General features: G+C 42.1%; 2 protein-coding genes and 2 pseudogenes across 2 annotated transcripts; all 4 read right to left on the bottom strand.

The window, feature by feature from the left end:
* Nucleotides 1–17,327: 17,327 nt before the first annotated feature.
* TBL2 (transducin beta like 2) lies at nucleotides 17,328–32,645 on the bottom strand. The gene is made up of 7 exons (XM_089657369.1): nucleotides 32,488–32,645; nucleotides 28,607–28,734; nucleotides 26,557–26,741; nucleotides 26,194–26,342; nucleotides 22,216–22,342; nucleotides 20,770–20,922; nucleotides 17,328–17,843 (listed from the first exon to the last, which is right to left on the bottom strand). Exons 1-7 carry the CDS (start codon nucleotides 32,594–32,596, stop codon nucleotides 17,384–17,386), a joined length of 1,311 nt encoding a protein of 436 aa, XP_089513495.1. The 5' UTR covers nucleotides 32,597–32,645; the 3' UTR covers nucleotides 17,328–17,383.
* Nucleotides 32,646–46,865: 14,220 nt separating this feature from the next.
* MLXIPL (MLX interacting protein like) lies at nucleotides 46,866–193,564 on the bottom strand. Its single transcript, XM_089657360.1, has 17 exons — nucleotides 193,306–193,564; nucleotides 126,916–127,022; nucleotides 125,413–125,495; nucleotides 120,749–120,838; nucleotides 116,407–116,451; nucleotides 112,840–113,014; nucleotides 111,922–112,002; nucleotides 77,973–78,109; nucleotides 76,757–77,243; nucleotides 72,682–72,743; nucleotides 67,708–67,930; nucleotides 64,807–64,883; nucleotides 59,569–59,688; nucleotides 58,161–58,288; nucleotides 55,223–55,346; nucleotides 50,213–50,342; nucleotides 46,866–47,271 (listed from the first exon to the last, which is right to left on the bottom strand). The coding sequence occupies exons 1-17, from the start codon at nucleotides 193,527–193,529 to the stop codon at nucleotides 47,150–47,152; spliced, it is 2,415 nt and encodes an 804-aa protein (XP_089513486.1). The 5' UTR covers nucleotides 193,530–193,564; the 3' UTR covers nucleotides 46,866–47,149.
* LOC149471075 (U2 spliceosomal RNA) lies at nucleotides 141,725–141,840 on the bottom strand (annotated as a pseudogene).
* Nucleotides 162,272–162,384, bottom strand: LOC149471074 (U2 spliceosomal RNA; annotated as a pseudogene).
* Nucleotides 193,565–262,404: the final 68,840 nt, after the last annotated feature.

Genomic DNA, 262,404 nt, shown 5'->3' with positions numbered 1-262,404 from the left:
GCGCCACACACACACATATCTCCGTCTGGCCGATCTGTTACCTTTTACAATCTGCACGCAGTCTTCCCACACACAGTGCAATTTCATACAGATTGGCAATGAGCTTGACCGAGCGTTTAAAGGCACTAAAATACAATACAATCTAATGCAATCTAATCTCTCCAATCCAATCTCTCCGAAGATAGGAGCATGTGCTTAAATACACAGAAGTCACTAATTAATTTTAAGATTTAATTTCCCGAAAGTGGGCAGTGCAAAAAATATGTACAAAATATAAAAAGTTACAGAAATACAAAACATACAAGAAGACACACAAATGACTATTCACTATAAAATAAAAGGGAATAAAAAACAGAGATAAACCTTTTACCAAGATCTTTCCTTCAACTGGAGCAAGTCAGAGCGTCAGCAATCCGTCAGTCAAATCGAACTGGCTTCATACGAATCATCAACATCCCAATGCCCGGGTACTCCTTTTATGGGGATATGGACGTAGGCGGTACATTAGTCCTCGGCCAATTGACCATGGGGGGCTGCTCCTGTACCTGCACACAGGATGTTCTGGATGCTAAACTGCCAAAGTTCAATCGGACTAAGACCGGCTTGAAACACCAAGTCGAGGATTGGATTTCTGGCACCATGCATCGGTCCGATCTCGACAGTACTGAACACCATTCGACTGTCGCCATCCAGTGTTACCTAACCATTTCCTGCATTTTCCTGGCCTTCTGCCTAAATCACAAATATGATTTTTAGTGCCGATGTAGCCTACAGAATGCCCTAACAGAAGGGAGTATGTTCATCTCTCTGCAACTAATATTTTAGCTTTTATGAGAGATGAAACATACCCCTTTTGATGCATGGATATACCTTTAGCTCCCTGCTATCATGAAGCCAGAATGTCTGGAGCCACTTCCTTTAAACTGGTTTCACCAGAAGGTGACAACCTTATTAACACAAAAGGTGTCACATCACTGAAATTGGGTTTTTCAGCCTAATTGATGCCTCTGTGTCTGAGTACCTCTGACTGAATATACATCCTTAATGACAATGGAATGTCCCTACAGAATATACATCTTTAATGACAATGGAATGTCCCTACAGTTACGATTACATATTGCTACTGATCACATCTTATCTACTCAAATCTGTACATTTATGTCACATGTACGTTACACCAAGTAAAAAGGACCCTTACTGTATTGGAAAGTGTCTATAACATTGTATGTTCACAACTACTTTAACTACGCCAAGACCGGAGAATTTCACCCCCTTCCTGCACATGCCATTTTTCAGTACTGTCACACTTTGAATGACAATTACTCATGCAATGCTGTACCTAGGTAAAATTCTATATAATTTTTTGAGACAGATACTATAATGCTTTCTTTTGGTGGTGTATAGTCACCAATAGGTTTTTTATTTTTCTGCTATATAAAATGAAAAAAGACCTAAAATTAAAAAAAAACTGTTTTTGTGGGTTTTCTAAATAAAATTTAGCATATAAATAATCTTTCTTCATAAATTTAGTCCGAAATGTATTCTGCTAATAATCCAAATCTGTGTATATTATTTAGTATACACACTGTATATATATATATATATATATATTTGAAAACTGATCAGTCCTGACTGCCTATCTCCTTTCTTGAGGCCCTAAAATGCCAAGACAACACAAATACCTACCCCCAAAGTGACTCCTTTTTGGAAAGTAGACAGTCCTAGGTATTTAGTAAGAGGCATAGTAAGTTTTTGAAGTTGCAACTTTAAGTTACTTTTTTTGGAAAAATGAAACAAAAACATAATAGGATGTGTTTTTTTTCACAAAGTTGTAATGTTATTTCTCACACGTAGCATAGGTATACTCACAGTTACACCCAAAACACACTCTACTATGCCTCCTGAGTATACCACATGTTACCACATGTGTGAGACTTTTTCACAGCTTAGACACATAGAGAGGCACAAGGAGCACCTTACGCATAAATTACATGTTCATTTTCCTGATTACTTATCATATTTCTTGAGTTCTTGAAGTGCCAGGACAGAAAAAACGAAATGACCACAAAATGTCGACATTTTGGAAAGCAAACACCCCAAGGTATTTCCTGAAAGGCATAGTTAGTCTTTTGAAAATTTAACTTTTTTTGCCACAAGTTTTTAGAAATTGCAGGGGAAAATAAAAATGTATTTTTTTGCACAAAGTTTACAATTAATAATGTTTCTAACTCACATCATAGACGTACTTAGAATTACACCCCAAAAAATATTCTGCTACTCTTTTTGAGTATGGTGATACCACGTGTGAGACTTTTTCACAGAATAGCTACATAGAGAGGCCCTAAATTCAAGGAGCACCTATAGGCTTTCTAGAGGCATATATTACACTTACAATTATCGCATTTACTGAATATCTATTACATATTTGGAGGCACTGGAGCACCAAGACAGTACAAACACTGAAAAAAACAACATTTGAGTAAAAAACCCCAAGATATTTCTTTAGAGGAGAGTCTTTTGCAGACTTAATTTTTTTGCCTCAATTTTTAGGAAAATTGGGAAAGAAAAAAGATATATATTTTTTTTTTTACAGAAAATTGTCGATGTAATCAGGTATTTGTCACACCCAGTATGGGCACACCTAGAGTTACAACCCAAAACATTTTGTTACTCCTGAGTATGGCAATACTACATTTGTGAGACTTTTTCACTGTTTGGACTGATTATGTACTTATTTATGACATTGGGGTCAATTCACTAAGAGATAAATACTGCATGATCTATTGTGTTAAAATAACTCATGCATTATTTATTTGAAAAGTAGTCAATTCACTAAAAAAATGCGTTATATACAGAATGTGTTAATTTTGGTGTTTTTCTGCAATTTTATTTTTGCAGGCTAACACTGCACCAGAAGGCACACCGTAATATTGTGAAACTATGAAAACGTAGTGTGCTTTCACTCACAAGACAATCTCCCTCTGATGAAATGTTACAAGTTATTTTCATTCCTGAGCTCAGAGAAGAACATTTTCACACAGATACATTGTATACTTTTCACTTCCTGGCCAATGCAGAGTTCCTCTATTGTTATTTTGTACATTTCAAAAATACTGCCAGCAAACACCAGGTAATAAATAACAAAGGTGTTTTTTTTTTAACGTATTGATTTTATGTCTTCATGCACACTGCACATTTTTACAGCTGCTGTTTTTGGCTTTTGGTATTTTTTTTCTACAGCCAGTAAACTCCCCAGTATGTTGTCCTGTGTCCATGCACACATAGGCTGTAATCAGCGTTTTTTGGCTGGAAAAAAAACCACAGAACTAGTGTGTTTCTAGAGGCGTTTTTTAGCTGTAAAAACGCCCTAATGCTTAAAAACGTGGTTAAATGCTAATGCAAAAATGCTAAGAAATGCTAAAAAGACTTGCGTTTTTAACATTACTTTACACAGCTAACGCTACCAGCATTATTAAAATGCCCAGTGTGCATGGAGCCTAATTATTTGTCTCATAGTTTTTTGTGGTATTTATCTCACTTTTTTAACAAATGTGCGGTATTTGCCTCACATTCAGTTTGATGAATTGACTTTTATTATCATGCGATATTTCCAAAACATGAGTCACATGATCTTCATATCGCATGCAGTAACTTTTACTGAATTAACCCCTTTGTATCTTTTGTACCCACCATATCAGCCAATTGTATCAAAACATTTGTTCAGAGAATATAATTTAGCATACACCACCTATAGAGGTCCCCATTCTTATAATCCAAGTGAGTCTATCCTACTGGTACGTGGCCGCCATCAGGAAAGTCCTGTTCACTGGACAGAAAATGCAGAAGGCTATAAGGAAGAGTTCCTGTGGTTCCAGGAGTGCAGTTGTCCAACAGGTGATGACTAGGACTTGCAGGAGCATAGTCAGTTGGACATGCAGATGGGTCAGTTCAGGCAGCAGACAGAGACATGTTTAGCAAACAGGCAAATGAATGGTCCAGGCAGCAGGCAGAAAAATGGCCAATACACAGGCCAGAGTCACTATAGGTGGCAGGCAGAGGCAATACTGCACTGTTGCTGACTGCACTAGTCTGGTGACACTGGGGATTAGTGGGGCCGCAATCAGAAACTCTGTTGCTGACTTGCACTGGTCTGGTGACACTGGGATTGGTGTGGTGAGAATCAGGTACACCGTTACGGGCTTACACTAGTCTGGTGACAATGCGACTGGTGTTTTGGGGATAAGGAACACTGTTACTGGCAAACACTGGTCTGGTGACACTGGAACTGGTGATCAGAAAAAGTGTTGCTGGTTGCACTGGTCTGGTCTGGTGGCAATCAGGAACACTGGCCTGGCGAAACTGTGACTGGAGACACTGTGACTGGCTGCACTATTAGGGTTTATGCACATGTGAGGTTGGGGGCAGTAAAACCTTGTGGTGGAGTCACGGTTTTATCACCTCTCAACTGCTACCCCCTTTTAGCTGCAGAGGCAGCAGTAGGGGTTTTACACATGCCATGGCTGCCATGCTTTGCAGTTGTGGCAGGAATTATTTCCCCTGTACCCCTACAGATCATGACCCAGTCAGGTCAAATTAAAGCAGGTGATGGTGAGGCGATACACCTCACTGCCTGTCAAATGCTCTGAATATGGATGGTTCTTCAGACATCATCGTACATGTGAACGGGTCCTTATGATGACACTATCATTAGTGTGGCAGTGATCAGGGACACTGTGACTGGTGAGATGGTGATTAGGGACACTTGACTGGTGTAACCATGATCAGGGACACTGTGACTGATGTGGTTGTGATCAGGGACACTGCTATGACTGGGGGCAATGGCCTGGGTGTCGTACTTCTGTGACAATGATCAGACACCTTGGCTGTCGGTACTGACATACAGTGATATCAGAGCAGCCAGCCATAGTACATGATCACTGCTGCAGCAGTACAATGTCACCATAGTGACACTGCACTAGCTTTGGTGACAGTTTTAATTTTTTTCCACACTTTCACCAGAGCAGCGCAGTGTCAATATAGTGACAAAGTGACTGTACTGCTCTTGAAGAAGGGGGGGTTAACTTTTCTTCTTTTTTTTTCATTGTGATTGCTTACACAGTTATGATGACTGTGGTGGTGATCAGGGACACTGTGACTGATGTGGTGGGGATTAGGAGCACTGTGACTGATGTAATGGTGATCAGGGACACACCATGATGACTGTATAAGCAATCACTTTCCTAATACTACTGTGATTGATCAGTGAAACTATGGAAATGCCTGAACAATAAATTTAGTACGCTAAATCTATCGTTTCATCAATCGATGGACACAGTGCCTCCAATTAAAAAAAAAAAAAAATAATTTAGTTAAGCTGACTTTATTAATTATTCCTGAATTCTTTTGTCATGCAGAAATCCTTTGAATAACACTACAAAATCGGTGTAAGTATAGACTGCACACTATCAAAAATAAATTAATATTTATTTATGATAAGTCACTTACAAACATCACTGACAGTTGGATAATTAGGTTGACACAGACACTATGTTATGTTAATGAAGTTCACAAATTATTTGTTACCATAAAGTAGTGTACCTATGAGACTGAATACAATAATGAATTTCCCCATGTGTAGATATCCTAACTTGTTTTATAAAATTTGGCAGATAATAATCTGTGTTTAACAAACCTGGCCTGTGAACCCGCTGCCATCGAATTCCAGGGAGAGGTCCATCTAAAGTTATGCCAATATGGCAAATTAAAATTACCACATTTTTGGGGTATTAGGATATCTAATGGGGTAGCGAATCAGCTAGCATAAAATAATTGACACAGAAAAATCAATAATAAATGTAGAAACTATAACTAGCCTTCCACAAATAGGTGTAGGCTTTAAAATGGTTATTGGCCAGACTCTCCCAATATGGCTTCCAATCACTGGGTGGACTTGTCTTTAGATGATGAGATTTGATCGTGATGAGGCAGTCTGATCTGATCTAAATGATGCTCCTCAGATGATGTCTCCCCTCTCTCTGTAGATGGTGGGCATGTGGCAAAGTGTGATAGAGTTGAAAGCTGAAAATTGGCCTGGACTGGAAGAGGGTGAAAGTGTTCTGACTTGAAGTGGTTAAGCAACGACCAGGGGCGGACTGAGCATTTGGAAACTTGGGCACTGCCTACGGGCCCGGGGTCAGTAGGGGGCCCGATGAGATGCCCCTGGTACCTTTTTCATAGGCTTTTTTGAGTTTGGGCAAGGACACAAGGGCCTCATGATCCCCTATTGCCCGCGGACCTCATGAGTTGTCAGTCTGCCCCTGGCAAGGACAAAAAGTGACAATGAATCCTGGGCCATTTATGCACCCAAATGAAGTTGGTGAATAGAATGTGGATTTAAGTAATTCAGGGGTTAGCAATGGAAGAGGTATAAAAATGTAGGCAAGATACTAATTTTAATAATATTGTAGCACTCAGACCAGGAATGTAGACCATGTATGCCACGTACCCAATAGTGTGTGAGCCTTGCAGAAGACGGGGTAGGGAGTTGTGTTTAAAGGTATGGGACGAGTGTAAAGGAATGTAGGTGCTCAAATATTTCAAGGGCATAGTGGTCCACTTAAATTTAAAAATGAACTGCAGATTTTGGATTAGCGATTGTGGGATTGAGACTCCTATCACCTCAAATTTAGCAAAGTTGATTTTAAGATTAGACAGGGCCCAGTAGAGTTCAAATTCCTGGAGAAGGTTGGGAATAGAGATAGAAGGGTTGGTCAAAGAGAAAAGCATGTAATTGCCATACTCCACTATCTTGTGTTGATAGTCCCAATTTGAAGACCCATGATGTCGGGATTCAGCAAAATCTTACAGAGAAAGGGTTCAAGCATGAGGACAAAAAGCAAAGACAAAAGGGGGCACCCCTGCCTGGTTATGTTTGTAATAGAAAAGGGCTATGAAAGAATGCTGTTGGCCTTAACCAACGCTGTTGGTTAGTACACACATCAAGGCCTATATAAAGCAAGACCGCAAAGATAAACTGCCAAATTCACCTGATCAAATGCTTTTTCAGCGTCTGTCCCCAAGAATACACATGGAGTGTTGGTATGGTTAGCAACATGGACTAGGTTCAAGACTTTGACAGTGTTGTCTCGGGCTTCACGGGTTGGGATAAACCCAACTTGGTCAAGGTGGATTAATTGCAGTAAGTGCTGTTGAAGACGCGAGGCTGAGATTTTGGTGAAAATGAAAAGTTTAAGGTCTATATTGAACAGTGAAATTGGCTGATAACTGCTACAAGAAGAGTGGTCCTTGCTCTCTTTAAGAGGGACCAAAATATGGGCTTTTAAAGAATAAGTTCATCTTTCGTACCATGTTACATATTACACCCATATTCAGGGAGTAACATTTAACATGTTATGAATGGACTGCCGCCGCACCCCCCCCAATCCCCATTGTGCCAGCTAGCGGGGGATCTTCTTCCCTGCTAGCTGTCACAATTTAAAAGAAATGCAACTGCACAGGGCTCCACCCGCCCAGCTGCGTCACTCATTTACAGTATTCTGTGAATGAGAACAGTACAAGTTCCGACAGCCTTTGCGTCTGTTGGCTTGTAGTTCTCAATGAACTACCATGGCACTGTGGAGTGCTGTGGTAGTTCATTTAGTCTTCCTGTTAGCAAGTATCTGCCTACCCATATGGATACACTGACAGGTCTGCAGGAGACCTGCATGGCACCAGCAATCTGCTGAATACTGGTGCAATGCTTTAGAGGCTCTAGAAATAAAAAATAATAAATGCACATTTTTTAACCTGCAAAAAAAAGTGCATTTATTATTTTTTGTTATAAGGTGAATTTATCCTTTAAGGCCTCAGGAGGAAAAGAGTCTGTGTTACCAAGAGCATGAAACAGTTTAATCATGTAAGGGCCCAACAAAGGAAGTAAGAGTTTGTAATATTGTAGAGTAAAGCTGTCAGGGCCTGGAGATTTGCCCAATTTAGTTGTGCTCACTGCAGTCTGAAGCTCCTCAGTAGTAAATAGTAATAGGTGCTTACAACTCTTGCTGTAATGGAGAAAGGAATCAAGGCAGGCGGGAGGTGATTATCCAGTTGCACTTGTAAAGGTGCATCCAATTGTACAACGAGAAGTAAAATTTGCCGAAGGTCTGAGCAATCTGTTTAGGGAGGGTAACCTTCTGACCATCCAGACCAATAATGTGAGGTACAGTATGTATGTTGGCAGACATTGGTCTTGAAGAGATCTGGCCAAAAGGTGTCCACATTTGTAATGAGATTCATAAAAAAGGATTGCAGTGATGCCTTGGCCTTATAACGCAGAAGGTCAGACACCTGTTTACAGAGACTCAGAAGATCCTTCTCAACGGTCAGGGACGGGGCATGTTGGTGACAGGATTCCAATATATGGATGTCTGCTGGAAGAGTCACCAGTCTCACATCCCTCTCCCTTTTGATCTGGGCACCATGTTTGATCAGGACACCCCAGATGACTGTCTTAGAGGCTTCCACCACTATACCCTGAGATTGCAGTCAGGTGTATCATTCGTTTGAAAGTATCAACTAAGTTCTCTAACATCAGCCAGGACCGTATCGTCCTAAAGAAGACTCCCATTAGGTTTTCAGGTCAATGATCTGGAGGAGGGAACATCTGTAAGGGTATACTTCAAGATAATAGGAGCATGGTCCAAGCAGGTAATGTTCCCTATGGATGTCTCTGCAACTGCCTGTAATTGTCTCTGGAGGACCAGAACGAAGTCGGTAAGCAAATACAATTTATGTGAAGGGAATAAAACATTAATCCCATTCACTAGAATGTAACAATCACTAGTAGCAGCTTGGTCCTGTGAAGAGCCTGTGAGATGCGCTTGCGAGAGCCAGGAGGTATGAAGGAGGAGCTGGAAGAGGTGTCCACACTAGGGTCCAGGGGGACATTAAAGTCTTCATCCAGAATCAATTGGCCCCTGGCAAACTCAGAAAGCCTATCTAGGACCCTGCATGATTTTTGATCCGATGGTACAATATGCAGCCCATTCAAATGAATGGGTTGCCTTAAAGCAGACCTAAACCCTCCTGTTATTTACAGTCAAAGAAGCTGACATCTTAGCCTCTGTTTCATCTGCAGCTGCTGTGGTGCTATACATGTAATCAGTCATTTATGACACTGTCCATTTGGTGGCTTGACAGTTCAGTTGAGAGCTGACACAGGCACACTAGTAACTGTAACAATTATCATTCAAGGCATGTCTTGAATGTATCCATTTTAGGAAACAAATCAGAGGGTTTAATTCCTCTTTTATGCAACATTACCATGAATCAATGCACCTCATTGGACCAGGCTAGTGTGAACCTTAATGTATTATAACACTTTTGGTAGTTAATGCTGAACTATAGGCATTAGGCAAAATATACTCTTGCAGTAGGCCCTTCCCCGTTTGCTTAGTCTAGGGGTGTAGATATACATGGTATTACTTACCCTATCCCTTTGGTGTGGCAGGCTCCAGCATTGTTCTTTTCTACCCAAAACTCTGAGCTGAAGGTAATCCCTCAACATCATCACATACAATGCAGGGTTATTAACTTTGCATCACACATGGAGGAGAGCATGTGACTGTGGCTGAAAGTGCCTTCAGGAGGCAGCAGCACTAAACCAGTCACATGAATTTGAAGGAACGTGCTCCTGCTAGAGCTAGGAATAGTCAGCACCACCAGACTACATGAACAGTTAACCCTTGCAGTGCAGGGGGTGCGCAGGTGTATATAGCACAATAGCAGAGTATACTGTGAAATCTAGATTATGTAACATAGCGCCTCTCACCATGCTGGTCAGTTGCAACAGAAAAATGTCCTGAGGTCGGTTGGAACAAATATGCTCCAACATAATTGATTAATTGTAGGAAAAATGCCCAGGTGTTGGTGGTCAGTGGGAAGAAAAATGTCCAAATGGTGGTCAGTGAGGGAAAGAATGCCCAGGTGGTTAGGGGAAGGAAAAATGCCCAGATATTGCTGCTCAGTGGGGTAAATTTGCCCCACTTGTATAGTTCAGCAATGTCACATGTACCTCCTGGAAGCGTCAGAAGCCAGGAGTGAGGTACATTCTTTTATTTGTAATCATAAATAGCACAGAGGTGTACCTTACCTGTGTGTTTTAGCAACACCCTCCCCCCACTGATTCCAAAGAACTGGGGAAATCCGACCTTAGCCCATATTCTACAACCACTGACTTCCTTCAGGAAAAAGATCTAATTCCAGCATTTTTGAATTTGCATGGGGGCAATGATGAACCTCTGAATCATAACACACACTCACTGGACACTTTATTAGGTACACCTTGCTAGTACCGGGTTGGACCCCCTTTTGCCTTCAGAACCGCCTTAATTCTTCATGGCATATATTTAACAAGGTGTTGGAAATATTCCTCAGACATTTTGGTCCATATTGACATGATAACATCATGCAATTGTGAATTTCCCATTCCACCACATTCCAAAGGTGCTCTATTGGATTGAGATCTGGTGACTGTGGAGGCCACTGGAGTACAGTGAATTCATTGTCATGTTCAAGAAACCAGTATGAGATGATTTGAGCTTTGTGACATGGTGCATTATCCTGTTGCAGGTAGCCATGAGAAGATGGGTACACTGTAGTCATAAAGGGATGGACATGGTCAGCAACAATACTCAGGTAGGCCATGGTGTCATAAATGTCCCAGAGTACCTAGAGCCACTCTGTATACTCATAGATTACAGGGAGGCTTAGGAGTTCCACACGTTCACAAGCTTGGTTAGATATCCCTTCCACCTCTGCCTAACCATGTGTATTTTGGGCTCCCTATGTTTCCTAATCTGGTCCTGGCCAGATACTTGGAAGCCCCCTTCAGACATTTCTCTGTCCCATCATTTTTTGTATATTTCTCTTCCCCTGATTCAGGGATGACACTATGTAGGAGTATCCTGCCTTTTGGACCCCTCTTTAGCCTTACTATACTGGGTGATCATTGATGCCAGCTTTCTCCATTGTGGCCCACAGAGGCTTTGATATCTGGTATGGCTAGTATATTGCTGCTTGGGGTAGCTTGATTAGGGGGGTTTTCTTTAGTACGGTCTATGTTAAAGTTATAATTTAATTTTGGCCCTGCAAGACCACCGGTTATGTTTGTTTTGTTCTGTTGTAACTGTGTTTGTCTACAAAGTTACATTGTTCTGTTTTCTGTGGGAAGATTTTTTTTCATAAGAAAATTCAAAGTGGTCCCTGTTGTGTCCACATTGAAAAATTGTATTTGGCTTCTCGTACACTTGGCTGTTTAGCAATGCCTACTGGAGCTCTAAACAGGGTTGATTTAACCAACAAAAAAGGCAAGAAATTAGGAAAAAAAAAATGAACCCCCAAATATTGCATGTCAATGTGTTCTCACAAAGTTCATCATCAAGGAAGATCATTACCTTTCTCTAGATGTGGATAAGGTACAAGCACATCAGGTCAGGTAGTTGATGCTAGTGAAGTACAGTAAATATGTGTGGAAACTGCAATAAATTGGTCATTAACTCTGTCCAATATAGGAATGGTAGGGACCTTCCTCTGGATCATCACAGGTGAAGCCCTAGACCGGGTGTCGGCAACCCGCGGCTCCAGAGCCGCATGCGGCTCTTTTTCACCTTTGCTGCGGCTCCGGAGCACACTGCCCACCAGGTGACAGGCAATAGGGTTGCCGTAGCTCAGTGGTCGGCAAGCCACGGCTCTTTACACATTTTAATGCGGCTCTTCTGTGTGCCGGGCGCCCGCTCCCCTCCCTCCTCTCGGGTGGCCGCCCCAAAAGTCAGGACTCTGCAGCTAGCCCAGCAATGGGCAAACTACAGCCCGGCGGACCTTTTAATCCGGCCTGCGGAGCGTGGCAAACATTGGCTGTCAGGATGTAGGCGGGGCAGCGTGACGAACTCCTCTCCTCTCACAGTCCGCCCTGAAGACCGGAACGGCGCGGGAACACGGCGAGAGGAACGCGCGGAGCAAAGGTAAGTGAATTGACACAATATGGGGAATGAATTACTATAGGGGGGATGAATTACTATGGGGGATGAATTACTATAGGGGGGATGAATTACTATATGGGGGATGAATTACTATGGGGGATGAATTACTATATGGGGGATTAATTACTATGGGGGATGAATTACTATGTGGGGGATGAATTACTATGGGGGATGAATTACTATATGGGGGATGAATTACTATGGGGGATGAATTACTATATGGGGGATGAATTACTATATGGGGGATGAATTACTATGGGGGATGAATTACTATATGGGGGATGTATTTTCAGTTTTAAAAATGTGGCTCTCAAAATAAATTTCAATCGTGGTTTTGGCGAGATTTGGCTCAGTTGAAAAAAAAAAGGTTGCCCACCACTGACCTAAGGCTATGATTGTGATTATGACGATACACTGTGGCCCTGATTAACCCTTTGCTTACTGGGCCCTTAAACCCCCTTCATGACCAGAGCTTTTTTTGCAATATATGCAGTGTCGGATTTGTTTTAAATGTTGCAATGGTTTTGCGGCTCCCAGTCTTTTTTTCCCTCTCGGAAACGGGTCCAAGTGGCTCTTTATGTCTTAAAGGTTGCAGACCCCTGCCCTAGACAAACCATCTCCCAAAAATCTTATGAAACGTAGCCAATTGAGTATATAGACATTTCTTTTATGAGATGTTGGCATTGATGTCAGCTATCCACTGTGCTAGTAAGGGGTAACACAGACATCCACTGTTTGGCTTTTGCCTTTTGGCATCTGTTCTATGGAGAATTGACATATATGTAAATTTATTCAACATTTTTGTAGAGATTACTTTGTGATCCTTCAAAGCTTCCTCCCACTCCTCAGTCACAAAAAGAGATTTAATCTTCACATACAGAAAGGCTTCCCCACAGTAAAAGCTGTGAAAATGTGGAAAAGACTCCATCAAGAACTAGTTCTAGCCAGCTTTGTAGATTGTTTTTAAAAAAAAAGGGATGGATGCATTCCTAAATGTGTACAATATAACTGGATATTGCCAATTATAGGTAATAATATCAGAGACTGTTGATCTAAGCAATATTTGATTATCTCCTGGAGATCAGGAAGGATTTTTTTCCCCCACTGGAGCAAATTGGACTATGCTTTATAGCAGGGGTGTCCAACCTTTTGAGTTTCCTGAGCCACATTGGAAGAAGAGGAATTGTCTTGGGCCACACATAAAATAAACTAATAAAAATGTCCGATTAGCAGAAAAAGTCAGACAGATCACAAGTTAACGGTCACGGATATAGATAATATACTTATCTGAGTAATAAAACTTCAGTTTTATAATATTTTTTATTATAAATTAAAGAGGCAAACATAAAATGAATGTGATGTTTGACAGTTTTTGATATACTAACGCACCAATATCTGGCTCGATGGATGTAGTAGCAATTCTCAACGAACTCTCTAGGTGCTCATCAGATATTTTGGTTCTACTTTTGCCCTTTTTATTCTTCGTCCTTGAAAATAGTTGCTCACAAATATAACTGCTGCCAAAAACTGGTGACAATAATAAGGCATGATTATGAAGAGTTGGAGATCTTTCTTTGGGAAGATAAACCTTATAAAAGTCCAGTAAAGAGACACTGTCACATTTTTCTTTGCCTGCATGTGTTTGCGAAATGTAAACATATTTTTACAAAAAATTGCCCCCCTCCCAAAAAAAAAAAAGTTAAGCGAGTCACAATTTTGTGATGGGTTGCATTCGTAGCAATCTTCAGCCACAGATTGTACACCCCTGCTTTATAGGGTTTTTTGGCCTTCCTCTGGATCAACTGTGGGTACAAGATTGTGTTTATGGACGTTTCCTATTTATTTATTCTATAATTGGTTGAACTAGATGTGTCTTTTTTTTTTTAAACCTATGTAATACCATAAGCTGCTGAAAAATGGAATAGCTATTGTCCCAAAATGTCCCCCAGGGTAGAAACAGAGGGCACAGGAGATAATATACTCACAAAACCTATAACAGGTGTTAAACAAAGGCACAGGTTAATTTCTGGGGCTGCTGAGCTATTGGGAAGCTTCCGCTAGCAAGTTAAAGAAGTTATTATGGCCAACATCCTTAACTTAAATTTGGGTAAGTTATATGGTGTGTTTCATACTGTTTCTTAATCTCCATCATCAGAGATCACTGATGTTGGACCGCTGTAGAGAAGTCATGACAGACTGATACAGTTACACTTTTCTAAAAGGATCTTCCCTTTCTCCCAATTGGATCAGAGTATTGTGTCCCAATCTTTTAGTGCAATGAAAGTGCATGGAGGAGCTCCTGGCTGGGGCAGCTTGGGTAGATGCCGTGATCAGGCTCCATTGTAAAAGTAGTATGGAAGTGCTCATGGCCAAAGTGCAGATAAGCAGGTCTTAGAACCTTGTAGGGTTTGTTCCCTCTGCCTTCTCAGGCAGTGCCACAGAGATTGCTCTGATGCATCCCATCTTCCAGGTCATCCTGATGGTAGCTTTGGTGTTCTGCTGAGTGCATCATCAGACTATCTAATCCCCCACTTGCCTGATGCAGAGTTCTTCCTCAATCACCCTCTCCCAAAGCTTCTGAAATTCTTGATGTATCAATAATATACCACCTTTAGCCTCCTTGATATTAGAGGTGTGTGTATGTGTCACAGGTAATCACTGGCTGGGTGTATATATGCCACAGGTAATCACTTGCTGGGTGGACAGCCACAGCTGCCACTGACCTGTCATTGAAGTGCACAGAGCTCTGAGTCCTCAGCTAGCCACTCACAGGTTGCAGCAACCACTGTCATTTGTGCCTGTACTAGCCGCCCATGCGAATGCAGCTTTATTCCCCATAGGTCAGGTTTGAATAGCCCTACATGTGTGTTTGTTTTACTTTAGCTGTTTTTGTTGTCTAGTGCACTGATATAGCCTCCAACACCTTTGTGACCTCTATGGCTACAGGCTCAGGAGCAGGGTGGATTGCTGTCTTCATAAGCAGGTGCAGCAGGATTTTTCTTTGTGCATCATAACTTCTCCTGCTGCCTCAAGTGAATGTATTGCCAGACCCATTTGTCACCAAGATGGGCACAAAAGGTAGCATTGGGGGCAATTATACAAAAAGGTGAAGTGCAGGTATATCTCAGCAGGATGGGCTTTAGGGTGAGCCATATACAGTGAGGAACAGAAGTATTTGAACACCCTGCAATTTTGCAAGTTCTCCCACTTAGAAGTCATCTAGGGGTCTGAAATTCACATTGTAGGTGCATTCCCACTCTGAGACAGAATTAAAAAAAAAAATTCAGGGAATCACATTGTATGATTTTTAAAGAATTTGTCTTACACTGCTGAACAAAAGTATTTGAACACCTGAGAAAATCAGTGTTAATATTTGGTACAGAAGCCTTTGTTTGCAATTACAGAAGTCAAATGTTTCCTGTAGATCTTGACCAGGTTTGCACACACTGCAACAGGGATTTTGGCCTACTCCTCCACACAGATCTCCTCTAGATCTATCAGGTTTCGGGGCTGTCGCTGAGCAACACGGAGTTTCAGCTCCCTCCAAAGATGTTCTATTGGATTTAGGTCTGGAGACTGGCTAGGCCACTCCAGAACCTTGCTATTATTATTTATTATTTATTTATCGAGTTTATATAGCGCCAAAGGGTTTGCTCAGTGCTGTACAATAGAGGGGGGGACAATACATGAAACAGAGCAGTAACATCAAACAGTACACAAGGGGTAAGAGGGCCCTACTCTTTCGAGCTTACAATCTAGGAGGGAGGGGGTAGAGGCACAGGAGGAAACAGCTGTGGGGGATGGGGTGGTAGGAGGAGGGAAGGGCAGCGGCTGCTAGGTGAGGGTGGGGTAGGCTTCCCTGAAGAGGTGGGTTTTCAGGGAGCACCTGAAGGTGAGGAGGGAAGGTGACAGTTGATATGCTTCTTACGGAGCCACTCCTTGGTTATCCTGGCTGTGTGCTTCGGGTCGTTGTCACGTTGGAAGACCCAGCCACGACCCATCTTCAATGCTCTGACTAAGGGAAGCAGGTTGTTGCTCAAAATCTCACAATAAATGGCCCCATTCATCCTCTCCTTAATACTGTGCAGTTGTCCTGTCCGCTTCGCAGAAAAGCACCCACAAAGCATGATATTACCACCCCCATGGATGGTGTTCTTGGGATGCATCTCATCCTTTTTACTCCAAACACACGGGTAACGTTTAGACCAAATAGTTCTACTTCAGTCTCATCTGACCACACGACTTTCTCCCATGCCTCCTCTGGATCATCCAGATGGTCACTGGCAAACTTTAGACGGGCCTGGACATGTGATGACTTGAGCAGGGGAACCTTCTGTGCAATGCATGATTTGAAACCATGACGGCGTAGGGTTCTACCGACGGTGACCTTTGAAACTGTGGTCCCAGCTCTCTTCATGTCATTGACCAGCTCCTCCCTTGTTGTTCTGGGCTGATTCCTCACCTTTCTTATCAGTGATACCCCACGAGGTGAGATCTTGCATGGAGCCTCAGTCCGAGGGAGACTGATAGTCTTTAGCCTCTTCCATTTTCTAACAATTGCTCCAACAGTTGATCTATTTTCACCAAGCTGCTTGGCAATTGCCCGTAGCCCTTTCCAGCCTTGTGGAGGTCCACAATTTTGTCTCTGGTGTCTTTTGACAGCTCTTTAGTCTTGCCCATGGTAGTAGTTGGCGTCTGACTGACTGTGTGGTGGACAAATGTCAGGATTTTTTGTTTGTTGTAGTAAGTTATGCTGCCTACTCAAATTAATAGGTGGTGTTAAAAAAAACATGTGTTTAATGCTCCACAGGGGACTGGGCTGGTGTGAATGAGCTCTAATACAAGGAGAGGACATTCTTGAGGTAAACCTTTGCTTTGCCACTTCAGGGCAATAAAAAAAAAAAAAAAAAAAGGTTTGCTTTAATCCCTTCATTCCCAGCAACATTCTTCCAGGTATGGAGGAGCAAGTGACTGTGCTGAGTTAAGCAATGGCATCGGTTGGGTAGTCCATAATCCTGTGTTAGCTATGACCTTAGTGACTCATAACTTATACAGGGCTGTACTTTCTCTCCTGTTGGCTGAATGAATGAGCAGAACAGCAAATGGAAGGCAAGTGCATGCTGCTGGGGAGGTCAGAATTAATTCGAACCTGTGTTTGCCCTACACAGGCAAAGTACATAATAATTTTAAAGTTAGTCGCGAGGCTACTGGATACACACGGATGGGGACACACACACGGACAGACACATTCACACTCAGGTAAAGCATAAGTTATCAAGTTCCACAGAAATATTTTAATTTAAAGGTTTTAATTTCTTTTAGTATAAAAGCTGTAAAAAAACAGTCTATCACTTTTTTACCTGTTTGCACACAACATCTAATGCACTCTGAGCATCTTTAATTTGCTGCTGTAGCCTGTCCTTCATGCCCTTGTTGGTGGCTTTCTTTAGCATTTCCTTCATGTCACCAATAGCAGCTCTGTATCCAGCTGTATTATGGAATACACGGATAGCCCGATCTCCAGTGGAGACTAAGAATCTATTGGTAGTGTCAAAAGCAAGGTTTGAGATAATCTCTCCATGTACCAAATGGAATTCTTCTTCTATCTGCCCTGTCTGTGCACTGTACACTGTGATATCAGAGACACTGGCAATGGCAACAACACGGCCATCAGGAGACAATGCAATGCGGCAAGGCTCTCTCCCACGCCACTGTCCTGTGAACAACAAATAGGGGTCCTGCTGCTTCTTGTACTCCACATCTGTATTCCAGAGCTTCCATGTCCCATCTTTAGATACAGTTGCCATCCTGTAAATGAACAAAGTAAATAAATAATAAAATTACTTCGCTAAACAAGAGGGGATAGATCGTTTTTTTGTTTGTTTTTTTAAAGACACAGTCTAGTGTAAAAATTTGGACACCTTTGTTCAAATTATACATTAACACACCCTCTGCAGGAATATACACAAATATTGTCTTGTTTCAACAAATATAAAAATGTGCTAGTACCACTTACATAATTACCAGAAAAAGAAAACTTAACATGATGACTATGTGCAAAATTATAGACACCTTGTCTCTGGATAACAACTCCTTTAAAAACAGAAATGTAATTCTTTGTAACTTGCTAAACGCTCTTTATATTCTTCCTTTGGAAAATGGTTTCCTTCTATTCACATGGCAGACACCTTTAGCTCAGAATAAAATCTTAGGTTGTTCTATATGCAATCTACCCAAATATTTTCATTACTATTGCAAAGTAATCCTTCTGTTTCTAACTAGTCATTGCTTTAAAAATGTATTTATTAATCAAGTACACAGGTGTAGGTTATCTAGTTTCATACAGAAGGTTAGGACTATGAAGTGTAAACAATAGTTTTGTTGCATAAGGAAGTTTCTTGTATTTTTAGGTAGTAAGCTGTGTGAAAGAACAAGGAACGCAAATAAAATGTAACAGCAGTGAATGATTCTGTGCATTATCAGGGCTTGTACATACAGTATGTTCAAGGATTGTTACATAAAAAAGATTGTTTTGCAAAAACAAAAATGGTGTGAGCATTGTCTCCCCTTTTCCCCCCCTCAAAAAGAAAAAAGAAAAATATGGTTATAGATCATACCTAGACAGTACATCTACGCTAAGGATCAGCTAAGGTTTAGGCCTAACTCCGTTCAGCCCGAATTTGCAAGTAACTGTCACATGATAGCAGGCCCCCAACCCAATCAGCTGAGCTATGGAACTCTCTCCCCTGCAGCTGCACATAAAGGGGTGTAGACCTAATATGGCCACAAATTGGACAAAGCCATTGTCTGAATACAGTGGGGAAACAATTATTTGATCTCCAGCAGATTTTGTACGTTTGCCCACTTACAAAGAAATGAAGGGTCTAGAATTTTTATCAAGTGTACTTTAAAATGATAAAGACAGAATATCCATCAAAACTCCAGAAAAAAAAAAAAACACGATACAAATGTTATAAATGGAGTTGCAGTTCAGTGAGTAAAATAAGTATTTGATCCCCTATCAACAAACAATAATTCTGGCTCCCACAGACTGGCTATATGCTCATGTGGTACACAGATTAGTACTGTCAATTTACGAAGGCGCTCTTAATGACAACTCGTTATGTGTCTGCAGCTCCATGCAAGATTTCACCTCATGGGGTAAGGATGATCATGAAAAAAGTGAGGGATGGATCAGCCCAGAACTACACAGGAGGAGCTTGTGAATGATCTCAAGGCAGTTGGGACCACAGTCACCAAACAAACCATTGGTAAAACAATAAGCCACCATGGACTGAAATCCTGCAGTGCTCGTAAGTTCCCCCTCCTCAAGAAGGCACATGTACAGGCCTGTCTGAAGTTTGCCAATGAACATCTAAATGATTCAGGGAACGTGCTGTGGTCAGATAAGGCAAAAATTGAGCTTTATGGTATTAACTCGACTCACTGTGTTTGGAGGAAGAAAAATGCTGACTGTGATTCTGAGAACTCCATCCTTACAGCCAAGCACGGAAGTGGAAACATTATGCTTTGGGGCTGTATCTCTGCTAAAGGTACAGGCTGACTTTGTGCATTGATGGGCCAATGGATGGGGCCATGTATTGTTAAATCTTTGATGAGAACCTTCTTCCCCCAGCCAGAACACTGAAGATGGGTCTTTCATCATGACAATTATCCAAAACATACCCCCAAAGCAACAAAGAAGTGGCTCAAGAAGAAGCACATTAAGGTCATGGAGTGGCCTAGCCAGTCTCCAGACCTTACTCCCATAAAAAAAAATTTATGGAGGGAATTGAAACTTTCGAGTTGTCAAGCAATAGCCAAGAAACCTTAAGGATTTAGAGAAGATCTGTAAAGAAGAGAGGACCAAAATCCCTCCTGAGATGTGTGCAAACCTGGTAACCACCTATAAGAAACGGCTTACCTCTGTGCTTGCCAACAAGGGTTTCTCCACCAAGTACTAAGTCATGTTTTGCTTGGGGATCATATACTTATTTTACTCACTGAATTGAAACTCAATTTATAACATTTGTATCATGTGTTTTTTCTGGATTTTTGGTTGATATTCTGTCTCTGTAATTTAAAAACACACCTATGATAAAAATTATAGACCCTTCATTTCTCTGTAATTGAGCAAATTTACAAAATCTGCAGGGGATCAAATATTTATTTTCCCCACTGTATAGCCATGTAGCCATATAAAGGTCAATTATGTCTCCGGTATCTCTCCACCCTAGTTATGTACGGCTGTGGGGTGGGGAATTTCATAGCTACAGTTAACTGACATTTTCCTGCGGGTTCGGGCCAAACTTGGCTTAGCTCATTCTTAATTTGGACCACTAACATACAGCACAAAAGAGACAAATAAGCCTAGTTCTGTTAGAACACACCACCCATTCACCCCAAATGTTTATCATTTTTAGGACACCCTTTGTACATCATAGGTGATTCTAAAAAGAGGATGCATCTTATTCACAAAATTTGTCAAGGATTAATATGTATGATTTTCATTGGATGATTATTTAGGCGTGTTTTAGATTGTAGTTTTGTTGGAACATACAACCTTTATGCAGCTGCCGATTCTTCATGTAATGGAAATGGGATGATTATCTATTTAGGTTGCATTCTTCCTGTTACCCACACTATGGATGTTTCTTCACAAAGCTCAGTTAGGATGTAGTCATTTCACAATGAAGTACAATGCAGTGATAGCACAGATTACAAATCTACTAACCTTCTAGAGTCATTGGAGAAAGCAAATCCACATACACCAGCAGAGTGGCCTTTCAACTCGAATGCCCGACACACTTCTCGAAAATCCCCTGACTTACCAAAGCAAACCTCCCAAACCTTCACATCTGGAGTAAATCCACAGCTTGCGACAAACCTTTGAATAATAAAATACTTGTTGTTAAGATGAAAGTTTTACACTGCTTACAAAATACAAAGACCATTCCATTACCAAATGCTAAGTGAACAACAAAGAGTATAATTACGGCATTTGTCTTGGGGATCCCTTTATTGACTACTGGTTTTAAAAGGATACGTTCACCTTTTCGGAATATGTTACATGTTCCACCAATATTTATGGTGGACCATGTAACATGTTTTAACTCCTGAAGCCCCCCCCCCCCAATCCCCGCCTCAGTGTGACAGCAAACAGGAAATCCTATCCTTGCATCTGCTGTCACAGTTCAAAAACAACACAGTTGTGTGAGGCTCTGCCTACATGGCCACATCATTCTTTCAACATTTCCTGCAAACCTACAATTATCATCAGCCACTACAACTGACGGCTTGTAGTTCTGAATGAACTGTGATGGCACTGATGAGCGCCTTTGTAGTTCATTCACAAGCCCTGCAACTTTGCAACAGATAGCCCATAGCAACTCTGTAGGGCTTGTCTGCAGAAGTCTTACATTGTACCCCTAATCACAAGTGCAATGCTTTCCAGGAAAAAAATAAATGCACATTTTTTTTCAGCAAAAATATGTGCATTCATTATTTAAGTTATCTTTTAACCATCTATTTCCTTTACATGTTATTAATATACTTTACTACAATAAATGTTAAAATATTCACTATTTTTTAAGAGTTAATAATTTTTGCAAAAGTGACTTGTTTTTATTGGTCTGCCTCATACTATTCTGCAATTTGAATTATGAACTTTTGGATTGTAACATATCCATGAACTTGCTTTTGAGTAAACTTTTTGAACAGCGTATTTTGTCCTTGTATTCATCAGCCCAGAGTCTCCACTCATTATGCAGGAATCTTAGAAAATTTTATTCTGTTATAATATACTACATTAGTTATTAGTATGGCTATGCTACATCTAAAGAAAAAAAAAAAAACGAAAATCACCCAATACATCATTTGACAACAGATAACATTTGCTGTCTTCTTAAAATGTTTATCATTATATAAACTCCCTCCTTCCCCAGCTTTCTGAAAGATTACCAATAAAAGAGGTCCAGAAACTATGATTAAGAGGTTATACGGTAGAGAAAGAACAGCCAATATGAATGGTGATTCTCTATTTAGAAAACATAATATGGCCAAATTGCAACCCCAGTTAGCCATATTAACCAGTAGTGATAAGTATCACATTAGCCAGTTTTAGGAGTTGCTGTGCATGCAGATATAAGTGTGTGTGAGAGAAATAAAACTGTGATCCTACCTCCCACAAGGTGAAACTGTAGCATATGCATTTGCCACCTGGTTGGTATTGATGGAAGCCAACACCTCTCCCTTCAGATCCCAAATTAGTATGCTGGTGTCATCGGATGCAGTCATGATAAACTTCCCTGTAGAAAAGCCAGCGTGGACAAAATGTTATTTCTTGTGATTTGAGGAATGCCGCTTCCTTCTTAGATCCCAAATTTTAAATATCTAGTCTACATCTTGCATTAAAAAAAAAAAAAGTCAAATAAATAATTTCACCCACATATTACAAAAAATAAATAAAATGTGCATTTACATTTTTGCATTCAATCCTGCATTGCAGCCAACAAATTTGTCATGGGAGCAATGCACAGGCTCTTGAATTGTTTACTCCCAGCTTTAGGTCTATATGGAGGTACTGACCTCCTGTTGTGGGGCTGGAAACAGTAAACAATAGACTGCAAGTGTGGTGAGGTCACTGCACTTGTGTCAACAAGATCTAGGAGTCCCTCTGTCATGGTGGGACTTGTAGTCTTTCCAGTCACAGATTCCTGTGAATGAATGAGGTTACTGTGTGGGGACGGACACACACACACACCTACACCTGTGCTAAATTCAAATATCAACAGATGTCTGGAGGGAGCAGCACCATACTATTCAAGTGACTTAAGGGGCAGTCTGAGAAATGTGACCATGTTTCTTGTGGACTATGCCTTTAACCACTAGCCTACAGGGCACTTATACCCCCTTCCTGCCCAGGCCAATTTCCAGCTTTCAGCGCTGTCACACTTTGAATGACAATTGCGCGGTCATACAACACTGTACCCATATGAAATTTTTATCATTTTTTTTTTTAGACAGAGCTTTCTTTTGGTGGTATTTAATCACCTCTGGGATTTTTATTTTTTCTTAAACAGACCAAAAACCACAGAAAATTTTGAAGAAAAAAAAAGTTTCTTAGTTTTTGTTATACAATTTTGTAAATAAGTGATTTTTCTCCTTCACTGATGTGCGCTAATGAGGAGGCACTGGTAGGCTGCACTGATGGGCACTGAAAGGCGGCCCTGATACATGACACTGATCGGCGGCCCTGATACATGACACTGATAGGCGGCCCTGATACATGACACTGATAGGCGGCCCTGATACATGGCACGGATAGGCGGCCCTGACTGGCACGGATAGGCGGCCCTGACTGGCACGGATAGGCGGCCCTGACTGGCACGGATAGGCGGCCCTGACTGGCACGGATAGGCGGCCCTGACTGGCACGGATAGGCGGCCCTGACTGGCACGGATAGGCGGCCCTGACTGGCACTGATGGGTGACATTGAAATGCAGCTCAGATTGGCCCCGATATGTGGTATTGATGTGCACTGGTATGCACTGATATTAGGCATTGATGTGGCACCGATGGGCACTGGCGAGCACTGACAGGTGGCACTTCTGGGGCCGCCCTGATGATCAGTGTACATGTCCCCTCCGCGGAAAGCCGATTACCGGCTCTCCTCTCGAGCTGTCAGCATGACAGCTCGAGAGGAGAGAAATGCCGATAACCAACATTTCCATGTTTACATGTGATCAGCTGTGATTGGACACAGCTGATCACATGACCAAGCCGACATCTTCGGCTCTTTCCGTGATCTGCTGTGTCCGAGGGACACAGCGCACCGGCGATCGCTGCGCGCTCTGAGCCGCGCATGCGCAGTGAGAATGGTAGGACGTCATATGACGTCCTATCAGAACGAGAGAACCACCTTGCGCCCGTCATTGTACTATAGGGCAGGCAGAAGGTGGTTAAGCCCTGAATGCAACTTTGAAATTGTGCTACTTCACTGGAAGTACCATGATTTCAAAGCTGCAATTCACTGCGATTTGTACCTATGATTTAACTGTGGTTTGCGACTTCATTTTACAGAAGTCAATTCAAGTCGCAATAATATCGAAAAAAGTAGCGCAGGAACTATTTTTGAACTCATGCTACTGATAGACAGTGCCATATAAATACATTCGATGCGGCTTCAGGTGCAATTTGTAAATCACATATCACATAAGTGTGAACCAGGGCTAAGTGTGTATTTCAGTTTTGGGCAGCTCAGAACAATCTGCATTCAGTAATTTTTTTTCTTTTTGATTCAGAAGCATTAATACAAAATCCCTATGCTGTTGTTAGCAATAATTAAAGCATATGTAAACCCTAAAAAGCTTTTATTTATTAAAACACAGGAACTTATCAGTGAGCTGACAATTTCCTGTACATTTTGCCTCTGCTGCATTCGGCATTGTTCCCAACTTTTTGTGGATTACAGAATGCCTTCTGCCTAGGCTATGGAGATGGGGAAAGCAAGAGGTGTGATCTGTGGTACCCACACGTTTTGTCCTAAAGGTGACCATGCTGCTCCTTCATAGATACAGTACAGTGAGTACACATTTTATTCTTGGGTTTAGAAAATTACTCCACTATTTCCCAAAAAAACCATCTACATGTGCAAACACCCTAATAGAAATCAGCTACTCCATTCATCTGCAATGCACAGGAAAGCTGCTATGTACAGATTGGAATGTCTTTCCCCCATTCAGTGCACATAGAAATAGTGAGTATTGAGTGTGTATTAACGTGTTGGGTTTTCATAACAATACAAAGCACAGTAATACAATGTGTTCCCACAATGAACTTCCTAATTTCTACAAGCACGTTAGTTATGTGAATGGACAGGATGTGGCAATGCATGTATTTTATTTTAGCCCCTGTTCACACTAGTGTGTCTTCTACTTGCTGATGTGATGATATGCATGACTAAGGAAATCACATTATTCTCTGTGGTGGCTGTTCTCATCAAAGCAGTGCAGTGTGTTTTTTTAAAAAGGTGCAGGTGCTTCTTTTGGTGCACCAGTGTATGTTTTTGGCTACATAGACTTCAATGGGAATACATGGTAAGTGTATGTAAAACTCATGTAAATGCAATTTTAATGCGTTTTGGCAGTTTGGAGTCTAAAATTCAATCTCCTTGTCTTAAAAAACAAAACAAAAAAAAAAACCATGAAAATGCGCAAAAATGTGCTGCAAAAGCACACTGAAAATCGCATAATCATGCAACAGCACTAGTGTGAACCTAGGCTTAGTCTTTTCAAAATGCATATGATTTTTGAATTTTACCTTTATACAGTTAAAGCAGAGTTCCACTAAAAAAAAAAAAAAAAAAGTCAGCAGCTACAAAAACTGTAGCTGCTGACTTTTAAAATACAGACACTTATCTGTCCCTCGGTCCAGCTGTGTCTTCACCACTACTGGTTTCACCAGCCATCTTCTCTCCCTGGCGCTGGAGTCTTCAGTGGGGGCACCCGGCTGTGACAGCTTGCGGCTTCACAGCCAGGTGCCCACTGTGCATGCGCAACAAGAGCTGCGCTTTGTGAATGGTCCCGTAGTCTTCTGGGACCGTCTCGTGTTTTAGAAGAAAATGGGGAGGGGTTGGACAACTTCCGCTTCCAATCGCCTAGGCAATTGCAGCGGCAGTGGGAGTGGGTACCTGTCAAATTTAGGTACCCACTCCCCAAAGGTGCCAATCCATAATGGGGAGCAGGGAACAAAGGCTTAAAGTGGAACTTCCCCTTTTGGGTGGAATTCTGCTTTAAGAAGCATCCAATTAAAAAAAGAAAAAAATAATATATCGCTCCCAGATGTCCATTTAAAGGGAATGTATAGTGATTTGCTATACATTTGTATCCTGAACAGTATAAACAATATGTTTTATTATTTTCATTGTAAAGCGCTGAGCAAACTGTTGGCGCTATATAAATCATGTATAATAAAAATAATAATAATTTTCATAGGTAAATATGAAATATTGCATAAGAATATTATGCAATGTACTGCTTAGACAGTAGGAGGGGATCTAATCTCCTTTCACATTATTACCTTGATTACTTTTCAGCTAAACAGAGGTTGCAATAAATGCTGGAATGACTCCAATTAAATGTATTTTCTGTATTTATACCTGTTTCTGCTATTCCAATGTTAATGATGGAAGCTTTGTGTCTTTTTGGGAAGTCATCATGAGCTGCAGAAAAGATGAAGGAGTCGTCTTTCTTGGTCATTTTAAACACTCTGATTGTATCTCCATTAGCCAACCAAACTATGAAAGTTCTGAAAAAAAAAAGAAGGAATTTTATTCAATTAATAATATTCTACACAGGTCGCAATCACTTCACCTTTCTTGTCTTCGTAAATGGTGAGCACCTGTGGTAACATTTTGTTTTAGCACTTAGGCAATTTTTTTTTTGCCTGAACACGGCTAGTATTTGCTGATTGTTGATGCATAAAAAAAAAAAAAAAGTGTATTTTTATAATATAACCTTACCGGCAGTCAGGACTGAAGCGGACATGAGTGGCATGGTCTAAATCCACATTGGCCCTCATGCAACGGTGCTCTTTCTCAAGGAAGTCCTTGGTGCTCCATATTCTGACAGTTCTGTCATCAGAGCATGAAGCCAAATATTTACCATTGCTGCTGAAATCTAAACAGGTTATATTCCCACTGTGAGCCTACAGGATAAAAGCCAAACATAATCAAATAAATTATTGATAGATCCAGAATAGATTCAAGTACACCTACGTTACAATGCACTTCCAATTTTCTAGCCGTTGATGCTTTACTACAGACAGTGAAATGTACTAGGCAGTAGAATACGAGAATAATACCTAGACACTGGATGAGCACAAATCCAAATTTGAAAAGGAAATTCCATGCTGTTTATGTACTTTCTAAAGCAGCGCTACCCGTTAAGATTTTAAATACTTATTAAGACTAAATATCTTTCCAACAACAATACATTGGCTTCAATGGAAACAGCTGTCAGTAAGGGGTTAAATATCTTGCTAACAAGCCATTAAATATTCACACGTAGCCCCAGCTTAAGGCGGTCAGTGGATAAGTATTGATGTCAGTAAGCAAGCCCTTCATGGGGAACAGCTCTCTTAAAATATCCTCTCCCTTTGTACGGAGAAGAATAAATGGCAATGGACAGAAAATTTCCAACCTGGCTAACAGAAATGAATAAATTAATCTACAATTTGCTAAAGATCAGACTGATACCAAGATGATTCTTGCCAGATAGTAGATTTATGTTCATATCTTGCATGGATTTAAACTAATTGCATGTTGCCTACAAATGAGTTAAATTGTGCTATCCAGATCAATTCACTCATCTCCACTGGTCGGTAGATTTCCCTACAGATATAGATGCAGCATGAGCAGCCAGGTAGTTGTCCTATCCTACCATAAGAACTGGACAAAAGGTTTTTCTAAAGTCTATGCATGATCCTTAAAGGGTAAGTATAACCCAATGGAAAGTACACCTACCCACCATGCTTCTGTCCTTAAAGCGGAGCTCCACCCAAAAGGGGAAGTTCTGCTTTAAGGACTGCTCCCCCTCTCCACATTAAGTATTGGCACCTTGGGGGGGCGGGTACCTGAATTTGACAGGTACCCGCTCCCATTTCCAGTCCGATCGCCTAGTCGAACGGAAGCGGACAGTGTCCTCCCTCCCTCCCTGTATTCTTTTGGGACACGTGACAGGTCTTCAAAGACTACAGGACCATTCAGGAAGCGCAGTGCTACTCGCACATGCGCAGTGGTTACCCGGCTATGAAGCCGCAATCTATCACAGCCGGGTGCCCACACTGAAGATACCAGGTCTCCTGGAATCCAGGACGGCCGGTGAAACGGGCTGCGGGGGGACATACCACGGGACCGAGGGACAGGTAAGTGGCTGTTTTTTTAACAGTCAGCAGCTACTGACATTTTGACAGGTGAGTGGAACTCCACTTTAATTACAATCCCCCTCCCTACCCACCATCTCCCCAGTTATTTACATCCTCTGGGCAAAATGTCCTATTCAGATGAGTAAGGTGGAAGGGAGACAAGCAAAAAAAAGAAAAGAAATGTACCTAAAGGATGTAAATATTACAGTAGGCCATGGCATGTGCGTAAATATAAATCAGGCGATTGGGAATGAGGGGGGGGGGGGGGTGGGGAGGATAAATGCACTTTGGTTGAAAAGATAGTTGTGCTGGCCATACCAGGCTCGAGTTTTAACCCATTCTTGTTGATTTGGTTATAATTTGATCCTTGTGTTGCCCTGTCACCACGACCTAGCTCAACAAACTTTGGATATCAAAAGCACTACGTGGAAAATTGTTGACTGAAGAGTAACGCAGCCAGTCACTCAGAATACAATAGCTGGCAGTGGGAGATTGCTGTATGCACACAGTTAATCATAGATGGGGGAATCTATTGATATAATGAATACAGATTGCCTTATCCTTTATTAAATGTACTGCTCTGCATAAACAAGAGGACTTTTAAGTAAAGTAAGCCTTAAATATAGAATAAACATTAATAAGAATACCTTAAGTGCAGATGCAAGGAGAGGGTGGGTGAAGGTGTGCTGCTGAGACTTTTCTTTACGTGGTTTTTGCTGTTTCTGCTTCTTAGATACCTGCTTCTCTGGAACAGCTTGTCCATTGGCTTTGTGATCTGAAAAGTAAAAGAATACAATAAAGCACACTTAAAGAATAATAGCATGTTCCCTAACAAGTGAGAAACTAAAGTATCTGCAGACCTCAAACATCTCTTCTATAGGGAACTCTCTGTCATATAGAACACATCTAGTTTATTGTATGATGGATCTACAAACAGTGGGGAGGTGGATACAAGTTTCTTGACAGAATTATCTACTTTTTCCCCTTACTTGAAGCCAAAACTTTAGCTGCTGTCATTTGTAGCACATACAGTATCCAATTACCAATGACCCAATCATGTTAGTCAGATGCTTAAAGGATAAGTTGACTTTTTAGAAATAAAAATATAAATGCACATTTTTTGTAGGTAAAGAAAGGTGTATTTTTTTCCTAGGAGTCTACAGAGCATTGCACCCATGATCAGCACCTCCCATATGGGCAGACAGTTACTAAAGTCCAGGAAGATCAATGAACTAAGAGAGAAGTCCATTGAGAACTGCAGACCGTCTGCAGTGAATGAATGACGGGCTGCGTGGGCGCAGCCCTACACACCCATACTGCTTTTGAGTCTAGGTTCACACTGAAGCAGTGCGAGGAGCTGCATGTGATTAGGTCAGGAAACACACCACATTTCTGTTCAAATTGCATGCAATTCTTTGCAGTGCGATTTGAGCTCACTCATTTTGTATGGCTAAAATTGCACAGCACCCGCATATAAAAGGTGCATGCGCCTTTTTTTTTGCCGTGCTGGAATCAGATCCAATTCAGCCAATTGCACTGCATTTTGCAAACCATTATTGGGGTATTGTTAACTTAACATTGATACCCGCAGCAGTTCAGGTGAACAGAGTGCGAGTGTGATGCAGTGTGGGAAATGCACAGGAATTACTGCGAATCCCACACCGCATCAGTGTAAACGGGGTTAAACTGTGATAGTGGGTGCAAGGAGAGGATCCCCTGCCTGCTGTCACAAAGGAATCTCAGGGGAGTGTGTGCAGGTGTTTTAGTAACATGTTACACCCTGAATATGGTGCAACATATTACTAAAAGTGAACTTATGCTTTAACCACCTCCCGTGGTGGTTGCAGTGCAGGGTCGGGTGGCCGTTTATAAACGGCCTCCCTGCACCCTGCTTTTGCGCGCTCCCTGGGAGGTCTGTGCGAGGTCCCGATCATGTGACCACTGATTGGCCAATCAGTGATCACATGCAGAGTAGCAAGCAAGATGTCACTTCTGACATCATTGCTTACTACGTGTGAAATCTGTGAATGATCACAGAGGTCACATGGTACAAGGATATTCACAACAGCCTTGTACAATGTGACAAGCTGTGACCAATCACAGCTCACTCAGTAGTTCTCAATGGCTGCAAGAATGCAGCTAGAGAGTAGGAGAAATGATTGCTTTTACAGCCTTTATGGGTGTAAAAGCAATCAGTGTAAAAAAAAATCATCACCCGCCCCCGCAAGTAGTACAGTATCACCATGGTGACACTGTACTGCTAGGGTGACACTATGTCGAAAAAAAAATATAAAAAAATAAAAAAAAAAAAAATGTAAAAAAAGTTTAAAAATTATAATTTTTGGTTATAAACTAATTTGGGTTATTTTTTTTTTTTACTAAAAAGATAATGGAATAAGTTTTGGCCAAGATTTATGATGAAAAACTATTTGCAACATTTTTTAAGAAAAACACTTTTTCTACAAAATTTTTGGACATTTTCATTTACATAGCAAAAAAAATAAAAATCCCAGCTGTGAATAGATACCACCAAAATAAAGCTTGATCTGTCTAAAAAAAAATGGTAAAAAATTCATATGGGTACAGTGTTGCATGACCGCACAATTGTCATTCAAAGTGTGATAGCACGGAAAGCTGAAAATTGGCCTGGACAGGAAGGGGGTGAAAGTGTCCGGACTGGAAGTGGTTAAACACTACGTTTCAGCGTGCAGACTAGCGCTGGGCAGTGTCATGTGCAGTTTCAGTGCATCAGGCAGCTTACTTCTTTTTCCCCCAATCAGTTGCAGCTAAAGAAGTGACAAAAGGGGAGGAGGGATAGTGGGATGCTCAAAAAAGGATTTCTTTTGATGGCATTAATTTGTTTTCTAATTATTTTTGGGCTTTCCTGCCTTGAAAATCTGTTTTCAGCTGCACAAAAAAAAACACATTTGTATAGTAAAGAGAAAGGAGGAATCCGTTTTTTCCCTTTGTATTTATATAGGGCCAGCACATTACACAGAACTGTCCTTGTGCTGACAGGGAGCTCGCCAGCTGGCCCTACCATGCTGATACATTGAGGTTATTTACTAAAAATGCATGATGTAAAATATGGTGCAGCTCTGCACAGAAACCAATCAGCTTCCACATTTTATCCTAGGTTCACACTTATGCAGACTTAAGTACATTTTCCAGTTTGCAGAAACGCAGTACAGTCCATTTAACATGATTTCCTATGGATCTAGTTCACACCTGTGCGTTTTTAGCCAGCGCATTGTTTTTGGAAAGAGTCAGGGACTTTTTCCCACAGCAGATTGCATTTTGTGTGTAATAGACTTCAATGGACCTGCACCAAAAACACAAGTGTTGCATTTTAGGTGCGTTTTATGCCAATAGGAAAGTATTTACATTGATGCAACTTTGGGGGGGGGGCACTCCGGCGGGGACGCCTGATGCTGGGGGGAGGGCACTCCGGCGGGGACGCCTGATGCTGGGGGGAGGGCACTCCGGCGGGGACGCCTGATGCTGGGGGGAGGGCACTCCGGCGGGGACGCCTGATGCTGGGGGGAGGGCACTCCGGCGGGGACGCCTGATGCTGGGGGGAGGGCACTCCGGCGGGGACGCCTGATGCTGGGGGGAGGGCACTCCGGCGGGGACGCCTGATGCTGGGGGGAGGGCACTCCGGCGGGGACGCCTGATGCTGGGGGGAGGGCACTCCGGCGGGGACGCCTGATGCTGGGGGGAGGGCACTCCGGCGGGGACGCCTGATGCGGGGGGAGGGCACTCCGGCGGGGACGCCTGATGCGGGGGGAGGGCACTCCGGCGGGGACGCCTGATGCGGGGGGAGGGCACTCCGGCGGGGACGCCTGATGCGGGGGGAGGGCACTCCGGCGGGGACGCCTGATGCTGGGGGGAGGGCACTCCGGCGGGGACGCCTGATGCTGGGGGGAGGGCACTCCGGCGGGGACGCCTGATGCTGGGGGGAGGGCACTCCGGCGGGGACGCCTGATGCTGGGGGGAGGGCACTCCGGCGGGGACGCCTGATGCTGGGGGGAGGGCACTCCGGCGGGGACGCCTGATGCTGGGGGGAGGGCACTCCGGCGGGGGACACCTGATGCTGGGGGAGGGCACTCCGGCGGGGACGCCTGATGCGGGGGGAGGGCACTCCGGCGGGGACGCCTGATGCGGGGGGAGGGCACTCCGGCAGGGGACGCCTGGTGCGGGGGGAGGGCACTCCGGTGGGGACGCCTGATGCGGGGGGGTGCGGGAAGAAGTGAAGGAAAATCTCCCCAATGAGGGAGGGTTATATCCAAATGGAAAAGTTTTGCCTCCAGTTCTCCATTAATGACATGTAGTTGGTTCAGGAAAGTGTATGATAAATGAATGGCATTTTTTTTTACAAAGCACTTTCCCCTTCCTATGGCTCTCCCCGCCTACATAGCTGAGCCTGCAGCAGGCAGTGTATGGCTCTCCGCACTGTACACTAGAAGTGACCGCACCGTATGCAGAGTCCCCGCACTTTATTCATTCAGCGCACACCTCTGTCACTCACCACTCGGCCCCGGCTCGCTGAGCCCTCTCCCCTTTTGCCTCCACACTGCCAGCAGGAGGATGATCCCCCCGAGGAGCACAGACACAGCCACCAGCGCCACCACCTCCATGTCTGCCCCTCACTCGGCCACGTCACGCCGACTGGCCGGAGCTGCCTTTTTTTCGTTTTTTGACAAAACTTTATTGTACGTCAGTATTAGCTAACATAAGGGGTGTGCTTATACTACAAGGGCGGGGCTAGAGGACTATACGCTCGTGCCGATCATATGACCTTTTCCTAATAATATCACCGATAATCGATCATTGTTTCCCAAGTCAGTGTTCTGTAATCAGAAGAGGTCCAGCTATATACAGACAGACATGTCATCGTTTGCTGGCTCATTTCATACAAAGCACAGCTTGTAGCTGGTGAGGAGCAATTCGATTCCTCTACGATGGATCGGCATCAGTAAAATCTGCTTGTTTGGGGTCATGCTTCTCTGTATAAGATCATTGCACTTGGACCCTGTTCATATCTCCTGTAGTAGGAACTAGCGTTCCCATTCAGGATTTTTTAATCGCAATGTTGCCCATAGGGAAGACCATTCATTTCAATGTACCGCCCTACGTGTGTTTTTCACCCAAAAGAAGTTCCTGCACCTTTTTTTTGGATTGGGGGGGGAATGAGCTTGGCATGATTTTTAACTACTTCAATACTAGGCAGTTTTACTTCTATCCTGCACAGGACAATTTTCAGCTTTCAGCGCTGTCGCACTTTGAATTACAATTGCGCGGTCATGCAACACTGTACCCATATGAATTTTTTGGAGACAGAGCTTTCTTTTGGTGGTATTTAATCACCTCTGTTTTTTTTTTATCTTTTGCTAAACAAAAAATGACTAAAAATTTTGGGAAAAACCCTTTTTCTTAGTTTCTGTTATAAAATTTTGCAAAGAAGTAATTTTTCTTCTTCACTGATGGGCACTGATAGGCTGCACTGATGGGCAGTGAGGAGGCTGCACTGATGGGCACTGATAGGCTGCAGTGAGGAGACTGCACTAATGGGCAGTGATGGGGCTGCACTGATGGGCAGTGATGAGACTGCACTGATAGGCTGCAGTGAGGAGGCTGCACTAATGGGCAGTGAAGGGGCTGCACTGATGTGCAGTGATGAGGCTGCACTGATGGGCACTGATAGGCTGCACTGATGGGCAGTGGAAGCTGCGCTGATGGGCACTGATAGGCTGCAGTGATGGGCACTGATAGGCTGCACTGATGGGCAGTGATGAGGCTGCACTGATAGGCAGCACTGATGTACACTGATATGCTGCACTGATAGGCTGCACTTATGGGCAGTGGAAGCTGCGCTGATGGGCACTGATAGGCTGCAGTGATGGGCACTGATAGGCTGCACTGATGGGCAGTGATGAGGCTGCACTGATAGGCAGCACTGATGTATACTGATATGCTGCACTGATGAGGCTGCACTGATGGACACTGATATGCTGCACTGATCCTCAAGGCACTGATGATCTGTGCCCTGATTATCAGTGTAAGTGTCCCCTGATCAGCTGATCACATGGTAAAGAGCCAACGTCATTGGATGTTTACCCTGATCGTTGTCCGAGGGACACAGCCCACCACCGAACGCCACGCTGCAGGACCCCAGGAGTGCGTGTGCACAGCAAGAATGAAAGGACATAATATGTCCTCCCAGAACAAGAGCAGCCGTACAATGATAGCTGGGTGAGAACCAGTTAAAGGCATATTTTGCTGCAATTTCTGCATGATTCTGTTACTCGACAATCGCAGCAAAAGCGCACTGTGTTTGGGGTGCCATTAAGAATTCTGGCACCCAAACACGCTTTGCATGTTTTACCGCAATTTGGAATCGTAGACAGAATCTTGGCAAATGTAAATGGATCCTTAGTGTTGTTTATCTGAATATGCCTGCTGGTGTTTTAAAAAGAGAAGAAAACGTAAAGCAGAATTAAACCCAAAAGCAAATATTTATTATATTGCAGCTTACCAATCATTAGATGCAATGTCTGTATTCATTTTTTTGTTTAGGTTTTCTATTGTCTTTTCTATTGTCATCTGGTGATCCAACCAACAAGTCTGTTGTCTTTTCAGAAGCACAAGCTCTCTAGCAGAATGTATCCGTTTACATGGACTAGACAATCCATTCACCACATGCAGGGGTGATCAAAATCAGCTGTTATTTATTCAAGTAAATCCTTTATCCCCAAAGGAAAAAAATGTTTGCTGTAAATACTTAAAAAATGTTATCTGGGGTTTGGCCACAGTGGGTTATTTTACTCAAATTTGCTGGCACATTTAACACTATACCCCCCCCATGACTGAAAATGCTGCTGTCTGCTGTGTACAGGTTGTGTGCTATTGGTCATATCACCAGCTGAAAACAGAGGGAAAAAGCCAAAGAAAACTGATGCAGCCATCACATCTAAGAATTGGTAAGTTGCAATATAATAGTTTACTGCTTTCATTGAAATTTCAGCCTAACACTTTGTTTACAAATGTCATCTCCCCCTCCTGCTACCTATGCTGTCTAACCTGTCTAAAAATGTGTATACTTACCTATTCTCAGCCCGCTCTAGGCTGGTTGTGATCCCCTGTGTTAGTGAATGGCAGCACTCAACGGCTGGGAAATCCAGGAGCCATGAAATCACCCATAGGCTGCCATATCCCAACCATTGTTGGCACTCCCTCTTCTCCCCTGCAGTGTCAGGGCAGGGCTGTGGAACGGGCAGGTAGGCCTAGTGGCAGGGTAATGCACTGGCTGACGACAACCACCACCAACAGACCGAAGTCCCTCAGGGCGCGGAGTCTAAGTCCCAGGCTGCCCTTCACCAGGGCCCCTGATGGTGGGGATGGACTTGCGCAGCCAGGAACCAGGTCGCGGCCCCCGAGACACCCTGGCTGCGGTAATGGCCGCCGCCAATGGCATGTAGCTGGTGAGAATGACAATAGCGTAGTCAGGCAAGCCGGGTTGACAACAGCGGGACAAAACGGTACAGAGCAGTAGACAGAGAATCACAGGCCATGGGCCGGGTTCAGCAACGGAAGGTCAGATCGAAGGAAAACACAGAGAATGGTCTTAGTCACACGCCGAGTCAGATACCAGAAGAGTCACGAGCGTATACACAGAGCTGTAGCAAGACAAAGACACAAGACACAAGTGCAAAGAGCATGTGCGGATCACAGGCTTATATGTACTCAGCCACACCCCTCTGGGGGATGGACCTCAGAGACCTGAAGGCATAAAAGATTCCCACCATGCTCAGCAGAAATCCAAGATGGATGCCAGCACATGGAGTAACATAACCTCTGGGAAAAGGTAGGACCTTGACAGTACCTCCTCCTCAAGGGCCCCTCCCCCTCCGCGGCTCAACAAAAGGTTTCTGAGGAAAGCGGGTATGAATTCTTAGTGGTGATTCGATTAAGACCCCTATAATCAATGCAAGGCCTCAATTCACCACCCTTCTTCTTTACAAAGAAAAAGCCCGCTCCTGCTGGGGAAGTAGACTTACGAATGTGCCCCCGGAAAAGTGCATCCGCAACGTACTCCTCCATGGCCTTATTCTCCGCAACCGAGAGAGGATACACCCTGCCACGTGGAGGAGTGGCACCGGGTTGCAAGGATATGGCGCAGTCGTAAGGACGATGAGCAGGTAAGGCACCAGCGCGTACCTTATCAAACACGTCCTGGTACTCCCCATAATCAGTGGGCAATGCAGAGTCCGAGGAGGCACACAACACCTTAACCTGCCCACGGATGCACCCGGCCCCACACTGTGGAGACCACGAGAGAATCTCGGCTGTTTGCCAATTGAAGGTTGGATTGTGCATCTGGAGCCAGGGATACCCCAAAACCACCGAATAGTGCGGAGAAGAAATCACCTGGAAACAGGCCAACTCCCTGTGAACAGCCCCAATAGCTACTTCAACTGGCATAGTCTCGTGGGTAACCTGCGGTGGTTGCAGGGGCCTGCCATCTATCGCCTCAAGAACCAATGGGGTAACTCAAGCCTGCAGGGGAATGGAGTGCTGGGCAGCAAACGAGCTGTCCATAAACAACCCGCCGGCCCCAGAATCTACCAACGCCTGGGCCGTCCCCGAGCCCTCCGCCCAAGAGAGGACAACGGTGATCAGTGGCTTATCTCTGCGGAACGCCGGGGACGAGGAGACTCCACCCAAGATATGTCCCCGACAGGATCTCGGGTGCGAGCGTTTCCCGGACGGACCGGACTGCCAAAAGTGCCCACCAAGACCACAGTACAGGCAGCGACCCTCCCGACGCCGAGCGGCCCGCTCTCCCTCGGAAACGCGAGCAAACCCCAGCTGCATGGGCTCACCACCAGACAATCTATCCCCAGGAGGCGTGGGAGGAGAGGGAGGAACGGGTGGGACAGAAAACGCAGGTGCCAGTCGATTGGAAGGCCTCCGCAGGTGTTCCTTGAGTGAAGGCCTCTCCCTGAGCCTGGTATCAATCAGGATCAGGAAGGAAATTAGTGCTTCCAGCTCCACAGGCAATTCCTTGGCTGCGATCTCATCCTTCAATGCATCAGAAAGACCCTGAGAAAACGCAGCCACCAGAGCCTCATTGTTCCAACCCACCTCTGCTGCCAGGGTACGAAACTCTATGGCGTACTCGGCAACGGTCCGTGAACCCTGATGCATAGACATGAGCAGCTTGGCAGCCAAGGCGGAGCGAGCCGGTACGTTGAATACCCTACGGAAGGCATCGACAAAACCGGAAAACTCGTGAATCACTGGGTCATTCCTCTCCCATAAGGGATTCGCCCAGGCCAAGGCCTTGTCTGAGAGTAGTGATATTAGGAAACCCACCTTTGACCTCTCAGTCGGAAAAGCGTGGGGTATTAATTCGAAGTAAATCCCCACCTGGTTGAGGAACCCACGACACTGACTCGGCTCACCCCCAAAGCGCTGTGGAAGAGGGGCTGAACCAGTCATACCTCTGGGCGCCGCGGGTGTCGCAGCAGCCGCGGCGGTAGGCGCAACAAGCGGAACAGCAGTGGGAGCGACCACCGGAGTGACAACCGGCCTAATAACACCAGGAGTAAGGTGCGCGGTGCGTGTAAGCAGAGTTTGCAACGCCTGAGCGAACTGATCCAAGAGGAGATCCTGTTGATCCAGTCTGGCGACCAACATTGGAAGCGAAGGCGTACCTGCACCGTCAGGGTTCATGGCACTTGTGTAATATCAGGGCAGGGCTGTGGAACGGACAGGTAGGCCTAGTGGCAGGGTAACGCACTGGCTGACAACAACCACCACCAACAGACCGAAGTCCCTCAGGGCGCGGAGTCTAAGTCCCAGGCTGCCCTTCACCAGGGCCCCTGATGGTGGGGATGGACTTGACGCAGCCAGGAACCAGGTCGCGGCCCCCGAGACACCCCGGCTGTGGTAATGGCCGCCGCCAATGGCGTGTAGCTGGTGAGAATGACAATAGCGTAGTCAGGCAAGCCGGGTCGACAACAACGGGACAAAACGGTACAGAACAGTAGACAGAGAATCACAGGTCATGGGCCGGGTTCAGCAACGGAAGGTCAGATCGAAGGAAAACACAGAGAATGGTCTTAGTCACACGCCGAGTCAGATACCAGAAGAGTCACGAGCGTATACACAGAGCTGTAGCAAGACAAAGACACAAGACACAAGTGCAAAGAGCATGTGCGGATCACAGGCTTATATGTACTCAGCCACACCCCTCTGGGGGATGGACCTCAGAGACCTGAAGGCATAAAAGATTCCCACCATGCTCAGCAGAAATCCAAGATGGATGCCAGCACATGGAGTAACATAACCTCTGGGAAAAGGTAGGACCCTGACATGCAGCAGCTGCTGGCTGACACAGGGGAATCATATCACATGACTGGACTGGAAAAACAGGCTGAAAATATGTAGGTATGCACATTTATTTACATGGGTTAGTCAGCATTGGCAGCAGAAGGGAGGAGGGGACATTGTTTAGACTAGTGTTAGGCAGGAGTTCTACTTTAATATCGCTATATTAAAGGGGAACACAGGTTAGTAAACATGGGTGTTAAGAGGGGGGAGAGGACAATTTTAAGAGTAGTTAGGATTATCCTGGAATTCCAGTTTAAAGTCAATGATATCATTTATTTTGCTATCCTGTCTAGATGCAGTTTTTAGCTCTTTATTGCTTTCAATATTATTATTATTATACAGTATTTATAAAGCGCCAACAGTTCGCTTAGCGCTGTACATTACAATGGGAGACAGTACATGCGACAGTACAATAACAATACAATGCGATACACGATGGTTTCGAGGGCCCTGCTCCTTGGAGCTTACAATCTAGGAGGGAGGGGATAGTGGTACAGGAGGAAATAGCTGTGGGGGATGGAGCGGTAGGAAGAGTGGAGGAGGTCGGTAATTAGCAGGGGGTGGGGTAGGCTTCCCTGAAGAGGTGGTGTAACAGCGTATACCCAGAGATGGATGCGGTTCAACCATTTTGGCTTCATCCTCCATCTTGGCAAAGAGATTAACCATCCTGACAAATATATTTCTCCCTTATTCTTCCCCCCTCCCTCCTTAGAGAGGCCCAGCGACATTTGGCCAGTAGGTGTGTGAGTTGGGAATGTCACAGGAGGGTCATAGGAGCTATAAAGCCCCCCAAGGGAGCTGGGGCCTCCCTGTCCAAAGAACCTGCAAATTGTAACACCTCGGAAGAGATAAGGCAAGCTTTCCCAGGAGTTGAAAGAGTTTGCAACCTAATAAACCTAACTCAGTGTATGTGACAGAATCAGATAACCACTTTTCAAAATCCATTTTTTCCCTATGTCCCATATCTTGGAATATGAGAGACTTACATAAAAACCAGACATATCGTCAGACTGGCCACGAGAAGGCAAACAGTTTGGTAGGTCACTCGCATTGTCTCGTATACATAGGAAAGCCGAAAAATAGATCTCGTGAACCGTTCAGTGTATAATTTCATAATATATATCTAATCAATCCTCAGACATGTCTGCCTAATAATCTACCCGCAGGTGGAATGTCACTTGTGCATAGGAAAAGTTATGGGCCAAAATATGAGTTACGGGAGATTTTGGCTCTAGTTGAGGTATCCGCCCATACCTACACGCCCTAAACGGGGTATTGGTCCTTGACTTCAGTGACACCCCCTGCTGGGGACTACAAAATAGGCTGTCAGGCCTAAGAGTGTAAGTTGAAGATGTCTCCCATTTTAATATCAATACCACCTGGGGAGACCCGTGCCCTTTTGCTCTGAAACTTGGATCTGCTAACCCAGGACTTTGGCAAGTACCTTAACCCTTTCACCTCTCTCTGATATCTCTTTGCGGTGCTGTTAGTCTCTGTATATTTATATATATATCTTAGTTACATCTTTTTCTGTAAATATTTTTATTGCACCTGTTTGACCTTTTAGTAATAAATCTTTCCTTCTGAAAGTGTTGAACTGTTTCTATAGCTCTGTATTGCAATTTACGAATTCCTACCTCTAAAGAGATGCTACTGTGTGTGTTTAACCCTCTGTATAACCGGCCTGCGGTGACCGTTTTTATACAGACGATTATCTCAACCATTATAGTGTTATAGCTGATATTGCAGAGTTTCCTCTTTCTCTGTACAAAAAGGAGGTGGTTGCAGTGTGAAGGGTTAATTGCGTAATTAACCTGACCCAGTAATAATCACTCAGGCTGCCGGTACATCGATTGTGGTCCAATTAGCTGGAAAATCGTTGTGCAGGGTGCAGCTGGGTGTGGCATTGTTACGCACGTGACATCACGGTTTTAGATCGGCTAGTCCTTCGGTCACGAGTTTGGTGAGAAGGTCTGGGGTCTGACGCCGAGATCGTGACAGGTGGGTTTTCAGGGTGCGCCTAAAGGAGAAGAGAGTAGGTGATAGTCTGATGGATTGGGGTAGGGAGTTCCAGAGGATGGGTGACGCCCTGGAGAAGTCCTGGAGGCGGGCATGGAAGAAGAAGACCAGGGAACTAGAGAGAAGGAGGTCTTGTGAGGAGCGGAGAGTGCGTGTTGGGTGGTACTTGGATATTAGGTCGGTGATCTGGTTTGGGGCAGTATGATGGACAGCTTTGTACGTCAGTGTTAGGATTTTGAATTTGATCCGTAGGGCAATCGGAAGCAAGTGGAGGGATTGGCAGAGGGGGGTGGCGGAATCGGAGCGGTTGGTAAGGTGGATGAGTCTGGCTGCCGTATTCAGGATCAACTGAAGCGGGGATAGCCTGTGGTGAGGCAGGCCAGTGAGGAGGGAGTTGCGTGATATGATGAAGGAGTGGATGAGCTGCTTGGTGGTTTCTGGGGTTAGGAACGTGCGTATTTTGGCGATGTTGCAGAGGTGGAGTCTGCATGAGTTTGTTAGCGATTGGACTTGGGGGTGAAAGGATAGATTGGAGTCAAGAATGGCACAAAGTACTCTGGCCTGCGGGACGGGCCTGATGGTGGCATTGTTGGATGTGATGGAGAAGTCAGTGGGGGATGGTGTGCGGGCTGGGGGGAAGACTAGGAGCTCGGTTTTGGAGAGGTTCAGTTTAAGAAAGTGGAGTGACATCCAATCTCATATATCGTTCAGTAGGCTTGTGATTTGGGTGGAGACTGAGGGGGTGAGGTGAGGGGTTGAGAGATAGATTTGCGTGTCGTCGGCATAGAGGTGGTAGTTGAAGCCATGAGAGTGTATGAGTTGGCCAAGGGAGGAGGTGTAGATGGAGAAGAGAAGGGGCCCGAGGACAGAGCCTTGAGGGAGCCCCACAGAGAGGAGGAGTGAGGGGGAGGTGGTAGCGTTATAGGTAACGCTGAAGGAACGTTGTGATAGGTAGGATGAGAGCCAGGAGAGAGTGGAATCTCTGAGGCCAAGGGAGTGTAGTTTTTTGAGGAGGAGGGGGTGGTCGACTGTGTCGAAAGCTGCGGAGAGGTCGAGGAGTAGGAGCACTGAATAGTGGCCATTAGCTTTGGCGATTAGCAGGTCGTTGGAGAGTTTGAGTAAGGTAGTTTCGGTGGAGTGTAGGGGACGGAAGCCGGACTGTAGGGGATCGAGGAGGTTGTTGTCGTTGAGGTGGGAGCTTCGGCCATTGTAGACTAAGCGCTCGAGGAGTTTGGATGTAAATGGGAGCAGGGAGATGGGTCTAAGGTTGTTCGGGTCAGTGGGGTCCACGGAGGGCTTTTTAAGTATGGGAGTGATGTGCACGTGCTTCAGAGGGGAGAGGAATGCGCCGGAAGAGAGGGAGAGGTTAAAGATGTGGGTGAGGGAGCGTAGGATGGAGGAGGAGGAAGATCGTAGGAGTTGTGAGGGGACAGGGTCGAGGGGGCAGGTGGTGAGGCGGGCTTCAGAGAAGACCTTTGTGACCTCCTCAATGGTAGTAAGGTCGAAGGAGTGGAGTGTTGAGGGGGTTTCAGTGTGAGGAATGTTAGGTGGGGTGGAGGTCTGATCAGTGGTGAGGCCGAGGGAGAGGGGTGATGAGGGGGTTGCTGTGTGAGAGAGAATGGGTGGGGAGGAAGTTTGAGCAGCGACGATGCTCCTGCAAATTGTGTCAATCTTGTTTTTGAAGTGATTGGCAATCTCGAGGGCGGTGAGTGAGGTACTGGGTGGAGGTGGGGGCGGAGAGAGTAGAGAGTTGAAGGTGGAGAAGAGCCGGCGAGGATTGGAGGAGAGGGTCTTGATGAGGGTCAGGAAGTAGGCTTGTTTGGCGGCGTGGAGGGAGGAGGTGTAGGTGTGGAAGGCAGATTTATAGCGGGTGAAGGCTAGTTGGGATCTGGTTTTGCGCCATAGTCGCTCCAGCGCACGACAGCGCCGTTTGAGAGTTTTGGTGTGATCAGTCTGCCAGGGCTGGAGCAGTTGGGGTCTGATGTTTCGTGTGGTTAAAGGCGCTAGCGAGTCAAGGGCGGTTAACAGTGAGTTGTTATAGGCAGTCATGGCCAGGTCGGGGCAGGACAGGGGAAGGATGCTGTCGTAAAGTTGATCAGCTGCAGAGTGGAGGGGGGCAGGGTTCAGGTTGCGGAGGTTACGGCTGGTAGTAGTATGACATTTGGAGGGGTAGGCGTTAGAGGACGAGGAGATAGAGAAGGTAATAAGGTTGTGGTCAGAGAGAGGGACGGCGGTGTCTGTGAGGTTGTGGGGAGCGCAGAGATGGGAGAAGACAAGGTCCAGGATATTCCCGTCGGAGTGGGTGGTGGATTGTATGCACTGTGCGAGTACAATAGAGGAGGTTAAGTGGAGGAGTTGGGATGTGGCCGAGTTGTCGATGTTGACAAGGATGTTGAAATCCCCAAGGATGATGGTGGGTAGCTCGGGGCTTTCATGTTTTATGTCCCAGCTCTCAAGCAATTCCTGGATAGCAGCTGTGAAACCATTTAAAAAATCAACTTTACCCATAAAAGCCTGCCTAGATATAATGCCTGGAATAGCAATGATCACTTTAACATGGAACTAAACTTACCTCCCCTCAATCCTTCACAGGTGCTGATATCGTCTTCTTTTGGGTTCAAGCTTTTCTTTTTTCTGTACAGGTGAACTTAAGCAGGTCATACATGGGTCGAATTCTGAATGATTTTTTGAATGAAAATCAAAAACATCATTCATTCTGTAATCCGATGGTACCACCAATGATTTCGAAAATCGGTAGTTTTTCACGAATTTTCCAACATGTCCAATAAATGAAATGAGGAGGAACCACAAAAATCGGCTGGTGCTATTGCCCCACTAACAGAGCAAAAATTGTCCGATTATTCTTAGGTCGAAAATTGACCCATGTATGGCCGGCCTGAGCCTTTAATTGAGTGTACTATCCATTTCTATTCTAAAATTACAGCCAATAAATTCCACTTGTTAACCGGATAAAAATGTATCTGATGTTCCTGAAAAGTAAGTAAAATTATACAAGGGGCTCTGCTTTATGTAGTAGACAGTTGGGTTCATTTATTAAAGGAGGAGTAGAGCATTTTCACTTTGTAAGGTGAATTTTCACTTAGCATTGTGAATGAGGCAAAGCTAAAGCATGGTGACTTCAACCATTCAGTGCTGTGTGAGCAAAAATCCAGTTTTTTTCATTTTTTATCTTGCACATGATTAGGTACTGTTCACAAAGTGAACTATCACTCAGCTTCACCTCAATCACCAATCTAAGTGAAAGTTTATTTGCAAAGTGAACATGCATTACTCTTTTAGTAAATGAATCCTGATGCTTACTTTGCAAAATCAAAGTTCATTTAGCTTAGTGAATAAGATGAAGCTGTGTTTGTTAATATTCTAATCATGTACACAGAAACATCTGTCCTTGCAAAGGATTGGGTACACAACGTGAAGCTTAGCATAGTTATATTTACTCCATTGCTGAGTGGGCACTTTTACTATTCAAATAAATTAATCCAAAAGAAAGCTTATGTGAATGATTTCTTAGGCCTCCATAGATGATACAATTGTATTTCCTTCTACTGCTGGAATAGGAAAGAAAATTGCTTGATTATCCCATCAACACTGTCAGTGGTGATGGGGTAATGCCTCCTGCGAAGCTACTGTATTCTGCTGGTAGGGAGCCTTCCCGGCCAGCAGAACACAATGATTTCTGCTAACGGATATAGCTGATGGCAGTAATCACATGTAAAAAATCTGACTGACTGGTTGTACCCAAGTCGATCAATGGCTTAGGTACCTTCAGCCTGCCCATAGATGGATTGAATCTCAGCCCGTCCCTGCTGAACCAGCCGAGATTTGATCCATCTATGGCCAGCTTTATCTCAGTTTTCAGGAGAGATTCAAGGTGTCAGTAAGGCAGCCTATTCAAAGCTCCACAAATGAACCTTAATTTGCAGAGATTTCTTCTCACTTCCTGTTTTTGTTATGGGACAGGAAATGAAGGGATATCTCCTCAATGGGACACAGATAGCCAAAAAAGTAAACAAAAAACTAACAAGGGTTATAACCCTCCATTACTATATCCAAACTAGTTCTACTTTAAGGTTTTTTTTGCATTCCTCTGGATCGTGTGTGTGTGTAGAGTTCTGTAGACAGAGGTTTTCAATTTACATATTCATTTTTTTCTTTTGGTTAAGTTAGGTGGACTTGTGTTCCACACAACTAGCTATATCAGTGTTTCTCAACCTTTTTCAGTCAAGGCACCCTTTAAAATTATGGCAAGGCAACCTAAAATGGGGTGCCTCTAGACTGTCCATAATTTTAAAATGGCACCCCATTCTAAAATGTGAAAAACTATTCTAATAGTTTTATATAACACAGCCACATCCACACATATAGGACACCCAACATTAGAGGTGGTTTATTCTTCCAAAGCAAACACTTTTGCACACTGGTACTGAGTAGTATTCCAGTTTTTCTCCATCACTGAGCTAATGTGACCCCAGCACTGATGAAGAGGGGCAAGGGAGGGTCAAACTAGGATGCTGTTCAGGCAGCTGATATTTTCCCTATCAACTGATGATGTCATTGGTTGTCAGGATGCTGGCGGCTAGGAGGTCATAATGATGTACAATGAAAACCTGCGGCTTTGTGTAACTATTAGGCAGGCTTGTTCCACCCGCTGGTTTGTATACTAGTTTTGGGCAATTTTTCGACATTTTGCCAAGGCACCCCTGAAGAAACCTCAAGGCACCTCAGCTGCCTGGGGCACCCTGGATAAGAAAGACTGAGCTATATAATGCCCATGATGGAGACACAAAGAGCATTAAAAATTTGATAGAGGGTTAATTTTTCCCCACTCCATCCAAAATTGAAAAAAGGTTTTGCCTAGAGATTCACTTTAATGGTACACTGTAATATTAAAGTGGTTTGAAAGGCTGAAGTTTTGTTTTTTTCCCCTTATAACATTCTAAGCAAAAACCTTCTGAGTGCAGCTCCCCCTGCCCATCTTATACTTACCCGGGCCCGATCCTGATTCAGTGATGTGCCCAAGAGCACTCTTCCTCCTCATTGGCTCAGAGACAGTCAATCACAGCCAGTGAGGAGGGAGCAGGACTGACTCTGTGGATGAGATTTACTAAAGTTGGAGAGTGCAAAATATGGTGCAGCTCTGCATAGAAACTAGTTTGTTTCCAGGTTTATTGCCAAAGTTTAATTGAACAAGCTGAAGTTAGAAGGTGATTGGCTACCAAGCACAGCTGTCCCAGATTCTGAGTGTTCCAGTTTTAGTAAATTTCTCCCTGTGTGTCTAAGGACTCTAAATATGCAATTATTGGAAACACTTTTCCTTTAAGATGACCTTTTTATCTCTTTCCTAATATTATTTCTGTACATGTGTATTTATTTAGGCACTACATAGTACAGTAACTTCAAAAACATACACGTTTACAGAAATCAGACAATTTAAAGTGAATTCTAATTGATAGTTTTGGGTTCCTACTCGTTGTGCATTGCTATTTATCTTATTATAAACTTATATTATATGAGCTGCTACATACCTTCCTCACTGTTCTGAAACAAGAGACCAGAGCATCAGTCTATAACATTTGTTGTCCCAGACAAAAGGTGTTGTTCACCTCTCAGCCTGTAGGCAGGTGCCTACTGTGTGTTTCTGTTTTATTATTTACACTGTAAGGGGGAACCCTGTGGACAATGATGTAAAGGGTAACTCTGTGGACTCTGATGTAAGGGAGAACTTTGTGGACTGTGATGTAAAGTGGAACTCTGTGGAGTCTGATGTAAGGGGGAACTCTGTGGACGGCGATGTAAAGGGGACCTCTGTGGATTGCACTCTTGTGTAAGGGGGGCTCTGGTGACCAGAAACCTCCTTATATTAGAGTTTCCCTTTACACCAGAGTCCACAGCATGCCCCCTTGCATCAGAGTCCTCATAGTTCTCCTTTACATCAGATTCTACAGTGTTCCCTTTTGCATCAGGGTCTGCAGAGTTCCTCCTTGCACTTTAATGGGGAACCCTGCAGACTCTGATGTCAGGGGGGAACTCTGTGCTGAGTAATATTAACCTGACCTTCATGTAAATGGAGAAATATGTTTTTTGCATTTTGTTATACCTTAAGCACATTGCTAATAGAACTAGCTATATGTTTGTAGCATAAATATTGATATTTACCCTAAAAATTATTATTTTGGCACATTTTTTTAACTGTCAGTAAAAAAGTTGCATCTGTTAGTAAATTTTATGTGTTGTGTCAGAAAAAAATTGGCTTTGTCAGTAAATTTCATTTCGGAAGGTTGGTAACCCTGATCCAAATCTGAGTTTGTTTTAAATGTAATTATCTAGGAGACGCTGGCAATATAATATAAATCATCATGCATTGCAAAATTAACAAATTCATTTAACAACAATTTTACTTTTACTTATAGATCTACTTTAAAAAATAATAGCAATAGCATTAGTTGTAAAATAATGACTCTGAAAACCATATATAATACACAGTCAACGTTTAAATGAGGTTTACAGAGAATACACAATTCCACAACTGAATGAAAAGAAAATACATAAGACATGAAAATCCTGAACATTGTTAACACTGGGTATATAAAGAAGATGAGGGAACACTAAACACTGGCTCACAGAGCTCAGAATTGCATTTTCAGGTCTCAGGCACTTAGTGACTCAGGCTTTAGGTTATGTCAGGAATATCCCAGAGTCCTCTATTAAGGCCACAGCAGTATACATCCTGATTGGATGGCTGATGTATGGCTGCTCTAGTAGAAGTTATTTCTGCTCTCCTCTTGGGTGACTGCTTGTACTGCCTGCTCTGGCATCAAGGATGGGTCAGTCAAAATGGATGTTGAGGTGCTAAGCTGACATAAAGAGCTCAACACCGCTGAAGTGAAACAAAAGGGAACAATTAATTATTTAAGGAAGATGTTCATGTCATTTTAAAATAAACATGTCATGAGAAAAACATAGGAATTACTATTGCTCTGAAAATGCTAGTTGCCTGCCTATTATATTGAACCTCTGGCTTTGACCCTGAACCAAGATGCAGACCACCAATGTTGTTCCACGTACATACTTCTTTCAGGTCGTTAGAAATTCACATTAGCCAATGAGTAAGCATAACAGCCTGAGGAGAAGGGCAGTAGCCTCCCTAGCGGTCTGACTATGTCAGTATTTCTGTGCTCAAAGCGGTACATTTTTTTGCATGGAAATATGTCTTTTTTTTTATTATAGGCCTGTAATTTTTAGGAATAACTCACTGAAATCTTTCCGAACAAGAGTCTAGTAAACATCCCGGATATGTTAAAATTTGAAACACAAAATGATAAATTATAATTTAATAAATAATCATAAAAAATAATAATATAATAATAATAAATTTAATTAAATAATATAACCAAACCAAAAACACTGAAATTTGAAATATAGCGCCAAGTTCGCACATCACTGAGCAAAGTCTTGCAGTGTCTGATGACGAATTTCCCCACGAATCATTATCACTCAAATCTGCAAGTAGTTCTTATTTACTATCGCTGTTTTCTAGCTGGTCTAAAACCGCTTTTTACCTAAAGGGACGCTTTTTGGACGCCATGGACATTTCTCAGTTTCCAGGCAGAAAGAACAGTAAACATGCAGGCAGGGCACAGGACAAAGCACTCGGGACAAAATGTATGTGAAATGGTTTGATACAGTAATGTTTTACTATGTGATTTTAGTGTATTTAGTGAATGTCACTTTTTCACATTTTTAAATTTCCCACCGTTCTGTCCCCGTACATCCTGACGTCGCAGGGAATGGAACCCAGTAGACAGATGTCGGCATCGGCCGGAGGACATTGCAGGAGGGACATCGCGGGAGCGAAGGACAAGGCAAGTGAAGAGATCCCGGAGCAACGCTGCGAGTGTAGCTTGGGGTTACCGCTTGTGGTGCTGAAACTTTACCCCGAGCTACACTTAGGAATAGCTCCAGGGAGGTTATGGCTCTATTCACACTTCACAATTTGGAATCGTGGACAGGTCAAGGAGCAATCACAGCACAACACACAGCACACAATTGGGTGCTATTATCCTTCAATGGAGCCCCAAACGCGATGTGATTGTCGCGCAACAGGATTGCGCACCAATCATGGGAAAAACTGTACTTTTAAAATCCGCATGAAGCTTTTTGTCTGAAAAGGAGCAGGAGCTTCATTTTGGGTGATAAATGCGCATAGGCTGCCCTCTACGACACACTTAATTGCATGAAAATTGAGCTGTCAAAATCACATAACGGGATCGCTCGTTTCCGCTAAGTGATAATGTGAACAGGGCCTAAAGCATAGCTACAAAGGAGCATAGCGCCTCTAAGTGTGTACTGTAGTAGTATTTAATAAGGAGATAAGTAATAACTCACAGCTTAGAAATTAAAAACAGGCTCATGTAGTGGAGAGGTAAAACGTCTTGTGCCAGATGTTTGGGTGACTTTACCAGAAGGAGATAGCCTAGGTCCACCAGCAGATGGTGCTGTGTATGTGTAGCATGGGTGGTGAAGCCTGGCAGAGTCTCCAAAATGTCCGAGGTTGGTCATGTTTGGCGTCTGAGGTCTTTAATGTGCGACACGTTTCTGAGTATGCACAGGACGAGTGTCGCCTGGCATGCTCTTTCATCAGGCAGGGAGGAGCTGGCAAGTGGGAGAGCCTTTTGTAGATAGAGGGCAGATGATAGACAGGGGCGGGGGTAAGGAAACTTGGCAGGGAACGGTCACAGAGCAGTAAGAAAGCTGTCCATGATCAGGAGGATAAACTGACACTGGCTATGGGATACAATGCATGTGATAACAGATTAAAAGACTTGGGCTTCACATGAAAACATAAAGCATAGCTAATCTGTTGCAAAGTTAGCAATAAAATAAGTTACAATGCAACATTTCCTGGACTTGTGTGTTAACTAATTTGATACCAAAATGGTTAATTTATTAGACCCCACGCACAGTGGGCATTGAGTCCCAATGCACAAGGCTCCGGCATTAAGTGTGGGCGGCCACAGGTTCACCTACCAGCTGCACTGCTGGCTGCCTGTCAAAGTCTATGACAGGTTGACAGCTGCTGCAGCTGGATGGAGATCAGCAGTGCATTGAGTGGTACTTGCATCTAAGGCAGTATGAGCACAGGGAAAAATGTCCAGAACACAGACTGCTTGCATTCTGGGCATTCATCCTTGGGTGCATATTGCCCTAAATGTTAATCCTGCTAGATGCACCCTCCAGCAGCGGCAAATGTCAGCTTCTCATAGAGATTGACAGGCTGCTGGCAGCAGGGCTGGATGGTGCACCTGTGCCCTTCTCATGCACCTAAACACCAGAGCTTCATGTGTTGGGACTAAACACCCAGTGTGCATGGGGCCCTAAAGAACTAGTTATTATATTATTATATATTAGTATGAATTATTTTCCTAATTGCAGGCTGCATCTATATTATAACAACTGAAGACTGAAAGAAATACAGTATGTAGTATGAGCTTATATAATACATTCATATATACTGTATTACATGAGTTGGGCCACACTAAACTGGTGAAAGCTGAATTCTGCTTGGCTGTCATAAGAAAATAGGTGCACCACTGATCTTTATCTATGCCATTTAATAAGTCCAATAATGTATTTTAAATGCATTTTATTATGTGATTAATAAACATAATTTTTACTTACCATAGTCATTTTATTTAAAAGGAATAATATAAACTGTTTCTGCATACATTCTTTTCAGTGTACATCTGTTATTTCCCATCAAGAAAATATCCTTGTACTATGACCTCTGATAAGTTATCTTTGATTTACTATATACTTACTAGGCCTCAGGGCAGGCAGGGAGCAGTGTTGGTCCAGCCATTCCAGAGCTGTCTCCCTGAGATCTGTCATACTCGCTGTGGACACCATACGATTAAATGAATCAAAAAGAGGTCGGATAAGAAGGCTGAACTGTGACCATGTTAAGGAAATCACACAGTATATATACAATTTTCAATCAAAAGGTGGTCATTTCATATGTTTCCTCATGTCACAGATGGCAAAAAACTGCAAAAGATGCTGAAAATGGTCAGAGATGAATGCTGAGGTTGTGCATAATTGTATGTGGAGATACCGGTTATGCTTCCTGAGCTATTTAATTTTTTATTTTAATAAAATCAAAATGTAAAAAATATAGTTTGCTTTAATAAAGAACCTCTGGTTATGACTTTTATTTTTTTATTTTTTATTTTATATGTATTAACTGCAATGTTAGATGTGCCTGAATGCAAATTCTATCCCCTCACTAAGTTTACGAATGTGACTTCAGCTGCAGGTAATTTTGATAACTGGTGCCATTGATGCCTTTAGCTGCCATTGTGCAGAGGAGCCTTGACGTGAACACTGCAACTTACACAAATATTTGCAAATGTGTGCAATGAAACCCTCTGTTTTAACGTGAATTGTTAGACATTGTGAGTTCGGATTGTTTACAGGCTAGATGGTAAGTGTGCTGGAAAATTTGTTTATTTGTGATATGTGTCACCATTCCACATGCACCTTACTGCAAAGGCTGGTTATAAATTGGAGTGGTAGCCAACTTTTTATACAGCTTGTTTGCTGATTTGGTGTGGGGTCACATTTTATGCCTTCGGCTGCCCTTGTGTTCTTGTGAATAAATCAAAGAGTGCGCTAAATATAAGTAAATACAAAAATTATTAGTTTAAAATAATGATGTCCGTGATAAAAAAATATTATATAAAAGTCCATCCACCATCACAAAGTAATTAAACAGTTCTGAAATCTTGTATAAATCAAACACCGTGCGAAAAAAAAAAAAAAAAATCCACCACCGAATGAAATGGGTACACTCACCAGAGCTCCATGCTGACCAGATTATAAATCAGCAAAGATAGCGTTTGCTCTGGGAGCGATGATCAGCAGAAGTAATCCAAACTGGGAGCAATATACTGCAAGCAGCCAATCAGCACAATATGGAATAGCCTTTAACAGCAGGTAGTCATCACGTCTCCATACCATAGATCATGTTTGGGGAATCAAAAAAGGAAATCATGGTGCAGTACGTTTAAAACCAAAATGTTTTATTAAAACGTCAGAAATGCACTCACAGAGTGTCTAGCCGACACCAGCAATGACAGCCTCAAGAAAGCAGGGACGAGCCTCGCTCACCGCGATATCACAGCCTACAGTCTACGAGGAGCGTCCTGACGTCACATCCAAAAGAAGCCCCGCCCTACTAGTTTCGTCATCCGACGTCCTCACGGGGCCCCGCACTCTTTGATTTATTCACATTTTTACTTTTTTTGGTTAGGAGTGCAGCTTTTGTTCTATTTAGTTTGTGGCGCTTTTTTTCTCTATTTCTTATATTGCCCTTGTGTTCTTGTTGGGTGTCCAATGTGTCCTTGTGCCTTTAAGGAGGGGTGGGCTCCCTGCAGGACTGGACTGCAGTATACAGAGGAGTCTGACGTGGGCACTGCAGCTTCCACATATATTTGCAAATGTGTGCAACAAAACCCTCTGTTTTAACGTGAATTGTTAGACAGGGTGAGTTTGGATTACTTACAGGCTAGATAGTAAGTGTGCTAAGAAATTTGTTTCTTTTTGATGAGCTTTGTTAACTGTGTGATGGAGCATCTCTTCACATTCAGACCAACCTGGTGCTCCAGTCACATTTATGAACTCCTAAAAGTGATAGTCCATTATACACGTCTAAGAAAACATCAGGATGCTTAAGGAAAACCTGTCCTGAGCGAACCATCAATATGCTGATTTGTTCTTTTGAAACTGCTGGTTGCCTGGCTGTTATGCTGACACTCTGGCTTTAAGGCTTCATTTAGAAGTGATGCCTGGGGACAGCAAAAATGCTTGGTTGAGCTACATTTTTGCCACCCACTAACCGCTCCCTCTTAAGCTGCAGTACATAGCAGATTGGGATATATACATGCGACAGTTGCGATACTTCGCACCCACTGCAAAGCTTACCTGACGTAGCAATTGGTGGATGGCAAGCCTGCCGAACACTACACACTCAAGCAAATGTGGAAGCTTAGTAAACACTCCACCTCTGTTGCATGGTGTTTGCCAGCAAAAATGAGGTTAAAACAGACACTAAGGAGGAGTCACATCACTTCCTCATTGCCTTTCAGTAGCCTCTAAAGCGTGATCCGAACCTGGATTTAGATGCATGTCTAAATCTACCCTATGTCACTCTGAGTCACCAACTTTACTCCAACCTCACTAATCAACATTTCTTCCAGGTCAGTAACTCAGAAACTATTAAAGTCAGTGGGCCAGCATAGCATTCAGAAAACTAGGGTTTTCAGAAGGATGTGAGTAGGAGATTCCTGTTCCTTGTAAGCCATTGATTACTGTGGAAAGTGTGGAGTGTTGGTGATACCAGAGAATTGCATAATGCAAAGGAAATAACAAAACTTGTTCCAAAAGCTCCCATCTTCAAAGCCCAACTCCAGGAAAGTTTAAAAATTCACCCTTGCAGTGAGGCCCCCTTTCACGTCCAAGGGTTAATTTCTCATTTAGTATAGGGGTAGAGGATTAAGAAGTTAACACTTACATTATTCTTTGTTTCAGCAGGCTCCCTCAAGTGCTGCAACTGGCCCACTGCAGCTTCTCTGTAAGCTGTGACCAGATCCACTCGCACTTCAGTCTCTTAAATGTACAATACTGTCCCTGTATTGTATGTGGTTACAAAGTGGTGCCACCCTCAGACTGGAGCTTAGGGTGGAAGAAAAATGTGCCGTAGCCGGTTATAAGGCAAGTGAAACAGACTTTTCTGTGCACCCCTAGACATAAAAAGCAAATTACCCTTGCAGTGTGAATATTGCAAGGGGTAGATCTTTAAAATTTATGGAATTGGCTTTAATAACTTAGTTTAGGCAATAAAGAGGATCAGTTAAAGTGTATGTAAAGGCAAATAGTTTGTTTTGGATAGAACAGAGAAAGAAGACCCTTTGTCAATGCATTATTGCTGTCTGTGTTCCTGCTGGGGATATTCCTCCCCCCCCACATTTATACTGTTGACCACGGTCACTGAGATGGAAGATGAAGCGAAATCCAAAGATTCTGAATTCATCAGAGCAAGAGGTGAGGGAATATCCTCCAATGTTCCAATGACAACTCTCTAAGATAAATTGAAGGGAGATTTGTCATTCGAAAAAGGTTGACTCTAAACCTAGTGATATATTGTTTGAGAAATGTGCATATTAGCTCTGGCATATATCCCCGTACACACGTCATTACCCACTAGAGTTTTCAATAAACTTTATTCAAGGTATTTTTTATGGCGTGAAATATTTGTTTGTGTTTTTATTGCAATAAAAACACAAATATTTCACGCCATATAAAATCTTTGAATTTCTCTCTCTCTAAGAGGAGAATTCCATTCACTTTGGAGAGATTTCCTCTCAGTTCCTGCTGCATCTTCAGAACAGATCGTGTAGGGAAATCTCCCCAGTGAGATACAGACAGCAAAAAGTGTGAACCCTTTCTTAGCATAGAGAAGTTTTGCCTTAATATGTTCTTTAATGTGTATCTAAGTTAAGACTGACTCTCTCTATTTGGCCCGGTGACCACTAACCCCGGGACTAAGAGTAAGAGATAATCCAAAATTATAAGTTGCCACTATAATGGGAATAGAGGGGAAAATCTTTCAATGGGGACACTTGTTTCAGGGAAAATTGTCAAATGAGACACAGTTGGCAAAGAAAATGAAAAAAAAAAAAGTTTGGGCTTTGGATTTACCTTAACCTTCAAACTTTTCAGAAAGGGGTCAGCAATGGCAACCTCCATTTTTTCATGAAAACTTTACCTCTGAACTTGATATTATGCAACACATTTGTAAAGTGATAACAGCTGATTTTATATTTAGTAACCAATTAGTAAGATCACCCTGACTGTGTTATCAGAGCTTGATGTAGCCGCTAGCTAAATCACAATAGTTTCATTTTCTAAATGGTGACGTATTGGAGTCCCTGCAAACAAAGATCAATGTGTTCACAGTCCCAGTACATCTCAAATCTTACTACATGCTCAGTCATGCACACTGGAGGTTGCACAGCACAGTTATATCACAAAATACTGCAGTCCCTTTTATGCCTGGTACACACTATGGGATAGATTTATTAAAATTGTTGCACTCAGAATCTGGTGCAGCTGTGCATGGTAGCCAATCAGCTTTTAACTTCAGCTTGTTCAATTAAGCTTTGACAATAAAACCTGGAAACAGATTGGTTTCTATGCAGAGTTGCACCAGATTTCGCAATCTTCAGGTTTAGTAAATAACGCCCTATACATTTTTCTTTCATTGAGCCCAGGGGGCTTGGGAGCACCTTGCTGTATTAACTATGCAATGTCAATACAACAATCTCCCTACCGAGCTATTGTGCTCAAATAGAACCAGAACACACTGATCAGCACTCGCAGCCATTGGCTGCAAGCGCTGCTCAGATGGTGATTGGTAGATTTTTTTTTCTAGTATGCCCATTTTACAGAAGCTGGATATTCGTCTGGATTCTGTCGGACAGGCTGCTGCACACACCGGCCGAATATTAGACAATTTCTGTTGAACTGAACAATATTCAGCCCATGTGTACTAGGCTTTAGAAGCACTGTGTGGAACTTCCTAATTTTGGCTGAACTAGATTTTATAAAACTCAGAGAAAGATAGGGTGAGTAGAATTTGACTTTAGCGCAGTTGCAGATTTTTATGGATATCATTAACAACACACTGACAATTCCCATTGTGGTATATTTGGTAGACACCAAACAGAAGCCCTAAATATGTATTAGCAGCTCCACTATACGTTCAAGGATACCAGCCAAAACTTCCAATTCTGCAGCGTCCTGCTCTGGACATAATCCTGAAACATTTGTCGCATATGCTGGAAATGCTGGTGTGTGACAGGAACTCCCGAGGCTGGTAGCTGCTGCTGGCACAGGCTGTTAAGTAAACACACAGAAAATTACTCTACTTTCCATAAGTGAAAAGAAGGGAAAAATTCCTGATTATAAGCCAACATCCCCAATATAACAATTGGAAAAAGGAGAGACCCTCTGACACTGAGACTTTAAGGGCTTAGAAGGTACTAGAAGTATTGAAAAAGTACAAATTTTATTTGTCAAAAAAGGTGATAACACAAAGACATACAAAACAATACATCATACAAAGCCATAATAAAGCATCACAATCAGAAAATGAAATTACATGATAAGGATACCCAGTATGATTGTGTTTGACTGGTCATAAAAAATACAAATTGGTATCATCATGCCCTTAAAGTTCCAGTGTCAGGGGGTTTCTCCTTTTTCCAATTACTTTTCATAAGTGTGATACAACACACTACAAGTTGTATGAAAAAGTTAAAATGTATCTGTTCAGCTGTGAATGTGTATGTAGCTCACTCAAAACATTGTGCTGATTCCATGTTTACCACTTGCCCTCCAGAAGATTTACCCCCCTTCCTGACCAGGCCATTTTTTGCAAAACGGTGCCGAGTTACTTTAGCTGACAATTGCGAAGTAATGCAATTCTGTACCCAAATGAAATTGATGATCCTTTTTTCCTCACAAATAAAGCTTTCTTTTGGTGGTATTTGATCACCTCTGCAGTTTTTACTTTTTGTGCTATAAACAAAAAAATTGACAATTTTTAAAAAAAACCCAATATTATGTATTTTCTGCTATAACACATATACAATAAAAAAAATTTAAAAATTAAATTTCTTCATAAATTTAAACCAAAATGTATTCTGCTACAAATTTTTGGTTAAAAAAATCCCAATAATTGTATACTGATTAGTTTGCCAAAAGTTATAATGTCTACAAACTATGCTACATATACTGGAATTTGAAAAAAAAAATTGTTATACTAGTAATGGTGGCATTGCGATATTGTGGTGGACATTTTTACACTGACACTTTTTGGGAACTAGTGACACTAATACAGTAATCAGTGCTAAAAATATGCACAGATCACTGTACTAATGATACTGGTTGGGAAGGGGTTAACATCTAGTGTGATCAAAGTGTTAAGTGTGTGCCTGGCTATGTGCTTGGTGTACACTAGGTGGTGCTTTTACTAGGGGAAGTGATGGATCGTGTTCTTAGCTCTGCAGAGACCCGATTCATGGCTGCCTCTTAACACCACAGAGCTACGGCTATGTAAACATAGCCTCAGCCCTGTTCTTCCTCCCTGACTGACAATCTGTAGGTGCTTGTAGATCATTTTGTGCTGTTACAGTTCACAACAGGAGATTTCCTCCGGCGGCGTGCACGCCCAGTGTGATTTTGCACAGGAATGCCACCCTGTAGCAGTTAAACTGCTATAGGGCGGAGGGAAAGTGGTTTTAAAGTGGATGCTTTACTGCACAGCATACATACATAGTTAAAAGTATTTTTTTTAATACATGCAGTGTAGGTACCTGAATGTGGCTTGGTATCAACCTCTTACAATCTACTGTACAGGCAGAGCTCAAAAAAAGGGAAGAAAAAACAACAAAAGGAGCCAGTCAGGTGTATGGCAAAACAAGAAGCATAGAAGGAGAGAGCAGAGTGACAGAGAGATGAGCTCCTCATTGTGTTTCTTATCTTTTCACTTTCCAGTCACAGGATAGGAAGGAAAGCTGTAAGTGAAAGTGAAAAAGCAGCAGAGAAAGATCAGGTCCCTTCACCTGATAGACAGGACTCAAATCTCAAAACTGGAGTAACAGAAATACAAATCCTTTTTTTCAGGGCCCTTTCCAGCTTGTACATGTCAGTACTCAATACAGGCACCTCCACTAAAGTTACCAGCAAGGACAGGTCCAGGGAGGGTGTCACAGCGCTCTGGGACAGTGGCGGTGTTTGCCCCTTTAGTGAAGTTGTGCCTCTTTCAGACCTTCTATCAGCATGGACCCGCAGTGACAGAAAGCTCAGCCAATCGCTGCTGTCACATGTAACCAAAGAGCCAGAGTAGAGGAACCCTTAAGCTGGTCATAGATCAATCAATATTCGGCCAGTTCAGCGTGGACCGGTTGAATTTAATCAATCTATAGCCACTTCCATTGGAAGGAGATGAAAAGTGATCAACTCTTCAATGGGACTAATGGAACATTTATGTTCGATTTGAACATACAGCCAATTGACTGTCATGCTAATCAGTGTATTCTGGCAGCGGAGAGGTCCTGGTATCAGGGTACAATAGCACAGCAGTGAGGATTCCTTCATCCACTTCAAATGTGTGGATCAGGGAATCTGTTCAGATTTTTTGATCAACCCACTGACTGATCAAAAAAAAAAGTATCATCTATGGCCAGCTTTTACACTACTCACTTCCTTTGTCTGGCTCTGATTAATGACATCATTCAATGCACAGCCCAGCAAAAGATACAAGCGTAAGTGTTCCTCTGCTCCTCCTCTTTTTTTAAATTTGCGAGCATGGCTTGATACACAAGCCATTTTGTAAAATAATGGTATTACATACAGTATGTCCTTTTCATTTTATTTGAGTGATTTTGTAAAAGATTCTTTTCTCCCTTAGTAAATGAAACCCAGTGTCTCAAGAGATCAGTAGCCAGGAGATGCTGATGTACAATCTCCTGCTGTGACAGAATACTTTCTGTTAAATTGTTGAGATTAAAAAAAAAAGAATTAAAACTCTGAAAAGGACACTGACGTGGTATTGTTATACATCTGTTGAGCAGTATCTACTTTTGTAATAAGTCAACATTATTTAAATCATTTTAACTCATATTATTAATGAGCCTTTACACTTACTTGATGCTATCGCTTAGCTCCTGTACTTGGTGACGTAGACGTTGGGTTTCTTCCTGTAGCTGGGCTCTCTCCTGCTGCAGTTTAGAAATGTATTCTGCTGTCTTCTGCAAGGTGGTTGCCTTACTAAGCTGTGAAGATCAGTTTACGTAATGAGTTTATGTCACCTCTATATCTGTCTGCTTCACATCTTGGACCAAACAGCTTTTTTTGGCATCTTGACCTAAACTCTTGATGAAACATCCCAAACCCACAGCACTGTTTTAGGCCTGCTTCTCTTACCTGTCCACAGATTAAAAGGGTACCAGCTCAAAGAAGCCCATCCTGGCTCACCCTCGTAGAGAATATATAAATAGAAGCCGCACTCCAATCTCCACTCTTCTAAATACGTTCATTAGAGCATCAAAAGTATAATTGCACTCATGGCCAATAATAGCCTATCCTTGTGATTTATGGTCAAATACATTAAGGAGGTAGTGATTTATTTTGGGTGTAGACACCAAGATTGCAGCTATACTGCTGATGCTTGAAAAAAGGAATTTGGATGAGTGAAGATCTGAGTGTGGTTCCTATTCATCTATTCTCTACAAACCTTTAAAGAGTTTCCTAATTAAAACATTTTTGTAAGCACTACAGAGAGAAACCCACTGCCTCGCTATAAGCAGTATACCAGCTTTCCGCTAAAGCACCCACGACTTTGAGCTGGTGGTAGAAACCCTTTCTGTCTTGACCAGCCCAAGACATTTTACCTTCCTGACTGATGTTAATGCCACTGAGAAAATGTACCTGCCTATGTACAGGTGGAGAAGTTGAATTATTTGACATATGGTATACCTTCATGAGCAGCACATGTATGTACCAAACATCAGTGTTGGTTGATAACCAGCCCAATTCTGTAGCATGGGTGGGAACAGGCTGAGAGGCTCCCCCAAAATTGAGATGAAGAGCATTCCATTGGAGCCAGAATTAATACAGATGGATTTTGATACAAAATGAATCATGTTTTTATGCTTATGTTGTGCCTCAAAAGCCCCCATTTTCAGGTATTTTTTGCTATATATTTTTTAATACAGAAGCTATTAGTGCTAATGTTTAATAGTAACTTGTTGTGCCATGTCAAAATGATTCCAGATTACCTGTAGTTGCTAAAGACTTAGTCCTCATTGATTACTTTGTATTATTGATAGTGAGATTCTACACAGGCACTTAAACATTTTTATGTATATTACCAGTTTATATAAAGCCAACAAGTGTTACAGAAAAAATCTGATACAAAATCTTAACTTAAGTTGAAATAAAATACAAATCATTGACACTGTTTTATCTCATATTAGGGCCCTTTACACTTGCTAATGAAAAAAATAATCCTTGTTTATTCCCCATGGCATGCATTGGGAGCACTGTGTAATACCTTGTTACTGTGCTGTCCATGCAGACTTGTCACCAGATTGTGCAAAGTGTCAAACCCGAGTTTAATGTTGCAGCGCCTCTTCTGTTCAGCAGAGATGTGTGTTATGCGTCTGCTCTCAACCTGTAGAGACACACAGATGTCATATACATTGAAGACTCAAGTGAACATCATGACATTTTTCATTAAAATGAATGATCTGCATTATATTACATTTATGTCATTATAGTATATTTCAAGAATCAGCAGCAGCGAGGGCAAAATCTGCGTAGTTACACTCAGGAAACTGGGACCAAACCATATACAGTGGGGATCGAAAGTTTGGGCACCCCAGCTAAAAATTTGTATTAATGTGCATAAAGAAGCCAAGGAAAGATGGAAAAATCTCCAAAATGCATCAAATTACAGATCAGACATTCTTATAATATGTCAACAAAAGTTAGATTTTATTTCCATCATTTACACTTTCAAAATAACAGAAAACAAAAAAATGGCGTCTGCAAAAGTTTGGGCACCTTGCAGAGTTAATATCTTGTACTGCCCCCTTTGGCAAGTATCACAGCTTGTAAACGCTTTTTGTAGCCAGCCAAGAGTCTTTCAATTCTTGTTTGAGGTATCTTTGCCCATTCTTCCTTACAAAAGTCTTCCAGTTCTTTGAGATTTCTGGGCTGTCTGTCACGCACTGCTCTTCTAAGGTCTATCCATAGATTTTCAATTATGTTGAGGTCAGGAGATTGTGAAGGCCATGGCAAAACCTTCAGTTTACGCCTCTTGATGTAATCCCCCATGGATTTCGAGGTGTGTTTAGGATCATTATCCATTTGTAGAAGCCATCCTCTCTTTAACTTCAGCTTTTTCACAGATGGCATCAAGTTACCATCCAAAATTTGCTGAAATTTTATTGAATCCATCTTTCCTTCTACTCGTGAGATGTTCCCTGTGCCACTGGCTGCAACACAACCCCAAAGCATGATTGATCCAACCCCATGCTTAACAGTTGGACAGAGGTTATTTTCATTAAATTCTGTGCCCCTTCTTCTCCAAACGTACCTTTGCTCATTCCAGCCAAAAAGTTCAATTTTAACCTCATCGGTCCACAGAACTTGTTTCCAAAATGCATCAGGCTTGTCTATATGTTCATTTGCAAAGTTCAAACGATGATTTTTGTGGTGAGGACGTAGAAGAGGTTTTCTTCTGATGACTCTTCCATGAAAACCATATTTGTACAAGTATCTCTTTATAGTGGAATAGTGTACCACAACTCCAGTGTCTGCCAGATCTTTCTGGAGGGATCGTGCAGTCAAACGTGGGTTTTGAATTGTTTTTCTCACAATCCTGCGAGCTGTTTTGTCTGATATTTTTCTTGGTCTTCCAGATCTTGCTTTAACTTTCACTGTTCCTGATGACTGCCATTTCTTAATTACATTCTGAACAGAGGATATTGACATCTGAAAACGCTTTGCTATCTTCTTATAGCCTTCTCCAGCTTTGTGAGCATCAACTATTTTCAGTTTCAGTTTTCTAGACAACTGCTTAGAAGAACCCATGGTTCTGATTGTTGGTGCAAGGTCAGATGAGTCTGGGAATTTAAAACCTTTGAGATTGAGATCACCTGGTCTTCCCAGACGATGATTGAGAACAATCCATGACACTGGCAGGTCTCAGCTTGGCAAAGGGGGCAGTGCATGCTATAAATTCTGCAGGGTGCCCAAACTTTTGCAGACGCCATTTTTTTGTTTTCTGTTATTTTGAAAGTGTAAATGATGGAAATAAAATCTAACTTTTGTTGACATATTATAAGAATGTCTAATCTGTAATTTGATGCCTTTTGGAGATTTTTCCATCTTTCCTTGGCTTCTTTATGCACATTAATACAAATTTTTAGCTGGGGTGCCCAAACTTTCGATCCCCACTGTATATATTTAACATAAGATTTATTTACAGTGAAACAAAAATCCATCCAAACACCAGCAAAAAGGAAACATAAAGATATAAGTGAACCAAAAACCCCAGTGACAAAATATCTAACTAAGCAACCTAAGAGTAACAGAAAGCCTAACTAGCAAACTAACTATATATAATATATACAAACGGGAACACAGAAGAGAAAGGTAAAACTGGTGGTGCAAGGAACATATAGGAAGCAGGGACCAAAACTTAGTACAGGAACAAAGGGGAGTAGGAACAAGGCAGCAGGATTCAGGCTAAAGCTATAAGGCAAGGAGCATGATCAAGAGCAGAAACAGGATAAACAGTATCTGGCAGCAAAGCAAAACACTGACACAAGAGGCACTAGTAGAGGAGGAACTAAATACCCTCCAAACAGCCAGCATCAGGTGGAGACCCAATTACTGGAAACTTCTGCCTGCTGGGAGTCACCCACTGGTGGACACCAGAACTACAATCTCCCACTCTGAAAAGCACAGTACCACCAGCAGGTGATCCAGGTCCTGACAGTATGGGGGAGAGTTACTAAACCTGGTGCTCACAGAATCTGGTGCAGCTGTGCATAATAACCAATCAGCATCTAACTTCAGCTTGTTCAATTAAGCTTTCACAATAACACCTAGAAGCTGATTGGTTACCATGCACAGCTGCACCAGATTCTGTGTGCACCAGGTTTAGTTAATCTGCCCCTATATGTGTAGCAAACGCAGTTTATTTTAATTTGAATAAAGTGGGTAAGTATTAGAACCTGTCAGGTATTATCTGCTATCCAAGGCTTCGTTAGAGAGATTTTTCACCAGACAGGAAGTTAGGAAAAAATCTCCACAGCAAAACAGACAAAAAATAATTTTTTTTTGCAGTAGAGTAGGGGAAAAGTAGAACTCCTGTTACCTTTTTGTTGATGTCTTTGTCCCTGATGTCTAGTGGAAACCGTTAACACCAGGTCAGTGAGTGGGGGAAACATCTCCAAGGAAGCCATAGATAGCAGTACAGCAGGCTTGTCCAGGGTTATATTAATGTGCTAATTACAGATATTATTTACAAAGGCCATCCAAGGACATTACTTTTTTGTTGTTTATTTTGCATGAGAATGCAGGTAACATTAAGGATGACTTCTCCATCACGTCCAACAATGCCACCACCAGGCCCGCCCTGCAGGCCAGAGTACTTGGTGTCATACTTGACTCCAATCTATCCTTCCACCCCCAAGTCCAATCACTCACAAACTCATGCAGACTCCACCTCTGCAACATTGCCAAAATACGCACGTTCCTAACCCCAGAAACCACTAAGCAGCTCATCCACTTCCTCATCATATCACGACTCAATTACTGCAACTCCCTCCTCATTGGCCTGCCCCGCCACAGGATATCCCCGCTTTAGTCGATCCTGAATACGGCAGCCAGACTCATCCACCTTACCAACCGCTCTGTTTCCGCCACCCCCCTCTGCCAATCCCTCCACTGGCTTCCGATTGCCCAACGGATCAAATTCAAAATCCTAACACTAATGTACAAAGCTGTCCATCATACTGCCCCAAACTACATCACCGACCTAATATCCAAGTGCCACCCAACACACACTCTCCGCTCCTCACAAGACCTCCTTCTCTCTAGTTCCCTGGTCTCCTCCTCCCATGCCCGCCTCCAGGACTTCTCCAGGGTGTCACCCATCCTCTGGAACTCCCTACCCCAATCCATCAGACTATTACCTACTCTCCTCTCCTTTAGGCGCACACTGAAAACCCATCTCTTCAGGGAAGCCTACCCCACCCCCTGCTAATTGCCGCCCTCCTCCACTCTTCCTACCACTCCATCCCCCACAGCCATTTCCTCCTGTACTACTATCCCGTCCCTCCTAGATTGTAAGCTCCAAGGAGCAGGGTCCTCGAACCCCTCGTGTATCGCATTGTATTGTTATTGTACTGTCTCATGTATTGTCCCCCATTGTAATGTACAGCGCTGAGCGAACTGTTGGCGCTTTATAAATACTGTATAATAATAATAATAATGTGGGTGGCAAGCAAATTTGTATTCAGCAATATATGTAGTCTTGCTCATTGAATTGCAGGGTGTGATTTAGGTTGGAAATGGGATTTCAACTAGAGAGTCATTATATCATGAATCTAGTTTGATACCACTGAGTGTATCAAAAGCATTGTGCTGTAGCTTTTTGTGTGTTCATAAGATTCCCAAATGTCAAATAATTTATGAACCTGTGTTTCTTCTTGTAAGGAGGTCTCCACCCAGTCCATATGAATTACATAAGATAGTTTTTCTTTGAATAATGGGATAGAGGGGGTCAAGCAACTACTATTTAAAATTCTGCATACATTCTGTAGCAATGCTTTGTAAATAGCTGCAGAATCACTCTCCTAAATATTTATTTCTAGAAAAAAAAATTAAATGCAATAATTTAGAGTGATATTAAAGGCCTGTTTCTTTAATATAACAAACATGTCATGCTTATCTGCTCTGTGTAATGGTTTTTGCACACAGCAGCCCTGATTCCTCCTCTTCTTGGGTTCCTCACCGACCCTACAGACCCCTCCCTCCTGCCAAGTGCCCCCACAGCAAGCAGTTTGCTATGGGGGCTTCTGAGCATGCTTGCTCCCAAACCACTGCTTTGTGTGTTCATTCATGCATGGATCGCTGCTTGGCCCAGCTCTCATTGGCTCGCTGGCTGTGATTGACAGTAGAGGGAGCCAATAACTACAGCTGATGTATCAGCCAATAAGGAGGGAGAGACCGGGGAGAGCCAATACTCTCATGCACATCGATGGATTTGGATGGGGTTCAAGTAACTTTTAGGGGGGGGGCTGCTGCACACAGAAAGTTTAAAACCTTAAGCCTTTACAACTACTTTAACTGTCTGTGCTATGGTAATTCCAAAAATCTGTAGCTCTGCTCAGTTACTGAGTGGTTGCCTATTGGCAGTATTTGCAGCAAGCATGTTGCTCTGTGAGGAGTCTCTTTGTGGCAACAAGGTCCATATTCCTGTTAGAAAGGTAAGTGTGATTTGTACAGGTTTCTGCTGTAGACAAGCTGCCTAATATACAGTATGCAATGCTAGAAATGATCAATGAAAATATAAACAATCAGTACTGTGAGTTATATATAAACCTCATCCAAATCTACCCACTAAATAAAAATTATCAAAAAGATCTTGGTAGATTTGCAACAAAAAATGTTCAATGAAGTCTGTAAGTGGGGCAGACTTATAAAAACATGAAGATTGCACAGATGTGATTGTCCGTGAACCATGTAAGCTTCCACCATAGTCTCCTGCACTCACCTTTTTGCTGTCACTTTTATTCCAGATAAGAGAATTTTGGGCACAGGGTACAGTTAATGTGTCTTTGCAATCATCACCTGAAACAAGTAAATGTAGATAAACTAAATGGTCTTTATTTGTTTGTGAACAACCATGGTCATATCATGGTTATTTTACTCTGCCAGTGGTTCATGTGGCTTTGTACAAATGCCTTGGGGATTTACAGATATTACAATGACAAATGCTGACATAATAATACAATCTAAGAATCAAAAGCAGTGTTTCACGCATTTATGTTTTGTGTGCATCACTATACTAAGGCTGGATTTACACTTTGCCTTTGAAAATGCTTGCAGTATTACATGCTTTCATGTGCGTTATGACATGCGTTTTCATGCACTGTCATGTGTTTTTTAGAAGACTTCAGGCTGGTCAAATGTCATGCTGGATCCTCTTCTTGTTTGATGCTGACATCATCACTTTTGCATCGATAGAGGATCACTCTCTGCATCAATACATTGAGAATGAAAGGTCCCATGGTGTAGCACCCTCGTGGGGCAGTCCTATTACGCCCTGTATTTATGGTGTGTCCTCAGTCTTTTGATTTCAGTAGCGATGGGTGCTATTCATGTGGACAAAATGTTATGGCAAAAAGAGCACCCTACTATGAGGGTTGACAGTTCCATATTGAAGGTGAGTATTTCAGCCTGTGCTGCCTTTTTATTTAAAGATGCTGCTCAGGGACCATTGCATTAAAAAATGTAATCCTGCAATACTTGGTAAGGTCTTAAAAAATATGCATCCTATGGTAATTATATGTTTGAGCTGTACCTGCTAAGTCCTCATGCACACTGGACATTTTTACAGCGGCTGTTTTTGGCTTTTGATGTTTTTTTCTACAGCCAGTAAACTCCCCAGCAGGTTATACTATGTGTCCATGCACACATAGACTGTAATCAACGTTTTTTGGCAGGGGCGGTTTTTGGCTGGAAAAAAACCCAGAACTAGTGGGTTCTAGAAGAGTTTTTTACCTGCAAAAACACTCTAACGCTGAAAAATGCAGTAAAACTCTGCAAACCGGCGTTTTTGGTAAAAAAAACACTATAAAATGGATATGTGGAAAAACACTGCTAATCACGACAAAACGTCGCTACACGCTAATACAAAAACGGTAAAAAAAGCTGAAAAACTCACATTTTTAATGTGACTTAACACAGCTAACGTTACCAGCATCATCAAAACGTCCGGTGTGCATGAGGGCTCATACTGCTAAACAAGTCTCTGTGGAGCAAGAGCATTACTACAGTCATACCAGCCCAGGCAGCTGCTATGGGGCCCAGTGGTGAGAGAGGATTCAGCATGTGTGAATGTGAAGCTTGTGTGAAGGCTTGTGTGAAGATAGCTGATTGTCATTATTTTAATAACCATGTACAGTGAAATGAGATATTACTGATTTCAGAGATCTGCTCCTCTGAATATCACAGCATGGGTCACTGTGTGCAGCCAGCCCAAGCTGGGAAAGGAACAGGATGCTGATCAGCGCAGCTTTGCAGGACCATAATCAAGTCAATATCCTTCTCCAGAGTAATGTCTCTCAGTTAGTTTTAAAGGTAACACCATATAGGAAAACTGGCAAAAAAACAGAAATCTTGAAAAATAAGCAAAAAAACAAAAACATGATGACTGGAAACAATATTATGTAGGAATCAGTCTAATTTTGACATGTTTGGATGAAGGAGAACATATGTGGGACATAAAGCAAATTAAAAAATGCTGAAGAATTCATTGATGACTTCGGCCAGGCATAGTTGAGGAAATTTGACTGTATAGAACTGCTTGGATGGTGGTAAGGTACAAGAAATAATGGCAAAAGCCTACCACTTCGAATTTCATACTATCCGATGTGGTCAGCCATTGAATGGGGCAAATATCTATGCTATGCAAAACCTATTTGGAAGCTAGAGAACTGGCTCTGATGGACTGGTGAGCTTTGTGGGAAAAGTCATGCTGTACAAGCCAGTCACATATCGAGAAGATGGCATGGACTGAATTTCCCATAAATATCCTCGGTAACTGACAGAATGTCAAAAGTCTGTGAAGCTGTAATTGCTGCAAATTAGGAATCCTTTGACTGCAACATTTTATGAACATATATGTAGCTGGGTGCCTGCTGGCTGTGTGGATTCTCCGCTCAGAACCCCCCCCCCCCCACCGCTGCTGCAGAGGGGGACAGAAGTGTGCCAGCAAGCTCTCACCATTCAGTTCCTTCTGTGATTCTTTGCTGACTCAGAGGAGGAGAGAGCAGGATCTGACCAAACAAAATTTCACTGGGACTGAGTGCAGTGTGAACAGAAGCAGTGAGAGGACCATGCTGTCTGGACCATCCCAGAGACAGAGACTGAGCCACTAGAGAGCCACTGCTGTGTGGGGAAACCAGAGAATGCAGAGGAATGGGGCCACTGCCAGTATAAAGACTTTGCTGTGCTACAGCCCATGCAACCCAGAATGAACAGACACCTAACCAGAGGGACCACTGCTACTGTATCAACCAGTTAGGTGAGAGGGTCTTGCAGCCATGACTTGTTGCTATAATTATGACTGAGTCCCTATGAACTGACTACACAGCTACTTTATAGCTCTATTGCCTGCAGGCCTTATCGACTGTCATCAAGCATGCCAATGGTGTTATTGGGCCCCAATGCTAGCCGGCTGAAAAGTCAGGACTATAGACTGCCTTACAGTTACTACTCAGAGACCCTTGTTCTTTTCTTAGTTTTAGAGGTCAGGCCTCTCAGTAGACGCTGCAGCATACCGTAGCCATGACTTTGTCAGTGTGCTAACAATAACTCCTGATAAATTTATTTGTACCTTAATTAATAAAAGTATAAATTGCTGTTGAAAACACAATGACTATGTACTTACTACAGACTGATGATGGAGAAAGCCTTTCAGTTTTCGGAAGCCGAGGAGGAACCGTCAAGTTTGTGCTATCAGAAACTGCGATGTTGCTTGAACTACATAAAACAGGACTAAGGAATATTGCAGGAGGAGGAGAGTGAAAACCAAGGCCACTTTGTGTGTGGGGAGATGGAATGGGTGGAACAGAAATGCCGGGAAAAGACATAGCTTCTGACCTACTGCCTGTCTGGGGAGAAATACAGACAATTTAATCTATTTATTATTTCTGGAACATCAAAACTGTGTGCAAACTCTACCTGCTATTTGCTCCTACATGGATATCATCAACACTACATTATGATATTGTGTCAGAGCAACCTTGTAACTTGTGTGAGATGCAGTAAGCAGATTTACTACATAAAAATCCTTATAGAATAGTTAAACCCAACATTTCATATTCCTGATATGTACCAACTGTACCATGTACTTGTATGAAAGTGTCCTTTGTGTTAAATCCCCGGGGATCCTGCCAGTCCCTAATAAAAACTGACCACACTAAGCCTGAGAACACACCGTGGTCAGTTTTCTGGTCATGCTGGGAACTCAGTGTGCTTTCCTCCAATGATCAAACTTGTGCTCCCCCCGCCCACCCACTCTGCCATTCATTGGAAAGATCAGTGTGCTGCTGTTTCTCCTCCTCACCTCTCTATGCAGCTGAGAATACACATTTTTCTTATATTCATATTGTACTTTTCATTTCTATTTTAACTGCTTCCCCGCCGCACTATAGCAGAACTACTGCTACAGGGCGGCAGGGCTGCACAAAATCACGCATTTCCAGGTAGGGGGCATGTGCGCCGCCCTACCTGCCATTGGCATCTACAGATGTCGTTCACCGGGTCCCAGTCGGAGATTCCCCACCGGCACCCAGCGATCACTGAGGAACAGTGACAGGGGAGAGAACTGTTGTAAACAACACAGGTCTCTCTCCTGCCAGCAGTAACATGCTGCTGTGTACTTCTCTGCACAGCAGAGAAATACACAGTAGCATTTTTCCCTAGTAAAACACACAGCACAGATGTTAACCCCTTCCTGCCCAGAGTCATTAGTACAGTGTCAGTGCTTTTTATTAGCACTGATCACTGTATTAGTGTCACTGGGAATGTCAGTGGCAGTTAGTTCCCCCTCAGTGTCAGAATGCCCACCGCAGTCTCGCTATAAGTCGCTGATCACCGCCATTACTTGTATTAAAAAATATATATACCGCCATATGTAAACGCTATAACTTTCACGTAAACCGTAAACTTTTTTTAGCAAAGACATGTAGCGGAATACATTTTGGCCTAAATTTATGCAGAAATTTGATTTTTACATTTTTTTTTACTGGATATGTCTTATAGCAAAAATTCTAAAATATTGTTTTTTTTTTCAAAATTGTCAGTCTTTTTTTTATAGTGCAAAAAATAAAAAACGCAGAGGTGATCAAATACCACCGAAAGAAAGCTCTATTTGTGAAAAAAAGGGACATAAATTTAATTTGGGTGCAGCATTGCATGACTGCGCAATTGTCAGTTAAAATAATGCAGCGCCGTATGGCAAAAAAATGTTCTGGTCAGGAAAGGGGGTAAATTCTCTGGAGAGCAAGTGCTTAAATTGTATGGGTTGTTTTACAAGGTGAGGGTTTACATATACTTTAAGGCTTGTTCTCACATGCAGCAGTCCTTGCAAGCCATTTTGAAAGGTGGTAAAGAAGTGACATTATACCTCCTCACTGCCTCTTTTAACCCAAAAAAATGGTATCTGAATGGTGTGCCGAATTGCACAGGGTTATAGTGCAGCCCCATTCACCTGAATGGATTGAGCTTAGCTGCAGTACTGCGTTCTAAATGCAACAAGGGTTTTAATTTTTACCATGGCTGCAAAGCAAACCTTCAGCACATGTACTGTACAGCCCTAAGTGGCTGTAAGCCCTTGTTTAGGAGGGTAGTAAAACCATGGCTCAACTGCCTTCTTTTACTGAACCAAGTGTCTTTTGCAGTAAGATGCTCACATGTATCTGTAATGATCTTTATATGGCACTTTCAAATTTAGTTTTACCAAAAGTGATGTACAAACTGCGTAATCCACAACAATCAGTCAGAATTTTGGCTTTAGTATGTTGCAATATGACTGGTAGCTGTAGGTTACTAGAGTTTGCCCACGGGTTTTGCTGCTTTACTGATTAAGTAGAACTGTGTGTGACTTTACAAAAGGTGTAAAAATAACAATTGTTTCTCACAGCACAGTCTGAGGGTAGCAGTGCTACTTTAATAGCATCAAATGTTTACTAGGAATTATGTTTTATAAAGTATCTTGTATAAATAATATCTCTTTCATTAAAAAAATTACCAAGATTTAATATGCATAAAACAGAACTGCAGGCAAAAATAACAATCTGAGCATCACTGATTTATACCATAAATATGTCCTACTTTACACATATTAGTGCACAATTCTTTTAGCCCCCGAAATCACAGCAATGGCATTAACCCATTTGGTGAATGATTAAAAGTAAATGGCTGTTGATGTTGTTCCTCAGTCACCCTTCCTCCCCTCCCCAGTGACTGCCGAGAGATAGAGCAGTAAAATATTAATGTGGTCATTCCTGTGTTTTTCCAAACCTGTAAGTATATCCATGTTAGACCTACAAGCATTATGCAATCAGAAACTCCCTCTCCCAGTCTGAGCGATACTGTGCAGGAAATTATTGGAGACTGATTGTAAGGCTTCAGCTGTGAAATGCCGCGTCAGCATTTTTGCATTAGCGGTTTCCAGCATTTGCGTTTTTTAGCGTATTTTAGCAAAGCTATATTCCAACAAAAGCCTGAGGCTCAAAAATGCTAATAAACGCAGGATAGCTGCATTATTTTGCGGTTTCCAACGTTTTCCAGCGTTTTTCAGAGTTAGAGCATTTTTACAACTAAAAAACTCTTCTTGGAACCCACTATAGTTCTAGGGTTTTTTTCCAGCCAGAAAACCCCCTGCCAAAAAATGCTGATGAAAGCCTTTGTGTGCATGGACACAAAGGATAACATGCTGGGGAGTTTACTGGCTCTAGTAAAAAAAACTCTATAAGCCAAAAACAGCAGCTGTAAAAATGCCCAACGTGCATGAGGCCTAAGACAGATTCAGTTCCAGATTCTAATTGTATGTAAAATGCATTTATATACTTTAATAAATACCTAAATTAAAACAGCATTTTATTAAATATTTGCCCAGAAATTTATGTATGGTGTATGTACTGTAACTCCACATCAGTGACAGTTTGATACTGTAAAGAAGGGCAATAAAATAATTTTGTAACTTTTGTAAGCACAAATAACTATGTAAATCCATTGTCTTGTTAAATCTGTACAGGCTGTTGAAATATCCAGTCTGTCCAATTTGTAATGTTCAAATTTTGCTACATGCCATACGGTCAGTCTACATCTATTACATTCACCTAGACATAGCATTACACCTCTTCCACTTATCAAATTTTAACATTCTTAGTTGGGAAGAATGGATCCTCAAAAGCCGGTACAAGCTTTAATGGAAAAAAAAGGGAATTAATTCTATGTATAGATTAGTTGTTTTGCTACCCTGCCTTAAAGGAGAAGTATAGCCAAAGCTTTTGGCTGTACTTCTCTAATGGATCAGAGAAGTGAAGTTCGTTCTGCACTCCTGTGACCTATTTTCAGCCAACAACGGGAGAAAGACCGCTGTCAGCTGACATCCAGACTCTGACTTTAAAATGATACTAAAGGCTTAATTCTTTTTTTTTAAATAACAAACATGTCTATACTTACCTGCTCTGTGCAGTGGTTTTTCACAGAGAAGCCCAGGTCCTCCTCTTCTCAGGCCCCTCCCTGCTGTTGGGTGCCCCCACAGCAAGCAGCTTGCTATGGGGGCACCCGAGCATGTGCACTCCCCAGCCGCTACTCCATGTGTCCATTCACACACAGAGCTTTGGCTCAGCCCCACCCCCTCTCTCTTCTCATTGGTTCACTGGCTGTGATTGACAGCAACGGGAGCCAATGTTAGAAAAAATGGTGAAGCGCTATAAATAATAGGTGAAGAACACAAAATATGGTGACTTATAAATAGAAGCATATAAACAAATAAATGTGTGTGACACGTGACAGTACAAGGAACACTCAGTGTAATGATCCAATTGGATCTAATAAAGTGCTCATTAAAGTGAACAGGTGAAATCTGTAGCAATAAAAAATGTGATCCCTTTTACTGATGGAAAAAATACACAAAAAACAATAACCTCCCCCCATTTACCTAGTGGAGGCAGGTCAGGTGATAGCAGCTTTATTGTAGTTTTAATTTTAAGTGGAGAAGGTCTCATTTATCATTGTTTCTAGCGGGAGCCAATGGCTCTCCCTGTTGTCTCAGCCAATGAGAAGAGGAAGTTCTGGGATAGCCAATACTCCAGCGCACATTGCTGGGATCAAGGGGGGCTTAGGTGAGTATTAGGGGGGCTGGGGGGGGATGCTGCACAGAGAAAGTTTATTTTACCTTCATGTATAGAATTCATGAAGATAAAAAAACCTTGAGCCTTTACAACCACTTTAAAGTCAGAATCCACCCAGATGCATGGACCGGCAGCTGGTTTAGCCTCTCCATGAGCCACTGATAGCCTGAGCCAGCTGCTCCCGCACCTTTCCCAATGAGCTCTGGAGGGACAGAGAAGAGAGCCGATGACTTGACAGTCACCGCTCTCTGCTCAGAGTGGAGGGGAGAACTGAGTGATCAGTGGTCTTTGATCGCTCCATTCTCAGTCTTGGAAGCAGCAGGGGCTAGATGCAGCATCGATCCAAGGTTTGTATAATTTTTTTTTAATGAAACCTCATACTTCTCTTTTACGAAATTCTGCTTTACCACAAATGTTTATAAAGTTATGAAATAAAAGGTTATATTATGTAGAGATAAATAGAAGTAAGTGAAATATTTAGTTACTGCAGTGATTACCGTGTTACTCAGTCCGTTAGGTCCACAAGATGGGAGTTGTATAGAAGAGTCTGGTTTGGATGCTGAAAAACAGGAGAGAAATGATGAAGAAAAGACAGAGATACATATATATTTAATATTTACAAGATAAATGCCAAATATAATGAAACTACTAGCTAAACCTTGAACATTTAGCGTTTAGTGTAATTGATTGAGTTAAAGATTGATTGAGTTAAAGATTGGAACTCAGTGAAGCTCTATTAGTACAGGGGGTTAACTATTAAAATATTTCTAATTCTATTCAGCCAATTTTTGTGTTTTACAAACCCACTGCAAAATAGAAACAGAGGATTACACTGTTATTCAGAATATGCAGCTCTGCAGCTTTGCCTGTCACCTTCAGTATGATCATCAGATTATTAATAAGCATTTCCCTCAGTACCGAATTACATTGGTACTCCCCTTCCCCAGTGAGGTGCCTGCATCCCCTCCCTGATGAGACACTCCATGTTCTTCTGAAAGACCCATAAAATCCCCCCCTTCTTCAGCTCTCCGATGACTGAAACATGTTAGAATGTCAACACTATAAATGCAGTATATAAAAAATACATAACAGAATTCTTGCTATAGTACTTACGATGACTAATGCTGCACATTAATGCTACCTGTTGTTGGCAAGGAAATAATATCATTATCTTAAAACTGTTCAATAAAAATGTATTGAAAGAGAAATATCATTATCACAAAGGAGGAACCGGAAAGTGGTTTTCTACTATGTTCAATCCCCTTTTAAAGCTGTTATAATTTAGGGGATACATTTACCACTTATGAAGTAAGTGATACATTTATCAAGATCTTCTAGGATCGAGGTTTTCATGCTACAAATGACCATAACTGAATGAATTTTAAATGTTTCAATTTTCCCTGCATGGTAGTGCCCAAGCAGTCCAAGCAGGACAGCACAGTTTCTGCTGCATGCCTTTGTGTTTAACAGAATAATCACTTCATTCACCATGGTTTTACTGTACTGTATATACACAATCCATAAAACAAAGCATTGGTTTTATTAATTCTTATATCTTCAGAAAATGCTCCTGGGAATGATGATGCTGGCTTCAATGATGCATAAAACAATAGCTAATAGATTCCTCGAGTATTATCCAGCCTCATCTCTACAGAGTGTATTTAAAAGTGCACAGAACAATGAGTATGTACAAAGTCTAAACCTACTGCAACCAATCACAGTTCACTTTACTAATGACAGAACAGTGAAAGATGAAATCTGACTGCCTCATAAAGGTTTCTGCACGTTTAATTACCTCCCTAAAAGGGTCAGTCCGTGTAAGGTGGTAACTTTCACAGATTCCAATTGTTCCCCAGAAATATAGAATACTAATAACAGTACTTGGCATGGCCTGATTGTTTTTACAACAAAGAAATTCACTGTATATATACTGTTTCCTCATAAATATTATTACATGACTTAACCACTTGACCTCCTGAGGATTTACCCCACTTAATGACCAGGCCTCTTTTTGCTACTCGGCGCTGCACTAATTCAACTGATAATTGTGCAGTCATGCAATGCTGCACCCAAACAAAATTTACGTCCTTTTTTTCACACAAATAGAGCTTTCTTTTGGTGGTATTTGATCACCTGTGCGCTTTTTATTTTTCACGCTATAAACAAAAAAAGGCCAAAAATTTTGAAGAAAAACGATATTTTTTAATTTTAGCTATAAAAAATATATAGTAAACTCAAAGTTAGTTATACATTTAGGCCAAAATGTATTCTGCTACATGTTTTTGGTAAAAAAAATCCTAATAAATGTATATTGATTGCTTTGTGTGAAAGTTATAAACTATGGTATAGATACTGCAATTTACGCCATTTTTTTGCTATACAGCGCTAGTTTAACGGCCAATTGCGCGGTCATGCAAAACGGTACATAAATGAAATTTACATCCTTTGTTTCCCACAAATTGAGCTTTCTTTCGGTGGTATTTGATTGCCTGTGCGGTTTTATTTTTTGCGCTATAAAAAAAAAGGCTGACAATTTTGAGGAAAAAAAACAATATTTTGGACTTTTTGCTATAAAACATGTCCAGTAAAAAAACAATTAAAAATCAAATTTAGTCATAAATTTCTGCCAAAATGCATTCTGAGACATGTCTTTGCTATAAAAAAAACCCAATACGTGTAAATTAATTGGTTTACGTGAAAGTTATAGCATTTACAAATGGCGGGAAAGATACTGGGATTTTTAGTTTTTTTTTATACTAATAATGGCTGCGATCAGCGACTTATGGCGGCGATCAGTGACTTATGGCGGCGATCAGCGACTTATGGCTGGACTGCGGCGGACATTCTGACATTGGGGGGTACTGACTTGGGGTCACTGACATCCCCAGTGACACCAATACAGCGATCAGTGCATAAAAAAAAACACCGACACTGTACTAATGGCACTGGGGAGGAAGGGGTTAATATTATTATTCAGGGAAAGGGTTAACTGTGTGAGGGGAGATTTTTACTAGGGGCCAGGGGGGTGTACTGCAGGGAACACCGCTGATCAGGAGAGAGAAACTCTTCTGTCCCGATCAGCGTGTCCTGGAGCTGTCAGGGAACTGACAGAGAGCAGAGCTACTGCAGCTGTGCTGTCAGCGATTGCCGCCGATCGCCAGGACATAGCCAGTAACGACCGGCTGTGACCTGGCAACTGACATCCACGGCTGTGATCGGCGGGACAGGTAGGGCGGCAGCGCGCCGTGCCACCCTGCTGCCGTATTTCTACAGTGGCTAGGCGGCATGTGGTTAACTGAAAGTAATTTGAACATGACTTTCATTATTCGCCCTCCTGTTCCTTCTGTACTGAAATGTATTGTAATTGTACTGTCTCCCTTATATTGTAAAGCACTGCGCAAACTGTTGGCGCTATATAAATCCTGTATTATAATAATAATAATAATAATAATAATTATTTACTTGTTTGCTCTTGCAGTTGTTATTATTGTATTTTAAGTGAAGATTTGTAGATTAGCCACTAGAGGGTGCACTGTATTCCTCCAAAGTTATTAAAGGCTCCTTGCCTAAAGAATGTACAGTGCCCCCCAGAAGACCTTAGAAGGGTTGCTCTGTACAAAACTATTGCACAGAGCAGGTAAGTAGGGTATGTTTATTTATTTATTTTCCTTTCCAATCAATTACATGAGCAAATAAGGCTGTTTCCTTATAAATATAGAATGAACTATATGGGGATTCACAGGAAACTAAGCATGCCTTTATTTACATTTTTTTTTCGTACTTACCTGTAGACCAAACATGACAGTGACTATGGTTGGGAAAAATCACCAGGGATGCTTAAAGTGTATGTAAAAATAAAATGAAATATATGTTAGCAAACCAGTATAGCAGGACATGTTGTCCAAAAGGAGTTGGAGACATTATTAATATGAGGCAAGCACTACAGATAGGTTCACGAATACGAAACAGCTGCTGGGAGCAGAACAACCATACATAGTGCCTGGCTTCAATAAAAAATAATAATAAATAAAAAAAAATATATATATATGTATATATATGTATATATATATATATATATATATGAAAGAAAAAAATTAGAACGTTATGTACTAGCCATATTAAACCATAGGCAAGATTTGTTTGCCCAGGGTTTCATTTTAATTAAAGTATTTGCAGCAACAGTTTTTTTTTTAAAGATTTAGACCATGTGAATAAAGGGACTGTTGAAAGCCTCTTGTCCCAACTCTTGTCACTGCCACTTTGATGTGTAACAGGTAAATGTAGAAAAAAACATGAAATAAAAAGATTTTTATACTGAAGACCATCATTACATGTATAAGCATACAATAGTTTTCACGATCCCTTGGGCCAGAAGAAGCAATAACATTCATGATTCAGCACTACGGTTGCTAATTAATTATCACAAGCACCCTACAACCACACCACTGATAAGCTCAGCTACACCAGCCTTGTGGCATCTTCCACGATCCCTTTGGCCACATATGATTCAGTCTAAGCTCTGTTTTGGACATTCATTCACATTGATTATTTATTCGTATTTCTTCTCATTACCTGAAATGCAGTGTTGACTGATGTTACAGAGAGATCTTGTTGCTCCTTCAACAGAAGGCCTCCTAGTTTTGCTGGCTGAACCTCTTGCACAAGCTTTTGGCATAGGGAACATATGAGGATTGTCAATGTGCGTTGGAGGCTCAGTGTACAGCGGGTAGATATCTGCATGTATAGTCAGAGGTGCAGCTTGATTTAAGATGGTGGTTTCACTGGTCACTGTAGTATATGGAGGTTTAGGGCAGGATACTGATGGAAATAGCAGATCCTGATCCTGTACCGGAAGATTTGAGGAGATACATTGCAAGGGTATAGATGGGGTGGGTGGGTAAGAGTCATTGGTGTATCTATCAGCAGGTTCTGGATAATGGGACAGTGGTTTGGGTTCAGGGTTGGATGGTGAGCATTGTACTGCAGAACTGTTATAAACAGTTGACAGCGGTGTACTCAGAAAGCAAGGATCTGGTCGGGGAACATACGAGGTGGAAGGCTGGCAAAAAAGAAATAGGAAAATACAAAAATAAAACATAGGGTCTTTGAGATATAAACTTACAAATTAAACACATTACTGGCAAAACGCCAAAATGCAAAAGAGAAGCATATAGAGGAAGCGAGGGAAATATTCGAGTTACTATGAGAGGAAGTGGAAAGCTTCGTAGAGAAAGCAAAATAAACTGATTTTATAAGAAAGTACACAAAGCAATGCAAATATATAAAGTACACTTATCCAAAGCAACCAATCAGAATTGCTTTACCGAAAAATAAATTTTGCTTGCTTATTATGGGTCACTGTACTTTGCACACTGCTCATAGATATATGTTTTTTATAAGCTCAGTCTGACAATAAATTAAATAAAAATGGTACATGTAATAATAAAGAGAAAATAAGCAAGTGCTGCTAAAAAAGTGCATCAAATTAGAAAAGCATATTTAAAACATTTCTAATGCATTGTTCAACCAATAAAGCCTAGGAGCTATAACATATATTCTGGGTAGAATAGTGGGCATTTGATGGAGAGGCTATCCTATCTAAGATTACCACCTTGCCAGCACAGTGAGTAATGTCCCCATAGCCAGAATGCAGCCTTGACCATTATCTATACTTCCGGACCAGTATTTCCAAAACCAGTCATCAGGGACCACCATAAGTATAGCTGCACCTCAAATCAGCAGTCTAATCCTAGACTCATTATACAATGGAAATGAATTATGGGCTAACCGGCAAGGCTCTGTTACAACCAATTGCAGAATGTGGTTGGCTGTTGATTCCCTCACTGAAGCCGGTATAACAGTGGGTTTCTTGGAAACACGCAGGTGGCTGCTGAGAAGGAAAAGGACGCGGGGTGCCAAAAAAATCTGTTAAAGACAAAGAAAAAATATTTAATTTGAATACTGTAGTTTGGAAAAATGAATAACATCACTATTTGTTTATTACAGGTACTTATATAGCGCCATCAATTACGCAGCGCTTTACATATATAATGTACATTCACATCAGTCCCTAACCCTCAAGGGGTGTACAATCTAAGGTCCCTAACTCACATTCATTCATACACATACTAGGGACAATTTAGACAGGATCCAGTTAACCTACCAGCATGTCTTTAGAGTGTGGGAGGAAACCGGAGTAAACCCATGCAGCCACAGGGAGAAGATGCAAACTCCAGGCAGGTGGTACCATGGTTGGGATTTGAACCAACGACCCTAGTACTGCCAGGCGGAAGTGCTAACCATTTAGCCACTGTGCTGCCCGTATTGTGTCTAACCACAACATACAGCAATGGAAGTGTTGAATTCTACAGACTCTTCGAGTTGGAGGTTTTTGTTCACTACATCAGAGAATGGTGTCACAGGCAGCAAGTGGGACCAGTTTAAAATATCTTCTTTGTGGGAAGGACTTTATTATAGTGATGGAGTTGCTTTAAATACCTTGTTGCTGTGCATATTTGGAAATGATACATGTATGTGGAGCCAGCCTTATTTATCCTCTTATCTCACTGCTAATTGAAAAGTACAGATGATGTCCAGTAATGATTAGTAGACAGAGACCATGTGATCTAAGTTACCTAGGCTAGGGAGGCAGATTTCATTCATGGATGATCAATATTTTATTTAAAATAAGAATGTGATTTAGCAATGCTGACATATGCCTATATATTTCATTAAAAGTGTGATAATAGGTCAACTGTGAAGCGGAGGTTCACTAAGCCGGTTCACACCACGTACAGTGCAGCGCTTTTTTCTCTGCATCAAAAAAGTATGAAAAGTAGATTATATGGGTTCCAATGGCATAGTTCACACCAGCACACTGCGTTCCAGAGCTCTTCAGTTTAAAAAAAAAAAGGAGAATATGCTGCTTTTTTCCTGCGCAGAACTGTACTGGTAAAAAGCATCAAAAACACACCAGACCACAATACAGTGAAAAAAAACAGGAAAAGGAAGCAAAATAAAAGCATTAATTGGAAGAGGGGCTTTGACGTCACCATGCTCGATGGTTCCATACTGACACCAGCTGGCAATTTTAGGTTTTTCACCACTGAAAAAAATCCGGAGGACACATTCTGTGCACAAAGCAGTTTATATACAGATTATATGTGAGTGCATTACTTTTATTAATAAAATGGTTTTAAAAGGATGCTACACTATGATTTGATTCATTCCTCTATATCAACCACCATGGAAGGGGAGCCCATTGATTGAGTGGAGGAGGACCCCAAACAGCAAGATACCATCCCATCCATACTTTGCCCCATTTAAAAAGATACAAGCGTTATATGACCTCACTTCATGGTTTGGTCATATACTTGACCTGAGAGCACAACCAGAGGGGGAGCACCCTCCCTCCTAAATTGTAAGCTCCAAGGAGCAGGGCCCTTCTAACCCACTTGTATTGAACTGTATTGTTGCTGTATTGTCTCCCATTATATTGTAAAGCTCTGAGCAAACTCTTGGCGCTATATAAATCCTGTATAATAATAATAATAATAATAATAAATGCAAGTTTTTTTCACACAAAAAATCAAACAAAAGGCATGGGATATTTAATTCTATATAGAGCTTTGCACGTTTTAAGGAGTTTATATATGGACCTTTTTTTGACAATTATATGGACACTGTTTTTGGATACTGATATTGGTTGATTCACTTGTTTTATTTTCATATTTCTTTGAGATAAATAGTAGTCATTTATATGCATATATTATTTACTTTGAGCTTTTTTAAGTGAAGCGCGGCACAATTTGGTAAATAACAAAATAAAAGCATCATTTTAATGAAAAGAAAGATTTTACAATTGAAATGACCCAGAAAAGGGGGGAAAAAAAGAATCTGGAATTTATCAAACGTATAAAAGAAAAGCATAAAAAATGTACTGGAATCTATCAAAAAATCATTTAAAAAATTGCATGAAGAATCGCAGCCGGAACAGATCTGGAGGATGTTTTTGTGGTGTGAACTGGCCCTAAGAACATTAAACAGCCATATAACACATGTTCCGTGATAAATGTGTAGCACCATGTTTGAAATCTGTTCTCCGTTCAGGTTGTCCAGCAATCAGCACTGGAAAACTGCTGGCTATTTACCAGAAACAGCAGCCAACTTGTGAGAGTTGATTTATTAATAGCAAGTAGGCTTTTAACTTTGCAAGGGAATTTGCCCCAGAGCTGAGAGAATGCAGTGGCGTTTGACTTTGCAAAGAATACCCAATCACATGCAAGGAAATAAAATGCAATTCTGCTTGCACATAATTGCATGATGAAAGTCAGCAGGGCTTCACATTATTCACTAAGCTCTGGGGCCAATTCCCTTGCAACTTTCCTTGAAAAGTGAACATCCTATTTGCCTTTAGGAAATTAACCCCATGGTGTCACTAAGCCCCCTTAAGCTATCTAGGTCTTTGACAGCATTAGGGCACAGAGGAAGTGCTTCCCTGTCAGATATTGCAATCACAAGACATAGATAACATGGGCGAGCTGAGTGACACCATGAGTTGTATGGTGTCACTGGTAAATGGATGGTCGTTTTCCAATGCTGATTGCTGGACAACCAGCGCAATGAATTTATTAATATACATGTGTTATATGGCTGTTTAATGTTCATAGAATAATTCTAGGGTGAACTTCCACTATAAGTCTAATAAGACTGTTTTCACCTTTTGCTGAGATGAAGCTAGACTGCAGGTAGGTAATAACTAATACTCCTTAGGGCAACCTAATGTATACAATTAAAAATGCACTATATATAACCAGTGTTATGGAAGCACCCAACATTAAATTGATAGTAAATAATGCAGAAGCAAACCACTCATAGACTACTACTGCTTTGTATACCAGATTCGGTTTACTTTTCTCTGAAGAATAAGTGCTTTTTTTGGATTGTTGGTAAATAGTGTCTGATGCAACATTTATAGTTATTGTGAAACTGGAAACTTCCTACTCAGCGTGCTTATGTTTACGGTCTTGCTGCGGAGGAGGCAGGAGAGGAAGACTCATGGCACAGTGGAACCTGACCATATCACATGTGAGAGCACATCCGGAAATGCCAAACTTAGCTTTTAAAGGGCCATTCACACTGTCTAGACATCATGTGTTTTGTTTAAAGGTGAACTACACAAATACAGCTTTCATGTTCACTACTACCATACAAAACTGTGCAAAAAGTAGAATTTAACTCATTAAAAATACACATACTAAAAATCACCAAATATGGTCAGTAATCATTTTTTAACTCTTCTTCATGTTGCATGGAGGAACAATTATTATGGAAATGTACCAGGTTACAACCCTCAATTTCTGATCTTGTATCCCATCCACTGACAGCACAATTCATGCTGATTTAGATACCATCCATACATCATGAGAGGTAACATTTTTCTTCTTGGCATGTCATACTGAGAAAGGGGAAGACGAGTATTTACAGAAGGAGCTGGAATGGTGAAAAAAATCACAGGAGGAGGTAGAGGAGGGTAGAAGGTTAATCATCTTTGGGAGTAGAAGGGTACTTATCAGAGGTGGATGTAGAATACTACTGATCACAGGAGGAGGTAGAGGAGGGTAGAAGGTTATTCATCTTTGGGAGTAGAAGGGTACTTATCAGAGGTGGATGTAGAATACTATTAATCACAGGAGGAGGTAGAGGAGGGTAGAAGGTTATTCATAGAAGGGTACTTATCAGAGGTGGATGTAGAATACTACTAAATACAGGAGGCGGTAGAGGAGGGTAGAAGGTTATTCATCTTTGGGAGTAGAAGGGTACTTATCAGAGGTGGATGTAGAATACTACTAATCAAAGGAGGGGGTAGAAGGTTATTCATCTTTGGGAGTAGAAGGGTACTTATCAGAGGTGGATGTAGAATACTATTAATCTCAGGAGGAGGTAGAGGAGGGTAGAAGGTTATTCATAGAAGGGTACTTATCAGAGGTGGATGTAGAATACTACTAAATACAGGAGGGGGTAGAGGAGGGTAGAAGGTTATTCATCTTTTTGGAGTAGAAGAGTACTTATCAGAGGTGGATGTAGAATACTACTAATCACAGGAGGAGGTAGAGGAGGGTAGAAGGTTATTCATCTTTGGGAGCAGAAGGGTACTTATCAGAGGTGGATGTAAAATACTACTAATCAAAGGAGGGGGTAGAAGGTTATTCATCTTTGGGAGTAGAAGGGTACTTATCAGAGGTGGATGTAGAATACTACTACTCACAGGAGGGGGTAGAAGAGTACTAAATCACAGGAGGAAGTGGAAGGCTAGTAATCACAGGAGGAGATAGAAGAGGACTGAATCAAAGGATGGTGTGGAAGGATAGTAATCACAGGAGAGGGTAGAAGAGGACTAAATCAAAGGAAGGGACAGAAGAGTACTATTCACAGGAGGAAACAGAAGGGTACTAATCTTCAAGGGTATAAGGGTACTTATCACAGGTTGAGATGGAATAATACTAATCACAGGAGGGATATAAGAGGGTAGAAGGGGACTAAATCAAATAATGGGGTGAAAGACACAGGAGGATGTAGAAGCAGAAGAGTACTAATCTTTGGAGGTTGAAGGGTACTTATCACAGGTGGAGGTGGAATAATAATAACTACAGGAGGGCTTAGAAGAGTACTAAATCACAAGAGGGATTGGAAGGATAGTTATCACAAGAGAGGGTAAGAGAGTACTAAATGAAACGATGGGGTGGAGGAGTACTATTCACAAGAGGAAGTAAAAGGGTACTAATCTTTGTGGGTAGAGAGATACTTATCACAGGAGGAGGTGGAAGAGTACTAATCGCAGGAGGGGGTGAAAGAGCACTATTCTCAGGAGGAAGTAGAAGGGTACTAAATCAAAAGAGGTGGTAGAAGCATGCTAAATTATAGGAGGATGTGGAAGACCATTAATTGCAGGAGCGGGTGGAATGATGGTAATCACAGGAGGGGGTAGAAGGCTGTACAAGAAGGCTGTGCAATGTACAAGAAGAGATAGAAGTGGGTGCAATATACAAGAAGAGATAGAAGTGGGTGCAATGTACAAGAAGAGATAGAAGTGGGTGCAATGTACAAGTTGAGATAGAAGTGGGTGCAATGTACAAGTTGAGATAGAAGTGGGTGCAATGTACAAGAAGAGATAGAAGTGGGTGCAATGTACAAGTTGAGATAGAAGTGGGTGCAATGTACAAGAAGAGATAGAAGTGGGTGCAATGTACAAGAAGAGATAGAAGTGGGTGCAATATACAAGTTGAGATAGAAGTGGGTGCAATGTACAAGTTGAGAGAGAAGTGGGTGCAATATACAAGAAGAGATAGAAGTGGGTGCAATGTACAAGTTGAGATAGAAGTGGGTGCAATGTACAAGAAGAGATAGAAGTGGGTGCAATGTACAAGTTGAGATAGAAGTGGGTGCAATGTACAAGAAGAGATAGAAGTGGGTGCAATGTACAAGTTGAGATAGAAGTGGGTGCAATGTACAAGAAGAGATAGAAGTGGGTGCAATGTACAAGAAGAGATAGAAGTGGGTGCAATATACAAGAAGAGATAGAAGTGGGTGCAATGTACAAGTTGAGAGAGAAGTGGGTGCAATGTACAAGAAGAGATAGAAGTGGGTACAATGTACAAGAAGAGATAGAAGTGGGTACAATGTACAAGTTGAGATAGAAGTGGGTGCAATGTACAAGAAGAGATAGAAGTGGGTGCAATGTACAAGTTGAGATAGAAGTGGGTGCAATGTACAAGAAGAGATAGAAGTGGGTGCAATGTACAAGAAGAGATAGAAGTGGGTGCAATATACAAGTTGAGATAGAAGTGGGTGCAATGTACAAGTTGAGATAGAAGTGGGTGCAATATACAAGAAGAGATAGAAGTGGGTGCAATGTACAAGTTGAGATAGAAGTGGGTGCAATGTACAAGAAGAGATAGAAGTGGGTGCAATGTACAAGTTGAGATAGAAGTGGGTGCAATGTACAAGAAGAGATAGAAGTGGGTGCAATGTACAAGTTGAGATAGAAGTGGGTGCAATGTACAAGAAGAGATAGAAGTGGGTGCAATGTACAAGAAGAGATAGAAGTGGGTGCAATGTACAAGAAGAGATAGAAGTGGGTGCAATATACAAGAAGAGATAGAAGTGGGTGCAATGTACAAGTTGAGAGAGAAGTGGGTGCAATATACAAGAAGAGATAGAAGTGGGTGCAATGTGCAAGTTGAGAGAGAAGTGGGTGCAATGTACAAGAAGAGATAGAAGTGGGTACAATGTACAAGAAGAGATAGAAGTGGGTACAATGTACAAGAAGAGATAGAAGTGGCTGCAATGTACAAGTCACTGACTAAAAGAGTACAAACAGGAACGTAATGCTAGTATTTGCACATGTGCCCAGCAGAAAGATGGATGGGGCTTCTTTTTCTTCTGAAAGGTTTGTAATTTTTTCTGAAGATGTACTTGCATAATATCAGGTTATTTTCGACACAAAGAAAATGTTTACTAGAGATCTTTGCCACAATCATATTAAAGGAATGTTCACACGTGACTAAATTTCGAACTCTTACCAATCGCTGCTAAAGCTTTAGTATAGGCATTGGTGTTAATGAGCTTTAGTATGGGCATTAGACTGTCTTTTTACAAGTGCAGTTTTGAAGAATTTTATAAGCGTTTTACAAGCATTAAAACCGCACCACAAATGCTTCTAATAAACTGTAATGTTAAATAATGCTCCGCAACCGCACCACAAATACCCGGCAAATTACTGCCAGCGCGTTTGTGGAGCATCACCATAGACTTGAATGGGAGGTGCTGAAAGGCTTCAGACTCCTCCTGATGTGACATGAGACTTCAATTTTGAAGCGACGCGACATTAAAGCTTCATGTTTTGATAATGTGAACAGCACTGTGTGCTGCCAATAGTATAATTTGCATAAGTATTTGAGGAACATTAAAAACGCCCCTCAAATGTCTGCCTTCAATACCAGTGAGAACTAGGCCTAAGAGAGAAATATGGAGGCAGCTTTTGTTAACCTTCTTCTGAAAATGCTAGTTGTTTGGCTTCTCCAACTTAAACACGTTCTGTTTCACTGACTCCTGATCTTTGTACTTCGGGGTATACAGATTTAAAAAATAATAGCAAATTTTAATCCTAACTGGCTCCCTTTAAAGGAAAGGTAAAAATAAAAATTTGAATAGTTCTAAATATGTTCAGGTAGTCTGTATTGAGAAAACATTTAGTCTCTAACAACTGACCCCTCCTTATGAAAATGCTGTTTTACTGGCTGATATGTTGATCCAAGGACAACAATAAAACCATTACGCTGATCAAAAGTTCTAACTTTTGTCTGACTTTACTAGCTGCATGCTTGTTCCAGGTCAGTGATTCAGTAAATAACGGACAACAGGCAGCCAGGCAAATAACATTTTCAGAGGAAGGACCGCAAAGTCAGCCTCTGCATTTCTCAGTAGTAAAGGTTTCTATAAAGTCCAACTTCACAGTTTTAAACAAAATTTAAAAAATCTGCTTTTGCACATTTATTTCTCTTCTTCCAGGTTAAATGATGGTAAGCATCTTACAAGCGGAATTCCTGTGAGTCCAGGCAATTGTGGTCACACCCCTGGGATCACAGCACTAATGGACAGAACAACCCTCACTTGTCATTATGGGGTAGATTTACTAAAACTGGACTTTGGTGGTGATATTTGGTGGTAGCCAATCAGCTTCTAACCTCAGCTTGTTCAATGAAGCTTTGGCAGCAAAACCTAGAAGCTGATTGGTTTCTATGCAGAGCTGCACCAGATTTTTCACTCTCCAGTTTTAGTAAATCTCGATGTGAGTGTAGCTGTCCTGGAGTAAGGACTGCTCACTGCTGGAGAAGAAGAAAGTCCTCTGAATTCACTGGACCCACCAAAAGAATGCAGGATTTAGGCTGGGTTCACACTTGTGAGATGCGGTATATCGTATGTGATTCACACAAGGCGAATTGTGTGCGGTGCTATTGGAGCCATACATTTTGTATGCCTCAAATCGCACCACATCCACACCAAAAAGGTGCAGGACCCTTTTTTTGGTCCACACAAGAATCGGAGGGTATCAGCCTGCCGTGCCGATGTCACCCTTTGCTGCTGGAGCCACGTATCTGGCCAGCGGCCATTTTGGAGCCTTTAAATGCATGCATGACTTACCTGCACATACTTACCTGTAACTGTTGCTGCTATTATACTGGATACCACATATAGCTGCTTCATAACAGCTGGTGCTATTTGCTGCTATCATACTAGATGCTACATTAAGCTGCCTGATATGTGATTATCAACACTGGCTGAATAACATTTACTATACTATATAAGCCTTTTGTCCTGGTGGCTTATTTGAGCTACTTAAAGTGGATCTCCTTTTGATGCTGAGCTTACCTGATGCCGGGTGTAAGTGAAACCTGTGAGCAGTTCCTACTACCAGAGACGGTCTACTGAGAGGTCCGGAGTTCATTAGATACAAATGGAGAAACAGAAAAAGGGCGCACCGACCTAGTGCATTATCGTTTAAAATAATTTATTAAAGAAACAAAAATAGGTATCATACTCACAATGGACATAATAACACAGGCATGTCAAACTGAACAAGGTGTATGATCCAAACAACATCTGAGTCCATACGATGGAACCCTGGATGACCAACTGGCTAACACGTTTCGAGGACACAACCTCTTCCTCAGAGCCGACCTAGGTTGTGTCCTCGAAACTCGTTAGCCAGATGGTCATCCAGGGTTCCATCGTATGGACTCAGATGTTGTTTGGATCATACACCTTGTTCAGTTTGACATGCCTGTGTTATTATGTCCATTGTGAGTATGATACTTATTTTTGTTTCTTTAATAAATTATTTTAAACGATAATGCACTAGGTTTGTGCGCCCTTTTTCTGTTTCTCCATTTGTATCTAGTGTATTCGGACCACCCCGATCTGTTGAGGGCAGCAAGCAGTGCATATTCTAGAAAATTCCAGAACATTCCTATTGGGTCTACAGAGTCCTTTTCTAGCGCAGGAGTAAAGTGTTTGTTGTGTCCAGAGTACATTCCCTGGGTATACCAAGCGCCATCGGAGTGTCACATTCCTACCGGGTTCCAAATGACCACCAGTACCCCATATACTACATGCGTAAAATCATTTTACGTCTGGTGAGTGCAAGCACATCCCTTTTTTGCCTATCACGGAAGTCACAAGCACCTTATTATGTGATGGAAGCTGAATGGGAATAATTGATATCTCCCTATCAGGGAATACTGACGCACCTTTCTGAAAACTTCAATGGACTGTTATACAATTATTTATGCAATGTAATGTGTTTACATGATAACATTGTCACTTTATTAGTATATACTGTCTTCATCAAGACATCACTTATTAGCACATCATTTTGCATGTTCATCACTTTTTCATTTTTTGATTATACAAGAATCGGATCGCATGGGTATTCACACTCATGCGATCCGACTCTGCATATCGCACCGTGTTTTGCGGACCAATTTCTTTTTTACATACGCACCCGCAGCGGTTCGCATGAACGGGGTGTGATTGTGATGTGGTGCGGAATTCGCACAGAAAACGCTGCAAATTCTGCACTGCATCAGTGTGAACCAAGGCTTAAGGTATGAATACAGTAATGGCTTTTAAAAAGTAAGTGCAGGTAGGCTTCAGTAGGCTTCAGGGACGGGGATGTGATGAAATATGGAGTTGGGCTTTAATCTTAATCAAACAGAATACTCTTACATTTTTTCCCCTACACTTTACCTTAACAGGTTAAGTATAGAAAGTACTCAATCTGTTATTTACATGGGCGCTGCCAGCCATAAACTCGGAAGTGCTTAAAGCAAAATGATTTCTGAGTTCACTAAATGGAGGAGAGATTGAGCATTTAATCTGCACTCTGTGCCCTCTCTGGCCATTTTCACACATCTTTTGTGGTCCCGAGCTGTCAGGAGAAGTGAGGGGTGAGAGCGCAGGGGGGAAGGTGCTACTTCTGTTGTGCTTAGAAGTGATCAGGTGGCTTTCCAGCTGCCCTAATCACTTCTACATTAAAGCCCTGAGTCTGCTGATACATTTCAGCACAATCTCATGGCTGACATTAAATTTAAAGGGGTTGCATAAAACAGCACATGCAGTCAATGGGCCTCAGTAAATGTAAATTCACCATGATGTGAAGAAATCTCTTTCCTAATTTAGGCTGCATACCTGTAGGCCATGTTGGCCCCCCCCCCCGAAGCCTGTCAAAAAATGGCTGTTCCCTCCATGTCCTTTTCTATTTCCAATGACACCATAGCTATTGGGTACCTGCCTTTTAGCCTCACATGAACAAGCACCATTCCTATTCAAAACCCATGCATTCGTAGTGCACACTCTCTCCCTGAAGCAACAGCTTAGTCTGTCCCCATTGTGCTTGTATGGGTCTCCTCTGAATACCCCGGTTCTATCCTATACTCCAAAACATTATGAAAGGATAATTGGGGTTGATTTGCTAAAATTGAGGAGTGCAAAATCTGGTGCAGCTTTGCCCATGGAAACCAATCAGCTTCCATTTTTTGTCAAAGCTTAACTGAACAAGCTGAAGTTAGACGCTGATTGGCTACCATGCACAGCTGCATCAGATTGTACACTGTCCAGATTTAGTAAATCAACCCCATTGTCTACTCTCTACATGAGCCCTAACCAGGGTCGTATTTACCACAAGGCAAACAAGGCACTTTCCTAGGCTGGCATTTGTTTGGGGGGGGCAGCACCTCCCCCCAGAAGAAGAAATGAAAGAAGGGACACACGCACCATGGGAACCAGGTGGAATCCTGGGGATGTCCAGAGCTGTGAAGATGAGCGTCTCTATATCACCGGGGGCAGGGTGGGGTAGTGGAAGGCTCTCCTGGGTGGGGGGCAGGAGTGTTGTTGGTCAATGTCAGGCTCTATCTGCGGGAGGGGGAAGGGGGGGGGTTGTGTTGGTTGGTGTCTGTGGGGGCAGACGATTTTTGTGTTGCCTAGGGCAGGACAAAACCTAAATACACCACTGGCCCTAACGTGTGTGCATGATTGCATGGTAAGGACCTTAGACTGTAAGCTCTTAAGCTCTGTACACACCATGAGAATATTGGACGAACGATTGTCCATTTTTTTGCATGCTAGTCTCATATCGGTAATGAAAAGATGACTATAGTTACGAAAATTCTCATAGGACAGAATAAAAGTTTGGATGTGATGTCATGTATTGTAATGTATTTGTATTGTATTTTCAGACAAAACTGTACTGATTAAATGATACTTGTACGATCCGGTACCATACGGGAACATTTTTCGTGCTTGTCCCTTCTAATTGTTTGGGATGAAAGCTGTGTACTAATGATCAGATTATTGTATGATTGCTTCAAAAGCAGTATTTTTCTTGCAATTTTAAGATTGTGTGCACTAGGCTTTAGAAAGCAGGGACTGGGGTCATTGTACAATAAAATGGTTGCTGCATACATAGTTAAAGCTATATAAATGCCTATAATAAATGTATATAACAGTATATACATCAGTTCATTCATTTACTGGGGATTAGGAAGTTATATGCACAAAAAAAGATCAAAGAAAACACAAAGTTTATAATATACTGTATATATGAACAGAAACTAAAATGTATGAAACTGTTGTGCAAGTTCAGTATAACATAAGCATCATGTGCTGTATTATAACATGGAAGGGTCAGTGGGTATTTGACAGGTCAGGATGTGGTCACAGTGGAACACTTGAACTATTCACAGAGGATATAGGTTAGCCACAGGGCTAGGTGGAGCTCTTTCCAAAAGGGGGAAATAAAAATGAAAATTGTTCCTGCCCAAAGAAAACAACTATGAAGGTTGCTGTATGGAATTATGAAACAATGTTCTCTAATCTATACATAAAATGTCATGTGAAAAGCTGGGGTCATGTTTCAGAATGAACTCAATGGGTCATGTTTCAGAAAGCTAAATACTCAATGGTAAAAAAAAAAGGTTCTGTAGTGTTAAGTATTAAAGAAGCTAGAGTCCAGACAAATTCAGATACTTACTTAGCTGCATTTAAAAATACATAGATTTTTAGAATAAACACATAACTATATTATTTGGTTATTTAATGTGTCTAGAACTCAGCTTTAAAGCAGAGCTAAAGTCACATTTGATTGACAGGTGACTGCCAGGTTATATATGTTTCCTCCTGCCTATCAACTGTCATGTACACTGAGCTGCGCATGCACAGCTCAGTGTACATTTACAGCACCACTCTGTTTTGTGATAACGCGACGCCCTTGCACGGTGTGCAAGTGACATCATCACAGCCCAGAAATTCAAACAGCTGAACAGATGGAATCCAGAAGGCCTGGGAGAAGACGGAAGCGCCCAAGACCAGCGGAAGCGCTGACGGCACAGTGCTGGAGGGCATCATGTGACAGGCAAGTCTGCCATAATGTAATAATGTGATGCATACTATCATAATATGTCATAAACAACCGGGAAGCACATTTAATAAAAAAAAGAAAGCAGAGATTAATTACATCTTAAAGATTAACTCCAGCCAAACATCTAATTACACTGCTGAAATACATGTAAAGGAGCTGCATATGAATCCTTGCATATAAATCTGTGTTTGTAGCCCATCAATCCAGTACACACATTATACAATACGGTATACACAGAACAGACATCAAAGCCAGGTTGGTAACCTGATATCTCTCTACTGCACTTAAACTGGAGACTGGTCACCCCCTGCCCCCAACCTCTGAATGGACCAGGGGCGGACTGACAACTCATGGGGCCCCCAGGCAATAGGGGATCATGGGGCCCCTGTGTCCTTGCCCAAACTCAAAAAAGCCTATAAAAAAGGTACCAGGGGCATCTCATGGGGCCCTCTACTGACCCCGGGCCCTTGGGCAGTGCCCGAGTTTCCAAATGGTCAGTCCACCCCTGGAATGGACAGAAAAGATACAGTAGAATGGTGATTAGCAATACCTCTGCTCACTCTGTTTTACTATTTGGGAATATTCCACTGTAACAGATCTGACCTACTAGTAGTGTTCCACCCTCTGAGTGATGTGGTGCAGTGGATTACTAGAGGCAAATACCAAGTTAATAACAGGTGCTAACATTTTATTATCAAACGTGTTACTAAACCCACAACAATAAAGTCAGTCTGTATATGCAGTAAAGCATGCTGGTTATACTCACTGTGGAATCTAAGGGGTTAATCCTGTGCATTGTGTAAAAAGGCTGTTTGATCCTGTCTTCTCTTATCCTCCCCTTCTTTTGCTTTCCCCAATCCATCTGCCATAGTTAGAGCAGCTATGGAAAGTCTGCACATGCTCTGTTTGGTGTGTATAGCTAAAGAGGGTGCATGTGATTGGCACAGAGCCAGACAGAGGGTCAGGGGTTATGCAGCCTCATAGGACAGTCATAGAAGAGAATGAAAACTCCTCCTACGAGATTAACCAGTGCTTAGCTGAACACTAATAGAAGTCACAAGACTGCTATATACTGCTGATGAGAAAATGTATTTAGCGGTTTAAATTTACTAAAATAATTGCATTTCCATGTTCTGTGTACTGTGGGAGACCAGATATAGTGAATGCAGGGTCCTGGGTTTAGTGACACCTTAAGTTATTTAAAAAAAAATTTAATTAATACTTTTCTTTAATTAACACACATTTATATAATTTTTTATATCTCTCTAGAGATTGGTTTTAAAAAAAAAATTCAGGAATGGAAAATCTGGATGCTGCAAACAGCAACCAATCAAATCCCAGCTTTCAGCTTTGGTGCGGAAAATTAAACCTAACATTACTGCTAATTATGGGTACACGTCCACATTTTCTTTTTTTTCATAGTGCAAGGCCAGATCTTATAGACGACGTGCCTAGTGTACTCCATACATATTACATACAGATCTGGACTGACCATTTGAAGTCCCCAAGAAGATAGTCTATATTATGCAATGCTCAAATCTACCCAATATCTTCTGTAATCAAAAGGGAAATTTTTGTCAAGATCAAAACTAATGTTTTAAGCTAAATATTAATTAAGCGATCACTTACTGTGGTGGCTTATTTTGTGGGGTTTTTTTACCTCTAGGAGATTTGGCCTAAAAATTTAGCAAAGTTTCTAGGGTGTAACTCCTACTTCCTGCTGGTTTGCGAGAGGTTCTACAAACTACACTGAAATTCTGTACGTTAATCCGAACCAAATCTTTAAAATCTTAAAATTTTGACCATTTTCAAGGCTAAGAGGAAAAGTATTATCAAAGAGAGGGCATAGGGAGCTGGGCAGTACCCTGGAAGACAGGTACCTATGAACATTTTTTTTAAAATACCATTTGGCAGAGAGTATTGACTTTAATAATGCCTAATCACTTTGCCTTTCACACCTGTTCACCCCCTATGGACCAGAGCAATTTTTACATTTCTACTATGGACATGTTTATTCAGTGACAACTTTGTCATTACTTAAGATAAAAATGTAATACAAATATTCTTTTTGTGAATATTGTCCTGCAACAATGGTTTTTTTTTTTTGCACAATCCTTAAATAATTAAACTTAACCACTTCCCATCCGGCCCATGTATATAAATGGCCGGGCGGGAGCAGTGCAGGAGCGAGTTGCCGTTCATAAATAGCACCCATATTTTCAGCCTGTGTGCACTCCCTAGGAGCGGGCGGTATGGAGGAACACCGATCCCTGTACGGGACCTCTGTGTGAGGTCCTGATCATGTGATCACTGATTGGCCAATTACATAAGATAAAAATGTAATACATATATTGTTTTTTTTAAGGACAAACAGTTTCTTTTTGTGAATATTGTCTTGCAACAATGATTTTTTTTTTGCAATCCTTAAACAATTAAACTTAAAAATAAATAGAATTACTGCATGTAAAAAGTAGGGATTTCATTCTGTAATTTGTGCTGATTAAAATGACACTAAAATTATGATTCTGGTACAAAGCATTGCAAAGTTATTTACAAATTAAATAAAGTGTTTTTTTCTTCAATTTTGCACTTTTTTAAAAGTGAAATCTATGATTATATGTTAAAGGTGTAAAATAATAATGAACAAAAAAAAAAAAAAGTTTAAATATTATTAGTTACTAAAATAGAAACTAAAGAAAAAAAAACATCAGGAAAAAAATAATGTAGAAGGGAAATAATGAGTTAATTAGGGTTGATTAGAGTAAACTAAGGGTTAATAAGGGGTTTAACAGAGAAACATCTACTTAAAAAAAAACCTAAAAACTTTTTTTTTTGGTTGCTTTAAATTGAAGTTCATCCCTTTGATTTGTAGATGAATTAACAAATACAAAATTAAACATTGTTTCTTTTGAGCAATGTTGTTGATAACCATTGCCAGACTGCTTGCCTTTGACAGCTGTCAGAACTTTCTCTGTGTACTTGGCAATGCTGCTTTGATTAATTAGAGCTGAATTGCCTGTAGTGACAGGGGAGGTCCTGGCAGCAGAAGGACTGGATGTGTTACTCACACCCTGTATACAATGATTATATTTTTTGGGGGTGTTTAACAACTGCAACTGGCTAAAGTGAAACATTAGAAATGCACAATTCCTTTAGGTGCCCTACACATGCCTGTTAAGTGGGGCATCTGTACCTGTATACAGTGTACTACTGTAAAGCAAAAATTACATTTACAAAGAAAACAAAACTCCATTTAAAGTGTTAGTTCACCTTTACAGAAAAATTTAAAGGTGAATTAACACTGGACATCCTCCCCATCTTCCAGTCCTGGCACTACTTACCTCCAGGGTTGCTGAGCCGTCAGCCCCCTTGCAGCTGCTCCAGTAATCCAGGGATCCAGTGATTTGAAATCTCCCATTTTACTCCATCATTATCACTTCCAGCATGGACCAGAATGATTCTGATTGGTCAGAGCTATCATGCTGAGCAATTAGAAATCCATCTGGTCTGTCCCTGAAGTGCTGATGGAAAAGAGTGGGGATTTCATATCTGGACCACTGGAGCAGCTTCAGGGGTGCTGACAGTACAGCAACCCCAGGGGTATGTAAAGGGGGGACCAGGGGGGTGGGGAGGGTGTCCGATGTTAGTTCACCTTTACATTGTTTTTGTGAAGGTGAACTAACACTTTACATTTCCTTGCCAGCTTGGTTTCTCTGTAAAAAAAAAAGGTACATGCCAAAATATGCATTTTGTGGAACATTTGGGAAGGTCCCTTTGTGTTTTTTATATTTACATAAAAAAAGAATCTGGCAGAGAAATTACCTGCTAATGTTTTTTTTCTTTCTAAAATGTCACTTTTGCTGTAATAAATCATACAGCAAAAATGACAAAAAATTGTGCAGCCCCCCTCCAAAATCAATACCAGAACCGTTATTCTTTATAATAACTTGCCTGAGTGGGAACCTGGATTACTTCCCCTTGCAGTCAGACTCCAACTGCTGTCAATCACAGCCAGTTAGAAGTGATCGGGGGGGCAGGGCCAAGCCACATTCTGTGATTCTCATAGACATGCAGAGACGGCTTGGGAGCAAGCATGCAAAATCAGCAGGGGAAAGGGCCTGGAGCGCCGGTAAGGGACCCGAGAAGAGGAGGATCGGGGCTGCTCTGTGCAAAACCATTACACAGTGCACGTAAGTATGCAGATAAGTAAGACATGTTTGTTATTTAACAAAAAAAAATAATATATATATATATATATATATATATACAGTTGTGTTCAAAATAATAGAGGTGTGTTGAAAAAAGTGAATATAGCTGAAAATCCTTCTAATAGCTTTTATTTCCATACACACAAATACATTGGGAACACTACACATTCTATTCCAAATCAAAACATGAAGAAAAATATATCAAATTTGTGTTGTTCCTCTAAAAAAATGTAAGAAAAGTGAATATTAGACTGTTCAAAAAAATAGCAGTGTTTGTATTCTTCTTTACAAACTCAAACATTCACTATATAAACTGAAAAATGTTTGAAGATTTTGCTTTCCTTTGATTCACTTAATGAATATTTAGTTGTATAAGCACTGTTTCTGAGAACTGCTGTACATCTGTGTTGCATGGAGTCAACCAACTTCTGGCACCTGTGAACAGGTATTCCAGCCCAAGATGATTGGACTACATTCCACAGTTCTTCTCTATTTCTTGGTTTTGCCTCAGAAACTGCATTTTTGATGTCACCCCACAAGTTTTCTATTGGATTAAGATCCGGGGATTGGGCTGTCCACTCCATAACATCAATTTTTTTGGTCTGGAACCAAGATGTTGCACGTTTACTGGTGTGTTTAGGGTCATTGTCTTGTTGGAACATCCATTTCAAGGGCATTTCCTCTTCAGCATAAGGCAGCATGACCTCTTCAAATATTCTGATGTATTCAAACTGATCCATGATCCCTGGAATGCGATAAATAGGCCCAACACCGTAGTATGAGAAACATCCCCATATCATGATGCTTGCGCAACCATGCTTCACTGTCTTCACAGTGTACTGTGGCCTGAATTCAGTGTTTGGGGGTCGTCTGACAAACTGTCTCCGGCCACTAGACCCAAAAAGAACAATCTTACTTTCATCAGTCCACAAAATGTTGCGCCATTTCTCTTTAGGCCAGTCAATGTGCTCTTTGGCAAATTGTAACCTCTTCAGCACATCTTTTTTCCAACAGTGGGACTGTGCGGGGGCTTCTTGCAGATAGCTTGGCTTCACATAGGAGTCTTCTAATTGTAACAGTACTCACAGGTAACTTTACACCTTCTTTGATCTTCCTGGAGCTGATTGTTGGCTGAGTCCTTGCCATTTTGGCTATTCTTCTATCCAATTCGAATGGTAGTTTTTCGCTTTCTTCCATGTCTTTCAGGTTTTGGTTGCCATTTTAAAGCATTTGTGATCATTTTAGCTGAGCAGCCTATCATTTTCTGCACTTCTTTATATGTTTTCCCCTCTCCAATCAACTTTTTAATCAAGGTACGCTGTTCTTCTGAACAATGTCTGGAACGACCCATTTTCCTCAGAATTTCAGAGAGAAATGCACTGTAACCAGCATGTACAACATTTGCTGCCTTCCTTCCTTAAATAAGGGCAATAATTGCCACCTGTTTTTCAAAGAATGAATGACCTCACTAATAGAACTGCACACCGCTATTATTTTGAACATGCCCCTTTCAATTAGTGATTCAATTACACAGAATCAGCAGCATGCATGTCATGACTGTTGGGTCTGTTGGATTTCTATTACTCTACTACACCTGCTAGTAAATTATTTGCCATGTGGAAATATCATTTCTACCAAAAACAGTGATTGATCAGGTTAGTGATGACTGTCTGCTATTATTTTGAACACAACTGTATATGTATATATATATTTAAATGTGTAACTTTAGTATCACTTTAAGTTCAGACATACTTCAGATAACTCTTTTACTTGAGAAAACAATGAAGGTCACCTATGCAGCATTTATGTAGGTAAATTGGACAATTTTATAAGAACACAAGATAAAAAATTTAATTGTGAGATAAAATAAAAACAAATATAGTTAAAATAACAACTCTCGTATTGATTGTAAGTAGCAGAATCTTATCAGATTTCATATTTTTCCTCATTTATGGTTATAAACTTATATTTAGTTACTATGCGTTGCTACACTTTAAATTAGATCACTGTTCTTTGTCCTTCCCTATTAAAATTAGTTTGTTTAGCAGCATGTATTAACCCTTTCACTTCCTCCCCAATATCTCTAGAATTTCTCTTAGCCCTTCTTGTACTTGCTTCTCTTTTTTACTTTGAAATTTTCCAATAATACTTTAAATTTGTCAGATCGTTGGCCTTTACCCTGTCTGACTTTTACTCTGTGTTTATCTATGGGCAGGGCTCTATCTAAGCCTCTGCTATGGATCTGAATGGTTTTCATATATTTTGAAAGTGTCACATTTAGGGTCTCCTGTGTCATTCCCACCTGTCTGCACATTACTAAAACCATTATCCAGTTTAGGTTGCCAGAATTGGGTGTCATAGACACATTATTAAAAAATAGTTCAAAGGGAATTCACAAAATATTGTAGACAATGCTTTGTATAGTTCCATTAAAATACCCAATTGCTATCAACAGATAATTGTGTAATTTTAAAACCAATGGTCCAATTTGTCTAGAAAAAAAAAGCCGTGCAGCATGGAAACGAAAACTTTGCCCTGGTCCTGCAATGGTTAAGGACACTAAATGCATATCTATCTCTATCTGTTCCTCTTACTAAAGGCACGCTGGAGAAATTTTTTTTTTATTCTGATTCTCTGGAAAATCTATTGTGGGGCTGATTTCCTGGGGAAGTCATGTGTTACAGGGTGGGGTTGTTTTGAGGTCTGTAGGCCTGGCACATGCTTTCCAGCCATAATCAGTCATAACCTGAAGATTTCCAAGCTAGACATCTAATAAATTGAACATCATACAATCTAAGGTCAGCTTAGTCTGCTTTTTCTTTGGGTGTACTGTCCAGAGTACTGATCTAACATATTTCGGGCCTCTCAAAAAAACAGTGGGCCTGTTTCAAAGTAATGCTTTTGTGGGCTCTTCTCAACAAACCAGACATTACGTGATTAACAGCCCCTTCTACATTGGCACTCAAAACTGCACCCCAAGAAGTAAATAGTAAGCTCCATTTGGGTAATGCTACATCTTAAAATTAAAATAAAAAGGGGACCCTGACCAGCCTAAAAAAGAACAATTAAGTATTTTAAATGCTTACTTCCCGAATACCCAACTGTGGCCCAAAGGTAGCATGTGGCCCTCAGACCCCAGCAATGTGCAATGTGAACATTGATTAGGGCAACAGCAGTTATGTCTACTAGCCTCATGTAACATTTTCCCAGTTTGTATTGTCTTCTGTAGGATATGTGCAGTCAAAAATATAGCACATCCACACTTTTGACACTCATTTCCTCTATTAGGTCTGCAATCTGTGACATGCCTCTAAAGCAATACATATATTGAAGTTAAGTGCAGCCCTTTGATGATGTCAGGGCAATTGAATATCCCTATAGATCATAAGTTGACAACCAAAAACTTATTTTCTGTGTTTTTCCTTTTCATTAATCATTTGACTTTACTTGCAATGTGCTTTTAAACTTGCTAAAAAGTGTGACTACAACAAGACAATCAATTCCATAGCACTGCCCTCTTCCTCTTGATACGCCATGGCCCTCTTTGAGAGTGTCTAACTATTCTTTGTGCTGGCCTAGCGCCTCCACTGTTCACCTCTCTACATAAACATTTATGTAGCTGCCAGTGGAGCAGTGAAGGGGAATACTATAGAGCAGACACTCTACCCCATCCAAAAGTTGCTTAGTGCCACTATGAACAGTGAAATTTCCCTTTCTGCTCTCTATTCTCCACTCCCTTTATGTGTTTCTACTCCTTTTTTTTCTACCAGTGCACTTCTCATAGTATTTCTGATCCCAAGGCAGTTGAAAAGTTAAATGCACATATAATCGTATGGAAAGATTTTTGAATGGTCTAGCAACAGGAACAGGGTCTCTTTTACAAAAATATAAAAACAAATTTTAAAAATGGCAAAGGATCAAATTCAATAAATTTGATAAATTTTTGTGAGCTCATGTTTTAATGTGAGCTAAAATTTTTGAAGGCAATAATGCGCAGTAAACTGTGCACGTTAGAGCTGATTCACACATGTGCAGTGCGGATTGAAGCTCAGGTTTCACAGCTACCGTGTTTCCCCGAAAATAAGACATCCCCCGAAAATAAGACCTACTTACAGGTTTCCTTCTGATGAAATATAAGGCATCCCCCCGAAAATAAGGCCCCCCTAGGCTCTGTCTTGTAATGAAAATTAATTTACCTTAAACTGGTTGCTAGGGCCGCCCCGACTGGCGTCTAGCAACCCGTGACGTCACTGCTGTGTGGAGGCGGAGCGGAGGTCGGAGTGAGCGGGAGAGAGATGCGTGTAGAAGAACAGGAGCATCAGAGCGGACGGGACGCGGCGAAGGTGGTGAGTGCTGGTCTGTCTCTGGTGACACCGCCCTCATGATGACTGAAGGTTCTCAGTCAGTGGCAGACCCTTCTCCAGCCCAGGTCCAGGCCCCAGCCAGCCCAGTGACAGTCCCCAGGCAGGCCCCAGGGGGGAAATGTCTGATAAAGGGGTGGGGGGGATGTCTGGTGAAGGTGTTCAGTGGCACAGGGGTGGGGGGAGGGGGATCACTTAAAATGACACAGGAGGATCAGAGGGGACAATCAAAATGACACAGGAGGATCAGAGGGGACAATCAAAATGACACAGGAGGATCAGAGGGGGCAATCAAAATGACACAGGAGATCAGAGGGGACAATCAAAATGACACAGGAGATCAGAGGGGACAATCAAAATGACACAGGAGGATCAAAAGGGGTTACTAAAATGGTAATTTCCTTTATTTTCATTTAACAAAAAACGTGTACTGTATTCTTCTTCATGGAAAAATAAGACATCCCCTGAAAATAAGACCTAGCGCATCTTTGGGAGCAAAAATTAATATAAGACACTGTCTTATTTTCGGGGAAACAGGGTAGTTGATCCAGCAGTTGTTAAGTGGTTCATGTATGGTTTACGTCAGGTATAGAAGTCAATAGCCTGTAATCCGCACCTGAATCTGAAGGCACTGTTCAGAAATCATACATGACTCTTTTTCAAACTGCACTGAATCTGCACCGTCAGGTGATAGGTTGCCATCTGTACAAAAAGTCCATCTGTGAAATCTCTTTCCTACTAAATATTCCACAGTGAACTGTTAATGATATTGTAACAAAGTGGAAGCAATTGAGAAATACAGAAACTCAGAATCAATAGCTAAAGACCTTCAAACTTCGCTTGGCCTTCAGATTAGCACAACAACAATGCGTAGAGTAGCTGCATCCAAGCCTTACATCACCAAATGCAATGCAAAGTGTCAGATGCAGTAGTGTAAAGCACACCGCCACTGGACTCTAGAGCACTCTGGAGTGAGGAATCACACTTCTCTGTCTGGCAATCCGATGGACATGTTTGGGTTTGGCGGTTGCCAGGAGAACGGTACTTGCCTGACTGCAGTGTGCCAAGTGTAAAGTTTGGTAGAGGGGGGATTATGGTGCGGGGTTGTTTTTCAGGGGTGGGCTTGATCCGTTAGTTCCAACAAAGGGAACCCTTAAGGTGTCAGCATATCAAGACATTTTGGACAATTTCATGCTCCCAACTTTGTGGGAACAGTTTGGGGATGGCCCCTTCTTGTTCCAACATGACTGCGCACCAGTGCACAAAGCAAGGTCCATAAAGACATGGATGAGCGAGTTTAGGGTGGAAGAACTTGACTGGCCTGCACAGGGTCCTGACCTCAACCCAATAGAACACCTTTGGGATGAATTAGAGCGGAGACTGTGAGTCAGGCCTTCTCGTCTGACATCAGTGCCTGACCCCACAAATGAATGTGCTTCTGGAAGAATGGTCAATCATTCCCATAGACACATTTCTAAACTTAGTGGACAGCATTTCCAGAAGAGTTGAAGCTGTTATAGCTGCAAAGGGTGGGCCAACTCAATATTGAACCCTACGGCCGAAGACTGGGATGCCAAGTTCATGTGTGTGTAAACACAGGAGTCCCAATACTTTGGCAATATAGTGTATATGTGAATCAGGTCTTCATGCAATGCACAATATTGTTTGAGTTATTACATGAAGTCATTTAAATACAAATCATGTCAGTACCTCAAATAAAAGTAGCCTGGAAAAAAATACCTTTGTAGTGGCTACAAGGAGCAAAATTGGGAACTAATCACTGGAGCCTCCAAGAGCTGTACTCAGTTTTCTATGGAATTCATTTAGCTATACCTGCAGAAACTGGGGTTCTCAGCCTTTATGAATGGTATATGACATCCTGAGATGCAACATGTTTTTTCACTTGACCTGTTTTATACTAAATAAAGACATAATGCCTTTATTTAGCATAAATCACTCTTCTGAGCTTGAAGCACAAAGCTCCAAATGCTCAACGTCCAGAATCCTATAGCTTTTAATTTTTCACACTTTACTGCAGTGTCCCTTGAAGCTTAAAATATTATATGAGCTTATTTTGAGCTGCAAACCTTAAGCATTTTTGTCCTCCATAGACTTCAATAGAATGCCTGAAAACCGCATTGGAAAAAATAACAAAAATGCTTGTGTCAAGTGTTTTTTCCCCTAGTAACACGCTTTCCATTGGCTAAAAGCATTTAAAAAAAAAACGCTCAAGCCTTAAACATCTGCAAAAATGTCTTTACAAACAGTAACAAAAAAACCCTGCAAAACTAACAAAGGCGTTCAGCTCAAGTGTGAATCCAGTATAAGGGAATCAATACCAAGTCTCAAAATTTACTGTGATCATTTTGTTTTTATTTTATATTTTTAAACATTCTAGCCATCTCTGGATATTTGTTGCTAATGTGCAGAAAATGAAATGAAGGGCATGTGTGTACAGGGGATGTTAAGAGGAGTCCATGGACTCACATCAGTTCACCAAACATGAAGCCTTCTCTCCTTCCTCGTCTGTTGGTGTATCAGGTAAAAAATAGCCGTATATTCACCTTTGGCTAAGTTCACCTTTGAAATATGTTCATTTAACATGTTACAGTTCCTGCCTCCTCTCCACCCAATCCTCCCTCTGTGTGACAGTGGGTGGGGGATCTTTTCCCCACACTCGGTGTCAAAATTTATAACCAGCGCGGTCATGCGGAGCCCTGCCCACACGGCAGCATCATTGATTCACAGAGTTCTGTGAATGATTGAACTATAAGTACCGTTGGACACCACAGCCGACAACTTGTAGTTCTCAATGAAGTGCTCTTCATTGGTGAGTGCTCTTCATTGATTCTTCCTGCAATTCAATAACTGCCTGACTGTACAAGAGATACAGGTAGGCAGTGTACTGAGAGACTACAGGGGTCTGGAATTGCACTTGTGATCTGATCACGGGTGCAATGCTTTAAAAGCTCCAGTGTAAAAAAATTTAAAATGCACATTTTTGACCTGCAAAAAAAGATGTGCATTTAATATTTTGTTATAATAAAAGGTGAACTTATCCTTTAAAGCAGACAGCATTTCTTCTCCAATAGCACATTCTACATTAGCATTTCCAAAATAATTGCATGAGACAAGAGGCAGAGCTTGTAAAAAACCAGGGGCGGACTGACAACCTATGGGCCCCCGGGCAATAGGGGATCATGGGGTCCCTGTGTCCTTGCCCACACTCAAAGCACACCCAAAAAAGGCTATAAAAGGTACCAGGGGCATTTCATGGGGCCCCCTACTGACCTCGGGCCCTAGGGCAGTGCCCAAGTGCTTGAATGGTCAGTCCGCCCCTGTACAAAACTGTATTCACATTCAAGGGTACCTAGAGCAGCATGAGGTATAAATATAGAGCCTTTATCATTTATACAATCACGCACATGATATGCAAATATAATATCATTCACTATCAACATTTTTACTTTCAATACATTTTTTTTAAGTATTTTTAAAATATGGGTTATAACATGAGGAATGGTGCAAAAAAAGACAGGAAACAAACCATATGTCCAAAAATAATTACTGGCTGGGTTGGAAATATTCAATCAACTCAGCTTTGTTCACAAATATTACTGCATTTTACTAATTTCATTTAAAAGTTTCAAAATACTGGCAGTCATTCAGCTTAGCTGGAGCAAAAAACATGAACACACATGAAATGCATCTAAAATATATCACCTAGATATTTTCATGTATCGGGTAAACTGAGCAAAGTTTAATCTCTGCTTCACCAGCACAGGTAAAGTTCTTAAAGTCTCAATGCCGTTTTAGAAAAGTTACAAAAACAGACAGTAGATGTACACCTCAGGGTAAAAATCTTTAGCTCATGATTTTAGTGTTAGGAAATGTATAAAGACATGCCATAACTTTAAATGACTATTAAAATGTTGACTATATATCTGTAGAATCTACAGATATATTTAACAATATACCTAAATTACATCATTTGATTAAAAAAGACAATAAAAGACTGCAGACCGCTTATTCCTCTGCCTTCATTCTTCTATGTTTCTAAGTGCAACTGAACAAAAAAACGTGTACAATTTTACACAGATGAAAAAATAATAGTCTTTAAATTATAAATCAGAAATGATCCGAAATCCATATACTATGTTGCTCTCACATAATTAAAAATGTGAAAAGCATCAATTGCCTATATATATATATATATATATATATATATATATATATATATATTATAGTATATACTGTGATGTTCAGGTCCCCTGTAATTTTCAACCCCTGCTGATCATATCTACACCCCATTAGCATGAACAGTACATTGAAATATAAGAATAAATAAAAGAAAAAGACAAGTAATGTACTTGCATCTGACACTTGGGACTGTTCTATAATAAGTAATAATAAGAAACAAATAATAATGGTCAGAAAAGAAGTGCAGATAGTATAAATGGTAGTGGTCACACACATTAATGATCTGTGGAGAAGGGCCCCCTTAGATTGGTGGTCAGTGGGAAAAGGACCCCCTTGTACTGGTGGTTATTCAGAGAAGGGCCACCTTACACTAGTAGTCATTGGGACAAGGACAACCTTACTCTGGTGTTCAGAGGGAGAAGGAACTTCTTACACTGGTGGTCAGTTGAAAGAATGCTCCTTATGTTGATAGTCCGTAAAAAGAAAGTGGCTGGCATACCAAAGGATTTACGAATGTTCGCCCACTACAATAACAGAAGATTCACTTCAATTATACAAGAATGTGAAAAGAAAGTGCATGTTTATATATTTAATCTGCAAATGGCTAGATAATTGAAGTGAATATTTACAATATTTATTGTGCGAACATTCTCAACACCTTTAGTAAGTCAGTCTCAATTTCTCTTACAGTGAAGGTCTTTGAAAAGAATGGTCCTCACATTGGTAGTTAGAATGCCCACTTACATACAGTAAATATTAGCCAAAGATAATTGGTCTCAGTGGTTACTTATCTGAGTCAGATGTTGCTCATTGCTCAGGAAACCTCTAGCTTCATCTATAGGAACCCTAGTTGAGAAATACTGGTATAGATTGAAGGCACCACTGCCCAAATAAATGGATAAATATGGCTCTATTGAGGACCAGACCTAGGTCTATTATCTGTCTCGAAGTGGACCTGACTGGGTGGCATTTAGTTTGTTAAAGCACTGTGTATAATAAACATTTGCCATGTTTTCCTTTAGAAAATACTGTGTTCATCATTTTTATTTCATCTAAATGCTGTTGATTCCCTCCATCCTCTTTCAGCCCCTTCCTTTCTATGTGCACTCATTCCAGCAGTGGCTACACACCATTGGTTAGGGCCAGTTTCATGATAGCGGCAATGGTGGAACATGTAAAAAAATACCAACAAGTGAGTAGGATTGAGTGCAGTGGATTTTCCATAGGAGTGTATTATAAATAAGTGATGAAATAAAGATAAATATTTCAAAGCTATTGCGACTGACAAATATTACAAATGACCTATCCAAACCCAAATTATTGCCAAAAAAGTGGTAATAATACAAAAAGATAAAGATACCAACAAAATTATCCAGTGAAGCTCTGAAAAATGGAATATGGTTGGGAGGTTTTTAAAGAAACAGAATTAGAAGCAAAAAAGATGAACAACAAAAAAGCAAAAGGAGTAAGATGAGAGAGCAAATTAGAGCACTGTGAGACAAGTACTTAGCCAAGGTAGACACAAAGGAGGGGATTTACTAAAACTGGAACACTCTGGTGCAGCTGTGCATGGTAGCCAATCAGTTTCTAACTTCAGTTTGTTCAATTAAGCTTTGACAATAAAATCTGGAAGCTGATTGGTTTCAATGAAAAGCTTCAGCAGATTTTACACTCTCCAGTTTTAGTAAATCTCCCCCACAGCAACTGAAGAACTTCTCTTCAGTACGGACATTTTGTCTATCTTCGGCAATGCTTCCACTATATGTATACCTGTCTTTTGTATTTATCAGAATACACTTTAGCATCTTATGCAACTGGATAAATGAGATTTTGTGTCTTCTGTAATCAAGTTTGAATCTAAGGTCTTCATAGTTAGCACTGATAAAAATTCAGTAGCACCGCCAATTTGGTAAATATCAGCACTGACATTGTGAAAACAGATTACGAATGTGACCTTGAGATTTAGTAGATATTCTATTAGACTTTCCAATATGTCGGTATGCAAACTACAGTACGCAATTACTAAAAATCCCAGCTATCAGAAAAGATGTACCCTGTGAAAAGTTAAAACAAAGCTGAACAAAAATTCACTACATTTCTAAAAAAATACTTAAAGTGTTGTTGTGAACTATGCGTAATATTAAAATCAATATAGAATTTGGAAACAAATAAATAAATCACTGTAAAAATAGCTATTCTATGAATGTTACAAAGTCAGCATACCTGTGGCCCCAAAAGCTAGATCTAGGGGCCAACTTTGAAGACCAGCCATCTATCAGCGAGATAGTTCTTTCTCCTTTATCCTCTGTGTGTGTAATGCTCTCTCTATTTTCTTCCTTCTTTTACTCTCTCCTACAGTGTCAGTGTTACACTTTCACCCATCTCATTTAGTCCTCTTACTGCAGGTGGTTCCTCCTTTTTTTTTACACTTTCAATCTGTAAAAGCGTCTGGAGTGATCAGAGCTTGTCTGCATATACCATGACACTGCTATATCAAAGATTTTAAAACATAACTGACATAACAAAGCACTAGAGCTAATTTTAAAAAAAGATATTAAAGATATTAACCTATCTGAAATGAAATGTCATTTCTCCAATGCTCTTTGTTTTAAATGTCTTTTAATTGGGAATTAAAGAAAAACAGAATGCAATCCAGTAAGACTATAGTTTTAAAGTTTTTAAATGCAATGAATTATATCTAAGTCCTACCTCTGTAAGTCAAGGAAACAGGCAGTCAACCAGAAAACACTAGATAATTCGACTTGACCTAGGCATTTGTTCTGTCATAAACTATTTCCATTAGTTTCTCATTTAAAAGAATTCATCCTCAAATTTTACAGCAGAAGCTTGTTCTGTGTTCTTATATCAGGGATTAAAAGAGTGGAAGGCTGCTGAGGCAGTGCTGGCAGTAGGGAGCAGAGTTAGCTAAAGTGGTTCTAAAGGCAGAAGGTGTTTCATCTTAACCAGTTCATCCCTTTGGATGTGATATATACGTCAAAAGAGTGAACCATTAATCACAAGCTGATAGCTTGTCAGTCACTGCTCTCTGCTCTGCCCCTGCGGTGCTCACTGGAGTGTGGGTCAGGAGAGGCTGAGACAGCTGGGGTTCAGATATCTGGGTGGATCCCAACATTATTGTTGGGATCCTTCCAGAGCCTGGTGCGGCTCTGTGATGTCAGCTGACAGCACAATTTAGCCTGCTGTAGGCTGATTCTGGGTCATAGGAGAGCACAAATAAGTGCACTCATGTGATCCAGAAGAGAAGTATGAACAAAAAACAGCTTTGGCCATACTTCTCTTTAAATACAAATTTAACCCCCTCCCCAAAAAATAATATATTGCAGCTTACCAGTCCTTAGATGTTATGGTTGGATTTGTTTCCTCCTTCAGGCTTTTTTCCCTTTATTTTCACATGTAATCCTGTGAATGACACACTTGCTATCCTAGGATGGGTATGTTCACTCATGACATCTATGGAGGGCCTCATAATTGTCTCTCTAGGACAGGAATACAAGCACATATTCCTCTCTTCATATTCAGTACATGGGGGGGCGGGTGTTACAATAGTGGGGGAAGTGGGGTTGAACACCATGCCATGCTTATTTGTCACAAATATAATAATTTGTTAACGAGACAGATTAAAATCTCCTGTCTGCTTAAGAAGCCAAGTACAATTGCACATTTTACAAAAAACAGTTCACTAAGAAAGAATGCAGAGGCATCATAAAACAAAACAAGCCCAGGATCTTCAAAGGCCTTCCAAAAAGAACCTGTTGTAATGGATCTGTTGTACAGTTTAAGAATGCACATCTGGGAGGCTGGGTTACCGCCCTATAACTGAAGTCTTGCCATATGAAAATATAGATGTACCCTTGGTAATAGGCTTTAAGGATGATACTGCTTAACAGTATAAAACACTCCAGCACAGGTAGGGGTAGTTCTGTACCGCCTTGTCTGGGGGACAAGAACAGGTAGCTGCACAAGCAGCCGTTAGCTCTCATTTTTCTATTAACAACTAGATATTGCTGCACTGTAGCAAAGATCATGTGGACTCTACTTAAAGCTGAGTTCCAGTTTCCCCCAAAAAACTTTTAATACAAGGACACCTACCTGTCCAGGGATCCAGCAATGCCTTCACCAGAACCAATCTTCAATCGGCTTTGGGTACAGGCCCTATCATCTTAGGTAAGGGAAACTGGCAATTCCCTGCTGCGCATACGCAAGCTGCTGTACGCTTTGTGAATGGTCCCACAGTCATCTAGGACCTGTGACGTGTCCCAGAAGACTGCGGGGGGAAGGAGGAGGGGCTGAACTTCCTCACAGATCACCACAGCGATTAAACCTGGAAGTGGGAGCGGGTACCTGTCAAAATCATTTACCCGCTCCCCCCAAAAAAGTGCCAAATGATGCAAACAAGCAAGCTGAACTTCCTTCCTCATTTAGGTGAAGTTCTACTTTAAGTAGGTTTCACTTTTAAACTTTATTATATATTAATGTTACTTATGTCTGTTTTGTGATACATTTTGTGGAAAATGTTTTTGTACCATTTATCTTTTCAATTTATTGAACAGTATGTAAAAATAATAAAGTTGAATTTGTGAATGTTCTAACTAGAAATGAATAAGCTCTGCTTCTTAGAAGAAGCTACTGTAGTGCAGCCTTTTTCAACCAGGGTGCTGTGGCACACTGGGGTGCCTTGGCAAAATTCCTACAAATTTCCCCAAAATTTTATTTTGCAGCATTACAACTTTGCAAACCGCATACACCAACACCTGGCGTCAACTGGTGACAACATTGGTTGGCAAGGAGGACGTCAGGCACAACATCCTTGTTTGCCCCTCCCCATCAGCTCTGTGGTCACATTAGCTGAGCAAGAAACTGAGGGAGAAGAGAAACTGGAATATTAGTCAGTACCAGTATGCAAGGGTATATTACTTTGTAAAAATCACATCTGATGTTGGGTATCCCATGTGTGTGGATGCTGCTGTGACATGTAAAACTATAAGTTTCATTTTCACATTTTGGAATAGGGTGCCTGGAGATTATTTATAATTTTAAAAGGTGCCTTGACTAAAAAAAGGTTGAGAAGCACTGCCATAGTGTTACATGCTTGTCTGGGCGTGGCAGCGATTCATTCGGACATTTTCTAAAGGCCAAATCTGCAACAGTAGACTCAGTGAGCTGTGCTTTTTTCTGTAAAAATACATGGTGCTGGCTACTGTGTATGTGTAAATGGTTAACTGCTCAGTTGATCTGCACCACTGATGGTCACCTTCAGTCTGCTGGTACTTTGATTTTTGTCTCAGGGGCTTGACATTCTCTTTGAAGAATAAGGCTAAAAGTGTATACCTAACATAGGTGAATTAGAAATTCACAGAAGACAGCTTGGATAAAATACAAAAATGCAATATAATACACTGTAGTTCTTGGGAGTAGGTATTCTTAAATGGTGTATAGGTCTCTATGATAATGCCCTATTTACTAGTGAAAAGTGTTAAAGAAGGGGAACAGGTTAGAAATTCTCTAGCTACTTGTTCAAGAACGTTTTTTTTTTTAACATACAATTGGATGCATTATTCCTCTAGGCTGACTGGCACACACAGCTGATGTGAGTGCTTTGGTGAAAAGCTTTTGGCCGGTGATACAGATCCACTGAACTTGATACAAATTTGATTAGTTGGGGAGAGGTACAGTCAGATCAGCTACAGATGACAGACTCTTAGTGGAAAAACAAGTTTGATTTTATATATGGCCATTATTTATCATCCTCCTATAAAAATAATTTGAGCAATTTTGAATTCAGCAATATTGCAGAATATATGGACAATGGATCACACCTTTATCCAAAAACCTATCAAATCTCTATCCCTATAGACATCACTGAAGAACAATGTAGACAAACTGCACTGACAGCATAAGATACAGACAAGATGGAAATATTTGAAAATTATCAGCTTAAACAGAAATGACAAAGCTCTAATGTCAATTGATTTAATAAATCTGCTATCTACCAGTTACAAGCAAGCAGTCAATGTAACATCTGATATAATTGCATCAGCTTGGCATTTTTTCTTTCATTGAAGTGGAAAAGATCCAGCAAAAAAGGGAGGGAGGCTGCAAGGGGTGTCTGGCAGGGAGGGTATTTATTTTCTTCCTCTCCTGAAAAGCTTCCACATTACAGACCCACGTGCTCCTCATATCCTCTTTCTCTAAGCCTTGTGTGGTTTCTCCAAAATGTGCAATTTCAATAGATGAAAAAAAAAATGAGTTGTCTGTTATTTCTGATGTGGTCATTGTAAGGTCATTGCTATAGTCTTAAAGTTGAACTTCGGGGAAATTAATAAACTACACTTGAAGAAGGACTTTCCACACATTGCAAGCGTTAAATGCTGTTTTTTTCCTAGGCTACCATTAAAAAGTACTTTTAGTTACCTTATTCACTTGCTCCCCTGGCAGCTAGCCCTCTCCTCTTCCCTCTGACACTCAGAGTTGTAAGGGGGAGGTTGGGGGTTCCCCTCTGTGTCCTCACAAACAATGCAGGTCTGCTGGTCCTGCATTGTACGTGATGACGTCAAAGTCTAACTGCTGGGCAATGCAGCAGAGTGAAGAGGCTTCAGGGGACCATAGAAGGAGGGGGAGTGAAGGTAAAGTAAGCAAAAGTGCTTTCTAAAGGTACCCTAGGCAAAAAAAGAGCGTTTAGCCCTTGCCGTTTAGTGGAAACTCCACTAAAAGGATGGCTTTTTCATTTTCCCAGCGTTCATTTATTTAAGTTAAGTAAGCTTCTCATCTATGGCTTAGAAAGAAAAACTGCCTAAATTGTTATTCTTAATCTCATAAATCAGTTGTGCTATGTTTAAACAGGGCATTGTTGGCCTATATAAGGTATACGTTTTTTTATGCAGTTTTTCAAATTACTGCTTTTTTAATTTATTCTACTGATTTTATCTGATGTTTTTACACTGATGGTGCTGGGTCCCACTTAAACACATCATGGATGTAGGAAGCATTTATTTTTACCTAATAGTTAAGCCATTACCAGATCAGTATGCATGAATTATGATGAATTTGGTCATGTGACCATATCCCTTAAAGGCTGCTGCTCATTTTTAAAAAACACTTCTGTATTTTGTCTGTATACTCTGCTTCAACACTGATTTTTTTTCTTGTAATTCCTTTATTAACCATATGTTGCATTATACAAACTAAGACCAAGGTATTGCATGATACAATTATGTTTGTAGGCTGATATCATATAGATCCTCAAAGGTACAAAGACAGCTCAGCAAACAAGAGCATACAAAATACAAGTTCCAATTCGGTATAAATGAAACTGAAAGGGCTCAGTGGTAGGCATCTCCACAGTTCCAAGTCCACACAAAAGAGCCAACCGTGTTGAGAATAAAGTGAAAAATACCGGGGTCAGGAGAGGTTCCCCTGTGGCCCTTCATCTCTGATTAATCTGAAATAATCTTTTCCAGAAAGTGATCATTTGGAGATGGGATCATATATTGATTGAGATATGATTGAGATCATATATTGACAGAACTATCACCTTATTTTCCTTGATCTGTTCAATCAAACTCCAGGGAGACATGAAACAATCTTTAATGAATGCAGGTATATATCAATTAAATGTATTTTTTTATTAAATGTATTTTTTAAACTAGAGTAAATGTACATTAGTTGGTTAGGAGGAAGGGTACCACTAGGAGCCAATGAAGTGTGCTGACAGGGAACATGCTGATAGTAGGGGAGAGCAGAGGTATATGCTGATTAGTCTTCTGCTGCTCTTTACTGTCCAATCATACTCTGGAAGCAGTATGTTGGCTAAGCTGTATTGCTGAACTGAAGTAAAGTGAGGTCACCAATAGATCAGTGCTGTCTGACAAGGTTGTGTACATCTCAGGATTGAATGGACATTTGGCAGGTGAAACAACTCTCATATTGTATTTCAAATGTGTATTCATCAGTTTGCCTGCTGCTCAGCCTTAAATAGTGGTGTAAACAAAACACTTTATCTATGGCGATCAATGGAATATTTGCACAGACCCACCATTGATTCATGATATTTAGAAATCATAATTGGGGCAGCACACTAGCCTAGCAGCACTAGGGTCGTCAGTTTGAATCCTAACCATTACCTGCCTGGAGTTTGCATGTTCTCTCTGTGCCTGTGTGGGTTTCCTCCAGATACTCTAATTTCCTCCAACACTCCAAAGACATGCTGGTAGGTTAACTGACTCCTGTCTAAATTGGCCCTAGTATGTGTATGTATGAATGTGAGTTAAGGAGCTTAGATTGTAAGCTCCTTGAGGGTTTTGGACCGATGTGACTGCACAATAAATTGTACGTAAAGCGCTGCGTAAATTGATGGCACTATATAAGTACCTGTAATGAATACAAAAATAACTATTATTACATCACCTTATTACACGTTCATTTTCCTCTAGCCAATAAGCTGAAGCAATAAAATACAAATGATTCATCATGTACCTGATATGTCCATAAAGTCATCCAGATTAGGCTGTAATGTTGCCAATTCTGGCTGGATTATATCTGCATTCCCAACATAATCTGTAAAAGAATTTGGCACTATGAAATAGTATTTGTTTTCTCAGGTATGCACCAGTGTAATATTGTAATCTATTTGATGTGGATACTGTATTCAATACACAAAAAGCCTGAAGAACAATGGTCCCAAAAAAAACCTTGGTCCCAGATCAAAAAAGGACACACATTTTCCAATATATATTTATATATATTTCATCATAAATGTAAAGTACGCCTGTACTGAGAAAAATAGCATGGCTGCAATTGCTATCTTCCTTCTGAAAATTAGTTTAAAATTCTCCATAGGATGGAATGGGGATTGTGGCCAGCATGTGTGTGGCTGAAGGAGAATATTCTGACAGAATACTGTGTGACACCATGGAGGCCCCAGAGCTGAGATCTCCATGGGTCAGCGACAGGGGAGTAAAAGACTGGCTGGAGAAAGGCAAGGGGTGTTTAAAACAATAAGTAAAGCCCAACTCCACCCAAAAATGTTTTTTTATTTACCTTGGGAGGAGTAAAAACCTCTGCCAAGATATTTAGCAAGCAATTTAGCTTCAAAACAATATATTAATAAATAATCTTTAAAAAAAATCAATGCGATATTACATCAGTTAATCTGAAAACATTTTAGTTATTGTGTTTGAGTTTTAGCCCAAAGAAAGGAATCCTGAAAATAACTGTCACAAACAGATAAGGCTGGTGGTGAATGTTAAATATACATTACTGCTTCCACAAAAAAACTGTTATTACACAAACAGGCAATATTAAAGAAAACACTGACCAGAAGGTCATTTGTTCAATATGTGAAAATAATAGCCTAAAAAGGTAAGAAAACTCAGTGGCAAAAGTGGCACATACCAAAATCTGGATACTGATAGGCAGATGGTTGTCCATGAGTTGTGGTGAACAAAGTGTCAGAAGTATCAGTCAAGTAGCAATCCAAAAAAAACAGCATATCATCTTCCTTCCCCCGTACTTCTTCTAGTCGGGAGCATCCAGCAAACATTTCACTACCTCTCCAGGAGGGGGCAACCTGTACAGCAAAAGATAATACTGACATCTACAGCTGTTGAGGACAATACTTGGCAGGAACAAAGCAGTGCTTCTCAACTTTATTATACATTGGGGAATTTATCAAACTGGAATCTGGAGCGGGTGTGTATTGAAACTACTCAGCTTTTAACTTACATTTTTAAAACTAAACTGAACAAGTTGAAGATAGAAGCTGATTGGTTGCCACGCACAGTTGCTCCATACTGTGTTTGCTCCAGTTTTAATCATTTCCCCAATGTATAAATCATATTGTTTTGTACTGTACTGTATATATGTATATAATTTAACATTAGTCTCTGCTGGTGTCTGTGTTGGGAACTCAGATAATTTAGAATTAGAGACCACACTTTGCGGACGTGGCAATGTGGTTTCACAAGTATTTGCATATGTAGGCAACAAAAACCTCTGTTTTTATCCTAAAATGTTGAAACAAAATTAGGATTTTTCTGCTGACTAGCTAGAGAGTGTGCTAGGGAATTTTTGTATTTTTCTGTGGATTAATATACTGTAAATTGACCCTAACAGATGACATTTTTTCTTCATTAGATTTGATGCAGATGCTAAATGGGGTCTTCAGCTGCCTTGATGGTGTCTGGGCTTCTGGTATATTGTGTGAATCTTTGGGGAAGGTGACATCTCCAAGGTAAGCCTGCCTTCAATAAACACAGATAGATCAATAAGCACTGATCTCTCTCTCTCTCTCTCTCTCTCTCTCTCTCTCTCTCGCTCTTTCTGTCTGTATATATATATATATATACATTGCCAAAATAATTAGGACACTCCTCCAAATCATTGAATTCAGGTGTTGCAATCACCATCATAGTCACAGGTGTATACAATCAAGCACCTAGGCAAGCAGACTGCTTCTACAAACATTTGTGAAAGAATGGGTCGCTCTCAGGAGTTCAGTGAATTCAAGCGTGGTATCATGATAGGTTGCCACCTGTGCAATAAGTCTGTCTGTGAAATTTCCTTGCTACTATAATATTCCACAGTCAACTGTTAGTGGTATTATAACAAAGTGGAAGCAACTGAGAACAACAGCAATTCAGCCATGAAGTGGCAGGCCACATAAAATGACAGAGCAGGGTCAGCACATGCTGAAGCGCACAGTGGGCAGATGTCGCCAAATGTCTGCAGAGTCAATAGCTAAAGACCTCCAAACTTCATGTGGCCTTCAGATTAGCACAACAACAGTGCATAGAGAGCTTCATGGAATGGGTTTCCATGGCTGAGCAGCTGCATCCAAGCCTTACATCACCAAGCAGTGGAAACGTGTTCTCTGGAGTGACCAATCACGCTCCTCTGTCTGGCAATCCGATGGACGTGTCTTGGTTTGGTGGTTGCTGGGAGAACTTGCCTGACTGCATTGCGTCAAGTGTAATGTTTGTGGAGGGGGGATTATGGTGTGGGTTTGTTTTTCAGGGGCTGGGCTTGGCCCCTTAGTTCCAGTGAAGGGAACTCTTAAGGTGTCAGCATACCAAGCCTTTTTGGACAATTTCACGCTCCCAACTTTGTGTGAACAGTTTGAGGATGGCCCCTTCATGTTCCAACATGACTGCGTACCAGTGCACAAAGCAAGGTCCATAAAGACATGGATGAGAGAGTTTGGGGTGGGCGAATTTGACTGGCCTGCACAGAGTCCTGACTTCAACCCACTAGAACACCCTTGGGATGAATTAGAGCGGAGACTGCGAGCCAGGCCTTCTAGTCCTACATCAGCGCCTGACCTCACAAATGCGCTTCTGGAAGAATGGTCAAACATTTCCATAGAATCATTCCTAAACCTTGTGGGCAGTCTTCCCAGAAGAGTTGAAGCTGTTATAGCTGCAAAAGGTGGGCCAACTCAATATTGAACCCTATGGACTAAGACTGGGATGACATTAAAGTACATGTGTTTGTAAAGGCAGGAGTCCCAATACTTTTGGCAACATAGTATATATACACACACAGTATATCCCAAGTTGGGATCAGCAGCCATTCTCAGCCAGGTCTCCATGGAATCCTAGGGTTCCTCCAGAATCTGCTAGGGGTTCCTTGAGCTGTTGTTAACTGACCTAGTATCCAATGATGAATTTAGGTCCATCCCCACTTGCCAGAGACAGTAACATGACACCAATGGACCAATGATCTTTTCTGGTTGAGGATAAGGGTGGTATTCTAACCACCACTGTAAGAAGGACATTCTTCCTGCTGACCACCTCTAGATTAAAAAGGTTGAGAAACGCTGGTTTAAAGTTATGAACCACATTTGTATGAGGTGCTGTGATGGGGCAGTATGGCTTCATATGTATAAAAAAGTATACATCAAAATCCTCTGCTTTGAAATAAACCCTGGTGAAAAACATTATTATTAAACCCGTTACTTTTAAAAAAGGCAGTAAATATTCACCTTTTCTAGTCCCTAAACTGCTGAACACTTCTTTGTTCACAAGTTCTCATCTTCTGAAATCTGTTAAAAACAGACACTTGTGAGAGTGTAGATCTCATGAGCCCCCTGCAGTTCTCAGGGGTTCTTCCCTCTGGTCTGATGTGACTACTGTATTTTACAGAGACATGAAGTCATACATTGAAGTGACACAGGATACAGTAGTGACATGATACCTAAAGGAGGATCCAGTGAGAGCTGCAAGGAAACCAGGGGATCGACACTCCTGGAAATTTCGGGTTCCCAGTAGATTTCGGTGATGAGAACTCCTAAAGTAAGTGGTATTTCTCTGTGTGGGGACCAGGAATGTTTAATATTTACTGCCTTCTTTTAAAGGTAGTTTTACTGCCTTAATTTACAGGTAACGAGGGATTTAAAACTCATTTTCTATTACAGGGATGCTATAACCTAAAGTGTTATTTTAATACTTGGAAATTTTTGTATTGTACAAATCTGTTTCTGTCATAACTATTGTCTGTTAATGTCTGCCAGTCTGTTTGTACCATTGCCTGTGAATTTGTGTACAAGTTAGTTTTTCTGTATTAGAAGGAATAACACCTATAAAGGATATCATGAATCATTGACTATCATCAGTTTATATGGTCACATGTACTATATATTTACAAATGTATAGCTTCATAGTTCAAAAAGCCCAGGAATATATTAGGTGAAACTCGCAACTTCCAGGTCATAGCCCAATAGACACTATATTCCTAATAAAGCCTTGGGTTAGTAAATGACTGCATTGGGGGAGATTTATTAAAACTGGTGCGCACAGAATCTGGTGCATAGTAGCCAATCAGCTTCTAACTTCAGCTTGTTACATTAAGCTTTGACAGTAAAACCTAGATGCTGACTGGTTACTAAGCACAGCTGCACCAGATTCTTTGTGCGCCAGTTTTAGTAAATCTCCACCATTGTGTCCTTTTTATGATATCACCTACCTTTTTCTCTTGAAATGGCTTCCCATTCTGGTGATGTTTCCTAAGCTAAAAGAAAAGGAGAAGAAAAAATTAATTATATTGAGATCATGCTAAGCATTGTGATGTCAAAAGGGGATGTGTGTTTAAAAGGGGGGCTGTGATGTGCAAAGCAAAGGGGTTACTGAGATGTATAGGGGACTAGGCCATGGATAAGGGGCCACCACCAGTCCTCCTGCATGGGGTCCAGGCTAGCAGGAGGGCCCAGGCAGCTGAGTGAATCTGATGTGGGCAGGGCGGGTGATCAGCATGGTGGGGGGCAATTATTGGAACCGATCCCCTGTATGGCTCCCTCTGCAGCAGCTGAAAGCCGGCTTCTTCTCCTCTCCCTCCCGATGGCTTTCAGCTGCTGCAGAGAGCCATACAGGGGATCAGTTCCACTCATTTACCCCCCCCCCCAAATCCATTACCCTCACCTTGCATCATATGTTTTAACCCACTACCCAGGTCCCTGTGTGCCCCCACCCCCACAGTGCTGCCTGCTTCCCTCCTCTCCTTCCCACCAGTAGTTGCAAGCACACAATAGGATCCTTCAGGATAAAGAGTTGGGGGAAGGGTCAAGTAAATATGTCACATTTACCAGCCTCTTTCTTGAATGAACACAATGAGTGTTCAGTACTGATCACTCACTGTGTTCATTCATAACTGAAGCATAGTGAACTGTTTTTTTTTTTGGGGGGGCCCTGTTGGGTTGGCTGTGTGGGGCCCCGTGGTTTCTAATAGCAGCCCTGATAGGGGGCCTGTGTAATAGCACAAACATGAGACTTGAATCTCCACTGGAAGAAAGTTATGCTGACTGGACCTTTGTGAACTTTAATCCAATATCCGAATTTAAGGCATTAGCTAGAAACAAAAGACGATCATAGAACTACACTGGCTAAATGCAATAAGGGAATGTTCTAGAAATTTCATTCAGAAAAGAGAAATGCTGTAATAAAGCAGTGAAAACTATGAAATCTTATGAAAAATTTGGAAAAAGAAGGATTGTGTCTTAATAATAACAACACGATAACTAAAAAAATGCAAAATACCATGGGAACAAATAGCTGCAAAGCTAAAAACATTGTAAAGAAATTATATACATTTAGTTTAAATCTGAACTTCAAATCAATAATAAAAACACCAACTAATGCAGTAACAATTTACAGTATTTGTGTGACTATTATAAATTCCTGAACCTAACTTCATCCTATTGTAGCCCCCTGTAGAGCAGCACTCAGACTTCGAGGGAGAATTATGAACCAAGTAAGTGCCCTGTATTCACATCCACTGACAAGCAGTATACTATCAGTAGAAGAGAGCAGAGTAATGACCTTATCAGTCTTTTGTTGCTCCTTCACAATCTAATCACAGGACAGTGAGAAAAGTCACATTACAAGGGTGGCTGCGATGTGTAATAGAGCTGTATAAATCTCAAGACTGGATGGAAAGAAACACAAATCCTTTGGCAAGTAAAGACAACTTCAATATACAACCCCAGTTCCAAAAAAGTTGGGACGCGTTATGAAATCTGCATAAAAACAGAAAGCAATTATTTACAAATCTCATAACCCCATATTTTATTCACAATAGAAAATAGAAAACATATCAAATGTTTAAACTGAGAAAATTTATAATTTTAAAAAACAAATTACTTTTGAAATTGATGGCAGCAACTTGTCTCAAAAAAGTTGGGACAGGGCAACCAAAAGCCAGCAAAGTATAACCTCAATTCCAAGACAGTTGGAACAGGGCCATATTCACCACAGTGTGGTATCCCCTCTTCTTTTACAACACTCTGTAAACACCTGGGAACTGAGGAGACCAATTGCTGGAGTTATGGGAGAGGAATGTTCCATTCTTGCCTGAGTATATGTTGCTCTAAAAATAAGATATAGCTTTCAGCATTGACCGCACCTTTCCAGATGTGCAAGCTGCCCATTCCATACACACTAATGCACCCCTACATCATAATAGATGTAGGCTTTTGAACTGCGCGCTGATAACAAGTTGGTAGGTTACTCTCCTCTTTAGTCTGGAGAACGCGGTGGGGGCCATAGTTGCCAAAAAGAATGTCAAATTCCAATCTGTCTGACCACACTACAGATGTCCACTTTGCAACTGACCATTTTAAATGAGCTTTGACCCAAGACATGGTGTTTCTGGATGATGTTTAGATATTGCTTCTTCTTTGCATGATAGAGCTTTAACTTGTGTTCTTAAATAATGATTTCTGAAAGTATTCCTGAGCGCATGCAGTCATGTACATCACAGAATCATGCCTGTTTTTAATGCAGTGCCATCTCTCCCTTGTGATTCCACAGATTCTCAAAATCATTTGATGATATTATGTACTGTAGATTATGATATATTTAAAGTATTTGCAATTTTTCATGATTCTGAAATTGGAGGAACATGATTCTGAAATTGTTCAACAGCTTTTCACACACAGAGTGGTGAACCTCTGTTCATCTTTATTTCTGAGACACTCTGACTCTCTAAGATGCCCTTTATATACCCAATAATGTTACTGACCTGTTGTCAATAACCCAATTAGTTGTAAAATGGTCTTCCAGCTCTTTTGTTGCCCTGTCCTAACTTTTTTGAGATGTGTTGCTGCCAAAATTTCAACATTACCTTATATTTTCCTTAAAATGGTACATTTTCTAAGTGTAAACATTTGATATGGATTCTGTTTTCTATTGTGAATAAAATATGGGTTTATTAGAGTTGAAAATCATTGCATTCTGTTTTATATAGATTTTGTCCCAGATTTGTAGATATGTCCCAGCTTTTTTGGAATTGGGGTTGTGTTTATTTTAACTGGTAAGTTAATTGGCTCCTGTCTAAATTGGCTCTAGTATGTTTATGTACAAATGTGAGTTAGGGATCTTAGGTTGCACACTCTTTGATGGTTAGGGACTGATATATGTAATATAAATGTAAAGAGCTGTGTAAATTGATGACGCTATATAAGTACCTGTAATAAATAAATATGTTTAACTTTAAAGGAATATTGGTATAAAAGAAACATAGAGGCTGCGACTGAGCAGTTCTTATGCTGCAAATGCTAGGTGCCTGGCTGTCATGCTGACCCTTTTACTTCAATACTGGGTGACTCTGACCCAGAATAATTGTGCAGATAAGCACTTCTAAATTTTCTCTGAAAATGTGAACACTTGTTCCCTGTTTCTGACTCATAAAGTACTGCAGCTGGAGAGTCAACATAAAAGCCAGAAAACTAGCATTGTCAAAAAGAGGTGTACCATGGCAGTCCCAAAGTTTCTCTTAAAGGGACCCTGTCACCAAACCATTCATTTCAACAACAATCTTCCCATAAGATCATATGTGCAATTAACGTATTTTATATATGTTATTTACCTGTAAAAGCCTCCCTTGTGTAGACATCCAGAAACCCTGAGGCTGTTGCTGGGTGACGACATCCTAAATGTGATGCCAGCAGCTCCAGAGCTTTTACTCAAAGGACACTCTATAGTATTCCCCTTTGTTTCTTCTCCAATAGCTACAGAAAAGTTTATCTGGAAATGTGGAGGGGGCTGAGGAGATGGGCCAGCACAGACAGTGATTGTACACTCTCAGAGGAGGAGAGGGCTATGATATGCAAGGAGGGGGGGGGAATGTTGGAAAAGCAACACTTCTGAAGTTGTCACATTTTCTAGCAAGTTCAAAAGCAAATTGCAAGTCAATTAAAAATTGTTTATGGAAAGGAAAAATGTCGCCAGCAAGCATTTAAGATTTTTCTCTGTGTTTATCTGCATTACTTTCTCTTTCGTTATTTTTTATTAAGGTTTTATTACCTGCATTTTGTAAGTTAGTGACAGGGTTTCTTTAAGGAAATTGTACATTTTCAGCAATGAAGTGAAGAGGTATACGGCTCCATCTAGTGGGTGAATCAGCTAATGAGCAATGCACAGATTTTAGCCTTGGAAAAGCCAAGTCTATGGACTATATTATTTAAAAAGGAATCTCTAAGGCTAGGTTCACATTTGTGCGGGTTTGCGTGTAATATGCACGTGTTCCCGATCCTGCATGCATCCGCACTAAAAAAACACGCTACGCTAAGAAAACGTGCGGAGATGCCATTAATTCTTAATGGTACCCCCACATACTGAAAAACGCAGTGTGGTTTCCTGTACAAGGATATGCATGGTGCCAAAACACCGTGTGGCTTCCATGCAGCCGCATTTTAAAAAACGAAAATGAAGGGACAGCAGCCTATTCAAATGTGAACTTAACCTAAAAGTAGTCCAGCCTTTGAACTATTATTTTTCACGTAAGATGAAACTAAGAGAGTGATGTTTCTTACCCGTTTCTTGTAATAAATCCTCCACTTGTTATATTCTTTCATGACAACTTCTATTCTTCTCTTCCAATAGTTTCCCTCAAGAATCACAGCCTGAACAACACAGAAGGTTGAAGACATGTATTCATATTTTATGGCAGCAACTCGAAATCTGTCTGCGTTATCTCTATTGGGGTATCACATTGGACTAATACAAAATGATGAACACAGTGTAACAGGGATATCATTATCTCTCTCATGCCCATCACATACTTGATTCCGGAAAAAAAAAAACACAGTAAGCAAACACCAACCAGCTTTCACTGCACTAACCAAATCTGATTGGGTGCCATGTCATCACTGATCTCTGCATTGCTTTACTGTATAAACCTCTTTTTACAGCAAAAGTCTTAATATTAACTGACTACCTGCCTAAATGTTATACTCCAATTCAACTTTTCTCTATTTTTACACCCCAGAGGAACCCTTTAAATAAATTTCAGGTCTAGGGGATCCCCTGATAAAACCAAATCATGGGGATCAATAAGAAACATGAAGCTTACATTGGTGGTCAGTGGGAGGAATACCCTTCTTACAGTGGTGGTCAGAGGGAGGAATACCCTTCTTACAGTGGTGGTCAGAGGGAGGAATACCCTTCTTACAGTGGTGGTCAGAGGGAGGAATACCCTTCTTACAGTGGTGGTCAGAGGGAGGAATACCCTTCTTACAGTGGTGGTCAGAGGGAGGAATACCCTTCTTACAGTGGTGGTCAGAGGGAGGAATACCCTTCTTACAGTGGTGGTCAGAGGGAGGAATACCCTTCTTACAGTGGTGGTCAGAATGCAATTCTTACAGGAAGCTTAAAAAATATTGGTGTTGTGCTGCTGACTGTGATAAATGGCGTTGTTCTTGAACCTATTAAGATCAAGATCAAACAGTGATTGTTCAAGCAACCCCTAGCAACCTCTAGAGCAGCCATTCTCAACCAGGGTGCATGAGGTTTCTTCAGGGGTGCCTTGGCAAAATGTTTAAAAATTGCCCAAAACTTGTATACAAGCCAGTGGGTGGAACAAGCCTGCCTTTTAGCCACAGATTTTCATTGTGCATCATTACCACCTTCTAGCCGCCGGCATCCTGACAACCAATGACATCATCAGTTGATAAGGAGGATGTCAGTTGCCTGCACAGCATCCTAGTTTGACCCTCCCCTGCCCCTCTCCATCAGTGATGGGTTCACATTAGCTCATTTTAGAATGGGGTGCATCAACACTGTACATAATTTTAAAGGGTGCCTCGGGACTGTCCATAATTGACTAAAAAAGGGTTGAGAAACACTGCTCTAGAGGAACTCTTGTGTTCCACAAAGCCCTGGAATCTATACCATTGCAATACTGCCATATACTATCTAAGCTCTAAGAACTAGTGTACAATGGCTTTTGAGATGAGCTAAGGTCAGTTTGTGATCAGTTTGTGCTTTGCTTTTATTCCTTCATACACGTTAAAGAATAGCAAACGCACAGTAAACACATTGAAGGCATTTAAATAGCCTGCATACACTATGAATGACCAGCTATTACTACCTGACATTCCTTTAATTCCAAAACGACAGTGTACAAACAGGGAAAGTGCAGATCAATCAATGGTCTAAAACAGGGGCGAGCAATTCATTTTCCCATGGGGCCACATGAGAAACTAGGACTGTTGTGGAGGGCCAAACCAATAGGCTGAACATAATTCTTCTAAATAACAATTTTATCATTTTATAAAAAGCAGTAAATTATGTGGTTTTAATTATCTGATAGTAAGGCTACAAAAATGTGAAGTAGGTCAAATATAGAAGTATGGAAGGCATTCATTATATTGTTATTTCATTTTTTTTAACATAACATACTTTTTAATCCTTAACACCCATTGCTTGTGGGGTGGAGAGCAGGACCTGGCCACACCTCGTCACTTGCCCTCACCCGCATCATATGCTTGTTGCCCATCTCCAATGGTCTGTCCCAGCCGCTCGAGGGGTGCTGCCACCCCTCCTACATGGCTGAAGCCACTCAAAAAGGACAGAAGTGCACCCACTGCCATCTTGGAAACCAGTGGACCGACGAGGGCAGAAGCACAGCCCCAGCCATCTTGTTAGCTGGCTGACCTGAATCTGGGGAACCTACATTCCTCCTCCAGAGCCAGGGAGAAGTGTCACATGCCCTGCGGGAGGCAGAAATTGGGCCGCCGCTATCTCCTGTAGACACCTATTCTCCAACACATCACAGTGAAGGTGCGTAGACACACATGTACATACACACAAACATACAGTAAATTGTAAAAAAAAAATATCATTAGCCTTCAAAATAAAAGCAATGCTGTTGTATTGCATGCTTGTTGTACACATATTTACATTTGATTTCTAATTTCTGATTGACCTCACATGGGCCCAACAGGGACAGCCAAAGGGCTGGAGGTGACCCGGCATAGCAGCGGGATACCAATCTTCACAGAATACACATCTTGCTGCTACACCGGGATCTGTAAAATGCCCAGGTCTGGTTTAAAACAAGCATAGAGCACACAATAGCTTCAATAAACTGTAGGAGTTACTGTAGCTATACTCACAGTTTTATATCATGACAATTTTCTCATCAAAATGTTTAGTTTACAAGCATAAGTACTGCTTAGGGTCCATTCAAAACATTGTCCTGTGAAAACACGTTATGTAGTTGGGGTACTGCGGTGCCATTCATTGTGAATAGTACCCCACTGTACCTACAAAACACACTTATGTTGAAGCACCACACAACATGTGGTCACATTCTACTGTGTGTTGTGCTGCACTAGTATTAATTGTGCAGGTCCAAATTTTGGTTCATTGTGGTGCTATAGGCAGCCTATTCAAATTAATGGGCTACCTTAATGCAATACACATTAACATGCAACATAATGTGCATTAACAAGCATGCTATAAACACGCTCAAATTAACAGCCCAGGTGTGGAACAGTTATTTTATTATATAGGTTGTTTAACCCCTTTATGCCCCAACAAGTCATATGTGTGGCTGTAAAATAAGGTGGGCTTTAACACCCACACACAGCACATATGCGTCACAGGCAATGCAATGGTAATGCTGAAAACAGCTCTCAGTCCCAACTAAACACTGATAGCGAGCTAGATCTACTTCCGAAACGTGTGACCACTGTGACAGCCAATCAATATGGTCACATGATTGCCGATCATTCCCACCACCCTGAACGTTAGGAACTTTTAAAGGGGACGCCAGGGCAGGCATGAAGGAGTTAAAGCCCCAGCAAATGTTTTGTTTGAATCCTCTAAATACATACCAGGTGCATCAAAATAAAGGTATTCAAAGTTGTATAATTTGTTTTCTTTATAGCGGTTCTAAAGCCTCGAGGTTTTTTTTACCTTAATGCATTCCATGCAGTAGCCTCCCTTGCGGTATTCCTGAGTGTAGATCGGGGTAAAGTTTCAGTACCACAAGCGGTAACCCCGAGTTACACTCGGGCTTACCATGCGGCGCCGCTCTGGGATCCCTCGATCACTTACCTTGTCCTGCACTCCCGCGATGTTCCTCTTGCAGTGTCCCCGGCAATGTAATCCGGCAGATGCCGGCATCTGTCATCTGGGTTCCGTCCCCTGCGAGCGCCGGGACGTTTGAAAATGACAAAAAGTGGCATTCACTAAAATCACTAAAATCACATAGTAAAACATTACTGTATCAAACCATTTCACATACATTTTGTCCCGGGTGCTTTGTCCTGTGCCCTGCCTGCATTTTTACTGTTCCTTCTGCCTGGAAACTGAGAAACGTCCATGGCGTCCAAACTTTTTTTATTTATTATTATATTATTATTTTTAGGATTATTTATTAAATTACAATTTATGATTTCGCGTTTCAAATTTTAACATACCCGGGATGTTTACTAGACTCTTGTTCGGACAGATTTCAGTGAGTTATTCCTAAAAATTAAAGGCCTACAATAAAAAACGCCATAATTCCATTCAAAATAATGGTACCACTTTCAGCACCAAAAATCTGAAATAATCATACCGCCAGGGAGGTTAAGGTAAAAAAACCTTTTGTGTTACAGACTCCCCTTTCACCCCCCCCCCCCCCCCCATACTTACTTGAGCCCCATTGTGATCCAGCACTGTGCATTAGAGCTGAATTTCTCCTGGCTTTGTCCCTCCTCCCTAGGCTGATCGATAACAGCGGGGGGACAAGGGAGAGGGTGGGGGGGCCAAATCCCATTGTCTGTGTCAATGGGCGCAGGCCGCACAAGTGCCCCCATGGGAATTGGCTTCCTATTGGGAGCATCAGCAAGAGAGAGGAAACAGAATAGCTGGGAGGTGGTCACGAGAAGAAGTGGATCAGGGCCACTCTATGCAATTTTATTGCACAGTGCAGGTAAGTATAGACATGCTTGTTATTATATTTTTAAATTTCCTTTACAATCACTTTAATAAGCAGAAAAGGCCTAGGTAATAAAGACTGTCCCCTGCCAGCAGGCTGCAAGAAGGATTTATCTCTGTGCGGAAACAGTGGTATCTCTGCAGAGATACCATTGTTTGATTTTGTATTACAGCCTTGGTCCTTATGCTTTGATACATTAGGTTTTCTGCAAGTGAGAGAGTAAGGAGCCAGCAGTAAGTGTGTTTGGGAATACTTAATATTTATTACCTCTGGCTTACGGTGATCATCTCCTTCTGATCCATCCAAAGGTGTTACAAAGCCGCAAACAGGGGTCTTCCTTTTCTCCACATCTGCACAAGCAAACACAAGCCCCATCAACTCCATGGAATAACTGTCTACAGCTCAGAATTCCAGCAGAATACTTTGCATCTGTATTTGAAGGTGATCAAACCTTTACTTGTAACACTTTCAAGCAACAGAAAATGAGGCTATAGAATATAAATGATATTAAACAACTGTAGATACAATCTCTAGAGGGATACCAGAAAAATGGTAATAACTGTAAAGGGGTAAACTTATCTTGTCATGAGATATTTTCAGCTTTTCTAATTTGCTGATATACAGTAAATGTAAAATTTGACAGATCTATCATGCAATCCTGCTCACTAAATTATTGTTTTTGATCATGAAACAACTTTGTGTTCCTGTCCCCAGTGTAAGTTCAATGTGTGTAAAGCCAACAACTTTTTCCTTTAGTTTTAGAGTAGGGCGATGCAAGGAGAAATCCCCTCCTAGACCATTGTAACCAGACCAACAATATGGGTGGATCTTCCCAGCAGGGATACAGACAGCAATAGCAAAGAATAACTTAACTTTATATACACTGTAAAAATAATAATAAAGATGGTTAGCCACAAGAACCATACTCATCCTGTAATTTAATGCATCAATACAGCCAAATTGTTTTTTTTTGTCATTTTCTGATAGAGTGAGGAAAAGTTACAAATTATGTCAGGTGGTTATTTCTGTCTGTGACCCCATTGGAGATATTTTCCTCACTTCTGGTCCCTGTGACACCAAGACAAAAAATAGGCTAGCAGTTGTCAATAGGGCAGGAAAGCACAGACAGTAATAAAAATATTGTCAAAAGTTCTACCCTCTTATGCATTTCTATCTTTGTCAACGATGGAGAGATTTTCCATCACATCCTGTTATGAAATGAAGCAAAGGGAAATCTCCTCAAGAAGGACGCAGCCAGCAATAGAACGCTAACAGAGGAACTAACCTTTCCCCACTGCATAGAAATATTTTGGTTGAGGTTCGGCTTTAACCCCTTCCGGCCCAGCCCCAACATCCCTTGGGGGACAGGAAGAATTGGCAATCATGTGACTACTGTGACTGGCTGTCACAGTGCTCACATGATCGGGAACTGGTCCTGCCAGCTACCAATTATTAGAGGGAACAGAGATCTGTCTTTAACAACTCTGTCTCTGTGCTGGAAGCATGCAGTGGGTGCTCTCTCAGCACAGAAAAACTGCCCGCCCAGTGATGCATATATGTAGTGTGTGGGCATTAAAGCCCACCTTTTTGTTGCTGTACATATGTATTATGTGGGCAGCAATACAAGACCTGGTCTTGTAACAATTCTTCATCAGATGTCTACCATGAACCTTTATAAAAGTGAATATTTCCAGCAGTAAATATATGGATCCCATATCCTTATAGGTTATGTACTTTATTTCAGATGTATTTATAGACATGTTTCCTTACACTGCAAATACCAGGCTCTCCAGATAGCATTGTTCAGACGGATCTTGTCTCTCCACAGTAGTCTTAAGCCCTTGAAATTCTTCCATTTTGGAGACACCAATTTTCCACTGAAAAAGAGGTATTTGATATTAGAACAATTTGTGAGTTTTTTTCAATTCCATGGGGAGAACATTTCTAATATATTCTAAAACTATAAAATTGGAACAGGAATCTTATCAGAGGAGCCTCTAGAATCCAGTTCCACCCTCAGAGCTTAAGTGAAAAAAGATGGCCAACTCTACTCCAATACGTTTAAAAGGCTACAAATAAAACCTATGTACCTCACAACCAAAGTTAAAAAAGCTATATATAATAAGAAATTAGCTTTTAAAATATATAAAAATGAAGGAACACTATCATCATTTAATTGTTACAAAGAATATAACAATCTCCTAGATTGTAAACTCGTAAGAGCAGGGCCCTCGATCCCCTCATGTTTTGCATTGTATTGTTATTGTTCTGTCACATGTTCTGTCCCCCTTTGTAATGTACAGCGCTGAGCGAACTATTGGCGCTTTATAAATACTGTATAATAATAATAATAATAACAAGAGGAAAGCAGGACTGCAAAAATTCAAAACGAGCTACAGATTTCAAAAGCTAGCACACCAATCCCCCCAAATTCTTAAAATATATTAATAGTAAAAAGGCCCGGTCTGAGCATGTAGGCCCTTTACAAAACAATCTAGAGTGGGTGATTGGGGACAAAGTGAGTGCAAATTAATGAAATTAATACTATCTTCAGCTCTGTGTATACAAAGGAGCATGGGGGAGCTCTTGTCCATAATGGGCATGGTATTGACACAGCTCCAAATGATCTACAATGACTCAAAATTGATATGGTCCAGAAATATTTAGACAGAATAAAAGTGAATAAAGGACCTGGACAGGATGGCATACACCTATGGGTCCTCAAGAATTGAGCTCTGTCATTTTAAAGCCATTGTTTCTCATTTTTAAGGACTCTTTAACGACTGGCATAGTACCACTGCATTGGCGTAAGGCCAAAGTGGTACCTATATTTTAAAAGGGGTCAAAATCTTTACCAAGTAACTACAGACCTGTTAGTTTAACTACTATAGTCAGGAAGACACTGGAGAATTTAATAAAAGACTACATAAATGAGTTCTTGATAGAAAAACAACAGACAGCATGGATTCATGAAAGACAGAAGTTGTCAAACAAATCTGATTTCTTTTTATAAGGAGGTAAGCAAAACCTTATACAAAGGAATGCCTGTGAATGTAGTATACCTGGATTCTGAAAAAGCATTTAGGTGTAAGGTAAAGTCTACAGGCTTGGAAAAATCAATTTGTAAATGATAGAATAGAAATAGAAAACTGGCTAAAAGATCGTATTCAGGGAGTAGTAGTTAATGATTCATACTCTGAATGGTGTAGGGTTGTCAGTGGTGTACCCCAAGGTTCAGTGTTGGGACCCTTACTTTTTAATATATTTATAAGTGGTATAGGGTCTGGGATTAAAAATGCCATTTCAGTCTTTGCAGATGACACCAAGCTGTGCAGTGGAATAACATCCTCACAGAATGCCTCCAATTTACAAGCAACCTCAATGCACTGATTAAAAAGGCAACTATGTGGCAAATTAGGTTTAATGTTGATAAATGTAAAGTTATGCACTTCGGGGTTAAGAATATGCATGCATCATACATACTAGGGGGGGTACAACTGGGGGAATCAATGGTGGAGAAGGATCTGGGAGTTCTGGTAGATCATGAGCTTAATAATATCATACAATGCCAAGCTGCGGTCTCCAAAGTGAGCAAAAGACTCCAGAGAGAGAGATATAATTTTACACCTGTACAAATCATTAGTAAGACCTCATGTGGACTAAGCAGTTCAGCTTTGGGCACCAATTCACAAAGCGATATCAGGGAACTGGAGAAAATGCAGAGAAGGGCAACCAAACTGATAAGAGGCATGGAGGAGCTCAGCTATGAGGAAAGAGGTGGTCCATATAGTGAACTCGGTGTAGAGTTATTCACTTTCAGATCATCACAGAGGACAAGAGGCACTCTTTATGTTTGGAGAAAAATAAATTTAATCTTCAAATGCAGAAAGGTTTTTTCACAGTAAGAGCTGTGAAAATGTGGAATAGACTCAACTGCTGGTTCTGGCCAGCTGTCAGGGATCCCGGCCGCTCGGAGGTGTGCGACTCGCACTAGCCGGTGAGCACTGAGACTTAGGCGTTCGCGGCGGCAGCCGCACATGCGCACTCGCGCCTGTCACCCAATGAGACCACAGGGCGCCCTATTTAAACCAGCCCTGTGCATCTCAAAATCGCCTTATGGTCTTGTTCCCTTGTTCCTGATTGCCCTGTGTTTCTGACTGCCTTGTTGCCGACCCAGTCTGATCCTGATACCGTTGTTCTCTCCAGCCCTGACCCTTGGCTCGTCCTGACCATTCTCTGCCTGCTCCCATTGCCTGACCTCCTGTTGCTGAACCCGGCTTATGACCTGACTATTCTTTGCCTACCGATCTGTACCGTCTGCTCCGCTGTTACCAACCCGGCCGGTCTGACCACGCTATACCTCTTTACATCTGGCTCCGACCTGCTCTAAGCCATTGACGGCTGCCTTTACCACAGCTGGTGTTACTCGGGGGTCGCGACCTGGTCTCAGGCTGCTTCAAGTCCATCCCCACCATTAGGGGCTCTGGTGAACCAGCAGACTGAGGCTTAGACTCCGCGCCCTGAGGGACTCCGGCCAGTGGGCCACTAGAGGCTACCGTCAGTCGGCTCCTGACACCAGCTCAGTAGATTGCTTTAGTAAAAGGCCTAGTGTCTTTCCTAAATGCACAGAATATAATTGGATACTAACATTTATAGGTAAAGTTGATCCAGGGAATATCTGATCGCCTCTCGGAGGGTCAGGAAGGATTTTTTTCCCCCCGCTGGAGCAAATTGGTTCATGCCCTGCTGGGGTTTTTATTCTGCCTTCCTCTGGATTAACTGTGGGTATAGGATTGTGTATTTAGGATTGTATAAATAGTTATTTTTTTTACTTTTTTTTGGTTGAACTGGATGGATTTGTGTCTTTTTTCAACCAGACTAACTATGTAACTATGTATGTATATCAGTGATCATTAACTTGTGATCTGCCTGTCTTTTTCTGCTCATCCGCTATCCTTATTGTTAGTGTATTTTATATGTGGCCCAAGACAATTCTTCTTCTTCCAATGTGGCCCAGGAAAGTCAAAAGGCTGGACACCCCAATTTAAAAAATGTCATAGATAATAATGGTTTGGATGCTTACAAATAGTTAAAATGAATAAAAATAGCATAGGGAGGAAGTTGTTTGAAAGTGCAAACACAAAGACTGTAATGTCAGGTGACTTGTGTTAACATCCCTGAGTAAGTAACATTTATTCGTGTGAGGACATGTAGAGTTTAACAGAGTGCAAGAGAAGTGAAAAAAAACAATGACACCCTCAGAATACATCCAGAAGTTCATCTACAGGGTTATCATAAGGGGCAATTATAAAGCTGGCCATACAATTTTGTAAAATGTATGGCCAGCCTAAAACATAAATGAGATATACTGTACATAATATATATGAATGTCTATATTTTGATGCTTCCTAGGGGCTTAGGTTGGAGGGTTTATTTTATGAGTTAGAGTAAGGCCTACATTTAGGAAGGGATGTATCTTTTGAAGCAGATGTAAAGCCAAATCCCATGTAAGCGTTAGTACATTAAAGCAGAACTAAAGTTCTGCTGTCACAAACTGAGAACAGGCAGGCTAAATGGTAATGGGCAGCTTCTTTTTTAAATATAAAAAACACATCAAATTTGATGAATAACTTATTTTTTTTAATCCTTCCATTACGAAACAAAATGTATTATGCACCATTAACTGCTTCCCAACCACCCTATAGCAGAAATACTGCTACAGGGCGGCAGGGCTGTGCAAAATTATGTATATATACTTGTTCCTGTATTTCCAGGTAGGGGACGCACACACGCATGCACGCCACCCTACCCGTGCCATCATTGGCGGCTACAGGTGTCGGTCACCAGGTCCCAGCCGGAGACTCCCAGTCAGCACCTGGCAATTGCCGAAGAACAATGACAGGGGAGAGGTCTGTATGTAAACAATACAGATCTCTCCACTGTCAGCTCCAGCATGCTGCTTTGTTTTGCTCTGCATAGTAGAGCAATACAAAGCAGCATACTTACAAGTTAAAGCAGCACACATACAAAAATAGCAGAGTTAACCCTTTGATCACCCCAGATGTTAACCCCTGCCCAGTGTCATTAGTAAGTGTCAGTGCCTTTTATTCGCACTGATCACTGTATTAGTGTCAGTGGCAGTTAGTAATCACTGATCGCCACCATTACTAGTATAAAAAAAATCTCAGTATATACCGCCATTTGTAAACGCTATAACTTTCATGTAAACCAATTAATTTACATATATTGGGATTTTTTTTCAGCAAAGACATGTAGCAGAATACATTTTGGCCTAAATTTATGACGAAATTTGATTTATTTTTTTTACTGGATATGTCAAATAAGTAAAAAATATTGCATTTTTTTTTTCAAAAATTGTCGGTCTTTTTTTGTTTATTGCACAAAAAATTAAAAACGGCAATCAGATACCACTGAAAGAAAGCTCTTGTGGGAAAAAAAGGACAAATTTAATTTGTGCACAATTGTCAGTTAAAGTAACACAGAGCCATATCACAAAAAATGGTCTGGTCAGGAAGGGGGGTTAATCCTCTGGAGGGCAAGTGGTTAACCATATACAAGCATAAAACAAACACAAGAAAAGCATACACATCCAATCATTTGGAATCTCTTTTTTCAACTTTTTTTCAAAAATCCCTTAACCACTTCAAGTCCGGACACTTTTACCTCCTTCCTGTCCAGGCCAATTTTCAGTTTTCAATGCTATCACACTTTAAATGACAATTGCGCAGTCATGCAACACTGTACCCATATGAACTTTTTTAGCATTTTTTTTAGACAGATAAAACTTTATTTTGGTGGTATATATTCACCACTGGGATTTTTATTTTTTTTGCTATATAAATGAAAAAGTCCAAACATTTTGAAAAAAAAGTGTTTTTCTTATAAAATTTTGCAAAGAAATAATCTTTCTTCATAATCTCAGCCAAACAATCTTTTTAGTAAAAAAAAAAAACCCCAAAGTTTATAACCATAAATTATAATTATCTACAAAAATTTTTTACATTTTTATTTTATTTTTTTAATTATTATTTATGTTTTTTTTAACATACTGTCACCCTAGCAGTACAGTGTCACCATAGTGACACTATACTACTTGTGATGAAGATTTTTTTTTTTTTACACTGATTGCTTTTACACGCATAAAGGCTGTAAAAGCTATAATTTCTCCTCTCTGGCTGCATTCCTGCAGCCATTGAGAAATACTGTGCGAGCTGTGATTGGTCACAGTTTGTTACATGATACAAGGCTGTTGTGAATAGCCTTGTACCATGTGACCTCTGTGATCATTCACAGATTTCACTAGCAATAAGCAATGATGTCAGAAGTGACATCTTGCTTACTACTATTCATGTGATCACGGATTGGCCAATCACATGATCGGGACCTCACACAGAGGTCCTGTACAGCGATCGGTCCTCCCAGGGAGCGCGCACAGACAGGGAAGTGGGAGGACGTTTGTAAACGGTCACCCGCCCCTGCACTGCTCCCATCCGGCCGTTCATGTACATGGGCCGAACGGGAAGTGGTCAATATCTAAATCCACGTCTAGATGTCACCTTTTATATGTAGATCATTCATTATCATTTACACATTTATCTGTTGTAGGAGCATTTTTATTTTTTGTCATTTACAATGTACCTTGTTTGGAAGTAACAACAGACCTGGCATAATATCTCACCATCCCACAGTCGTGTATGTAACTAAAGTTACAATGTAATTACAATGTTTATGTACTGTTTATGTACTAACCCTGCGGTCCAAGAAAAGAAAATCAACACAGACTGCAGTGAATTCTTCTGTTAGTAAATAAAGATGGTTGATGATGAACAGCTCACACTAGATACTGCCAGAAACACCAGACCTTCTGGCTCATGTCACAGTAATATTCACACTGCTAAATCGGTGACTCATCCCTAGTGCTACATATTAAATAGGAATGTTAATAAACAATTCAATATAAAACGAGAACAAACACAAATAGAAAAGGTCATTATGATCTGGAGCTGGAATCTCAGCACTGTGGCGATAGGTGCAGAAAGATGCAAGTATGCAGAACAGAGGTTAATTAGTATTAGGACTCTGATTAGTATAATCATAATGATAATCTTTATTTTATAAAGCGCCTTTACCCACTTCAGCTTCATCGACGTACCAGTACATCAACGGAGTTTGAGCCATTATGTTGGGGTGATGCCTGCAGCTGCAGTGGCGTTTTCCCAATGCCAATGGTTGGCTCTCTTGTCATAACAATCAGAGTAGCCAACTAGTTACTTGATTGCTATTACAAGCAGCAGGAGGGGACATCCCCCACTCCCACCGTCTTCCACAGCTTTAACGAGATCTCCCGACTCACTGGGAGTAACGATCGACCAGCTGGTGCTTCCGCCGGCTCATCACAGAGTCGAACAAAGACCAGATTGGCTTTGTTCAACTCTATGATATAGTAACCTGGAAGCGATGACCTTATATCACACGTCCAGTGTACTCGGAAACAAATGGGGCCATTTTTTAAAAAGAAAAGCATTTAATCACAGCAATATTGGTGTGATTAAATACTTTTAAGGAGTGATTTGGGGTCTTAGGGCACTTTCACACTGATCCATAGCAAATGCATTTTTGGCGTGAGTTTACTGTGATTATGGTGCATTCTTCACAGGACATGCGACTCAAAAACGCAACACAGCTACGTTTTAGATGCATTTTTGCCACGTTTTCAAGGCATCTCGATGGGGGGGTGTGTTTTTTTTTTTAACTGACAAAATATGCTCCAAAAATGTGGCAAGCAGGATTTTTTACACCGCAATGGAAGGGCAATAGACCAATGTGAAGACATACATAGACATACATAGGGAAGCATTTTTCTTCAGCCTTTCTTGCGCTTTTTTTTTTTACACAAGAGCGCTTCAAGAACTCTTCAGTGTGAAAGCAGCCTTATTGACCCCACATTTCTCTATAAAGAGTACCTGTCACATGGCTACTGCTGTCACAAGGGAAGTTTACATTCCCTTTGACAGCAAAAAAAAATTAAAGCAACAGTGTTATAAAAAAAAAAAAAAAATTAAAAAGAAATGTAAGTACCCCCATCACAAAAATGAATGCACATGTCGGTCCTGCACAAAAGCAAACAGCGATTATTCCACACATGTGAGGTATTGCCATGAACGTCAGATCACAGGCAGTAATTCAAACACCAGACTTCCTCTGTAAATCTAAAGTGGTAACCTGTAAATGCTTTAAAATCGTTGCCTATGGATAATAAAATTTACATAGTTTGTTGCCGTTGTACAGGCATCCAAGTTTTTATATCACAAATACAGTTAGATAGGATAAAAGAAGCCAACGTAGAATCCAGTTTAGTGTGGTTGTATATCTGAGTATCATCAGCATAGAAGTGATGATTAAGCCCATGTGATCTAAGCAGTTGGCCAAGTGGAAGTGGAAACATAGTGTTAAATGTAGTTTATAGGGGTTACAATGAAACTATATTTAGCCAGTGTAAGACAAAGTAACAGGTTTGCTTAAATTATGACCACCCCACCTGCACATACCAAGCTTTCTTGTGCTCCTATGAAAGGGCCTGTTTTGACGGGCTTCCATTACCTTGCATTCCCACACAAGGTAATGGAAATCAACATTTTGGATTTTTTCAAGTTCCCAGTGATAGGGGTCACCAGAACAAATTGAGAAAACAAATCTCCCTAGCAAGAATATAGACAGAAACAAAACTATGACAAGAGTTCTACTTCACCACTTTATCCAAAACTGAAAAAAAAAGTTTGAACTTTGGATCCACCATAATAAGGGGAGGAACCTTTTTGGAACGAAATATAGAGGCTTCCATTGCTGACTTCCCATTCTGCAAATGTTAGTTGCCGGATTATGATGCTGACCCTCTTAGTTCAATTCTTAGGGGGAGATTAACTAAAACTGCAGCATCCAGAATCTGACACATATGGTAACCAATCAACTTCTAATTTCAGTTTGTTCAATTAAGCTTTGACAATAAAACTCTCGGAAGCTGGTTGGTTTCTTTGCAGAGCTGCGCCAGATTTTACATGCTCTAGTTTTGATAATCCCCCCAAGTGTCATAAACAACAGACTTTTCTCTGAGTTTCTGATACCTGTTCCAGGTTGTGACTCAGAATGTACTGAAGGTCAGCAATAGAAATTGACATATTTCTCTTAGAAAGGATTTACTATAGTGATCCTTTATCTGTTATGTAAGATATGATTCAAAGTTGGGTTATGATTTTAAACAGTGTGACAGCCATTGTTCTCGCAATGTGCATCTGTATTGCTCAATGCTCTTGGAGGAGATTGGCATGAGTTGACTCAGTCTATGCAAACCTGTTGGTACAATATGCTTTTAGTTTTGAGGCTAAATAGACTATTATACAAAGTCACATTGACTTGGGATTGATCACATGAATCTATGTGGCTGTGTGACAGGAAACACCATCTGTACTTGGGCTATTGTCAAGTGACCAATGTTTTAAACATTGCCAGTCATAAAAATTACTGTTTCTTTGTATCAACATCTGCCAATTGAGGTTAAAATTTTTGATTCTCTATATTATTATTATTAGAAATACAAATCATGAAACCCAGAACTCTAAATCTAGGTGTTTCTTTTTGGGCTGGGATTTGTTTATGTGAACTGGAAAAGTAGTCCAATTAACAGTTCACCCCAGCTAAGCAGAGTGCAGTAGGACCACACACTGGTAAGCCAACATTCCAAAGGGACTAGATTTCTCATCCTTGGATGACCTCCAATTATGTGAGGGTTTTTAACCCAATGGGCTGAACAAAAAAAAAACAAAACTGAGAGTTCTCCGTACTAAGTGCCCGTTCACATATATGCAGATTGGTTGCGGTTTGAACCGCATCCAATCCACATGACAACTAAAAAAACATTGCTTCCTATGGTGCCTGTTCACATATGTCCAGTGCACTGGCGGTGCAGATTCAGTGCGGATTCAGTTCGCTTTTAAAAAGAGTCATTTCCGAGCAGTGTGGTCTGGTTCAGCTGAGGATTACCAGCTATTAACTTCTATGGGAACCGTTTCTAAACCAGATAAAATCCTGAGATAATCCTGTCCTGAACCTGATGTAAACCTGATGTGAACCTGTGAACAATGGCTGTATCAATTAGCTGTGAAACCTGAGCTTCAATCCGCACCCATTTGATTTGAGCACAGGTATCTCTTGTTTGTTGTATTGTTGGGTCAGAAGCCAGACCTGAACCTTGTAGCTCTCCCCATTGTGCCTTTTCCCCTATGCTAGCATTGTGTCCACAGTAGTATTTGCGTAGGCAGAGCAGAGTAGGACTGGCCATAGAGGGATTACTTTGACGCAGTTGGCCAGCTTAAGCATGTATTGCAATATGTGTGAACTAAATATCCCTATTTATTGCATAGTCTGCTTGAAAGGGTATATACCAGTGTGCAGAGGGTCCTTCAGAATTTCTTTTGCCCCCCCCACCAGCACACACTGATCAGCACTCACAGCCATTGGCTGCTAGCAGCATGCCTGTTCAATAAAAGACGGCCATTCAACAGAAACCATCCAATACCAGACCTTGTGTACCAGCCTTTAGGCTGCTGTCTAGGCTGACGTTTGTTTTGAGCTGGAAGTCACTGAAAACACCCATTTGCTGCACTGGCAAATCCAACTTAATTATGTGAACTAGTGAAGTGGTCCAAAAAACATGCTCCTTCCAAAGTAAATAGTTTATGCGGACTTATGTAGCACTTCACATTCATGATGAACCTTTGACAAAGTATAGAGGTTGTAACACTGAGCACTATCATTCAGTGCTTTAATGTATGTGCCAAGCCAAAAGTTTTTTACATAGTTTTGGACAGAGTGGAGAAGGGTTAAAGTGATTGTAGATGTAGCAACTTCTTCTAGTTAGGCTTCTGGGTAAAATTCATTTTTGGCCCTATTGTAGTGAATGGCGCAGTGATTGATTGTATAGGTCAGCTTAAGGTTTCCTGAGCTGAAAGTTTGATTACTCCCACCCTCCTCTGATAGAAGTTTCCAGAGCTTAGGGCCAGGAGATTCAAATTATTAGTTGAATATTCCTGCCAATCCCTGGAAGGAGGTATCCAGAAGGTGGCTGGGGAGGTGATATTTGTCCAGGAGGCCTTAACAGATTGTTCTATTCCCTTCCAGGTAGAGTTACTGTTCTCCTGGTGGGCTGTTGCCCCTGGGAGATAGACAGAAAGACAAGAAGCTGCAGTCTAGGCTTCAGCGGCTGCTGGGTTGTGGCCTGGGGAAGATCGCCTGAGGATTATATTTGCTGGAGGTCATGCACTGAAGTCCTGGGTTTGGAGAAGGTGCTTGTTATCTCTCTCACTAAGGATCTACCTGTGGATGGTGGGTGGCAGACAGCTCCTGGGACACTGTGAGTAAAGACCTTAGTTGTTCAAGTTACAGAAGGGAATTAAGTGCCAGAGGTTGCTATATGGACTGCTGTGATAAAGCCTTAGATATACTAACCATTCTCTGCTACTTCCAGAAAAGCTGCATTTGGAAGGTTAGCAGAGAGGTTTATCCTCCTATTGTAGTTACTGAACATTTTGAAGTATCCTGTGACCATAAACCTCTCTCCTGTTGAAGTTCTTCAGCAATAAATGCTAAGAAGACATCCCCTAGACTGAGCCTTAATTGTCGGTGTGTATGGGACTGAGCTTGTATGACTGGTAACCTCTGTACTATTTGGGAGAACCTAGTCATATTCTCAGCGCCCCTTTAAGGGGTGACTGCTACATAAAGTTATTTTTTTATAGATAACAAACATGTCATACTTTCCTTCTCTGTGCAATGGTTTTGCACAGAACAGCCCCAATCCTTCTCTTCTACGATCTCCCACCAGAGCTCTCGGCTTCTCCTTTTCTCCATGTGCCACCATAGGAAACGACTTTCGATGGTGGCACACTTGTAGGCTCGATCCTGAACCTGGCTTTGTGCATCTATTGACACACACAGTGTGGCTTGGCCCCACCCCCCACTTCCTCCTCACTGGATATTGATTTGCTCCCACTGCTGCCTTCATGTCCAGCGAGGGGAGAGTAGTGCCGCAGGGCACAGCGCTGGATTGAGATCGGTCTCAAGTTAGTAAAGTCTGCAAGCTCCATCTTTGGCATGCTTTCAATACATGAACCAAAAACGTGAAATCTAATAGGAGTCTATGGGCATGAAAACCGTGGGTACACTGTGCTGCATTCTGAAACTGCCCTTAGAATGATTCAACCTCAATGCCTTTGGTTCTATCACCATTTATCACAGACATAAATAAAAATAGTAGAAGGCTTGAATCCCTTGTTGTGTACTTGTTACAGATTTACCCCCACTTACCAGATCATTTGTTTGCCTGGAAAAGGCATTGTCTGCGAGACAGAAAGTGAGAGGAAATTTTGGTAAGGGTCTGTGTCAATGGGCTTGGTTGATCACACTTCTTAGATCATTCAGAAATTTATTGACAGGTAAATTTGACTAACAGTTGACCTCCTTCAGACCTGCAACTGATCTGCTTCAAGCGGGTTTTGCATTTTCCTAAACTTGTATGGGAAATTAAAACCCAACAAAAGCAAACAAATCCCATCAGCACAGGCCCTGCTGGAGCTCCAGATAGTTGTAAAACCAGACAGGCGTTCTAATCCTTCTTCAAATTCTCTACTACAAAAACAGATTTTTTTGTCTTTACATACACTTTAACTAGTTCAGCTCTTTGGACGTATGTAGTACATCCAAAGGTTGAGGGTTAAGCACAAGCTGATGATTGCGGCTATGTAGCCTCTGACCAATTTCAAAGTGCAGGATGCGTGGGTACCATTGTTTTTTGCAATATCACAGGTGCTCTCAATTTTAACAGTTTGCATGTTTGGTATCAAGTTACTCGACACAACCCCATCTTTTATATTTTACCAAAAAATGGGTATTATACTGTGTGTGCGCACTAAAGTTAATTTTATTTTATTTGTTCCTGAAGATATATGTTTGATACACAGTTATACAAATATTGTGTAGCATAAAAATTTCAACTACTAACTTTTTTTTCCAGAAGGACTCTGATTTTAGAAAATATATAATGTTTTTAAGTAATTTATTGGCACAATTTTGTGGCCAAAAATGCTGATTTTACATGTGTGCAAAAATGAAAAAAAAAATGCTCTAGTGCCGAAGTGGTTAGTCTATTTTGTGCACACTTGATCCTTAATAAATGACTGTTTCACATGAATGTCATCCCTTTTTTAAAATGTTACTAAACCCAGGACCCTGCATTCACTCTATTTGGTCTCCTACAGTACAGAGAACATGGAAATACAATGACTTTGGAAAAAATAAACTGCTTTTCTCATCATCAGTTAGATCAGTCTTGGGACTTCTATCAGTGTTCAGCAGAGCACTTGTTAAAGCTTGTAGGAGGAGTTTTCTTTCTGCTCTAGGAGAATGCAAAACCCCTGACCTCTGTCTGGAGTGTTGATTGGACTTGTGCTGATCACATGCACTCTCCCAAGAAAAAAAACCTCTCTAGCAATACAGATCATACTGAACATGTGCAGAGTGTCTCCACAGGATATGTCTTATCAGCAGAGAAGAGGCGGACACTGGAGGAAGGGGAGGATCAGAAAAGTCAGGATCAAACAGCATTTTTACACAATGCAGAGGATTAACCCCTTAGGTTCCACAGTGAGTATATCAAGCATGCTTTACTGCATATACAGACTGATTTTACTGTTGTGGGTTTAGTAACACTTTAGGACCCTAATAACCTTTTCTTAGAAGCCATAATAGAGAGTCTTGAAGAAAGCCATGACTGTCCCACTTTTCCTCACTTTAGGGGAGGTTTACTAAAACTGGAGCACTCAGAATCTGGTGCGGTCATGCATGGTACCAAATCAGCTTCTAACGTCAGCTTGTTCAATCAAGCTTTGGCAATAAAACATGGAAGCTGATTGGTTTCTATGCAGAGCTGCACCAGTTTGCACTCTCCAGTTTTAGTAAATAACCCTCTCTGTGACCTATTCCTGAAAAAGTAACTGCCTGTGTGATAAAAAAAAAGAAAAAAAACAGGTTGTGGAATACTATGTAAGAACACAAGTATCTACAACACTTCCTGTCTGCAAGGCTTTTAAGTGTTCAGGTTTTCCATTACTAACTGCTGAGCCGTCATCCTCAGCTCTTATCAATGGAAAATTTCCTGTTTTGTGACAAACCAATGAAGAGTGGTAATACCATATGCTACAGGCAATTACTGCACAAAAGTAGAAGACGTGTTTGACCAACTCTGGATCTGTCCTAGCAACATTACCACTGATAAACGTGTGGCTGGCTGCCATGTCTCCACTGATGACACAATCTGACAATATGTTTAGCGCAGGAAGTAGGCCCAGATGTACGGAAGACTAATGTTGGAGTGACTGGGGGATATATCTTTCCAGGTGCACAGTTCACATGACACTCCGGCTACATGACCTTTTATTGCTGCATAGCTCTGATAACACAGAATATTCAACATTTATATTTTATAAGCACTTCCAGGCAAAACAATTTTTCCCATTTTATTTTTTTATTTTATTTTATTTATTTGAGGAACTTATAAAGCGCCGTCAATTTTTGCAGCACTTTACATATATATTGTACTAACCCTCAAGTGGTGTACAATCTAAGGTCCCTAACTCACATTCATACATACACATTTTTTTTTTTTTTTTTTAAGTCCGCAAACGTGCAAACTACAACGAAAAACCCGTAAGTGATCACAAAAAAAGTGCAAGTGCGAACACCACACGAAAAAGTGCACTTAGGGGTGTGTTTGTCCTACCCCCGAAAGGGTTGGACCGTTCGCCTGATCCCCCGGGGCACGAAGCTCCTGACAGGGACAAGGTTCCCATTTGGTCCTCCTGGCCAAAAGGCCTGGTGGACCACCGTTCCTTATGCCCAGCCGAAGCCGGACATCCAGTACTAGGCAAGGGGGTTCTCCCGAAGAGAAGACCCCCTAGGGATCAGGGGAGGAAGGAACCGTAGGGCCACACATCCTCCCCCTAGACTTCAGGTAAGGCCCGAGGACCCACACCCTCCATCCGTGAAAAAAAACACACACATAAGAACAGAAAAAGTGACAAAACGTGGGAGTGGTAAATAAATAAATAAATAGAAAATAAAAAAAGTGGTACCGTGCCTAATAGTGCACAGACCAGGCCCTGAGGCCTGTAGCAAAAATTGCCCCGGACTTAGCCAAAAGACCTGGTCCTTAGGGCGCTGTGCAAAAAGAAGTGAAAAACAGTGGCCATGTGTCATATTCACACCGTGGGGTCCCACACCCAAGTGTTACTAGTGACACCCCTGAGACGACTACTCAGGGGGCACTGAGTTTGCGGACTTTTTGCGTCCCCAGCCCCAGGCCAGACCAAGGTAGATCCGTCCAAATCAGGAGGTACTGGGTCTTTCCAGTCTTCTCAGAGGAATTACTCCCGGGGCCCCAGCTTATACTCGTGGCGCTCCCCGGTTTCTGTCCCTCCGGTACTAGCCTTCCGGACCCCCATCATACCAGTGAGGGTACTATACAACAACCATCCCCGCAAAGCTAGAATGGTCGGGAGCACCCCCACTGGACACTGATAAGAACAGATACTACACTTGATCTTAGCCAAAAGGCCGAGAAGCGATACATACACATACCAGGGCCAGTTTAGACAGGATCCAATTAACCTACAAGCATGTCTTTGGAGTGTTGGAGGAAATCGGAGTAGCCGGAGGAAACCCACGCAGGCACAGGGAGAACATGCAAACTCCAGGCTTTAATGAATTTATTGAATCTCCAACAGCTAGAGGGACAGAGATGGAGGATGTTGTGACCAAGTAATGTAGAGTACAAGGCTTTAGAATAGTGGAAGCCATTTTGCTAGATGCAGGGGACATCAACTGCAGCCCCATCAAAGGCCTGCATACTATATTCAGCATTTAAAATTACTTGTAGAATCCCTTGTAAATTAAAGCTTCAAACTTTTAAAAAGTTTATTGTATTCCACTCTTCCTCCCATCCTGTAAACGGGTCGCGCTGTTTTTTTGTTTTGTTTTTCTGTTTACCTTTTATCCTGAAAAAAGTCTGGCCCCGCCTACCATGCACATAATTTGCCTTAGGCGAATGACGAGCGCACTACCCGCTGTGCCTCACGGGATATGTATGTTACATATCTCAGGAGGCATAGCCTTCCATACAGAAAGAAAGTGGGGGAGGGCCTATTGGTGCGTCATTGAGAGGCCCACCCACTGAACCCAATGACGTCAGAGGGAACATGGTGGCGTAGACACAGCAGTGGCGGGGCATGAGAGGATCTCAGTGGGACAACGCTGGATCCACTGGTTGGATGAGTATCTGAAATTGGCAGATACCAACTTCAGGTAAGTGTGGGGGGGGGAGCGGTTGGCCACTTTAAATAAAGTAAGTAAATGTCATTAAAGATCTACTCCTGGCATAACCCCTTCCATCCCAACTATTTGCCCCTTAACCCCTCCTAATTGTTAGGCTAACCTAAACACTCCCTTTACTTATCTAATTCTGTGGTCATGTGACATGGGTCAGGGATTTTCTATCTTCACTGCAGAAGAGGAAGGCCCTTATTTAGGTGTCCATATGGCAGTCTGGGTGATGTAGGTACTGGCTATCCAGTGGCAGGGCCATCTCAGATTCCAATACAGGGATGACATCATGAGGACAAAGACTGCAAAGCTGGATCACCAGTCATGTCAGATGGGACAAGGATTTAGATAAGTAAAAAAAAGAGCTAAAAAACATATTGTTCTTTTAAAGTACAGTATATGTAAACCCCCTACCTTGTAAAATAATCCATACAGTTTAAAATGGAAATGAAAGGCAAAACATTTGTGTATAGCTATAAAAAAATATTATAAAAACCCCTTTTCCCCTTTTTTATAAGTGATCACATATCCTCTGTTCTGAGCTGCATAGAGGTGAGGGTGAAGAAACAGCAGTGGTCTTTCCAGTGAATGACTCATGACAATGGGGGGGGGGGGAGGTGTCAGTACAAGTTTGATCATTGGAGGACAGCAGATTGAGTTCCCAGCACAGCTAGAGAACTGACCACTGTGTGTTCTTCTGCTTAGTGTGGTCAGTTTTTCATAGGAAAGCAGAGGGACTGGCAGGATTACTAGGGATTTGATACAAAGGGAGCAATACACAGAGAACAGGATACTTTTTCATACAAGTACATGGAAAAGCAGGCAAGGTAAATCAGGAATATGAAATGTTGGGTTTATATATTCTTTAAGCCACAAAAAGGGTGTGAGTGGTGTAGGAGGAATGGGAGAAGCTTCAGTTTTGCCCTGAGATAGACTTTAAAGTAGACCTGTCAGTACTATATCATTAATCTACTCTGTAATTAGACAGAAAGCATGCACCCACAGGCAAAAATATTTCCAACAAAAATTTTGTAATAAAAGATTAAGACAATTTGTGCATATTAATAAAAATCAGCAACCAGTACAGTGAATGCACAATCTACTCTATGGATAACAACAATACCAATGCCATGTATAATACAACACTCAAAACAGAGATAAACTACTTACTTATTAACATAATAAAATAGTATAGTTTGGCAAAAATAAATACTGTATTTACAGTCTGTCCACCACCTTATGCAGATTTATGCTCATGTCATCCACAGCCAAACTCTGACAAAAAAACATAAAAAAAAAAAAAGATAAGCAAAACAATCCACCACTAAAAAAAACCCCTAAAAACAAACTGAACTATATTCAGCATGTATGAAACTAATATGTGCACACATACGTTTGTGTTTATTTGTGTATACATATATATTATATATATTGTAATATAATAGATAGATCTAAAATGTACACATTCGTATAGCTCTATTTATACATTTCACATATTTTTTGTACTGCAAGTTGATAAGGTTTACAATCCCTGTACAGCTCAGACTGGGAGAGAGAGAGAAACAACACAAGGGACCAGTCAGTTGCGCTGCAGTTTTCATATGCTAACACTGAGCATGCTGATAGGAGGAAAGCAGAGTGACAGGGAAATTAACTCATCAGTCTGCTGATTCTTCCTTCCGTGGTCAGTTACAGGCTAGGGGAGAAGAAGATCCGTTAGTGGTCATGAATTGCAGTATAGAAAATTGGGTCCCCTACCGTGCTAGATGGGGCTATGGTGTGCACCAGGACAGTGTAAATTTCACAACTGGATGGACAGAAATAAAAATCCTTTGGAAGGTAAAGCTGCTCCCGTATACGTATTTCATCTGTGCATTAGGCAGATTGCCTGAAGTTCAGCTTTAATTATATTTGACCCTTAAGCCTGTTTCACATCTCTGCATTTTTATGGGCATTCTGCAGTGCATAAAAACTCATGAGTCCAATGAGGCTGCTCACATCTGTGCACTGCATTGTAAAAAACAGAGTGCATGTCCAAATCTACATGCATTTATCTGCATTTTCTGGCCCATTAAAGTCTATGGAAGCACAAGAAAATGCACGTATTATGAATTTTCATGCATTTTTTAATGCATTTTTTTAGCTTGTTGTGGGTGAACACATGGCAGTTGGTCATCCTCAATGACAATTTATTTTATTTTTGAATTTAGGGGGGCCAGACTGTGGCTAGTGGGAATAGAAGAGGAAACATTGCCTCAGGCTTGGTGGTCAATGGGAATAAAAAACATATATAGCGCCTGTGGTCAGAGAGAAGCAAGAATAGTGCCGCATCATTGGTGTCATTGGAGGAACAGTGCCCCATCATTAGTGTCAGTGGAAGGAATAATTCCTCAGCATTAGTGTCAGTGAGAGGAATAGTGCCCTATTGTTGTGTCAGTGAGAGGAGAGTGCCCTATTGTTGGTATTAGTGGGAGGGAAAGTGTTCCATTGTTTATATAAGTGGGAGGAACAGTGTCCCATTGTTGGTGTCAAAGGGAGGGAAGAAAAACATGACAGAGGATCTAACTTTCCTCATTCTACACAGTGCTTTTATTGGTGTATGGGTCCACATTTGAAAGATATTTTATTTTGGTGGCCACCAGGACAAGAAGGAAGAGGAAGACTCTACTGGGAACACAGCAATAACAAGGGAACAGAAGGCATAACCCTTAACACTCTATCCAAAACTAAGAGGAGACTCTATGGCTGAAGTTCTATGTTAATTTGGTTTTTGGTGGATGGTGATCAGAGCCTGTATGCAACATTCTGTGCAACTCCAACAGCAAATTTAAAGTGAACCTGTAAAGGGGTCAACACATTTGCACTGGCACTATACATATACCCTGAAACAGAGCACTGGGCTTCAATTCGATTCTACACTTCTGGGTGTGTGGAAAAGCATTTTCCTAAAGGCCACGGTGGTTATTCCCATTGATGCAAACATCACTAGTTTTCTGCAAGGACTAGGGGTCATCAGTAGAAATCACAACAGCCAGTAGCAGGGACCCACTCCAGTCCGACCAGTCCAAGATGTTCCGATCTGTACCGGGAGTTTTGCTACAGACTGAAGTTTAGTAAATGGGCCGACAGACAGGTGTGTACACCAATTAGCAATAACTTTATGACCACTGATAGGTTAAATGAATCAAATGAACTATCTCATTACAATGGCATCTGAAAGGTGGTGGGGTATATTAGGCAGCAAGTAAACATGTTGTCAGTGAAGTTGATGAAAGCAGAAAAAATGGACATCACAGTTTATTGTGTATGGGACTGTGTAGCTGCAGACTGGGCAGGGTGCCCATGCTGATCAGTGTCCACAGTCAAAAGCACCTACAATTGGCACGTGAGCATGAGAACTATGCCACGGAGCAATGGAAGAAGGAGGCCTGGTCTGATGAATCACATTTTCCTTTACATCATGTGTGCATTGCTGACCTGGGGAAGAGTTGGTACCAGAATGCACTATGCTAAAAAGGGAAGCTGGTGGAGGCAGGGTGATGTTTTGGGTAATGCTCTGCTAGAAAATCTTGGGTCCTGCCATTCATGTGGATGTTAGTTTGACACGTACCACCTACCTAAACAGCTGACTGAATAAACCTCTACATGGAAACTGTATTTCCTGATGGTAGTGGCAGGATAATGTGCAATGCTACACTACAAATATGGTTCAAGAATGGTTTGGGTATGTCTTTTTCATAAGACTGAGATGTCAGTGAAGCAATATAAAAATAGTATATTATACCATTTCATCAGTGCGGCAAAGAGTTGACCAACAATGAAGGACTGGATAGATAGAATTGACTATATTAATAGGATGGAGGAGTTATGCCATATAGAGGAAGATAAAATGGATAAACTTAGAAAAGAATGGAGTAGGCTGTATGAATTTAAAACATCGGAAAACTATCTGAAATTGAGGGGGCCCCTGATAGTAGAGCTGAAGAATTTAGTCAGTTAAACTAGATAATTAGATTAAAGAAAATAAGTTTACAGAGGTTAATAAACAGGAAGGGAAAGGAGATGGTAAGATTCAATTGGACAGGGAGGGGGTTAAAGTGGATGTATATGTTGTGAAAAGATATTTATCTATCTATCTATCTATTCAGTCGTATCCAACCCTTGGCTATTGCATGGACTGTCACTTACAAGCAACTTTTTCCATGAATTCTCTTACAATTATTTTACAGGGTAGGTTGCCAGGTCTTTCCCCAACCCCTACCATGCAGGAGATCCTGTATGGCCAGGGATGAAACTAGGACAATTTTAGACAGAAGCCAATTAATCTACCAGCATGTCTTTGGAATGTGGAGAAAACCCATGCAAACACAGGGAGAACATGCAAACTCCATGCAGGAGGCGCTATGGTTGGGAATCGAACCCATTACCCAATTACTGCAAGGCAGAAGTGATAACCACTAAACCACTGTGCCACCCGTGATAAGACAAATGGCTGTTTTTTTATATGTATAAAATAAAATTTAATAAAAGATATAAGAAGAAGAAGAAGAAGAAGAAGAAAAAATTATGGTTTGAGGAACACAACAAGTATGAGGTGTCAACTTGGCCTCCAAATTCTCCAGATCTCAGTCCAATTAAGCATCCAATTGATGTGCTGGAAAAACAAGCTTGATCCTTAGAAGCCCCAGCTCGTAAATTGCAAGTCTTAAAGGATCTGCTACTGATGGCTTGGTGGCAGATACCACATCATACCTTCAGATATATAGTGGCATCTATGCCTCGTCAGATCAAGGCTGTTTTGGCAGAAAAAGGGACTGCTTTGGTGGCAAAAGGGGACCTCTTCAATATTGGGCAGGTGGTCATAAAGTTGGCTGGTCATTGCATAAATCGTTTTTTTTAATAGTGCTTTTTTAATTTTGTTTACCCTGACAATAATTTCATTAGGAATGGAGTGGTTTCTCATTTCCACAGAACGTGTGTTCTTGTTTGAGATGTAATGTAAAGTAATGACTCTACAGTATGACCAAGTAAAAAGAAATGGTGGCACAATGTTCTTCAAAACCATGAGTCAGTGCTGACTGGGAAGTATTATTTATTTTTCAATGTTACTAAGAAGCCATTATACATATTGAAATGCCTGTGTTCACATTATTTCACTATTCATTTGCATATTTGGATTTTGTGTGACTTGAGGATCACTATATACCCAAATGCTGCTAATACCATTCACAAATGTGTACAACCACAGCAGTAAAAACACATTTATTTGCAAATGAAATACATACACTCACTGGCCACTTTATTAGGTACACCTTGCTAGTGCCAAGAAAATATCCCCCATACCATTACACCACCAGCCTAAACCTTTGATACAAGGCAGGACGGATCCATGCTTTCATGTTGTTTATGCCAAATTCTGACCCTACCATCTGAATGTCGCAGCTGAAATCAAATTATCATTCTCCTCTGACATCAACAAGGCATTTCCGTCCACACAACTGCCGTTCACTGGATATTTTATCTTTTTCGGACCATTCTCTGTTAACCCTAGAGATGGTTATGTGTGAAAATCCCAGTAGATCAGCAGTTTTTTAAATACTCAGACCAGCCTGTCTGACACCATCAACCATGCCACACACAAAGTCACTTAAATCCCCTTTCTTCCTCATTCTGGTTTGAACTTCAGCAAGACACTTTCACCACATCTAGATGCCTAAATGTATTTAGTTGCCATATGATTGGCTGCTTAGCAATTTGCTGCCACACAGCACCAGAAGGGATGTGACTATCACGATCTCCAGGTGAAAAACTTTGCAACAGATTCATAAAAGAATATTTGTTTGGTACCATACATACTGAAAATTGATTGTCGATCACATACACTTTAAAGTAAAACTATAGGCAAAACTTTTTTTCATCAACTTTTTCATTTTGGATAGATTAAGGTTGGGTTATAACTTGTGTCAGTTTATTTTTTGCCATCTGTGTCCCATTGGGGTGATTTACCTTTACTTCCTGTCCTTTGCACATCTAGAGAGGGAAATTTGTGCCCATTCTTCCTTGCAAGATAGCTCAAGCTCTGTCAGATTGGATGGAGGGCATCTACGAACAGCAATTTTCAAGTCTTGCCACAGATTCTCAATTGGATTTAGGTCTGGACTTTGACTGGGCCATTCTAACACATGAATATGCTTTGATCTATTCTAAACCATTCCATTGTAACTCTGGCTGTATGTTTAGGGACGTTGTCCTGCTGGAAGGTGAACCTCCGCCCCATTCTCAAGTCTTTTGCAGATTCTAACAGGTTTTCTTGCCCTGTATTTGGCTCCATCCATCTTCCCATCAACTCTGACCATCTTCCCTGTACCTGCTGAAGAAAAGCATCCCCACAACATGATGTTGCCACCACCATGGTTCAAGGTGGGGATGGTGTGTTCAGGGTGATGTGCAGGGTTAGTTTTCCGCCACACATAGAGTTTTGCTTTTAGGTTAAAAGTTACATTTTGTTCTCATCTGACCAGAGCACCTTCTTCCACATGCTTTCTGTCTCCACCACATGGATATTTGCAAACTGCAAACGGGACTTCTTATGGCTTTCTTTCAACAATGGCTTTCTTCTTGCCACTTTTCCATAAAGACCAGATTTGTGGAGTGAACAACTAATAGTTGTCCTGTGGACAGATTCTCCCACCTGAGCTGTGGATCTCTGCAGCTTCTCCAGAGTTACCATGGGTCTCTTGGCTGCTTCTCTGAATAATGCTCTCCTTGTGCGGTCTGTTAGTTTAGGTTGACACCATATCTTAGTAGGTTTGCAGTTGTGCCATACTCTTTCCATTTTTGGATGATGGATTGAACAGTGCTCTGTAAGATGTTCAAAGCTTGGGATATTTTTTTATAACCTAACCCTACTTAAACTTCTCCACAACTTTATCCCTGACCTGTCTGGTGTGTTCCTTGGCCTTCATGATGCTGTTTGTTCACTAATGTTCTCTAACAAACCTCAGAGGGCTCCACAGAACAGCTGTATTTATACTGAGATTACACACAGGTGGACTATATATACTAATTAAGTGACCTCTGAAGGCAATTGGTTCCACTAGATTTTAGTTAGGGGTATCAGAGTAAAGGGGGCTGAATACAAATGCACGACACAGATATTTATTTGTAAAAAAGTTTGAAAACCATTTATCATTTTCCTTCGACTTCACAATTATGTGCCACTTTGTGTTGGTCTATCACATAAACACAATCAACACAAAGTGGCACAGTAGAGAGGGTGAATCTCCCTAACCAGGGCACAGACCACAATAAATACTGACAAGTGTTCTAATCCATTTCAACTCTAAAACAAAAAAAAAAGTTTTGCCTTCAGTTGTACTTTAACCTCTTCATGCCGGCTGCACACAAATGTGCGGCCTCCCGGCCGCACATTTGCGTTCTATTGAAAAAGGACATATGTGCAGAGAGCGCACGCCCTGCATGCTCCCGGCACACATGTCCGGTACTAACGGAAAGGTCCCGATCTCTTTCGATCGGGACCTTTCTCGATCACGTGACCACCGTTACGGTGGTCACATGACCCTAAACCCCACCTCGCCTCCTGGCTTCTGGAACCCTTAAAGGGCCGGGAGGCGCTGGCGTGAAGGGATTAACCAAATATTCTCATTGGTTACCATAAGCAAATTCTCTCTTTTTTCACAGTTTGATTTCTCATGTTATTATTATCACCCAAATGTGTTAAGGTCAAGGACCCCTTCAGAATTTTGTGTGTTTTTCTAGCTTGTGTTGTCATACATGCTTACACATTGCCTTTTGTTGAGTGCCTATGAAAAATGAATGAACACACGACGTGCCAAAGCTGCCCTTCTACACGCGAGCTATAACACATGCACAGGTATGAATGGGTTCATTACACATGAATGACATGAGGCTCAAGTCAGTTTTGCTAAATCCCAATTAGCGAAAAAAAAAAAAACTGTTTTGTTGCAATGTGTATTGTTTCTAGAAATCTTCATATGATCTAAATAACCCCTAGTCAAGGATGTCAAGGTCTATTGCTATTAAAAGCATGAGCAAATATGGCTGCCCTCATGTACATATAGAATTACAAAATGATACACAGAAAGCCTTTAATTAACACTGATAAGGCTATTTCCATTAGGTTCTGTAAGGACAGGCTTGTGTTTTGGGCAGCACAGTAGGTTAGCACTTCTGCCAAGCGGCAATAGGGTCATCAGTTTGAATCCCAACTATGGTACTACCTGTCTGGAGTTTGCATATTCTCCCTGTGTCTGTGTGGGTTTTCTTCAAAGACAGTTTATTAGGTACACCTGTTTAATTACTTGATAACACAAATTGCTAATCAGCCAATCACATGGCAGCAACTCAGTGCATTTAGGCATTTAGACATGGTGAAGACAACTTGCTGAAGTTCAAACTGAGCATCAGAATAGGGAAGAAAAGGGGATTTAAGTGACTTTGAACGTGGCCCATATGTTGGTGCCAGATGGGCTGGTCTGAGTATTTAACAAACTGCTGATCTACTGGGATTTTCACACACAAACATCTCTAGGGTTTACAGAGAATGGCATGAAAAAGAGAAAATATCCAGTGAGCGGCAGTTGTGTGGACAAAAATGCCTTGTTGATGTCAGAGGAGACTAGTTCAGCTGCGACATTCAGATGGTAGGGTCAAAATTTGTTGTAAATGACATGAAAGCATCGATCCATCCTGCCTTACATCAACGGTTCAGGCTGGTGGTGGTGATGTAATGGTGTGGGGGGGGGGTGAGTGTATATGTGGTGGATAGGCATTAAGGGCCCCCCCGCCCTGCTGCCTCATACATGCATATAGCTATCAGAAGGAATTTACAGTGATCATATCCACTTGCCAATTGCAATATGTATAGTGGTTTACCGGGGTTGTAGCTGAAGCTATCAGCCATAACCCTTGTATTTTTTTTTCACCAGCAATTTTCTTTCTGATAAAAGTGATCTGAGTGGCTGATCAGCTGCTGGATTGCTTTTAGAAGCAGTGGTAAAGCCGCTTGCCGGTGATTCCTGGCCTTACCGCTCTCTCCGGCAAGCCCGTGATACAATCCAGCAGTTGTGGCTGCTGGTCAGAGATGAGGAAAGACCAGACTGTCTTTCCTCACCTCTATGATCTAGGGCACAGATGTCAAACTGGCGGCCCTCCAGCTGTTGCCAAACTACAATTCCCATGAGGCATTGCAAGATTGACAGTTACAAGCATGACTCTCAACGGTAGAGGCATGATGGGACTGATTGTAGTTTTGCAACAGCTGGAGGGCCACCAGTTTAACACCCCTGATCTAGGGGGACCGGAGTGACGCTGTGATGTCACTTCCGGTCTGTGCTGGATGTAAACAATTTTTTTTTTAAAGCATAAGATCAATATTTTTTTTGTATCTTATGCTTTTAAAGGTAGAGGAGACATTTGTGGTCTTACAGACCCCAGATGTCTCCATAAAGAGGACCTGTCATCCATTATTTATATTACAAGGGATGTTAACATTCCTTGTATTAGGAATATAAGTGATCAAAAAAACGTGACATGCTAGGTATCTATTTACTTGGCATAACATTATCTTTCATATTTTAGAAAGGAATTGGGTTATATATTGTGTTTTTTTTAAATTCATTAAATTGTATTTGAAAAACTGCTGCGCAAATACTGTGTTACTTAAAAAATTGCAACAATCATCATCTTATTCTCTAGGGTCGTTGCTAAAAAAAAATGTTTGGGTGTTCTAAGTCATTTTGTAGCAAAACATACTGATTTTTACTTGTAAACAAAAAGTTGCAGAAAAGGCTTGGTCTTCCTTTGGATATACTATATATATATATATATATATATATTATCGGTACATCAGTATGAACATGTCCTATACACAAACACAGCTTTTGGATTCAACACTTTTCCATATGCTACTAAGCACCATAGGAAAACACATTGCTACAATGAATCCAAGGAGAAGTGAAGAAGCAGAACTGACCTTGAAAAGACTTATTCATCAGCATCTTCAAGTGTTTTTAGTACAATTAGATATATTATAACAACTCAGTTACAAGACATCCCTGCAGTGGTGTAGCTGAAACTATGATGCAGAACAATACAATCACAGATGGTATAAAACATACATTTAATGATGTAACAAATTTGTTGTTCTCCAAAGCCGACTGGAACTTTCCACAACCACTAGGGGGTGCTGGTCATATGTAGTCCTGGGTTGCTAAAATCATGCACTTGTGCCAAATGAGCGATGAAAGTTTGGTTAATTGAAAAGCTTAGAATATGGCTCCTTAATAAAGCAAGAGCAAATAAGGTAGATGGGTGATCACATATTTCCAAATAAAGCTTAAATCTGAACTCTGAATACACATTGTATATAACTCTTAGATATATGATATAAAAACCTTAATTAAAGGGGAAGTACACCGCCAGAGAACATGCCTCTGGGTATTGGGCCTCCAGTAGCTTTTGTCATAATGTGCAACTATGCACAGCCAAGAGATCCCTTTCAGTGCGGTGATGTCTGTGCTCCCCTCCACGCCTGGTGCTTCCACATTAAGTCTTCTCCTGGGTGTGGGGTCTTCAGCCCTCCTGATTGGCCAGGCTAGGATAATGTAACTCCCATTCTAGAGCATGGTATTTGCTTCATCACATAATTGTTCACTAAGCTGCCTATGCGTGGCTCATTGTACACTAACAGAAAAAAAGTGCTGTCAGGCAGGGAGAAGCCATACACAGTTTCAGAGGCATAACTAGAACCTTCAGGGCCCTGGTTCAAGAAATCATGAAGGGCCCCCCTGACCCCCAGCCAGGGCCCTTCCCTCCAAGCCTGGTGACCAAACACCAGGGCCCAGCGGCAAGTGTGACCTTTGCGACCTGGTAGTTCCACCATTGGTGTCAGTGGTTTATTATTTTTGCTAATTTATTATTTTTTACCATTTCATTTTATTTCTTTATGTATTTTTATACAATTTTACGTTTAATTTTTTTTTACAATTTTGTAGGAGCCCTGTTGGGGGGCTTTGGCATGGTATCCCCCCCATCCACCCACCTCTCACTCTGTGAACAGCAGCACAAGCCCCCTGCCCCCAGCTCGCACTTTTTGGCGCTGCTCACTCCAAAACCTTCCAAAAGCCATGTCAGTTCACTAGCAGTGGCCAGCATGGTCTTTTGGTTTCTTTGTCATCACACAGCACACTCACTGCCCTCAGGCAGCGGTAGTGTGCAAGGAAGCATTGCCAGCTGGCGGGCAGGAGGGATCAGCACATGGGGGAGGGGGAACTCGGAAACAATTGAGAAATGTAAGAAAGTGTCCTGAATGTCGGTGCCAGCAATGCCCTTGCCTTGGAGTCTCAGGTGATCAGCAGGATAGACACAGCACCATCTCAAGCAGCCTGGGGGAGATTACCCCTGAAATTTGGGAGGGGGTGTACAAGGGAGCTGCACAGGCCCCCTGGAGCATGGAGCGGTGTCACAATTGCGACCCCTGTAGTTACACCTCTGCACAGTCTCTTCTGTCATAAGAAGGTCACCTGGGAGTGATTTTTAACAAACAGACTTCACTTTTCCTTTAAGTCAGTTATATTTATTTATAAATGCAACCAGTTTAAGTACCTGAACCTGGATTAATATCAGCCTTTTGTAATCCCCTGTAAAGTAGACTTCAGATTGGGACAAGTAGGGCCAGTTTTAGAAGCCAATTTAAATAAGCGGTGTATTCTTCACCAACTTGTTCTGCAATGGAGCAGTGTTGGATTAAACTCTATGGAGGCCCCTAAGCAGTTGGGCGGTGCTTTGGATGTGACGTTCAGAACGCTCCTGGTCTGCTTGCAGGTTGCATGTGCATGTTTAGCTGGGTCTGAGTCGCTTGTATTCATTACACATGCTGTCTATACTGGTGTCAGTCTGGACACCTTGCTTGTAAGTGCATTTCTTCATTAAAGTTTGATGTTTTTTAAACATACTGCACCTGGAATGTTCACTTATTTCTTTAGAGTGACGGTCTGATCATCTCTCAGTTTGGATACTAAATCACCTTTGGAGTGAATTTTCAGCTTTGCAGCACATCATCCGTTGGAGTTCATCCCCCATTTCTTCAGTGTTGCTGTCACCATATTATTCATTGCTCCCAGAGTAACAAGTGCTATATGCTGGTTTGTTTAACAATCAGCATATTACTCTGGTGAGTTCTATTTAACCATTTTTGGTGGTAGATTCACTTGGTGATTAATTATTTTGGACATTATTGATTATTTGAACTTTTGGACTTTTTTGTTTTTACTGGATTTTACTTTGATTTATAATATTGTTTCTTAATGTTTTGTCACATTTTTATTACACTTTTGTATGTATTTAAGCGCAACCTATTTTTTTGAAGTTTTGCATATCCTATAAGTTTATAGGCTAGGTTCTGCAGCTTACTGTTGTCTTATACAATTTCCGTGGCGCTGGTTCTTTATTTATATACATAGTGTTGGATTAAACTCTATGGAGGCCCCTAAGCAGTCGAAACCTTGGGGACCCCCTGTCAATGCGGATGTAACTAAAATGTAAGTTAATTGTACCAGTAGCGGAGATGGGATATATAACCTATGTAAATAGTATGATTGATATGAAAACATATTATATCCCCTAAAGCCTAGTACACACAATCAGAAAATTGTACGAAAAATACCACTTTTGAAGAGATCGTACAATAATCTAATCTTTAGTACACAGCTTTCATCCGAAATTATTCAAAGGGACAAGCACAAAAATGTTTATTGTACGATACCAGATCTTACAATTTTCGTTTAATCAGTACAGTTTTCATCTGAAAATGCAATACAAACACAATACAATGCATCACTTTCGAATTTTATTCTGTTGTACAAGAATTTTCATAACTTTAGTAACCTCTTCACTTTTGATATGAGACTAAAAAAAGAAAACCGGAGGATCATTTGTCTGATATTCTCATTGTGTGTATGGGGCTTTAACCATACCAGTAATCAATCATGGACATTTGTTCCTCAATTAGACCTCAATTAGCATTTGAAAAGGACAGAACAAGCCTCTAGACCAGGAGTGACACCAGGATGCCAATAAAATTATCACCTCCCTGAAGCCTCAAAGATAAAATTTAGCCAATTTGTCTACAAGCCCACTAGGGGACAAGACTAGAGACTCCCAAATGTCTACAACTATTGATCTATATCACAGATCAGAGAAATATATTTTCTCTCTCATAAAAGCTAAAATATTAGTTGCAGAGATCAAAAGAATTCCTTCTGAGCATACACAATTTATGCTACGTGTACATGTAAAACTGTATTTGCAGCATATGTAGAATCCAAGAGAAATCTCAAAAACCATTATGGTGCCTGATCATGGCAGCCAAGCAGTGATTGGTATTGTTATGGTCAGACTAATCTGCTGATGCCGAAAATCCTTTCCTTGACTCAGCCATCAGAACCATTCATTTATCCACTTTATGGTCACTTCAGAACAGAAAACTGTCCAGTGGGCAGGAACACGAACACCCCTCAGGATTGATTGGCCATGGGCTAAAGTCTAGCCCAGATCCATATTCCAATAAACTGAGGAGCATGGAATATGGACAGGGTAATTCACATGGACCTGGTCCAACTGGTGAATTGTGAAAGTTCTAACATGCTCCTGTCACAGACTAAATCTCTAAAAGTTTTATTTATTTTGTTTATCCCTTGTATTTTTAAAATTTTTTGGATATTAAATTGTACAATTAGTAAGTGTCTTCTGTGTACTAAGCTAGGACTGTGATTGTGGCATTTTAGTGTTTACAAACAACACAGGGCTCTGTGCAGAGAGCAGCAATTTGGCTGTTTCTTCTCCCTGCACAGCAAGGAGAAAAAAACTGCCAGATCTGTAAGTAAAAGCAGCACATATTACATATATTACACTAGTTATGCACACAGTTAACCCTTTGATTGCCCCTTGATGGTAATTGCTTCTGATCCAGTGTCATTAGTACAATGACAGTGTATAGTATTAGCACTGATCACTGTATTAGTGCCACTATTGATGTCAGTGTCAGTCAGTTAGTGTACCTCCCAGCCAGCATCAGCAAGTGCCAGATTGCCATCCTCACTATCACAGTCCCAAGTTACGTATAAGTTGCTGATCATCGCCATTGCCAGTATGGCATCATAGCTGAGTAAATTTCAATATATATACCATAGTTTGTAGAAGCTATAACTTTTGCACAATCCAATAATAGATACTTGTTGGGAATTTTTTAAATCAAATATATGTAGCAAAATACATTTTGGCATAAATTTATTAAGAAATTGGATTTTTTAAAATTTTTTATTGGCTATCTTTTATTATTAGTATTATTATACAGGATTTATATAGCGCCATCAGTTTGCTCAGCGCTTTACAATATAAAGGAAGACAATACAGCAACAATACAGTTCAATGCAAGAGGGGTAGGAGGGCCCTGATCCTTGGAGATAACAATCTAAGAGGGAGGGGCTGGTGGTACAAAAGGTAATAACTGTGGGCGATGAACTGATAGGAGGAATAGAAGATTACGTTATTAGCTGAAGGCAGGATAGACTTCCCTGAAGAGATAGGTTTTCAGAGATTGCCTAAAAGTGGGCAGAGTAGGCGATAGTCAGATAGATTGGGGTAGAGAGTTCCAGAGGATGGGGGAAGCTCTGGAGAAGTCCTGGAGATGAGCATGCGAGGAGGAGACAAGGGAGCTAGAGGGCAGGAGGTCGCAGGAGGAGTGGACAGGACGGTGTAGGTTATATTTGGAGACAAGATTGGTGATGTAATTTGGGGCAGAGTTATAAATGGCTTTATATGTTATTGTTTTGAATTTTATTCGTTGGGCAATGGGAAGCCAGTGGAGGGATTGGCAGATGTGGAACGGTGGATAAGTGTGGCAGCAGCATTCATGATAGACTGAAGAGGGGATAGCCTGCGATGAGGTAGGCCAATGAGGAGGGAGTTAAAATAGTCAAGGCGAGATATAACAAGGGAGTGAATAAGTTACTTAGTGGTCTCCGAGGTTAGGAACGGCCATATCTTGGAGATTTTGTGGAGGTGAACGCTACAAGATTTGGACAGTGATTGGATTTGGGGCTGAAAGGACAAATGGGAGTCTAAGATTACACCTAGTACCCTGGCATGAGGGACGGGACTGATGGTTGTATTATTAATCTTGATGGAGAAGTCAGGGGAGGGGGCATGGGCTGGAGGGAATACTAAGAGCTCAGTTTTGGAAAGACTGAGTTTGAGGAAGTGGAGTGACATCCATGCTGATATGTCACTTAGTAGGTTAGTAAAGTGAGAGGAGACTGAAGGGGTGAGGTGAGGGGTAGAAAGATAGATTTGTGTGTTAGTAATGCGAGAGGAGACTGAAGGGGTGAGGTGAGGAGTAGAAAGATAGATTTTTGTGTCATCAGCAAAGAGATGGTACTTGAAGCCATGGGAGTTTATCAAGTGACCAAGGTAGGAGGTGTAGATGGAGAAGAGAAGGGGTCCAATGAGAGAACCTTGAGGGACCCCTACAGAAAGAGGAAGTGGAGAGGAGGAGACAGTAGAAAATATCAGGGTTTTTTTCAAAATTTTTTGTCTTTTCTTCGGTTATATAATAAAATAATATAATAAATGTATTTTGGGTACAGTGTTGCATGTTATATGACCATGCAATTGCCAGTTAAAGTACTGCAGTGCTGAATAGCAAAAAAATGCCCTGGTTATGAAGGGCGTAAATCCTTCCGGAGCTCAATTTGTTAATAAATCTTCATTGTAATCTTCTATCAAGATGAAATCAATATTATTTTGATCTGATGTCACAGAGCCTTTAACTACTTCTTGACCGGCTCCAGCACGGTCATCCAGTTCTGGGAGGGCACCACATGACCTCCTTCCACAACACGCCTCCCGCGCGCCCCCAGTGGCGTGCAACCGGTGCTCTCTGTGATTGCTGTGTCCTTTGGACACATCTGATCACATGACATGGTAAAAGGCCAATTACAGTGGCCTTTTACCACATGATCAGCTGTGTCCAATCACAGCTGATCACCATGTAAATACACTTGCCAGTTATGAGCAGTACTTTCCTCACACTGTCACAGCGATAACCGGCAACTGTCAAAAGAGACATCTGCATTGATAATCAGGGCATTGATTATCTGTGTCCTGATTATCAGTGCAGCCCCAAAAGTGCCCAACAGTGCTGTCCATCAGTGTCCAGCAGTGCTGCCCATCAGTGCCCAACAGTACTGCCCATCAGTGCTGCCAATCTGTGCCCAACAGTGCTGCCAATCTGTGCCTGTCAGTGCTGTCAGTCAGTGCTATCAGTTAGTGCTGCCAGTCAGTGCCCTTCAGTGCTGCCTATCAGTGCCCATCATTGCCACCTATCAGTGCTGCATATCAGTGCAGCCTTAACAGTGCCTCCTCATCAATGCCCACCAGTGCCACCTCATCAGTGCCACCTATCAGTGCCCATCAGTGATGCCTATCAGTGCCGCCTCACCAGTGCCCATCAGTACTGCCTGTCAGTGCCCATCAGTGCTGCCTCATCAATGCACATCAGTAAAGGAGAAAAATTACTTTTTTTGCAAAATGTTATAACTGAATGAAAGAAAGAAAAACTTTTTTTTTTCAATATTTTCAGTCTTTTTACATCTATAGTGCAAAAAATTAAAAAAACAGTGGTGATTAAATACCACCAAAAGAAAGCTCTATTTGTGTAAAAAAAATTATAAAACTTTCATATGGGTACAGTGTTGCAACAGCACTGAAAGCTGGTCTAAACAGGAAGGGGGTAAAAATGCCCAGTAGGCAAATAGTTAAATGGCGTTGGGCCCATAGGCCGATGCCTATTCTGCCTATTTGGTAATTTAGTTTTGCAATGGAGGTAATTTATCATTCATCATGGAATAATTTATCTCAAATAGAGAAAGAATACAAAGTATGAGAAATAATATGTGGAGTCTTGCGAGCTACTATGGTACCAAAAAATTAAAAAAATGATCAATATAAGTGGTTTGAGTTATTTAAATGATAACAGTAGATCGCCTACACATCACACATACCCATAATAATGTGTTATAGCAAATCCAAAAAGAATAGTGTCATGCTCTACTAACAAATAGAGTGATTAACCAAAACCAGAATTATTAACAAAATTATTAACAAAAGCAAATTTTGTATCCAAATATAATAACACTTTTACAAAATTAAGTGTCCATATTCAATCCGTGACTTCACACTCTTTCAGGTGATATAAATAAAACCATTTGTGTTCAATCCACCAATATTGTGTTGTTATAAGAACCAAATGTGCACCTTCACCGGCTGTGCTGTCACCTGGTAAATATGACCAAACCGTTAAGTGAGCTTATGTCCCTTTAAATTGGACTTAGAGCTGGATGGGAATGTCACTCTTCAAATTTGAGGATCCCCTCATTTCCTTAAGATTCTTCCTCCACAGATGTATATGCCATAAAAAGTAATAAAAACATAGTGCCTTATCTTCTTTTAAAATGTTTATGTAAACATATGGTGGTGCACTCACATGTAACTGTTGTTAAAATCGCTTTAAAATTAATCCACAGTGTGTATTTGCAATCACTTGCTGTGTGTTGTCTGTCTCCTTAAGCATCATGACGCCAGAGCCCCTACACGTTGCGCCACTGGGTCACGTGGCTTCATCAGGAGAAAATGAATCATGAATTATGAATTATATTTGGATACAAAATTTGCTTTTGTTAATAATTTTGTTTTTGGTTAATCACTTCTTCATTTGTTAGTAGAGCACAACACTATTCTTTTTGGAAGAATACAAAGTAATCTATTGTCCAACATACTTCAAAACTATTCCAAGGTAATCTAAAGAACACAAATTAAAACTAAAAAAAATAAAGTAACATACTGTAAAAGATGTATAGAATATAAACTATATTCAAAGAAACAAATGAAGATCAAAATGTTTATTTCATCCACAAGGTAAAAGTATTGTAAAGTCTTCAGCTGTTCAATACAATAAACCTCTCGCTTCTTGAGTGAGAATTCTCTCCCCCTCTTCTATATCTTGAAAACTAAAAGAGGGGGCAACAAGAATTATCTGAACACTTTACAACCTCATGGTTTAAATTCTGATTTTGATCTGCATTTGTTCTATGAATGGGAAAACTACAACTACCGCCAGCCTTTTCGGCTGATGGCTTCTAGTTTTCAATGAACTACCAGAGCACTGGTGAGAACTCTATGTAGTTCATTTATGGTTCCTGTCATTGTGTAACTGCCTGCCTGTACAAGGTATGAGCAGAGAGCTTACACTGACAGTCTGCAGGAGCCCTACATTGCACTCACGATCTGCTGATAGTGGGTGCAGTGCTTTACAGACTCCTAGTAAAAAAAAATATATGAAACTTTTTTACCTGCAAAAAAGATTTGCATTTATTATTTTTTTTAATTATTATTATTATTATTATGCAGGATTTATACAGCGCCGACAGTTTGCATATCACTTTACAACGTGAGGGCAGACAGTACACTTACAATAAAATTCAATACAGGGTGAATCAGAGCTCATTAGAGCTTACAAACTAAAAGGGAGGGTCAAGTGATACAAAAATAACTGTGGGTAATGAGCTGATGGAGAAAATACAGTACAGTTATTAGGTAGTGGCGGGATAGCCTTCTCTGAAGAGATGGGTTTTCAGGGATCGTCTAATAGTAGAGTAGAGTATGAGACAGATGGATACAAGGATATAGACATATCATGCATTCTTCAAACTGCCCTTTCCCCAATTACGTAGCACTTTCATTCCCCAATTCCCCAATTTCATAACCAGCTATGCTTACTGTGAAAATTGAACATGATGTTACTTTAGAAATGTACTATCATATAAATAATCATTTTCTAACTATAACCAAGAACACAAATTCCCCAGCAACTCATATGTTTCTAATAGGAGAATATAAAGAATTTTAAAGTATCTACTTTGATCTAGAAACCCTAAAATGAACAAACTGCCTGCTAAGAAACTTGTCTGAGCAGCCATAAAGCACACGGGTAGATTTGCTAAAACTGAAGCATTCCAAAATCTGCTGCAACTGTGCATGGTAGCCAATCAGTTCTTAACCTCAGCTTCAGCCGACCACTAAGTACTAGGTCAGGGAGCTCTCCTGAAGTGAGACCCCCCCCAGGAATAGGGGAGTAAGGAACCTAATGGCCACACATCCTCCCCTTCACCCTCCATCCAAGTGAGAAAAAAAACACACACACACACACACACATACACACATAAATGAATAGTGACAAAACAGTGAGGAAAAATAAATAAATAAATAAGTGACCATGCAATTGTGCACTGGCCAGGCCCTGAGGCCTGTAGCAAAAAAATTGCCATGGACTTAGCCAAAAGGCTTAGCCCTAAAAGGCGCAGTGCACAAAATAATGTTTGAAGCAGTGACCATGTGCACTTTTCACATGTGGGATCCCACCGCTATGTGTTACTTAGAGCATCGCTTGGGCGACTACTCCCAGGGGGCACTGCTCCACAGACTTTCTGCCTCCCCGACCCTGGCTAGACAAGGTAGAGCCATTCCAATCAGGAGAAACTGTGCCTCTCCAGTTTTCCCTGGTTTCTCTTCCAGCCAGTACTAACCTTCAGAGCCCCAATCATAAAAAGGCAAGAATGGTGGCGGAGCACCCCTACTGGACACTGATAAGAACAGATACTACACTTGATCTTAGCCAAAAGGCCGAGAAACTTGCTACAGCAAAAGTGACAATTACAAAGAAGAATAAGTAGAAATATTGCATCTGTATATGATGCTCGTCTCCTGCTGAACAGCCAAAGCTAAGTGTGAACCTGATTTCGCACAGAACTGTCAGCTCACCCCTTATATCCAGTACTGCAGAGCTCCAAAACAGCCAATTCTATGAAAAACAAGTAGAGACATGGGGAATCCCTCCAAAATATATCTTCAGAGCAACACAACCTGAAATGAAATTTGTATTATATTAGACCGAGTATACACAGTATATACTGCAAATATATATATATTGTGACAATGTGGAAATGGGTTTGAAAGGGACACAGGACTCTCAAACAGTCAGTTTGAGAAGCTCCAGCAAATGTTTTTGAGCAGAGAAAACTATATTTTAAGCTTTTCCTGGAGTTAGTAAGTCTGGTTCGGGGCGGGAAGTTTGAAGGCTCCAAAGAGCATTGGGTGGGATTGAGTTTTCAATACTGTGTCCAGGGTTTGCTAACTGCCTATAGCCTGTGTGAGTGCATAGGTGGTCAGGACTGTTATAAATCAGATCAGGGCATAGCTCAGGGGAGGTGGAATAGCAGGTGCTGCAGCTTGAAGAAAGAGCCCTGTCAGGAGAGCTGGGAGTTCCTGGTGGAGATTACAACCCTTGTGAGGGGGATTCTGGGCCCAAGGATTGGAAAAGCCTGGCCAGCTCTGAGAGTCTGGGAGACCAAGAGAGGGTCTGGGAGGCTGATGAAGCTGTACAAGCCAGCGAGTCCAGGGATCTGGAGGGAATCCATGAGTCTCTGGAGGGAGCAAGCTGAGTTACTGGGAAAAGCCTGTCAAGAGTCCACGTGGGCCCTGAACAGCAAGGTGCGGTCACCTAGGCTGAGTGAGCCTGAATAGTCAATGGTCTGAGATAGCTTTTTTCAACCAGGATGCCCAGGCACCATGGGGTGCCCTCAGATCTCTTCAGGGGTGCCTTAGCAAAATGCCCACAAATTGTATACAAGCCAGTGTGTGGATGAAGCCTACCTTTAATTACACAAAGCCACAGGTTTTCGTAGAGCTCCATTACAACCTTCCAACCGCCGGTGTCCTAACAACCAATGATGTCATCGGTTGATTATGAAGACGTTGGGTGCCTGCACAGCATCCTTACTTGCCCCTCTCCTCGGTACTTGGGTCACATGCAGTTGGTAAATGCAGTGAGTTTATCTGTACCAGATTGCATGAAACAAAACGACCATGCAATCCATTTGCAGTACGGCTCATACAAAGGTGCCTGCACCATACTAAATCGCATGTGAATTGCACAGGAATGCAGTGCGGTTCCTGTGCAATTCACATGCGAGCTATAGTGTGGACCGGGGCTTAGGGTCCATGCACACTAGGAGCAGAAAAAAATGCCAAAACCTGCGGCAGAAAAAATGCCCAGAGTAGCTCGTGTTGCACAAACGTTTCTACGAGTTTATGAGCATTTGCTGTTATAAGCCTTTTTCTCAAAACATCCCTCTCTGCTCATTTGTCAATGAACACTTGAAAATGTTGAACGCTTCCAAATGCGGTGTTTTATGAGCGTTTAGCGTTTTTTTGTGCCTGAAAACTCCTTTTAAAAATGCACTTGTGATTTTTTTTTTCTCTATTGGAATGTGCCTCTAAATTCCCTAATGTGCATGGACACATAGGATAACACTGAGCTGCTTCTGCAGGCAGGAGAGCAAAAACAAAAATGCAGCAGCATTGTACTTAAGCCCAGTGTTCATGGACCCTAAGGCCCCTTTCACACGGGCGGTTAGATTTCAGCATTTAGCTGCGGTTAGAGGAAGTTATTTACCGCAGCTAAATGCAGACAATGGCTCCATTGACACACTACGTTTAGCAAGGTCTTTATAACAAACGGTATTATGCGTTTAGCAAAAATATAGTTGTCAGTGTCCAGGAGCGATGTACCACAGCTATCTGTACATAAATGCAGTTAATCGCAGTACAAAGAGAAAATAAGTAAACAAATGCTATAGAAAAGGCAAGAATTTACTACCGCAGCTAAACACAGCCGCATTTAAATGCACATAAACGCAAGTAATTGCAGATACACGCAATGTACAAACACAAGTTATCTCTGTGCCAGGAGTGTTGGAATTTCAAAATTAAAAACATGCTTTTACAAGTGGCAGAACAACCACCTGTGTGAAAGAGGCATAAGTCTTGGTACACACTACAGCTACCTGAAAGTGGCGCGACTTGCAGTGTGACTTTGCCAGGCAACTTGAGTACTACTTTGAAGCAACTCTAAAGCAACTCTGAAGCAACTTTCATGGAATGCCTGGGTATTCTTCCTGTGATGTCGGATCCAAATCACATCAATATAGATGAGGATCCAACTTGGAGGCGACTTCTATTAAAGTATATGGGCACAAGTCGGATAGAAGTCGCCTTGAAGTCGTTCAGGAACCTTTTCTAAAGTCGAAGAGATTTTAGTAGTGCTAATTAAGACGGCTCTCATTGAATAACATGGGACTTCACATGTCATGCGACTTGGGGTCTCACAAGTCGGATCCCAAGTCGCGGTGGTGTGAACCGAGCCTTAATTGTTAGAAAGACATGCTTCTATAATACCCAATCTTTTTTGACACGGTCACTCACATTTTTGCTCTGGAATACCAAATGATGTAACTCCTACTACAAAATACTACAAATTCTATGCAGATCCTTTACTCCTTCTAAGCTTCTGTGCTTCTGCTAAAGATACTTTGAATAGTAATTAGCCTCAGTGTTTTTATCAACACAAACTGTTTATTGGGATGATATGGAGGGCAATTCTTGAAAGCTCTGGTGGGCAGCACTAGGGAATATCATATGTCACATTACACTACCAAATAAAGAACCATGGCAGAAAATGTTTCAAACAGACTAAAGTCATGTAGTTGATGAATGATAATACTGAGCAAAGTCCAGCTTCAAAGGAACATATTTCTATCACATATCCCATACAGAAAACATGGTAGTACTACAAAGAATTCCTCTTCCTACAGAATTGGGTCAATTTTACTGTTTGGCAGTCTCGTTCGGCCTTAAACGAATCTTTTGAGTTAAAAGACGAGCTTAACAAACTCTATGCCTAAACAATAAAAGTGTATTACTTTGATAAGACATGCTTTCTTAAGGAGACTATGTTGCTAAATACATAACCTCAAATAGGGAGGGAAGTACCAAATACTCACCTTTCCTGTTGCAGTACCAGACCCTGCTCCACTGCGGAGGACTCGTTCCCTCCAAAGTCTAAACAGAAACTGACACTTCCTGGAGTGTCGATACTGTGCTCCCCACAGGACTCAATGGTTCCCCCTCTTCAGAATTCTATGTCATTTCTCTGCTCTGTAGTAACACTGTCAGCATGAGAACCCATTGAGTACCGCAGGAGACACGAGGATTAACACTCTCAGAAGAAGTGTTGGTTTCTGCATAGCATTTTGAAAATTTAGGCTAATTCTTGGAATTTAGGTTTAAAGGCATTGTTCACTTTTACCATAAAAGTGCCTATGTAGATAAGGGACATCTTAAATAAAAACAAACTGCAGCTTCGAAGATGAACAGTGCCCTTGCTATAGGTGTAGGACATGACACTGGAAAACTCCTAGGACATTGCCAAGAGATGCCTAGCTGTTACTGTTCACCTTCACCATCACAAAAGTGAGTACTTGCTCTTATTCAAAGTCTCTTAGCAACATCCTAGGAGTTTTCCAGTCAAACTTCATGAGGAAATGTAAATAAATGTACACTTTGTATACTATATTGCCAAAAGTATTGGGACACCCCTCCAAATCATTGGGTTCAGGTGTTCCAATCACCTACATGACCACAGGTGTATAAAATCAAGCACCTAGGCATGCAGACTGCTTCTAAAAACATTTGTGAAAAAATGGGTTGCTCTCAGGAGCTCAGTGAAGTGGAAGCAACTGGGAATAACAGCAACTCAGCTACAAAGTGGTAGGCCACGTTAAATGACAGAGCGGGCTCAGCACAGTGTGCAGAAGTCAGCAACTGTCTGCAGAGTCACAAGCTAAAGACCTCCAAACATCATGTGGCCTTCAGATTAGCACAACAGTGTGTAGAGAACTTCATGGAATGGGTTTCCATAGCTGAGCAGCTACATACAAGTCTTACATCACCAAATGCAATGCAAAGCGTCAGATGAAGTGGTGTAAAGCACACCACCACTGGACTCTAGAGCAGTGGGGACATGTTCTCTGGAGTGATGAATCACGCTTGTCTGTCTGGCAATCCGATGGATGTGTCTGGGTTTGGTGGTTTCCAGGAGAACGGTACTTGCCTGACTGCAATTTGACAAGTGTAAAGTTTGGGGGGGGGGGGATTATGGTGTGGGGCCTTTGCTCGGAGGTTGGGCTTAGCCCCTTAGTTCCAGTGAAGGGAACTCTCAAGGCGTCAGCATATCAAGGCATTTTTTCAATTTCATGCTCCCAACTTTGTGGGGACAGTTTGGGGATGGCCCCTTCCTGTTCCAACATGACTCTGCACCAGTGCACAAAGAAAGGTCCTTAAAGACATGGATTAGTTAGTTTGGGGTGTTGGAACTTGACTGGCCTGCACAGAGTCCTGACCTCAACCCGATAGAACACCTTTGGGATGAATTACACTGCAAGACAGGCCTTCTTGTCTTACATCAGTGCCTGACTTCACAAATGAGCTTCTGGAAGAATGGTTAATTATTCCCAGAGACACACTCCTAAACCTTGTGGACAGCCTTCCCAGAAGAGTTGAAGCTGTTATAGATGCAAAGGGTGGGCCAACTCATTATTGAACCCTAGGGACTAAGACCGGGATACCATTAAAGTTCATGTGCATGTAAAGGCAGGCGTCCCAATACTTTTGGCAATATAGTGCATCTACAGACACCCCTTATCTGCAGTATTTGGTAAGAAGAACTAACCCTTTAATGTTGATTTCACTTTGTTACTTAAGCCTACTACACATGGGCAGAATGTTGGGCAGCATCATGTTCACTAGAATCTGGATGTCATTTCAGCCTGTTTGTACGGCAGCCGGTCCGACAGAAGCTGGCCGTTCAGCCAGCTTCTGTCAAAAGGGCATGACAGAAAAAGGTCGGACTGATCGGCTCCCAATCAGCGCTCTCAGCCATTGGCCACTGACCTGAGTGTTCTGGCAGGGGGCCGTCCCCCTTGTCAGAACACAATAGCACAACAGGGGAGATCGGTGTACCAAAATCGGATAGTTAGTACAGTGGCTCCTCCTGAGCTGTCAGTTTTTTTTCGTTCAGCCCACTGGATTGAAAAAAGCTAGTAGTGTGTACTAGACTTAAGGACCTTGTGATGATAGTTAGGTCTGATGATCCCCTAACAATACATAGGGAATGGGGAAATTGTACTGAACAAAATGCCATCTTCATTTTCACAAACATTTACAAGTCGGTAAAAAGACAGTCAGTTTAAAATCTCCTGTCTGTGCTTAAGCAGCCATGCTTTGGCCATTTTGAAGCACATTTGACAGAAAGCAGAAATTAGAAGGAATGCAGAGGGATCATAAACTTCCACTAAAGCTGCATTATCAAAGGACTTCTGATGAGGCCTTGTTGTAAATGTTCAAGTCATAAATAGTCATAAATGGTCTGGAGTGCAGTTTTAGGAATACACATTTCTGAGAGAAGAGTATTCTGCTAAATAATCTGCTAGTTATTGGACTGTGAAACCTTGCCATATGGAAATAAAGATGTACCCAGGATAGTGGGCATTGCTTAGTGAACACCCTCTCCAGGAAAAAGAAAAAGTTGCTGCTTAAGCATCTGTGGGCTCTTGTTTTACTATCAGAACTGTCAAAGTCTTTGCAAAGGCAGAAGGTTTTTTACCTTCATACACAGAAAAACCTTCTGAGTGCAGTCCCCCCCTTATTCTTACCTGAGCCCGATCCTGATCCAGCGATGTGCACAAGAGCCAAGGCTCTCTCACATCTCATTGGCTTATAGAAGGCAACTGGAGCCATTGGCTTCCGCTGCTGTCAATCAAAGCAGGGCTGAGCTGCACTCTGCGAGTCTTATGGACACAAAGAGATGGCTTAGGGGTGAACATGTAAGAGTTCCCCTAGAGCAAGCAGCTTGCTATGGGGGCACTTAATGGGAGGGAGGATCCAGGAGCACTAGGGGAGGACCCGAGAAATGGAGGATCGGGGCTGCCCTGTGCAAAACCATTGCACAGAGCACTTATGTATGACATGTTTGCCATTTAAAAAAAAAATAAAAATGAACCTTTTGAATCTGCAAAGCACACTAAGAGTCATTTATGAAGCCATGCACTCTTGCAACATCAGACTGGACTTAATCATTAAGTATTCCGAACTCTGCACTGTACCGAAAACAGGTGAACTTTACTTAAAGCAAACTTTCAGAACAGATAAAGAAAATCAAGTTTAGATTGTGGAAAGTGATATTCGAGTACACTGCTGACTTCTTTGAAATTCCTTAAAGAGTATAAACAGTCATTTTGTTGCCTTTTTTACCCACAATGGCAGCTCATGGTGGGAGAGTGAATGACTGGTCTGCTAAGCTATATTAAACTGCTAAAGTGTTGGTGGTTCTACATGCACATTTGTTAGCATTTTATAAGAAGCCTTGTCCGATAATGGCATGATGTACTATTTGTTATTTTGAGTATAGTGGCCCTTTAAGAGACACATTTCTGTTTGTAGAATCTAGTTTTTTTCTTAACAAACATGATTGTTCACCAACTTCTGACCCTTTCAAATTTCCCTTAAACTTGTCCAAACTGGAACAATTGGATGTGTCTGCACGCTGGCAAAAGTGATGTTTACTTCCTCTAGTGGGAAATGTGCTGCCGTACAGATAATTTTTGTTAACGTTTTTTGCTAGCTTCAAGAAATTTAATATATAGGGCCATGTTAAAACACAGGTGAACCCAGGGCAATGATCTCATTTGTGGGCCCTCATCCCATCTTTTCATTCCCCTACTACAAAAACTTGATGGTACAACCATGAAGATGGAAAGGAAAAGAGCTATCAGCTTTGCTTATAGACAAGTCCACCATGATTTTTAGTTCAGTTCCCCACACAGTCCCCCCTTATTCTTACCTGAGCCTAATCCCGATCCAGCGATGTGCACAAAAGCTAAGGCTCTTTTCGGCTCTCTCACATCTCATTGGCTTACAGACAGCACCGGGAGCCATTGGCTACAACTATGAAGACGGAAAGGAAATGTGCTTCCAGCTTTGTTTTTACACAAGTCCACCATGATCAAGAAAATACTTATTTGGTCAACTGAATTTTCCAATTGCACATATCATTTGTTTTCAACAGAACTGATCAATTCCATATCAAAATGATCATTAATGCCCATTTACATGGGCAGCAAGAATTTAACCTCCTGCACACAGTGGGGTTGATTAGCTAAAGGCAAATCGACTATTCACTTTGCAACTGCTGTTGCACTCTGTAAGGGCATTTGCTGCAGAACTTAGTAAATGAGACAAAGCTTAATTTTGCAAAAAATACCCAATCACATGCAAGGAAATTAAAAAAAATTAAATTTTGCTTGCTTGCACATATTTGGATGCTGGAAGTCAGCAGAGTTTCCCCTCATTTACTAAGCTCTGGAGCAATTGAACTTGCAAAGTGCAAAGTCTATTAGCATGTAGTAAATCAACCCCACTGTGTGTCAACAACCGATGCCAGCAGCAGTGTGGCCAGATTTGTATTCCTTTAACCACTTTCCACCCGCCCACCCACAATGTACTGCAGACGGGCATCATCTACAGGACCAGCAATGTACCCATACGTTACTGCTGCTGTACCAACAAAGGGGGAGTGCTGGGCACCCAAGTGGGTGTGCAACCCTTTCCCACCCTCACGTCTGCTGTGTCCACCGGACACCGCTGAATGAAGATCCCAGTGAATGGGACCCGATGGTCATGTGATCGCTATGCAATCACATGATTACAATGACAACAAAGCTGTTATAAATCAGTCTGATTCATAACAGCTCTGCTTCTCTTCCCGGTGAGCTATGATTGGCCCACAGTTCTCACATGACACATTGGGCCAATCACAGCACCTTGTACCATGTGACCAGCTGGAACCAATCACAGATCACTGTATTTTGAGCTGTGATGAACTTGACCCATTCATGACACTTCAAAGCAAACATTGCATTGCAGGTTCAATAATCTTTATTGCTCCTGCAATGCAAAGTGTAAAAAATTGTACTACTCTGATGAAAGTATTTTTTAAAAACAGTAGAAAAATAATGTTTCAAAAATTAAAATATTGAGAAATTAAAATAAAAAAAAAAAAAATTTTCCAACTACTTGCAGCATGCCCACCCACAATGTAACGGCGAGTGGCGGCACTGGGCAAAGCGATGTATCCTTACACCACTTTCTATTTCCGCATGAGTGCACCCCTCCCCCCGCTGCCCTTTATTCCAGTCCAGGGAGGGAAGAGAGAACATGGCACTGAGTAAAAGCACTACATTTTACACACACACACACGTTAGAGTAGCACATTTAGCCCTTTGATCACCTTATTAACTCTTTGATCAACCCGTCACCCAGCCAGTGTCATTAGTACAGTGTCAGTATATAGAATTTTTCACTGATCACTGTGTTACTTCTACACACGACATCAGATAAAGTCAGGGTCTGTAAGCTCCTCTCCCAGCCAGGGTCAGCTAGAGTTAGATTGCCTACACATTATCGCACTCACGCAATAGGTCGCTGACCACCGCCATTACTAGTAGTGTTTGTACGGATCAATATATTGATCACGAACAGAACTATACTAGTGCCTCCTTTATTTAGTGTCCCCAAAAACGCAGTCTTAGCAGGATCGGCCCCGTTCACAACCAGCACTAGTGTTTAGCCCCTCCGCTGTTTTTCATGGAATATTTGTATCAATTGATTGTGGGCCAAAGCAATTTATACACACAACAATACATCGCCATCCACCCAAATTCAGTGGTTATACTGGGATGATGCCTGCAGCTTCAGGCATCAACCAGGTATCATTTTTTTTTCAGATGGTGGTAGGCTTTCATGTAAAAACAATCCTAGTGTCTAGGATGTCCCCTACCGCCTCGACGCCTTCCACGGTTTTCTTAGGCACTCCTTTCTAACAGGGGAACCTGAGAATGCAGCCAGTAGTTCTGTTGTCTGATAATAGAGCTGACTGGAGACTGGAATGCCTCCAATCATCTCTATGGTATATGAGAAGCTACAAGCATTTCATCATTTCCATTTTGCTGGATATACATAGCGCCATTTTAAAATTGGGAAAGCATCTGATCACACCGATCTTGGTGTGATCAGATGTTTTAAGGGCAGAGGAGAGATCTAGAGTCTCATAGACCCAAGATTTCTGAGAAAAGAGTACCTGTCACTGCCTATTGCTATCACAGGGGATATTTACATTCCTTGTGGTAACAATAAAAGTGATGAAAAAAAACGTCAGATCGAGGGCATTAATTCTAGCACTAGACCTCCTATGTAAATCTTACCTTTTATCTTATCTTATCTTACACCTATGGATATTAAAAATGTATGCTATTACATGGACCTGTGCAATTTTAAAGCATGCCATGTTTGGTATTCATTTACTAGGCACAACATCATCTTTTATATTTTATCAAACAATTGGGCAATATAATGTGTTCTTGTGCTTTAAAGTTCTAAAAAGTGTAATTTCTCCAAAAAAATTGCATTTGAAAACTCGCTGCGCAAATACTGTGTGACATGAAAAATATCAACACCTACCATTTTATTCTCTAGTTCCTCTGCTATAAAAAAACATATAATGTTTGATGGTTAAAAGTAATTTTTTAGCAAGAAAAAAACTTTTTTCATGTAAACAAAAAGCATCAGAAAATGCTTGGTCTTCAAATGGTTAGAAGAGTGAGTGATGTGTAGCATAAGCTTCTAATGTTGGCCCTGAAATGTCAGGATAGTAGAAGCCCCCCCGTGACCCTTTTTGGAAAGTAGACACTCCAAGGTGTTTGCTAAGGGGCATGATGAGTATTTTGCAGATCTCATTTGTTACCCAAGTTTTTGGAAAACGAAGACAGAAAACGAAAATGCATTTTTTTTTCTTTTTCAAAACCCTGTGACAAAAATGATATCTGCAAAATACTCACCTTGCCTCTTATCAAATTCCTTGGGTTGTCTACTTTCCAAAAAGGGGTCCTTTATGGGGGTGTTTGTGATAGGTATTGAGGAAGTGACATGAGGAAATATGCCCTTTGAAAGCCTGGAGGTGGTCATTAGATTTTCGGGGGACTGTATGTGGCTAGGCTGCTAAAAAGTCTATCATGTGGTATCCCCATACTCAAGAGAAGTAGCAGAAATTACTTTGGGGTGTTATTCCACGATATATTATTTCAGTGACAACTTTTTGTAGAAAAAAAAAGGTTTCAAACATGTATGGCAAAAAATAAAATCTTCCATCCACTCCTTGGGTTGTCTACTTTCCAAAAAGGGGTCATATACCATAGTTTGTAGACACTATAACTTTCACACAAACAAATACATATATTGGGATTTTTTTTTACCAAAAACATTAGCAGAATACATTTACTGGATATTTTGTTAGAACTGAAAGTGGAAAATATTGGTTTTTTTTTTTCAAAATGTTTGGTCTTTTTACATTTATATCACAAAAAATAAAAAAATCCAGTGGTGATCAAATACCACCAAAAGAAAACTCTATTTGTGTGAAAAAGGACATACATTTTGTTTGGGTACAGCGCTGCATGACCACACAATTACCAGTTGAAATTGTGCAGTGCCAAATAGCAACAAAATGGCCTGGTCATTAAGGGGTGGTAAATCTTCCAGAGGACAAGTGGTTAAAAATGAATAGCTGATGTTATAGCACAGTGGTCTCCAAACTGCAGCCCGGGGGCCAGATGTGGCCCTTTGCTTGCTTTTATCCAGCCCTCAAGGCATTATTCCTCCCACTGCAAGCAACAGTGTGGCATAGTTTCTTCCACTGACATTGACAATGGGGCACTATTCCTCCTATTGACAACAATGGTGGGGCACTATTCCCCCATTTATACCAATGATGGGGCACTATCCTTCTATTGATACTAATGATGGGGCACTGTTCCTTTCATTGATACTAACCATGAGGCACTATTCCTCCCATTGACACCAATGATGGGGCACTATTCCTCCTATTGAAACCAGTGATGGGGCACTATTGCCCCATTGATACCAACGATGGGGCACTATTCCTTTGTTTGATACTAATGATGGAGCACTATTTATCCTGTTGATACTAACGATGGGGCACTATTTCTATTGATACCAAGGATGGGGCACTTTTCTTCCCATTGATACGAACAATGGGTACTATTACTCCTATTGAAACCAGTGATGGGGCAATATTTCCCCATTGATACCAATGATGGGGCAATATTTCCCCATTGATACCAATGATGGGGCACTATTCCTTTCATTGATACTAAGGATGGTGCACTATTCCTCCCATTGATATTAACGATGAGGCACTATTTCTCCCATTGATACCAATAATGGGGCACTATTCCTCCTATTAAAACCAGTGACGGGGCACTATTCCCCCATTGATACCAATGATGGAGCAGTATTCCTTTCATTGATACCAATGATGGGGCATTTTTCCTCCCATTTAAACTAATGATGGTGGCACTATTACTCCCCCTAATACCATTGATGGGGCACTATTCCTTCCCCTAATACTAATGATGGGGCATTGCTTACTACCATTGACTCCAGGACATTTTCTGGGGTTTTCTGATTGGTGTCTTTTTTTTATTCTATTTTTTAGTAAGCAGCAACTCATAGCAACCAATAATCACTTTGTAGCTCCAGTGAAATTAAATCTGATTAGTTCCTATTGGTTTACCAGCTTCTACACATCACTACTATCATTTGTACTTTTTGCAGAATAAGCTCTTTTGGCTACACTGCTCCTTTGGATCATAGGAATGCAGTTCGTTCTGCACTCCTGTAATATGTTTTCAGCCAACAACGGGCTGAAGCCCACTGTCGGCTGACATCACAGAGTTGATCCAGGCTCTGAAAAGGACCCGACCATATGGTCAGGATCCACTCAGAAGCCTGGACTGGCACATGGCTCAGCCTCTCAGCAATCCATTGAGAGTCTGAGCCAGCACCTTCAACCCCCTCCACAGACTAGTGTTCCAATGAGCGCTGGAGGGGCAGAGTAGAGAGCCGGAGACTGACAGTCACGGGTCTCTGCTCAGAGCATAGAGAAGAACTGACCAATCAGGGCCCTGTGCTCAGTTCTCTGTGCAGAGCCGTCGGGGGACAGATGCAACATCGGATCAATGCTGCATCCAACTAGGTGAGTGTATTGGTTTTCTTTTCAAAATTGCATACTTCTCTTTTAAGCAAAAGGAAGGCAGCAGGACTGCAATAAACCTTTTGAGGCAGATATTATGCACATTAAATAAATACATAGTTGAGAAAGTGGAAATTGTTTATTTGCCATATGCCCAAGGGCTCATTTATATTGCCCGGGATGCTAAATGCTCCATTTTAGCATTTGGGCAACTGTCTGTTTTAGTGGCAGTGAGCCACGGTGAAGGGGTGGTATGATGCATGTTTCAGAGCTTCGCACTGTTTACTTTTTTTTTTAACTATTTGAAGTCAACAAAATGACACTTCATATGTGTCTGTGTACAGAAGAGAGGTGCACTGTGCTGCTGTGCGGTGATATGCAGTACCTACCTGTGTGCTGCCAAAAAATGCTATATGTGTGCATTTTAAAACAACTCACCACACTGCACCTTAGGGCTGCATTGCAGTGTGAATGAGGCATGTAGAAAACAATTGTTTGTTTAGCAGTGACTGGTGCTTATCCAGTGCAGAAAAATACTAGTCACTGCACCATGAACATGCAGACCCTGATGGACCCTAATAGATTGTAGCATCCTCCTAAGCAGCTAGGTGAAGCTAGACTCCAATTGATAGATAGGGGTTGAGTAGCAGCCCAGGTGTGATAGTCAGAGGGGTCAAATTTCGGTCAGGGCTGAGAGGCTCTGCAGACCAGCTCTCTGAGACTTCCCCCTGCTCTGGAACTTTGGAGAAAGATCTAGAAGCAGTGGGCAGAGATGAGGAATGGCTGATCTGCACTTTTACCAGATCCTGGCCAATCCCCAACAGGAGGTTTGGCATGGGGCCAGCACAGCCCTTGAAGTGACAGAGCCTGCTAAGCAGCAGGAGAGTTCAGGTGGAAAATAGAGAGGAAGCGAGGCTGAAGAGCAGGAGCCTGGGAGGGGGCCCAGATGGAGAGGGGCTCACCTACAGGCAGAGGACCTTGGAGGGAGGAAAGCTCAGGACCTCACCAGCCCCCAGAGCGAGGACTCCTTGTGCAGCAGGGAAGGAGTGGCCCAGCTAGAAGGCTTGATAGCAGCTACCAACCCACCAGCAGCACAGGACAAGGACTGAGTGAGTAGACCTGCATTCCCTGAGCCAGTAAGGGGAAGAAGCACTCTAGTAGGAACTATAGGGGGATCCAAACTTCAGTGACTCCTAAGGAGGTAGTGTTACAAGATCAAGGTAACAGTCACATGAAAACATACACTCTTAAAGATGCAACAGTACAGAAACCTTAAATGCATGCAGGTTCACATAAGCCGATACTGGGAAACAAAGTACAATCCTCTGCTGCAACCACTACTTCTCACTCAGTTGCTGGCCACTTAACACTCAATGTACTAACTTTCCACACAAGAAAAGGGAAGCCGCTCACCATATAAAGGTCTTCAGTCCAATAGTCAGTCCACCTGGAGCTCTAATGCGTTTCACTCCAAACAGAGCTTACTAATGTAAGTAAGATTCAAGGGCTGGTGAATTAATTTTATAGAGGATGGTGGGAATTTGTGCTGTGGGTGATTTTAGCTTGGGGAGTAGATGCCTGCGCTGGGGGTATGTACAGGGATGTACAGAAGTAAGGAAGGTGGGTGCATAGGTGAGCATAGTTAAAGTGGTTTTGGGGGGGGGGGGGTTAGAGTGGAGAGGTTGGGGAGGTTTGGGGTGCAGAGTTTATCAATCAGTGAGCCGTAATGATGTGCTGTGACCTCTAGCAACCAATTAGTGAGTTGTAATGATGTGATATAACCTTTAGCAACCAATTGGTGAGCTGTAATGATGTGCTGTAACCTTTAGCAACCGATAAAAAAGTGGTAATGATGCACAGTAACCTAGAGCAACCAATCAGTGAGTGGTAATGAAGTGCAGTAACTTCAAGCAAGCAATCAGTAAGCGGTAAGGATGTGCAGTAACCTCTAGCAACCAATCAGTGAGTTCTAAAGGTGTGAAGTAGCTTCTAGCAACCAATCAGTGAGACGTAGTGTGTGCTGTAACCTCTAGCAACCAGTCAGTGAGCAGTAATGATATGCTGTAACCTCTAGCAACCAGTCACGATTGCTGCCTGATCTGCTGCTGCAAACTGATTTTTAGTCTAGCTGCTATTTATTGTTTGTCTCAAAGCAGGTAAAGAGTGAAATTGCATGGGGGGGGGGGGGTGTCAAGAAAATGTTTGCCCAGGGTCCAATCAATGTACAGACGGCCCTGCCCCAGCTGGGAGCAGACAGTGCTTATTGCTAGCTTGCAACAATCGCATGCACAATCAGGCAGGCTGGTTGTACCCATGTTGATTGATCAATAAACTTGGGTACATTCAGCCTACCCATACATGGTTCAGCAAGAACCGGATGAGATTCATACTGTCTATGGCCAGCTTAAGAGCCCCTTAAAACCACAATTTTTTTGATTGTGGTCAATTAAGTGTTAGTTTTGTAGTCTATCCAAGAAACATCACATTGTGGTTATTACGAGATATACTTCCCTAGGCTCTACTGGGTCATGCAGATAAAATCAGCATTTGAAAACCATGCCTGAGGGTAGACTATAAACAGAGTGCAATTCATGAAAAGTAAAGCTCCATTAGATTTGAACCCTTGCTTTGACCTGCAATTAACTAAAAATAATTTAATATGAAGGCAGAAGATAACTGGGAGATCAGCTGTCAGGAAATTTCAGATAACACATTTAACTGATAAAATATATTTAAGGAAATCTCTGCAGGGATAAATATGGGGGTTGTCATTGCTCACCTGTTCTTAAAAATGCTACTTGGCTGTCATTCTGATCCACAAGCTGCAATACTTTCTGAATCAATCTAGATGATTTGCTAAATGAGTACAGAAACCTCACTTTGCAAATTGGATGTTCACTTTGCTTAGTGAATAGGGTGAAGCAGCATTCACTTCTATCACAAAATAACGCACAAGCAAAAATTCCGTGTTTTTTTCTTTCAGTTGACTTGCACATGATTGGGGCTCACCTTTGATCTGCATTGTTGCGTCAGTGAACAACTAGCATTTTCAAAATCTAGCCATCGATGGGGGTTATACTGTAAGCATAGGTTTCCGTATGACGAAGATGTGAAGATTGGAAGCTGTGCTCAAACAGGCTAGCAGAAGGCAAAGGACTAGTCACTAGTATAGCTCTGGGCTCTTCTTCCCATCACTGATTTTCATTCCACGTTCTGCACTGTAACAATGTGTGGAGGCAGCCATCTTGATGGAGGAGTACAGTCTTGTTTCATCCATGCCAGAGCTGCCTCTTTCCCAAAATAAGTGATAAGAGAATAGTTTAAGGCTCCGTTCACATATAGGCGTTTTCAATGGCGGGTGGATTTGCCGTGATTTTGCCTGCGATTTCAAACCGTGCTGTTCAAATATCAAATCGCACATCAGCGTGTTAAGGTGGCATTCATTTCAATGGCATCTAAAAACGCGGAGAGATTCTGCCACCATTATCGGGCGACAAATCGTGCAAACCAAATCACACGACGCGCGTCATGCATAATAATTTTCAGAGCTTATTTCGGGAGACATGTGTTACGCGACTGCAGCACAATTTGTCACATGACAATCTAGGCAGAATCACCCTCATATTTTCAGGCGCGATTTAAATGAATGGACGCGCTGATGTGCAATTTGGCATTTTAACAGCATGGTTTGCAATTCCACACCTATATGTGAATAGAGCCTAAAGCAGCAGGAGAGGTGTACAAAGCACAGAATAAATAAGGCCAAAGCAGGGAGATCCTTGCACAAGAGGTCCTCAAATATAGTTTCCTCTCCAGCATGAGACATCACCATATCTCATATATATAGCACACAGGTATCATTTGTATCATGTGTTTTTTTTGGATTTTTGATTGATATCTTTTAAAATACACCTATGATAAAAAATTATAGACCCTTCATTTCTTTGTAAGGCCCCTTTCACACGGGCGTTCCGTTTTTTCAGCAGTTCAGTCACATTTTTTTCCAAGAAAAATTGGATCAGTTCACATCAGTTTTGCATCAGTTCACATCAGTTTTTCATCAGTTTACATCACTTTTCATCAGTTCACATCAGTTTTTCATCCGTTTACATCACTTTTCTTCAGTTCACATCAGTTTTACATCAGTTTACATCAGTTTTCATCAGTTTTCATCAGTTTTCATCAGTTCACATCAGTTTTTCATCCATTTACATCACTTTTCATCAGTGCACATCAGTTTTTCACCAGTTTACATTAGTTTACAATCATTTTTTTATCCGTTGTTCATCAGTTTACATCCGTTCTTTCATTCATTTTTCATCAATTTCCATCCATTTTTCATCTATTTTCATCCGTTTACATCAGTTTTACATCTGTGTACATCCATTTTTGTACGTTCACATCCGTTTTACGTCCGTTCCGCGTTATTTTAACAGAAGAAAAATAGGGTTTTCTTCTGTTAAAAAATAACCGGATGTGGACATTTAACAGATGTAAACAGGTGAATATCCGTTTACATCTGCTAGTCCATAGAAATACATGGGTGTTTGTTTTTTATCCGTAAATGGACAGATGAAAAATGGACAAACGGAACGCCCATGTGAAAAGGGACCTAAGTGAGGAAACTTACAAAATCTGCAGAGGATCAAAAATTATTTTCACCACTGTATTCAAGATAATGCTTCTCAAAGAAACAGCAATACCGTTAACTAATCAAAGACCATCTGGCTTACTTGGTAACTCTGTGCATATAGTACTGTCATACGGTTGTGCATTATACCCCTCAGCAACCAATCACAATTCAGCTGGTACAGATGACCATCATTAATCACTTCCCCGCCACCCTATAGCAGAAATACTGCTACAGGGTGGCAGGGAGCGCAAAATCACATATATATATGTGATTTTGCGCGCGCACACACTACCCGCGTCTCCATTCGCGGCCGCGGCTGTCAATCACCAGGTCACGGCCGGTAATTACCCGCCGGCGCCCGGTGATTACCAAGGATCTCCGAGGGTGGGGAGGGCTGCTTTGTTTACTAACAGTCCTCCTCCCTGTCGGCTCGGGCACACTGCTCATTCAGAACAGTGTGCTTACAGTGAAGCACCAATATACCGTCCCCCCAGTAAAACACTCCCAGCACACAGTTAACCCTTTGATCGCCCCTCATGTTAACCCCTTCCTGCCCAGTGCCATTAGTACAGTGTCAATGCTTTTTTTTTAGAACGATCACTGTATTGGTGTCACTAGGGATGTCAGTGACCCCAAGTCAGTTCCCCCCAGTGTCAGAATGCTTGCCACAGTCCCGTTATAAGTCTCTGATCGCCGCCATTACTAGTAAAAAAAAAAAAATTCCACTATATATACCGCCGTTTGTAAATGCTATAACTTTCACGTAAACCAATTAATTTACATGTATTTGGATTTTTTTTTAGCAAAGACATGTAGCAGAATACATTTTGGCCTAAATTTATGACAAAATTTGTTTTTTTTTACTGGACATGTTTAATAGCAAAATGTCAAAAGTACTGTTTTTTTCTCAAAATTGTCAGTCTTTTTTTTTTATAGCGGAAAAAAGAAAAATTGCACAGGCAATCAAATACCACTGAAAGAAAGAAAGCTCAATTCATGGGAAAAAAGACATAAATTTAATTTGGGTGTAGCATTGCACGACCGCAGTTGTCAGTTAAAGTAACTCAAAAAATGGCCTGGTTAGGAAGGGGGATAAATCCTCAGGATAGCAAGTGGTTAAACTACTATAAGCTTAGTGGTTATTGGTTACTATGCAGCACTATACATCATTGCTTTTTGCACAATATTTTGATTATAAACTGATATGTTTATGTACACAAAAATCATCCTTGTTAGCAAACCTGGAAAGAGCAAGTCTCTATTAAGCAACTAAGATTATTATCACATTAGCCACTACATAAAAGAAACCTGCTAAATATTATCCCATTAGCCCCCACATAAAAGAGACCTGTCGTATATTATTCAGTTAGCTCTTCCAGAAAAGAGAACTTTGTTCAATTAGCATCCTCATTGTAAGCTTCATATTTCCCATCCAGTCTGCAACCCAGTACTACAGCCACTAATTAACCCTTTCATGTTCATTTGTTGTTTTTTGGGTTTTTTTTGGCACAAGCAGAGATTCATAGCAGCACCTTTACAACCAAAGACTGCTCAGATCAATGAGGCACCTTATAACTTAAAAACATATTTCCACCTTTTTCAAAATGTATACCGTATTTTTTGCTCCATAAGACACACCTGACCATAAGACGCACATAGATTTTAGAGGAGGAAAACAAAAAAAAAATTCTGAACCACTGGACTGCAGATATAGTACAGGAGATGACCAGAGACTGCGGACATAGTACAGGAGATGACCAGAGACTGCGGATATAGTACAGGAGATGACCAGAGATTGCGGACACTGTACAGGAGATGACCAGAGACTGCGGATATAGTACAGCAGATGACCAGAGACTGCGGACATAGTACAGGAGATGACCAGAGATTGCGGACATAGTACAGGAGATGACCAGAGACTGCGGACAGTACAGGAGATGACCAGAGACTGCAGACATAGTACAGGAGATGACCAGAGACTGCAGACATAGTAAAGGAGATGACCAGAGACTGCGGACATAGTACAGGAGATGACCAGAGACTGCGGACATAGTACAGGAGATGACCAGAGATTGCGGACATAGGAGAGGAGATGACCAGAGACTGCGGACATAGTACAGGAGATGACCAGAGATTGCAGACATAGTACAGGAAATGACCAGAGACTGGGGACATAGTACAGGAGATGACCAGAGACTGGGGACACAGTAAAGGAGATGACCAGAGACTGCGGACATAGTACAGGAGATGACCAGAGACTGCGGACATAGTACAGGAGAAGACCAGAGACTGCGGACATAGTACAAGAGATGACAAGAGACTGCGGACATAGTACAGGAGATGACCAGAGACTGCGGACATAGTACAGGAGATGACCAGACTGCGGACATAGTACAGGAGATGACCAGAGACTGCAGACACAGTACAGGAGATGACCAGAGACTGCAGACACAGTACAGGAGATGACTAGAGACTGCGGACATAGTACAGGAGATGACCAGAGACTGCAGATATAGTACAGGAGATGACCAGAGATTTCGAACATAGTACAGGAGATGACCACTGAGGACATAATACAGGAGATGACCAGAGACTGAGGACATAGTACAGGAGATGACCAGAGACTGAGGACATACAGTCAGGTCCATAAATATTGGGACATCGACACAATTCTAACATTTTTGGCTCTATACACCACCACAGTGGATTTGAAATGAAACAAACAAGATGTGCTTTAACTGCAGACTGTCAGCTTTAATTTGAGGGTATTTACATCCAAATCAGGTGAACGGTGTAGGAATTACAACAGTTTGCATATGTGCCTCCAACTTATTAAGGGACCAAAAGTAATGGGACAATTGGCTTCTCAGCCGTTCCATGGCCTGGTGTGTGTTATTTCCTCATTATCCCAATTACAATGAGCAGATAAAAGGTCCAGAGTTAATTTCAAGTGTGCTATTTGCATTTGGAATCTGTTGCTGTCAACTCTCAAGATGAGATCCAAAGAGCTGTCACTATCAGTGAAGCAAGCCATCATTAGGCTGAAAAAACAAAACAAACCCATCAGAGAGATAGCAAAAACATTAGGCGTGGCCAAAACAACTGTTTGGAACATTCTTAAAAAGAAGGAACACACCGGTGAGCTCAGCAACACCAAAAGACCCGGAAGACCACGGAAAACAACTGTGGTGGACGACCGAAGAATTCTTTCCCTGGTGAAGAAAACACCCTTCACAACAGTTGGCCAGATCAAGAACACTCTCCAGGAGGTAGGTGTATGTGTGTCAAAGTCAACAATCAAGAGAAGACTTCACCAGAGTGAATACAGAAGGTTCACCACAAGATGTAAACCATTGGTGAGCCTCAAAAACAGGAAGGCCAGATTAGAGTTTGCCAAAGGACATCTAAAAAAGCCTTCACAGTTCTGGAACAACATCCTAGGGACAGATGAGACCAAGATCAACTTGTACCAGAGTGATGGGAAGAGAAGAGTATGGAGAAGGAAAGGAACTGCTCATGATCCTAAGCATACCACCTCATCAGTGAAGCATGGTGGTGGTAGTGTCATGGCGTGGGCATGTATGGCTGCCAATGGAACTGGTTCTCTTGTATTTATTGATCATGTGACTGCTGACAAAAGCAGTAGGATGAATTCTGAAGTGTTTCGGGCAATATTATCTGCTCATATTTAGCCAAATGCTTCACAACTCATTGGACGCCACTTCATAGTGCAGATGGACAATGACCCAAAGCATACTGCAAAAGCAACCAAAGAGTTTTTTAAGGGAAAGAAGTGGAATGTTCTGCAATGGCCAAGTCAATCACCTGACCTGAATCCAATTAAGCATGCATTTCACTTGCTGAAGACAAAACTGAAGGGAAAATGCCCCAAGGACAAGCAGGAACTGAAGACAGTTGCAGTAGAGGCCTGGCAGAGCATCACCAGGGATGAAACCCAGCGTCTGGTGATGTCTATGCGTTCCAGACTTCAGGCTGTAATTGACTGCAAAGGATTTGCAACCAAGTATTAACAAGTGAAAGTTTGATTTAGGATTATTATTCTGTCCCATTACTTTTGGTTCCTTAATAAGTGAGAGGCACATATGCAAACTGTTGTAATTCCTACACTGTTCACCTGATTTGGATGCAAATACCCTCAAATTAAAGCTGACAGTCTGCAGTTAAAGCACATCTTGTTCGTTTAATTTCAAATCCATTGTGGTGGTGTATAGAGCCAAAAATGTTAGAATTGTGTCGATGTCCCAATATTTATGGACCTGACTGTAGTACAGGAGATGACCAGAGACTGAGGACATAGTACAGGAGATGACCAGAGACTGCGGACATAGTACAGGAGATGACCAGAGATTGCAGACATAGTACAGGAGATGACCACTGAGGACATAATACAGGAGATGACCAGAGACTGCAGACACAGTACAGGAGATGACCAGAGACTGCAGACATAGTACAGGAGATGACCAGAGACTGCAGACCTTTGGGGAGCGGGGGGGAGGGCGGGTACCCGAATTTGACAGGTACCCGCTCCACGTCTGCAGAGTTGTCCTCTCTGTAGACTTGTGGGACAAGTGACAGGTCCCAGAAGACTACAGGTGGCCATTCACAAAGTGCAGAGCTTCTCATGCATGCGCAGTGGGCACCTGACCGTAAATCTGCAAGCTGCCACAGCCGGTTGCCCACACTGAAGATGCCGGTGCTGGGAAGAGAAGATGGCCGGTGAAAGCAGGACACCACTGGACCAAGGAACAGGTAGGACAGAGGAGTAGGTTCTTCTGCACAGTAGAGCCGAGCGGCCGTCCCGATATTCTAACACAGCGGCGGGAATACCGGGCCAGCCGCTCCATATTTGCTCCATAAGATGCACAGACATTTTCCCCCAGGCATCTGGGTGGACCCCGACATTAAAGTGTGGATTTCTCCAGAGCATGGACCAGCTCGGAGACTTTGGCCAGCTTTCAGCTGAATACAGGTCACAGGAGTGCAGAACAAAGTGCACTCCTGCGACCCACAGAAGTAGGGCCAAAAGAGCTTTAGCGCTATTTCTGCTTTTAAATTTCATTATTATTTATTTTTGTGAATCAAACAAAGCAGAAAGGACTTTATTCTACATAGCTCAAATCTTCCATTCCAGTATCCTTACGGCTAGGGTCACACTGCTGCAATCAGATTTTGATCTGACTTTCAGTGAGATTATGTACTGCAACTTGGATTTGGTTTGCATCTTCTATGGGGCTGGCTGTGCGCAGAAGCTGTATATCCATGCGCAGAACTACACCTGCATTTTATGATATATGCCCTCCTGCCAGGGGCGGACTGACCATTTGGAAACTCGGGCACTGCCCGAGGGCCCGGGGTCAGCAGGGGGCCCCATGAGATGTCCCTGGTACCTTTTTCATAGGCTTTTTTGAGTTTGGGCAAGGACACAGGGGCCCCATGATCTCCTATTGCCCGGGGGCCCCATGAGTTGTCAGTCCACCCCTGCCTCCTGCAGAAGGCCGAAGTCTTGTCCTGGTGTGAAAGTGAGGGGAAAGTTCACTGAGGACCAGGTCACATTAGGTTCCATTTGCACTGGGCTTAAAAATTCCAGTTCCCTTGGAAGAAAAGAAAAAGCTGATATAGAGTGTTTTTGTACACAGTTTAGGTGAGTTTACCATTTTTTTCTGCCAGAAAGCTCAAATCAAAAACACAAACACAAACCAAAAGGGTTTTTTCCTGCCTCTAAATGTTGAGCTTAAAATATGCCTCTGATCGTCCTACTGTGCATGGATAGGATAACACTGTGCTGCATCTACAGGTAAAACACAAAACGTCTGTAGAAGCAGCGATTTTCAAGCCTGTGTGCATAGAACCTTAGAATGTGTGTGTTTGCAATAAATGTGCAATACATAAATAAGTTGAAGTGTTGCAATAAATAGGACCAAATTTAGACCTAGGGTTGAGTGGGTCCGTCATACACAGCAAATAAAATATGCAGCAAATCACTGGATTTGCACAGCAAATACCATTTATTGCAGAACATTGGAATTACCAAGTTATACATTTATAGAAAGGGTAAAGTTGAGCTCCAGGAATTATTTGTATTGCATAGTTACATTGGTCCAGCTTGGCACAATGTAAATATACGTATCTCATACCTGATGGACTGCTGAAAATCGTTGCTACTAGGATAATACCTACAATCTTCTGGGTCCTGTTTGGGTTCCATGCGAGTGGCTACCCCACTGCACACCGATCACTAGGTGTCACTTACTTGGCACTGTCGCCATTAATAGAACATTGGGAAATTGCAGAGGCACTAGAGAAAAGGAGTGCTGCAGTGGCTGGGGCTGTGGGAGGTTGAGAAGCAGAGTGGGACACTGTTGGAAGTTGGGGCTGAAGGCTCTCCACTCTGCAGTAGGTTGGGTTGGCACTGCAAAGAGCTGGTGGGGGGGGGGCACTGTGGGAGACTGCATGGCACTGAGAGGCTGGATAGCACTGTAGGAGGTTAGGAGAGAGCATTGGTGTCCACAATAGATGGTTGGGAGGGCACTATTGGAGATAAGAGGCACTTCTGGATATTAAGAAGTGCCAACATCTGCCAAAATCTGCACGTTCCTAACCCCAGAAACCACTAAACAGCTCAACCACTCCCTCATCTTATCACGACTCGACTACTGCAACTCCCTCCTCACTGGCCTGCCTCGCCACAGGCTATCCCCGCTTCAGTCAATCCTGAATACGGCAGCCAGACTCATCCACCTTACCAACCGCTCCATTTCCGCCACCTCCCTCTGCCAATCCATCCACTGGCTTACGATTGCCCAACGGATCAAATTAAAAATCCTAACACTGACATACAAAGCTGTCCACCATACTGCCCCGAACTACATCACTGACCTAATATCCAAGAACCACCCAACATGCACACTCCGCTCCTCACAAGACCTCCTTCTCTCTAGTTCCCTGGTCTCCTCCTCCCATGCATGCCTCCAGGATATCTCCAGGGCGTCACCCATCCTCTGGAACTCCCTACCCCAATCCATCAGACTATCACCTACTCTCCTCTCCTTTAGGCGCACCCTGAAAACCCACCTCTTCAGGGAAGCCTACCCCACCCCCTGCTAATTGCCGACCTCCTCCACTCCTCCTATCACCCCATCCCCCACAGCTATCTCCTCCTGTGCCACTATCCCCTCCCTCCTAGATTGTAAGCTCCAAGGAGCAGGGCCCTCGAACCCCTCGTGTATCACATTGTGTTGTTATTGTACTGTCGCATGTTCTGTCCCCCTCTGTAATGTACAGCGCTGAGCGAACTGTTGGCGCTTTATAAATACTGTATAATAATAATAATTAAGAGGATTTGCAACTAGCTGGAGGCCCATTAGAAGGATGGTCATGGCCTGGTGGTTGAGAACCACTGAACTATGCAATACAGATTAATTCTAGGAGTTCAGCTTTAAATGAGTTCTGTAGCAGAAGTAAACACAGATGTAAATACATGCCAGAAAAACTCCAAGTAGATCTACATCCACCATCCACTTAAATATATAAAAACAGAGCAGAGAGACTGGCACAGCCTGACCGTGCTGGAACCACATCCACCCACAATTTCCTCTATAAATTACCTTTTATCACAAACTGATCAATAACTATGCAGTTGGTTTGCTATGCGGCTCCATGTACACTGACCTAAAAAAACACCAGTGCTTTTGGCAGAACAAATGCTAAATTTGGGCATTTCTTGTACTAGCGTTTAGCATTTTTTTCTGCCAAAAAAAGGTTCTCAAAAACGCAAAACAGAAGGGTTTTTTCTGGCCTCTAAACGCTGAGCTGAAAAACTCCTCCAGACTATCTAGTGTGTATGGACACATAGGATAACATTAGTTGCTTCTACAGGCAAAATACTAAACTCTTGTAGGATCAGCATTTTTTTAAGCCGTTGTGCATGGAGCCTGACAATAAACATTTTACAAAATGCACAACGCGTCATTATGAGGTCTCACTCACACATGCAGGTGAATGCTACCTTCCTTAACCTCTTGCCAGCCACCTAACGCATATGTGGAGGGTGGGGGGTGCAGTACCATACGATTTGTCAGTGTGTAATCTGCTGGATGGATGACAGGAGGGAGAGCCCACAGAAGACAACACAGCTCACCTCCTCCGGGCTCTTTCCTCTCTGCTGCTTCTCTCCCTGCTCCAGGCTCGTCAGCTGCTGGAGGGAGAGATACATGGCCGTCGCTCTGCAACTGCCCTCCCCTGCACCGCACCACATCGATTTTCCTGCTGTCGCTCAAAAGGTCCCTTCTTCCGGGAGGCGGTGCCACCCCCCTAAAAATTGCAGCCCTAGGCAAACGCCTTGTTTGCCTCGCGATAGATACGCCCCTGCCTGCAAGGCAAAGGCATAATGTGCTAGTATGCATCACAAACTAGCACATTATGAAGGACTTACCTTAAAAGAAGGCCTCCAGTGGCGTGCTGTCACCGCTGCAGAGACCTCCATCTTTACCTTGTCTTCTTTCCGGGTTCACGGGCTGCTGCTCGCTAGAATATCTCCTAAACGGTGCATCTTTAGGAGATATTCATTTTACCTACAGGTAAGCTTTATTATAAGCTGACCTGTAGGTAACAATAATAAATGAGAGTTTACTACCACTTTAATGCCAGTGTGTCACACACATGCATTTATGAGGATCCGCTGTTCTGTGCTAAAGCAGAGTATACACTCACCGGCCACTTTATTAGGTAAACCTGTTCAATTGCTTTTAACACAAATTGCTAATCAGCCAATCACATGGCAGCAACTCAGTGCATTTAGGCATCTAGATGTTGTGAAGACGACTTGCTGAAGTGCAAACCGAGAATCAGAATGGAGAAAAGAAACTAGATTTAAGTGACTTTGAATGTGGCATGGTTGATGGTGCCAGACGGGCTGGTCTGAGTATTTCAATACTGCTGATTTACTGGGATTTTCACGCACAATTATCACTAGGGTTTACAGAGAATGGTCCGAAAAAGAGAAAATATCCAGTGAGTGACAGTTGTGTGGATGAAAATGCCTTGTTGATGTCAGAGGTCAGAGGAGAATGGGCAGACTGGTTCAGCTGCGACGTTCAGATGGTAGAGTCAGAATTTGGTGTAAACATTATGAAAGCATGGATCCATTCTGCCTTGTATCAATGGTTCTTGCTGGTGGTGGTGGTGTAATGGCGTGGGGGATATTTTCTTGGCATTAGCAAGGTGTACCTAATAAAGTGGCCACTGAGTGTACATGTTCAGCTTTTTTTTTTTCATTTAACCAGGGGGTTGAATGACCCCCCCCAAAATAAAAATGGCAGATCTCCGCATCTACACAAACAATGTTTGATGCCAGAATCTCCCCTGCTATGCTATTATATTCAGACAGGTGAGACCCCCCCCTCCCAGAATACACAGATCAGCACTTGCAACCATTGGCTGCAAGTGCTGATCGAATGCTGGTTTTCCAGAAACACGATTGATTTTTGGTCTGTGTGTACCTTGTTAAAAAGTAAGCTCCAAGTACACTGACCAAGAGCTGGTGGGAGGGGCTCCCAATCATGTGACCACTATGACAGCTAATCAGAGTGGTCACATAAGCAGGAACTTCCCATTGTTACAAACTAAAGAGGCACAGGGAGCAGGGCCAGATCTAGCCTATCTGATCTGGCTAGCAGTGTGACCGGGATGCATGGAACCAATATTCCTTGTTCACTCGGCACACTTCTGTATCACGGAGTCATAACCCAGAAGTATCGTCTGACAGGTAGTGCAGAGGTGGTGCAGGAGTGAACTGGGAAGGCTGCCGTTAGTTTAAGGTGATTAAATAGAACCTGTGCCCTCTTATATCCGGTGTCCCTAACAGGGAGCCTTCTTATATCAGAGTTATTCTCAGAGTTCCTCTTTACATCAAAGCTCCTATAAGAGTCCCTCCTCACATCAGGTATCCTCCCCAAAGTGCCCCATACATAAAATATCCACATCAGATTCCCCTTTTACATCAATTACCTCATCAGAGTGCCCACTTACATCAACTGTCCCCATCAAAGTGCCCCCTATACATCAACTGTCCCCATCAGAGTTCCCCCTTACATCAAACGTCCCCATCAGAGTGCCCCCTATACATCAACTGTCCCCATCAGAGTGCCCTCTTTACATCAACTGTCCCCATCAGAGTTCCCTCTTACATCAACTGTCCCCATCAGAGTGCCCCCTTTACATCAACTGTCCCCATCAGAGTCCCCCCTTACATCAACTGTCCCCATTAGAGTTCCCTCTTTACAACAACTGTCCCCATCAGAGTACCCCCTTACATCAACTGTTCCTATCAGAGTGCCCCCTTACATCAACTGTCCCCATCAGAGAGCCCCCTTTACATCAACTGTCTCCATCAGAGTGCCCCCTTTACATCAACTGTCCCTATCAGAGTTCCCCCTTACATCAACTATCCCCATCAGAGTGCTCCCTTTACATCAACTGTCCCCAACACAGTGCCCCCTTACATCAACTGTCCTCATCAGAGTTCCCCCTTACATCAACTATCCCCATCAGAGTGCCCCCTTACATCAACTATCCCCATCAGAGTGCCCCCTTACATCAACTGTCCCCATCAGAGTGCTCCCTTTACATCAACTGTCCCCATCAGAGTTCCTCCTGACATCAACTATCCCCATCAGAGTTCCTCCTTACATCAACTGTCCCTATCAGAGTTGCCCCTTACATCAACTGTCCCCATCAGAGTGCCCCCTTTACATCCACTGTCCCTATCAGAGTTGCCCCTTACATCAACTGTCCCCATCACAGTTCTCCCTTACATCAACTGTCCCCATCAGAGTGCCCCCTTTACATCAACTGTCCCTATCAGAGTTCCCCCTTACATCAACTGTCCCCATCAGAGTGCCCCCTTTACATCAACTGTCCCTATCAGAGTTCCCCTTTACATCAACTGTCCCCATCGCAGTGCTCCCTTTACATCAACTGTCCCTATCAGAGTTCCCCTTTACATCAACTGTCCCCATCACAGTGCTCCCTTTACATCAACTGTCCCCATCAGAGTTCCTTCTTACATCAACTGTCCCTATCAGAGTTCCCCCTTACATCAACTGTCCCCATCACAGTTCTCCCTTACATCAACTGTCCCCATCAGAGTGCCCCCTTTACATCAACTGTCCCTATCAGAGTTGCCCCTTACATCAACTATCCCCATCACAGTGCCCCCTTACATCAACTGTCCTCATCAGAGTTCCCCCTTACATCAACTATCCCCATCAGAGTGCCCCCTTACTTCAACTGTCCCCATCAGAGTGCTCCCTTTACATCAACTGTCCCCATCAGAGTTCCTCCTGACATCAACTATCCCCATCAGAGTTCCTCCTTACATCAACTGTCCCTATCAGAGTTGCCCCTTACATCAACTGTCCCCATCAGAGTGCCCCCTTTACATCAACTGTCCCTATCAGAGTTGCCCCTTACATCAACTGTCCCCATCAGAGTGCCCCCTTTACATCAACTGTCCCTATCAGAGTTCCCCCTTACATCAACTGTCCCCATCACATTGCTCCCTTTACATCAACTGTCCCCATCAGAGTTCCTTCTTACATCAACTGTCCCTATCAGAGTTCCCCCTTACATCAACTGTCCCCATCACAGTTCTCCCTTACATCAACTGTCCCCATCAGAGTGCCCCCTTTACATCAACTGTCCCTATCAGAGTTGCCCCTTACATCAACTATCCCCATCACAGTGCCCCCTTACATCAACTGTCCTCATCAGAGTTCCCCCTTACATCAACTATCCCCATCAGAGTGCCCCCTTACATCAACTGTCCCCATCACAGTGCTCCCTTTACATCAACTGTCCCCATCAGAGTTCCTTCTTACATCAACTGTCCCTATCAGAGTTCCCCCTTATATCAACTATCCCCATCAGAGTGCCCCCTTTACATCAACTGTCCCTATCAGAGTTGCCCCTTACATCAACTGTCCCCATAAGAGTGCCCCCTTTACATCAACTGTCCCTATCAGAGTTCCCCCTTACATCAACTGTCCCCATCACAGTGCTCCCTTTACATCAACTGTCCCCATCAGAGTTCCTTCTTACATCAACTGTCCCCATCACAGTTCTCCCTTACATCAACTGTCCCCATCAGAGTGCCCCCCTTTACATCAACTGTCCCTATCAGAGTTCCCCCTTACATCAACTGTCCCCATCAGAGTGCCCCCTTTACATCAACTGTCCCTATCAGAGTTCCCCCTTACATCAACTGTCCCCATCACAGTGCTCCCTTTACATCAACTGTCCCCATCAGAGTTCCTTCTTACATCAACTGTCCCTATCAGAGTTCCCCCTTACATCAACTGTCCCCATCACAGTTCCCCCTTACATCAACTGTCCCCGTCACAGTTCCCCCTTACATCAACTGTCCCCGTCACAGTTCTCCCTTTACATCAACTGTCCCCATCACAGTGCTCCCTTTACATCAACTGTCCCCATCAGAGTTCCTTCTTACATCAACTGTCCCTATCAGAGTTCCCCCTTACATCAACTGCCCCCATCACAGTTCCCCCTTACATCAACTGTCCCCATCACAGTTCTCCCTTTACATCAACTGTCCCTATCAGTCAGAGTTCCCCTTACATCAACTGTCCCCATCAGAGTGCCCCCTTTACATCACTGTCCCTATCAGAGTTGCCCCTTACATCAACTGTCCCCATCAGAGTGCCCCCTTTACATCAACTGTCCCTATCAGAGTTCCCCCTTACATCAACTGTCCCCATCACAGTGCTCCCTTTACATCAACTGTCCCCATCAGAGTTCCTTCTTACATCAACTGTCCCCATCACAGTTCTCCCTTACATCAACTGTCCCCATCAGAGTTCCTTCTTACATCAACTGTCCCTATCAGAGTTCCCCCTTACATCAACTGTCCCCGTCACAGTTCTCCCTTTACATCAACTGTCCCCATCACAGTGCTCCCTTTACATCAACTGTCCCCATCAGAGTTCCTTCTTACATCAACTGTCCCTATCACAGTTCCCCCTTACATCAACTGTCCCCGTCACAGTGCTCCCTTTACATCAACTGTCCCTATCAGAGTTCCCCCTTACATCAACTGCCCCCATCACAGTTCCCCCTTACATCAACTGTCCCCATCACAGTTCTCCCTTTACATCAACTGTCCCTATCAGTCAGAGTTCCCCTTACATCAACTGTCCCTATCAGGTGTTATGGATTTGTGGATGCACTCTCTGAGGTCTGGGGGAGCACAACTAAAACCTGGGGGGGGGGGCATAGCCTGCCCCAGATCCCCCTCTAAATGGGGCCTGGCCAGGAGGCAGCAACCGGTTACAGGTGTAAGCAATCTGGTTCACTTATGCCACAAGACACATTTAAAAATGATACAATAAATAAAACCAAAGTAAAACCTTTTTTAGAAGACTGCAGCAAAACATTGCTTCCCAACAGTAATATGAATAAAGTAAACCAATTTATTATACATTGGGGGAGATTTACTAAAACTAGAGCACTCCGAATCTGGTGCAGCTGTGCATGGGAGCCAATCAGCTTCTAACTTTAGCTTGTTTGATTAAGCTTTGGGAACAAAACCTGGAAGCTGATTGGTTTCTCGCGGAGTTGCGCCAATTTCTGCACTCTCCAGTTTAGTACATAACTCCCATGATATTTTATATGGGGGTCCTTCTGGCAGGGGGCCGGGTAATTGCCTATTTCCCCCCTTCTATGACCAGATGTGATGATGTATATAGAGAAGGGCTATGCAGTGCAGATGGTCAGAAGATCGGGGACATTCCCAGGACTGGAGAAATCAGGGACAGCTGTCGGTTCCACCAGCACCGCTCAGGTCATCGCCCCCATCCAAGCCTGCACACTGACAGCCATGACTCACCTGTATGCCAGGCTCATACACTCGAAGAGTCGGGTCAGCGTGGGATCGATGCTGTTTCCAGGGACATTGCCCGGACTCTCGGCTTCTTTCCCCCGGTGGGGCGAGGAGACCATAAAGTGGCCGCTGTGGATGACCTGCAGCCGGGGACGGAGCCCCTCGGTATCCGAGTCCGAGTCGGAGTCCACTGTGGCCCCCGGGAGCTGTCCAGAGCCGCAGCCTGCCATGTTACCCACACACCCGAGGAAATGACAGCCAGAGGGGGGCACCCGTGCAGCGAAGACACGCCCAGCGCAGGTAGACACCAATTAGAAGAAGAGGACAACCACGGCCTGCAAGTGCTCTCCAATCACCAGCGAACACTAGGCGTATTATCTGCATAACCACGCCCCTTGTAAGTTTATTCCCACAAGGCACGCCCCTCTGCCTTCAGCTGTCAGGTAAGGGCTGTGCGCTCCTGGCAGGGCTGTACAGGTAGGGCCCCCTGCAGGGAGGGTGGGCATCGCACAGTGTGCAGCGCTCCTCATCTGCAGGCTGGACATTACATTGGCTCGAACACCCACACAACTTTCTCCACTTCCCTATCCCTGAACTCACTGTAAGTTCATAATACTCTGCTGGCTCAATATTTCTACATGGGCGTGTCTTGTGCCTTCATCTCACTGATAACAAACAAGGTGTTACATAAATAGCTGCTCAGATTTCTACGGTCTCCTTGGCTGTGAGCTCATCAATACAGGGAGACAGCCTGGAGTAAGGGAAGGGCTGGCAAAGGGATCAGTCCTGGGTTACAGTGACTCTGTTACAAACATGACAGGCAGAGAATTCCCTTTACTAAAGACAGATAGGCTTGTTTACTTTGCAAGGGAATTTGCCCCTAAGCATGGTGAATGTGGCAAGGTTTCACTTTTGCACAGAATACCCAATCACATGCAAGGAAAAGAAAAAAAAGCAGCATTTTTGCTTGTGCATGGTTAGATGATGGAAGTCACTAGAGCGCTACCGCATTCACCAAGGTCTGGGGCAAAGTCCCTCTCTAAATGCAACTTTTTTATTTGCCTTTAGTAAAGGAACCCCTATGTGTACCTATGGCTGCAGGTACATGGGGGTCATTTTCTTGTAGTATGTAAGAGTCAAACTGTTGAGGAAAATGTTTCTAGTCAATGGTGGCAGAGTGTACAACGGGGATCGGCAACCCGTCGATTGCAATCTACCTGTCGATCTACCTTTTGCAAGAATGTAATAAATGCTGCTACACTGATAAAACAGAAAATGTGTATTTATTAAATGTTTGCGTTGAAACCTGAAGAGCATTGCAATCCCAATCAGTGCATTGTGGGTGCAATGTAGAGGCTCCTGCATTGTTTACATCCCAGCCCCAGGAGGTAACGACAGGGCTTTTTTTCAGTGGGAACGTGGGGGAACGCAGTTCAGGCACCTCCAGCACTGAATGTACAGTGAAGGAAATGAGTATTTGATCCCTTGCTGATTTCAAATGTTTGCCCACTCACAAAGAAATGATCAGTCTAAAAATCGAATGGTAGGTGTGTAGTAACACTGAGAGACAGAATAGCAACAAAACATTCATAAGAAATGCATGTCTAACAAATTATGCACTGATTTGCTCATGATGATGATGCTCATGAGGGAAATAAGTATTTGATCCCCTATCATTCAGCAGGATTTCTGGCTACCAGGTGTGTTTCATACAGGTAACAAGCTAAGATTAGAAGAAGTCTCTTAAAGGGAGTGCTGCTAATATTGTTTTGTTAAAAGATACCTGTCCACAGAAGCAATCAAATAATCAGATTCCAAACTCTCCACCATGGCAAAGACCAAAGAGCTGTCCAAGGATGTCAGGGACAAGATTGTAGACCTACACAAGGCTGGACTGGGCTACCAAACTATTGCCAAGCAGCTTGGTGAGAAGGTGACAACAGTTGGTGCAATCATTTGCAAATGGAAGAAACACAAAACAACTGTCAGTCTCCCTAGGTCTGGTGAACCTTGCAAGATCTCACTTGGAGTGTCAAAGATCATGAGAACAGTGAGGAAGCATCCCAGAACTACAATGATCTCCAGGCAGCTGGGGCCACAGTCACCAAGAAAACAATTGGTAACACAATACGCCAACAAGGACTGAAATCTTGCAGTGCCCGCAAGGTCCCTCTGCTCAAGAAAGCACATGTCTAGGCCCATCTGAAGTTTGCCACTGAACATCTGAATGATACAGAGGAGGACTGGTTGAAAGTGTTGTGGTCAGATGAGACCAAAATAGAGCTCTTTGGCATCAACTCAACTCGCCGTGTTTGGAGGAGGAGGAATGCTGCCTATGACCCCAAGAACACCATCCCAACTGTCAAACATGGTGGTGGAAACATTCTGCTTTGGGGGTGTTTTTCAGCTAAGGGGACAGGACAACTGCACCGCATCAAAGGGACGATAGGCGGGACAATGTACTGTCAAATCTTGGGTGAGAACCTTTTTTCCTCAGCCAGGGCATTGCAAATGGGTCATGGATGGGTGTTCCAGCATGACAATGACCCAAAACACATGGCCAAGGCAACAAAGGAGTGGCTCAAGAAGAAGCACATTATGGTCCTGGAGTGGCCTAGCCAGTCTCCAGACCTTAATCCGATTGAAAATCTGTGGTGGGAGCTGAAAGTTAGAGTTGCCAAATGTCAGCCACCAAACCTTGATGACTTGGAGAGGATCTGCCAAGAAGAGTGGGCCAAAATCCCTCCTGAGATGTGTGCAAACCTGGTGGCCAACTACAGGAATATCTGACCTCTGTGATTGCCAGCAAGGGATTTGCCACCAAGTACTAAGTCATGTTTTGTGAAGGGGATCAAATACTTATTTCCCCCATGAACATGCAAATCAGTGCATTATTTGTTAGACATGCATTTCTTTAGAATTTTTTGTTGCTATTCTATCTCTCAGTGATACAATACACCTACCATTCGATTTTTAGACGGATCATTTCTTTGTGAGTGGGCAAACATTCAAAATCAGCAGGGGATCAAATACTTATTTCATTCACTGTATGTAATGGCAAGGGTTTCTGGAATGTGCTGGGGGATGTATGGCTGCTGTGGAAGTCTATTTCTGCCAGTGGGGATCTATTGTTTCTTGAGGGGTCTATTGTTGCTGGCTGCTGGAGTGTCTATTGATGTCAGCTACTGAGAGATCTATTGTTGCTGGTGGGGGTCTATTGTTGCTAGGGTCAGGGGCGGATTGACCAGTCAAGCACTTGGGCACTGCCTGAGGGCCCGGGGTCAGTAGGGGGCCCCATGAGATGCCCCTGGTACCTTTCATAGGCTTTTTTGGGTGTGGTTTGAGTGTGGGCAAGAACACAGGGGCCCCATGATCCCCTTTTGCCCGGGGGCCCCATGAGTTGTCAGTCCGCCCCTGGCTGGGGTGCATCTTTTGTAGCTGGCAGGTATTTTGTTGCAGGAGGTCTATTGTTGTTGAAGGGGATCTCTGTTGCTGGTGGGGGTCTATTGTTGTTAGCTGCAGAGGATCTAAATACTGCTATTCTTGTTATCATTATCAAATTCCATACAAATTCCACAAAATGATACTTCTGAATTCTCTAAAAGGGGCGGTATTGGGAGGTAGCGAAGGGGTGGAACCTAGGGACGGTGCTCAGAGGTTGTTAGGGGGGGCAAAGACAAGGGGTGACTCAGAAGGGGGGAGTACCTGCACCTATTCTCTGAGAAAAAAAGCCCTGGGTAAAGGACCTTATATCATGGGGTTTGAGGAAATAACCAATGGACTAAAAGTGTGATGACATCACCACACTTGTGCCAGAGCTCTGGGGAAAATAAGATGTGTAGTCACCCTATTCACAGATCCCTGTGAATGGATGACGCAGCTGTACAAGTGGAGCCATGTTAAATTAAAAAAAAACAACAGAGCACCACAATTAAGGTAAGTTGGGGGTCAGTTTTAAAGTGGGGGGTTGGGAAATGTGACAATGTTTTATGTCACACCTTAAATATGGGTGAAACATGGTCCACACACTACTAATCTCCCGTGACTCCTGCAGCACTCAGTGGTACAGTCTGCCAACTCCTACATCCCTGCAGGATACAGTTGTGATGTAGGGCCCAATGAAAGGAACCATGGTGCTCAGCAGGGGACTGGGAATTCAATACTCTGGAAAATCTGTTGGATGAAAAGTGTTCTGCATGCACCTTAGCTTTCAAAGAGAGTGATGACAGGCTGTCCAGACAGCAGGACTGGTATAATATATCTTTCCTATACAGGTGAGGTGAACATTTATAACTTAAAGCAGTATTAAACAGCAAACCAAAAATATATATATATATATATATATATATATATATATATATATATATATATATATTGCAGCTTGCAGCCACTAACATACCTCCTGTATTAGAGTGCCCCCACTTTGGAGGAAGGAGCACAGGGGGCACCTTTAGATAGCAGCATTGTCAGTCTGTGGGAATGAGAATGTTAGGAGTGTTAGATGTACTAGCAAATTTAAATAGGTCAACAAATTGAAGCCAAGCTTCAGCTCACACATTATAATCATTTAGAGCAAAGTTTTTTTTCCATTTGGGATAAACGTTTTCCATTAATAAATAAAGGCTGATGATTGCAATCACCCCTGCTAGTGTTATATGGTTTGTCTCACTAATACTTTGAGCTTGAGAGCTTGTTCTGAATGTAGCCATCACATCCAAGAATTGGTAACCTGCAATATAACAAATGTTTGCTTTTATGTGGTTTAATACCACTTTAATTAAAAGGAATGCATATTATTTTCACCCAAGGGGTTGAATTACTGAAGGTAAATAGACTGTTCACTTTTCAAGGGATTTTCCCCAGAGCTTAGTGAATGTGTTGCAATTTTAACATGCAACAAATACCCACTCAAAACAAGTGCAAGAAAAATAAAACAAACAGCAAATTTGCTTGCACATGATTGGATGATGAAAGTCAGCAGAACTTCACCTCATTTACTAAGCTCTGAGGCTAATTTCTTTGGAAAGTGGTGGTCATTTTCTTGTAGTGAGTAATAGCCAAACTGTTGAGGAAAATGTTCTTGGTCAATGGTGGCAGTGTGTAAACTGGGGATCAGCAACACATCGATCTCAATCTACCTGTCGATCTACCTGTCAGTTGTGGACAGATGATGGGGGGACCCCTGACCCATTATCCTCGGTCCTGCTGACTCCTGCCCTGTGCTCTGCTGACCCCCATGCACTGACCTGCTGACCTCCCATAGACTGCCCTGTTGACCCCTGTCCTCTGCTATGCTGACCCCTGCTCTCTGCCCTGCTTACCCCTTTTCCTTTACTGACCATTGTCCTCTGCCCTGCTGATGTCTGTTCTTCACACTGCTGACCTCTGTCCTCTGCCCTTTTGCCCCTCTGTAGATTGCCCTGCTGACCTTTTGCTCTCTGGCCTGCTAACCCCATGTACACTGCGCTCCTGATCCAATGTACACTTCCCTGCTGCCCCCTGTCTTTTTCCCTGCTGACCCCTGTCCTCTGCCTTGCTGACACCTATAATCTGCTCTAAAAACTATTGACTCCTGTACTTGGCCTTAGAAACTACTAACACCAGTGCACTGCCCTACATATTAATGACCACTGTATACTGCCCTACATACTACTGACCTCTGTACACATACTGCAGACCCTGTTCTCTGCCCTATTTACTACTGACCCCTATACTTTGCCCTACATACTACTGACCCTGTACTCTGCCCCACTTACTACTGACTTCTGTACACTGCCCTACATAAGACACACACTGGCCAGAAAGCAAACAAGCTAGTAGGGCAAGAATTAAGAGCAGGCAGCCAAGCCAGAATTGAGGACAGCCAGACTTGAAACTAGTCAAGCAAGTCAACCTGCAGTACCAGTTGTTCTGCTTCCTGATGGACTCCTGCATCAAATTTGTCAACCAATTACTCTTCAGGTGTGAAAGAAAATGTGAATGCCAAATTTATCACAGAAGCTAACTTTTAAGGTACGCTACATTTATTTTCTTCATGTTCAGTTTTCTTAACGCCACCCTTATCTTTTACTGAGGCCTTTCTTGTTAGCTTCATAAGAAAAACAAGTTGTTGCACCCCAGTAAATTTGGATCTCTTCTATGTTGTTCAGGTAGACCTCAACTCCTTAACGGCTGTCTACCCCTGGTGTGGACTAAACAGGAGTTGCTGGAGTGAGCAGGCTGAGATTGGCTATTTAGGACTTATCAGTAATGATTCCAATAGTATTATTTTCTCACGAATATAGTATTAACCAATTCCTGACCACTCACTGTAGCTTTACTGCTACAGTGCGGGCCTGCTGCACAGAATCACATATATATACTTGATCCTGCTTTTTTGAGTAGGGGATGTGTGCATGTATGCCTGCCTGGCCACACTGTCATTGGTTCCCTTACATGACAATCACCGGGTCCCAGCCAGCAATTCATGGCCGAGACATGGCAATCGGTGGAGCGAGTAACAGGAGAGAGATCTGTGTATGTAAACAACACAGATATTTCTCCTGTCAGAGGGGATGTGCCTATTTTTATCTCCTTACACACCAGCACATCCCCTAGTAAAACAGCACACAGTTCTACTAGTAAAACAGCATGCAGTACCCGAGTAAAACAGCACACAGTTAGCCCTTTGATCAACCCAGATGTTAACCCTTTCCTGCCCATTGTCATTAGTACAGTGAGAGTGCTTTTTATTAGCACTGATCACAGTATTAGTGTCACTGGATGTGTCAGTGGCAGTTAATCAGTTCCCATCCAGTGTCAGTTAGTGTGAGATTGTTGCTGCACTATCGCAGTACCGCTACAAGTCACTGATCACCGCCATTACTAGTATAAAAAAAAAAATTCCAGTATCTATACTATTGTACCTTTGCAGAGACTATAATTTTCACGCAAACCAATTAATATACACTTATTGGGATTTTCTTTCACCAAAGACATGTAGCAGAATACATTTTGACCTAAATTTATGAAGAAATTTTATTATTTACATTTTTATATTGGATATGTAATATAGCAAAAAGTAAAAAAATTAGCTTTTTTTTAAATGTTTGGTATTTTTTAATTTATAGCGCAAAAAATAAAAAACCCAGTAGTGATCCAATACTAACAAAAGAAAGCTCTATTTGTGTGAAAAACAATTATGTAAATTTCATTTGTGTACAATGTTGCATGGCTTGACAGTTAAAGTAGCGCAGAGCCATATAGCAAAAAATGACTATAATGGGGGGTAAATCTCCCAGAGGGCAAGTGGTTAATATTAGTAGTGATAATAATATTTTTGTAAATACTACACAGTGGAAGAAAAAAAGATATCACTGTTTGCAAATTGTATTTTCGTGTTTAAATATTTTTTTTTATTGTTTTACAATGTTGCATACAGGAAATGCAGGAAATGCAGAGTAGTAAGTTACACACAAAGATACAACACACAAGGTACAGTTTGTTCCATTATAGCCTAGGTATGCACAGTTATGATGAGCTATGGCATAGTACTGTGAGAGGCAATGCACCAATGTATCAATTGGCAGAAGAAGAGAAAAGAAGGAAAGATGGGAGGTGAGGGAGGGCAGGCGTAGGGATTTGAGTGCACCTGCAGTCAGGGGGCCCTTCTGAGTTCTCTGGACCAGCTTGGAGGATTCTCAGTAGGGTTTAAAGGTTGAAGTAGCAGCAGTCACAATTTGGGGGGAGGTGGTGATTAATTAATGGGGACCACACCTTTTCAAAAAGGGCCATTTCATCATTGGCAGTCGTTGACTGTATTTTTTTATATTATTGTATGAATAGACAGTATGTTTAAGTATAATTTAAATTCTCACCCATTATTATTCAGTCAAATTAATTTGATCTGTGCTAATTTGGTGATGCTCATGTTTCACCCTGCATACTTAATGCCTGGAAAATCACCCTGGAAACTGCTCTCACAGACTGACATCTCTGCAGCTCTTCAGTAGATGAAACTGCTACTAATGTAATAATCCTGCTGAAGGATTAGAGGCCTGAATGATCATTGATCAAGTTTTTGTCTACCATAGTCTCCATTCTAGACTGGCATAGATATTGGGTTCACGGCCATACTTGGAATCTGCTGCAAGGAGTGCTCGGGAACTAAGAAGTGCAGGAAGGAGGGCACAGTGCCCAGGAAAGGGTGACAGTATGGAGCCTGCAGTGGGTGTGTTTGGGAATTCCTACCCTGCGTCACAGGTTCTCAGATCACCAGATGACTTATAGGTAGCTGTGCAGCAGGGGCGGACTGACCATTTGGAGACTAGGGCACTGCCCGAGGGCCTGGGGTCAGTAGGGGGCCCCATGAGATGCCCCTGGTACCTTTTTCATAGGCTTTTTTGAGTTTGGGCAAGGACACAGGGGCCCCATGATCCCCTATTGCCCGGGGGCCCCATGAGTTGTCAGTCCACCCCTGCTGTGCAGTCTATATTTATCACAAGGTTTCACCTTCAGTTTTGGCTGGAGTGTATCTTCAAAGACTTTCTGAAAGAAGCAATTTGTCAACTTTCAGCTCAGTAAGCCAGATCCAACTCAAGAGCCAAACTGAATACTCAAAATCAGAATGGACAGGTCTAAGGGCTCGTTCACACTTGGCTGTTTTACCAACGCTTGCAAAATGCCCCTATAGCGTTTGGCAAGCGTTGGTCCGGCGTTTGCAAAGCGTTTTTTAACGTTCGGCAAACGCTCCGCAAATGCCATGTGCATGGTTTAGCGGAGGTTGCTAGGCATTTGCCGAGCGTTAAAAACGCCCCACAAACGACTATAATGCAGTTTGAATGGTGTTACCGCTCCGCAAACGCCCCGCAACCGCGTCGCAACCGCACCACAAACGCTGGCCGGGCGTTTGTGGAGCAGCACCATAGACTAGAATAGGAGGCTTCAACACCTCCTGACTCGACCAGAGGCATCCGTTTTGCTGCGACGCAAACGCTCCCGTTTGAATGTGCTGTAATGTGCAGAATTGGCAGAGGCGTTTGGGAAGCGGTAAAACGCTTCCCAAACGCCTCTCTGCCGCCTGCACACAACGCTAGTGTGAACGTAGCCTTAGAGGAATAGCTCCAATCACTGGATATCACGTTGCTTAGAAAAGTAGACATCCCTTTCAACACCTTAAAGTAAGCTAGCTTTAAATAATTTTAACTACAGTCAATTTATATAAACAGAAATGAAAATTTCAGGATTGTAAACTTTTGAGCATTGTTTATCTTTCTCTTGTAATATAAAGTCAAGTGTACACCAGTAGGTTGCTGTATGTTACACAAGACTACAGAGCAAAGTACATCTTGATGGTATATGTGTATAGCAATGCAGCAGCGTATTACATACAAATAGATCAGGTAACTGCAGCAATGTGGTCTATTTGACAGTGTTTTCACCCAAAGTTAAGACAACTTTCATTCAAGATTCACTAATTTTCCACATAAGATTCAGTTAAAGGAATTGGTGGATCTTGGGTGAAAGTTATGTGACTCTTGGGTTAAAACGTTGATTAATAGATTTCAATGTGTATTTTATGATATATAAAATAAATGCCATATTATTATTATTATTAGTATTATACAGGATTTATATAGCGCCAACAGTTTGTGCAGCGCTTTACAATATAAGATATTTATCTATAGTGAAAAAAGTCCAAAAACAGAGAGAGAGAGTGAGTGAAGGAGATTTAGCAGTACACAGCTTATTCATTCTAAAGGAAGTGGCATACAGTAACTGGATAAAACTGAGTTGGCCTTTTTTTTATTAGTAGTATATAAGAATGATGGTGACTTACAACAGACTTAATCTGGCCATACGCAGATCAGTTTTTCTTTTTTGATCAGCCACTAGAGATCAGCCACTGGAGAGTATTAGGTTATGTAACTCTTGGGTAATTACATTGATAAATAGACCACAAATTTTTTATAATATGTAAAGAAGTGCCACCTATTTCTCTATAGTTGTGCACAACAGTCCATAGGAGAAAGTATTTGTTAGCATCAGTAAAGAGTAGGGATGCGTTGATACCCTATTTTGATCAGTGAGTACAAGTACTGATACTTTCGGTCAAGTACTCATTGATACCAAGTACTGATACTTTGTGGTGTATGTATGGACGCAAATCGCACCGCAAAGAATAGCTTGCGATTTGAACAGGAATGCAATGCAATTCCTGTCCAGATTACATGCAGTTTCCCCACTGCTCCTGTGTGAACACAGGCTTTTCAAAACCTGGGTTCACAAAGGAACAGTGCGGGAAACCTCTCTGCGCCGATCCCATGCTGTCACACACGGAAAAGCTGCTTCACAGGTCTGGGGATTTGAAATCCCCATGGCTTTCTCTCCTCTCCTTGTAGGGATGACAGTATGGGCTAGACTGCATCTGATTGGTCAGCACCGTCATGGTGCTAATCAATCAGAAGCCGTCTAGCTCATACTGTCATCCTTGCAAGGAGAGAAGAGAAAGCTGCATCACAGGTCTGGTGATTTTAAATCCCCGCTGCTTTCTCTCCTCTCCTTGCAAGGATGACAGTACGGGCTAGACGGCTTCTGAATGGTCAGCACTATGATGGTGCTGACTAATCAAAAACTGTCTAGTCCATACTGTCATCCCTGCATGGAGAGGAGAAAAAGCAGAGGAGATTTCAAATACCCAGACCTGTGAAGTGGCTTTTCCTTGTGCGACAGCATGGGGTCAGTGCTGGGAGACTATGACAAGCCTGGGTTCACACAGGAGCAGTGGGGAAACTGCATGTGATTTGGACAGGATTTGGACAGGAATCACACAGCATTCTTTGTGGTGCAACTTGCATCGCACCACAAAGTATCAGTTTCGGGTATCGGGAGCATTTTCATGAGTACAAGTAAAATACTCGGTATCGGTGCATCCCTAGTACCTATTCTGAGGGAAGTGGCATATAGTGACTAAAACATAATTTAAAAGTAATGGGGGCTTACAACAGGCCTTACCTTTAGAGCATACACTTTACTTTAACCACTTGTGAACCAGCTTGTAATACCCTTTCATTACCAGGAAATGTTTTTCAGTTTTCTGTGCTGTGATAATTTGACTAACAATTATTCATTTATGCAGCACTGTTGCCAAATAAACGTTATACCATTTTTTTTAGACAGAGCTTTCATTTGGAGGTATTTAATGACCACTGGAGTGTTTTTGTTTTTTTAATTTTGAACATGAACCTGTTTTGTTAATTCATGTTATAAAACATAGCAAATACAATACCAAAAGAGTAAAACAAAAAAAAAATATTCAATTTTGGAAAGTAGACACCCCAAAGTGATCATGCATACATAAATATATGAAAGTAAATTCACCAGTAATAAAATATAAAAATCATTTCATTAAAACAAACATATACATTCCAATATTACAGTCAGAGCCGGTGCTAGACTGTTTTGCACCATAGGCGAGATAAGCTACTTGCGCCGCCCCTCTGCCCCAGAAAAAAAATGAATAAAACTGCTAAATTTCTATTAATTTGCAAAAATAAGTGCCATAAGATGTCACCAGCACCAATATTAAAGACAAAATATATATCAACCAAATATAAATTAACTGTATTAACCAATCAGACAGAGAAACAAAAAACTAAAAAAAAAAAAAGAGACAGAGTTACAAAACTCCACAGTGATCAGCAGCCACCAGCCAGACTGAGTCTCAGAGGAACACTGAAAGGAGCTGCAGCTCAGCTGCTACACTCGCCCCAGACACCCAGCATCTTCTTCTGTACTTTCTTCCTTCCCTTCTGCCACCCGTTCACTCAGTTGAAAGATCATTCATGACGTGGTGACGTCCCACGCGATCAATCAGCATCCACTCCCCTCACCCCGACCATTGTCTGCCCTCCTCCTCCTCCTGTCACCTCTATGACCTGCCATCCTCCTAGTCTCGGCTCACATTTGATGGCTCCTGCAAAGGTGCAGAGTGCAGGCTGCAGCTCTCAGTGATGACAGGAGGCCTCTCAGCACTTCCCTCTCATACACATCTGGCCCCAATCATCCTACTCACATAGGGTTACCCCTGCAACCAGAACACATCCCTGCCTATTGATTTGCTCCAGCTGGGTAGAAGAAGGTAGAGCCAGTGCTGGACATACAACATTCGGTCACTAGTGGGCTCCCTGGTACAGCTGGAGGATCACGTGTGCCAGATTGCTGCCGGCCTGGGGTCCTGGGTTAATGTTATCACCTCCCATCCTAGGGGGAGCCGACACTTCACTGCTACATGGAATACTGTCATATATGTATTAAATGGTCATGTGTATAGACAGACTGTGAGACAATTGTGCAGAGTAAAGGTACCATCATTCCCTGTGTATGAGGGGAGGAGTACTCTGCAGAAAAATGAAGAATTCATACAAGAGGTCCATAGGCCACACAGAGAGAGTGCCAGCCTGAGCTGCTCCCAGGTGCCCCTAGGTGGCAGTGCACCTTAGGTGGCTGCCTAGTTTGCCTAGTGGAAGCAGCAGCCATTATTACAGTGCTCAAGTGCTTGAAAAGATATATCTTCCTAATGAAACAAGAACAAAATCACCTCTGTCTTCAGGCAGGCGCACATCTCCCTCCTGGAGGGATGATCTACTCGAGAGACAGCACTTCATGTTGAAGAGATTCCATACCCATTGAACTGAGAGAGTTGTGACAGCTGAGAGAGTCTGGGAGACTAATAGAGCTGAGGCAATTTGAAGACAGTCCAAAGGACTGGAGGAATCTGAAAGAGAGAACAGCAGGTGAAACCCCAGAACCATGTAACACAAAGCAGTTACATCCAGAGGAACATGTATAATAGCCCAGATGTCTGGCTGCAACAGATGATGCAAGACCTAAACTAGTGTTTTTGCATTCTACTTTTGAGTGATTTGGGAGCCTAATCTCCACCTTGCACACCAGCCAGAGGAGTTGTCATCTTTGGATGCAATATCCTAATGCATTTAAGCGTTGTTTTACCTATCTGTGTCATGCAGGGGTCAGTGCGCTTTGGTAAGAAGCTTTAGTGTGCCTCTTTGGATTGTGGGCTTTCTTCCATCCCTAGATGGAGTTTTCAGCCATCACTTTTGAACTTTTTTATAGCACTATTGGTGGTGTTTTGTTTCATTAAGAAGATATATACTATATTATTATTATTATTATTATTATTATACAGTATTTATATAGCGCCAATAGTTCGCTCAGCGCTGTACATTATAAAGGGGGACAGAACATGTGACAGAACAATACCAATACAATGCAAAACATGAGGGGATCGAGGGCCCTGCTCTTTCAAGCTTACAAAAGTATCAAAAGTATTGGGACGCCTGCCTTTATACACACATGAACTTTAATGGCATCCCAGTCTTAGTCCGGATGGTTCAATATTGAGTTGGCCCACCCTTTGCAGCTATAACAGCTTCAAGTCTTCTGGGAAGTCTGTCCACAAGGTTTAGGAGTGTGTCAATGGGAATGTTTGACCATCCTTCTTCTTTGTGAGGTCAGGCACTGATGTCGGATGGGAAGGCCAGGTTTGTAGTCTCCACTGTAATTCTTCCCAAAGTGTTCTATCAGGTTGAGGTGCAGGCCAGTCAAGTTCTTCCAACCTCAAACTCGCTCATGCGTGTCTTTATGGACCTTGGTTTGTGCACTGGTGCACAGTCATGTTGGAACAGGAAGGGGCCATCCCCAAACTCTTCCCACAAAGTTGATCACATGAAATTGTCCAAAATGTCTTGGTATGCCAATGCCTTAAGAGTTCCCTTTACTGGAACTAAGGAGCCAAACCCAACCCCTGAAAAACAACCCCACACCATAATCCCCCCCTCTCCCTCCCCTCCCTCCCCCAAACTGTACACTTTTCACAATGCAGTCAGGCAAGTACCGGTTCTCCTGATAAGTGCCAAATCCATCAGATTGCCAGACAGAAAAGCGTGCTTCGTCACTCCAGAGAACATGTCTCCACTGCTTTAGAGTCCAGTGGTGGCGTGCTTTACACCACTGCATCCGACGCTTTGCATTGCACTTGGTGATGTAAGGTTTGAATGCAGCTGCTCGGCCATGGAAACCCATTCCATTAAACTTTTTACGCACTGTTGTTGTGCTAATCTGAAGGCCACGTGAAATTTGGAGGTCTTTAGCTATTGACTTCTGCGCACTGTGTGCTTCAGCATGCGCTGACCCTGCTCTGTCACATGGCCTACCACTTTGTAGCTCAGTTGCTATTGTTCCCAGTTGCTTCCACTTTGTTATAAGCCCCCAGTCACATCAGAGCTGATTTTGAAAACGTGCGACTTACAGTGAAGTCGCACGATTTCAAAATTGGGTGACCTGCCGATTTCAGTCGCGATGTGCAAGACATCTGACACAGATGTCTATATAAATTGCAACAAAAGTAGTGTATGCACTGCTTTAGAAATTGGTGCGGCTTCGACCAAGTCGGAACCACACCAATATGATCGCTCTAATAGCAGACAATAGGGTGCAACTTGGCATACGATTTGCAAGTCGCCTGGCATGCAAATTGCATGCCAAGTCGCACCCGATGTGACCGGGGTGTAACACCACTAACAGTTGACCGTGGAATATTTAGTAGCAAGGAAATTTCACGGATGGACTTGCACAGGTGGCAACCTATCACGCTACCACACTTAAATTCACTGAGCTCCTGAGAGCGACCCATTCTTTCACAAATGTTTGTAGAAACAGTCTGCATGGCTAGGTACTTGATTTTCTACACCTGTGGCCATGGAGATGATTGGAACACCTGAATCCAATGATTTGGAGGGGTGTCCCAATACTTTTGGCAACATACTGTATCTTTTCAAGCACTTGAGCACTGTAATATTGGACCTTATATGATTGTTTTAATGCATGATTTCTATATTTTATTATTGGTGAGTTTACTTCAACATGTTTATGTATCTGTAGCGCTGCACTGTTTTTTTTTCACTTATATTTTGTGTTTATGTATCTGGACTCTTTGTGCTGGCAGCTCTTTGTTTACCTAAGCACAGTGATGGAGATGAAGGGAAAAATGTGCAGGTTTTGATGGATAAGGGAGGTGAAGGCTTTAGACCAGAGGAGTACTAAAACCATCCCAATTTCAGTGAACCTGAATGAATGGATGTGCAGCTGCATTCTTTCCAGATTCACAAATTACAAATGGGAAGGGTCAACCATGTAAACAATAGCGTGTGATCACAGGGTAGTGAGCCCCTCATATTGGCTCTGTACACTGTCTCTATGTGCTAGGTTGCATGATTATGGTACTTGGGCAGAACAGCTGCACAAAGCTATCTTTATAAGTACTCTACTCTCTGAGACAATTAACAAATACACTTACACATTGCTTAGTATGAAAAAATGTATCTTATACTAGGTCTTCTTTAATGTTTGTATGTCTGATGTGTGTGTCTCAACTGCCCTATAGTTTATTCTTTGGAGTAAAATGTCCTGATTTTATAATTATTATAAATGATTAACAAAATTAATCCATTTAAACAGTATGAAAGCTCTAAAAAAACCATCAGTAAAGCACTTTTTGAGTATTTTCTGTACTTTGCCGTCTCTCATTCACACTCCCCAGTCTTTGGCTCTAATTTTAATCTGCCTCCATCTTTTTTCTGAAACAGCAATCTTGCTCACTGAAGATATGTTCCAGTCCTGTAAATGGGTACATCGTATAAAGGCACTTATTACAACCTATGCAGGATGAGTAGGTTTTACATTCACAGAATGCAGAAAATGTATCTAACCCCAACAACAAAACTGTTACTTAGTGTAGCAATTGTGCGCACAGATATGGACGCAGAAACCATTTTGCTAAGATCCACCATCTTGTGTCATTCTCACTCCAAATCAGTCCCCCTCCCTTTTTGTTGAATGGCATGTGGTCTGTGTGTGTGCTGAGTTCAGGAGTGCACAGGGCTCAGCTGGATACACTTCATGGTTGTAAATCCAATTAGCTGGTTCCATGAGGTCTGCCAGACTCTTGCTCTGGCCTGATCGTAAAGCTATAAATCCATCAGTCACTGGACATGAAAAACATTCCGGAGTAGCAGTAAAACGTACATTCCACTGAAATCACTTTTTCATACAAATCCATAACTCCCGACAGGAACAAAGTACAATAAAACAAAGCATATATTCAGGTAGGACATTTTAATACAAGTCACCTGATACCTTACACCCCTAGATAACGTCTACCCGAGAGCAGAAAGCGATATCTCTTTAACCGTCACAGGCAGATATGTCATATCTGGTGTCTGGACGTTCAGCAGATGATTCTGTGTATTATCCTACCAGTGGATAGGATGCTACATGTACCTATGGAAGGTTATTAACCATGGTATAAACTTGTGAGGGATTTGGGTCACAGCCTGGCTCTCCGACCAAAACCCCCTCCCCAACTGAGGCGATTGGCCCTTGACTTCAGTAGACACCCCCTGCTGGGGGACTAGAAAACAGGCTCTCAGGCCTGGAGAGGTAAGATGAAGAGATTCTCAATTTTAACATTAGGAACCAACTTTGGGAGAAAAGGCACCCTTGGACACTTGAACGCTGCTTAAACCAGGACTTCTGCAAGTATTCTACCTTCTTAAACTTCTTCCTTTATCTCTCTGTTGTGTTATTGCTTTCTGTATCTATATATATACAGTATATTGGCTACATGTTTTTCTGTAAATATTTTTATTGCACCATTTTGACCTTTTTAGTAATAAATCCTATTTTCTGAAAAGTGTTGAACTGTTTCTAAAGCTCTTTAATGCAAACTAAGAATCCCTGTCTCTGAAGAGTGCTACTGTGTGTTTTAAAACCTCTGTATACATCTAACATAAAAAGTAGTGCAGCGCTGAGGGTAGTGTTTATAAAACAAATATGAGTCCACTGCAAGTCCAGTTCATGAAAACGTGACAAGTGACAAGTGACAAGTGGGAATTCAATGTTGGTGATCCGTGAGGAAGTGGCTGAAAAACGCACTCACCAGAAAGAAGACATATAAATGCAGTATATATCAAAAGCTCATGGATCCTCAATCCGGAAGGAAATAAAGCTGGTCCGGTCACAGAAAAGTGGGTTCCTCCTTTATGAATGCAGCAACAGATCCTCCTCCTCCCAGTTAGGTGTAGGATTCCAAAGTCACGGTTCTTTCCTCACACATGACGATGTCTTCAAACAGATCCTCTGCAGATTCCATTGTGTTGGTGAACTCGGAGACAACAGCAGAGACGTGTTAGCAAGCTTCCCTTCCGGGCACCGACTATTTCCAAATGTAAACAAGACAACGTGCCGTGTATCCGCCCTGGCACCGATACCCTGTGTGTCTCTGTTTCCGGAAACCAAGCCTCACTCTGAGCTTCACAGCTGGGCTCTGTATACATCTGCCTGCGGTGATAGTGTGTATACAGATGCTTATTCAAACATCATAGTGTTACTGCTAAGATTTGTGAGTTTCCTCCTCTATAAAAAGGTGGTGGTGGTGGTGGCGGCAGTATGAAGGGTTAATTGCGTAATTAACCTAACCCAGTAACAATCGCTCTCAGGCTGTGGGCACATAGATTGTGGTCCAGTGAGCAGGAAAATCTTTGTGCAGGGTGCAGCTGAGCGTGGCATTGTTACACAAGTGGCAGTGTGGTTTTAGATTGGCTAGTCCTTCAATCACAAGTTGGTGAGAAGGACTGGAGTCTGATGCCACGCCCGTCACACTTAGTACTTAGATGTGGTGGCTGCATTAGGTTACTATTTCACCTGATCATCCTGCCAGTAACACACTCCTGCCATAAGGTGACACACTTTCTCACTGTACTGTACGTATGAAGTGTTGTTACCATAGGCTGCTGTTTGAATTGTAAACACATCCTCCTCTCCATAACATACAAGGGAGGTATTCTGTAGTTTACTTAAAGCGGTACTCAGCCCCAACCCCATGTGATATATTGCAGCTTACCAATCTTTATATGTAGTAGTTGCATTGCTTTTCTTTATTTTTTTTCCCCCTCTTTTTACCTGTTGATCTCACCAGTAACACACCTACAATCTGGATGAAGGTGCAACAGAGACTCCTTTGGACAGCAGTATTGTCGCTCTAAGGAGAGGGGAGTGTTAGATGTACTAGCAGATTTAGATATACTAACAAATTGGAGCCAAAATCAAGCTAACACTTTATATACAACAAAAAGTTTTGTTCCTTATGGGGTAAAGGTTTTATATAAATGAATAAAAGCTGACCTTTGTATTTACCCCTGTCAGTGGTAAATGGTTTGTCTCATCATTCTAACTGCTACATCTGCAGAACAAATTGTTGTGTTGAAAAACAACAGACTGTCTGGCTGGATCACCAGGTGAAAAGAAAGGAAAAGAAAGCAAAAAGAAAACTAGCACAGCCATCACAGCAAAGAATTGGTAAGATGCAATATAATGTTTGTGTTTGGGTTTAATACCTCTTTAAGAGAACTGGGAAGGCTGGTAAGGATACATCTTGCATTTTCGGAAAGATCAATAGTTATTTTATTGTACTGGTAGAAACCTAGCTTGAAAAAATAAAACTAATACAGCCACAACAACTAAGGACTGAAATATACAGTATAATAACCCGCATGGAAGAAAATATTTTAAAAATATGCTTCCCAAATATATTGACATATATTTGAAATGCTACAATTTTGGTCATATTCAAAATATATATATATATATATATATATATATATATATATACTGTATGTTGAAATGCATTTTTATTACAAAATATATGAAAAATATTTTTAAAAATACATTTCAAATATACTGTATGTCTTTAAAAATACAAATCTACATTTTTGGAATGCATTTACAAATATATGTAATGAGTACTGCTTAGACCTGAAGAAGGGGACATTCCCCGAAAGCTTTTCCTCAAAATTGTATGTTAGTGCAAATAAAAAAGTATCACGGACAGTACTCAATTGTTCCTGTTGCAAATGCACTAATACGGCTACAATCACCTCAAACAAATATATGTAAAAATATATGTTATAATTAGTTTTTTATATGTTAAAAAAATCTGAAGAATATATTTAAATATTTTTATTTTTTAAATAAATTCTTCAGATTTTTTTAACATATAAAAAAGTAATTTTAACATATATTTTTACATATATTTGTAAATGCATTCCAAAAATGTAGATTTGTACTTTTAAAGACATACAGAATATGTGAAATGTATTTTTGAAAATATTTTCATATATTTTGTAATAATAAAAATGCATTTCAACATACAGTGTATGTATATATATACAGTTGCAAGAAAAAGTATGTGAACCCCTTGGGATTACGTGGAGTTTTGCATGAATTGGGCATAAAATGTGCTCTGACCGTCATCTAAGTCACAACAATAGAAGAACACAGTCTGCTGAACATAATACTACACAAACATTAGATGTTGCCATGGTTTAATTGCACATAACATGTAAACATTCACAGTGCAGGGAGGAAAAAGTATGTAAACCTTTGGACTTAATAACTGATTGACCCTCTGGCAGCAATAACCTCAACCAAATGTTTTCTGTAGTTGCAGATCAGACCTGCAAAAAGATCTGGAGTAATTCTGGACCACTCCTCTTCATGAAACTGTTTTAGTGTAGCAATATTCTTGGGATGTCTGGTGTGAATCGCTCTCTTAAGGTCACGCCACAGCATTTCAATCGGGTTGAGGTCAGGACTCTGACTGGGCCACTCCAGAAGGCGTATTCTGTGCTGTTGCAGCCATTGTTTTGTTGAATTACTTGTATGCTTTGGGTCCTTGTCCTGTTGCATCACTCATCCTCTGCGGAGCTTCAGTTGGCGGACTGATGGTCGTACGTTTTCCTTCAAAATTTCTTGATAAACTCTGGAATTCATTTTCCCATCAAGGACAACAATCCGTCCAGGCCCTGAGGCAGCAAAGCAGCCCCAAACCATGATGCTCCCTCTGCCATGTTTTACAGTGGGGATGAGGTTTTGATGTTGGTGTGCTGTGCCTTTTTTTCTCCACACATAGTGTTGTGTGTTCTTCCCAAACAACTCAATCTTGGTTTCATCTGTCCACAGTATATTTTGCCAGTAGTGCTGTGGAACATCCAGGTGCTCTTTTGCAAACTTCAAACGTGCTGAAATATTCTTTTTGGACAGCAATGGCTTCCTCCGTGGTGTCCTCCCATGTACTCCATTCTTGTTTAATGTTTTCCTTATTGTAGATGTGTCAACAAAAATGTTAGCATGTGCCAGAGATTTCTGTAGGTCTTTAGCTGACACTCTGGGATTCTTCTTTACCTCATGCAGCATTCTGCGCTGTGCTCTTGCAGTCATTTTTACAGGACGACCACGCCTAGGGAGAGTAGCAACAGTGCTAAACATTCTCCATTTGTAGACAGTCTGTCTTACCGTGGACACATGAACATCAAGGCTTTTGGAGATACTTTTGTAACCCTTTCCAGCTTCATGCAAGTCAACAATTCTTGATGGTAGGTCTTCTGAGAGCTCTTTCTGCGAGGCATGGTTCACATCAGACAGTGCTTCTTGAAACCAGTAAACCCAAAACAGGTGTGTGTTTTTTAAGGGCAGGACAGCTGTCAGCAACACATCCAATATCATCACACTGATTGGAGTCAAGGTTGGCTCACTCCTGGCTCCAATTAGCTCTGGGAGAAGTCATTAAACTAGGGCCTCACATACTTTTTCCTCCCTGCACTGTGAATGTTTACATGTTATGTGCAATTAAACCATGGCAACATCTAATGTTTGTGTAGTATTATGTTCAGCAGACTGTGTTCTTCTATTGTTGTGACTTAGATGACGGTCAGAGCACATTTTATGCCCAATTCATGCAAAACTCCGACACGCCTTAGGAGCTCCTGCGCTCCTAGCCCCAATCCGCTGCCATCCAGGCCGCAGCGGACCCCAGCGGGGCCCTTAAGACACTTCCGGCCCAGCCCGACCACCAGGGAAGGCTTCTGGACCTTTTCCCGGAGCTCCGGGAATCGCGGCCTACCCGCGCACCTGAAGCCGCGGCCTCGATTTTTGCCGCGGCCGAGCCGTGACTGGACCGGATCGCCGGATATCCTTCCCCTCCTTTGAGGTGCACTGCATCCGACTCTTCTCATCCACCCCCCTAAGGATCGCAGTGATCTACAGACCTCCTGGGTCCATACCCCACTTCCTGGACAACTTCGCCGCCTGGCTCCCCTTCTTCCTCTCCTCTGAGCTACCGACCATCATCCTTGGGGACTTCAATATCCCCATCAACGACAACAACCCGGCCACTTCCCAATTCCTCCACCTAACCTCCTCCTTCACGCTCACACAGCACATGCAATCCTCCACCCACATCGGAGGGAACACCCTGGATCTTGTCTTCTCCCACCTCTGTACCCTCAACCAGTTCTCTAACACCCCCTTCCCTCTCTCTGACCACCACCTCATCACGTTCTCCATCTCCCCTTCCCCCAACTCCCCCCCCCCCAAAAATGCCAAACCATCACCAGCCGCAATCTCTGCAACCTGAACCCGGCCCCCCTCCACTCAGCCGCCGACCGCCTACACGACAGCATCCTCCCACTGTCATATCCTGACATAGCCACCACCTTGTACAAAGACTCACTGTCAGTTGCCCTAGACTCTCTGGCACCCCTAACCACACGCATCATCAAACCTAGACCACTTCAACCATGGCAGAATGACAGCACTAAATGCCTCAAACGTCGCAGTCGCGCACTGGAGAGACTGTGGCGCAAAACCAGGTCCCCTCACGCATTCTCCCTCTACAAATCTGCCTTCCTCACTTACACCTCCTCCCTCCACGCCGCCAAGCAGGTCTACTTTGTTAACCTAATCAACCCCCTCTCCTCCTGCCCTCGCCGACTCTTCTCCACCTTCAACTCCCTGCTCTCTCCCCCCCCTCCTCCACTCAGTACCTCACTCCCCGCCCACGAGATTGCCACCCATTTCCATAACAAGATTGACGCTATCCGCAATGACATTGTCAACTCGCAATTTACCTCCCCACCTTGCCTCCCCACCCCAGTCACCCCTTCTTCTCCCCCCTCCTCTGCCCTCACAACCGCACTGCCCTCCACCTCTCCCGAGGCCCCACCCACCGTAACCCCCCCTGCACTGCACTCCCTCAGCCCTGTCACTACTGAGGAAGTCGTCAAGGTCCTCTCAGAAGCCTGCCTCACTACCTGCCCCCTGGACCCTATCCCCTCTCAACTCCTCCGGTCACCCCCCTCTTCCCTCATCCGCTCCCTCACCCACATCTTCAATCTCTCCCTCTCTACTGGCGCATTCCCCTCCCCCCTAAAGCACGCACATATCACCCCCATCCTCAAAAAGCCCCCCCTAGATCCCGCGGACCCCAACAACCTCAGACCCATCTCCCTGCTGCCACTCACCTCCAAGCTCCTTGAGTGCAAAGTCTACGATCGCCTAAGCGCCCACCTTATTGACAATAACCTCCTTGACCCATTACAGTCCGGCTTCTGTCCCCTACACTCCACCGAAACTGCCCTTCTCAAAATCACTAACAACCTACTAAACGCCAAAGCCAAGGGCGACTACTCTGTCCTCCTTCTCCTAGACCTCTCTGCAGCTTTCGACACAGTCGACCACCCCCTCCTCCTTAATAAACTACTCTCCCTTGGCATCAGAGATACCGCTCTCTCCTGGTTCTCATCCTACCTATCCCGACGCTCCTTCAGCGTCACCTACAATGGTACCACCTCCCCCTCCCTCCCCCTCTCTGTTGGGGTCCCCCAAGGCTCTGTCCTTGGACCCCTTCTCTTCTCCATCTACACCTCCTCCCTGGGCACACTCATACACTCCCATGGCTTCAATTATCACCTCTATGCTGACGACACCCAAATTTACCTCTCCACCCCTCTCCTCACCTCCACTATCTCCGCCCGCATCACTCACCTCCTAAACGACATCTCAGACTGGATGTCGCTCCATTTCGTCAAGCTTAACCTCTCCAAAACCGAACTCCTCGTCTTTCCCCCTGCCCACACCCCCCCCCAGCCTATCCATCACCACCACCAACACCACTATCACTCCCGCCCCGCAAGCCAAAGTCCTTGGCGTCATTCTTGACTCGAACCTCTCCTTCCTCCCTCATGTCAAATCACATGCAAACTCCTGCAGGCTCCATCTCCGCAATATTGCCAAGATACGTGCCTTCCTCACCCCAGACACCACCAAACTTCTTGTACACTCCCTCATCATCTCACGCCTTGACTATTGCAACTCTCTTCTTACTGGCCTACCCAAGTGCAGGCTCTCCCCGCTCCAGACCATCCTGAACTCAGCGGCCAGACTCATCCACCTCACCACCCGCTCCACCTCTGCCACCCCCCTCTGCCTCTCCCTCCACTGGCTCCCGATTGTCCAACGCATCAAATTTAAACTTCTAATCCTGACCTACAAAGCCGTTCATAACACTGCCCCTGACTACCTCACCAACCTGATCCCAAAGTACCACCCTACCCGTACCCTTCGCTCCTCACAGGACCTCCTTCTATCCTGCTCCCTGGTTTCCTCCTCCCATGCACGACTGCAGGACTTCTCCAGGTCCTCCCCTATCCTCTGAAACTCACTACCCCAATCCATCCGACTGTCGCCTTCCCTCCCCACATTCAGGCACTCCCTCAAAACCCATCTTTTCAGGGAAGCCTACCCCACCCTCACCTAACGGCCTTTCTCCCTCATTCCTCCCACCACTTCATCCCCCTCAGCCACTTCATTCCCCTCAGCCACTTCCTATTGTTCCACTACCCCCTCCCTCCTAGATTGCAAGCTTGAAAGAGTAGGGCCCTCTTACCCCTCGTACGCTGTCTGTCTATATATATATATATATATATATATATATATAAATATTTATTATTGAAGTATATTTTGAAATATATTGAATATGGCCCCAAAATTGTAGCATTTCAAATATATGTCAATATAATTTAGGAAGAAAATTTTTAAAATATATTTCAAATATATTTAACATATGGGAACTACTGAGCTACAATATATTCCATTTTTGTTTTGGGGTTTAGATTTACTTCACAGTGGAACTAAGTGCTGGAACATTCACAAGCTCTCTCACTGATGCTGACATCTTCTCTCAATTTTCTTCCATCTTATGCATCTTCAGCCATCTTGATGAACTGGCCCGCGATGATGGAACCCTTATGCATGCGCATGGGAGTTAATTTATCCCAACACACAGACATTTTAAAAGCGTACATCAAGCTGTGCATGCCCAGAACTTTGTAATTGGGAAGGTAGAAGCATGCAGATTGTTTCATAGTAAAGTCAAAATGCGGAGGTAGTGTCTTGGGCCATGCCCGCACATAGAAATCCACAAAGCTGTATCTCATAGATATAGATATTGAAGACACCAGATCCATGATCATAACGCTTGGTCCCAATAAGACTAATATGCCTATTTGCAGAAGACAGCATACTTTTTCTCATCAGAAGGGTTGAGATATGTAAATAGCATGATACTGCTGATCATGTAATAAAACCACATTTTGCACTAAAGTTTCTAAACTTTTACTGAGAGAAACATGTAGACTCCCATTGCGGACCTTTCTTTACGGAAATGTTGGTTATTTAGCTGTCATGATCACTTGTTCTGTGTTTTAGAAAGTATTGACGCCACAGACAGGCAGCTAGCATTTTCACTAGGAAGTCATCAATGCACCCCCCCCCCAAAGATTTTTTTACATTTTATATGTCCTCCTGCCTGTTTTGCTGTGGTATCCACAATAAACATAATCACACACCCATCAAATCCATTAGCATTCTGCAGTGATCTGCCAGTTTGCTCCTTCACACCAGGTCCCGCTCTGCCAATTTCTACTCTTACATCAACAGCCATCTCTTTCTGGTTGAAAAGAAAGTTAGAGGAAGTCTAAAAAATGTACTTAGAAAAAAAAGAAACAAAAAAAAATGTGATTTTGTGACACAAGTGGTTAAAAAGCAATATAGAGAGAATCCTGGATTATGGAGGTTAACTCCGCTCTTCGACTTGAAAATCAGACCTATCAGCAAAGTGGTTGCCCACAAAAATTAAAAAAAAACATGGGGAGCTTGGTTGAATACTCTTTATGTGGCACCTATAGACTTATTTGCCTAAGCTGTTGATATATCCTCACTTTATTGGTCACTATGAATAATCTGTGTCTAGATAACAATTGTGGACTTCTTGGGTCTGAGAGTGAAGATGTTAGCAGCTGCTACTCTGGTGTTGAAATGTTATTTTAATCTATACAGTACGGTGATGTTAAAATGGTTATGAGGCTGTTCTTCCATTATCTACCACTTCCTCTTCCTTTTTCCTCTCCCTTCCCCACCTCCCCTTTCTCAACATTTCTCTTCCTTTTTTTTCATTGTTTTGGGCAGGCAATCTATTTTGGCATGCTAATTCCATAATGTATGATGATTGTATTTTATGTTTTTCTGTGAAGGGCTTTTACCCTGTGGAATTATTTTGTGCCTTGAATATGCCTTTATTTGTAAACTTGAAAAAGTTCTCTAATAAAAACTATCTGTCAAAAAAAGTAATATAAGGGAAAATTGAGAATGAGAATGAAGGTTTGCTTTACAGTAATATTAAAGTCACAATATTTCTAAATTAAAATAAAAAAGAGGTTTATAATTACCTGTTCTGTGCAATGGTATTATACAGAGCACTCCCTTATTTCGTGTTTGCCCCTTGGCACTGTCCACTTCCTCCAAGCTCCCACTTAGCAAGCCATGTGCTATAGAGGCACTCATGTGGGCAAGCTCCCAAGCCAGGCCATGTACATCCATACACACACAGCTCCCTCCTTACAGGATTTGACTGAGCTGGAGCCTATGGCTCCCTCTGCTCTCAGTGTGGCCTGTGAATCCAGGAAAAGAGGAGAACAGTGCTGCTGGCAGGGACAGCACTGAAAAGTGAGTGGTGTCAGGTATGTGTTTGGGGGGAAGAAAAACACTTTATAACCACTTTAAGGTGGGCACAGAGTAGGTCAGGGGTACAAACCCCTGTCAGATACTACCAACAGTAAGAAGAAAAAATCTCTGCAAAGTGGGCAAAAATATTTTCTTCACCAATTGTTACCGGAAAAGGTGTCCCCATTGTAAGGTTACTGCACCTTGTGCTCTGGTGTCTAAATGTCATATTTCCCATGACCTATCTACCCAGTGGGGACATAGACAGCAGTAAAAACATGACAGAGATTCTAAACCTTGTGTATTCTATCCAAAACTAAGGGCTCTTGCACATGGGTACCAAATACACCATGTTTTTAGGTGTTTATGCATTTTTTTATTGATCTGAATGTAGTCTATTGCTTTTAATGGACCTGTACACACAGGTTTGTAAATATTAGTCAGCCTAGGTTAATACTAATGCAGTGCGATTTCAATCTGTTTTTCAGTGTGATTTCAAGGGGCAGTTGCAGTGTGAATTGATGTGGTTCCAATGTGCTTCTGATGGGATTTGGACATGACTTACATACAGCTGCATTTTTTTGTGCTGTGTGGGGAGAGCGAAGAGTGGAGAAGAAAATGTGATTGAATACGTATGACAATAGGACAGATAAGCGATCTGAAAGCATTTCTACTGAACTCTATGGACCTCAGAATTGCACTGCATTGCACCAAACTCCCACATGACCCTTTTCAAAATTGAATCGCGGCCACACTGCATGAATGTGAATGGATTCCATAGAAACCCATGTTATTTTATCATGCAGTTTAATGTGATCTGGACAGCATTAGAAAATACATTAGAAAATACATCAGTGTGAACCAGGGCTAAATTAGCACAGCCTTTCGAGTAGATTAGTTAAAAAAATACAAAAATCTGCATTTTAATTTTTGGGGGAGTTTGGATCACTAGCCAGCTGTGGCAAAACAGTCTTTTATTTTTCAAAATGTAAACAAAACAACATATTAAACAAAACAGTCTATATTCCTGGTACACAAAATAAAGATTTGGCTCACCATAAGTATAACTTGTCTCTTACAGATTTATACAGTCCCCACCTGCTGCAGGGTCTACCGAAAACATGTAATGTTTTCTTACTGAAAATAGCTTTTTTCCTGAAAATATGAGGACACTGATAGTTTATGCGTATTTATGGTGGAAAGCTCCTAACAGGGTCATGGTGAGCCAGAGATGACTGTGAGAGGAGGTTGGTGGAGGATGGAGTAAGTCTCGTGACACTGTATAGTCAGGATGGAAGTGTTATAACTGAGGCTATTCTGTTTGGGACAGACCTGCTATGGTAGTGGTGTGATCTCCAGGTCCAAAGAAAGGATTGTCAAAGATATCAATGTAATGTATTTTAACAACTGTAATTCTGACTATATTGCAGGGTCACCCATAGTACACCACTTATGATTACAATTAAGTGTGCTTTAGAGGAATATCTCAGTAATGTTAAAAAATTATTAAATAGCTAATTCTGCAATACTTACCTTCAATCTGAAGCAGTCCATTCCACCACTAGATGTGGCCAGTCTTCTGCCAAGGAACATTCAACTCACTTCCTGTGAGCCTAGACTGTCATGGACACACCAGCAATAGCATTAAAAAACAAGCTCATTACATATCAACTAAATACCACTTTGCAGGTCTGTAAAGATCCATAGGTAATTTGGAGGGTAACACCAAAAGAAATAACAAACAGCGCACTAGATAGTGCAGATAATAATTTAATAATTAGAAATAGTTGTAAATGGACTATAAAATCCATTGTGCTTACAAATCAAGAAAGAGGAAGACAGGATTATCACATTTTTTGGCAAACTGAAGGACCATCCTCCACCAGGGACGTGCTACCTCATCCAAAGGCATCCAGAAAGAAGAGTTATCAAGAACAAGGATCACATCACTGGAACCCTGGCAAAGAATGCAGGGAATTCATATATGGAACAGGGGGTATGCAGAATGCAAGACTGTTGGTGCCATGTATCTGCAGTCATTTATGTGTTTCAGAGCATCTGCCGCTCTTCAGAGTGGCACAGTAGGAATCCAGGGTTCTCAACCAGTGACAGTCTAAACTCTGCCTGGCTCAAGCAGCACTTTCAATGCCATTACATGTAAACTGATCTGAAAGCACTAGCTTTCATTTTGCCACTCATAGGATCTAATATAGAGCACCATTTGGTAAAGTACATCCTCACATAGTCAGAATATATAATGGGTGTATATACCCTATACCAACAGGGGCAAATTTACATAATCTATGCAAAACACAAGAAATAATATATCAAGACCTTACATGTCTTAAAATATGTATATAATGTAATTAATTATATATTCACATATAAAGGACATATCACATGAATAATAATAGCTATTATCAAACAATTATCAAATAGTTGTAAAATTGTAAATACTAATAGATGAAACAGATGATTGCTTTTTATTTAAACGTAAAGTATCGACTGAAAAAAACCCATTTATACTCACTTAGGTGGATACAGCATCAATCTGATGCTGCATCTGGCCCCCATCAGCACTGCAGTGTGAGAACTGAAAGATCAAGCACCACTGGTCGCTTAGTTCTCCCCTCCGCTCTGAGCAGAGAGCAGTGATTGTCAGTCTCCGGTTCTCTGCTCTGCCCCTCTAGCGCTCACTGGAGCACTGGGCTTTGGAGGCGGTGGGAGTGGCAGGCTCAAGCTCTTGGTGGATCACTGAGAGGCTGAATTAGGTGCTGGTCCAGGCTTCTGGGTGGGTCCCAACTCCCAACCATATGGTCGGTATCTTTCTAGAGCCTGGACTGGCTGAGTGACATCAGACTACAGCAGACTGTTGGCTGAAAAATGGTCACAATAGTGCAGAACAAAGTGCACTGCTTTGACCTATAGAGGAAGTAAAGCCAAAATAGCTTTGGTTATACTTCTCCTTTTAAGTATGTATGTTTTTAGTCTCTATTATATATTTTAAAACATATATTACCAAATTTCATTAGCATTTTTTTAATGATATTATTCACTTAAGGTGTCCTTTAGGTATTAAAATTCAACATTAATAAAATAATACTATCAATCTGCTTGCATTGTGAGTGATTAATTTGATACACCAAACATAACAATAAATGTTGGGAAATGATGCTGGTACTTTAATGTATTTACAAGGTAAAGAACATAGTAGATACTTAAAAGGACCCAGTCTAGACTAAAGGGCCATTATCACGTACCTGGTGAAGACTGGAATGTTGTGGAGGCCTCTCTTGCACCTCCTGCCCAACACTCCTGAAGGTGGAGACAGAGAGTGTGAGGGCAAAGAGTGGTATGAGTATGCTAGTAACTGGCTGGCGGTGTCCACTGTAGATGGGTAGAGCTGGTAGTTGCAGTCCTCAGAATGGGACGCAGGAGCAGCTTGGCACCTGAGCAAAAGATAGAAGCAGGACCAAGAGACAGGCAGTATTCAGCAGTCAGCAATGACCAGGTAGTGAGGGACCAAATCAGCTGGCAAAGCAAGTCAGGGAAGCAAGCCAAGGTCAGTAACAGCTAGGCAAAGCGGTAGAGAGACAACAGGCAAAGGCAAGTGCAGTAAACAGGCCGAGGTTAGAGTAATCAGATTAACAGAGTTTAGACTAGAACAGAAGCGAAGTCCATGGGCAAGCAGTACACAGGTAAGCAGGTACAGCGGATCAGGTCACAGGAACAAGTTGAAGACCATTCAGCACCTGCTCATAATGACAGACCAGTTTAAATAGTTCATTGGGTGCAAAGTGTGCACACTAATTGGAATGCGCGTGTGCCCGTTTGCATGTGTGCATGCTGAACTGGAACAGCACATTTGTTGTTTCTTCGTTAAGAAGTATGAGCACGTGAACAATGCATATGAATATAAGCATAAGTCTGTACTGGTTTTCTGGTGCTAGGAATTCAGTTTTCCTTAGTCATCCTATGCTGAAGCATCTATACAAACAGAGGCATAGCTTCAAGCTTGTGGGCCCTGATGCAAAAGTTGACCTGTTACCCCCCCCCCCCCCACTGCCACCCACTGCTTCCAGTGAGCAATATACTCCTGGTGGACTTCTATGTAAAAGAGGAAACTCAGAGTGACCGGTACTGATCACTCACTGTATATAGGTCAAGTGGATGTGAGCGCACAAATTAAAATGAAAGCAGCTAAGTACAAGGTAACCAAATAAAACCTTTAAATAGACAATATAAATAATGATGTGTAGCGCTAAAATGGAAAAGGTGTATAAAAGGACTAACGTATAAATCACTAAAATACAAAATACATATATATACATAGTATATATTAGGTCATATATGAGTTCATCAGGTGACTAAGGTGCTCGTTATTCTTGTGACTTCCTGGAGCCGGTGGAGGTGCATACAAGTGTATAAGCAATGCGCACTCACCAGAATGCGCAAGCTAATGCGCGTATTAGTAAATTATCCTGATGTCATCAATGGTCATCATGGGGTGAGACAGGAATCCTATGCACTCCCTCTATGGGTAGATGGGTCCTGAGATGTGGGTTGGTTGAATCAGGATAATCCAGAGTTCCCTTTTATGGGATAGGTGGGTGCAGCCCGCTGGGTCTAGTGGAGGCTCCCTCTTTGGAGGTTAGGATCGCTGTGAAATCAATACTCCCCAGGGGAGTCAAAGCAAAAATATACCCATAGTGTAGTAACTTTAAAAGTATTTATTGCAGATATCCAAGTTAAAACACATCAAGATCACATATAGAGCAGGTAAAGCAGTGTGGAATAACCGTCCAAGATGAAAGATGGCCGCCGGAGCTCCACGTTGCTCCGGTGGCGTGACATCACGGTGTTACTGGCTCCTCCTTACGCGTTTCGTACAGCCACACGTTGTCTGAGGGAAGTGTCAGTAACGCCTAGCTGTGCGCCGTCTATTTATATACGCGACAGTGCATGCACATTAAACATGCGCCATCTTGGAGTAGACCTGAGCTCAGGCGCACACGGCACTAAGCAGGCGCCAATTTTCCTTAGGTATTTATTAGCCAAACAGGTTAAAGCGATAATACGAGGTGTCAGAAGCATGTACACTGAAACTTTAAAAGCTGGTGGGTATATAGTAAAAAATAAAGAATCAATACACCAGGAAAAAAACCCCCTAATGACAGCATATGAGCGTCATGAAGTATACCTATGGAAAAATGTGGCATTAGGTCTAGTGTGATAAAAACAAATAAGGATATATTCTCTGAGAACTACAAGGAGATAAAAGGTGAATCTACAAAAAGAGGATATTACCTTATAAAAACAATATTCCTATATTCCTATTTATATATGTGTATATAAAACGAATCATAAAATTTAAGTAAGTCAGTGCCAGCATTATTGAAGAACTGGAACTATTCCGAAAGGCCTGTGTTATCCATATTATCAGGAGGCACGTCCCATCTGAGTCACCGGGGAACCATGCGTTCCTTCGCGTATTTGTCTAAAAAGGACACATCCCACAAAGTCCTCACTTCTGCTGATGTGAGGTTTTGTAGGTGTAAAAAGAGGCCTTTAAGGTCATCTTTATTGTCCTCTAATGATGATGACCATTGATGACATCAGGATAATTTACTATTACGCGCATTAGCTTGCGCATTCTGGTGAGTGTGCATTGCTTATACACTTGTATGCACCTCCACCGGTTCCAGGAAGTCACAAGAATAACGAGCACCTTAGTCACCTGATGAGATCACTCACTGTGTTCATTCAGTAGAGGAAGGGGCCAGTGGGAGGGAAAGGAGGAGAAGCAGGCTTTCAGCGGCTGCAAGAGGGAAAGGGGTCTAATTCCTGTAAATGCCGCCCCTCTTGTAAAACTTAATATAACAAGGAGGTCACATAGGCCCCCTGGAGCATGGGTAAGGTTGCCACCCCTTAACCTATGCCCACATATACAAGTGTTCAGGGGTATAAGCCTGTTTTCAGGAATAAATCATATCTCTGTAAACATTCTAGGGATAAATTATCTACGCCAAAATTGGTTGTTACATTAAGTAGCATTCAGGATCTGGTGGAATTGGAAGGTCCATTGTATTGGATGAGTTTCTGGCAGATGCCCTGTTTCTCTTTGCATTGCCAAGTTATATGAAACAAATTACCAGGAAGGAAATTGTATATAGGACATAAGCATGCTTATTTGAATTTAATATGTGAATGAGCATATGAAATGTGATATGTATTTGGCTAATATAATGGAGTAGCTCTGGTCCGCAACATTCCTCTGACCCTACACTGCAGCTGTCATTCTCCACTTCCTGGCTGCAAATGATGTGTGTCATAGTGAGAGAGGGTAAGGACACAGACTGCAACAGGGCTGCATTTGTGCCCACAGCTGCTGGAGGTGAGCCCATCCACTGTCCCGGAAGTGCCACAAGAATCGGCTAAAAAATGCTTCAGAACTTTATTTAAATACTGATGTATTTGAGTTCTGATACATTTTTAGCCAATTTTCGTGGAACTCACCTTTTCCCTTTCCTGGCCATTATAAGGTTATGGAGACTTTTTCAGGCTGAATGCCCTGTTAGAAATGGATGATTACTATTTGAGAGGCAGTAGCGGTTGTGGGGGAGGTAGTCCCCCGAGAGACTGTATTCAGTTTTGTAGGTCTCTGTGGCACTACAAGGCACAGAAGCTGAATGCTAGGGAGAGAAGGAAATAGGAAGTAGAAACTAGAACTTGGGGCAGTCTTGTTTGGAAAGCAAGAGGTAAACATCACAGTGGGTTGCTTTGTCAGAGAGGTCACAGCTGTCAGAGAGCTTCCCCGGTTCCATGGAAGATTGCCATTGCCATGTACATCACAGGTTCCCCGAGAGTCCTGGGATCCAGATAGCAGAAAGTGGGAGGAGGCTTAATCACAGATTGCTTGGTGGTGTGAGGCCGCTGACCACTTCTTCCTTGCCCACTTCTTAACTACCTCCTGCCTACCATATAAAGAAATGACGGTCGGGTGGTGGCTTTCTTCTTCTGGGAGGATGTCATAAGACGTCCTCCCACTCTAAATGTTCCCCCAGGGGTGTGCGTTGTGGCGAAACAGTGGTGTGCTGTGTCCCTGAGACACAGAAGATCACCGATCACAATAAAGAGCCAATGACACAGGCTCTGTCATGTGATCAGCTGTGTCCAATCACAGCTGATCGCATGTAAATAGGAAATGCTGGTTATCGGCAGTCCTCTGTTCATACTGACAGTGCATGAGGAGAGGAGAGGCAGTAAGTGGCATTCCTCAGAGGGGACATCTACACTGATCATCAGGGAACTGATGATCAGTGTAGCCCCATCAGTGCCACCTGTCAATACCCATCAATGTCACATAACAGTGCCCATCAGTGCACATCAATGCCACATATCAGTGCCAATCAGAGCTGTCAGTCAGTGCCAGCTATTAGTGCCAGTCAGTGATGCCTATCAGTGCCACCTATCAGTGCCAGTCAGTGACACCTACCAGTGCCAGTCAGTGATGCCTATCAGTGCCCATCAGTGCCACCTATCAGTGCTGCCTAACAGTTCCAATCAGTGCCGCCTATCAGGTCCCATCAGTACCACCTATCAGTGAAAATTGGCCTGGGCAGGAACGGGGTAAAAGTGCCCGGTAGGCAAGTGGTTAAAGGAACTATGTCACCTCACCTTAGGATACAATTTGGATACTTATGATCTATACTATGGGAACGGTCTAAATCTGAGTGCTCCAGCATAGGAACTCCGGGCAGTTAAACTACACTGGTCAGTGGGAGGGGCTTTGGAAGACTGAAAGACCCTTTAGTATTCATTACTGCCCCTTTAGCTTAGACCTCCCTAGTTTCATTTTTCAAAGACACTTTGTCCTCTTCTTCTTTGTGGTGTTGTACAAATGTATTATCTGTTATTGTTTATTGTTATTGCTGTTCGGTTTTGTTGCCTTGTTGGGAGTGTTTTCCAAGTAAATCCTCATTACTTAGCCTTGGTGTGTTAGAGGGTGTGGCATTGCAGGAAAGGTTGTTGTCATCTGGAATCAGAGGACCGAAACATCAGCAACTCCTTCAGGGGTAAGCACTAAAATGAGCATTAGGTGAGCTCAGTGTTGGTAATATATTTGTTTGACATGAACTGAGGTACAGTCTTCCCAATTTAGACTTACAGTCTATGTTTAAGTTGGAGAAAGTACACCAGCTTGTGTGTAATTTTAGATAGCAGGCATATTACTGCTTTTAAGAGTCTAGTCACATGTCCTACTAGCTAAACGTGAATAGGTAGTAACTTCAATCTGTTCTGTTGGTTGTCTTTGTATGTGATACAGTTTGTTTTCCTGTACTTCCATGAAACTTAGAAGAGTGGCGGCAGAAAAAGACCAAGCAGTTCATCAAGTAAGCCCCATTTTTCATTTTATTTATTTATTTATTTTGTCTTTCTTTTTTCAACTCTGAACATTCATGTTTGTCCCAAGCATGTTTAAAGCGGAGTTCCGCTCACACTGTAAAAAAATAAAAGTCAGCAGCTACAAAAACTGTAGCTGCTGACTTTTGAAAAATAGCCACTCACCTGTCCCACAATCCCACGGTGTCCTTCCTGCAGCCCGTTTCACCGGCCGTCCTGTGTTCCAGGTGCCGGCATCTTCAGTGTGGGCACCTGGCTGTGACAGCTTGCGGCTTCACAGCCGGGTGCCCACTGCACATGCGCGAGTAGCGCTGTGCTTTCTGAATGGCCCCGTAGTGTCTTGGGACCTGTCACGTGTTCCAGAAGACTACTGGGAGGGAGGGTAGGAGGACCACTTCCGCTTCCGATCACCTAGGCGATCGCAGCGGAAGTGAGAGCGGGTACCTGTCAGTTTTGGGTACCTACCTGCTCCCCCCCCCCGCTCCCTAAAGGTGCCAATCCTTAATGGGAGCAGGGGACCAGTCTTCCCCTTCTGGGTGAAACTCTTTAAATAACTTAGGCTGCATTCACACAAGAGCTGAGCATCTCTGATTGTTTTTACAGGCTTTTTTGAACTGTAGCATTTGTACAGACATTTTTAAGCATTTTTTGCTTTAGCGGGTCCTATTTTAATAATTATTAGCCAATGGAAAGCTATTTACTACGGGAAAAACCACATGATATGCATGATTATGCACATATATGCACTTTTTTTGCGCATTTTTGAGGCATTTCCATTGAAGCATATTGGGGCCAAAACAATTAAAGGAGAAGAACAGTCAAAGCTCTTGTCAGTTCGTTCTGCACTCCTATGGACCGTTTTCAGCTGACAGTGGGCTAAAGGTTGCAGTCGGCTGCTGTTACTCAGCCGGTCCAGGATGGGGAAAGATCCGACTTTAAAGTCTAAAAGCAAAACGCTGAGAGCCTGAGCCAACCAATCCCTCCCCCTTCATAACCCAGAGCTCCAGTGAGCGCTGTGGGGGTCAGAGCAGACAGTGGTGACTGACAGTCCCGTTCTCTGCTCAGAGCAGAGTGGAGAACTCAGCGGTCATGTGATCGCTGAGTTCTCACCCTTAGAGGCGACAGGGGGCAAATGGACCATTGGACTGATGCTGCACCGATCTAGGTAAGTATAAATGGGGGGGGGGGGGAATCCCTACTTCTCTTTTAAAGGTTGTAGCTCAAAAGAAGCTTACTTTTTGGGGCTACAAGCTTTAAAGCAGTTGTACAGCTAAACTTTGTAATTAAAATAATAAGCATGTTATGCTTACTTGCTTGGTGCACTGGTATTGCACAGAGCAGCCCAGAACCTTCTCTTATGGGTTCCCTTGCCTCTTGGCTTCTCCTCTTGCCCCCTTAGCAAGCGGCTTGCTATGCTGCGCACTCAGCGGGGGGAGGAGCCAGGCGCGCTGGCAGGGGACACGAGAAGGGGAGGATTGGGGCTACTCTGTGCAAAACCATTGCACAGAGCAGGTAAGTATGGCATATTTGTCAGTTATAAAAAATATGGATTTACAATCACTTTGAAGTGTATCTGTAGGGAAATACTTTTTTTAGTTTTGGATAGTGTGAGGAAAGCTTAGAGCATCTGTCAAGTTTTTATTGCTGTCTGTATCCCCACTGTGAGAATTACCCCTCTATCTGTACTGGTATCCATTGTCATCAAGAAAGTGAGTGGAAATCCAAAATTTTGTAGTGGTCCCCAGATTGAGAGGTAATGGGAAATCATCCTATGGGGCACTTGTTTTGGCAGCAGCTGTCCATGAGTGAAATTCCCCTCACTTTGGGAGATTTTCTTTAACTTTCTGTTGCATCATTGGGAAATTTTCCCATTAGTACACATGCAGCAAAATTTCATCTAGCAGTGGTTGTAACCCTTCCCTACTCTATTCAAAACTAAAAAAAAATCTATTTACGAGGGGCTTCACATATATATTGTACATTCACCTCAGTTCCTGCCCTCAAGGACCTTAGGTACATGGCCATACATAGCTGTGCACAGACCAGAACATTGTATATTTGCAGTGGGTACATCCAGGTGTTTAGGATAACTGTGGGCAGAAAGCCTGAACAATTCATTGACATGCTAATGCTGTAAACGGCTGTTCGCATGTTATCGTTGAAGGAGTGACTACATCCAGCTAAGGACAGATGAGCTGATCTGTACACAGACTCCTTGCATTGAGGGCTGCTCATTTGCCCCTACCCACAGATAAACACCCCACGTGTGAATACCAGTGTACAGGTACAGAGCCTCTCAGCCTGTCATTGATTTGCTAAAAGTGAACATGCTGATCAAGATGGTGTACAACTATGAACAGCTGGCTGTGTGAATGAAGCCCTAATTGTACATGATTTCAGTTATCACAGACTTCTGAACACTTGAACAACAATACTGCTGTAGTTCTGGATATTATTATTATTATTATGCAGGATTTATATAGTGCCAACAGTTTGCTCAGCGCTTTACAATATAAAGGGAGACAATACAGCAACAATACAGTTCAATACAAGAGGGATAGGAGGGCCCTGCTCCTTGGAGTTTACAATCTAGGCGAATGTTTTAATTTCTTTTGAAACAAATACTAAATAAAGTATTTTTATAAACAAGACAAAGCTCATGTCATATGCAGGCTTGGATTAAATGCTAGTGGTGGAGGGGCAATAAAACCCCTCAGTTCAGCCATGCTTTTACTGCTCCTCAACCGCTACCCTCTTTAGCAGCAGAGACAGGGGGTGTATACATGCCATAGCTGCGGCAGTAGTTATATCCCCTGCAAATTTCAGTGGCCTCTACAAGATAATTGGGTTACTCTGCAAGTGCCCCACGATTGTGTACAATGCACATGGTTGTAGCATGTTAGTGCAAGGTACAAGGGGTTAAAGTAGTCGGTGACAGGGTGATAAGGCGCTAGTGTGAATGAGCCCTAAAAGAAGAAATCTTAATCACTTAACGCAAAAATATACATTACTGAGAGGGGGGTGGAGAAAGAAACACAGAGGTGTTAGCTATGGAAATATAACAGATTCCAAAGGTATGTTATCTATTGTATAGACTGGAATATGACATTTGAGAACCTTAGACTTCCCCATTTTATTTTCCTCAATTTATATAAAATTCCTCCATCAGAGCTGTAAGTAAGCCAGTTAAATTTGATGCTGGATTTTTGATGTTGAACATTAAAGCCAATTCCATGTTTTGCAATGATTTTATCTACTAGCAGTCACGTCACTTGCAATTGCTAGCTTCATTTAACTGAGAGAAAATAAGTACAAAGGTCTCTGTGAACAGCTGGAGCAAACACACTGGGCAAAGCAACATGTGGAAACAGGTAAAAGTTAACCCATTTACTACCAGGAGTCCGTTTAGTACTAGGAACATAGCGGGAGCAAAGGCTGGTGCACTCCCGAAAATGTTCCAGTTTCTATATGCCTGCTTAAATAGCACTTCCTGCGACATATTAATAAAAGTATCGCATGCCAACTCATTCATTTGTCACATGGTGGTGGTGGTGCAGCATCGCATTCGAGTGTGCTTACTCCCCATGCACCTATATTTTCAAACAAAACTTTCACTACAATATATGCACCAATCTGATAGTGATGTAAACTATCACTGTAGCATGATCTTTTATTGGCTATAGATTAACTATTAATAATGACGACAAGGCAATGATCATAGGATCTCTATAGATATTGCATATGGATACCAAGGACTGTATTCTCTCACACTTGCTTTCCAACAGACATACAGCCAGTCTAGATATTTCCAAATATTTACCTTGTCAAAGATGTTGAGAACACTCCAGGATGGAGAAATAAATTGTTTAAAAGGAAAAAATCCACACTTGTTCTCCTGATATAGTAGGTTCTAGGGGACATGTACTTCTGAAAAGTCATAGCTGTCGTTGCTGAGCAAAAGTTTTAGGCAGGTGTAAAACAATGCTGTAAATTAAGAATGCTTTCAGAAATAAAAGTGTGGACAGAAAGGAAATCCAAATCAAATCAATATTTGGTGTGATCACCCTTTGCCTTCAAAACAGCATCAATTTTTCTAGCTACACTTACACACACCTTTTGAAGGAATACGGCAGATAGGTTCTTTCAAACATCTTGGAGAACTAACCACAGATCGTCTGTGGATATAGGCTGCCTCAAATCCTTCTGCTTCTTCATGTAATCCAAGACAAACTTGATGATGTTGAGACCAGGGCTCTGTGGGGGCTAAACCATCATTTCCAGGACTCCTTGTTCTTCTTTACGCTAAAAATAGTTCTCAATTACATTGACTGCATGTTTGGGAGTGCTGTCCTGCTGCAGAATAAATTTGGAGCATTCACACACCTCTCTGATGGTATAGCAGGCTGGATAAGTATCTTCCTGTATTCTCAGCATTGAGGACACCATTGATCCTGACCAAATCTACAACTCCATTTGGAGACATGCAGCCCCATACTTACAAGGATCCTCCACTATGCTTCACTGTTGGCTGCAAACATTCATTATTATACCGCTCTACAGCGAACAAACTGTTTTCTGCTACAGGCATTTATTTCACATTTTGACCTATCAGTCCAGGCCACCTGCTGCCATTTTTCTGAACCCCAGTTCCTATGTTTTCATGCATAGTTAAGTAATTTTTCTGGATTCCAGTTCCTATGTGTTCATGCATAGTTAAGTTGCTTATCTTTGTTTCCATGTCAGAGATAAGCTTTTTGGCTGCAATTCTTCCATGAAGGCCATTTCTACTAGACTTCTCTCGACAGTAGATGGATGTACTTGGTCCCAATGGTTTCCTCCTGTTCTGTGCTGATGACACTGCTGGACATCTTCCGATGTCGAAGGGAAGTAAGCATAATGTGTCTGTCATCGGCTGCATTACATTTTCTTAGCTGTCCACTATGTCTACAATCCTCAGCAGTTTGCGTTTTGTGCTTCTTCAAATCACGCCCCTTGAGGGTTAGGACTGATGTGAATGTACAATATATATGTGTAAAGCGCTGCGTAAATTGACGGCGCTATATAAGTACCTGAAATAAACAAAATAAAAAAATAAAATCAGCTTGAACAGCACATCTTGAAACCCAAATCTGCTTTGAAATCTTTTCCTGGGAGACACCTTGCTGATGCAGTATAACTACCTTGTGTCTTGTTCCTGTACTCAGTCTTGCCATGGTGTATAACCTGTAACATGTCTTTCACAACTTCACCTTTGTAGCAGAGTTTGGCTGTTCCTCACCCAGTTTTAAGCCTCCTGCTCAGCTGTTTCTGTTTCAGTTAACGACTGTGTTGCAACCTAGATATGAAATTGGAGATAATTAGCACCTGCTTTGTATAATAGGTTAATCATCCACATGACTCTAATCCTACAAAATCCCTGACTTTGTGCAAATGTACAAAGTGTGCAAGTGTAAGAAATTATGCTGATTTGAAGATTTTGTAAATTCATAAAAATAAACAATTAAAATATATATTTTTGAAAGCATTCTTACTTTACAGCATTTTTTCACACCTACCTAAAACTTTTGCACAGTACTGTACTCAGTCAAGTTCATGAGAATTGCAACCTTCATGCATATTGCAGAGTATCAACCTATCCAAGAAAAACAACAGTTAGTATGGATAATCCAATAACTCAAATGGCTAGATAAGAAATGCGAAATGATAGACATACTGGGGGAGATTTACTAAAACTGGAGCACTCAGAATCTGATGCAGCTGTATGCAGTAGCCAATCAGCTTCTAACTTCAGCTTCTTCAATTAAGCTTTGACAATTAAACCTGGAAGCTGATTGGTTTATATGCAAAGCTGCCCCATATTTCGCACTCTCCAGTTTTAGTAAATCCCCACCACTGCATATTATCCAACTAGCAGATTAGAGCCATCAATCCACTAGCAGATTAGAGCCATCAGTTCGATAGATATGATCACCAGATAAATGTAGCAAAGTTCATAAACCTTGGAGGTTGAAGCTATTACAGTTGGTGCAGGGTGCAGCTGACTTCTCCTCCTCGGCTGCAATGCAGGGGGAAGCTACACTAGGATTGGTTCCAGTATCTGCGCCCCCTATCCACCTGATCCCCCCCACCCCCCTTCCCATTGCTGTCCAGGACCTCCACCCCGTGTGCCACCTCCCCTCCCCCACAGCACTTTCGTCTTCTTCTCTTCTCTCTCTCCTGCCAGCTGCACCTGCTGAAGGGCACACAGGAGGATTGTTTCAGGATGGAGAACAAGGGGGGCAGCCCTGATGGTGCTATTCTATTTAGAAAGTGTATCAAGGTAGAGACATGCAGCAGTCCAATAGCTCAGAAAACAAAGGGAAAGCCGCTCACCCAAAGGCCACATTTAGTGTATTGAAGCAAAGAGATGCAGCAACATTCCACCTGGTGCCTAAAGCAACTCTTGTGCATTTCACTCCTCAAAGGATCTTATTCATAGAGTCTTAAGCTTAGTACATACAGATCGAATTCAATTGGTTAATCAGGGACAAGATGAACTTCATTCTGTGTGTAGCCCTTCCTGTTCAACAGAAGCTGATTATTAAACTGGTTTCTTTGAACAGACCCACTGGAAAACATTATTTGACTATAATTTTTCTGTGAATTTTAAAAAATTTTCTTTTAACCAATGTGGCCCATAAGCATCTTCATTGTGTTAATGCATACACAGTAAGTCATGTGTTAAAGTACATTATGTTGTGCGTAAACATGTGTTTTGTTAAGGCAGCCCATTCAAATAAATGGGCTACCAATGTATCTGAATGCACAAAAGAACAGATAGGTATAATTATTTCTGCAGAAGTACTTAACAAGGCAGTGTAGTGTGTTGTGGTGTGCTGTGACACGTGTGTCAGAACTGCATTGCCTTAGTGCATTGGGGTGCACTTGAAAAGAAAGTTAATCACAATGCTCTAATGCATGTAACATTCCTTCTGGTAGCTTGGTGTTGTACAAAGGTAGCCTGTCTTGTTCTCAATCCATGCCAGCTCCAGAATCTCACACTACCTTCTATCAGTTTCCCCAACAGCTGACATTCTTTAGGGTTGAGTTAGACCACCAACTTTAAAAGTAGTGTAGCAATACCCACTTAGGAGTTGCTAGAGATGTGTATCCCCCTATAGTCCTGCACAGCCTGGCAACAAGCATTTTCCACACAGACTTGCTTCCAGAAGACAGTAATCAGTCCTTGAGCTTGTTTTTTTGTTTTTTTTATTAGGGGAATTGAACTTGGATGGGGTAAGGGGTGTATGGGATGCCCAAGGGAACACCAACTGAGGACAATCTTCTTGGAACTATGTACAAGTCCTTTTAGGCAAAAATTCTCTTCTTGGAGAGCTAGCCAGCATCTCCTGGTGTACCACCCCAGACCCCAGATACTAGAGTGCCTCTTTCTTCTTACTGGCCCAGAGGTTGTCGATCTACACACTCAGTCCTCTGCCTATGAGCTGGTGGGTCGGTGGCTGCTCTCAGATGTTCTTTTGGGCTGCCCCTTCCCTGCTGCATAATTGATCCGCACTCTGGGGGCCGGTGAGGTTCTGAGCTTTCCACCTTTCCAGCGCCACTGCCTGTAGGTGAGCCTCTTCCAAACTAGGCCCCCTCCCAGGCTTCTGCTCCTCAGCCTTTACTCTTCATTTTCCACCCAAACTCTCCTGCTACTGTGCAGATTCGGTCACTCTTAAGAGCTGTCCTGACTCCATGCCAAGCCTCCTGTTGGGGATTGGTCAGGATCTCTAGATCAGGGGCAGATGCCAGGGAACTGCTCTGCAGAGCCTCTCAGCCTTGACCTGAATTTTACACTGCTAACTATTACACTCAGTCTGCCACTGAGCACTCCTAACTAAAATTTGGACTCTAGCTCCCCCTAGCTATCTAGGAGGTTGCTACATTCACCCGCCACTGGAAAAAAGCCATGTCCTCAGTGGCTGGGGAAAAAAAAGTTTCTAAGCCCAGGAATGGGGCATCTAATACAAAAAAAGGGGAGGAGAAAACAACTGGGAAAAGGGGAAAATATATACAAATAAATATTTGTAGAAAAAAATATAAATATTTTGCACTGTACAACTATACAGACTTATGTACACAGCCTAACTCTAGCTAACTATCACTAACAGCAGGCAACAAGAAATATATACATTAACATATGTACAAAATGTCAGGAGCAAGGGATATGAAGTACCTCCCCCTCGAGGGAAATCATTCATGGCATAAGGAAATCTTCTTCTTGGTCCTTGAAGCAGGGAGACAGCCATGTGGAAAACATACAGAACAGTGGACACAAGGCACAAAAACATAATGCAGCCCTAACACTGGCTGACTAGCTAAATTGTAAGACACTTCAGCATAAACTTAAGGAGGAGCCCCCCTAAAGAAGTGATAAGGACTAAGTGGTCTCCTGTGATACTCCCAGACCAGCCTATCTGGGAACAGCAAAGGTAAAGTCCGGCTTAGTCCATGAAAGAAATAAATAGCAGGGCCTACCATGTTGGGATTGCTTGGGGCTGAGTAAGCCTGTCCTTATAAATGGCCTGGCCGCTGCTAAATTCTTGTATGATGTCCTGGAATCGGACCCAGGCCTTAGTAAGATAAGAGCCCCTCAAGGGCTTGGGGCATTAAGATATTCCCCAGATGAGGTCATCCTCCCACTGTTGTCTGGAGCTATCTATGTCCATCACATCCTGGGGAACGGACGGATAGTCCCATCCCCACTCTAGGGCCACTCACTTATGTATAACCCTCTGAAACCTGGAGAACCTTGGTAGCTTGTCCTTTTTTCCCTATTCTTAGATAAACACATGGATCTGGAGCCCTGTGAATCAGCAATTTTAGTTCAGACTTCCTGGCTCTGGTCCTAGGCCACGGTGCAGCAAATTCAGGCTTTGGCTGAGGGGGCATGCACATGGGCACAGTTCTGCGGGGAGGTCCAGCAGGGGCTGGGGAACACGAGCTCCCTGAAGGCTCTGTCAGTCACTCATAGTCCTCTGTGGTGTCCCCCCAGTCCCACTCTACCTCAGACTCCTCAGGGGAGTAGTTTTCCTGTTCCTCCATTTCTAAAGGTCCAAACTTTGTCAAGATGCTAGGGGACCCCAAGTCCACCTCCCTACTGCTGACACTCTCTGCTGGCTCATCTGAGGGCCAACTGTCCTCAGTGATTGGCTCCTTCTGGACGGATCGTGCAGGGCTGGAGGGTGATGGGCGGCATCTCTGAGACATCAGCTGGCTGGTCCTGTGCAGTGCTGGAGTGCACCGGCCCATCAGCAGCATCATCAGGTGATGGGTAGGTCACAGCAGGCCACCCCCCGGTGCTGGGGTCTGTTGAGGGTGTGGGGGAGTCGTGGTCTGGGAACTCAACCTTTCTCTGAAGCTCCAAGGCAAAACATCCTCCAACCTTCCGTTGTTCCGCTTTTTCATACACAGTCCTGTATGCAGGTTTGCCGTGTACGTGCACTGCGCCAGATCGCTGGGCAGCAGCCTGGTCAGTGGCACCTCACAATGCCCGTACCTGATCCATGCTCCAATCAGGGCAGTTGGTCTCCTGCAATCAGGGCACAGCAGACACAGTCTCTTCACTCCATCCATGAGTCCTAGGATATCTATTCTGCGTCATCATAGTACACAGTTACCTGCACTATAAGCCTCTCCCTCTTCCTCTGTATATTGTCAACATTTTGCAAATTTTAAGAAAATTTAAAAGCCACTTCACGGTAATTTAAAGTAGTCGAAGGAAGCTGTCAGGACCTGGATCTGAACTCAGGACCTCTGCTGTGTTTGAGATGCTGGACAGCGCCCTGTCTGATCCCTTAGACAATCTTGTCTTGTACCTTGTTTATGGTAAACCTTTAACTCTTTGCCCCTTCCATGAAATTCCTGATTTAAGCCATGACTTTGCAATTCCTGTTTGCCAGATTATTGTGCTCTCTCCAGCCAATATCTCACTCATGTCACTCCTATTGCCATCCATATCTTCCCTACCACTTGTTACCGACATAGCTTGTTCCTTTACTACGCATCCACTCGGTCCCAACTTGCAACCACTTGTTACCGACCTTTGGCTTGTTTTCTGACTATGCTACCTGCTATATCTGCTACTGGACCCCGACTTGCTCACCACCTGGTGGAGCAATCCTGAGGACATGACCTTGTACTAACACGCAGCAAAACCCATCTCCACCATCAGGAGCTCTGGTGATTACCGGTTAGTGCTTAGATCCCGTGCTTTGGGTGAACCTGCGTAATATGCCAGGGTGACCTGCCCGTGTACATATCCAGCTGGTCTATCTGCTGCTATAGCTACTGGTCTCTGAGCCTGACCCCTGACCGTGACAGTAGTTGCACAAATAAACCCCTAGAACTTCAATATTGACACCAAGAGAAGAAAGGGACAGTGGGATTTTTCAGAAGTAACAGGTTCAGGTATTAGTCCATACTATAGAGGTGAACAAATGGCTTTGCATAGATAGTACTTTCAATGACCACAAAGTTAAGCATAATATAGCCCTATTGGGGTAATAGGTATTTACACTATACTATTGTTATTTTATTTTTCAACTGAAATTGACATGACATGTAAGACTTTCATTGTCTTGGAATGCTTGTTACTACTTTTTTGTTTGTTTACAAAAAATACTCAATAAAAATCTATTGATTAAAAAAAAAGTTAAGCACAATATAGCCAATATAGGAAAGCAATTGATTATTCCTTGAGAAAACTGCTAGTTATAGCATTGGGGATGGGCTGTCAATCTTCAATGTGTTTCACAGGTTATCCTGCTTCATCAGGAAACTGTGGAACCCACCTTTATGATACCATGATATGTGAGAATTACTGGACCCCGGCTTGCTCACTGTTTGCTCATTAATTACCATTGGTTTACAATATCACATCCATAGTCAAGTTTTATAACATGACTTACATACAGTATATCTTTAACTGCAGTCATGTTGAAGGGGTTTCCCTAAAACACAACGTGAGAAGAAATCTGTCCAAAGTTGGGGATATCCCCAATTTGGCAATTGTCATCACAACAAGTGTCCCCATGGGAAGATTTTTTCCTCTATTCTGGTTGCATTGACAACATAATGGATTTTCTGTCACTTTGCAATGAGGTAAACAATGGTCCCTGGAAAAAATAGAAAGTTACAAAACTACAAAGAAAACGTTTTGCTTCACGCCCCATTCACACTTGCAAATGGAGTCTTAAATGAATACATGGGGGAGACCCAGTGGGGGTTCTAGGTGATTAACTGCAGGCAGAAACCCTACTGTAATTATTAGAAGCTGACAGCGAATTTTGGCCTGACAGTTGCGGGTGGAAGTTCTATTGATTGCAATGGGAGGTTAAAAGCTCCCGCAGCTAACTGTGGCCACTTGCATGTAATGATTGTCCCTCTGTGTCCAGAGCCAACCATTGAAGGTAATCACTATATTAGGGGTTACATGCAAGCGGCCACAATTAGCTGCAGGAGTTTTTGACCTCCCATTGCAGTCAATAGAGATTCCACCCGCAGCTAATTGTCAGGGACCTCTGCTGGGTCTCCTACAGGTAACTGCTAATGGCCCCATTTGCAAGTGTGAATGGAGCCTTAGACCAGTAAGTAAATACTACAATAAAAACCTAAAACGTGGCAATTGAAAGTAAAGAAGAATGCAGAGATGTTTGGATAAAATGAAGGCAAAGCTGTTTGGATGGCTGTCATCATCTCCCAGTAGAGATATTAATCTTTAGCCTTAGACTTAGTAGGAGTCAGTAGGAGCTGTGCATACAGTATATCCCCACTAACAGCTATGACATGTTAAAAATAAGGAGAGGTCACACACAGCAATATTTTAAAAATTCTTAAACATGTGTAACAGAGGCATGTGGTTTGTAGGCATGTGGTTGTAGTTTTTCTGGAAAAACATACTTGGGGCTATGTTACTGGTTTGGATGTGACTAGTGCTTAAAGTGGAGTTCCAGTCCTTTTTGTGTTTATTAAAAGTCAGCAGCTACAATTGTGTGTTTCATAAAAGCCAGTAGCTGCTGACTTTTATGAAACACACACTTACCTGTCCCAGAGTCCAGTGATGTACTCACCCGCGCCGTCCCTTCTCCCCTTCTTTTCTCCAGGGCGCTGACATCTCAGCTGTTGGCACCTGGCTGTGACAGCTTGCAGCTTCACAGCTGGGTGTCCACTGCGCATGTGTGAGTCGCTCTGTGCCTCCTGATTGGCAGTCTTCTGGGACCTGTGAAAGTTCCCAAGAGACTGCGTGGGGAAGGAGGGTGCCACACTTCCGGCTCCTGGGGAGGAGGCAAATAAGTGGAGCTTCCACTTTTGGGTGGAACTCTGCTTTAAAATGTTATTAAACCCACAACAGTAAAAATTAGTCTATAGATGCAGTAAAGCATTCTTGTTAACCTAAGGGGTTTGATCCTCTGCATTGTATACAAAGGTAGTTTGATCCTGATTTCTTTGATCCTCCCCTTCTTCCAGTGTCCCCCACTTATCTTCTGATAAGATATGTGTGAAGTCACTCTGCACATGCTCAGTTTGGTGTGTAGTGCTAGAAAGGTTTTTTTTTTCTTGGAAGAGTGCATGATCAGCACAGGGCCAATCAGCACTGACCAGACAGAAGTCAGGGGTCCTGCATCCTCCTACAACAACAGGAAACCTCCTCCTACAAGCTTTAACATGTGCTTGGCTGGACACTGATAGAGGTCACAGGCAGGGGCGGACTGACTATATGGAAACTCGGGCACTGCCCGAGGGCCCGGGGTCAGTAGGGGGCCCCATGAGATGCCCCTGGTACCTTTTTCATAGGCTTTTTTGAGTTTGGGCAAGGACACAGGGACCACATGATCCCCTATTGCCCGGGGGCCCCATGAGTTGTCAGTCCGCCCCTGGTCACAGGACTGGTGCAACTGCTTATGAGAAAAGATATTTAGCAGTTTGTATTTACTAAAATAATTGCATTTCCATGTGCTGTGTACTGTGGGAGACCAGATATAGTGAATGGAGGGTCCTGGGTTTAGTAACACTTTAATGGAGTTCTTTAACATGAAATACTTAATAATTTAACATTCATTTAAAAAATTAGTAACAGTTTACAAAAGCAATTATTTTTCCAAACAGTGCTAAATACAGTGTGCATATTTTACATACAAACTGTATTAATTTGTTTTCTGACCTTGATAAAGTAGTTATAGGAAAATATATTAATGTTTTTAATGCATTTAAATGGCACTCGGTTTCTAGTAATATGTATTGCATTTCTTCAAGTTTCTGTCAAATTAGTTTCACTTAATGGCTTGACCACGAAATTGCAATTTTCTAAAGGAAAGCTCACTGGGGCTACTTGCAGGAGATAATTAAGGAAACTACTAAGGAACAAACAGAACCATCTTATTTCAGTAAGGCTGTTCATACTGCGCATGTGTGTCACAACCTCATTCAATCCCATGAGAAAGCCATGCATGTGAAAGCCTCAAGCAGGGCTGAAGGTAAAAACAGTCATATGTGGATTGAAATTTGACTGGTTTAGCAAGGACTGGATGAACTTTGATCCATGTATGGGAAGGGAGGTTGTACAGAGGTTGATCTACCAATTGACTCCTGTCTAACCATGCTGTTGGATTTTCCCCACTCAATCAGTGATGCAGCCTATAGCCAACGTATTGTGATGGTGGGGAAGTCTCCCTGCTGTCAGAATACAATAGCCCAACGGGGAGGATTCCCCTCATCCACCTTGTACAGTATGTGTGGCTGGGGGGAATCGGGTAAGTTTTCTTTCGTTCAACCTGCTGGTTGAAAAGAAAAACTGTATCATCTATAGGTTGCCTAAAGTGGTTGTAAACCTCAGACATGAAATATGAACAAAGTATATCCTTCTATAGTGTGTAGTTGTCTCAATTCAGAGCACTAAGTGTCATTTCTGTCTGCTGCAAGTTTCCCTGACACCAAGAGGAAAAATGGTGATGGGGAGGGACCTCCAGCAGATTAGAAGCCTCAGCTCTTTTCCTGTGAGCTGTGTGGAAGGGGGTGTGCTCCTTCCCTCCAATCAGCTCTCAGTGTTCTCCTCACTGAGCTCTGCAGTGTGTAATTTCAGCTTTCTGCCACCTTTTTTCTGAATTCTCAGACAAGCTTTATAAATTCAGCACTCTGAACAGAAAAGAGAAAGAGAAGACTGTAGATAGACAGGTACAACTTATGTAGGAGAATGTGTTTAATCTCTGTGTATCACCTGAGGCCAGTCACTTCCCTGGGTATGTGTAAGGGTTTACAACACCTAGTGGGCAGTACTCAGGGGATTGGAGGGAACTAATTATAGGACAACTGTACTTAAGGCCTTTACACTTGAAGTCTTTTGGATATGGGAATTCAAACTCATGACCCCACAGTTAGGCATTCACCAACATATGCAATGAGCCCCAGACAGAGCAGATATACGATATTCTAGTAGACACTTATCACTTGTTTTGTATTTGAAGACAAAGCTTCTGTCCGAATGCAGCATGCCTTGCTTAAAACCATTTATATTTGCAATAGCAATTGGAGAATACTAAATATGTCACAAAAACCCCAGCTCTACAAACTCCATCTTAAAGGCAATCCCACAACAAAGACCCAAATTATTATATGATAACAATTAAAGGTACGGGAGTGAGGATATAAATATAGGAGCTGCCACTGCTGGAATTTAAAGTGCAAAACTGTGCTGTTGTCTACCATATATCCTTCTTTCATCACTTGGTAAGTCACCAAAATAAGTTTGCAGATTTAGTACTGATTTGTGTGCCTAGATACATTATCCAAGTCTTTAACTTTTATTCAGAAACAAGTTGGTGGCAATGGCAGCACCCATATCTCTTTCCTGACAGGTACTCTGTAGCATTGGAATGACAGCTCTCTTGGCAATCTGATAGAGCAGGAGCCATGTGTATTTTATTCATGGATATACAGTATATATTAGCTTGTTACCTGGATATAACTCTTTCCCATAGCTACAATATTTAGCAACAGGAATCAAGAACAGAAACGTCATTGTTGTGTGTGCCTGCGTACTGTTGAGCTATACCTGTGATCAACCAGCTATGACTGAAGAGTTTGACCTTGCTTATAATGCTAATAGATCATCAGCCACATCTGAAGGATTCATATACAGTGATACCTCAGTTCATGAACTTAATTCGTTCCACAACTCTGGTCGTGAACTGACTTGGTCGCGAACCGAGGCAGATCTTCCCATAGGGTTCAATGTAAATCAGGTTAATCTGTTCTGACCCCTATGAACGTAGTTGTGAACCGAGTTTGGTTGCCAACTGAATCAAATTTTCCCCATAAGGTTCAATGTAAATAAGGTTAATCTGTTCTGAACGTTTTTTTTATTTGTTATTGAACCACAAAAATATGAAACAAAGTACAGTACAGTATGAAGAGAGAGAACACTAACCTTGCTTGAGACAACTTCTGGCGTGGAGGACAGGAAGGCGGGTGGGAGATGGTTATTGTTGAACACAAAGAGCTTCCTGCACTGCCACTTTACCACAAAAAACACAAATAAACCTGAACCACAAAACCAGGAATGGCTGCTAGCACCCAACTATAACACCAAATAGTGGAAAACAATGTGACAAAGGTGGTGCTGCACTAATCCTATATATGGTGTAAATAAACTACATAACACTAATAAACAACTTCAGGGTCTGTCTGTGATCGTGATCTCGCCTACAGGAAGTCACGACCACGTGTCTGAGCAGGGAAGATGGCCTTGTGTTCGTGAACTGAAGCAGAGTTCACGAACCGAAGCAAATGTTTGCAAACTCTTCTGTTTGCAAACTGAGTTGTTGGTGAACAGAAGCATTCATGAACCAAGATATCACTGTAGTTTTAAGTCTCTATTCAGACTATGCTGCAGCTTTGCAAATGCAATACTTGGTTACCCAACCTTATTTAGCAAATGTTAGTCCTGCCTTGATGAATAATTACATAGTCATACAGTGTTTACCCCTAGTGTCATATAGCTGTCATTACACTTTAGATTAACAGCTCTGTCAACCTATACTACATTGCCAAAAGTATTGGTACGCCTGCCTTTACATGCCCATGAAATGTAATGGCATCCCAGTCTTAGTCCATAGGGTTCAATATTGAGTTGGCCTACCCTTTGCAGCTATAACAGCTTCAACTCTTCTGGGAAGGCTGTCCACAAGGTTTAGGAGTGTGTCTATGGGAACGTTTGACCATTCTTCCAGAAGTGCATTTGTGAGGTCAGGCACTGATGTTGGACAAAAAGGCCTGGCTTGCAGTCTCTGCTCTAATTTATCCCAAAGGTGTTCTATCAGGTTGAGGTCAGGACTCTGTGCAGGCAAGTCAAGTTCCTCAACCCCAAACTTGCTCATCCATGTCTTTATCGACCTTGCTTTGTGCACTGGTGCACAGTCATGTTGAAACAGGAAGGGGCAATCCCCAATTTTCCAAAATGTCTTGGTATGATGACGCCTTAAGAGTTCCCTTTACTGGAACTAAGGGACCAAACCCAACCCCTGAAAAACAAACCGACACCATAATCCTCCCTCCACCAAACTTTACACTTGGCACAGTGCAGTCAGGCAAGTACCATTCTCCTGGCAACCGCCAAACCCAGACACGTTCATTGGATTGCCAGACAGAGAAGCATGATTGGTCACTCCAGAGAACACGTCTCTACTACACTAGAGTCCAGTGGTGGCGTGCTTTATATCGCTGCATCTGACACTTTTCTTTGCACTTGGTGATGTAAGGCTTGGATGTAGCTGCTCGGCCATGGAACCCCATTCCATGAAGCTCCCTACGCACTGTTGTTGTGCTAATCTGAAGGCTACATGAAGTTTGGAGGTCTTTAGCTATTGATTCTGCAGACAGTTGATGACTTCTACGCACTGTGTGCTTCAGCATGTGCTGACCCCGCTCTGTTATTTTACGTGGCCTACCACTTCATGGCTGAGTTGCTGTTCCCAGTTGCTTCCACTTTGTAATAATATCGCTAACAATGGACCGTGGAATATTTAGTAGCAAGGAACTGTCATGGATGGACTTATTGCACAGGTGGCAACCTATCACGGTACCACGCTTGAATTCACTGAGCTCCTGAAAGCGACCCATTTTTTCACAAATGTTTGTAGAAGCAATCTGCATGCCTAGGTGCTTGATTTTATACACCTGTGGCCATGGAGGTGATTGCACCACCTGAACAATAATTTGGAGGCGTGTCCCAATACTTTGGCCAATATAGTGTATCTCCCCACTTTTAGTGTATGTAAACCCTAACAATAAACTTCTCTTATTTGCTCTCTTTTGGCCTGTTCAATATACTATTGGAAGTGCTTTGTTAAATCTGCTTGATAAGTGTAAGAAATAAGTGTAAGAAACGGTCAGAAAATCGGAGATGTCCTGTGTGCACTTCCTGTTTTCTATCAAACAGCCCTCCTTGTTTTCATCTTAGACTACAGAATGATTAGCCCTTATATTGAAAGATCTGAGGGTGGGAGTGGCTGAGTAGTTTAGCAACAGACAACTAGGCAGGGCTGACACCACACACCACCACAGTGCGCAAAAATGCTGTGTCATCAGCCCACAACAGGATTTGGATGCTGGGTTTATTTCTGGAAGATAAACAGATATTTTATTGTATTTGCAGGGTTTTTAAAGAGATAAAACATGGGGAAAAGTACATGGATTGCAGAAGTATATTATATGTATTTATTTATTGCCTTCATTGATTTTAAATACCTAGGGTACAGATAGGACTATTACATGTGGGCTCCTTTCTAAACATAAGCCTTGCTGTCTATCAAATCCTCTACCAAACACCCGTATGCTAATGAACTTACCTTCAGAGTTTACATAGCATACAGTTTAAAACAAGCTCTGGATCAGTGCTGGTCTTTTCTCAATGAGATGATTGTGTCCACCCTTTGGCTGTGTAATCTGCATGCTCCATCTTTCCGTTAATGGGCCTCTTCCGTTTTACCTCCTGCTGTTCATAAAGCTTTCATCAGACAGCAAGGAAGAGGAAAAAACAACAGATTCTTATAGTACTTTTTTTAAATATAAAATTGCTAAGTATTAAAACTTTCCTAAAAACACATGTAGTGCTACTCCCATAGGAGCTGTAGGTATACTGTTCAGGTCCTCCCCATAAGCTTTGCCCCACAGCCAGGCACATAGGCTTATTTACATGTTTCTTCAATGACCACTCTAGGGGTGATGTTTTTGTTTTTTTTATTTTTGGAGAATTTGGATAGGGTTGAGGGAATTAGGTGGGATACTCCAAAAACAAAAACTATGTAAAACGTGAGGACTTAGGTTTTCTTCAGAATCAGCTTTATTAAAGTGTGTGCTTGCAGTAAACAGTAAACTGTAGCTTTAACCACTAGCCTACAGGGCACTTATACCCCCTTCCTGCCCAGGCCAATTTCCAGCTTTCAGGGCTGTCACACTTTGAATGACAATTGCGCGGTCATGCAACATTGTGCCCATATGAAATTTTTATCATTTTTTTGAGACAGATAGAGCTTTCTTTTGGTGGTATTTAATCACCTCTGGGATTTTTATTTTTTCTTAAACAAACCAAAAACCACTGAAAATTAAAAAAAACAAAACGTTTTTTCTTAGTTTTTGTTATACAATTTTGTAAATAAGTGATTTTTCTCCTTCATGATGTGCGCTAATGAGGCTGCAGTGATGGGCACTGATAGGCTGCACTGATGGACACTGATAGGTGGCACTGATGGGCACTGATGAGGAGGCACTGGCAGGTTGCACTGATGGGCATTGACAGGCATCACTGATGGGCACTGAAAGGCAGCACTGATACATGACACTGATACATGACACTGCTATATGGCACTGATAGGCAGCACTGACTGGCACTGATAGGCGGCACTGCCTGGCACTGTTAGGCGGCACTGACTGGCACTGTTAGGCGGCACCGACTGGCACCGATAGGCAGCACTGACTGGCACTGACTGGCACTGATAGGCGACACTGACTGGCACTGATAGGCGGCACTGACTGGCACTGTTAGGCGGCACTGACTGGCACTGTTAGGCATCACCGACTGGCACCGATAGGCAGCACTGACTGGCACTGACTGGCACTGATAGGCGACACTGGCTGGCACTGATAGGCGGCACTGATTGGCAGCACTGATAGGTGGCACTGATTGGCATTGATAGGTGGCACTGACTGGCACTGATGGGTGACATTGAAAGGCAGCTCAGATGGGCACTGATATGTGGCATTGATGTGCACTGGTATGCACTGATATGTGGCATTGATGTGGCACTGATGGGCACTGGCACGTGGCACTGATGGGCACTGGCACTGATGAGCACTGACAGGTGGCACTTCTGGGGCCACACTGATCATCAGGGCACACTGATCATCAGTGCCCTGAGGATCAGTATACATGTCCCCTCCATGGAAAGCCGATTACCGGCTCTCCTCTCGAGCTGTCAGCGTGACAGCTCGAGAGGAGAGAAATGCCGATAACCGGCATATCCGTGTTTACATGGGATCAGCTGTGATTGGACACAGCTGATCACATGACCAAGCCGACATCTTCGGCTCTTTCCGTGATCCGCTGTGTCCGAGGGACACAGCGGACCGGCGATTGCCGCACTGCGCGCTCCCTGAGCCGCGCATGCGCAGTGAGAATGGTAGGACGTCATATGACGTCCTATCAGAACAAGAGAACCACCTTGCGCCCGTCATTGTACTATAGGGCGGGTAGAAGGTGGTTAAAGCAGAATTCCGGGCAAAAACTTCTTTACATGTCCTTGTTGCTGATTTCCTACCTTCACAGAATATGTCATCCATCTTCTGGCTCAATTAGTAATTGCTCTGAATTAGCCTATTTATTTTCAAATCAAACTGTTTAGTCTCTTTGGTTTTCTCTTTGTAAGGCCAGTGGCCTCTTATTGCCCCAGCCACTGGTCTTGGCACATCCCTTCTGTAGTTCTTTCTCCAGGAAGCAGTGGTGTAATTCAGCCCCACTTGCAGTGGATGGTGGACTGGGACTCTCAAAGACATTTAACATGTACAGGCCTAGTGTACCGACCCACATTCACTACAATTCCCTGTGGTTGAAGGGAACTGTAGTTCCTTTTAATGTAGAGAGAGAGGAGAGGATATGATGTAATCCCTGCTGTTACACCTTCTCCTTGGCAGAGCAGATGCTGTTATCTTTGAATTTCAGAGATGAGGTCATGAAAATTCAATTAGACTTTTCTCCTACATGGTAAGGATGTTAAAAAATAGTATTAACTGTTTAGTGTTTTGTGTAGGGGGGTGTACTAATCGGTGATTTTTTTTGCCTATTCCAGAGTTCTTCTTTAAGTTAGTAGTTAACTGTAAATCTCTTTCTTGGAGCCACAAGAGCAGTCTCTTTTAAATAGAAGATTAGATGGACAAAGCTCTTCAGGACACAAGCCGGTGTCCCCTTTAACTAGACCCACAGCTGACTCTCTAGCACCAAAGGAGTGGCAAAAGCACATAGGTACCCATGATCTCTTAGAAGCATCAGTACTCACACAAGGCCCAAGGACAGCTGGTTGCCTCCTTCCAACTTCCAAGTGACATCTTGCTCTGGTGCTACCAGACCAGATCTACAGCAGATAGCCCCCCTCAGGCAGCTCTCTTTAGCTCCAGGATCCCAGCATCCAGGCTTCCAGGTCACCTACCTGAGGCTTCACAACCACACATAGCAGCATTACCAGGAAGGGCAGCATGCTCCCTCAAGGCTGGGCTAATCCACTCCAGGAAAAGACCCCAAGCTCAGTGTGCTGATCATATATATATATATATATATATATATATATATATATATATACAGTCTCCCAGCATGCCCTCAGAACCTGCCCCTCTGGGATAGGCTAGGATATTCATTCTGCCATCTCTGCCATCTGCATAGCTCTACACCTATCATCCAGACTGGCAGAACTTGAACACACTGAGCAGACCTCACAAAAAAATGGCAACCGTCCCAACTTATAACCAGCCTTAGCAGTAAGGTGCGTTTGGAAGAGCAATGCACATCACAAACAAAGAAAGGATTTCCCAGCAACACTTACCAGCCATCCTGTAAAACAACCAATTTGGCCCTGTCTAACAGTTTGCATTAAAAACAAAGGGTTTTGTTTGCACACATTTGCAAACACATGCGAAAGCCAGGGTGTTTGTATCTGAGTTGCTTTACTTCCCAATGAAATTCAATGCAAAAGCAACTAAAAGGAGGATAATACAATTCAGAAGCAGCTCAATACACCTCAGAAAGTACAACTCTATGAGCAACTCAAGAGTACTTGAAAGAATACTGCATTTGACTTGCTTCTGAGTCTGCACCCTGTGTACCTGGGCCCTAAGGCTGCCCATAAATCAATCAATTTCAATGATTTAAATGATTTGTTGTGCTATAAGGTGATAACAACCACCTCAGGCAGCTAGAACTGCTCGGTATTGCTCAAGTTAACTTTGTCTCTGAGGCAGGTTGTGGAGCACAGAGCAAAGCTGTGAAAAGAGTGTGTGACTTGAAGTTGGCATAGCTCAATGGGTGTAGTTAAGTCAGTATGATTTAATCATTATGATCATGGTAAAACAGAGCCAGGTTTTTGTTTACAATATGATAATGAAAATGGGTTTACTTCTTATATATTTTATGCAAATGATACAGAATGCTATTAAACCCCTCCTATTCTCAATCTATACCTCTTCTCTCTTTGATTGCCTCCCATGACTTTCAATACCATTTCTATGCTAATGACACCCAAATCTATCTCTCTACCTTTCAGCTCACTCCATCAGCCTCCTCATGCATCACTAATCTCCTAACAAACATATCAGCCTGGATGTCACACCACTTTCTGAAAATTAATCTATCCAAAGCAGAGCTCATAATATTTCCTCCCCTACCTGCCCCTTCCACTGACTTCTCTGTCAAAGTCAACCATCAACCCATCCCCGCATGCCAAGGTGCTAGGTGTAATCCTGGACTCTGGACTATCCTTTCAGTCCCACATTCAATCGCTGTCCAATGCTTGCCGCCTCAAGCTCCGCAACATCTCCAAGCCCCTTCCTAACCAATAACACCACAAAGATTCTAACTCACTCCCTGGTCATCTCCCGCTTTGACTACTGCAACTCCCTCCTCACTGGCTTGCCTTTGTATAGGCTATCCCCCCTCCAGTCCACCATGAATGCTGCTACCAGACTCATCCACCTTACCAAACGTTCAGTGTCTGCCATCACTCTTTGCCAGTCCCTCCACTGGTTTCTGCTCACCCAACAAATAATATTCAAGATACTTACAACTTATAAAACCATCCACAACTCAGACCCTAGTTACATCACTAAACTGGTCTCAAAATATCAACCAAATCGTTCTCTTCGTTCCTCCCAAGACCTCCTGCTCTCTAGCTCACTTGTCACCTCCTCCCATGCTCGACTCCAGTATTTCTCCAGAGCCGCTCCCATCCTCTGGAACTCCCTTCCCCACTGTGTCTATCTCCATCTCTGTCCACTTTTGGACGATCCCTGAAAACTCCTCTCTTCAGAGAGGTCTATCCTGCCCCCACCTAACAACTCTATATGTATTTTGTCCATCACCCCATCCCCCACAGTTATTACCTTTTGTATCTCTCAACCCTCCCTCTTAGATTGTAAGCTCTAATGAGCAGGGTCCTCTGAATCCTCCTGTATTAATTTGTATTGTAATTGCACTGTCTGAACTTATGTTCTAAAGTGCTGCGTAAACTGTTCGCTCTATATAAATCCTGTATAATAATAATTAAAGTGTAAGTGCAGGCAAGTAGTTGAAAACAGTTGGAATACATGGTTGTGAACTATATGACCTGAAAAAAATTCTGTAGTTTTGGGTAGACTTTTTTTTCTAATCCAGACAAATTTATACTCTGGGAGATGGCCTACTGTCATGGTGGTGCCATGTACTATTTAGTACATTTTCAAAATGTACTATGTACTATTTAACCTCCCTGGCGGTATGATTATTTCAGATTTTTGGTGCTGAAAGTGGTAACATTATTTTGCATGAAAATATGTAGTTTTTTTTATTGTAGGCTGTAATATTTAGGAATAACTCACTGAAATCTGTCCGAACAAGAGTCTATTAAACATCCCGGGTATGATAAAATTTGAAACACAAAATCATAAATTATAATTTAATAAATAATCATAAAAAATAATAATAATACATTTAATTCAATAATATAATCAAGCCAAAAACACTGAAATTTGAAATATAGCGCCAAGTTTGCACATCACTGAGCAAAGTCGCAAAATTGTTTTCAGTGTCTGATGACTAATTTCCCAAGGAATAATTATCACTCAATTCTGCAAGTGGTTCTGATTTACTATCGCTGTTCTCTAGCTGGTCTAAACCCGCTTTTGACCTAAAGGGACGCTTTTTGGACGCCATGGACTTTTCTAAGTTTCCAGGCAGAAAGAACAGTCAAAATGCAGACAGGGGATAGGACAAAACACTAGGAACAAAATGTATGTGAAATGGTTTAAAACATCAATGTTTTACTATGTAAAATTCATTTTGAAAAAAATGACTGTTTTTTTAAATTTTCAAATTTCCCGCCGCCGGCGGCGCCCGTATGTCCCGACGTCACAGGGCCTGGAACACAGAAGCCGGATGCCGGCATCAGCCGGAGGAGATGGTCGGGGACGTTGCAGGGGACACATCGCGGGAGCGAAGGACAAGGTAAGCTCTGCAGGGACTCCCTATGCAGCGCCGCATGGTAAGCCCGAGTGTAGCTGGGGGTTACCGCTTTTGGTACAGAAACTTTACCCCGAGCTAGAATCAGGAATACCGCCAGGGAGGTTAAATAACAAAACTGTTATACAACACTAAACCTGTTATGTAACCTTTACATTTTTTTATTATATTCAAAAGTCAGAATAAAGGAAAATTAGTTATACAAAAAATAATCACGCGTGTTTAAAGTTTAAGTTCATCTTTTCACCAAAAAAAAAAAAGGTGAGCTAACCCTCCCCACTACTTCAGTGCCTGCTATACTTACTTTCATGGATGCTTAGTTCTCACTGGCCGCATAGCCAGTGCAGTGGTCCGGGGATTTGAAAGCTGTGGTATTTTTCTGGGATCGATCATAGTGATTCTGATTGGTCAAAGTGGTCATGTGCCGTGCTTACCAATCAGAACCACTCTGATCACAAAAAGACTGTGGCTTTCAAATCCCTGGACTGCTGCACCAGGTATGTGTCTACACATAACTGTCTAGTAAAAGCTTTTACTGTCTAGTAAAAGCAGGGGATTGGAGAGATTGTATGTCATATGTTAGTTCACAATACATTTTTTGTGAAAATGTGAATTTACACTTTAAGGCCTCCTGCACACAGGCATACTTAAGCATAAAATATGTCTAGCATAAAAACATGTTGTTTTCCCCTGGGGAGCCGCAGGCGGGATGTACAGCTGGCCATAGCTATATTGGCATTTATCCTTGCATGTGCATATGTCAGCAGGTTAAAATTAGTTACATACAGTGCCTTGAAACAGTATTCATACCCCTTGAAATTTTGCAGAATTTGTCGTGTTACAACCAAAAACGTAAATGTATTTTATTGGTATTTTATGTGATAGACCAACACAAAGTGGCACATAACTGTGAATTGGAAGGAAAATGATAAATGGTTTTCAAAATTTTTACAAATAAATATTTGAGTGTGGCGTGCATTTGTATTCAGCCCCCTTTACTCTGATACCCCTAACAAAAATCTAGTGGAACCTATTGCCTTCAGAATCCACCTAATTAGTAAATAGAGTCCACCTGTGTGTAATTTAATCTCAGTATAAATGCAGCTGTTCTGTGAAGCCCTCAGAGGTTTATTAAAGAACATTAGTGAACAAACAGCATCATGAAGGCCAAGGAACACACCAGACAGGTCTGGGATAAAGTTGTGGAGAGGTTTAAAGCAGGGTTAGGTTATAAAAAAATATCCCAAGCTTTGAACATCTCACAGAGCACTGTTCAATCCATCATCCGAAAATGGAAAGAGTATGGCACAAGACATTGCTGTCCACCTAAACTGACAGACCACGCAAGGAGAGCATTAATCAAAGAAGCAGCCAGGAGGCACTCTCTAACTCTGGAGGAGCTGCAGAGATCCACAGCTCAGGTGGGAGAATCTATCCACAGGACAACTATTAGTCATGCACTCCACAAATCTGGCCTTTATGGAAGAGTGGCAAGGAAAAGCCATTGTTGAAAGAAAGCCATGAGAAGTTCTGTGTGCAGTTTGCAAGAAGCCATGTGGGGAACACAGCAAACATGTGGAAGGAGGTGCTCTGGTCAGATGAGACCAAAATTGAAGTTTATGGCCTAAAATCAAAACGCTATGTGTGCCCGAAAACTAACACTGCACATCAGCCTGAACACACCATCCCCACCGTGAAACATGGTGGTGGCAGCATCATGTTGTGGGCATGCTTTTCTTCTGCAGGGACAGGGAATCTGGTCAGAGTTGATGGGGAGATGGATGGAGTCAAATGCAGGGCAATCTTAGAAGAAAACCTGTTAGTCTGCAAAAGACTTGAGACTGGGGAGGAAGATCACCTTCCAGCAGGACAACAACCCTAAACAACAGACAGAGCTACAATGGAATGGTTTAGATCGGGTGTCGGCAAACCGCGGCTCCAGAGCCGCATGCAGCTCTTTTTCAACTTTGCTGCGGCTCCGGAGCACACTGCCCACCAGGTGACAGGCAATAGGGTTGCCGTAGCTGCAGTGGTCGGCAAGCCGCGGCTATTTACAGTTTAATGCGGCTCTTCTGTGTGCCGGGCGCCCGCTCCCCTCCCTCCTCCAAACATTGGCTGTCAGGATGTAGGCGGGGCAGCGTGACGAACTCCTCTCCTCTCACAGTCCGCCCTGAAGACCGGAACGGCGCGGGAACACGGCGAGAGGAACGCGCGGAGCAAAGGTAAGTGAATTGACACTATAGGGGGGATGAATTACTATATGGGGATGAATTACTATATGGGTGATGGATTACTATGGGGGATGAATTACTATATGGGGGATGAATTACTATATGGGGGATGAATCCCTATATGGGGGATGAATTACTATAAGGGATGAATTACTATGGGGATGAATTACTATATGGGGGATGAATTACTATATGGGGGATGAATTACTATGGGGGATGAATTACTATGGGGGATGAATTACTATATGGGGGGATGAATTACTATATGGGGGATGAATTACTATATGGGGGATGAATTACTATGGGGGATGAATTACTATATGGGGGATGAATTACTATGTGGGGGATGAATTACTATGGGGGATGAATTACTATATGGGGGATGAATTACTATATGGGATGAATTACTATATGGGGGATGAATTACTATATGGGGGATTAATTACTATGGGGGATGAATTACTATGTGGGGGATGAATTACTATGGGGGATGAATTACTATATGGGGGATGAATTACTATGGGGGATGAATTACTATATGGGGGATGAATTACTATATGGGGGATGAATTACTATGGGGGATGAATTACTATATGGGGGGATGAATTACTATATGGGGGATGAATTACTATGGGGGATGAATTACTATATGGGGGATGAATTACTATGGGGGATGAATTACTATGGGGGATGAATTACTATATGGGGGATGAATTACTATGGGGGATGAATTACTATATGGGGGATGAATTACTATGGGGGATGAATTACTATGGGGGATGAATTACTATATGGGGGATGAATTACTATGGGGGATGAATTACTATATGGGGGATTAATTACTATATGGGGGATGAATTACTATAGGGGGGATGAATTACTATAGGGGGGATGAATTACTATGGGGGATGAATTACTATGGGGGATGAATTACTATATGGGGGATGAATTACTATAGGGGGGATGAATTACTATATGGGGGATGAATTACTATAGGGGGGATGAATTACTATAGGGGGGATGAATTACTATGGGGGATGAATTACTATATGGGGGATGAATTACTATATGGGGGATGAATTACTATGGGGGATGAATTACTATAGGGGGGATGAATTACTATATGGGGGATGAATTACTATGGGGGATGAATTACTATATGGGGGATGTATTTTCAGTTTTAAAAATGTGGCTCTCAAAATAAATTTCAATCGTGGTTTTGGCGAGATTTGGCTCAGTTGAAAAAAAAGGTTGCCCACCACTGACCTAAGGCTATGATTGTGATTATGAGGATACACTGTGGCCCTGATTAACCCTTTGCTTACTGGGCCCTTAAACCCCCTTCATGACCAGAGCGCTTTTTGCAATATATGCAGTGTCGGATTTGTTTTAAATGTTGCAATGGTTTTGCGGCTCCCAGTCTTTTTTTCCCCTTCGGAAACGGGTCCAAGTGGCTCTTTATGTCTTAAAGGTTGCAGACCCCTGGTTTAGATCAAAGCATATTCATGTGTTAGAATGGCCTAGTCAAAGTCCAGACCTAAATCCAACTGAGAATCTGTGGCAAGACTTGAAAATTGCTGTTCAGACGTTCTCCATCCAATCTGACAGAGCTTGAGCTAGTTTGCAAAGCAGAATGGGCACAAATTTCACTCTCTAGATGTACAAAGCTGGTAGAGACATACCCCAAAAGACTTGCAGCTGTAATTGCAGTGAAAGGTGGTCCTACAAAATATTCACTCAGGAGGGTGAATACAAACACATGCCACACTTTTCAGATATTTATTTGTAAACAATTTTGAAAATCATTTATCATTTTCCTTCCACTTCACAATAATATGCCACTTTGTGTTGGTCTATCACATAAAATCCCAATAAAATACATTTACATTTTTGTTTGTAACATGAAAAAATGTGTACAATTTCAAGGAGTATGAATAATTTTTCAAGGCACTGTAGGTTGCTGCCCCGGATGGGACACTTGGAGTTAGCTTTATATACTTAGGAATAAGACTGTTCTTTTGCTGGACATTATATTGTTTTGTTCTTTATTAAGTAGAGCCTTAGCATTTTGTCTTCTGCCTGGTCTGAAGTAAAAGAGTGTAATGCAAGTAACCAGCACCTATGGTCTAAGGTTGGGTCACGAACATATGGGGTATTAAGAGTCAGCATGTAAGGAGTCATTATGGTACATTATACATGTACCACTACAGTATTTATTCCACTGTTTTAACCGCCAGCCCTACTAAACAGGCTGAAATACTGACACTCAGTGGCTGAATACCTCCTAGCTATGGGAATTCTGCCTAATTGAGGGTTTCTATCTGTTAAACACAGCTCTGATGAAGAAGGGATCACCCTTCGAAACGCGTTAGCTCGAACAAAGATTGTATCTACCCTTCGGATGCAATTTGTACGTGACCTGTAACCCTGTGATGGCTATGGTTATTTTATGCCTGTTTTATCGCTACTCTTGTGAGCATATTTCTTTAATAAAATTATTCACTATTTACTGAGGTAATGCGCAAGGTTGGTGCACTCTTTCTTTTATCCCTTTCTACAGTTTTATCAAGCTTCCCCAGCTTCATGATAGAGCTGCACAACCTTTGATCAACATTGGATGAACACACTTTATCTTTAAATAATCTTCCTTTGATCGGAGTCCTTGAGCGCAGGAGATAGTGGATGTTTGTTGACTGTATCCCCTTACCCAGGGATTCCCTTGGGCAGATAGATAAGAAGAGAATGTATCTAGGGTCTGGGGTTGTACACTAGGAGAGGCTGGAGAGCTCTTCCAGAAGAGTTTTGCTGTTTAAAAGACTTAGTTGCCAGGAAGTTGTTCTCAGTTTACTGTTCCTTGGGCATTCCATGTATCCCTCAACCCCATCCAAGTTTATTACCCCTAATAAAATCCACAAAAACAAGTTCAAGGACTGTTTACTGTCTCTGGAATGCAAGTCTGGGGAAATGTATGTTGCCTTGCTGTGCAGGACCACAGGGAGACCCAGATCTTTAGCAAATCCTATGGGGGTAGTGCTACACTTACTTACAGTTAGAAAAAGGAATCAGCACAAGTAATACTTACAGTCAATGTGATGTGTCCCTTGTGCTGCTGCTTAGTTGAAATCATCAATCCTGCAATCCCCCCCACCCCCACTGCCATAATATTCTAGTGCCTCAGGGGTTAATGGAACCGAGGAACCTGTCAAATGCACTCATCATATGACATATGACAATGCCTGCTCTTTCCACCCACCTTCTCAGTTCACAGATGCTGTAATATTAATGAAAAACAATCTACAGTATGAATGGAAGACAGGAGAATGAATGAAAGGTCCACCTCCTCCATTCATAGAGTGCTTTTCATTCATGGAAGTGATAGTACCGCTTTTATTAATGTGTGAATGGGGCAGAAAGGGTGTTTACAGCTGGCACTCTTGATGTATGTATATGACAGGTCCCTCAGCTTTATTAACCCCCGCAGCACCATAAGATTGCAGCGGCAGGGATACGGTGGAGGACCAGAGAACAGAGGATTTCAACTAAAACCACAGCCAGCAGCACAAGGGACACTTCTTATTGAGTGTAATGTCACTTGTGCTGATTTCCTAAAAACCTTCTTTGACTAAATTTAGGCTTTAAAACGGACCTTTCGGTAAGTTTACGAGTCTTTATGAATACATTCTTGACCTGTCATATTATTGTTTTATTTTTTAACAGCTGTACATTTTATCCTTAAAAAGTAGTCATTGACCTCCACCCAAGTAATTTTGCCTTAACTATGATGAAGTCATCAGTAAGCTGTAGGCAGGAGGTAAATCTTTCCTTAGGGCTCGTTTACAAAAGATGCATTTGAATGTGTTCTTAAACACTGTACTAATGCATATGCAAGAAAAATGCGTGTATGTTAATGAGCCTAGCTTACACCATTTTGAAACATTGTAGCCACAGCACATTTACTGCCCCCTCCAGCTGCTGTGTTAGATTAAGGGGGGCAAATTGAGGGGGCAGTAAAACTGCATGAGCTCAGCAGTCTATTCCTACTGCCTCTGGGCCCCTTTTGTGAACAAGCCCTTGGTCTGCTCTCTCACAGTGTTCGCATTGTAACTTTGTAGCATGTTACAAGGTGAGAGGCTATAGCGGTGAGCTAATCAATGGCTGGCCAAACACTTGAGAAAAATGCATTGTTTCCCCCTCCCATGCTGAACAGCATGGATGCATGGCAGAATCTCCCCTGATGGCTATTGAGAGCCCGCACCCGTGGCTGTCAGAATACCTGAACAGTGGCTGCAGCTGTCTGGCTGAAATCGCTCTTTGGCCGAGAAATTTCCACCCTGCTCCTTTGATTTTCCACTAGAGTTCTGGAAGCTTATAAACATGCGTATCCACTAAACATGCTAACTGGCTGCAATGTAAATGTGAATTTGTATAACATAATTACACAGACACAGATATTGTTATGTAAGCCATGTAGCTATAGTGGGTTTACATGCTGAATATTTAAGAAGGATTATCTTTATTAAACATAAGCTTAGTACATATCCCATGACGTACCGATAAGTCCCCATTACCAAGTAAAGCATTTCTGAATCCAGCTTTTAGCTAAGCTGTTCCTCACAACAACAGCAAGCCATCCCTTAATAAATGTTGCCATGGTACGGTTAAGATAAAAGTGTATATCAAGTATATAAATGGATAGAAAACTGGCTAAAAGATCGTATTCAAAGAGTAGTGGTTAATGATTCATACTCTGAATGGTTTAGGGTTGTCAGTGGTGTACCCCAAGGTTCAGTGTTGGGACCCTTACTTTTTAATATATTTATAAACGATATAGGGTCTGAGATTAAAATCCCATTTCAGTCTTTGCAGATGACACCAAGCTGTGCAGTGGAATAACGTCCTTACAGGATGTCTTCAACTCACAAGCTGACCTTAATGCACTGTTTAATTGGGCAACTATGTGGCAAATGAGGTTTAATGTTGATAAATGTAAGGTTATGCACTTGGGGGCTAAGAATATGCATGCATCATACATACTAGGGGGAGTACAACTGGGGGAATCAATGGTGGAGAAGGATCTGGGAGTTCTGGAAGATCACAAGCTTAATAATGGCATGCAATGCCAAGCTGCGGTTTCTAAAGCGAGCAAAATCCTCTCTTGTATTAACAGAGGTATAGACTCCAGAGAGAGAGATATCATTTTACCCCTGTACAAATCATTAGTAAGACCTCATCTGGAATATGTAGTTCAGTTTTGGGCACCAATTCACAAAAATAACATTGGGGAACTGGAGAAAGTACAGAGAAGGGCAACCAAACTGATAAGAGGCATGGAGGAGATCAGCTATGAGGAAAGATTAAAGGAATTGTAATTATTCTCTCTTGGGTAGAGGAGATCAAGGGGGGATATGATCAACATGTATAAATACATCAGTGGTTCATATAGTGAACTCGGTGTAGAGTTATTCACCCTGAGGTCATCACAGAGGACAAAGGGGCACTCTTTACGTCTGGAGGAAAATAAATTTAATCTCCAAACACGGAGAGGTTTCTTCACAGTGAGAGCTGTGAAAATGTGGAATAGACTCCCTCAAGAGTTGGTTCTGGCCAGCTCAGTGGATTGCTTTAAAAAAGGCCTGGATTCTTTCCTAGATACACAAAATATAACTGGATGCTAACATTTATAGGTAAAGTTGATCCAGGAAATATCCGATTGCCTCTCGGGAGATCAGGAAGGAATGTTTTTCCCTGCAGGAGCAAATTGGATCATGCTTTGCTGGGTTTTTTTGCATTCCTCTAGATCAACTGTTGGTATAGGATTATAACTTTTTTTTTTTAATGGTTGAACTGGATGGACTTTTGTCTTTTTTCAGCCAGACTAACTATGTAACTATGTAAGTCAAAATGCTTTTTTTCTAGATTTGGATAGAGTGGGGAAGGATTAGTGACCCACAGATAAAAACAAGACAGGGGTTCTAGCCTTGCCCCACTCTACTAGAAAAACACTATTTCTGTTTCTTGTGCCTACAACCCCTCTGTTAATATATTGTTATTATAATCATGTAGTAATATGGTGTGACTCTAGGGAATAAAAGGACAGTACACATAGAACTGAATCACCCAAACACTTACCACAGAACTAAACCCACATGTGCTTCCTCCAGCAGTTGGAAGCCACATTTAATTTTTTGTTTCTGTTTTGGACAGCATGGAGAGGGATGTTTATTGCTGACTGTATCCTTGTTAGGGGGATTCACCCTCTCTATTTGACCTGTTTACAGTTATCATGTGAAAGTGAAAAAATCAAATTCCACATTTTGGACTGTCCCAACAACTGTAATTGAGGGTAAATCTTCCAATGGGGACACTAGTTTTTGTGTCCCTGGTGATAACCAAGGATTTCCTTACTTTGGAGGGATATCCTCCCACAGCCTGTTGTGGCTATGGGATAGAAAGTGAAGGGAATACTCCCCAGTGGGACCCAGATGGAAAAAAAACCTGACAACCTTACAGCCTTACAACCCTCTCTTTTTCTGTCTAAAATGAAGAAAAAACCTGAACTGTCAAGCCATCAAACAGCCAGCATCATAACTGATCACATGTGCAATATGATGGCATTTGCAGGTCAAACAGGAGCTAAGATGGCAGTTTGTAGGAGGGTGGTAAAGTAGGAGTAAACTGCCACTGGACACTTGTACCTACAGATAAGCCTATAATAAAGCTTACCTATAGGTACAATGAATATCTCCTAAAGATGCACTATTTAGGAGATATTCAGTGTCCCTGCAGCCAGTGACTGGTACATGCGATCAGAAGGAACGGCATACCCGTGCTGTTCCTTCAGAGCTCTGTGCCACGGCTGAGACTCCCAACTTGTAAAGAGGGCTTACCTCGCCTGGGGATAGCCCTGAACATCTATCTCTTTCCCATTGGGCTCAGCCAGGGAGACAGTATCTGCTTAGCAACCCCAGAACAGGGCAAGAGGAAAGATCACCTGCATTATGGCTGGATACATGTTAGCTGACTGTGCTCTGTATTGAAAAAATGTTTGAATTAACCTTACCATTTATTAAAGAAATTAAGAAAGAAAATATTGGACTGGACTCACTTTGGTGCTATGGCCTATACCTGGAAACTGTATGTAAAGTAGGCCTTTGGATATTTCCGAGGAGGGGTGGAAGATGTTGATGCTTTCTTGCTATGTGTTATATTGACATGAGGTGTATTGACTCCTTCGGGGTGTGGGGGTTCACTTTAGCAAACCTGAGTCTGTGCCAGGGACTCTAATGGTGCCTGGAAAGCTAAACGTTGTGTCCATGTGCAATTGACCCCACCTACAAGCTTGCTTGTTTTTACAGGATAGGGGGGTTTAGTTCCACTCTGACATTCTACCAAAATGAGGGACTCCCATTTTATCTATTTGTAGTTTATTTCATATTAGGGGAAAATGCAGCATAGGAAGCTAAAACACATAAAGTGGGCTGGAACAGTATAAACACCCAAGAGGAAAGAAACTCACATCCAAGGCATAAAAGGATCTAGGGGCTAATTCACCCACCAGGCTCTTCTTCATCAACAAAGAAGAATAGAGTGTTTGTAACTGCGAAACACATAGAGACCGTTCTCAATACATTCCATCTGCTACATACAGTATATACTTTGTTTATATAAGTATATAAACTATATTGCCAAAATTATTGGGACGCCTGCCTTTAAGCGCACCTGAATTTTAATGGCATCCCAGTCTTAGTCCGTAGGGTTCAATATTGAGTTGGCCCACGTTTTGCAGCTAAAACAGCTTCAACTCTTCTGGGAAGGCTGTCTACAAGGTATAGGAGTTTGTCTATGGGAATATTTGACCATTCTTCCAGAAGCTCATTTGTCTATAGGAATGTTTGACCATTCTTCCAGGCCTTCTTGTCCGACATCAGCTACTGATGTCGGACGAGAAGGCCTGGCTCGCAGTCTTCACTCTAATTCATCCCAAAGGTGTTCTATCGGGTTGAGGTCAGGAATATGTGCAGGCCACTCAAGTTCCTCCACCCCAAACTCACTCATCCATGTCTTTATGGACCTTGCTTTGTGCACGGGTGTGCAGTCATGTTGGGAAATGAAGGGGCCATCCCCATACTGTTCCCACAAAGTTGGGAGCATGAAATTGTCCAATATATCTAGGTACGCTGACGCCTTGTGAGTTCCCTTCACTGGAACTAAGGCCAAGCCCAACCCCTGAAAAACAACCCCACACTATAATCCCCCCTCCACCAAACTTTACACTTGGCACAATGCAGTTAGGCAAGTACCGTTCTACTGGCAACCACCAAACCCAGACATGTCCATCAGATTGCCAGACAGAGAAGCGTGATTCTTCACTGCTCTAGATTCCAGTGGCAGTGTGCTTTACACCACTGCATACGACGCTTTGCATTGCACTTTGCGATGCAGCTACTTGGTCATGGAAACCGATTCCATGAAGCTCTTTGCGCTCTGTTTTTGTGCTAATCTGGAGGCCACACGAAGTTTGGAGGTCTTTAGCTATTGACTCTGAAGACAGATGGCGACTTCTGCGCACTGTGCGCTTCAGCATGCGCTGACCCCGCTCTGTCATTTTACGTGGCCTACCACTTGGCGGCTGAGTTGCTGTTGCTCCCGATGGCTTCCACTTTGGTATAATACCACTAACAGTTGACCATGGAATATTTAGTAGCAAGGAAATGTCATGGATGGACT

Source organism: Staurois parvus, unplaced genomic scaffold (assembly GCF_062004578.1).
Source record: "Staurois parvus isolate SC_StPar_1 unplaced genomic scaffold, SC_StPar_1.0 ptg000029l, whole genome shotgun sequence".
Taxonomy (NCBI): Eukaryota; Metazoa; Chordata; class Amphibia; order Anura; family Ranidae; genus Staurois; species Staurois parvus.
The sequence above is the reverse complement of the archived record's forward strand: the minus strand, read 5'-3'. Positions and strand labels throughout refer to the sequence as shown.

Bases quoted from the DNA above. Each gene is read 5' to 3' on its own strand.
- TBL2 (XM_089657369.1), bottom strand. From the start codon at position 32,596: ATGGAGGTGGTGGCGCTGGTGGCTGTGTCTGTGCTCCTCGGGGGGATC. The intron at 22,343-26,193 runs GTATAAATACAG...GCTTTTCTACAG, and splicing joins CATTGGAATAGCAGAAACAG to GGAAGTTTATCATGACTGCA. The intron at 17,844-20,769 runs GTTAGTAGATTT...GTTCATTTACAG, and splicing joins TTCTCCAATGACTCTAGAAG to GATGGCAACTGTATCTAAAG.
- MLXIPL (XM_089657360.1), bottom strand. From the start codon at position 193,529: ATGGCAGGCTGCGGCTCTGGACAGCTCCCGGGGGCCACAGTGGACTCC. The intron at 58,289-59,568 runs GTATTACACAGT...TGATCTTCACAG, and splicing joins ATGGACAGCACAGTAACAAG to CTTAGTAAGGCAACCACCTT. The intron at 55,347-58,160 runs GTAAGTGTAAAG...TTTACTTAACAG, and splicing joins GAGCTAAGCGATAGCATCAA to CCTGTGCCAGCAGCAGCTAC.